This window comes from Salvelinus namaycush, chromosome 8 (assembly GCF_016432855.1).
Source record: "Salvelinus namaycush isolate Seneca chromosome 8, SaNama_1.0, whole genome shotgun sequence".
Classification (NCBI taxonomy): Eukaryota; Metazoa; Chordata; class Actinopteri; order Salmoniformes; family Salmonidae; genus Salvelinus; species Salvelinus namaycush.
In genome coordinates, this window is record NC_052314.1 from 20,296,431 (window position 1) to 20,584,788 (window position 288,358).

At 42.2% G+C, this 288,358-nt stretch overlaps 1 protein-coding gene across 1 annotated transcript; it reads left to right on the forward strand.

Annotated features, from left to right (window-relative positions):
* The first annotated feature begins 49,596 nt into the window (after positions 1 to 49,596).
* LOC120052503 (ephrin type-B receptor 1-like) lies at positions 49,597 to 170,269 on the forward strand. The gene is made up of 16 exons (XM_038999451.1): positions 49,597 to 49,662; positions 71,441 to 72,125; positions 94,843 to 94,998; positions 106,239 to 106,574; positions 116,732 to 116,856; positions 124,020 to 124,182; positions 126,446 to 126,554; positions 127,342 to 127,394; positions 136,472 to 136,486; positions 150,282 to 150,401; positions 151,417 to 151,664; positions 153,365 to 153,580; positions 160,369 to 160,518; positions 167,826 to 168,019; positions 168,209 to 168,364; positions 169,836 to 170,269. Exons 1-16 carry the CDS (start codon positions 49,606 to 49,608, stop codon positions 169,942 to 169,944), a joined length of 2,892 nt encoding a protein of 963 aa, XP_038855379.1. The 5' UTR covers positions 49,597 to 49,605; the 3' UTR covers positions 169,945 to 170,269.
* The last annotated feature ends 118,089 nt before the right edge of the window (positions 170,270 to 288,358 follow it).

The following is a 288,358-nucleotide window of genomic DNA, read 5'->3' on the forward strand; positions in this document are numbered from 1 at the left end:
TGTGTGTGTCTGCTCTTTTTCATGCTCATCTGCCACCTTTCCATGCACATCTGTAAGGATATACTTTACCTAAACCCCATCTTCACTTGAGCCCACATCCACATACAACATGTAGGTTGGCTTGAATTAGTGCATAGTGTCTCAGGTATACATGTAAACTGAACTGCAACGTGGAACACGTGTCAGTGCAGTGGTGCTGGCCTGTTTTTTGTTATCCAACGTCATCAGATGACTTATTTTTTCAATAGGTGCTCTACATTTCACAGTATGTTCTTTTTGAGTTGGTCCATGAACTCCAAAAGGGTCAACAAATATTTACTTTCACAGGACAATGTCCTCCACAGACTTGCTGTTCAAATACACAACCAGTGTAATTTAGTTTCATCATTATATTACGGATGCTGAGATGAGAGTGAAATCACCAGAAAGTAGGTGATATAGAGAGTAATAGTAAGATAGTTACTGAAAGAGAATAATGCTGCTCAGAAGCATCACTTCTTGCCTCCCATCTTCAGCAACCATAGACAACCTGTTCTCAGTTGCCAGGGCAGGCAGCTTGGTTCCTGATATCTCTCTGGATGACACACTGCAAAGCTTCCTATCCCTGGACTCAAGTGCTGCTCTCGAACAACATTATGCAGACATTCAGCAACACTTGTCTGCTGAACAACTCACTGTTTTCAACCAGGACCTGACGTCTTTATTGGGGGGGAGCACAAATGTGGCCTTGGGGGGTGTGGGTGTTGTGGCACTAGCCCTGTCTCTACTCTTTGATGTCTTAGCCCACAAGACAAAAAGGCATGGGGACAGCAAGAATGCTATGGACCCTACCAAAATGATCTATGGAATCAGCAATTCCTCAAGAATTGGGTCCCTCATCAGTGAATACCTGAAGCTGGTCCCTGAGATAGCAAATGACATGAACAAGATGGCGGAGGTGACAGAGCTCTATGACCAGTACCTGAAGTATGAGATGATTGACCATTTTGAGAGGATGACGAACAAGAGACGCATGGGGTCAGTGGCCATGAAACAGTGGCTGTGTGGGGCATCTTTCCACCTGCACATGAGGATCCATGAGATCCGCTTGGGCTCCGTTCCACGAGGCTCAGCAGAAGCACTGCGTCTCTCCTACAAGACTGCGTTCACAAGCCTGGTCAAGCTCTATACAGCCCACCTACGCAAAAATATCCAGGAGATACCACCAGAGCCAGGAACCAACAGCATGCCAGGGCTCCTGGTCGTTGAGCCCCACAAGAACGTCACACACAGAGTTCATCACAGTCCCTGTGAGTCCAAGGTTATTGGAGATGCTCTGCTGACCCGGATCATTGCTGCTCAGGAGATTGAAGAGAGCAAAGACTTCTTTCTGCAGTCTGAACATGACTTTTATAAACTGATCAACCAACGGGAAGGTTTTGAATTGCAGAAAAGTAATTCATAGTCAAAAAGAATAGTCACTCATGACTGTAATTAAGGTGATTTAATGTTAGCTGCAATCTGGAAAGTAATGGAATAAAAGTTCATTTAAAGGGTGTAGTGGTAGTATCAAAGGTAGCGGTGAATTTTATATTTTGGGATGGCTAGATAAAGAATGCATTGTGTAACCAGACGCTGAGTCTGTGTCAGCATAAATGTATGTACTGTTTGTGTCTGCACTGAAGTCAGCATCAGTCAATGACCTGATTTTTCATTGGCTGAAAGATTTGCCGACATCTAATAACCCTAGATTCCGCTGTTTGGTTATTAGATGTTTGTCCTAGCCGGGACAATGTCCTTCAGACTCTGAGCCCATCATGTGTTTAAATAAACAGGTAGTATTTGACAGAGTCTTAGGAAAGAGGAGCGTGTGAGACAGACAGCACAGCCCAAACATGGGTAACAAAGCATGCAGTCCATCTTCAGAAACTATAAACTGTCTGTTTGAGGTAGCTAGCCATGCAGGCATCGTTCCTGACATCTCCCTGGACAGAACCCTCACCAACTTCCTATCCCGCAACTCCACTGCTGCTCTGGAACATCAATATGCAGCCATCCAGCAGAACATGTCGGCTGAGCAACTAACAGCCTTTAACCAGGATCTGACGTCTGCATTTGGAGGGAGCACCAAGGTGAGCCTGGGAGGTCTGGGTATTGTGGCGCTGGCGCTGTCACTGCTCTTTGAGGTCTTGACTCACCAGATCCATGAGCAAAGGTCATACATGGACCCCATAAGGAGGATCTTTGGAGCGGATTACTCTTCAGAAATCGGCCCTATTGTCAGTGAGTACATAAAGCAAGTTCCTGGTATAGCCAATAATGAGACGAGGATGGCAGAGCTCCTCAAACATTATGACCAGAAGCTTAAACAGGAACTGGATAACTTATATTCAAAGTTGGTCATAGAGAGTAGCATGAGCTCCGCTGGCGTGAAACAGTGGCTGAACGGGGCAGTGTTCCACATGCACATGCGGATCCATAGGTTCCGTCTAACTGCCTTATCAGAAAGCCCTGTAGATGTGCTGAGCCGGTACTATCAACCCAGTATCCCTGGCTTGATAAAGACTTATACAGAGTTCCTACAGAGAAATATTCAGGAGACCCCCTCGTTGACAAAATCCAACGGCATGTCTGGGCTCCTGGTCATTGAACCCTACAGGAACGTCACACACAGAGTTCAACACAGGCCCTGTGAATCCAAGGTCATTGAAGACTTTCTGCTGGCCCGGATCATTGCTGCTCAGGACATTGAGCAGAGTAAATACTTCTTTCTGCGTACTGAAAGTGACTTTGATGATCTGATCAAGCAACGGGGAGATTTTGAGCTGAAGAAATGAATGAATAAAATCATATTTATCTGCATAATGCACAGTGGTAGAAATAATGATTTTTACTCTTATAGTTGGCTTATTACCTGTAATTAATGTCTACTCATGTTACAAACACAAAATATATTTGATTACCACATAATAAAGTAACAAAAATTGAGATAAACCAGCATTCATAATGTTCTGTAGTGTGGGACTTCGGCACACATACACCCCCCCCTGGGTCAAAAGGTCTCTTATTATAACTGCTGCACCGGGCAACAACAAGACTAGCAGATACACTGAGTTTCTCACTGAGTCAATGCGTGTAGTGTACTATGTCCTTTTTAATTTAATTTTTATTTAACCTTTATTGAACTAGGCAAGTCAGTTAAGAACAAATTCTTATTTTACCGTGACGGCCTACCCCGGCCAAACCCTCCCCTAACCCGGACGACGCTGGGCCAATTGTACGCCGCCCTATGTGCGCCATACAGTGGGTTCCTATTTACAGGGAGTCCTGTGTAAAAAGGGGATGTTGTGTGAGGAGATTGTGGTGATTGGATGTTGGAGGGTTCTGAAGAGGAAGGGTATTAGGAGAGGACCTCTGACAGGTTCATTGATAGTGTTGTAGACTTGTATAACTGTGGTATAGTATTAATGCACTGACCAATCTCATGCATCTGTTTCATACATGGCTTCTGTTCCTGTTCCTTCTGTACCACTGGTTAGCTACCTTGAGCTGATAGCTATATCAATTGTGTGTGTGTGTGTGTGTGTGTGTGTGTGTGTGTGTGTGTGTGTGTGTGTGTGTGTGTGTGTGTGTGTGTGTGTGTGTGTGTGTGTGTGTGTGTGTGTGTGTGTGTGTGTGTGTGTGTGTGTGCGTGCGCAGGGTTGCGGTACGTGCATGTGCGTGTGTCTGTGTAGGGGGTGCATCACTGTGTGTTTATGTGCAGCTGTGTGTAGGATTGGGCGCAGAAATGTTTTTCAACACTATCTGGTTGCTGCTATCTAAAGGTCAACCAGCTCCACAGAGTCGGCACAGGGCTGTAATTGAAAGTAGAGCAGGTGAGCGGAGCTGCTGTATTGATAAGAGGGCATCAGGCTCCGTCAGCAGGCCCTGTGCACGTCAGTGTCCCTGGGAGGAGGTGCTGGGAGTATGCCATTTGTTGGAGCAGGCCCCTCGTAATGGGGAGGCAGGGCGTAGGGGAGGAGGCAGGGAGGGGAGTCAGGCTGGGGGTGGAAATAGGCATGGGGGTGGGTTGGTGTGGGCAGCCAGCAAATATATAAATATATGTGTAATAGCCGCAGATCTGCCAATTAAGGGAGATGTAATGGGAGCATGTGTGAGGTGTGCTAATGAAGACAAGTGGGTGAACTAATGTAACAGCACACACTAAACGTGTGTGTGTGTGTGTGTGTGTGTGTGTGTGTGTGTGTGTGTGTGTGTGTGTGTGTGTGTGTGTGTGTGTGTGTGTGTGTGTGTGTGTGTGTGTGTGTGTGTGTGTGTGTGTTTGTGTGTGTGTGTGTGTGTGTGTGTGTGTGTGTGGATGGGAGTGGGGGAGAGTTTTGTTACCTTGTGCCTGTAGAACAGCTCTTCAGTGCCACACAGTGGCGTGTGAGGGGGCAGAGCACAGTGGCGTGTGAGGGGGAAGATCACAGCAGGGTATGAGAGGGCAGAGCACAGCAGGGTGTGAGAGGGAAGAGCACAGTGGAGTGTGAGGGGGCAGAGCACAGCGGGGTGTGAGGGGGCAGAGCACAGCGGGGTGTGAGGGGTTAAAGCACAGCGGGGTGTGAGGGGGCAGAGCACAGCGGGGTGTGAGGGGTTAAAGCACAGCGGGGTGTGAGGGGGCAGAGCACAGTGGAGTGTGAGGGGGCAGAGCACAGCAGGGTGTGAGGGGGCAGAGCACAGCGGGGTGTGAGGGGTTAAAGCACAGCGGGGTGTGAGGGGGCAGAGCACAGCGGGGTGTGAGGGGTTAAAGCACAGCGGGGTGTGAGGGGGCAGAGCACAGCGGGGTGTGAGGGGGCAGAGCGAGGTGTGAGGGGTTAAAGCACAGCGGGGTGTGAGGGGTTAAAGCACAGCGGGTGTGAGGGGGCAGAGCACAGCAGGGTGTGAGAGGGCAGAGCACAGTGGAGTGTGAGGGGGCAGAGCACAGTGGGGTGTGAGGGGGAAGAGCACAGCGGGGTGTGAGGGGTTAAAGCACAGCGGGGTGTGAGGGGGAAGAGCACAGCGGGGTGTGAGGGGTTAAAGCACAGCGGGGTGTGAGGGGGCAGAGAACAGCAGGGTGTGAGGGGGCAGAGCGAGGTGTGAGGGGGAAGAACACAGTGGGGTGTGAGGGGGCAGAGAACAGCGGGGTGTGAGAGGGCAGAGCACAGTGGAGTGTGAGGGGGAAGAGCACAGCGGGGTGTGAGGGATTAGAGCACAGCGGGGTGTGAGGGGGCAGAGAACAGCGGGTGTGAGGGGGCAGAGCACAGCGGGGTGTGAGAGGGCAGAGCACAGTGGAGTGTGAGGGGGCAGAGCACAGCAGGGTGTGAGAGGGCAGAGCACAGTGGAGTGTGAGGGGGAAGAGCACAGCGGGGTGTGAGGGATTAGAGCACAGCGGGGTGTGAGGGGGCAGAGCACAGCGGGGTGTGAGGGGTTAAAGCACAGCGGGGTGTGAGGGGGCAGAGCACAGCGGGGTGTGAGGGGGCAGAGCGAGGTGTGAGGGGTTAAAGCACAGCGGGGTGTGAGGGGTTAAAGCACAGCGGGTGTGAGGGGGCAGAGCACAGCAGGGTGTGAGAGGGCAGAGCACAGTGGAGTGTGAGGGGGCAGAGCACAGTGGGGTGTGAGGGGGAAGAGCACAGCGGGGTGTGAGGGGTTAAAGCACAGCGGGGTGTGAGGGGGCAGAGAACAGCAGGGTGTGAGGGGGCAGAGCGAGGTGTGAGGGGGAAGAACACAGTGGGGTGTGAGGGGGCAGAGAACAGCGGGGTGTGAGAGGGAAGAGCACAGTGGAGTGTGAGGGGGAAGAGCACAGCGGGTGTGAGGGATTAGAGCACAGCGGAGTGTGAGGGGGCAGAGCACAGCAGGGTGTGAGAGGGCAGAGCACAGTGGAGTGTGAGGGGGAAGAGCACAGCGGGGTGTGAGGGATTAGAGCACAGCGGGGTGTGAGGGGGCAGAGAACAGCGGGTGTGAGGGGGCAGAGCACAGCAGGGTATGAGAGGGCAGAGCACAGTGGGTGTGAGGGGTTAGAACACAGTGGGGTGTGAGGGGGAAGAGCACTGGCTGTTGGCACACCCTGCCTACATTATTGTGTGGTCTGTCTGTCTGCCTGGGCTGCTGAGTCACAGGCTCTTGCCTTCTCCACCCTCATTTAGGCAGACAGTAATATTAGTGTATCATTAGTGAGGTCAGCAAGTAATTGTATATTCCATGCAATGCGCAAAATTATTTAACATATAACATGGGAAATATATGTATACATATTACATTAAATGCAACACTCTATGCATTTAGACACTATTTATTCTTATTACTCAAATTAATATTACAACATGAAATGTTCTAAATTTTTCTAAATACTTATCATATTAATTCAATTTGATTCTAGAAAATAGCAGGAAGTACATTGAAGTGGCACACAATTAATATTCATGCTGGCAACCCATTATCAAGGTGTTTGTATAGGGAAAGGGAAAGGTATAGAGGACATCAGTGGTAGAAAATGATGATTTATACTCTTATAGTTGGCTTATGGCCTGTAATTATGGAATACTCATGTTACAAACACAAATGATAATAATTTAATTACCAAGAAGAAAGTAACAAACATTCAAACTAACCAGCATTCTCAATGTTCTGTAGTGTGTGAGTTATGCACATGCACACACACGCACGCACGCACGCACGCACGCAGACACACACACACACACACACACACACACACACACACACACACACACACACACACACACACACACACACACACACACACACACACACACACACACACACACACACACACACACACACACACAAACATTATTCTCTTCCTCAGGTGAAGAAGGCTAAACGTGATTGATTGGCTGGCGAAGTGGTCTTTCCCCTGTGATCCAACCGCAGGGTCATAAGATCTCATATTATAACTACTGCACTACTACACACATAAATCCAAACCATTTCATAGGCTAACAGTTTTCGCTTCAATGCACCCGTTCAAAATTCATATGCAGAGCCATGATGACACAGTAATGGACACAGTTGTTGGAAAATACTCTTAAATCCGCCATAGTCTCTTGCAGAACATAAACCATTCATAAATCTATGAGCCTACTTAATCAACGAGTTGGTCTATCGTAAAGGAAGGCAGATATGCATTGATTCAGTCGCTGTCCTGCATGTGATGGGTTTTATTCTCATCAAATAGAGATATTACAGGTGACAATTCAGTATATCACGATGGGCTATGGAAATAACTCTCATGACTATGCATAGCCATAAAACATCATGGACTGCTTAGATTTATGGAATAGGATGAGAAATAAAGGGTAAATGCAATCACATTATCTACATAGACCATTTATCACTGACATTAATCTGATTAAAAACAGCTAGCAGGTGAAACTGTGCATGCAGTACTTTCTCTGGACCACTAGTCGTTGCTCTTTCCCTGCAGTATGAGCGCAAGGTAACACAGGGGGCTTTTCAGTAGTTTGAAAATGTTAGTAGGACTCTGAGCGGGTCCTCTGCTGGGATTGGTTTGAGATCCACTATCTTCTTTCCGTGATTGGCCAAGAGGTGTTCAAGGGGTGTGAGAAGTGGTGTGGAGGGGAGGGGGCCCAAGGTCTTTCTCGCATCCGGCTTCACCTATTCCCTTCGTGCCACAAGCCTCCAAGTATTAGGTTTTCATACACTGCGTACAGTACGGTTTGAAATGTGACTCAAAATAAGCACTGGTGGAATACTATTCTGTGGCAGCTGAAGGACTTGTGTTTACACCTTTTTGAAAGGGAGAGGAAAGGCAGACCACCTTTGCCATGCCAGTGGATTTGTTTGCGATTTTATGCGTGATTGCTACGGTTTACGCAGTGGAAGGTAAATTATAGGAGTTTCTCTTTTTTAGTTATGATATTGTATTGCTATGTGTGAGCGCGTTGGAACGCAATGTGTTACATAAACATGGTTATTGTAAGCACGTGGATGTATTCTTTTCTAAAGGTATGGAAAGCTATTAGGATCTTAGATGGGATAACTTTGGAGCTGGTTCCGTGGCGCCTCTGATGGATGCAGGGCAGGCAGAGGTACCCAGGTTCGAGGGTGGGTTTTTCCTACCACTAACACCAGACGATGGTGGACTTTCACTTTTGGGTCACACATTCCCTTCAATCATACCTTCAATCATTAGACTACAAGAGGAACATTGAATCCATTTATTATTGATATATATATAGTATGTATCATCTTTTCTTTATAGGCTTCAATTGGTTAATTGTGTTCAATTAATGACCAATCATTAAATGCCGCGGGGCAATTAAATGTTAATGCAACTATCTGTAGGCCTAGTACACCAATTATTTACACCAATATGATTTGATATGACATTACCTCCCCGAAATATAGGCTAGTGGAGATGAGGAACGCGTGCTACAGCCAGTCCCCGGCACCCTGGTGAAGGATATGCAGTCAGTCAGTGCGCCATGGAATATTTCATTCGGGTCATGTTTTAGATAAGTGACAGGCATTGTACCTATAATGATTTATTTATTTGACTATATCCCCCTAAACCTCCATAAATGATGACTTCACTGAATCCCATTTTGATGTGGAGCTGTGCCTGTCAAGAAGTTAGCGAATGCTATCTGTTCGACACACTGTATTATGAGATACGTTTTCTTCAGATTTGCGGGGTTTGTTCCTCTCATGTTAACGATTATGATTGTCTGGTTTTCAAAAAAATAAAAAACTTTAATGTGGATTTTGTCTATATGGATGTTTTTGAGTAGGCTACTCTGGAAGAATCCACAGGTCGGGCTGGTCTCACCAGGTTTATTGATATACCTAGACGCTCTCAGTGAAGCATCATCAGCTATGGATCTGGTAAATAGCATAGCAAACGCCAACCTGGACCCAGGGGTAAACATAACATAGTAAACTAAATATGGCACACTCCAATTAGTACAATATTTTATTTTTCAGTATAGTATGGATGTCCATCATCCTTTTTTTTAATGTGTTACGAATTACAATTCTTATGATATGTTGCTAATTGCAATTTGAACAATATGTTACGAATTGCAATTTGTACAATATGTTCAGAATTTCATAAATGTATATGTTCGGAATTCCAATTTGTTGGGGCTAATGTTAGCTAGGTGGCTAAGCTAGGAGGCTAATGTTAGCTAGGTTAGGGCAGGGGTGGGCAATTCCAGTCCTCAAGGGCCTGATTGGTGTCACAGTTTTGCCCCAGCCCCAGCTAACATACCTAACTCCAATAATCACCTAATCATGATATTCAGTTTAGAATGCAATTTGATAAAATCAGATGTGTTTGCTAGGGATGGAGTTCCCTGGCCTAGGGATTAGGTTAAAGGGTTAAGGTTAGGGTTAGGGGAAGGGTTAGCTAACATGCTAAGTAGTTTCAAAGTAGCTACAAAGTAGTAAGAAGTTGCGAAGTGGCTAATGAGCTAATATGGTAAAGTTGTCTGTGATGAGATTCAAACACATTCGCGTTGTACGCTTACTCATCCACGCGTTATGCGCCTTGACCAACTCAGTGGCCTTATGTTTAGAGTGTCCACCCTGAGATTGGAAGGTTGGGAGTTCAATCCCTGGCTGAATTGCACCAAAGTCTGTAAAAATTGGACCCATTGCGTCTCAGCTTGGCACTCCGCATTAATGAGTTTGATTGGTGGTAAGGCCCTACGATAGACTGGCGTCCTGTTCAGGAGGGTGTATTTGTATATTAAGCTGCCTCACGCTACAGAAACAGGATATAGGATCCTGCTCCTAAGAGCCGTTCTGGCTCGTGCAAGGCTACTTACTTACTTACATCCACCCAAACCAACCACCCTACTTTTGTTTTTGCCTTAAGTAACCTTCTGTCTTTATGTAACCATACCAAATGCAACGTATCATACTAGAATGATTTGACCAAGATTACACTTACTATGTTACGCCTAGACTATGAGACCAGGCTGCCAACATGCATCAGTGGTGACGTCAATGGTGGTGACCAATGACTGTCCATTGGGAACAAATCGAATGCCCTTGTCTCGGGTTTTTTAAGGTTTCTTATAGATCAATGCACTGATATACACCATGGTTAGAAAAAACCCTGTATCAAATATTTAATCTTTGATTTGATACAATATTTCACAGCAGGTTTTTGGAAAGGCTAAACGAGTGACCTACCTAACCTGTACTCAGTATGTGGACTAGGGTTGACTGGTCATATAGTGAGGCCCCTTACCATTTGCCTGGCTATGACAATAACCTGACTAATCCTTGGGCCGGACCCAATAGAGGACTGCTTAGTTCACCTATTAGTGGCCAGGCCCCATGAATGAGTTGGCCAATGTTTAGGCAGTCATTGTCATTAAATATCCACAGCTTGCTTTGACAATCTATCCATAAACAATGCCTATCAGTGAATCAGTGAATTGCCCTGGCTTTGTCAATGAGCTGGCCCAAGCTTTATTTGGCCTTGTCAAGGATTGGGTATGGTGTGGCCAATCAGGCCAGTCCTTCAGTAGGACTTCCTCTAACCGATCCTCTGTGTCCTAATTAAAACTGGTGCCTGTTGCAGGCAAATTGCTGCCTAATGAACTGGTTGATTAAGTAATTAAACAAGCCTCTGTTTATGGGAAACAACTTTATAGTGATGATTGGTCCAGAGCATAACTCTCACAACCTTACAACAGTTACGGTCTCACAGGCAGCCGGTGTGGTGCTCTCTGCTTCGTTTCATTCTCTCCCTACCATACCATTGGATCTTCAATTCTCTTCTCCCTCTCTTCGTCTGTCCTTTTATTCTCCACAGTTAATTGTGTGAATATTTCAACATGTCTTCTGAATTCAGATGACACCAAAAACCCAAACAATCAAGTGCTCTGATCTAATCCGCAGTGTGTTTTAATGAGTCTTTTCCTTGTCGTCTTTCTTCATTCCTCTTTTCATCTTTTGCTCTCCTCATCCTCCCTCCTTTTCCCTTTCACTGTATCTGCATATTTCTCTCACTAACTGTCCGTTTGTATTCTATTCATTTCCCTCTTTTCTCTCATGTTCCCGCTATCACCCTGTGTTTTAATGAGCTTGCATGTAAGACATTAATTATTACCTAGCCTTCAATAAATTGACAATATCCCCTAGCTTGTTAATGCTGCCTCTACTTAAAACCATAACTCCCAGGCCTAGCCTTATCTTGACTCCCTCTGAAAAACTCTAACCCTGGCCCCAAGCCTGTTGGAAAAGGGACAGAGAGGAGAGAATGAAACAGGGAGAGAGGTGGTGAGTTAGTGAGGGATGTGGATTGTGTAAGTTACTGAGTGAGTGTCATTGGCTGTGGTGGCGGTGCTGGGGTGGCATTGGGGGCCCCTCCCTTCCTCCCTGACACAGGCTAATGAGAGAGGCCCCTGATCCTGGTTGGCTTTGGAAAGGGGGGCTTAGCATACGGGTACAGGGGCCTTATGTCCGTACAAAGAATCATTGTTATGTCTGCATGGACCTGCTCCAGGGCCTGTTTCCCCTGTTTCCCCTGTTTCCCCTCTCTCTCTCTCTCTCTCTCTCTCTCCCTCTCCCTCTCCCTCTCCCTCTCCCTCTCCCTCTCCCTCTCTCTCTCCCTCTCTCTCTCTCTCTCTCTCTCTCTCTCTCTCTCTCTCTCTCTCTCTCTCTCTCTCTCTCTCTCTCTCTCTCTGTGTGTCATTCATTCATCCATTCTCCTGGTAATTAAAGTCTTCAGCAGCAGCAGCTCCTGGTGAAGGCGAACAGAGCTCCCTGTGTGCCTCACAGCCCCCCGGCTAAAAGACTAATTGGTTTTTGTTTTGATATTGTGTTTGAAGTTTGAATGTCTGTGATTATGGACTTTGCTTTGTGTTTTTTAAACATTCTATTATTACATTGAATAGTAGTCAATATACATGTTTACAAAGGGACAACAGAGGAGAGGGTTAGACCAAAGGAGGAGGGAATTAGGTAGGTAGGGTAGGTAAGAGTTGTAGGGCTTAAGTCTCCCTCTCGGTCTCTCTCTCTCTCTTTTTCCTTTGCCTTTATAATTGTGGACCAGGCAGGCCTAAATACGTTGGTGTTTCACGCCATCCTATTTCTGTCCTTTCCCTTTAGGCACCCTTCAAGACAAGGGTGCCTCATCTCTAATGTCATGCTAGTCCTGGTCCACAAAGGTCATACGTCAAATGAAGGATTGCTCAGTGAATGTCCATATGACTGCAAGAGCCATAAAACTCAGAAAACAAATGCTAGAAACTATGATTCACCCAGAGCACATTATACAGCAGAATTTTATTAGCTGCTTTTCAGGAATGCTCAGGCACTGTTCTGTTCTTATATTCTATCTATGGTATCTCTGTTGAGCATGCCCTTTTCATAGAAATGAGAGCAAAACAAGGGACAGCAGATTTGCGGTAGAAACAGAGGGAGGAACAGTTTTGAACGAGGGAAAAAAGTGTGTAGGAATGTGGAAGGTGATAGAGTGAGGAAGTTGTTAATGACCTTGCCCCCCTCCTCCCCCTCTCCTCTCTTAGTCTCTGCAGTTGACGCTGACGTAAACTGAAAAAAAGCATTTTCAGGTAATTAGGTATTGATTTTTAAGAAGCAGGAGTACTGAAAAAAGAACGCAACAGCCCTCTTCTTCTCTGCCCTCCTTTCCTCTTCGATACTGGAGTGAGCAGCAGAGTTAGACTGGCTGTCAATCTTGGCTGCAGGGCCAGCCTAGTGGGAAGAGAAAGGGTTCAGCAACTAGTGATGCAAAGTCTGGTTTAGACCAAGCACCCCCACCCCCAAACATCTTCCCGTGGCTATGTATGGAATCACTCAATATTATTTTTTTTTTAAAGTGTTCCCATCTGGGTGAGAGTCTATCCAGTTGCTAGTGCAGTGGAGGGCCAATCTGTACTTCTGTCTTTCCTATTTCCATTCAGATGTCTAGTAATGTAGATGAACAGGAATTAAATGATGTGTCATTGCTGTTTTAGTGGACAATGCTGATCATGTGATTTTCAGCCTTCTTGTCTTGTAAGGATAGAGACGGACTCCCTGTGGGTGTGAACATGGACTCACTTTGCCACCCAGTTCATTCCCTCATGATTCACAGCCTCGTTATTTTAAGATGTGCATCAAAGTTGCAGCCCTTATTTCCTTTTTAAACCCAGGAAACAATGGCATAAAGCTGTTACGTACCTCGTGAATCTTCCTGAGTGGCCATTGTAGATCCCTATTAGAGCCTTAAATGCTTTGTTTTGGGTTTATGACCTCAGGAGTGTACTTATTTTGACTTCAGAGAGAGTGAGAGATAGAGGGAGAAGAAGGAGAGAGAGAAATTATAGCTGTCATAATTCTGGCACTATTGTTGATGTCTCTTATTAGTCTGTGTATGGAACAACACAGGAGAAGAAAGACATCTGAACATTACAAATTTGAATTAACAGCCCAATCTTTGATGTATTTCTTATCCTATTGCAAATCCACAGGGCAATAGGGTGATTTGACTGTTTTGGGCACTTGGTGATCAATAAGCTACAGGGGAGATATTGGGGTGCCAATTACCTTGTTGTTAGGGTTGATTTAACAACATCAGGATAAAATGTAATTCCCTCAAGGATAGATATCACATCCACGTTTAAAATGGATTGACAGATGTGCCCTTTTTACCCTTTTAATTTTTTTATTTCACCTTTATTTAACCAGCTAGGCCAGTTGAGAACAAGTTCTCATTTACAACTGCGACCTGGCCAAGATAAAGCAAAGCAGTGCGACAAAAACAACACAGAGTTACACATTAACAAACGTACAGTCAATAACACAATAGAAAAATCTATGTACAGTGTGTGCAAATGTAGAAGAGTAGGGAGGTAGGCAATAAATAGGCCATAGAGGCTAAATAATTACAATATAGCATTAACACTGGAGTGATAGATGTGCAGATGATGATGTGCAAGTAGAGATACTGGGGTGCAAAAGACCAAGAGGATAAATAACAATATGGGGATGAGGTAGTTGGGTGTGCTATTTACAGATTGGCTGTGTACAGGTACAGTGATCGGTAAGGTGCTCTGACAGCTGATGCTTAAAGTTAGAGAGGGAGATATAAGACTCCAGCTTCAGTGATTTTTGTAATTTGTTCCAGTCATTGGCAGCAGAGAACTGGAAGGAAAGGCGGCCAAAGGAAGTGTTGGACTTTGGGGATGACCAGTGAAAAATACTTGCTGGAGCGTGTGGTACGGGTGGGTGTTGCTATGGTGACCAGTGAGCTGAGATAAGGCAGGGCTTTACCTAGCAAAGACTTATAGATGACCTGGAGCCAGTGGGTTTGGCGACGAATATGTAGTGAGGGCCAGCCAACGAGAGCATACAGGTCGCAGTGGTGGATAGTATATGGGGTAGAAATCGGTTGAAGAGCATGTATTTAGTTTTACTAGAATTTAAAAGCAGTTGGATGCCATGGAAGGAGTGTTGTATTTCAGTGAAACTCGTTTGGAGATTTATTAACACAGTGTCCAAAGAAGGGCCAGATGTATACAAAATGGTGTCGTCTGCGTAGAGGTGGATCAGAGAATCACCAGCAGCAAGAGCGACATAATTGATATATACAGAGAAAAGAGTCGGCCCGAGAATTGAACCCTGTGGCAACCCCATAGAGACTGCCAGAGGTCCGGACAACAGGCCCTACGATTTGACACACTGAACTCTATCTGAGAAGTACTTAGTGAACTAGGCGAGGCAGTCATTTGAGAAACCAAGGCTGTTGAGTCTGCCGATAAGAATGCAGTGATTGACAGAGTCGAAAGCCTTGGCTGGGTCGATGAAGAGGGCTGCACAGTACTATCTTTTATCGATGGCGGTTATGCTATCGTTTAGGATCTTGAGTGTGGCTGAGGTGCACCCATGTCCAGCTCGGAAACCAGATTGCATAGTGGAGAAGGTACGGTGGTATCGAAGATTTTAGAAAGGCTGGGCAGGATATAGGTCTATAACAGTTTGGGTCTAGAGTGTCTCCCCCTCTCTTTGGGGATCTCAGATGATACGAAAGAGAGGTTGAACAGGCTAGTAATAGAGTTGCAACAATTTTGGCTGATCATTTTAGAGAGGGCCCATATTGTCTAGCCCAGCTGATTTGTAGGGGTCCAGATTTTGCAGCTCTTTCAGAACATCAGCTGTCTGGATTTGGGTGAAGAAGCAGGGAAGGGGGGGGGGGGGGGGGGGGGGTAGCATTCCTAACTGCCTGAGTATATTGGGTCCTGACTTCCCTGAAAAGTTGCATATCGCGGGGGCTATTGCAGAATGCCACAGGATGTTTTTGTGCTGGTCAAGGGCAGTCAAGTCTGGGGTGAACCAAGGGCTATCTACTGATGGGATGAGGTCAATATCCTTCCAGGATACCCGGGCCAGGTCGATTAGAAAGGCCTGCTCGCTGAAGTGTTTTAGGGAGCGTTTGACAGTGATGAGGGGTGGTCGTTTGACCGCAGACCCATTACGCATGCAGGCAATGAGGCAGTGATTGCTGAGATCCTGGTTGAAGACAGCAGAGGTGTATTTAGAGGGCAAGTTGGTCAGGATGATATCTATGAGGGTGCCCATGGTTACGGATTTAGGGTTGTACCTGGTAGGTTCCTTGATAATTTGTGTGAGATTGAGGGTATCTAGTTTAGATTGTAGGACGGCCGGGGTGTTAAGCATGTCCCAGTTTAGGTCACCTAACAGTACGAACTCTGAAGATAGATGGGGGGCAATCAATTCACATATGGTGTCCAGGGCACAACTGGGGGCTGAAGGGGGTCTGTAACAAGCGGCAACGGTGAGAGACTTGTTTCTGGAAAGGTGGATTTTTAAAAGTAGAAGTTCGAATTGTTTGGGCACAGACCTGGATAGTATGACAGAACTCTGCAGACTATCTCTGTAGTAGATTGCAACTCCACCCCTTTTGGCAGTTCTATCTTGTCGGAAAATGTTATAGTTAGGGATGGAAATTTCAGAATTTTTGGTGGCATTCCTAAGCCAGGATTCAGACATGGCTAGGACATCAGGGTTGGCGGAGTGTGCTAAAGCAGTGAATAAAACAAACTTAGGGAGGAGGCTTCTAATGTTAACATGCATGAAACCAAGGCTTTTATGGGTAAAGAAGTCAACAAATGAGAGCTCCTGGGGAATAGGAGTGGTGCCTGGGGCTGCAGGGCCTGGGTTAGCTTCTACATCATCAGAGTAGGAGTAGGATAAGGGTACGGCTAAAGGCTATAAGAACTGGTCGTCTAGTGTCGTTCGGAACAGAGAGTGAAAAGAGCAGATTTCTGGGCGCGGAAGAATAGATTCAAGGCATAATGTACAGAAAAGAGTATGGTACGATGTGAGTACAGTGGAACAGTAAACCTAGGTATTGAGTGACGATGAGAGAGGTTTTGTCTCTAGAGGCACCAGTTAAGCCAGGTGAGATCACCGCATGTATGGGGGGTGGAACAAAAGGGCATATTTTTGACAGGGCTAGGGGCTCTACAGTGAAATAAGACAATCACTAACCAAAACAGCAATAAACAAGGCATATTGACATTAGGTAGAGGCATGTGTAGCCGAGTGATCATAGGGTCCAGAGAGTTGCAATAGATGAGTCAGGGAGCCAATTCAGTAGTCGCTACTACGCTAGGCTAGCTGTAGACACGGCGATTCAGACAGCTAGCGGGCCGGGGCTAGCAGATGGGCCTCCGGTGACGTAGCTAGTTACCTGGCTAGCTTCTGATGGAGGTTCCGGTTCTAAAGTATAAAGATAGCAGATCCGAACCACATTGGGTGAGGCGGGTTGCAGGAGAGTACATTCAGTCTGTAGATGGAAAGTGAGATTCAAATATATATATACAAAATATATACGAAGAAAACAATAAATACACGGGACAGGACGGGACAAGACAAAAAAAACACGTCCGACTGCTGCGCCATCTTGGATCCCTGCCTCTCAACATGCAACATCACTCATGTTTAATACATGTTCGTTATAGTCCTATCATTCCTCATTTAACTGACAGCGGACCTCACCAAGGGCACTGCTTCCTGCTTATAATTATGTGTGACATTAGTTCTTATTCATGAGGAGAGGTCATCACTCATTTACTCTATCACTTCAACATCCACTGCATGATGTGGTTGAAAAACATGGTTAGAAGAATTGAGCTGTCTTGATTTCACACCTAGGGCTGTGACGGTCATGGCATTTTGGATGACGGTTATTTGTTAGTCAAATGACCACGGTCACCATAATATCGTTGAAATAGCAACAACAACAAAAAATCGGTATACAATTAATGTGCACATTTTCTCCTCTCCTCCGCTCCTAACTGTCACAGATTGTGTCCTGTTTTGGTAGGCCATTCAGTAGGTGCATGTACAGTATTTCATGATACTGGAACAAGGAGCAACAAAGTTTCATCACGTTGTTAAAGTCCATGTTACCACAGAAACGGACTCAACCACATGTCAGCTGCAGCCATCTTCAGTCAGCTGTTTGTTCCACAACACAAAATTCGAATACTGGCTAGTTTTGCCTCCTCTCGTCTCTCCTTATATCGTCTGTTAGATGTGAATCAGTCTTACTTTTACTTGACTGCTTTTGGGTAAAGTTTGCCGACTCATAAAAAACGTTTCAAAAAAACTGTTATGACTTGTATTTTATTTTCATGATGGTCTTCATCCCTATTGGTCGGTTACGCGATTATACAATTACCGTGCCAGCACAATATCACACCCAAGAGCACACAACACCAGTTAGTGTGTGGAGTTATAGACTGAAGCCTACTTTCTTTCTCTGACTTATTTTTGTCAGTGTACACCTTGCTGCAGTTGACTGCAATACAAAAACAAAGACCATCCAGAAGATGAAGTCCCTTTGCTGATGTTTTTCTGCACCGAGAAATAGAAAACACCGGTAGAGACAAAAGCGATCTGAAGAGCTGAACCACCCAACCTCCCTCTGCAATTTGCATAGCGAACATGATTTGATGGCTTTGATTTCAAAATAGATGATTGCGTTTGAAGAACAAAAGGCAAATGGGCATTTTAAAGAAAGGGTTCTTTGTTTCTAGCATGAAGCAACTTCAGTACTCTTTTTCTTTTTGGTCTTTTAATATACTTATTAATGTGCTGGGTAAGCAGTGCTAGCCAACTGTCACCAGCATGCTACACAGAAAGCATGATGTGTGCTCCTTTAGAAATGTTTAAACGTGGCATTTATGACAGAATACTAATGCATTACATTTTATGGAAAAGTTAATTTACGCTTCATTTCACACCGTATTTTGAAACATAATAGCTCTCCCACAGAGTCAGGGACAAAGACAAACGTTGATTTTTATGAATGTCAAATGCACCACCAGAACTCAACGGCCTTTTCACAAGCACTGTGTGAGTTGGTTGAGAAAATGGGCCTCAGATTTGCCCATGTACTTTGAGGTTTCTATAAGGTCTGGGCCCTCTCCCTTGCAGCAGGGAGGGACATCACTCCTCCTAGGTTCCTGCCTCATCTGTTCCTTGTCCACTGACACAGGAGCATTAGCTGACATAATGGGGAATTATTATTGGAAGAGCAGATACACTATTTAAGGGCAGGCAGTGTACCAGCCACCTAAGGAGTCTCTCTCTGGGCATATGGCTCCATAAGCAGACATGATGGATGTTTCAGGAGGATTATCCCACCAGGGAAGATAGATAGTGAAAGGCAACTAAAGAGAGAGGGAGGACTGTGAAAAGCGTGAAAGCATGGAAAATGACATACTCAAGAGTGTACACCCATCTGAGGTAATGGAGGTTTTTAGAATAGCAAAGTTGCACTGGCTGTGAGTGTGTGTGTCAGAAAGTGTTGGCTGATCCAATTAATGATAATGACCTTTCCATATCTGTTTATGCAGGGGCATGACAGTATGATGGATGGATGGATAGATGGATGAATTAATACAAATGAGTGCTAAAATCACTTCCTCCTTAAGGACAAAAATAAAGCCTTCTTTAGCCCACCAATCTGACATGTCATACATTCTTAGAAATAAGGATTCCAAAATGGTTCCTTGGCTGTCCCCATAGGATAGCTCTTTTTGGTTCCAGGTAGAACCCTTTTTGGTTCCAGGTAGAACCATTTTGGCTTCCTTGTAGAACCCAATGTGGGAAGGGTTCTACATGGAACCCAAAATGGTTCCTCTTGGAAGCAAAAGGGTTCAACCTGAAACCAAAAATGGTTCTCATATGGGGACAGACAAAGTGTGTCATATGACCATGTGATTTTAGTCACTGCTAGAGGTGGTTGAGCAGTTGGACCACAGTCTGGAACTATGTTTATGTGTGGTAGTGGTGGTGAATGTTACAGTGCTTAGACTGTACAATCATACTTAAAGGGGATCAGTCACTTTTAAGTGGGATATGATATGGACTGGACATGTGTTTTTGAAGTTAAGCATATGGTCCTGACAGGTAGATTTATTGATATGGACGGGAACACATTGTTCAGGAGAGTAGCCTAAGCCTACCGGTAATTGAAACCATGTGTAGCCCTACTCTCTGTAACCCAGCATTAACAACCATACAGCTACCCTAATCCAACCCAGGGCTATAAAGTTACAGGAACACTACTAACACCAACTCTGGTGAATAACCTTTCTTAGAACGCAGGCGGAGGAAAGTCAAGTAAAAGAGAACAGGAAGGAAAGAGAGGTTGATTAAAATAGAATGAGGTGCTAAGAGGGTGCAGTCATTCTTTTTTTGCAACACCTGTCTCTGTGGCAAGAATTGGTATTTGCATATTTTAGTTATGGCTATTACATTGCTCATTAGCTGTGTTGGATTTGTTGCTTATTCTGACGTGCAGCCACTTTTCAGCCCCCAGGTTTGTTATCTTGCTTATTATCAAATTTTCCACAGTGCGTCCATGGATATGGACGAGGGTGAAAAGCATTGACTCTGGAACTTTACTTTCTTGTGAGGCTGTGATCAGGGATGACAATCATACATCATTCTCTCCTCTTCTTATACTCTGAGTCAGAGAGAGTGAGTTCTCTGTGACAGGACACATCACCTGACAACTGACGGACACAACTCCACCTGAGAAGCATTCACACTGAACCTTAGCCCAGGGGTAAGAGCCTCGTTAGCCCTGGGCTAAGGGAGATTTTAGCCCGGGGCTAAGCGAGTGTTCACACTTGCACATTCTAAAGTGGGCTAGCACCAACCTTATCCCAGGGCTAACTGGCCCTGCTTAAGAGTATGGTTATCACTGACTTTTCGAGGCTAGCCCCAGAAACATAGTGCCAAAATAGCCAGTGTGAAACGGAGTCAAGAACAACGCATCACATTTTCACTGTCCAATCACAAAGCTGCACTTTCACTTCATTTGCATTTGCTTGTGATGTGTCTTGGATGCATTCTGCACACTATATTATTAAGTACATTCATGCAATTTCATTCTCCCAACTGAGGACAAAAACTTGACAAAAAAACATTAGTTGCTATGGCTAACAAAAACAGTTGTCTTCTCACTTAGCTAGCCAACTGAAGCCACATCCTCTACAGCTGGAAGGGCAGCAAACACTGTTTTCATAGCTTTTCTATAGAAATTTATTTGGATATAGCTATCCATGATAATAATATTGTTGCATATTTTGCCTGGATCAGAAAAGTTGATGTCTTGTCCTTGCACAGCATTTGCTGTACAGGGCCGATATCGCATGTCAAAGTGAAACATTGTTTCCGAGGTTAGACAGGCAGACAGCAAAGTTTATACAAACCATCACTGTTGGAAATTAAATGCTAGGCTAGAAGCAGGAGGAAATAATGGGTTAATAAATGCCTTATTGCTTATAACATTGGTCACGTGGCAGAGATAGAATGTTGGTCACATGTGTGTTTGTCCATTAGCCCAGGGTTTTGAAATACAACTGTGAATCCTTAGCCCAGGTCTAAAGCTTTTCCCAGGGTCAACACGTGCTTGTGTAAACACAGAAGAAGCTAGCCCAGGTCTAAAGCTTTTCCCAGGGTCAACACGTGCTTGTGTAAACACAGAAGAAGCTAGCCCAGGTCTAAAGCTTTTCCCAGGGTCAACACGTGCTTGTGTAAACACAGAAGAAGCTAGCCCAGGTCTAAAGCTTTTCCCAGGGTCAACACGTGCTTGTGTAAACACAGAAGAAGCTAGCCCAGGACTAAAGCTTTTCCCAGGGTCAACACGTGCTTGTGTAAACACAGAAGAAGCTAGCCCAGGTCTAAAGCTTTTCCCAGGGTCAACACGTGCTTGTGTAAACACAGAAGAAGCTAGCCCAGGTCTAAAGCTTTTCCCAGGGTCAACACGTGCTTGTGTAAACACAGAAGAAGCTAGCCCAGGTCTAAAGCTTTTCCCAGGGTCAACACGTGCTTGTGTAAACACAGAAGAAGCTAGCTCAGGTCTAAAGCTTTTCCCAGGGTCAACACGTGCTTGTGTAAACACAGAAGAAGCTAGCCCAGGTCTAAAGCTTTTCCCAGGGTCAACACGTGCTTGTGTAAACACAGAAGAAGCTAGCCCAGGTCTAAAGCTTTTCCCAGGGTCAACACGTGCTTGTGTAAACACAGAAGAAGCTAGCCCAGGTCTAAAGCTTTTCCCAGGGTCAACACGTGCTTGTGTAAACACAGAAGAAGCTAGCCCAGGGCCAGTCTTAGCATGGAGCTAAGAACAATGCAGTGTGAACAGGCCTTTTTATGACCAACTTTTAGTTACAGTGGCTACGATATTAAATAGATCAGATTTTTGTACTCCAGTAAAAAGGAATAAGACACATTTGACCTCAAACCAGGACCAGGTTTCTTCTCCCCTACCAGGATGTGATTGACAGACGAATGTAACTGTCTTTAAAGTCTTTAACAAGCACGTAAAACCAATGGTGACTTTTTATAAAACCTTCTCCATGACTGCTGTTGAGCACATGTTTTGACTGTCTTCAACCTCATTGTCAAAAGTCTATTAATTCATCCTTCTTATCTCGTTTCACACGTTTTCAACATTTATTGAGTGATAAATAAAGAGTTTATTAAGAAAAACTAAAAAGTTATAAAAATATCCAGCATTATGTTGTAAACAACAAAGAAAGAAGCAAGAAATGAGCTGCCATAACTTTTACTAGAATAGCCTGTAGCAGAAGACGAGCAAAATAACTTGTAACAGACCCAATAACAGACCCAAAAATCTATCACATTTTTCTGCTGGCGGACCAGAGACGAGCAGTAGGACACTCAACACGGATTTCATCTCACCATAGCAACATCTCTTCAATCTTGTTAAAAAAACTATTAACCCCCCCCAAACACACACACACACTCACACTCAATGTGTTGGTTTGTGTATGAGATACTGTATAAATGTGTTTGCAGTTGCAATTGTGATTGCAGTTTGTTTGGGGTGTGTATGTAATCTGTTTGTGCTTTTTCTGTAGGGATGTATGTATCTGTAAATCTATGACTATGTTGTGGAGCTCAGTCAGTGACAGTGGCTCTGTTGTCTCTGGGAAGAGCTCATTCAGGTTTAAATCACTGGACAGGCACGTCTTTGGCACAATGCCCAACCTTTCTGATTTACACAGATGTGAGGGGATAGGCCCTACAATCAGAAAGCCATTCACAAAATCTATGGCAACAAGAGTCTTGCTTTCAGTCACCAGCGACAGACATTTTTACCCAGTGTCATTTTTTCCCCTAACTCAGACAGCACACACACACACACCGACACACACATACCGACACACACACACACACACACCTTCCCTTAGCCCACTGTCTGCCAAGAGGAAGATATTACAGCCAATAAAACATAGCTCCTTGGCCATGGTCCCAGCCTGCTGAACCACCAGCGTGGTCCTTCCCTTGCGGTCATAGAGCTCAATGGTGTCTGATAGCGGAGCGGCCTGAAGCTAAGAGGGGAGATGACTCCATTCAGCCCACTGCTAAGGGAGGCTGTGTTTATAAATCTACATATTCTACAAGTCTCAGGCCCAGTGGCTTCATGGAAGGACATGGACTGAATATTGCCATTTTCTTACTACTGTAGGCCTGCTATGTTCGCACAAAATGAGAGTTGCGTTGTGCCCTCACCTATGTGTTCTTCTCTGATAGTTTGAGCCTGCTCGCAGCTAATTACTCGTGGGTACATACACTACACAGTCATTTCCTTTTTCACTTCCTCTCATTTTTTATCTGTCTTTTATTTCAAATGTTCATTTCCAAGACACACACATACATACAAAAGGATTCTTTCCCCTTTTCACTGCACTCCCAGGACGATTACTTGAGATCAGGGCAATTACCTGGGAAAACGGAAAGCAATTTGCTTCGCTTGGCAAAAACTCATCACAGATTGCTTCTGTACCTGGTCCCCTTCGACATTCATTAAGATGCTGCTGAACTTTGGGGAGCCCTGGTAACTGAAAGCAATTCCAGCCATCTCAGCAAGCTGTTGAATGAAATGGAGGGCATGGTTTTTGGGAGAGGAGGGGAAAATGGACAGAGATGGATTTTTTTTTTAAAGCTATTAAAACAAGCTTGCTTTTAGCACTGGCCAATTGTGACTTTAAAACAAGACTCACAGCTGTAATCACTGCCAAATGTGATTCTAACATGTATTAACTCAGGGGGTTGAATACTTATCTAATCAAGATATTAGTGTTTCATTTTTCATATATATATATTGTTTTATTACAAATGTTAGAATTTTTCTTCCACTTTGACAGAGTATTTTGTGTAAATCTTTGGCCAAAAAACGACAATTAAATCCATTTGAATCCCACTTTGTAACACAACAAAATGTGGAAAAAGACAAGGGGTGTGAATACTTTCTGAAGGTACTGTAGCTTGTCCCCAAAAAGTGGTCTCTTGGCACAATTTACCCCGTGTATGGGGTACTTTGAGCCACGGGACAGGGTAAGTTAAGCCGCCTATACAGTACATTTCTGTACTTAATGAAATATTACTACTGCCTTTTTAAAACCATGTCTATCTTTATTTCCCAAACACAGTTCAATACAACCACAATCACGTTTGTCTTTTAATAACTTCAAGCATCTTTTAACACAGGCTTAACACCTAACAAACACTTTGTACTTTTTAAAACTCTTTTAACCTAGGCCAGGCCATGTTGTTACCTCATATCCCAGCGATGCCTTGCATTACACCTAGGAAGAAAACACTTCAATTTGCTTAACTTGCCATCTGCTCAACCATTGGCTCAACCATTGGCTCCACTTACCGCATGGAAAACTTTTTGACTATATTAGCCCACACAGCTACAAGGATGCACATTCATGCTAGGTTAAGTACAGTTGAAGTCGGAAGTTTACATACACTTAGGTTGGAGTCATTAAAACTTGTTTTTCAACCACTCCACAAATTTCTTGTTAACAAACTATAGTTTTGGCAAGTCGGTTAGGACATCTACTTTGTGCATGACACAAGTAATTTTTCCAATAATTGTTTACAGACAGATTATTTCACTTATAATTCACTGTATGACAATTCCAGTGGGTCAGAAGTTTACATAGTTGACTGTGCCTTTCAACAGCTTGGAAAATTCCAGAAAATGATGTCATGGCTTTAGAAGCTTCGGATAGGCGAATTGACATCATTTGAGTCAATTGAAGTTGTACCTGTGGATGTATTTCAAGGCCTACCTTCAAACTCAGTGCCTCTTTGGTTGACATCATGGGAAAATCAAAAGAAATCAGCCAAGACCTCAGAAAAAACATTGTAGACCTCCACAAGTCTGGTTCATCCTTGAGAGCAATTTCCAAACGCCTGAAGGTACCACGTTCATCTATACAACTAATTGTACACAAGTATAAACACCATGGGACCACGCAGCCGTCATACCGCTCAGGAAGGAGACGCGTTCTGTCTCCTAGAGATGAATGTACTTTGGTGCAAAAAGTGCAAATCAATCCCAGAACAACAGCAAAGGACCTTGAGAAGATACTAGAGGAAACAGGTACAAAAGTATCTATATCCACAGTAAAACGAGTCCTATATCAACATAACCTGAAAGATCGCTCAGCAAGGAAGAAGCCACTGCTCCAAAACCGCCATAAAAAAGCCAGACTACGGATTGCAACTGCACATGGGGACAAAGATCGTACTTTTTGGAGAAATGTCCTCTGGTCTGATGAAACAAAAATAGAACTGTTTGGCTGTAATGACCATCGTTATGTTTGGAGGAAAAAGGGGTATGCTTGCAAGTCGAAGAACTCCATCCCAACTGTGAAGCACGGGGATGGCAGCATCATGTTGTGGGGGTGCTATGCTGCAGGAGGGACTGGTGCACTTCACAAAATAGATGGCATCATGAGGATGGAAAATTCTGTGGATATATTGAAGCAACATCTCAAGACATCAGTCAGGAAGTTAAAGCTTGGTCGCAAATGGGTCTTCCAAATGGACAATGACCCCAAGCATACTTCCAAAGTTGTGGCAAAATGGCTTAAGGACAACAAAGTCAAGGTATTGGAGTGGCTTTCACAAAGCCCTGACCTCAATCCTATAGAACATTTGTGACAAAACTGAAAAAGCATGTGCGAGCAAGGAGGCCTACAAACCTGACTCAGCTACACCAGCTCGGTCAGGAGGAATGGGCCAAAATTCACCCAACTTATTGTGGGCTACACAAAACATTTGACCCAAGTTAAACAATTTAAAGGCAATGCTACCAAATACTATTTGAGTGTATGTAAACTTCTGACCCATTCTTTGGTTTAGATGCAATCATCATGAAATCTCAAATGAATTAATTGTTAAACTTAGTGAAAATCTGTTTTTTGAAACTTACTTACCATTTTTTCCCCATGTGGTTTCTTCCATCACAGACTCCATGAAATGGGGACCTCTTCCTAAATATTTGGTCAAATGATACATTTTGTGTATGGTTTCCTAGAAACAAGGGTCCTCAAATTGCCCCTTTGGCTCAATTTACCCCACCTTCCCCTACTATTGGACTACTGTGATATTAGTGTATCAGATGCTGCAGTGTGTTTTGTTGTGGAGGCCCTGAGCTGATGCTGCTGCCACAAGGACACTATGGCTGTGTCTACGTTGTTTGTGTCTCTGCTGATGAGGTTGTTGCTGCATTGCAATCCTCCTGCTCTAAGCTGGGGCCTAATCCTTAGGAGAGGGGAACTGTTCTGGCAGGAAGTCAAGTGTGGTCGTAGGAGCGAGCAGACACAGTCTCCTAAAATCTCGCTTGACTTGCTCGCCCTCAGAGGTAGGTGTCCTGCTTTTTTCCCCTTCTCTCCCCCGTTCAAACATGTTAGATTTCTGTTTCTAGCTGAAGTCCCCCTCCCGCCATCACACTACCCACGCCCTCAGTCTGCGGTTGAATGAGTACCGAAGAAAACAGGTGACGAGCTCAAAGTGACACTTTGTGTGGCACAAAGATAGTGTGCCCTTACCCAAACTCCAATTCCCAGTACAACAATCCAGACTGAGTCAGTTTGCACGATGCATCAGTTCCCCCATGTAGGCTATGTAAAAATATACAGGTTAAGACAACGTAGTAATTCCATGTAGAGTGTTAGAAAATAAACAAATTCATTGGACCAGCATATTTTATTTTATTTATTTTACCGTTATTTTACCAGGTAAGTTGACTGAGAACACGTTCTCATTTTCAGCAACGACCTGGGGAATAGTTACAGGGGAGAGGAGGGGGATGAATGAGCCAATTGTAAACTGGGGATTATTAGGTGACCATGATGGTTTGAGGGCCAGATTGGGAATTTAGCCAGGACACCGGGGTTAACACCCCTACTCTTACGATAAGTGCCATGGGATCTTTAATGACCTCAGCGAGTCAGGACACCCGTTTAACGTCCCATCCGAAAGACGGCACCCTACACAGGGCAGTGTCCCCAATCACTGCCCTGGGGCATTGGGATATTTTTTTTTAGACCAGAGGAAAGAGTGCCTCCTACTGGCCCTCCAACACCACTTCCAGCAGCATCTGGTCTCCCATCCAGGGACTGACCAGGACCCTGGATGGGAGACCAGAGTCTCCCATCCAGTTGCTCCCATCCACCCATCTAGTTGCTGATATTACAGGATTAGCATTAAAAATGTGACCAAATGTTGAGAAATCAAGTAAAGTGGCTGTAGATCATTTGAAAAATATTTTAATGAATGGAATGACAGTAAAACAGTTATGCTATGTGTTTGCTGAGTAGTTAGCTGAAATTCAAGACGATTGTGTTTATTTTGAACTTTCTGTACTGCTAACATTCATTTCCAGTCAATTTCGCTCGCTATCAACGGCGCTGGTCCAATGACTTTGCTTTTTTCTGAATGGAAATATTACATTGTCCTAACCTTTGTTATCTTCAACCTAGCATGTAAGCATGAATATGATGAGATTAATCCAGAATAATTATAGGCAAATTTGATGGCCTCCCTCTTGACAAAAGATATATATTTTTGAAGTTTTAGAGTTAATTTCATGCAATTATACAAATTTTACCATGGGGTGTAGAGAAAATGTAGCAATATTATAACTGTTAGCTGTTATACTGCAAATTTCCTGCAACTCTACACATTTTGCCATAGGGTGGAGAGAAATGTTTGCAATTGTTAATATGATATCTGAGTGAGACTGACTAATAAAATCAATGGGGGCCCCCCAGACGGTAATTCAACCAGTTTAGATAGCTGTCCGCTAAACTACTATAACTTAGCAATCACATTTTTTTTTGTGCTATAGGCTAATTGACTGACTATCAGTGACTGAAATAACAAGAGAAAAACTGCTGATGCACAACCAAATTTCGAAATTGCACCTTGTGTGTTCTACTATTCTACCCCGCAACAGTAAGTTGAGACCCAGTTTCCCATCCCTGATCCAGAGGATGGACCAAGAAAGCAGAAAACGTTAAACGGCAATTCATTCGAGCGTCATCTGTACCATTCAGGGAGAATATGGCTTTGTACGAATGAACCTCTTCTCAAATGACATAGCGTGTATGTTTGCCAGGATATGAAACAACATTATAAGAATACCATGTATTCATTATTCATTAAACCTAGTAGAGCAAATGAATGTATCCTGCGGAACAATGAGAAAATGTATGCATTATCAGAAAGGCAGAAAAGACATGAATGAAATCACCCTATTTTAGATTTGCTGCACAAAGCACTAAATTGTGCATTTTACTGATGTGGCATGATCATCTTTGGAGTACCTGGCTGGCATTATATTTGCAGCCAGGTCACCAGTGATACAAGTCAGTATTCGACGTCCATCCATGTCTGAGGACGTCGGGAGATGACGTGGAAACGGACCGTTAGGGGCACCACTAGGTGCTGATTTAGATATACAGTGCATTCGGAAAGTGTTCAGACCCCTTGACTTTTTCCACAGCCTTATTCTAAAATGGATCTACACACAATACCCCATAATGACAAAGAAATACCTTTTTTACATAAGTATTCAGACCCTTTGCTATGAGACTCGAAATTGAGCTCAAGTTAAACAGTTGACAGTGCATGTCAGAGCCAAAACCAATCCATGAGGTTGAAGGATTTGTCTGTAGAGCTCTGAGACAGGATTGTGTCGAAGTACAGATCTAGATAAGGGTACCAAAATAAGTGTGGAACCACCAAGAACCCGATGATCACTCTGGCAGAGCTCCAGCACTCCACCAATCAGGCCTTTATGGTAGAGTGGCCAGATGGATGCCACTCTTCAGTAAAAAGGCACATGACAGAGTCCACCTAAAGGACTCTCCGACCATAAAATACTGTAAGATTCTCGGACCTCCCGGGTGGCGCAGCGGTCTAAGGCACTGCATCGCAGTGCTAGAGGCGTTACTCCAGACCCGAGTCCCATAGGACGGTGCACAATTGGCCCAGCGTTTTCCAGGTAAGGGAAGGGTTTGGCTGCATGTTTCCCAGCCGAAACTGTTCAGAACAGTTTGCATATATTATGGCAACATTTTGTGACGTTTTTGTTCCTTTTGGACTTCGGCAATTTTTTTTTCTTCGCCTGTTGGGCACACAACATTTCTTGAGGCAAGCCGAAGTTGGAAGCTGAAATCTACGCCCCATCGTTGGCAATTGGTTAACAGTTGGGATACTTCAATGAAGTGCCTGTTGTTATTCAACGAGAGACAATTCATCCTCATACACATTGTTTCACTGCACCAAACACCATAGTAAGATGCAAAATTGCACAAAGACGTCACAATTAATGATTTCTTGAGTTATCTTAGATCCAGCCTAGTCCGGGCTCAGTCTTCAGTAAGCAGTGGAAGAGCTCTCTCATAAACCACTGACCTGCACATAAACAGCTGGGCCAACACCCATGGACCGTTCCCCCTGCAGTCCTGGACTCTCCCAACAAATCCTTGTGGGAGTGCGTCACTGACCTATAATCCAGTTCTATTAGTCTTCTCTTCCTGTTTGTTATATGTTTTTGTCTGTTTGGGCTGTGGCAATAACGGTGTGAATTGTATCCCTGTTTCTTACTGGTCAGTTCCGTTCTCTAATCGGAACGCCGGGACAGTTGGACCCACAGTGCTTTCGGGAAAGTATTCAGACCCCTTTTTTCCACATTTTGTTACATTACAGCCTTATTCTAAAATTGATTAAATAGTTACTTTCTCCACACAATAACCCATAATGCCAAAGCAAAATCAGGTTTATAGAAATTTTAGCAAATGTAAAAAAAAAAATGTTTTTTAAATATTACATTTACATAAGTATTCGAACCCTTTCCTCAGTACTTTGTTGAAGCACCTTTGTCAGCGATTACAGCCTCAAGTTTTCTTGGGTATGATGCTACATGCTTGGCATACCTGTATTTGGGGAGTTTCTCACATTCTTCTCTGCAGAACTTCTCAAGCTCTGTCAGGTTGGATGGGGAGTGTTGCTGCACAGCTTTTTTCAGGTCTCCAGAGACATTCGATCGGGTTCAAGTCCGGGCTCTGGCGTGGCCACTCAAGGACATTCAGAGACTTGTCCCGAAGCCACTTCTGTGTTGCCTTAGCTGTGTGCTTACGGTCATTGTCCTGTTGGAAGGTGAACCTTCGCCCCAGTCTGAGGTCCTGAGCGCTCTGGAGCAGGTTTTCATCAAGGATCTCTCTGTACTTTGCTCCTTTCATCTTTCCCTCAATCCTGACTAGTTTCCCATTTCTCTGCCACTGAAAACATCCCACAGCATGATAGTGCCACCACCATGTGTCACCGTAGGGATGGTGCCAGGTTTCCTCCAGACGTGACGCTTGGCATTCAGGCCAAAGAGTTCAACTTGGTTTCATCAGAACAGAGATTCTGTTTTTTGTTTTTTTTGTATTTTACCCCTTTTTCTCCCCAATTTCGATCTTGTCTCATCGCTGAAACTCCCCAACAGGGGGAGAGAGAGGGAAAGGTGGAGTCATGCGTGCTCCGAAACATGACCCATCTAACCGCGCTCCTTAACACCCGCCAGCTTAACATGGAAGCCAGCTGCACCAATATTGCAGGAACCTGGCCCGCCACAAGGAGTCGCTAGAGCGTGATGAGCCACGTGAAGCCCCCCCCCCCCAAAACCTTACCCTTACCCGGACAACGCTGGGCCAATTGTGCGCCGTTCTATGGGACTCGGGTCTGGAGTAACACCTCTAGCACTGCGATGGCTTTCTACAGTGTTATTGCACCATTCACACTGAAGGGAAGTCAAGTGATGTAGGGGAGAGCAGGGTACCAGGTTGTGAGAGTGGATTAGTACAGACTGAACAGGCCAGCAGCTGATGGCTAACACAGTCCGGTGAGACTTATCCCCAGCCCAGCCGCCGGCCATCTTTCAGCCACTTGATGGTGGTGGTTTTAAGAGGCCTGATGTTCTGAGGGGGAAGGTCACTCCTGGAATGTGTGAGAGTGGATCAGCTCAGTCAGAGCAGTTATCCAGAGCCTGTTTAAAGGCTCCAAAGCTTTAAGTCTATTGTCCCAACTTGCCAAATGAAGCTTAAGCGGTAATCGTCTCAGGGCTGTGGCCAGGGCCCTGGGTGAACCTGTATGTATGGGCCCTGTCGTCCAGAGGGGCCCAGCCCTGATAGGCCCCCCTAGAGGTGTTGAGAGAGGGAGGCTCCTGAGCTCCAAATGATCAGGGATTAGAGCACATAAACCTGTGTTTACCATGGCTCTCCCACAGCCTCTGGCCTGTTTGCCTTTCCCAGACAGCAGTGGAAAGGAGGCTGAGGGAGCAGAAGAAGAGAGATGGCGAGACAGACTGCTGAACTTCTGCTGAGTTTTGGATGTGATGATGGATAACACAAAGTTACATTAAAGAAGTACAGCTGACACACTCATATTCACCCAGATCAAGTTTCACAGTGTTCACACCAGCACAACCAGGCCTGTTATCAGGGGCAGCTGGAATGTTTTGGGCTATTTTAGGGTCACTGAAGTTCAAGCGATGCAAAAGCACGCTCACTACATGGCCTTAGACAGACAGATAGAACATGTATTATGTTTCAGCACTGTGTGTATGTGTGGGCACCCCATAGACGGTAATCTCCTCTTTCGTGTTGTGCTGAAATTTAGGGATTATGTTTTAAGGCGATTGCTCAAAAGACATTAATTGGGAACACGCAAAGGTGTGCACTAAATAATGATTCAATAGGATTTCAAAACCTTTTTGGCACCTAACCCAATAGACTTTGTTTAAGGAGAGACTAATTATTAAAATATTATTTACGCAACACGTTCTGAAAACACCTATTTTAGTGTAATTGTGTTTTTGTTTTTTTTAACTAGGCAAGTCAGTTAAGAACAAATTCTTATTTACAATGGTGGGCTAGTGGGTTAACTGCCTTGTTCAGGGTCAGAGCAACATATTTTTTACCTTGTCAGCTCAGGGATTCAATCTATCAACCTTTCAGTTACTGGCCTAACGCTCTAACCACTAGGCTACCTGCCACCACTGTGCAAATTATTTTTTGGCATGCTCTCTTTTAGGGCTCATTAGTAATACTAACCTCATTGTTGTTCCGATGGTTGAATTCAACCTTGGCTTTTACTTCCATTAAGTTATTTCACAGTATTTCTGTTCAGAGAGAAAGTGAGTGAGATATCTAAAGAAGGAGAGAGGGGGTAAGTCAAAAGAGAGAGAGAGTGAGGGATACTGATTGTCTGTGTGCTGTATCTTTCTGGGCCCGAGCCTTTCGTAGACCAGGAGAATGTATCACAGGCCAGGGGTTATATCACCACTTATCTCCAGCGCCCCAAACAACACTATCAGCAGTACTCTCATCCACCAAGACTCTCCCACTGACCATAGAGCTGTATGTCTGCCAACAATTTCAATTCCCATCTCTGTCATAAACACCATTTTCGCTTTTTCTCTCTTTGTTTCTTATTCCAACAACACTGAAATTATAGTTTTGGGGTTTGTCATATGCGGTATTTAAGTACTCTCTGCTTTCTGTGCATAAAGCCTATAGTGTTGTTTGATGCATTACTTCCATAGTAAGTTCTCCCTTACAGAGTTGCTTTTCATAATTGTTTTTGTGGAAATCTAGTAGGCCCACTTGCAGCCTAGGGTCTGTAAAACATAGTCCAGGAAGCAGAAAAGCGAAACACTTAACTTGACATACCTGCAAAATGACACCATAGCCGATAGCAATACACTGACAAACTACTGCATCTGCCAATGTGTAACCAGACTAATTAGCCATACAGGAGTTTCTGTGAGGAGTAGTGAAGTGTGTTTCATGGTCTGATGAGAGAAATAGGGGAATAGTGTACTGTGGGACTTAAAACCCTTCAATATTTATGTTTGCTGTGAGAAGTAGCTGTCCTCCAGGCACCTGAGCTGCATGTACAGTGAATGTTTAAAGGGCCAAAGATTGTTCAACTGTAGAATATATATATATATATACACACACACACACACACACACACACACACACACACACACACACACACACACACACACACACACACACACACACACACACACACACACACACACACACACACACACACACACGCACACACACACACACACACACACACACCTGTACAAAAGCAGGCATCAATTTGCTCAAATCGACTTCAACATACTCCACGTTTTCCTCCAGTGGCTTCAATTTCTTCAGGATACATTTCCACTGTATATAAAAATAATGCTTTTGCAAAGTCACATAGAACCTATCATAACCATACCGTACATAAGTGAAAAGAGAAAATACCAGAAAACAGTCTGAACCAAGCGTTCGGGGTCATGATAAGAGATCAGGAGAAGTAAGATCACACACCAGCCCCAGGTTCTTTACCCTGGCTTTGTTTTAGAATGCTTTTCCCTGTTCTTTTCCGCTCCACATCCCTGCATCTCCTGGCTTGGCCTGCTTCCAAAGTAAACAGTCCTAGTTCTGCTTTAAGCCAGTAAACTGATAAAATGCTATAAAACGCTAGTGTAGCGTTCAGATTTAGTGGGAATTTGAGAGAGAGAGCCAGAGAGAGCCAGAGAGAGTCAGTGAGAGCCAGAGAGAGTGAGAAAGAGAGAAGCAATTTCTTTTGGTTGGAATATTCACATTGTCTAAAGGTTAATGTGCCAATAACTCCTGGCTAATGCAGGTGATGTGTGTATGTTATGCCACTGACATTCAGGTGGGGAATTACAGCACCAGACTTAATTATACTCAGTAAAGGGCAGACAGAGGTGGTTAGTTAATCTGTAAAGTTTTTTCACTGGCTGTTAGATAATGTTGTTTTTGCTAAGGTCATGTTCGGTGGAGATAAACCATTGTTTTGGGAGAAGAATACCTGTGAGGATAAAAACCAACAAATAAACAAACAAGCATAGAATGGAATTTACAATCTGACCTAGTTAATCATGTTGGATGTTTCAGCTCATACCATCAGAATAACTACATGTGGAAGTATTACAACCTAATATCCAACTTAGCAGCTCATGTTTCCATGTCTTGTGCTCCCTCTCTTGTCCTTGATGAATCCTTTTTAATTTTTTTATTTAACCTTTATTTAACCAGCTAGGCCAGTTGAGAACAAGTTCTCATTTACAGCTGCGACCTGGCCAAGATAAAGCAAAGCAGTGCGACAAAATCAACACAGAGTTACACATAAACAAACGTACAGTCAATAACACAATAGAAAAGAAAACTAGACAAATCTATGTACAGTGTGTGTAAATGTAGAAGAGTCAGGAGGTAAGGCAATAAATAGGCCATAGAGGTGAAATAATTACAATTTGGCATTAATACTGGAGTGATATATGTGCAGATGATGTTCCTTCCTCAGAGAGCCGCAGGGCTACAGAAGGTTAAACTAGTCTGCTGCTCAGGACACAATAGGAATCAACCTGAGGGGAATATGAGTGTTAGGATGATCCTGAGTGCAGTTTGATGCTGCTGCATCATGACAGATAAATATATTTAAGCAATAAGGCCCAAGGTGGTGTGGTATATGGCCAATATAACATGGCCAGGGGCTGTTCTTAGTCACGATGCGAAGCGAAGTGCCTGGATACAGCCCTTAGCTGTGGTATATTGGCAATATACCACAAACCACAGTGGTGCCTTCTTGCTGTTACAAACTGGTTACCAACATAATTAGAATAGTAAACAAGTAATTTTGTGTCATACCCATGGTATATTGTCTGATATAGAACGGCTTTCAGCAAATCAGCATCCAGGAGCCAAACTACCCAGTTTATAAATAATAATAATAACCTTAGGCAAAGTCACAACACCGCAGTATACATTCTAACCACAACATGCATGTGCTAACCTGTTTGTTGTTGTGGCGTAAACATGCCATGATTGCCTGTGGTGCAGGTTTACCCCTCACTACTATGAGGGCAGAGAGAGGGTACCATGATATGTGTATTATCTGACTGTAGAGAGGAGAGTGTCTTGTGCGAAGTAGTCGTGTGAATGTATACTGTATGTCCGAATAGAGGATTAGAGGAGGTGGATGGAGGAAGTTTCTCCCCTGGTCTGAATCCCAATCTTTCTCTCCACTGTATCCAATTCTGTCAATCGTTCTCTCTCTCTCCTTCTTTTTCCTTACATACATTCTATGGACTCCCTCTTGTTGGCATGGAGTCATATCTCTTTATTCAGAGAATCAGAACATTTCCCCAATATATAAATTATCAATCATTGAGGAAATCGGCCCTAAAAATTATGACAATGCATAGGGTTAAGTTAAGGCGAAGAAGTCCATACATTGAAATCGTTATCAGGCCAAACGTTCCCTTAGCTTTTGTCACATGATTGTTGATTTTAAATTAACTGATAAAATTATCCCTATCATAAGGAATTACTGTCATTCTTAGTTGCGCCATCCCTTCAGGGGCTCCCGAGTGGCACAGCGGTCTAAGGCACTGCATCTCAGTGCTAGAGGCGTCACTACAGACACCCTGGTTTGAATCCAGGCTGTATCACAACCAGCCATGATTGGGAGTCCCATAGGGCGGCGCACAATTGGCCCAGCGTCGTCCGGGTTTGGCTGGTGTAGGCTGTCATTGTAAATAAGAATTTGTTCTTAACTGACTTGCCTAGTTAAATAAAGGTTTTAATAAAAAATTATAAAACAAAAAAATTCAGCAAAAGCAGAATTCCCTAGGATTTCATACAGTAGCACACTGTGGAAGTCCTGCTACAGTATATTTTGAGTCTTTGTACCTGCTCAAAGTGTTTGCCTTGAGAACCTTATAGTTAATGTGTTTACCCACAGCAAGTGTGCAAATCAGACTGAAATCTGTGATAGGCGTCACCAAGAAGAGGTACTGGGAGTCTGTTAACAAAAGAAAAACAGTGCTCTGTGGACTAAGGAGTGAAATAGAAATGGGAAACAATAAGAAAAGAACACTGAACTCCTCTGTGTTTTTCATCTCTACTGTAAATAGGCTGGCTGACTTTCATGTTACCTTCTATGGCAAAATAACAGTGATTTTCTGCTGTTATGTATCAGAGTTTCACCTGCATCTTGGTCCTCACAGGGTAGGCTACTGGCTTCACTTAGTGTACATACTGAGAAGGGGCTGATCCAAGCACTGAACACAACAGTTACCTGCTGGGTATCTTGACCACTTATTTTGCTGTGTATGTTATTGATAGTGGCTTATACATACTTTTGGGAGAGGCAGAACTATTACATCATAATACACCATGGCTGATTTACATCAACAGAGGGCCTATATTATAATACCACAAGTCCATGACCCTATTTAAGAGATATGACTAGTTAATAGGATGAGCGATTGACAGTAATAGTCTTCTCAAATCAAATTGTATTGGTCACATACACATATTTTGCAGATGTTATTGCGGGCGTAGCGAAGTGCTTGTTCCTAGCTCCAACAGTGCAGTAGTATCTAACAATTCAGAACAATACACACAAATCTAAAAGTAAAATAATGGAATTAAGAAATATATAAATATTAGGATGAGCAATTTTAGAATGGCTTTGACTAAAATACAGTAGAATAGAATACAGTATATACATATGAAATGAGTAAAGCAGTATGTAAACATTATTAAAGTGACTAGTTCCATTATTACAGTGACTAGTGTTCCATCATTACAGTGACTAGTGTTTCATTATTACAGTGACTAGTGTTCCATCATTACAGTGACTAGTGTTTCATTATTACAGTGACTAGTGTTTCATTATTACAGTGACTAGTGTTCCATTATTACAGTGACTAGTGTTCCATTATTACAGTGACTAGTGTTTCATTATTACAGTGACTAGTGTTCCATCATTACAGTGACTAGTGTTTCATTATTACAGTGACTAGTGTTTCATTATTACAGTGACTAGTGTTCCATCATTACAGTGACTAGTGTTTCATTATTACAGTGACTAGTGTTCCATTATTACAGTGACTAGTGTTCCATTATTACAGTGACTAGTGTTCCATTATTACAGTGACTAGTGTGCCATCATTACAGTGACTAGTGTTTCATTATTACAGTGACTAGTGTTCCATCATTACAGTGACTAGTGTTTCATTATTACAGTGACTTGTGTTCCATTATTAAAGTGGCCAGTGATTCCTTCTTAATATCCTTTTAGTAAATCCATTTAACCATGAGAGAATATCACAATACCTTTATCACAGCAGACTAAGGCTGCAGCTTGTGTTTTAAAGCCTTTCTCATTTTGGCAGTATAGCAACTTTAATTCAGCTTTGAATAGATGTTGTTTTATTGGTGTGTTATCAATGTGAAAAGACAGGGATATTTCCCAGTGAATTATAGCTCCGTGTGTGATGGTGTTGCGTGAAATGTCTGCTGGCAACCTATTACCTGAGATAAAAAGAGCGATTGGAGGCAGCTGTCAAGCTCAGAACTTGTTTACCTCAGTGGATGAAATGTGTCACTCACTCTGACTGACAGTTACATTTCCTGTGTAAACAATATGTGAGCATGAATGTGGCCCTTTGCACAAATATCACGATTCCCAGGTGTGATGTTTGTGTGATCTTGTGCTAGTGAACACACACACACACACGCAGGCACGCAGGCACGCAGGCACGCACGCACGCACGCACGCACGCACGCACGCACGCACGCACGCACGCACGCACGCACGCACGCACGCACGCACGCACGCACGCACACACACACACACACACACACACACACACACACCTATAATCCTGTCCAGTGGTCTGAACCCTGTCTCATCCTCTCTCTCAGTGTATATAGTAAACAGAGACAGCTCTTTATTGCTGAGTGTGTTTACTGTGGTTATTAAAGGTTGTCAGCAGCCAGGCTAGCAGCTTATAGAACAGTGTCTTGCCTTCTTCAGTTATGTCTCATCAGATTGATGGCTGGCTGGATAGGGGCCTGTGGGGATCGCATCTAAATCGAGAGAACTGAGAGAGAGAGAGAGAGAGAGAGAGAACTGGGGATCTCACATGCCTCTCTCTCAGGGTAAGAAGAGAGGATAGATTTTAGACTGGCCGAGGGAAAGAAAAGATCGAGAGGAGGAGTATTTTTTTGTTTTTGAGTGAGCGTAGGGGTGTATTGTCACAAAGGACTCATTCTTCCTGAGTGGACGTGAAGTGTTTACAGAGGTGGAAACATACCCTCACTGGGGAACCTCGGCAGCCAGCTGCTCTGAGTCAAGTTTGCCCTAGAGATACTGATAGAGACATACTGTAGCCCTGCTCAGAGCCAGAGGACCTTCAAGCTGCTCCACTAGGTGAGTTCAGGCCACCATTGGCCCTCAGTCATAGGGCACATTGACAGGCCCCTACCTCAGCTAACAGCTGCCCAGAGTCAGATTTCTGCCTGAGAGGAGAATCTCAGCACCCTAGCCTGTCTGTCTAGGAAGGCATGGCTATCCCAGTAGTGATAGACCTCTGATTCTTCAAGCAGCTGCTGTGAGTTAAGTTTACCTCTACCCATACAGTACGTCCTCCACATCCCTCTACCTCCATATTCCTTGAAACTCACTACTTCATCCCAGCCATGGTTTTCCTCAGCCCCTCCTTCTCACATATCACATGACTGTTGACCTTTTTACCTCCTCAGTCCAAATACCTATGATACCCACAGGCACATACCTGTCTCAGTCAGCCCATAGCAAGGGTAACCCATTTATTTTTTTTATTTTTTTTTACCTTTATTTAACTAGGCAAGTCAGTTATGAACAAATTCTTATTTTCAATGACAGCCTAGGAACAGTGGGTTAACTGCCAAGTTCAGGGTCTGATTTTTACCTTGTCAGCTCGGGCATTCGATCTTGCAACCTTTCAGCTACTAGTTCAACGCTCTAACCACTAGGCTACTTGCCACCCCACAAGGGTAACCCAACACGACAGGTAAGGTAAATGTGCCACACCCATAGGGTAACATTAGCCACCTGTCAGTTACATTACATGCACACATGTAACACATGCCACAAGCATACATACATTTATTTTCATGATACATGTATGCTTATAACAGATGTCAGAGTTCCAACACACTCACTGCTGAGTTTAGTCTTAAAGGAGATTGTACAAAAACTGTTTCTCTTAACCATGAGGGACATTTTCAACCTCTTGACCACTTTGCTTCAAATCCCCCCAAACACTCAACACTGCCATTTCACCTGGAGTGTCCGTGAGGTGTTTTCCATAAGTGAGCCAGCTTGCCCTTCTGCACTGCCACTCAAGTGGTCTTGGTGGCCCCTGGCCATATCGTATTTAAACTCCAGAGTCCAGACATTTTTACACAGGGCTAGCGCATGTCTGACAACCACTCTTGAAAAACACAGTTGTCACCAGCAGGCTGTTCGGGCGGTGACATTTGGTCAGCACTTCACTCCAGTAGCATTGGTAGCACGTAGCGCTGTCAACAGAGTGGAGGGAGCTCTGCTCAGTGCACTGGATAGGACAGAGAGACAATGTTGTTCAGTTGTGTCTACTCAATAGCCTGTCAACACTCTACTTCACTCCCAGTCAACACACACCGTATCAGAAATACTTACAAGGACTTGGAGAATGTGGTTTGTCAGCTGGAATGGTAATTGAATAGTCTGATAGGATTTATTTTCTGTCCTCCCAATTTGAGAGAACATGATTTAATATGTTGTCTTCTATCCTCCACTTTCCCCCTTCCCTCTAAGTAACTCTGTGAAGAATTCCTCACAGGAGCTTATTAAGAACTGTGCCTATGGCCAGATGTCATACAGCAGGCAGGCATACTGCATTGAATATATGTATCTTGTATATTCTCCCCTGGGGCTGTATGTTCTGTAGAGCTTCTGTTTCAGGTTACAACGCATCTATATATACTTCTCTCCGTGGTCCCTGTGTTGTATGTGCATAGCAGTATACCTCTGTCTCTCCCACTGTTCCTTACCTTTTAAGAGTACCTTTCAGACTCCTATTGTTCCGGTTCTTTAGGGCCATGTCGCAATGGGCCTCAGGAGTCAATTCTCCAGACATATCTGTCTGAGTATTGTTGTTTTCCGGAATAAATCATTCAAATAAGTATGAGTGTGTGTGTTTTTATATTTTGTCTGTTTAATGTGAGACGAGCTAGCCTGGTGCTCTGGGAGGCCGAGTGAGGATGTGATTGTCTCCTGCAGAAGGCCAGACATGTTGTTTATAATAAACTCCCTTGTTACAGAGAGAGGGATTGATTATGAAAGAGATGGTGTGAGAGAAAGGGTCTCATCCCCTCCACTCATACAGGGAAATCATTTGTGGCTGGTATTGACTCTAATTCCTGGCTAACAGCTTCAAGGTGGTCATGGCTAGATGGGATCCAGCATTTGTCAAATTAACGTCAGATTTGACTTTTCGTGGTAGGTTAGGAGAACTTACACAGCAGGTTAGGAGAATTAACATTGTCATGTTAGGATATTTAGGTTAAGGTCAGGAAAAGGGTTAGGGTTAGCTCAAATGCAAAGAACATCTACTTTAGGTTAATTTGACAAAAGCTGGATTCCTTCTAGCCCTTCTAGGTGTGTCAGCAAAGATGGATGCTTGCAATTAGCTTTAACCCCATTTCCGTGAGCTACTATCTGAAGCCAGGCTTTTTAAATTACGAGTCAGAGTTATATACCCAATGCACAGGGTAGGACATAAGTTATGATCCCTTCTGCTAATATTTGGTGGAAGTGTAAGGCATGAAAGGTTTTGGTCTCAATGGGGACCTTTGCTTTTTATCTCTCTCTCACCAGTAACATAGCATTACTTACTTCTGTTCAGAATGACTGTTCACCTGCTCTGTTGGCGCTTTTACCAGAGCTCTTCAGCCCTGCTCAGTGGATCAGCAGGTAATTGAGCTGTCATCTCCTCAAGTCAAATATGAGGCAGGCAGACGCCACAGGCAGACGCCACAGTCAGAGCATGTTTAAATATCGAGACTGAACTATAAATCTGGAGAACTGACTGCAATTACAATGGAATCTAGGGTGTCAAGTCCTGGTGAATTCAGAATGTAACTACCTGCGATTCTATTCTCGCCTGTTCCTGTGAGTCCTGTGAGATAATGACGTCTACACAGAGAAATGAGGGAGCCAGTAACAGGCCTGTAATGGAGTCCATAATGTGTTGCAACTAAGAGTTGTGTATGGATGCCAAGTCTCAGTAGGCTTTGTACTGGGTTATAGTGCAGTCTTCATCAAGCAGTAATAAGGTCGGTCTCTCCTCAGCTAATATACAGCATGTACTGAGGCACAGCTGTGTGCAAACTGCCACAGGAGCCATAGGATAGAGTCTGCTGCAATACTCAATTTACCCAATGATGAATATGTAATGGCATGGACAAAAATAGAAAGAGCTATAAATAGAATGTGCGATTCAATCATGAAAGCAGTTCAAAGGACTTCACCATAATTTGCGGTGAAATCATTGTAAAATGCACATATCTTGTGAATTCATAGGGATGGAGTCTACTGGAAGGTGCTTTGTCTCATGCGTTGGGCGGTCTGGTCTGTCTGTCGCCCATGTTCTCTCATGGCATGTCCATCCACGGCCTGCAACTCAATCAGAGCCCAGTCATTCCTCCAATCACTCTTTCAGCAGCAGGAGTTCTACTGATGACATCTATGCAGGGAGAGGTACTGAGTGGGTCACCCTCTCTACACTCAATCATCTTGGGCAAGCAATCATTCACTACAACAGGAGAGGCAAGATCTACACGAGATCCTCAGATCATTTTTCACTATTCTCTACACGGATGATTCAAGTTTTAGGGTCTTATGGAAACATAGTTTTACACTTGTATTGGAAGTGGTGCTAACCTTAGTCATCCTTCCTGATTCCTCTGGTGTTCTAAGTTGGTGTTTGTATTTGCAGATGTCTCTCTCTCTACTAATGGCCAAAGTAGTCCTGCTGACCTTTCCTGTTTCAGACAAACTACCGTAGAGAAAGGTAATTAATTAGTGCCTGGAGAGCAGAAATTAATTCCACTGCATCGCTCCCACATGGAGAACAGCAGCGCCTGGCACACGCCTGTGTGTGTGTGTGTGTGTGTGTGTGTGTGTGTGTGTGTGTGTGTATGTGTGTGTGTGTGTGTGTGTGTGTGTGTGTGTGTGTGTGTGTGTGTGTGTGTGTGTGTGTGTGTGTGTGTGTGTGTGTGTGTGTGTGTGTGTGTGTGTGTGTGTGTGTGTGTGTGAAGGACAGTTTTGTCAATAGTTTAAGGAGGGAAGTATATTTCCCAACTCTGATTCAAACAGCAATTGTTTTGATCTCTGTTTATCTCAGCAGGAAACTTGGATATACGGTGTGTACAGTATATGCCAAACATGTTATGCTGTAGTTTATTCAAAGCATGGTTTGTTTTTGACAGAGGAAAGAGAAAGCGACAGAGAGAGAAAGCTAATGTCCCATGAGAGGAGTTTGCCTCACACTGCCTCCTCCCTGAAATCTCTTCACTCTAAATACAACTGGAACAGTTCCAGTCTTATAAACGTGTCACCCACACTGAGTTGGAATGGGATGAGGAATATAATTCCCTAGGTACAGCCTCTTCTTTACAGGCAGAGTCTCCACCAGTGGGATTTGACTTCGAGTAACTAAATAAATGTTAGCGCACATTCTAGCAGGGTCAAGGGAGCGATGTCACCACTGACTGGATAATTGTTTAATTAGCTCAGTCAGACTTTCCACCATAACCCAATCTCCCCTGCCCAGTGCACTGCTACACAGTTAGGTATCTGTCCCTCCAACACAGCCACTAATGTGAGAGCTCCCTCAGTACTGGGCTCATATGTATTCTCCTTCAGTACTCAAAATGTGATTGGTATGAAGCCTCCAGCGTATGGCTGACAATGTAGCCACTTACTATGATAGACAATTACATTTCATTTATGTACTGCAGCACTATTTACAAAGTCATTTGTAAAGGAAGAATGTACAAACAGAGATAGAGGCTGATGTAAATGAGTGCATATGCCAGTATTGTGCAAATGCTCTGAAGCCAATGTCAGTTATGAGATATATTTGGTAGACATACCTAGATGATTGAAAAGAGAACATACAGAGTGTCAGTATTCAGTTATCAACCAATTCAAAACTAGGTCCTGTTTTTGGCCTCTAAAGTCGTTCAGATCTACAGCAACTGTGAATGTGTTACATCAGTGATACAGTTACAGTCATGTGTTTTGAGGCATTTAAACCATTGGTATCGATGGTATGGGAGGCTATAGTGACAGCTTTTGGGTGGGGTGAGACACTGAGTGTATTCTTTCACATTTGCCCTCCATCCATGATCAAGGCTTGTACCCCTCTGTGTTTGAATTGCACAAATCCATACTTTTGTTTGTTCCTACTGAGTGAAAAAGAAGGTTATGTTTGTTAGGGCACAGAGAGCGCTCTCGTCTACAGCTCTGCCCTGAATCCATGGGCAGTCGCCCAAAACAAATTTGATAAATCTATTGGGAAAATGTGCTTTCAGATATGTTGAACATAGTGTTGCACCTGTGATATGTTGTTAAGGCATATCTTTGAGCTGAGGTGAAGGAGATCAGAGGCTGCTGGGTAATTAGCAGAATAGTTTTACATTTTACATTAAAGTCATTTAGCAGAGTGACTAAAGAGTGACTTACAGCAGTGAGTGCATGCATTTTCCCGCACTGGTCCCCTGTGGGAATCCAACCCACCACCCTGGTTTTGCAAGCGCCATGCTCTACCAACTGAGCCACAAGTTCAAGGCCATACTTCATATTATGTTAGTTGTGTCCATACATACAGTATTACTTGAACCCTCAACATTTGTCCTCACTGTGTCATAGATAAGACCGGTTTATGTAAAGATTTGAACTGAGTGAGTGGTGACACTGGCCAACCATCGCTGAACAAAGAGTTATTGATATTGTACCCATATGAACCTCAGTGTTTCAGTGGGTCAGGATATTTAATCATGATCTCTGATTCCGCTGGCATGCACAGACTATTGACTAAATTATGCATTTGTACAGCAACATGCATTGATTGTCCATTCTATAAATACTTAGGCCAAACATAGAATGATCTCTGGCCTTCTTTGCCCTCTCTACTGCTGTCTCTCTTTTTCCTATTTCAACCTCCATGGTGGCTAAGATTGTGGTTACATTTCTATTGAGAGGCAATCATCTGGACCATTAGATCTCCCACAGTAGCTGGTCATTTTGGCCAACCATAACAAGTACAGTGTGTCATAGAAGGGTGTTTTGTCTGTGCAATATCTTTATCACACTTTCACCAAACCTGTGCACGTGTTGAACTTTTCCTGATAAGTGTCTTTACTTTGAACCTTCAGACTTTCAAAATGTTGATGGCACTCAAATCTGAGGCGACAAACATCGTAAAAACAGAGAATATCTAGGACAAAAAAAACTTCAGATTGTGTGTAAAAGAATGCTAGACAGTATCTATACCTGAATAGTTTTTTTTCACCCTGACAGGTATGTCTGAGGCGAATCACTGTGTGATCACCTTGTTGTGATGAGACGTGATGGTGCTTTCATGGTGTAACATGTCATCCAGAGAACCCTGGCTCTAGAAATAAGAAAGCCTACAAATAAATTGGGTCATGCTTGCCATTCTAAAAACAGATGCAGTTCAATAACACATTGTGGCATAGAATACTTTTCATGTGTAAAAATCATCTTGAGACTGGTTGTCCTGTTTTACAACTGATTTTGATAACAAATGCATCCGTACTCATTTTGTGATGTGGCATTGTGGAATTCATATGCAGTGCCTTGCAAAAGTATTCAGACCCCTTGGATTTCTTCACATTTTATTGTGTTACAAAGTGGGATTAAAATGGATTTAATTGTCATTTTTTAAATGGATTCAATTGTCGAAGTGGGATTTTTAAAATTTGTACCCAAGATAAATAAACAACTCATAAGAAGTATTCAGCCCCTTTGTTTAGGCAAGTCTGCATTCGTTCAAGAGTAAAATTAAGCTCAACAAATCACATAATAGGTTACATGGAGTCTGTGTGAAATAATATGGGTTGACATGATTTTTGAATGACTAACCCTTCCTCAGTCCCCCATACATACATCTGTCCCTTTCGAAAAGCTGCCCCTTAGTCAAGTATTGAATTTCAAGCACAGATTCAACAACAAAGATCAGGGAGCTTTTCGAAAGCTTCATAAAGAATGGCTGTGATTGGTAGATGGGTAACAATAACAAATCAGACATTGAATATTCCTTTAAGCATGGTCAAGTTTTTAAAAAATTTGTTTTATTTGACCTTTATTTAACTAGGCAAGTCAGTTAAGAACAAATTCTTATTTTCAATGACGGCCTAGGAACACTGGGTTAACTGCCTTGTTCAGGGGCAGAACGACAGATTTTTACCTTGTAAGTTAATAATTATGTTGTGGATTATGTATTAAACCACCCAGACAAATCAAAGATACAGTCGGCCTTCTGAAGTGAGCTGCAGGACAGGAATGATACTGCTCAGGGTTTAATGGCTGTGATGGGAGAAATCTCAGGATGGATCAACAACATTGTAGTCCTAAATGACCGAGTGAATAGAAGAATACAAATATAAAGAATACAAATATTCCAAAACATGCATCTTGTATGCAACAATGCACGAAAGTAATACTGAAACAAGCAAAACAGCAAATTAATACACTTTTTGGCCTAAATGCAAAGCCTTATGTTTGAGGGCAAATCCAACACAACACATCACCACTGGTGGTGGCTGCATCATGGTATAGGTATGCTTGACATTGGCAAATACTGGGGAGTTCTTCAGGATAAAAAGAAACGGAATGGAGCTAAGCACAAGCAAAATCCTAGAGGAAAAATGACTTCAGTCTTCTTTACACCAGAGACTGGGAGATTAATTCAAATTTGAGCAGGACAATAACCTACAGCACAAGGCCAAATCTACACTGGAGTTGCTTACCAAGTAGACAGTGAATATTCCTTTGTGGCCAAAATACAGTTTTGAGAAAAAATAGCTTGAAAATCTATGGCAAGACTTGAAAAGTGCTGTCTAGCCATGATCCCCAACATCTAGACAGAGTTTGAAGAATTTTGAAAAGAATAATGGGCAAATATTGCGCAATCTTCTAGACTTACCTAAGACTCACAGCTGTAATCGATGCCAAAGGTGTTTCTAACATGTATAGAATTGACTCAGGGAGCTGAATACTTATGTAACGAATGTATTTTAATAAATAAAATACAAATTCTTCTACTTTGTGACATTACGGAGTATTTTGTGTAGATTGTTGACAAGAAAATGACAATTAAATCAATTGTTTAATCCCACTTTGTAACACAACAAAATATGGAGAAATCGAAAGGGTCTGAATACTTTTGCAAGATACTGTAAATTGTATTGTGTTACTTGCTGGTTGTATAGAGATGTTTAAAGTATTGTTATCGAGTAGTAATACATTTTGTTGTTATATTGTTATGTGGTATTGCTGGCTCATGATTTGTCGTAATGTATCAGTGTAAGGTATTGGTGGCTGAATGCTGAATAAGTGTGCCATCATTGGAAAGTACAGCTGGCACACTGTGACAAATCGTGTGCTGGGAAATGGATTTACTTCAACACTGAACACAGATGTTAACGTGTTCTGGCTCATTGCGTTCTCGTTGTCCTACCTTGCCTAACTGCATAGAAGGGATAATGTGACTGTGGTGTGGCTTGTTCTGTGGGTCTCTGTAAAGGCAGGGTTGGCATGGTTCCTTTCGTGATAAAGCCCATAACACTCCACTGACCGATTAGGCGTACCACAGTTTCGCGGGGCCCTCACGCAAGGTCTGAGCAATTCAACACATTTTGGCATGGGGCAATGATCTTTTTTTTCTCTCAGTTTTTGCAGCTAATCTCATGCTATTCTGCACATTTTGCCATGAGGCTGAGAGAAAATGTTGCTATTTTAAAGCTAATTTCCTGTAATTCTACACATATTGCCATGAGCCAAAAAGAAAATGTTCAGTTTGAGAGAATTTTGCTTTTTTAAAGATACATTTTACAGATAATGTCCTGTAATTCTAAACATTTTTGCCATGGCTTATGACGTGTGCATATGTAATCTGGGGAAATGGTCTTGGAGTGTCTTGTCTACAACATCTATCCTGAATGTCAATCCAAAGTGCCTGTACTTCCATGCAGAAATCTGAGATTTCCTCTGATGATTTGCTAATTCTGAAGAAGCCCTAATAGGATTAATGTGAGGCTTTGAACTCAGTAAAAGTGAAAGGCCGGCAGGTACCCTGCGGCTGGCCCTGGACCTGCTCTCCTCTCCTCTGTTCTGCTCTCCTCTCCTCCACTGACTACAGAGAACATCCTGTTCATTGAGACTAGGATTTAAGGATAAGTATCTGTTCACAGAGATACATTTAAAAAAAGACAGGATGGCATGATACTACCCTGACCAGTTTGCTGATAAGTGGGAGTGCATCAGTGTGGAGCATTGGTAGGAAGCTGAGTTGGTGTGAGAGTGAGGGGTACTTTTCTGCATTTCGCATGGTGCAGTTGGTTGGCAGGTGATTGGACCAGACCCTCTCTCTGTAAAATGGCTGTTGTTGTCGACTGATGATTTGCCATGCTGCTTTCCACCCTCTGGCTTTATTGACTCCCAGAAAAATGGGGAAGGAGGAAGAGTGAAGAATGGAGAAAGATAGAGAGAGAAGAAAGGAGACAGACAGAGATTCAGACAGACCCACAGACCAGTTGATATATTGGGGCAATTTTCTTTTTTGAACAAAGGGATGTGACTCCATGCCAACAAGGAGAGAGAGAGAGAGATTTGATTCTTATTATTTTCATATTGTAAATATCCAAAGTAAGCTTTGGCAATTTGTACATTGTTACGTCATGCCAATAAAGCGAATTGAAAATTGAGAGAGAGAAAGAGAAAGAGAGAGAACAATTGTTGTGGTGAAACGGCACCAATAAACCAAAATGTGCTGTTTTTGTGAACCCTTGTGGTTCTGTAAGCAGTGTTAGTTGTTTTTCGTTCGAACCCCTCTAACTTTGAGCCAGGTGTGGCAGTTGGTGGCACCGGTGTTTGTGTACTTGCTGATGCATTATCACGGACGTGATCAATATTTCCCGGTACATCAATATGTAATGCACTCCTCCGCAGAAATCACCCACCAATAACCTATTGATCAGTCCCAGGCTGAATATACTTTTAGACTGTGTGAAAACAAACACAGAGGGGCAGGAAAACAACATGATGTATTTACCAAGGGCAACACTTTGAATGATGTCCACAGAGAATGGTTTGTTATATACTGTCCTGTATTTACTACACCTACACACTTATTCCAAACAAGTGTAAGAAAACGTTGGAGCTGTGAGCATATTTGATGTTCCTGAAAACAGTAGGTCATGCAATACTTTTGGTTTGGCAAGTAAATCCCTCTTTCCATGTCTCTTTTTATTTGTGGTTATATATCTCCCTCTTCCCCTTCAAGAATGTCATGGCCTCTTTTCAGAACCAGAGTCTATTACTGAAGAAGTGGAGAGTGGATGACGGATCACCACCTCAAGCTGAACCTCGGCAAGACGGAGCTGCTCTTCCTCCCGGGGAAGGACTGCCCGTTCCATGATCTCGCCATCACGGTTGACAACTCCATTGTGTCCTCCTCCCAGAGCGCTAAGAACCTTGGCGTGATCCTGGACAACACCCTGTCGTTCTCAACTAACATCAAGGCGGTGGCCCGTTCCTGTAGGTTTATGCTCTACAACATCCGCAGAGTACGACCCTGCCTCACACAGGAAGCGGCGCAGGTCCTAATCCAGGCACTTGTCATCTCCCGTCTGGATTACTGCAACTCGCTGTTGGCTGGGCTCCCTGCCTGTGCCATTAAACCCCTACAACTCATCCAGAACGCCGCAGCCCGTCTGGTGTTCAACCTTCCCAAGTTCTCTCACGTCACCCCGCTCCTCCGCTCTCTCCACTGGCTTCCAGTTGAAGCTCGCATCCGCTACAAGACCATGGTGCTTGCTTACGGAGCTGTGAGGGGAACGGCACCTCCGTACCTTCAGGCTCTGATCAGGCCCTACACCCAAACAAGGGCACTGCGTTCATCCACCTCTGGCCTGCTCGCCTCCCTACCTCTGAGGAAGTACAGTTCCCGCTCAGCCCAGTCAAAACTGTTCGCTGCTCTGGCACCCCAATGGTGGAACAAACTCCCTCACGACGCCAGGACAGCGGAGTCAATCACCACCTTCCGGAGACACCTGAAACCCCACCTCTTTAAGGAATACCTAGGATAGGATAAAGTAATCCTTCTAACCCCCCCCCCCTTAAAAGATTTAGATGCACTATTGTAAGTGGCTGTTCCACTGGATATCATAAGGTGAATGCACCAATTTGTAAGTCGCTCTGGATAAGAGCGTCTGCTAAATGACTTAAATGTAAATGTAAATAGCTCATACTGTGTCTCTCAGTCAGTTTGACAGTAGTGAAATGTAATGAAATGTGTAGAGTGGGCTGATCTGTCTGATTTTGTCTGGCCCATTGGTTAAAGGGCTGATACACTTCCAGTAATGAGATATTTAAGATCTAGCTCATATCAATGGTTTTCAATGGACTGATAAGAAACAATGGGCTTACACAAAAGTAATGGAATGAGGTGTTTTACTGTAACAGGTGTTTGCATTGGTAGTACTGTAGCAGAAATGTGTATTGAATCTCTCTCTCTCTCTCTCACACACAGAGACAGTGATGGACACGCGGACGGCCACAGCAGAGCTGGGTTGGATAGCGTATCCTGCCTCTGGGGTAAGAACACTCCACTTCATCTAGACCAGTGGTTCCCAAACTTTTTATAGTCCCGGGCCGTACCCCTTCAAACATTCAACCTCCAGCTGCGTACCCCCTCTAGCACCAGGGTCTAATCTTGTTTTTTTTTGCCATCATTGTAAGCCTGCCACACACACACAATACATTTATTAAACATAAGAATGAGTGTGAGTTTTTGTCACAACCTGGCTCGTGGGAAGTGACAAAAAGCTCTTATAGGACCAGGGCACAAATAATAGTACAATAATAATCAATCATTTTGCTCTTTATTTAGCCATCTTACATATCAAACCTTATTTGTTCATCAAAAATTGTGAATAACTCACCACAGGTTAATGAGAAGTGTATGCTTGAAAGGATGCACATAACTCTGCAATGTTGGGTTGTGTCATTTTAAATCATTTTCCACACACAGTCTGTGCCTGTATTTAGTTTTCATGCTAGTGAGGGCCGAGAATCCACTCTCACATAGGTACGTGGTTGCAAAGGGCATCAGTGTCTTAACAGCGCAATTTGCCAAGGCAAGAAACTCTGAGTGCAGTCCTATCCAGAAATCTGTCAGTGGCTTCTGATTAAATTACATTTTCACAGAACCGCTTGTTGCAATTTCGATGAGGCTCTCTTGTTCAGATATCGGTAAATGGACTGGAGGCAGGGCATGAAAGGGATAACGAATCCAGTTGTTTGTGTCATCCGTTTCGGGAAAGTACCTGCATAATTGTGCACCCAGCTCACTCAGGTGCTTCGCTATATCGCATTTGACATTGTCCGTAAGCTTGAGTTCCTTTGCACACAAAAATCATACAATAATGGAAAGATCTGTGTGTTGTCCTTGTTAATGCAGACATAAAAGAGCTCCAACTTAATCATAGCCTCAATTTTGTCCCGCACATTGAATATAGTTGCGGAGAGTCCCTGTAATCCTAGATTCAGATCATTCAGGCGAGAAAAAACATCACCCAGATAGGCCAGACATGTGAGAAACTCGTCATCATGCAAGCAGTCAGACAAGTGAAAATTATGGTCAGTAACGAAAACTTTAAGTTCGTCTCTCAATTCAAGAAAACGTGTCAATACTTTTCCCCTTGATAACCAGCACACTTCTTTCTGTATGTTGTAAAAGTGTTTCATGGTTGCTGCCCATATCATTGCATAATGCAGAAAATACACGAGAGTTCAGGGGCCTTGCTTTAATAAAGTTAATAATTTTAACTGTTGTGTCCAAAACGTCTTTCATGCTGTCAGGCATTCCCTTGGCAGCAAGAGCCTCTCGGTGGAGGCTGCAGTGTACCCAAGTGGCGTAGAAAGCAATTGCTTGCACGCGTGTTACCATTCCACTACTGTATGTCTCCCTGTCATGGCTTTTGTGCCATCAGGACAGATATCAACATATCCATCAGTACAGATACCAACATATCTTGATCGCCAAAGCCCATTTGATGTCATACCCAGTACTTAAAAAATATCCTCTCCTGTTGTCCTGGTTTCCAGTGGTTTGGATGTCTTCATTGACCCCCCATAAACGTAACGGACATATACCAGGAGCTGTGCCAGGCCCGCCATGTCTGTTGACTCATCCAGCTGTAACGTATTTAATTGACTGACTTGTATGCGAAGCAGTAATTGTTTCAAAACATCTCCTGCCATGTCACTGATGTGTCGTGAAACAGTGTTGTTTGATGAAGACATTTTCTGTATAGTTTCTTTGGCCTTTTCCCCCAGAATTGTCCCAGCCATATTGGCGGAAGCAGGAATATTTAAGTCCTACACAATAGTATGGGGCTTGCCTGTCCTAGCCACTCAGTAGCTCACCATATAAGACGCTTCTAGCCCCTTCTTATTAATGGTATCTGTTGCTTTTATACATGTCTTGCTACTCAAAAGTCATCTTTATTCACGCTCAGACTTATTTTTCAAATTGTCATGTTTCGTTTCTAAATGTCTGCGCAAGAGTGAAGGTTTCCCGCGATAGAGTAACGGTTAATGTGATTGGATGTTAATTATTTGACTAGGCTACCTGTATTTGACATTGTGTTATTTCGCTGAACACTAAATGGTTACATTTTATTTTTGGCAGTGAAACGAGGATACTCAGGCGAGAGAAAAAAACTCACCCAAATGTATAGCCTCGTTGGAAAATATAAATGTACTGTTTGAAAATTTGAAGAAAGAAAATGTAAAGAAAAAAAAATTGCCCGTACCCCCGACTGCCTTGCGCTTACCCCTGGGGGTACGCATACCCCAGTTTGGGAATATTTGCTCTACACTAGAGTTGCTTGTTATGTCACATAATTTTTTTTTAGGTGAACTATTAGAATTTTAGCACCATGAAATGCCGGAGCGATTTCTGCATCGTGCATCTGTAAGAAAGTGAAAACACTTCTGGGGGTTTCAGTGCTGTAACGGCGGCCTTCCCTCTCTTCACTAGAAGAGGGGGTGAAACAGGGATCGGACCAACACGCAGCGTAGCCAGTGCTCAACATGTTTAATTAACAAAACTACAGTGAACACTAAACAAATACAAAATAACAAAAGTGGCAAACCGATACAGACCTATCTGGTGCAGAATACAAACACAGAGACAGGAAACAACCACCCACAATCCCCAACACAAAACAAGCCACCTATATATGATTCTCAATCAGGGACAACGATTGACAGCTGTCTCTGATTGAGAACCATATTAGGCTGAACACAGAAACAGACGAACTAGACACACAACATAGAATTCCCACCCAGCTCACGTCCTGACCAACACTAAACAAGCAAAACACATAAGAACTCTGGTCAGGACGTTACAGTACCCCCCCCCCCCCCCCCCTGAGGTGCGGACTCCGAACGCACCCCTAAAACTCAAGGGGAGGGTCTGGGTGGGCATCTGTCCGCGTTGGCGGCTCCGGCGGTGGACGAGGACACCACTCCACCACTGTCTTTGTCCCCCTCCTTAGCGTCCTTTGAGTGGCGACCCTCGCCCACGACCTTGGCCTAAGAATCCTCCCCAAGGCCCCCACATGATTTAGGAGGTAGCTCAGGACAGAGAGGTAGCTCAGGACAGAGAGGTAGCTCAGGACAGAGGGGCAACTCCGGACAGAGAGGCAGCTCATGACTGTAGGGCAGCTCATGACTGTAGGGCAGCTCATGACTGTAGGGCAGCTCATGACTGGAAGGCAGCTCATGACTGGAAGGCAGCTCATGACTGGAAGGCAGCTCATGACTGGAAGGCAGCTCATGACTGTAGGGCAGCTCATGACTGTAGGGCAGCTCATGACTGTAGGGCAGCTCATGACTGTAGGGCAGCTCATGACTGGAAGGCAGCTCATGACTGGAAGGCAGCTCATGACTGGAAGGCAGCTCATGACTGGAAGGCAGCTCATGACTGGAGGGCAGCTCATGACTGGAGGGCAGCTCATGACTGTAGGGCAGCTCATGACTGTAGGGCAGCTCATGACTGGAAGGCAGCTTATGACTGGAGGGCGGCTCATGACTGGAGGGCGGCTCTGGCAGCTCCTGACTGGCTGGCGGCTCTGGCAGCTCCTGACTGGCTGGCGGCTCTGGCAGCTCCTGACTGGCTGGCGCCTCTGGCAGCTCCTGACTGGCTGGCGGCTCTGGCAGCTCCTGACTGGCTGGCGGCTCTGGCGGCTCCTGACTGGCTGGCGGCTCTGGCGGCTCCTGACTGGCTGGCGGCTCTGGCGGCTCCTGACTGACGGACGGCTCTAGCGGCTCCTGACTGGCGGACGGCTCTAATGACTCGGGACAGACGGGCGGCTCTGAAGGCTCGTGGCAGACGGATGGCTCAGATGGCGCTGGGCAGACGGATGGCTCAGATGGCGCTGGGCAGACGGATGGCTCAGATGGCGCTGGGCAGACGGATGGCTCAGATGGCGCTGGGCAGACGGATGGCTCAGATGGCGCTGGGCAGACGGATGGCTCAGATGGCGCTGGGCAGACGGATGGCTCAGATGGTGCTGGGCAGGCAGGCAGCTCAGACGGCGCTGGGCAGACGAGCAGTGCAGGCGGCGTTGGGCAGACGGCCGACTCTGACCTGCTGAGGCGCACAGTAGGCCTGGTGCGTGGTGCCGGAACTGGTGGTACCGGACTGGAGACACGCACCTCAAGGCTAGTGCGGGGAACAGGAACAGGGCACACTGGACTCTCGAGGCGCACTATAGGCCTGGTGCGTGGTACCGGAACTGGAGGTACCGGGCTGAGGGCACGCACCTCAGGGCGAGTGCGGGGAGAAGGAACAGTGCGTACAGGGCTCTGGAGACGCACAGGAGGCTTGGTGCGTGGTGCCGGAACTGGAGGTACTGGGCTGGAGACACGCACCATAGGGAGAGTGCGTGGAGGAGGAACAGGCCTCTGGAGACGCACTGGAAGCCTGGTGCGTGGTGTAGGCACTGGTGGTACTGGGCTGGGGCCACGCACCATAAGGCGAGTGCGGGGTGCTGGAACTGGAGGAAATGGGCTGGGGCGGGAAGGTGGCGCCGGATATACCGGACCGTGCAGGCGTACTGGCTCCCTTGAGCACCGAGCCTGCCCAACCTTACCTGGTTGAATGCTCCCCGAACCCGTCCAGTACGGGGAGGTGGAATAACCCGCACTGGGCTGTGTTGGCGAACCGGGGACACCATGCGTAAGGTTGGTGCCATGTACACCGGCCCGAGGAGACGTACTGGAGGCCGGATATGTAGAGCCGGCTTCATGGCACTTGGCTCAATGCTCAATCTAGCCCGGCCAGTGCGGGGAGGTGGAATAACCCGCACCGGGCTATGCACACGTACAGGAGACACCGTGCGCTCTTCCGCATAACACGGTGTCTGCCCGTACTCCCGCTCTCCACGGTAAGCATGGGAAGTGGGCGCAGGTCTCCTACCTGACTTCGCCACACTATCCTTTAGCCCCCCCCCCCCCAAGAAATTTTTGGGGTTTCTTCACGGGCTTCTTACCGCGTCGTCGTGCTAACCTCATTCGCCGGTATCCCTCTGCACATTGCTCCATCGAATCCCAGGCGGGCTCCGGCACTCTCCCTGGGTCAACCGACCACCTGTCTATTTCCTCCCAAGTGGTGTAACCCAGATCCGGCTCCTGCTGCCGAGCTAGCTCCTCGAAACGCCGCCTCTCTGCTTTTGCTGCCTCCAGCTCTGCTTTGGGGCGGTGATACTCCTCTGGCTCTGCCCAGGGTCCTTTTCCGTCCAGCTCGTCCTCCCATGTCCATTTCTCCTGGTCCCGCTGCTGCTGCTGCTGCCACTGCTGCCCGTTGCTACGCTGCTTGGTCCGAGATTGGTGGGTGGTTCTGTAACGGCGGCCTTCCCTCTCTTCACTAGAAGAGGGGGTGAAACAGGGATCGGACCAACACGCAGCGTAGCCAGTGCTCAACATGTTTAATTAACAAAACTACAGTGAACACTAAACAAATACAAAATAACAAAAGTGGCAAACCGATACAGACCTATCTGGTGCAGAATACAAACACAGAGACAGGAAACAACCACCCACAATCCCCAACACAAAACAAGCCACCTATATATGATTCTCAATCAGGGACAACGATTGACAGCTGTCTCTGATTGAGAACCATATTAGGCTGAACACAGAAACAGACGAACTAGACACACAACATAGAATTCCCACCCAGCTCACGTCCTGACCAACACTAAACAAGCAAAACACATAAGAACTCTGGTCAGGACGTTACAAGTGCATGTAAAAGGCAGCATCAAAACTCGAAAAACGGTTATCTCATACAATCCATGATTTAGAAATGCAAATGGTTTATAGCCTAAATATTGATTGATGATAAGGGTCTATGCAGAATATTTTCTGTAGATTTCTACCTTTTTTTCTACCTTTTTTTCAATACTTTATTTATACAGATTACAAACAGGAGAGGCAATAACTGGTACATTTCGTTTAAAATTTACCCACTCAACCACACAGCCACATTGTAAGAAATTATTCTGGGGTTAATTGAAATTGACAACAACAACAAAAAATAACCAACATATACTTTATAAAAATTAATGCAAGTCATGCAGAGCCCGTTGGCTAGCGGTAACTCACCCAGCTTAGACACCTCACCCCTCTCCCCACTGAAGACTGGGGTTAAATTCCTTGCTCCAACATTTTCATCTCTTTCTCCCACCTATCTGAATCTCTGTCATTTCAGAACTATCTCAATAAAGTGCCAAATACCCCAAAAGTATATTATATTATATTTGTTCATTTCATTTTAACAAAATAATATAAGAATAAATCCAACATAATATGTTGGTCAAAATGTAAGTGTCTTTCATAACCTTTCTGAACCACCCATCCTGGATCCGGGATAATTGTCATCAGCAACGCTGAATAGCATAGCGCCACAGTCAAATAATATAATAAATATTCATATTCATGAAATCACAAGTGCAATATTGCAAAACACAGCTTAGCCTTTTGTTAATCCACCTGTCATCTCAGATTTTGAAATTATGCTTTACAGCGAAAGCAATACAAGCGTTTGTGTAAGTTTATCGATCGCTCGACAAAACATTAAGTACACTTAGCATCAGGTAACTTGGTCACGAAAATCAGAAAAGCAATCAAATGAATCGTTTACCTTTGAAGATCTTCGGATGTTTTCACTCACGAGACTCCCAGTTAGACAACAAATGTTCCTTTTGTTCCATAAAGATATTTTTTATATCCAAATAGCTCTGTTCGTTTGGTGCATTATGCCCAGGAATCCACCGGAAAGAGCGGTCACGACAACGCAGACAAAAATTCCAAATTATATCCATAATGTCCACAGAAACATGTCAAACGTTTTTTATAATCAATCCTCAGGGTGTTTTTCAAGTATCTATTCGATAATATATCAACCGGGACTGTTGGTTTTTCACTAGGACCGGGAGTAACAATGGCTGCCTTTCTCTTTTGCGCACAACTCACTCTGAGAGCCCCCACCTATCCACTTACGCAATGTGGTCGTTCACGCTCATTTTTCAAAATAAAAGCCTGAAACTATGTCTAAAGGCTGTTGACACCTTAGGGAAGCCATAGAAAAAGGAATCTGGTTGATATCCCTTTAAATGGGTATTAGAACAGAGAGGTTTCAAAAACAGGGGCACTTCCTGATTGGATTTTCCTCAGGTTTTAGCCTGCAATATCAGTTCTGTTTAACTCATAGACAAAATTTTGACAGTTTTGGAAACTTTAGAGTGTTTTCTATCCTAATCTGACATTTATATGCATATTCTAGTTTCGGGGGCTGAGAAATAGGCAGTTTCAAATGGGTACGTTTTTTAGCCAAAAACGAAAATACTGCCCCCTATAATTTATGTCATAACCAACGAGAGAACATTTTGTGATTGAACTCATTGGAAGTCTGGTTTTTATCACCTTGCATTTCCTATCTTGCTAAGTGACTCTGTTTTTAGATGATTGTGGGTAATAATAGTTTTTTGACTTTATGATTCTGTCACATGTTGTATGCATGTTTGAAGAAAGAGAAGAATACTTCTATGTTAGTATTAAGCTTGTTGTGCCATGATGTGTAATTGACAGAGGTGGGACCAAGTCATTGTTTCACAAGTCACAAGTAAGTCTCAAGACTTAGCAGTCAAGTCCCAAGTCAAGACAGGCAAGTCCGAATTAAGACTCAAGTCAAGACCGTCAAGTATCAAGTCAAGTCTCAAGTCCTAAACTTTGAGTTTCGAGTCCTAAACAAGTCATAATGTGCTCTTCACCAAATGTAATACCATTTCATATTTTTAACAAGAGTAATAGTATATTACATTTACGCAAATCATGAATGCTTTTAAAAATATCTATATATTTATTACTTTCCAAATAAACGTTATATTTCCATGGAAATACATGGGTAGCCATAAGAAAGACACACCCCCCCAATAGTGATCGACTATCGAGGATCACTATGGGGCGCAATCGGGCGATGTAGGCTTGCACACAATTGCCCAATCTTAACACACACACACACATACTCTCTCTGTGTGGTTACAGTAGGCTAACGTATGTCAATGGTTTTAGGAACAGCAGTAACAACAGGCAGGATTTAGGATACCAACTGCCTAGCCAGTTGTAGCTCTATCTTGGATGCAATGATCACGTTCCCACACTGACTGACTGTGTGGAGGCTTATTGATTTAACGTTACGTTACCCTACATGATACACTAGTAAAGTAATAAAATATATAGCTGTTGGCTATATTAGCCACGACTTACCGTTCTTTATGCAGCTTCAAATGTCGAACAAAGTTGGAAATTGTTGAGCCTCCGTCTGTAATTTTCTTCCTGCATGTTTTGCAAGTTGCAATCCATTTTTTGTTGATACAGTGTCGTCTTTATATCCGAAAATAATAATTTTGGGTATCATCTTTCCAAGGGCTCCATCTGAATTCACCCGCCGACGTTCCTCTGCACTACCACGCACAACTGTTTCTCAGCTGGCACAATTTGATTGGCTGCTGTCCAATTCAAACTGTAATCAGTTAAATGAAGAGTTGATGCGCTGCACACTTTTTTAATAGCATCATTTTTAATATTTGGGCTTAGGGAGGGTATCAAGTCAGTTTGGGGAGGGTATCAAGTCAGTTTGGGGAGGGTATCAAGTCAGGTCGAGTCATAAGGCTCAAGTCCAAGTCACGAGTCATTGGTGTTAAAGTCAAAGTCGAGTTGCAAGTCATCATACTTGTGACTCGAGTCTGACTCAAGTCCAAGTTATGTGACTCGAGTCCACACCTCTGGTAATTGATAATGATAAACGGATATCAAAACCGTCAGGCAAATTGACATTCATTGAGGACAGCACCCATTCCCACATTTGTGATTGTCAATGGAAGAGGCAAGTGTAGAATCCTGAATTCTCGCAGCCAGGTAGTGCTGGTGGTTTCAACACTGCTTGACAATGCCTGCCAAAATGGTCAATTATCAAATTCAGAAAACAATGTTAAACATTAAGAAGTTAAGAAGAAACACTTCAGAAGAAGAGATCTAATTCTGTATTAGACAGGATTCAAAACATAATGGTGTTTAAAAGCTTTAGAGAGAGGAAACAACATCAAATGAGAAGGTATCTAATTCTGCTCTAAGCAGGGCTTGAATCACCTAAATAGTTTTTTCAATCTTTTCTGTTAGTGCTCCCAGTCACTGGCAAGGTGTTGCACAACACTTGATTAAGTGGTGTTACAACACACCATGTAATGTTTCAAAATATCTCAGGATTATGTGTTTCAATACTCCAGTAAAGTTACGTTTTCCTCTCTTTGAAGATGTTGGCAGCTCAGTTGCCACTAGTTTTGGGTTTCCAAAGCACTTCATTTTAACAGTGTATTGTTGATAATTCCACCCTGAAGGATGTAGTTACACACATTGGTTGTAATTTGATGCTTAGTCTAGGATATGTAATTCTTCAAATTTAAATTGTTACAAAAGCCACAAACAATCTCATTAAATCCCGGTTAACAATAAAACACTGTTAGGCCTAGTTTTCCTTGGTGAAGGAAAGTCACACTCAGTGACACTGAGTGCACAACGCCAGTGCAGAGCTCAGAGCTACCACATTGAAGATGCTATCGGAGGAGACGATGACCCACTAGCATTGGGGAGAGGAAATCAAGGTTGTTTTCCACTCATGGCCAACGTTGCCTGAAAGTACCTGTGCATCTGTACAACAACCACTCTGTCTGAATGTCTTTTCAGTACAGCAGGCAATATTGTCACTCAAATATTGTCACTCAACACTCACTAAGTCTTCTAAAACCAGAAAATGTGAATATGCTCGTTCTCCTTGCCAGAAACCTTTAGGTAGACCTAAGACATGCTAAAAAACAACTAGAACTTATTGTTCTTTATTGCAATTTATTATTTCATTTTAAATGAAGCCTATATTAAAATCCAGATGCATATTTGTCAAAAGACATATCCTATAGAATAGGCTAAAATATTTTCAAAGAAACTGGGCATAAGATGTTGATTTATCCGTAGTCAATGACGTTGGAGCACTGAAGAGGGGCTTTTGCTTTTGCTCTCCTAACAGGTGCTGCGGTGACTTGGTGTCCCCATGAGTGATTGCACCATAAGCCAATCACGCGCAACAAGAGAAGACCAAAGACACCTACGCTCTGTACTTTCCTCTGTCTGCCCCTCCACTACAGAAAGCACACAGCGAGGCTAAAACAGATGCATTTTGAAGCTACCTTACTCAACGAAAAATTTACCAAAACAATAATACAATGGGAAAGGGACCACGTATGCTTCATTAGATCAAGCAATTATTTTAATAAAATGATTTTTTTTGCTTACTGATATGATATATTGTTGTGACATGAAATAATAGAATTGCATGCACATCTCCTGGATATTGGTGTGGCTCTGTTTGTTTTCTATATTTCCTAACTCCTCATTCATACTGTAGGCGCTGGCTGGTAGCCTGGTTTAGAGTGTTCTGTGCCATGTTAAGTGGGGAGAGAGGATGTGCATCCGCTGTGTCTCATGCAATACCCCAAGGGTATACTTTAGTCTGAGCACACTTAGATTCCAATTTCAAGCTTGCCAAAAGATTAATTAAAACGCTTAGATCTCGCTCTGAACAATTAAGTTCTACTTATGTGCTACAATAAGTGAAAAATTAAACATCAGAATTGGTCAAATCCAGAGGAGGAAAAGAAATGCCAGAGGTCCTTATTTACATGATCAGTTGTGAGAGCATTAACGTGCCATTTTTTTACACTCAAGATTAGATTCTGTTGATTATATGTACATGTCATTAAGATTAATTAAAATTCACAAGACAGTGCCATATTCAGATTGACAGATTGACATTGATAGTGATTTAAATTGCATTTCCAAATGATAGTAAGTCTCATACTTGATCGATTCACACTTGATGATTATAGAAACTGAGTCCGTTTTTTTATATAGATAAAAAGTAATTTAAACCTATTTATTTTACAAAATGGAAAATGAATAATGTTCTGCAAAATTAGGCACATTTAGGCCCTTAGGGTTTGCTGTTTATGGGAATTTAATTAGTGAGATTAATTTAAATGAATATAGATTATATGCAGCAATATTCAAATCTATTTTACAGATGAATGATCAGCAGCAACAGGAAATGTGAAAATAGTTCATGACAATTTTTGTTGGAGTTGATACATTTTTCGTAAGGGAAAATCTAGTTTGAAATTTTAAATTTAAAAATACAAACTTCAGAAACATTTTAAACACCAAATACACTACAATTTTTTATTTCCTGCATTTTGTTGCAGAAGAGTTCTCCTGCAACAGGGTGATCAAATTGAGATCCTACATCTCTAATTGGGTGTGGTTTCAGACTGCCCCCTGTCAGCAAGTCATTTGGGCTCCCGAGTGGCACAGCAGTCTAAGGCACTGCATCTCAGTGCTAGAGGCCCTGGTTTGATCCCGGGCTGTATCACAACCGGGATTGGGAGTTCCATAGGGCGGTGCACAATTGGCCCAGCGTCGTCCGGGTTAGGGGAGGGGTAGGTCGTCATTGTAAATAAGAATTTGTTCTTAATTACTGACTTGCCTAGTTAAATAAAAAGTCAATAATATCTTTGACATTATGATGAAACAGTTTTTAAAAAATTGTCCCTCTCTCATTTTCATCAGGTACTCTGAGTAAAACCAGTGTTTTTTTTATAGTCTTCTACTCCTATGGACACTGAGTCCCTATAGACAACAGAGGGAGATGAGGAGATAGCAGGGGTTTTCAAAATTGTAGGTTATAAAGTGAAGAACAGTGAGGTTTCTTCCTTCAGATAAATTGAGTGTGTGGTGAAATACAGGCATGACCCGGAGCTAGATGCTCTGTTAGATTAAACGTTTAGTGGGTCAGAGAGAAACAATGAATTGAGAAGATTGAACTGGGCACTCGTGTGTTGGTGTGTACGGGATGTACAGAGATTTGGGTGAGTGTGGGAAAGAAGTGGGAACAGAGGAGACTGCCTGTGGAGCGCCTGTACCCCTCCATCATCCCTCCATCCTCTGATCCACAGGGAGAACTCGCTATGGAGTCAGAGTTTATCCCTCGCTCACATTCCCACCACACTCCTCTACACCTATCCTTCTTATAAAGTCTGCTCTTCTTCCTCCCCGAAAACATGCATGACATGGATGTGGATCATTACTTGTTTAACCAGGGGATGGTGTAATAGAATCTAAAGTTAGATTAGACTCTTGTATCTGTTCCTGATGCTACACAGACATTTATAGCCAGGTTCTAACTTCAGTCAAGAACCCACTGCAATTGTATCTAATATATTCTACCATTACATACAGTACATACTATAATTCATTCAGTGACCAGTTTATTAGGTACACCCATCTAGTACCAGGTCAGACACACATTTTCCTCCAGCACAGCCTGAATTCTTCGGGGCATGGAAACTTTGCTGAATTGGTATCAAGGGACCTAACATGTGCCAGAAAAACGTTCCCTACACCACCGCCACCAGCCTATACTGTTGACACCAGACAGAATGGGGCCATGGGCCCATGCTGCTTACGCCAAACAGGGATTTGTCGGACCAGGCAATATTTTTCCACTAAATTGCATGTTGGGGATCGCGTGCACACAGGAACCACTTCTTCTTGTTTTTAGCTGATAGGAGTGGAAGCTGGTGTGTTCGTTTGCTGCAGTAGCCTATTTGTGAGAAGGACTTACGAGTTGTGCGTTTTGAGATGGCGTTCTGCACACCACTGTTGTATTTGCCTGTTTGTAGCCCGCCTGCTAGGTTGCACTGCCATTCTCCTTCGACCTCTCATCAACAAGCTATTTTCGCCCACAGGACTGCCACTGACTGGATGTTTTTTGTTTGTCGCACCATTCTTGTAAACCCTAGACACTGTCAGGCATAAAAAGCCCAGTAAACCGACCGTTTCTGAGATCCTGGAACCGGTGCACCTGGCACCGACTGCTTAGGTCACTCGTTTTGCCCATTCTAACAGAATGCCTCGATGCCTGTCTGCCTGCTTTATATAGCAAGCCATGCCCACTTGACTCATAGTCTGTAGGAGCTAACCATTTTCTAATTGAAAACACTCCCACCAGAAATTACTGTTCTTTACACAGACACACACACAAAGAAACCGATGCATTTTTACACACACAAACACACAGGATGTATTTCAGATGTGTAAAGACCAGAGCATATTGAGCACTCTGTTATGACTAGTTGATTTTAAGTACTGATTTTCTGTTTTTGAGCCCACAATATAACTCTCTGCTATGATAAGCTACAGGCCTGTATGAGTAGGAACAAACTGTTCCAAAACCCTGCTGTGTTCAAATAGCTTTTTGGTGTTTCATCCATCTTTCCTTTTAAAGCAATCTTTCTTTTTATTCATGATGAAAGAGGAACATACTGTATTCTCACTGAAGGAGAGATTCATTTCCAGCTACAGTGCATTCGGAAAGTATTTAGACCCTTTGACTTTAAAAAAAACATTTTGTTACATTACAGCCTTATTCTAAAATGCATTAAATTGTTTTTTTGTGTTTATTTTAGCAAATGTATAAACACATGTAAAAATTACATATGTATTCACACCCTTTACTCAGTACTTTGTTGAAGCACCTTGGGCAGCGATTACAGCCTTTTAATCTTCCTGGGTATGACGCTACAAGCTTCACACACGTATTTGGGGAGTTTCTCACATTCTTCTCTGCAGATCCCCTCAAGCTCTGTCATGCTGGATGGGGAGCGTCGCTGCACAGCTTTTTTCAGGTCTCTCCAGAGATGTTTGATCGGGTTCAAGTCCGGGCTCTGGCCGGGCCACTCAAGGATATTCAGAGGCTTGTCCCGAAGCCACTCCTGCGTTGTCTTGGCTGTGTGCTTAGGGTCGTTGTCCTGTTGGAAGGTGAACCTTCACCCCAGTCTGAGATCCTGAGCACTCTGGAGCAGGTTTTCATCAAGGATCTCTCTGTACTTTGCTCTGTTCATCTTTCCCTCGAACCTGACTAGTCTCCCAGTCCCTGCCCGCTGAAAAACATCCCCTAAGGCATGATGCTGCCACCACCATGCTTCACCGTAGGGATGGTGCCAGGTTTCCTGCAGATGTGACACTTGGCATTCAGGCCAAAGAGTTCAATTTAGGTTTCATCAGACCAGAGAATCTTGTTTCTCATGGTGTGAGAGTCTTTAGGTGCCTTTTGGCAGACTCTGGGTGGGCTGTCATGTGCCTTTTAATGAGGTGTGGCTTCCATCTGGCAACTCAACCATAAAGGCCTGATTAGTGGAGTGCTGCAGAGATGGTTGTCCTTCTGGAAGGTTCTCCCATTTCCACAGAGGAACTCTGGAACCATCGGGTTCTTGGTCACCTCCCTGACCAAGGCCCTTCTCCCCCGATTTCTCAGTTTGTCCAGTCGGCCAGCTCTAGAAAGAGTCTTGGTGGTTCCAAACTTCTTCCGTTTAAGAGTGATGGAGCCCACTGTGTTCTTAGGGACCTTCAATGCTGTAGAAATGTTTTGGTACCCTTCCCTAGATTTTGGCCTTTTTTTTTTTAGCTCTACGGGCAATTCCTTCAACCTCATGGCTTGGTTTTTGCTCTGACATGCATTGTCAACTGTGGGACCTTAGATAGACAGGTGTGTGCCTTTCCAAATCATGTCCAATCAATTTAATTTACCACAGCTGGACTCCAATCAAGTTGTAGAAACATCTGAATGATGATCATTGGAAACAGGATGCACCTGAGCTCAATTTCAAGTCTCATAGCAAAGGGTCTGAATACTTATGTACATTTCTAAAAACCTGTTTTGGCTTTGTCATTATGGGATATTGTGTGTAGATTGCTGAGGAAAGTGTTTTATTTAATCCATTTTAGAATAAGGCTGTAACATAACAAAATGTGGAAAAAGTCAAGGGGTGTGAATACTTTTCGAATGCACTGTATGTCCACACTATCCAATCACACCCACCCCATCCCAGTATGTCTAAAGCAGCCATTCAAGATTCTAAGTTTCAAGTTTCAAAGTGTATTAGTCGTAGTTACGGGATATGCATGGTATACATGTTCTTACTTGTATGTTCCTTCTCGACAATGCAACAACAATAATAAATAATAAAATATAACAATACGACCATGAAGTAATAGAATAGAATAAACATTTTAGCATAAGTATAATACAGGAAGGCACAATTTATAGTCCAATATTTACATGTGTTTTGGGGAAGTAGGGGATGGGCGGCAATGTATAATAAGTCTGGTAGCAGCAGTTATGATGTGTGTGTATAGCACGAATGTGTGTGTGTGTGTGTGTGTGTGTGTGTGTGTGTGTGTGTGTGTGTGTGTGTGTGTGTGTGTGTGTGTGTGTGTGTGTGTGTGTGTGTGTGTGTGTGTGTGTGTGTGTGTGTGTGTGTGTGTGTGCGTCTGTGGTTATGTGGATGAATGAGAGTGTCTGGGCTAAGGTGTCAGAGCAGGTGGTCAGTCCAGTTCAAGTGTTCAGCAGTCTGATGTCTTGTGGAAATAAACTGTCTCTGAGTCTGTTGGTGTCAGACCTCATGCTAATATTTATATGTTTTTTGATTCCATTCTTTTACGTTTAGATTTGTGTGTATTGTTGTGTTTTGTTAGATACTACTGCACTGTTGGAGCTAGGAACACATGCATTAACGCCCGCAATAACATCTGCTAAATATGTGTTTGTGACCCCAAAAATGTGATTTGATTTGATACCGCCTGCCCGACGGTAAGGGAGAGACCAGCTCATGGCTGGGGTGTGTGGGGTCCTTAATGATGCTGCATACCTTCCTCAGGCACCGTTTTGAGTATTTAGTATGTCTTGGATGGGTGGGAGCACTCAAACCTTCCACCTCCTAAACCACGTTCTTCCTTCATAGACGACCCAGATCACAGTAATGAGGAGGAAGAGCACTCAAACAGACACCCCAGAGTTCACTAATTGAAACTAGTGGGCTCTCCTGCATATTCCCTCTATTGTTTCAGTCTATAAGAGACATCTAACTTTAATCAGCATCTGGCTGGGCTGGGGGGCATTGGGATGGGGAGCAGTGGAGCCTAGGATCTTTTCCCCCTGCTGTTTCATTTATACACACTCTGTTACCTCATTAGGGTTGATGCAGGTGAGTCTGTTGATTCAGACTGTGGTGCTGCCTGCCTGCCGCTGACGGTCCTCATTATCACGCCTCTCTTCTCTTCCCCTTCTCCTCCGCTCACAGTCACACAGACAGAGTAATCCTGAGAGATAGGTGGAGAACAGGAGAGAGGAGGTTAGAGAGGGAGGACACTTTTACTGGAACGAGGATGAACACAGTGGAAAATAGGAAAGACATGGTCCAGTCTGATCATCCATGTTCACTCACTATGAAAACACACAGCTTTTACAGTACCATACCATAGTACGGTATGCTGTATATGTATCATATATCACAGTGGTTCCCAACCCCGGTACTCAAGTACCCCCAACAGTACACATTTTTATTGTAGTCCTGGACAACACACCTGATTCAACTTGTCAACTAATCATCAGGCCCTCAATGAGTTGAGTCAGGAGTGTTTGTCATGGACGACAACAAAACTGTGTGTTGTTGGGGGTATAGCATTTGATGTAGTGGATGTTGTCCACTGTTTAAATTATTCACTCTCATATGCATTTACTCTCTAAATATACACATATGGATAGTACATCCAGCTCCAGAGGAGTGAGTGTGGCTCTCAGGTTTATTTGTAGAAGTGAATAAAGCAGCGGGACCAGAGAAGTGCATTACAACTGAGGTGCGGCAGGACGCCCCATTATTTCCATTATGGACCAGAACCAATGAGGTGCAGCTGAATACTCTGTTATTTTGACCTGGTGGGGCCGAGGCAATGAGGTGCCATGGGATGCTTTCTTCTTCTCTATCTATCTGAGAGGAGCACAGAGAGGAGAGGACACACACCGTACATAGAGAGTGAGACACTGCATCTGCTCCCAGGGCTGCTTTGTTCTCTCTCAGAAAGCCATCCATACATCCATCCAGCCACCCTCTCACTCTCTTTAGCTGCCTGCCTGCCAGGCTAAGAGGTGACAGGGAAACAGCTTCATTTAATCATCTCCACTGATTGTGTTTGCTGGGACACTCACGACAAGGACATGACAGGTTTTTATTAGAAGCCCAATTAACACTACCTCTGCTTTCTGTTTGGACTTTTGTTAAAGATTGAGCACCCGGCTTCCTAGTTATTAGGATCTGGAGCAGCAACAGTTGAGACAGAATCAGTAGCCTAGACAGTAATCTAGATCAGGTGCAAAATAGGTGATTTTTTTTTTTACAGTGCAGGTGATGGAGAAGACTGGATCCAGAGATGTAGCCTATTTATCAAATATAAAAATAAAAAATATGAAAAATAGTGGTTGATGAAAAACATAAACGTTTTGCCACTAGTAATATTATCTCAACTCGAGGACAAAATGCAAAAGTGCTTCAAACACAGGACAAAACACCCATAAACTCACGCCTAGACAATCATATCTCTGATTGAGGAGAACAGTCATGCCCTAACCTGGCATAATCCATTCACACCTTTAAACAGGGAAATTCTTAATGAACATTGATGTTACACTTCAAAGGCAATACTAGCCTATAGCATGATTCACACCATAATGGCATTATTTTACCTGTTAATGAAAACAAAGACTTAATTAACATAAACATTAGTGTTTACAACAAACAATTAAATTACCTCTTAACCTGGATAAACCAAAAACGAAAGGCCCGTAAACTGTGGTTAAAAGTCGTGCTTGACCAGCGCACACTCACCAAGGACCAATTCTTGGCGTTACAAAACTAAGAAATACTAACGCTTAACATTTAGTTTGTTCTTTTAGCTACATATTATAATACAACATGTTTGATGGGACTAGCGATTGCATAGTTATAGGTTAGCAGCAAGAATTATCAACAATGTTTGTAGCAAACACTTCTGTTTCTGTGGGGAGAAATTGTGGGAAATAAATGGCCAGCGTCACTTGACAATAGCTCACAGGCAAATCGTCACAGCTTCATTTAGGTGCAAATGTATTAAAACATGTGTTTACCTAGTGCAAATGTGTTTAGATTAATTTTGTAGGTCTACACTTGTAGATTGGTGAAAATCCACTTAGAATTAGTGAAGGATATATTTTACCATAATATGTCTTCAATCTGACAACATTATCATCTGAATGCTATAGGCCCATAAGTGTATCTAATGGGTCTAACCAAGGTAGCAAGCCTTACATCACCACTCGGAATACTATAAGCAGGGTAGGGAAGTACCGCTGTATGAAATTGATTACAAAAAAACTCTAATCCGTTACATTACCAGCAAAAATATTTTAATCAGATTACAGATACTTTTGAAAAACTAGATGATTAATTCCAGGATTACTTTTGTTTTCTCAATGACATTCAAATCAGCATTGAAAAAAGGGACAAATGTACACTACTGGTCAAAAGTTTTAGAACACCTACTCATTCAAGGTTTTCTTTATTTTTACTATTTTCAATATTGTAGAATAATAGTGAAGACCTCAAAACTATGAAATAACACATATGGAATCATGCAGTAACCAAATAAGTGTTAAACAAATCAAAATATATTTGATATTTGATATTCTTCAAATAGCCACCCTTTGCCTTGATGACAGCTTTGCTGACTCTTGTCAGTCTCTCAACCAGCTGAATGAGGTAGTCACCTGGAATGCATTTCAATTAACAGATGTGCCTTCTAAAAAGTGAATTTGTGGAATTTCTTTCCTTCTTAATGCGTTTGAGCCAATCAGTTGTGTTATGATAAGGTAGTGGGGGTATATAGAAGATAGCCCTAATTGGTAAAACACCAAGTCCATATTATGGCAAGAACAGCTCAAATAAGCAAAGAGAAACGGCCGTCCATCATTACTTTGAGACATGAAGGTCAGTCAATACGGAACATTTCAAAAACGTTGAAAGTTTCTTCAAGTGCAGTCGCAAAAACCATCAAGCGCTATAATGAAACTAGCTCTCATGAGGACCGCCACAGGAATGGAAGACCCAGAGCTACCTCTGCTGCAGAGGATAAGTTCATTGGAGTTACCAGCCTCAGAAATTGCAGCCCAAATAAATGCTTCACAGAGTTCAAGACACAGACACCTCTCAACATCAACTGTTCAAAGGTGACTGTATGAATCAGTCCTTCATGGTCGAATTGCTGCAAAGAAACCACTACTAAAGGACACCAATAATAAGAAGAGACTTGCTTGGGCCAAGAAACACGAGCAATGGACATTAGACCGGTGGAAATTTGTCCTTTTGGTCTGGAGTCTAAATAGGAGACTTTTGGTTCATACCGACATGTCGTTGTGAGACGCGGTGTGGGTGAATGGATGATCTCTGCATGTGTATTTTTCACCGTAAAGCATGGAGGAGGAGGTGTTATGGTGTGGGGGTGCTTTGCTGGTGACACTGTCCGTGATGTATTTAGAATTCTAGGCACACTTAACTAGCATGGCTACCACAGCAATCTGCAGCGATACGCCATCCCATCTGTTTTGGGCTTAGTGGGACTATCATTTGTTTTTCAACAGGACAATGTCCCAACACACCTCCAGGCTGTGTAAGGGCTATTTTACCAAGAAGGAGAATGATGGAGTGATGCATCAGATGACTTGCCCTCCACAATCACCCGACCTCAACCAAATTGAGATGTTTTAGGATGAGTCGGACTGCAGAGTGAAGGAAAAGCAGCCAAAAAGTGCTCAGCATATGTGGGAACTGCTTCAAGATTGTTGGAAAAGCATTCCAGTTGAAGCTGGTTGAGAGAATGCCAAGAGTGTGCATAGCTGTCATCAAAGCAAAGGGTGGATATTTTAAGGGTGGATATTTATAAATTATATTTGGATTTGTTTTAGACTTTTTTGGTTACTACATGTTTCCATATGTGTTATTTCATAGTTTTGATGTCTTCACTATTATTCTACGATGTAGAAAATAGTAAAAAAATAAAGAAAAACCCTTGAATGAGTAGTGTACATTTTTTTCTGCCAGAGCGAGTCTGACCACCAGTCAGAGATGACTATGATGACACACCAAATGCTTTTGATGGATTGCGGGAAAAGAGCAGGAATTGATCCCAACAGTGGAGGTGTTATAATACCCAATCGTTTTTCCACCATTCATTTTTCCCATAGGGTATTTTAGAAACACTTTGGCAGTTTTAAAGCAAATTTTCTTGCAATTCTGTATGTTTTGCTATGTCTAATGTGTACTCATGATATTTGAGTGACTAAAGAAGTACAATAATATCTATGAGCCTAAAAAACGGAATTGAAAAAAACATTAGCTGACACGGGTTAGTTGATCTGGACATTTATGACAAGTCTATAAATAGCTATCTAAGCTATTCAATGACTGACATGACAAGAGGAACTGATGATGCACTACCCAATTTCGAAATTGCACCTTGTGCATTCCACTATTACAATGTTCAAGAGTACAGTAAGTCCCTTTTTTTGGATTCTTAAGGCAGCCATCATGTTTGCTTGGTTAGGGAACAGTGGATGCATGGCACAGCAAATTATGTTGTGTAAAATAGGTCATCTTTGGATAGTGCGGACATGGATGGTCTCCTTAGCTTGGCTCTGGCTGCACTGAGCACCCCTCCTCCATCTCTCTCTCTGTGGCTGGTACCTGGCTGTATTAATGTCTGCTTGGTGTTGAAAGGGACAAGTCGCTCTAATTCTGATGAATGGTCAGCCCAACGAAGAGGCGCAAAGCGAAGGAGAGGCGCTGAGAAAAAATAGAAGGTTTAACTTGTGTCAGGGCTCTCTGTAAACTCATTAATCATCTCAGCTTTCTGTGATCTGCTCCTCCTGGCCACTATTTCAACAGCGTCTCCCACAATGCACCGCTCCAGTTCTCCCCAGTAGCCACAACTCACCACGTTACCTCTCGTTTCACACAACCCTTATGCATCACACATCCACACACCGTCATATCCATCTCTCCTCCCTGAAGAAGGCCTGGTTTGTTGGAGAATACAAGAACTCCCAGGGGGTTGGTGTGTAGTGTACTCTCCACTAGTGTTTCTGTATCCATGCCTTCCTTAATCTGCCAGACTATGGGCTGCTGTGGCCTTCGAGTGGGCCATCCCTTGGTCCAAGGAAATAAGGAGCTCATCATGTGGAGAAGTGGGCGTTTCAACATTATTAGGACCATTAGTAGATCATCATATTGCACATATACACAACACACACAACACACCCACATACACAATGCACACACACACATTTATGTAATGATTATGAAGGATTTACCAGTGGTGTTAATGCACAGTAGAAGTGCTCCTGGTCCGTCACAGAACTGGTAATGTGTGAATGAATTAATGTGTGAATTAATGGTGTAGGGAAAGCATTGGCTGTGCTTAAGTCTTATCAGTGCTTTATGGCCGGCTCACAGCCTCCTAATGTGTGTGTGTACTGCTTTAATGCTGACTCCATTAACTAGGCAGCTCATTCTGAGGCTATGGGCCATCCTTTCGCTCAGGCTCTAATTCAATACCATGTATAATCCAACGTCTGTAATGCACCAAATGTCCTAATGTGGTGAGGCCTTGCTCAGTCCTACCTGCCCAAGATTGATTTTAGTTGGACCACTTGTCTGTGGTTACCTGGCTGTGCCTGAGTGGATTGTGTTGATTGATTGAAGCCTTACTCTAACTTGTCTCTGTGTTTGTTGTGTGTGTGTGTGTGTGTGTGTGTGTGTGTTCTCCACAGTGGGAGGAGGTGAGTGGTTACGATGAGAACCTCAACACCATCAGGACCTACCAGGTGTGTAATGTGTTCGAGCCCAGCCAGAACAACTGGCTCCTTACCACCTTCATCGACAGACGAGGGGCTCAGCGTGTCTATGTGGAGATGCGTTTCACCGTACGTGACTGCAGCTCCATCCCCAGTGTCCCCGGCTCCTGTAAGGAGACCTTCAACCTCTACTACTACGAGACGGACTCGGTCATCGCCACCACCAAGGGAACCGCCTTCTGGATGGAAGCCCCTTACCTGAAGGTGGACACCATTGCGGCTGACGAGAGCTTCTCCCAGGTGGACTTCGGTGGACGATTGATGAAGGTCAACACGGAGGTGCGGAGCTTCGGCCCGCTGTCTCATAATGGTTTCTACCTGGCCTTCCAGGACTACGGGGCCTGCATGTCTCTGCTGTCCGTACGTGTCTTCCATAAGAAGTGCCCCAGCGTGGTGCAGAACTTTGCCAACTTCCCCGAGACCATGACGGGTGCCGAGAGCACCTCCTTGGTCATTGCCAGAGGCACGTGCATCGCTAACTCAGAGGAGGTGGATTTTCCCATCAAGCTGTACTGCAACGGAGATGGGGAGTGGATGGTTCCCATCGGGAGCTGCACCTGCAAGGCTGGCTTTGAGCCAGACAACGGCAACGTCTGTAGAGGTGAGTTCAGTTCTCCTCACTTACAATAACCCCTATCACACTGGCGCTTTGTCTTACTGTGTCATACTGTTCTACTGAACATTTGAAGGCATTGTCTCACTGCGGAAACAGTGGTGAGGATAAATGAAGTAAGGGCAGACACTGGAACAGACATTTTGTTTCGTCTGGCAATAAGTACTGTCAGGGGATAGCTACTGTATGTGGGCGGCTAGCCAATCACAACTGTACCTAGGGATGACTGATTAAACCAGCAGCAGGCATTATATTTGAAAAGTTCATAATTGTAATAATTTTTTCCCATCAAGGGACAGAAAAGGTTGTTTTGTCTATTGCCAGTCAGAAGCACAGAGGGAGCCAGAAGCTGATTGTACTTTATTTTGAAAATTCTGGTTTTAAATTGTGGTTATTCTATAAAGAGTAATTTAATTATCATTATCATGCTAATAAAGTTATTCAAAGTTATTACGTTTTTCCATAAACTGTGTTCAGACCGATTTAGCTGTTTGGATTTTCCACTCTGCAGTATCTACAGTGAACTACCTGCATGGAATGTTTTCCTCCCACAACACTATGTTCACAAATTACCATGTTTATCTTCTTCGTGTCATAGAAGGAGGACCTCTGTGTTCCATTCTTGGCATTACTTCATTCAGGAAAATGCACACACACACACACACACACACACACACACACACACACACACACACACACACACACACACACACACACACACACACACACACACACACACACACACACACACACACACACACACACACACTTTTAGACTCCCATATCTTCTCTCACTGATTGCTAGTCTGCCTGTGTGGAGACCAGATAAGATCGATCTGCAGCTATATGGGCTGATCAATAATATAGATATTAAACCCATCCACCTAATATGGAGTCTGTTTCTCAGATGACCTAGTGGAGTCCTTGGCTGGGGAGTGGTTGACTTCATTTGGCCTCTGAGGTGACCATTTAGATCAGTTAAATAGTGGATCTGATTTCTGTACTGACGGTCACATAAGGTATGTGTCATCCAATAGTGATTAAATGTTTTATCATGGAAATTAAAGTGTCACTATGTCTATATGAGAGTAAAGGATATGATTTATATCTGCAGTAGATCATAGCCACTCTAATGTTGGAATAAGCTTGCCAGAACATGTGTATAATTTGTGAGTAAAATGTTGTAAAGGTGTTTATTTGGGTTAGTGTGACATGGTGCTGGCGTAAAAGCGAGACTTGGCCTGGCTCTGCTCTGCAGTGTATTATTAGCAGCCTTCTTCCTTTATGTCTGTGTGATGGGTTCTGAGCATCCTTCTTTCAGTCTATCTGCTCATATGCTCAGTCATGCATCAAACCTTAGCATTATCTATCTCCATGAAGTATGTCTCTGATGTTTAGTTGTTTGTCAGAAAGTTGAGACATTTCTAATGGTAAATGGGTAAGAAAAAAAGCAGATATTGAATATCCCTTTGAGCATGGTGAAGTTATTATTTACAATTCGGATGGTGTATACCAGAAAATACACCCAGTCTCTACAAAGATACAGGCATCCTTCCTAACTCAGTTGCTGGAGAGTAAGTAAACTGCTCAGGGATTTCACCATGAGGCCAATGGTGACTTTAAAACAGTTACATAGTTTAATGGTTGTGATAGGAGAAATCTGAGGATGGATCAACAACATTGTAGTTACTCCACAATACTAACCTAAATGATAGAGTGAAAAGAAGAAAGCCTGTACAGATTTTTTTTTTAAAGTACATTTTTGCCCTGAATACAAAGTGTTATGTTAGGGGCAAATCCAAACAACACATTACTGAATACCACTCTCCATATTTTGAAGCATAGTGGTGGTTGCATCATGTTATGGGTATGCTTTTAATCATTAAGAACTGAAGAGTTTTTCAGGATAAAAAATAAACGGAATGGAGCTAAGCACAGGTAAAATTCTAGAGGAAAACCTGGTTCAGTCTGCTTTCCATCAGACAAGGCCAAATCTACACTGGTGTTACTTACCAAGAAGACAGTAAAGGTTCCTGAGTGGCCAAATTACAGTTGTGACTTAAATCTAGTTGAAAATATATGCCAAAATAAAATGGTTGTCTAGCAATGATCAACAAAAAATTTGACAGAGCTTGAAGAATTTTGAAAAGTATAATTGGCAAATGTTGCACAATCCAGGTGTGGAAAGCTCTTAGAGACTTACAGTACCCAGATAGACTCACAACTGTAATCAATGCCAAAGCTGCTTCAGTATTGACTGTATTTCATTTTCAAAACATTTGCAAACATTTCTAAAAACATGTTTCACTTTGTCATTATGCAGTATTGTGTGTAGATGTGTGAGAAAAAAATGAATTTATTACATTTTAAATTCAGGCTGTAACACAACAAAATTTGGAATAAGTCAAAGGGTGGAATTCTTTCTTAAGACACTGTATACTCAAATGCAAGTGCTTTGAGGCATAAACGTGAATGAAAAATCTACAATCCCTTTTTATCTTTATTTAACTACGGAAGTCAGTTAAGAACAAATTCTTATTTACAATGACGGCCTAGCGTGGCTAACGATGCTGGACCAATTGTGCACCACCCTATGGGACTCCCAATCACGGCTGGTTGTGATAGAGCCTGGAATTGAACCAGGGTCTGCAGTGATGCCTCTTGCACTGATATGCAGTGCCTTAGACCCCTGCCCCACTCAGGAGCCCATCTTAAAGGACTATGAGTAGTCCAACACATTGGAAAAGCCTTGGAGTGCCTGATGAATGTTTCATTTATCATTAGAAAAAGCCTTGTGAAACCAGCCCCAGAAGTGTTAGTAAAGATGTGATGGTAGGTCAACACTGTGTGGCTGACCTGAGGAGATTAGAGCTGCTGAGGAGATGTGGTGTGGTGAAGTCCGGCTGACCGTCTAGGTCTCCAACTGCTCTCCATACAAGATCTAACCCAAAATCCCCCCACCACAACCTTAGGGCTTCCCAGCCAACCTAAAGCTAGACACTGGTCTGTTCCAAGCTTGTCCCCTCCATCGAATGTGTAGGGACAACTGTCGGCTTACGGTTGAAACCCCACATCATACTGTAAAAAGAAACCACCACCTGTCACAAGTAACCACATCTGCCAATCAGCGCTCAGCAGCATTATTAATCATGGAAATTAGCTCAGCTTTTCAAAAGGCTATTGCCCTCTGCCTCAGCAAGTCACGGTATAATCTATTTTGTCTTATTCTATCTCCTCCCACGCCCTTTCCCCTATTTATTTGATTATTTTCCTACAATGTCTGTTTGCTCCATTTTCTCTCGGTATCGAATCATTTATTTCCATTGAGTCTCTGATTCCATTTTGTTGTCTCACACTTTTGCATCTCCCTCCTCCCCTCTTTATCTGTGCAGATTGGGGGAGGGGGAATTATTTTAAGTGATCTTATTACTTGGCCAGGTATGTTCAAACCAGATTACTTCATTTACAAGCTTAAATACACCTCATATCTATTTAAAGCACATGATTAGAGAGAGAGAAAGAGGGGGAGAGCAAGGAAAGAGGAAGAGGAGGATAAAGTAAAGGGGTAAAGGCCACCGTGGTTGGGCTGACTGAATATATTATACAGGAGAGACCATGGGCGATACCTTAGGCTCTAAATGTGGTGACTTATATTCTGTGCAGTTCCTTTGTTCAATGACAGCAGAGACTTTGTCTCACAGGGGCACTATAAAGTATAGATTCTGCAGAGGACAAATTCTAAATGAATCAGTCAGGCTACACATTGATGGGTGATTCTTTGCGGTGCAAGTGTTCTTAAATTGTGTCGCTGGGTCTACACAGTGGCTGGTGACATTAGCAGAAACTATTGTAAAGTTGAATTATACGTTTGCCAAGTAACCTAGTGTTCCTCATCCTGTGTGACTGTTTGCATCATTCACTAGATAGGTAGGGAACTCCTTGTCCCACTACTGTGCATTATTCCAATGACCAGATCCCCTGATGTCTGACTCATTCCAAAACCCCTCTCTTTAGCCATCCCAGAATGCACCTCTCCCTTGAACCAGAGGCACCATACTGCTCTGCATATAGATATGCAGGGACAGAATGAAGAGAAGCACCTGCTCTCTATGGCTTCCAGACGCATTGACATTAATATTTCAAATATTCAAATAACTTTATTCAACATGCAGTAGGCTGCAGCAGAGGACAGTAGATTCACTGCCCTCCTGATTGACTGCTTATCCTCGGGTGTTAAGTGCAGACTGACTCATCAGGGGGTTGTTATTTATGGATGGTGCCTGATGATCAGCTGGCAAGGCTGGCAGAGGTGAATGAATTGGTACCCCTGTCTGCTGTGGAGGGGACAGGAGAGGGGACACAGAGAGGGGGCACAGAGAGGGGGCACAGAGAGGGGGCACAGCCGCTCAAGGGGCTGAGGGCGGTTTCTCACTGTAACAGGCAGAGAGATATTCTTCATTTGGCATTCTGCAGCAACCTCCTCAGAGCCGAATAGAATTCAGAATTGGATAGAGCCACTCAATATTCCTCTCACTCATTCATACTTTATAGAGGGGGAATCTGTAGGCATAGATAGCCCCACCGAGGGGGATAGATAGGCTGGGAGGTCTGGTGGAGAGGTCAAACAGGGATGAGAGAGAGTGAGCAAGTTATAGTTTAAGGGAGGTAAAACATGCACATTTGTTTCTGTTTGCATGTGATAAAGAGGGACTTGGTTTGTCTGTGTTTCTTACATACAGATTGTGTCTGTGTGACTTGGCACATAACATCCCTCTCACTGAGACAGAAAAACTATTGATCAGTTGCTGCCCATGCTTTGCTTTCAGGACCCCCTGGTGAGGCTGCCCGCAAACATTGCCTGCTTGAAAAAAAATACTGTTTAAACAAACAAGTGCTCCAATGTTTCAGCTCAGAGAGATGCCTGGGGAGTGAGGGAATGAGAGAAACAAAGGGGAAGAGAGGGTCGGGTGGGTGCTTAAAAAAAGTTTGAAAAAAGAACAAGAGAGCGATCGCCCAAAAGCCAAACATGTTGTTTTGTTGCACCATTTGTCAGGGGTGACACAAGATGGTTTCTAATCTAACTGTGAGCTCCAGCAAATCTGGCGAACAGCGGGGCTACTACAGAGAGAAATCAGAGCCTGGCCCTGGGAGACATGGATCTGATACGTGTGAAGTTCCCAGCAGCTCAGCTTCACAGACCCTGGCAGCCTCTGTTCTGTTCTGTGGATGTCCTTCTCAGTGTCATTCTGTGGCCTTGGGTGTCTGCTCCATAGAGAGCATGGCCCTGACTTTAAAACCGCCGCTCTCTGCTCTTCTATTGTAATGGACATATCTCTCGCTCTCTCGCTCTCTCTCAATTCAATTCAGTAGACTTTATTGACATGGCAGGTTAAATTACTTACATTGTCAAAGTATACATATAACAAAAAATGGTGGGACCAACAGCAATCATAATAGTAGTAGTGGAAATGTGATTACCATAACAGCAATATTAATGAGAATAATAATACATTAAAGCAATGGTAGTTGACCAATCTCAACCTGACTGAGAAGCCACATAACATGGTATGAAAGCCCCAAAAATTAAAATTTAAAATATTATTGACATTACATTGCACTTTTCACTGGCTGTCCCTCAGGTGGTGGCAGGAGGACACATATTTGGCTTTGCACATTTTGGCTTTTCACCCAATAAATATTTGATTATTTATTCTACAAATTCTTTGTATTGAATGATCATTTTGGTAAAGAAAGATTCTCTTAGGTCTGAGTATTTGTCACAGTGTAATAGGAAATGCAGCTCTATCTCTACCTCACCCTTCGAGCAGAGTGAGTACAGCCTGTCCTCTCTGGGCAGCCAGGTTTGCCTGTGACGACCAGTCTCTACAGCCAGACTGTGCTCACCGAGTCTTCACCGAGTCATCCCTAAAAACCCTTCTGGAAACTATCAATGAGTTTTCACAGAGCCTGTCTGTCCTACAGGGCCGAACCTTCGCTCAGAGCTCACAACCTGTCCCAAGTCCTTCCTCTCCATCCCGGGAGCCGTTTGTTCCTACTCCAGAGCACTACGATGGTAACCTCGGAGCTTGCAGAGCTTTTCTAGTAAAATGTTCACTAGTATTTGAGCAACAGCCCAGCTCTTATGCTAGTGAACGAGCCAAGATTTAGTTTTTGATTGGTTGCCTCTGTGGTGCAGTGCTTTCCTGGGCCACTACTGTGTGGGAGTGACAGTCACCCATTTGCTTCTCCTATAGCATATTCAAAGAGGAGATGAGGAAGGTCTTCGACCACCCGGGCTGCGGGTGGTCTGTCCCTCCATCAAGGCTCCCAGAGTGTTGCTGAAATGGAATGTGAGTTCCGCACCCTCGCCGCAGAGAGCGGTTGGAATGAGGAGGCTCTTCAAGGAGCATTCTGGAACTCACTCACTGAGACCCTCAAGGATGAGTTGGTGTCCAGGGAGGAGCCTGATGATCTTGATGAACTCATTTCTCTCACTATCCGCATTGACAACCGTCTCCGGGAGCGTCGGAGGGAGAGGGTAGGTAGGGTTGCAAGTTCCTTAACATCTGCTTCGGTGCATCCCTACCCCAGGCATGTTCTAAGCCTGAACCCATGCAGCTCGGCCGGACCCATCTATCTCCAGAGGAGAGGCAGCGGCGTATCGATACTAGGAGCTGTCTATACTGTGGCCAGGTTGGCCACCTGGTCTCCACTTGTTCCCTGCGTCCAGTAAGAGGATGCTCGGCCTTTATGGGGAAAATACTGTTGAGTCAAATCGCCGGCCCATCTTCCCCCAGACCCCTGTTTGAGGCCAACCTTGTGTGGGAGAGCCAGGCTTTTCCTCTATCTGCTCTTATAGATTCAGGTGCCGATGAGAGCTTTCTGGATCGAGGTGTTGTTAACCAGTTGGGCCTCGACACTGTGGTTGCACAGACTTTACTCTACAACGGGGAGCCAGGTTTTACTGTGTCTATCCTTCTCAATGGCAAGGCTGTACTCACTGAGCCTGCACTTTGTCAAGGTTTTTCTAAGGTTTTGATCAGCAACCATGGTCAAATAGTTTGCCATGGTGTACTGTCAATTTAGGGCCAGATAGCACTGCATTTAACTTTTTGCATTTAGTTTCCCAATAGGTAATGTAGATTTGTTTTGACTGTGTTGTAATTTGGTATATTCTGATTGATTGGATGTTCTGGTCATGAGGCTTCAGTGTGTTAGTAGAACAGCCCCAGGACCAGCTGGATGAGGGGACTCTTTTCTTTGCTCAGCTCTTGGCATTGCAGGGTTTGTTAATGATAATTCACTCACTCACTCACTCACTCACTCACTCACTCACTCACTCACTCACTCACTCACTCACTCACTCACTCACTCACTCACTCACTCACTCACTCACTCACTCACTCACTCACTCACTCACTCTAAATTGTGAATGTGCAGGCTAAATGTGGGATTGGAAAAAGTCAAACGACAAGGAAGGGTAATTGAAATTAGATCTGGAAGGCCTCCAGACAAAACAGAGGTTGGATATTTAAATTAGATGACAAGGTCAAGGTCATGTATTCTATCTGCCAGCTCATAGACTGCTATTTCACCATGGCAACCACCTTGCTCTCTGTCCCCTCCACCCTCCATCTCCTTCATCTCTCTGTCTCGCTCGCTCTTTGTTTCTCTCTGCCTTCAGCCACTGTTCTTCTGTCCAACTGTCAAGGACTCCTCTTCAAACCCCTCTTGTCACTGTATGTTTGCATGTACGCATGTCTGTGTCTGTCTGTGCAAAGCACATGTGGCCATTCAGTGTGCCGTGTGTGTGTGTGTGTGTGTGTCTGGGACTCTGAGCTGCTATATGACTGAGAGACCGAGCTAGACAGAGACAGGTAGGGGCTGTAGCATGGTGATGATGTGGAGCTCCGTCTTTCAGGGGCCGGCTCTGGTGGGCCGTAGCCCTCGAGTCGGAGAAGGCGCCCAGTCTGGGATGAGTGGCTCAACGAGTCCCTCCGCTGGGCCAAGAAGAGGTGGATGAATGCACGGTGTCTCTCTGGGCCATCCAACTTGGAGTTTTTCCACTCCACCTCCCAGGCAAGATGGAGGACTCCAGGCATCACACTACTTTCCCCGCCCACCTGCCCGTCAGGGGCCGAGCACAGATTGTTTCACTCGTCATGCTGGGTGCAGATTGGGTTTTCATAGCTTTTCATTGACTATACAATGCAGAAACTCTAAAATGGCAACTTTACCTTGCTTAGTGGTAAGTTTGGATGTGTGGCAAAGTTGGTATCCATTCATTGCACCTGATGGGTTTAATTTAGCATTAGCATCATTGAATCCTATGTGAACCCATCTGTTTTATGAATCTGTAATTTACCATCCTGTCATTAGCACAGAGGAAATGAATACAATTAGAAAAGATGTCCCACATCCGTGCATTTATTTTGATGTGTAATGAATATTTTCTGAAAGGTAAGGATGTGAATGGGGAGTACTATCCACAGGCGTGATGAAACACTGATAATGATGATCCACACTGGGCTCATGTTGAATAATTGACGTTGTGTGCGACACCCAGCTGAGCATGCAGTTGCGTGTAGTGTAGTTGGGTAGTGGCTAGTGTGTAGTGGAATGCAATGGGCACGTATGTCTCGGAGAACGCTAGCGGGTGCTAATATCCACAGGGAATGTTTTGCAAGTGCGGGCTATGTTGTTAGTTTGTGATTAATTTGCAGCCCCTGGGCACCCCTGCTGTGGACCTCAACAAGACTGGGGCCCTCCTGGGGTTTATGGATAGAGAGACAGTCCATTAACGATTCCTCCCTCCCTAACTTGAACATATAATTAGCCAGTGAGCAGCAACAACAGAGTGGAGAAGGTTTTTTGGGGGAGTGTTGTCTCTACAAAACGCATGTGCATATGTTGTCTGTAACCATTGAGTCATAGCCTTGCACAGGAATTATGCATGGTCCAGCTGTAGTGTTAAATGGAGCACTGCGATGTATAGCCTCTAAAAGTTTGTCAGGCCTCCCTGGGCTGATAGTGCAGTTATATTCACTTCTTTAAATTCACAAAAAGATTAAATTGTAATTTGTCATTAGGTCAACTAGCTAGCTACATTTCATTTACATGTGTGTTTTTTTTTTTAGACATTTAATTGAAAAATCAAGTGTTATCTGCTACTGATTTTCATTTGACTTTTCATTATGGGACAGACATTTGCTTGTCTGCTCACTTGTTTGTTGTGTAATCAATGGCTGCATTTTTTTGACAAATTAGGTACCATCTGGCCTCATCAGAAGGGAAATATATTTGGCACCACCTATATTTGGATTAAGTGATGCCACACACATTCACGCAAGCAAGTTCACACTCACACTCAAACTCATTCTCTCTCTCTCTCTCTCTCTCTCTCTCTCTCTCTCTCTCTCTCTCTCTCTCTCTCTCTCTCTCTCTCTCTCTCTCTCTCTCTCTCTCTCTCTCTCTCTCTCTCTTTCTCTCTCATTAGGCCTCAGTAACTGCTATGACAGAGAGCTCCCTATATAGACTGTAATAGTAGTGACATGGTGGACCTCATCTCAGGATCCAGGCGGCTGTGTGTGACCCTGTGCCCCCCTCGTTTGGGCTGTGTCTATTCCTCTGATGAGCAGCTCTCTGCAGGGTGCAGAGGGGAAGAGAGAGTCCTGAACTCCTGATCCCCACCATCTGCTGAGCTAATGGAGGCCAGCCACCCATCCCTTCATCTCTATTAATTTCCCTGCCTTCTCTCTTTCACCACCCCTCTATCCACTGGTGGCTCATAGGTCAGGTCAGGTGGCAGTGACATGCCACTCTAATCCTGCTCACTCATCTGCTCTGGCCTGAGCCCTGATCAAAGCCAGTGCCAGGCGCCAATGTCATTTCATTGGACACACTATGCAGAGAGACCACCCTCAAATAGGAGTGTGTCTGTGTGTGTGCGTGTGCATGTGTGTGTGTGTGTGTGTGTGTGTGTGTGTGTGTGTGTGTGTGTGTGTGTGTGTGTGTGTGTGTGTGTGTGTGTGTGTGTGTGTGTGTGTGTGTGTGTGTGTGTGTGTGTGTGTGGTACAGTGGAAGGTTCCAGGCTGTGTGACCTTGGGGACAGTGCCCACGCCATGTGGAGAAAAAACATAAATCTTCAATCCAGATCTACTATGATACTGTCACTTGAGCATTTCAGGCAGGCATTAAAGGAATGCATAACACAGCATGGCCCCGGATGACAATGATAATGACTACGCTGGCAGTAATGGTAATTATTCATTGAAATTTAAGTTATTTATCTATATCAGCTTTGGAACTCTGTCTCATGGCGCTATCTCCCTGGTATCTCACTATCTTGTGGGGTGTCTCAGTCAGAGAGAAACAGAGTCACAGTGCTATTGCGTAGCTCAGCGTTGCTGAGGATTGAGAGCTCCATGGCTGAGTCTGGATGAGGTTGCCCTGCCCTCTGAATGATAATGTGTTTCTGGTAGCAGGCTCATCTGTTTGGGCTATGCTGTGTGCTGTTGGCATGCCACCCCCCAATCCCACAATCCCCCTGTCTCCCAAAGCTTTGATCGCTAGCTAGGCTGGAGACATCGGGCCCTGCCAGCTTTCCTCTGTACCAAACAAATCCCCAAAGTTTAGGGCTGGCACTGCGTCCCGCCCTCCAGATTTCACAGGCGATGCCGTATGTTGCTGGACACCACTATTGTTCAATACGGAGACCATGGACATGCCAGGAGAGCACCGGCTGCGGTGTAACCATGGTGAATGGGCTTTTGTAAAAGAGATCTGCTCTCCAAGAACATAGGCCCATACACAGTTTTACAATGCTTTTATAGTTGGAGGGAGATGTGGATGGGGTATACAGTGGGTATAATACACTACATGACCAGAAGTATGTGGACACCTGTTCGTCGAAAATCTAATTCCAAAATCATGGGCATTAATGTGGAGTTGGTCATCCCCTTGCTGCTATAACAGCCTCCACTCTTCTGGGAAGGTTTTCCACAAGATGTTGGAGCATTGTTGCGGGGACTTGCTTCCATTCAGCCACAAGAGCATTAGTGAGGTCAGGCACTGATGTCATGCGATTAGACCTGGCTCGCAGTCGGCATTCTAATTCATCCCAAAGGTGTTCAATGGGGTTGAGGTCAGGGCTCTGTGCAGGCCAGTCAAGTTCTTCCACACCGATCTGGACAAACCATTTCTGTATGGACCTCACTTTGTGCACAGGGGCATTGTCATGTTGAAATAGAAAATATCCTTTCTCAAACTGTTGCCACAAAGTTGGAACCACAGAATTGTCTAGAATGTCATTGCATGCTGTAGCTTTAAGATTTCCCTTCACTGGAACTATGGAGCCTGAACCATGAAACACAGCCCCAGACCATTATTCCTCCTCCACCAAACTTTACAGTTGGCACTATGCATTGGGGCAGGTAGTGTTCTCTTGGCATCCGCCAAACCCAGATTAGTTTGTCTGACTGTCAGATGGTGAAGCATGATTCATCACTCCAGTCCAATGGCGGCAAACTTTACACCACTCCAGCCGACACTTGGCATTGCGCATGGTGATCTTAGGCTTGTGTGTGGCTGCTCGGTCACGGAACCCCATTTCATGAAGCTCCCGACGAACATTTCTTGTGCTGACGTTGCTTCCAGTGTCTGTTTGGAACTCGGTAGTGAGTATTGCAACCGAGGACAGACGATTTTTACATGCTACGTGCTTCAGCACTCGGCGGTCCTGTTCTGTGAGCTTGTGTGGCCTACCACTTCACGGCTGAGCCGTTGTTACTCCTAGACGTGTCCACTTCACAATAACATGTGAAGTTAAATAAAGGTTAAAAAAATAAAAGTTGAAAGTTGAAAGTCACTGAGCTCTTCAGTAAGGCCATTCTACTGCCATGTTTGTCGGTGGAGATCGCATGGCTGTGTTCTCGATTGTATACACTTGTAAGCAACGGGTGTGGCTGAAATAGCCGAATCCACTCATTTGAATGGGGGTCCTCATACTTTTGTATAAATAGTGTAACTAAAGGAATAATATGAGATGCTATCAGAGCTCTTTTGCTCCTGGACTGCATCTCTCAATTTAGTCAGAGTGTTTCATCTCCTGCTGCAGTGCCCTCTGCTCTGTCATCTCCGAATGAGAGGCTGATGGGAGTCGTCGGTCTCCAGATAAGAGGTCAGATAAACAGCAGACTTATGACCACTGGTATCATATCTACTAAGACACTGGAGAAAAGCCATGACTGAGACAGATAGGACAGGGAGATGGAAGACCATGCAGACATGAATTTGAGAGACAGACTGAATGAAAAATGTTTGTGTGTGTCTGTGTATGTTTATGTTGGTGTGTGTGTGTCGGCATGTGTGAGTTAGCTGCAGTTAGGGGAAATGTGTGGTGATCCATCAGTGCCAGGCGGGGCTCTCAGCAGGGCTCTCAGCAGGGCTCTCAGCAGGGCTCAGCAGGGCTCTCAGCAGGGCTCTCAGCAGGGCTCTCAGCAGGGCTCTCAGCAGGGCTCTCAGCAGGGCTCAGCAGGGCTCTCAGCAGGGCTCAGCAGGGCTCTCAGCAGGGCTCTCAGCAGGGCTCTCAGCAGGGCTCTCAGCAGGGCTCTCAGCAGGGCTCTGAGGAGACACACACTAACATCCTGTGACCGTGAGGATCCTGTTTTGGAGCCCACGCTGCTTTAACTGCAGGTCAACACAGCAAATCAGCCGGCCCGTCAAGTGGGGTCATGACCCTGGTCTGCCCCAGCTCCCAGACTGAGGTACTCTGGTGTCTAAGTAGAGGAACAACCTCTTTCGGGGTCACAGGGTGACTACTGCCCTTCCTATAAACCATGCATCCTGTTTATACTGCTACTGGCTAGTAACCCATTCCCTGTCACTCACTGAGACTAATTAATAGTCAGTTTGATTCTTTCTGATATAAATATTGCTCTTTTGGGTACTTTTGGATTTCTTATAAATGCCCATTTTGGTTACTGTGAGTACAAGTTATCCATGCACCCTGCAAACCTGTTGCTCTGCTCTGATGCAGTAAACAATCTACATATAACCTGTCACATAATTGTTTTATATTTAACTAGGCAAGTCAGTTAAGAACAAATTCTTATTTACAATGACGGCCTACCCCAGCCAAACCTTCCCCTAACCCTGATGACGCTGGGCCAATAATGCCCTATGAGACTCCAGATCACAGCCGGTTGTGATACAGCCCGGGATCGAACCATGAAGTGGTTCACTTAAGTGTACTTATTTGGTAACCCATGTAGATTCAAGCTTCATAAAAGTTCTATCAAATTCAGAAATGTATGATGCTGTTTGATACATGGGTCATGTGTGATCTCACTGATTTATGGTCAGCTCTGGGTTTCCATATGTCTGGACTCTCAGGTCTACAGGCTGATCTCAGGCCTGTGGATTTACAGCTCTCACCTGATAGACCAGATCTGTATGCCCCATTCATTTTAATCCAATATGTTTGCTGTCATTCCTCCCCCCGTCTCCCCAGGCTGAGACTCTCTCTCTCTCTCTCTCTCTCTCTCTCTCTCTCTCTCTCTCGCTCTCTCTCTCTCTCTCTGTCTCTCTCTCTTCGTCTGTCTGTCTGTCTCTGTCTCTTCCTCTCTCTGTCTCTTCCTATCTCTATGTCTCTCTGTCTCTTCCTCTCTCTCTCTCTGTCTCTTCCTCTCTCTCTCTCGCTCTGTCTCTTCATCTCTCTCTCTCTCTCTCTCCCTCTTCGTCTCTTCCCCTCTCTCTGTCTCTTCCCCTTTCTCTGTCTCTCTCTTCCTCGCTTTCTCTCTCTTCCTCTCTCTCTCTCTCTCTGTCTCTTCCTCCCTCTCTCTGTCCCTCTCTCTGTCCCTCCCTCCCTCTCTGTCTCTGTCTCTTTCACTTTCTCGCTCTCCCCCCCTCTCTCTCCTCTCTCTTCCCATGTTTAGCCATGGGCTTTGGTTAGTTTTAGCCTCGTCTAGAAGGGTTCTATATTATATTGTGAGTAATGATGTCCCTCTCAACCCTTGATACAGGAATGGCATGCATACTGTAGATGACGAGTGTTGATGCCCATGCAGTCTCTGGAGTGAGGTATGTGGAGAGGGATGACCTCTGGTTCCTCACTGATCCAGGATTCTCTTCCCTGCCTGGCACAAGCTGCAGGTGGATTGGACCCACCCTGAAGGAAATGATATGCAGACAGGAAAATATTAGCTTAGGCTCAATCATGTTTCTGTGCTGGCACATCTGCAAATGTTTTGCTGTAAGGTTTACACTCTAACCTTTCTTTGGCTGACTGGATTGTGGGCTGTGCTTTTGTCCCTGGCTGAGCACATTTACAGTGGTTTGCAAAATGTGTTCTTGGCAGACAGGAGACAATGGGAATGAAAATGTCAAACAAGAATCCCATTTACTAGGGTCAGACTTGAGCAGAAAATACATATGCAGAGTGCATGAATGTGAATGTGCATATGCATTACGTATGTGTGTGTTTGTCTGTCTTGAGAGAAAGAAAGAGATTTCAAATGTTCACAGTATTTAAGGCCAGCGCCACCGCTTCACATAAAAACCCACCCCACACCATGGCTCTGTCGAGGGTAGGGATGAATCTCTTCCTCTCTCTCCTCTCTTCTCCGTTTGCCTCTCTCTCTCTTTCTCCTCTCTCATCCCTCCATCAACTCTCCCTTCATCTCTAATCCCTGGCTAACAGATCCCAGAACAAAGAGTGACCCTGAGCTTCTGTTGAGTTCTGCCTTCGCCCGAGGAGAGCAAAGAGACACCCTGTGGGCCTGTTCTCTCTTTAACAGACAGCAGAGAGAAAACAATATGACTGTATACCTATCACTTTATTCCCTCACTCTGTTTATGAAGTCTTTGGACACCAATACTTCTAACTTTGGTGGAATGGATGATAGTTATTAAGACAAGATGGTAGAATATAGCTGTCAGGCTGAACCCCCATACCATGGACCATGTGTAGCTTAGACCCTGTATCCCTGTCTGTGTCCCACGGTGGCAGGGCGTGCTCTGTCAGCTGATATCCTCTCATTGTTGCTCCTCACCGTCCCACTGGTCCCATCTCTGTTCTCTCACTCTACAGCTGTTGTTCTGTCTGGAGGCCTTTTGATCTGTATGTCTGTCAGCACTGTGTCCGGGTACTGACCCCTCTACCCGGAGTCCAGCGCGTCATCAGCTCCTCACTCTGCCAATGGGCTGGTTAACAACTGATCAATGATCTCGCAAAGTGCTATGTTTGCTTGATCATGTTGTCAAGCAGCTGTGTTGTCATAACTCTCGCATCACTGAAATTATGCTGCTTTGCCCCCTACCCTGATTTCCCACTTAAAAAGCAGTCATTTTTATATTTTCATTATGGTTCTAGATGTACTTGACCCTCTGAAAAAGGAATGTGCTATAACATGTACTGTATGTCAGAATGGTGTGTTATTGGACCAGTGCAGATCCAAATGTTGTGTTCCAGACCCTGCACATCAGTGCAATAGTGATGATATGAAGAAAACTTTTGTGGCAACTACCGGACATATGGACTCTGGGTTGTATCTCTTTTAAGTGACTGCCCTGGCCGAGTTTAACTACATATATCAAAGTATAGGCCTGAGTCCTTTGCTGCAAGACAATACGGCGTCTCTGTGGGTCCACAGCTTTATTTTCAGTCTTCACTGTTTCTGTGACAAACGGCCCTTTTCATCATAATGCTATAAGATTCTAAAGTAATGCTCTTTATGACAGCTATGCTGTATATGCTTGTTTTATATGCTTATAGAAGTGTATAGCTTCCAGGAACGGATTAGCCATTGAAAAATAAGACTGAAAGAGAAGAAAGGAAAATAACATGTTGTCATTATGTTGTTTTAAAAGTATGCTGCTTATTTATCCCTTCTTTCTGGCCCCACTCTTACCATACCAACCCTTTCTACTTCTCTATCTACCATACCACCCCGTGCTACTTATCGCTATCTACCATACCACCTTGTGCTACTTATCGCTATCTACCACACCACCCCGTGCTACTTATCGTTATCTACCATACCACCCCGTGCTACTTATCGCTATCTACCATACCACCCTGTGCTACTTATCGCTATCTACCATACCACCCTGTTCTACTTATCGCTATCTACCATACCACCCTGTTCTACTTATCGCTATCTACCATACCACCCTGTGCTACTTATCGCTATCTACCATACCACCCTGTGCTACTTATCGCTATCTACCATACCACCCTGTGCTACTTATCGCTATCTACCATACCACCCTGTGCTACTTATCGCTATCTACCACACCACCCTGTGCTACTTAGCGCTATCTACCACACCACCCTGTGCTACTTAGCGCTATCTACCATACCAACCCTTTCTACTTATCGCTATCTACCATACCACCCATGCTACTTAGCTCTATTTACCATACCACCCCGTGCTACTTAGCACTATTTACCATACCAACATTGCTACTTATCGCTATCTACCATACCACCTCTGCTACTTAGCGCTATTTACCATACCACCCCGTGCTACTTAGCTGTATTTACCATACCACCCCGTGCTACTTAGCACTATTTACCATACCACCCCGTGCTACTTAGCGCTATTTACCATACCACCACTGCTACTTAGTGTTATTTACCATACCACCTCTGCTACTTAGCGCTATTTACCATACCACCTCTGCTACTTAGCGCTATTTACCATACCACCTCTGCTGTCACAGGCCTGCAGGCTCTGTGTGACTGGCAGGGAAGGACAGGACTCAGCAGGGTTTTGACAAACACTTCTAGCTAGAGAGAGTGAAAAGAGCAGCGCATCTGAGCTCAGGCCTCTGAGCAGGACTTTGCATCAGAGGTGTGTTGCTCCAACTCCAAACATTTTTTCCAGTTGTAACTATTTCAAAAGAATGAAATATATGTGTAAAATGGACGTACTGTATTTGAAAACAAAGCTCATCCACACAATGTAAACTGCCAAGGTGAAATGCAGGTAATCTACTAGGCTGCCTTTTTGTGTGTTTAAAGACCAGCATAGAGGACATTTTCCCTCCACTTCCCTATGCCTGCCTTGCCTGAGCGCAGCCGGATCGAGTACTCATCCGAGAGAGAAAAAATAGGAATTCAATTTTGTGCTCTTATCAGTTCCAAGAGTAGTCTGGGTTTTAATTTGGAGGTTGAAATGACTTGAGAAGGTGGAAGGAAGCAGCTGTACAGTGAACAAGGAGACGTGGGCAATCAGGCTATCACACAGATCTAAGGCCGCCTGCCTGGGAAAATAATTTCCAAGAACTGGATAGGCCACCTGATCTGGCTTCCCAAACTCCTTAATAAGAAAATCAATGCAATGCGATGCTTCCAACCCTATAATTACATTAGCCCATTTCTGTGTTCACTGGGAAGGATGTTTGAGAGCCTGTGCTGAGGTAATGGCTTGTAGAGAAAATGATCGTTAAAACATTTGGCTTAGTAAGAGAGCTAGTGTTTTCTGTTTCTTAATTGCTGTAGCAGTACATACTGTAAGATATGCTTAGGTAAGTTTGATAGATTCTCTCTTGGGATCTACTTTTCCTTATACTGGATCCTGGCTCTTATTTCTGTCATACTACATGTCACATGCCTGTTTTTTTTAAACAACGGTTTTCTGGAGTGGATAAGATATTGAAGCATGAATTAATGTCCCATGAGTTCTCTCACTTACTGCAACTTAGCAAAAAAAAATCTGTCTTTAGTCTTATCTGCTGAGAGTGGGAGAAAGGCAATTTAGTGGAGGATAGACTGTGGAGTCATGGTGCAATGCCACTTACTGCAGAGGGATTATGGAAATGTGAATTGCGTTCAGGCAACTGATTTCAGAGCGACAGCTCCACGCTGGGACCATTCCTTAGTCATGAGATAATAAGTTAACTTCTACACGCAGCAGAATACTTAAACAAGTGATGATTTAATGCCACCATAATGCACCACTTCATATAACTGTAGCACAGGAGGTATTACTGCCTCTGTGTATCAACTGTAGTTTGGAATCCCTTTCTTCTGCCTTCAATTCTTCTTTGAACAAATTCAGCTGTAGCCATTCTTCTCTTGTCGGGTTGTGCGATCCGTTTAAATGTTGCATGGAGGGTGCCCAGAATCAGATCAAGAACATGAAGAAAATCTGTTCGGTTGGAGCCTCGGAGCAGGCTGGTATCGAGTCAAGCTTGCCTAGATGAGGGACAAATACAAATCCACTTATTTAGCTTGACACATTCACATGCCAATTCACACTTGGAAAGGCAGATGAGCAGTTAGCATTCTCTGTAATGGCTGTTTATGTTGTCCTGGCGTGGTGTGATTATGCAATCTTGCCACCATAGCGGGGATTCTTCAAGCAGCTTAATATGAACAAACAAGCTCATTATTTTTATATATAATAATATACAGTTGAAGTCGGAAGTTTACATACACCTTAGCCAAATACATTTAAACTCAGTTTTTCACAATTCCTGACATTTAATACTAGTAAAAATTCCCTGTCTTAGGTCAGTTAGGATCACCACTTTATTTTAAGAATGTGAAATGTCAGAATAATGGTGGAGAGAATTATTTATTTCAGATTTTATTTCTTTCATCACATTCCCAGTGGGTCAGAAGTTTACATACGCTCAATTATTATTTGGTAGCATTGCCTTCAAATTGTTTAACTTGGGTTTAACGTTTGGGTAGCCTTCCGCAAGCTTCCCACAATTAGTTGGGTGAATTTTGGCCCATTCCTCCTGACAGAGCTGGTGTAACTGAGTCAGGTTTGTAGGCCTCCTTGCTCGCACATGCTTTTTCAGTTCTGCACACACATTTTCTATAGGATTGAGGTCAGGGCTTTGTGATGGCAACTCCAATTCCTTGACTTTGTTGTCCTTAATCCATTTTGCCACAACTTTGGAAGTATGCTTGGGGTCATTGTCCATTTGGAAGACCCATTTGCGACCAAGCTTTAACTTCCTGACTGATGTCTTGAGATGTTGCTTCAATATATCCACATCATTTTCCATCCTCATGATGCCATCTATTTTGTGAAGTGCACCAGTCCCTCCTGCAGCATAGCACCCCCACAACATGATGCTGCCGCCATTCACGGTTGGGATGGTGTTCTTCGGCTTGCACGCCTCCCCCTTTTTCCTTCAAACATAACGATGGTCCGTTCTATTTTTGTTTCATCAGACCAGAGGACATTTCTCCATAAAGTAAGATCTTTGTCTCCATGTGCAGTTGCAAACCGTAGTCTGGCTTTTTTATGGCAGTTTTGGAGCAGTGTCTTCTTCCTTGCTGAGCGGCCTTTCAGGTTATGTCGATATAGGACTCGTTTTACTGTGGATATAGATACTTTAGTACCTGTTTTCTCCAGCATCTTCACAAGGTCCTTTGCTGTTGTTCTGGGATTGATTTGCACTTTTTGCACCAAAGTACGTTCATCTCTAGGAGACAGAACGCATCTCCTTCCTGAGCGGTATGCCGGCTGCGTGGTCACATGGTGTTTGTACTTGCGTACTATTGTTTGACAGATGAACGTGGTACCTTCAGGCGTTTATAAATTGCACCCAAGGATGAACCAGACTTGTGGAGGTCTACAATTTTTTTTTCTGAGGTCTTGGCTAATTTCTTTTGATTTTCCTATGATGTCAAGCAAAGAGGCACCGAGTTTGAAGGTAGGCCTTGATATTTATCCACAGGTACGCCTCCAATTGACTCAAATTATGTAAATTAGCCTATCAGAAGCTTCTAAAGCCATGACATCCTTTTCTGGAATTTTCCAAGCTGTTTAAAGGCACAGTCAACTTAGTGTATGTAAACTTCTGACCCACTGGAATTGTGATACAGTGAATTATAAGTGAAATAATCTGTCTGTAAACAATTGTTGGAAAAATTAGTTGTGTCATGCACAAAGTAGATGTCCTAACCGACTTGCCAAAACTATAGTTTGTTTACAAGAAATTTGTGGAGTGGTTGAAAAACAAGTTTTAATGACTCCAACCTAAGTGTATTTAAACTTCCCACTTCAACTGTATATACCATTGAGCAGATGCTTTGATCCAAAGCGTCTTACAGTCATGCGTGCATACATTTGACATATTCTATTGTTTTTTAAACATTTTAATTTCACCTTTATTTAACCAGGTAGCCCAGCTGGGAACAAGTTCTCATTTACAACTGTGACCTGGCCAAGATAAAGCCAAGCAGTGTGACAAAAACAACAACACAGAGTTACACATAAACAAACGTACAGTCAATAACACAATAGAAAAGTCTATATACAGTGTGTGTATATGTAGTAGGATTAGGGAGGTAAGGCAATAAATAGGCCATAGTGGCGAAATATTTACAATTTAGATGTGCAGATGATGATGTGCAAGTAGAGATACTGGGGTGCAAAAGAGCAAAAATAAATAACAATATGGGTCTGAGGTAGTTGGGTGTGCTATTTACAGATGGGCTGTGTACAGGTACAGTGATCGGTAAGCTGCTCTGAAAGGTGATGCATAAAGTTAGTAAGAGATATAAGTCTCCAGTTTCAGTGATTTTTGCAATTCGTTCCAGTCATTGGCAGCAGAGAATTGTTAGGAAAGGCAGCCAAATGAGAATTTGGCTTTGAGGATGACCAGTGAAATTTACCTGCTGGAGCGCGTGCTACGGGTGGGTGCTGCTATGCTGACCAGTGAGCTGAGATAAGGCGGGGCTTTACCTAGCATAGATTTATAGATGACCTGGAGCCAGTGGGTTTGGCGACGAATATGAAGCGAAGGCCAGCCAACGAGATCATACAGGTCACAGTGGTGGGTAGTATATGTGGCTTTGGTGACAAAACGGATGGCACTGTGATAGACTGCATCCAATTTGCTGAGTAGAGTGTTGGAGGCTATTTTGTAAATTACATCGCCGAAGTCATGGATCGGTAGGATAGTCCGTTTCACGAGGGTATGTTTATCAGCATGAGTGAAGGAGGCTTTGTTGTGAAATAGGAAGCCGATTCTAGATTTAATTTTGGATTGGAGCTGCTTAATGTGAGTCTGGAAGGAGAGTTTACAGTCTAACCAGACACCTAGATATTTGTAGTTGTCCACATATTCTAAGTCAGAACCGTCCAGAGAAGTGATGCTAGTCGGGCTTGCAGGTGCGGGCAGCGATCGGTTGAAGAGCATGCATTTAGTTTTACTAGCATTTAAGAGCAGTTGGAGGCCACGGAAGGAGTGTTGTATGGCATTGAAGCTCGTCTGGAGGTTTGTTAACACAGTGTCCAAAGAAGGGCCAGAAGTATACAGAATGGTGTCGCCTGCGTAGAGGTGGATCAGAGAGTCACCAGAGAAAAGAGTCGGCCCGAGAATTGAACCCTGTGGCACCCCCATAGAGACTGCCGGAGGTCCGGACAACAGGCCCTCCGATTTGACACACTGAGCTCTATCTGAGAAGTAGTTGGTGAACCAGGCGAGGCAGTCATTTGAGAAACCAAGGCTGTTGAGTCTGCCGACAAGAATGCGGTGATTGACAGAGTCGAAAGCTTTGGCCAGGTCAATAAAGACGGCTGCACAGTACTGTCTTTTATCAATGGCGGTTATGATATCGTGTAGTACCTTGAGCGTGGCTGAGGTGCACCCATGACCAGCTCTGAAACCAGATTGCATAACGGAGAAGGTACGGTGGGTTTTGAAATGGTCAGTGATCTGTTTGTTAACTTGGCTTTCAAAGACTTTAGAAAGGCAGGGCAGGATAGATATAGGTCTGTAACAGTTTGGGTTTAGAGTGTCTCCCCCTTTGAAGAGGGGGATGACCGCGGCAGCTTTCCAATTTTTTGGGATCTCCGACGATACGAAAGAGAGGTTGAACAGGCTAATAATAGGGGTTGCAACAATTGTGGCGGATAATTTTAAAAAGAGGGTCCAGATTGTCTAGCCCAGCTGATTTGTAGGGGTGCAGATTTTCAGCTCTTTCAGAACATTTGGGTGAAGGAGAAGCGGGGGGGCTTGGGAAAGTTTCTGCGGGGGGTGCAGAGCTCTTGGCCGGGGTATGGGTAGCCAGGTGGAAAGCATGGCCAGCCGTAGAAAAATGCTTATTGAAATTCTCGATTATCGTAGATTTATCGGTGGTGACAGTTTTTCCTAGCCTCAGTACCGTGGGCAGCTGGGAGGAGGTGCTCTTATTCTCCATGGACTTTACAGTGTCCCAAAACTGTTTTGAATTTGTGCTACAGGATGCAAGTTTCTGTTTGGTCCTGGGATAGAACTGGTGGACACCATGTTGCAAAAACCATGCTCTACCAACTGAGCTACAGAGGACAACTGTGTTTTGCTGTAATTCCGGAACCTATTACACGCCATGTTATTGCCACATACTCAGACTGAAATTAATCTGTTGTTCTTTTTGGCGTTATGTTTTGACAGCAGAAGAGGTACGGTACTAAGGCATAGAGAGATATAGTGAGAGAGGTTGAATGGTGAGTGGGTGGTTGATGATAATGAGGCAACTTAAATTCTCTTAGTCAACCCGTTAAGTAACCTCTTAGTCAACCCGTTACGTGATTTCCAGGCTTTTGCGCAGGAGGAAATGTCTGGTTTGCGAGACTCACCCATGGGTGGAGTAATGGTAGTCTACATGTGCGCCCTGGATACAGTACACTGGGGATGTTGATGAAGAGTCTAAATACTCTGTTCTCTCTGTCTTTTCTTTCTGTCCTCCCTGCAGCGTGTCCCCAGGGGACGTTCAAGTCCACCCAGGGGCCAGGGCTGTGTCTGCAGTGCCCCCCCAACAGCCGCTCCACTGTGGAGGCTGCCACTATCTGCGGCTGCCGTAACGGATACTATAGAGGAGACATGGACCTGCCCGAGGCCTCCTGCACCAGTAAGTCTCACACTCCGACTAATCAATGGGAAAATACATTTGAAGTTCATTTTCATTTGGAAAGGGCGTGCTCAATATCAACTGTTCTACATGTGCTGCTTATTCGGCACTTCCCATGCTTGACTGCAACAGTGTGAGTATAGAACCTGAGGGATGTGTGAATGGCCACCCCCTCCTCTACCAGCTTCATTTTGAATACTCACTCTTTAACACAAGGTCCAGTCAATGAAGGAGAAAGCACTCTGGTCTAAACAACTGCCCGACCGAAAAACTTTATGATTCCATCGATGGATGAGCAGCTGTTCTAGGTCTCTCTCCATCTACCCCATTGCCCCAGATCATATCAATGTAGGTTGATACATGAATACCATTTAACTGCTGTCCCTGAGGTTGAGCCAGCCACTCCAACCACTGCCCTAAAACTCCCTGATTCAGTTCCCTTCAAACCCACAGGGACAGAGAAAGTGGGGCACTGCGCTATGTAGGTGACCTGGATAGACAAGCACTAGGGGAAAATAAGACACGGTCACCCCATTCATAAATAGTTGAATATGAAACTCATTTGTGAATGAAAGGTTGTTGGGTCAGAAAACACAGTCTATTGAACCATTGTTGTTCTATCCAGACCCCTTAGACGTGCTATTATAACTCTTCTATTTCATTGCCTCCAAACCATGCAAATGGTGCTTCTCAGAGGGACACTTTGGAGACACTTTGGATCTGCAAAACCCAGGGCTAGAGCATTAACCTTTTACTGCAGTGGGATAAATCAGGGTCACACAGAGTGTCTCTTTGTAGTTTTAAACAAATCTACTTTGAAACAAAAGTATATACCTCCCACATATGGTTATGGGCTTAAAGTAAAACACCTGTACCATGTCAGATATAGAGTTGAAATGTATTCAATCTTGAGTTTGCATTCCAATATTACACTTTATATACTTCACAGAAGACTGAAATATACAGTGCATTCAGAAAGTATTCAGACCCCTTCCCCTTTTCCACATTTTGTTACGTTACAGCCTCATAAAAAAATGTATTAAATCTTTTTTTTCCTCATCAATCTACAAACAATACCCCATAATGACAAAGCGGAAACTGGTTTTTGGAAAAAGAATTGCAAATGTATACAAAATAAAAAACAGAAATACCTTATAAGTATTCAGACCATTTGCTATTAGGTTCGAAATTGAGCTCAGGTGCATCCTGGTTCCATTGATCATCCTTGAGATTTGATTGGAGTCCACCTGTAGTATATTCAACTGATTGGTCATGATTTGGAAAGGCACACACCTGTCTATATAAGGTTCCACAGTTGATAGTGTATGTCAGAGCAAAAACCAAGCCATGAGATTGAAGGAATTGTCCGTAGAGCTCCGAGACAGGATTGTGTCGAGGCACAGATCTGGGGAAGGGTACCAAAATATTTCTGCAGCATTCAAGGTCCCCAAGAACAGAGTGGCCTCCATCATTCTTAAATGGAAGAAGTTTGGAACTACCAAGACTCTTCCTAGAGCTGGCCGCCCGGCCAAGCTGAGCAATTATGGGAGAAGGGTCTTGGTCAGGGAAGTGACCAAGAACCCCATGGTCACTCTGACAGAGCTCCAGAGTTCCTCTGTGGAGATGGGAGAACCTTCCAGAAGGACAACCATCTCTGCAGCACTCCACTAATCAGGCCTTTATGGTAGAATGTCCAGACGGAAGCCACTCCTCAGTAAAAGCCACATGACAGCCTGCTTTGAGTTTGCCAAAAGGCACCTAAAGAACTCTCAGACCATGAGAAACAAGATTCTCTGGTCTGATGAAACCAAGATAGAACTCTGGTCTGAATGCCATTCTTCATGTCTGGAGGAAACCTGACACCATCCCTACGGTGAAGCAGGGTGGTGGCAGCATCATGCTGTGAGGATGTTTTTGAGCAGCAGGGACTGGGAGACTAGTCAGGTTCGAGGGAAAGATGAACGGAGCAAAGTACAGAGATCCTTGATGAAAACCTGCTCCAAAGCGCTCACGATCTCAGACTGGGGTGAAGGATCACCTTCCAACAGGACAACGACCCTAAGCACACAGCCAAGACAATGCAGGAGTGGCATCGGGACAAGTCTCTGAATGTCTTTGTGTGAACGAGCCAGAGCCCGGACTTGAACCCGATTGAACATCTCTGCAGAGACCTGAAAATAGCTGTGTAGCAATGCTCCCCATCCCACCTGACATAGCTTGAGAGGATCTGCAGAGAAGAATGGGAGAAACTCCCCAAATACACACACACACTTGTAGCACACAAGATTGTAGCGTCATACCCAATAAGACTTGAAGTTCAGCAAAGTACTGAGTAAAAGGTCTGAATTCTTATGTAAAGGTGATATTTCAGTTTTTATTTTTAATACATTTGCAAACATTTCTATATATTTTTTGCTTTGTCATTATGGGGTGTTGTGTGTAGATTGATAAGGGGGGGGACTATTTAATCAATTTTAGAATTAGGCTGTAACGTAACAAAATGTGGAAAACGCGTTCTGAATACTTTCCAAATGCACTGTAACATAAACGTTTGACATAGAACAACTGGATTTTCTGTGTTTTTTAAATTTGTATAATGTTTATTAATTATGGAATTATGAAAAATATGAATAACATTTCACCAATGAGTCCACTAGAGTGTGGGGTGCTTGTCTTTTCTCTCTCTGGCCTCTTATCCCTGATGGTGGTGAGGCGCTGGTGAGGGGCTTTTCTCACTCCGTTCATGTGACTTTGCTGTGACTAAGAGATGAAGCCTGGACTCCTGCTGGGCCTGGACCGTCAGTGCTGTTCCAATCCTGGGGCCCCACTATAGAACACTGCAGAAGAGCTTCAGAAAGGCCTTTATCCCTTCTCTCTCCTCTTTCTCCATTCCAGCTCCACTTTCTGTTTTAATGTGATTAGCAGGATGAAGGTACTCTCTCGGGTTCTAGAGTTGGGTCTTAGAAGCATCTATAGGTCCGCTGGGCGTGTGTGTGTTTGTGTGTGTGTGTGTGTGTGTGTGTGTGTGTGTGTGTGTGTGTGTGTGTGTGTGTGTGTGTGTGTGTGTGTGTGTGTGTGTGTGTGTGTGTGTGAGAGAGTGAGAGAGAGAGAGAGAGAGAGAAATGGTAAATGACTGTTTGTAATGGTTCTTTCTTTCACAACAATTACCCTCTGACACACATGCTCACCTCCACCACCTATCAATGCTCACACTCTTATCCCTCTCTCTCTCTAGTTCAATTCAAATGTCTTTATTGGCATGGGAAAATATGATTACATTGTCAAAGCATGTGAAATAGATAATAAACAAAAGTGAAATAAACAATAACAAAATGAACAGTAAACATTATACTCACAAAAGTTCCAAAGGAACAGAGACATTTCAAACTATCACATTTCAAGGTAAGACCCAGATGCAGACAACATCAAATTAACAACAGTTTATTAATCCAACAGGGGCAGTAAAAGACAGGTCAAGGGCAGGCAGTGGTCAATAATACAGATAGGTGTGGCAAAGGTGCAGAATGACAGGCAGGCAGGCTCAGGGTCAGGGCAGGCAGAAAAGGTCAAAACCGGGAAAACTACAAAACAGGAACAATCGAGAGACAGGAACAGAGGGAAAAACACTGGTAGGCTTGACGAAACAAAACGAATTGGCAACAGACAAACAGAGAACACAGGTATAAATTCACAGGGGATAATGGGGAAGAAGGTCAACACCTGGAGGGGGTGGTGACGATCACAAAGACAGGTGAAACAGATCAGGGTGTGACAGAAATGTCATTTTATGGCTACATACAGTGTTGTAACGATGTGCAAATAGTTAAAGTACAAAAGCGAAAATAAATAAACATAAATATGGTTGTATTTATAATTATGTTTGTTCTTCACTGGTTGCCCTTTTCTTGAGGCAACAGGTCACAAATCTTGCTGATCTAATGGCATACTCTGGGATTTAACCTAATATATATGGGACTTTATAAAATGTATCAACATTTTATTTTCAAATTCTTTGTGGGTCTGTGTTATCTGAGGGAAATATGTGTATACATTTGGTAGGATGTTAAGAAGTACAGCTCAGTTTCTATCTCATTTTGTGGTCTGTGTGCACATAGCCTGTCTTTTCTTGAGAGCCAGGTCTGCCTTCGGCAACCTTTCTCAATAGCAAGGCTATGCTCACTGAGTCTATACATAGTCAATGATTTCCTTAATTTTGGGTCATTCATAGTGGTCAGGTATTCTGCCACTGTGTATTCTCTGTTTAGTCTTTCTCTCTCTCTCTCTCTCTCGCTCTCTCTCTTGTCATCCCTGACACTCTCTCTCTCGTTTTCCATGACACTCTCTCTCCCTCTCTCTCGCTTTCTCTAGTCCTCCCTGACGCATACTCTCTCATCCTCCTTGACGCATACTCTCTCTTGTTTGTCCTCTCTGACACTCTCTTTCCCTGTCTCCCCCCCCTCTCTCTGTCTCTCTCTTTCTCTCCCCCCTGTCTCTCTGAAATCAATTCAAATTGGCATTGGAAACATGTTTACATTGTCAAAGCAAGTGTAATAGACAATAAACAAGGGAAATGAGCAATCAGAAATTTACAGTAAATATTACTCTTTTTTTTATAATATAGAAATGTCAAATGTTATTATTGGCAATGTACAGTGTTGTAACACTCTCTCTCTCTCTCACTCTCTCTCTTGTTCTTCCTGACACAGTCTATCTCTCCTATAATGTGTCTCTCAGTGTTTCCCTCTAATCCGCTAGCTGTTAACTCCAGTGAGACAGTACTGAGACAGTGCGGAGGAGGCTGAAAGGCATGTGGGTGTAGTTGAAAAGAGCTCCTGACTATAGGGCCTTTACTCTTAGACAGGCTTTGTTCCACCACAGCCGTCACTGGGGACCCTGTGCTGTGACCATTACCAAGTCATCAACCATCCAGACTCACACAAAAGGTCTTCTTCTCAATTTTATGGAAAGAGAGAACACTAAAAAAGGAAAGAAGTGAGAGAGAGAGGAACGATCCTAATATCAGACACAGGAGGCTGCTGAGGGGAAGACGGCTCATAATAATGTCTTGAACGGCGTGAATGGAATGGCATCAAACACATGGAAACCATGTGTTTGATGTAGTGTATTTGATACCATTCCACCTATTCCACTCCAGCCATTACCACGAATCCGTACTCCCCAATTAAGGTGCCACCAACCTCCTGTGATATCAGAGTAAATGAGATCCTCCTCTTACTTTCCTATAGTGTCTGTAAAGTTTTTCCCTACCATTTCATAAACATTTTGTCAATGTGATTTGAATTTTTGGGTGTTTTTTTTTAGTATTATTCAGAAACCAACCTTCCCCTTTTCATCTACTCCCACTCACCACTTTGACTATTAAAAGTGTTCAGAGACAGCAGCTGCATGGCATATGATTACACTAGTGAAGAGTGCAGATATGATGCTGAAGCTTTAATCAATGTAATGAATGCATGGTTTCTGACTGTAGAGTGTGGCTGGCCACCCGTGTCCTTATCCTCTTACTGTTTATGTCAATCAGGATGTATCAGCTTAAATAATTATTCCCCCCACTGATGTCGAGTGCTAATTGAGGACAGTGTGAGTTCGCTTGAAAACGCTGCACAGTTGTGGAAGGCAGATCTCTGAGGAAACAGTGTGGAGCAGAGCTAACCTGAAGCCAGCCTCGTAGCGGGTGTACATCTAAGCATCCTTGTTCAGTTTGCATGTTATTGACTCACATATTTATTCTACTTACTATTCACCAAATTAGCTTAGAGATGAAGGTGGATTTCAGAAACACAAATAAACACACCCACCACATGCAAGCAGTACGCACTTACACACACACACGTTAGTAGTATAAACACGTATACTTTCTCTCTCTATTGGTTTCCCCTGCTCACGGACTGTGCAGTAGAGCAGCTGTTAGGCTGTGTGTAGAATCAGTGTGAGCGAGGCAAGGCAAGGTGTGTGTAAAGTGGGCTGGTGTTCTGCTGCTCCCTCTGTCAGATTAGAAGGCTGATGGGTTGACACTCTCCCCACACTGTCAGCAGGAGAGCAACGCTACGCTATAACCATGGAGCTGCACTGGTGAGCCTTCATGCTCCTTCAAAGACCTATCACTCACTACTACACCTCTTAAACATCAGGTCCCCATCCATACCCCCCTATTGGAACTTCCTGTACCTCCCCTGTACACCCCCCTGGAAGCCCTCATCCGGCCCCATCCTGGGCCTCGCTATACTGCTGGAGAGGAGAACATTGATGTTTAATTATTCTAATTAAAGCGGCACCCCTACGGCAAGCCAGCAGTGTTGCACAGTGTGTGGACTTGACACAACATTGACGGTAATTACCTGGAGTCAGATAGAGAGACAATAGCTATTACTCCATCAGGGAAAGGAGTGATGAGACCATTCTACACTCACATAGCTCCGCCTCACGCAAAGAGGCAAGCATCTTAATGTCTGCAGCTGTAAGATTAATTCCCCAGTCTGTGTGGTCATTTGTGGTCACACATGCACGCACGCACGGAGGGCAGGGCAGCAGGTAGCCTATCAGTTAGAGTGTTGCTAGTTTGAATCCCTGAGCTACCAATGTGAAAAATCTGCCAATGTGCCCTTGAGCAAGGCACTTAACCCTAGTTGCTCCAGGGTCGCTGTTAATAATGGCTGACCGTGACCCCAATCTCCAAGGCTGTCTCAGGGGGATCTGGGTTATGCAAAAACACATATGTGTATGATGCACACTTGTACATGTGTGAAATAGGACAAATGTAAGCACCGACCAAATTTTAATTTATATTATTACAATATGCACATGTAAAAACATGGGCCTGGTCATCTCTTGCCCACTCACTCAGTCTCATGAAATATGCAGGTAGCGTAGAGACTCAGTTACCCTCTTCCCTTTGCTTTCACACTCAGACATAGACAGCTACAAAAGGTCATGAAAACATACAAATAAAGTGTTGCTCCAGACAGATTGAAACTAAAACGGCCTCTCATGGGTTTTCCTCGAAAGGTAAGGTTGAATGTTAAAGCAGCCTTGGCATCTTTAGAGCAGACAGTTTCAGACTGCTGTGCCCCCTTGGGTTTTGATATACAGTAGCACATGGCAGAAGCACTGAGGACTGGAGAGTCTAGATTGACATTCAAAAAGCAATTTGTCTCTGAGACATACCCATTAAAACCCTACTTCCCCTGTTCTTTATTAGGACATCAGGTCACAGAATCCTGTTTAAATCCAGGCCCACTGGGCAAAAACTAGTGGAATCAATGTTGTTTCCATGTCATTTCAACCAAAACATGTAATTTAATCAACGTGGAAAACTGATTGGATTTGCAAAGAGTCATCAACGTTAGGGAATTTTGTGTTTTTTTCCATGTTGAATTCAAGTTAGTTGATCATTCAAACAAATGTAAATCAAAACTAGACTTGAACTGACGTCTGTGCCCAGTGGGGGGGGGGGGGGGGGGGGGGGGCAACAGTAATGGTGAACTACCAGACTTACTAGCTAGATACATTGTTGCTGTACTATAATATAATGTATTAAAATGTCCCGGTGGAAGATAACTTTTCCTTGAGTCATATCATGGCCTTTTCTAAACACCAAAGGGCAAAGGGTTTTGTCATGGGCCTCTCCACAGGGCATCTGGAATGCCTGATAATACAGATCAGTAGAGTCCGGCCTGTTATTTCCCTAGCCCCTCTGGGCGCATTCCGGAATGGCATCAGCGGAAAAGAATGAGAGAAAAAGGACCGCCAGAATGGCATCAGCGGAAAAGAATGAGAGAAAAAGGACCGCCAGAATGGCATCAGCGGAAAAGAATGAGAGAAAAAGGACCGCCAGAATGGCATCAGCGGAAAAGAATGAGAGAAAAAGGACCACCAGAATGGCATCAGCGGAAAAGAATGAGAGAAAAAGGACCGCCAGAATGGCATCAGCGGAAAAGAATGAGAGAAAAAGGACCGCCAGAATGGCATCAGCGGAAAAGAATGAGAGAAAAAGGACCGCCAGAATCGCATCAGCGGAAAAGAATGAGAGAAAAAGGACCGCCAGAATTGCATCAGCGGGAAAGAATGAGAGAAACGACCGGTCCGGTCAAGGAAGAAGTGTTCCTGGATGTGGATGTGAGGCCTAGCTGTGTAAACAGAGGTGTGATTGTTAGCGTGTGGAGTCGCGTGCCGACAGACTTCCAGACGATGTCTTGGTGTGCTGTGGGTTTAGCCTTTGGCTCTTGGTCTTGCTGGGGTGATGGGTGATGGTTATGTGATGGGCCTCTCTAGTTACTGCAGAGTAGTTTGGACAGTCAATACGCAAGATTCCTTTTTTGTAGTTGTTATTTTGCTCACAGAAATGAATACAACCTTCAAAGAGTTTTGGGCTTTTGATGAATCTGTGGCGGCTTCTTGTATGTACTTAATTATTCTGTTTCTCCATATGTGAACTGTTATTGTAACTCACAGTTGATGAGAAAAAAGTCCATTCTACACTTAAATTGCATATTTGCTACAGATTGTTGGCTAACCCTGTAACTCTCACTCTGAGGTCTCCTGGTAGGGTTGTACAGAAGGCTGGTGATCCATCAAAGGCTAGTCAATGGCAAAACGATTACCCCCCTGTCGTGTCCCTGAGGGCAGGGGCACGAGGCGCAGTATCAATTACCCTCAAGTTAATTAGCATAGATCTACAGACCAGTCTGAGGGTCTTGGTGTCGATAACTCAGCTTGGTGCAGCCCTGTGCCACTGAGCCAAATCAACCTTGACTCCTATAGCTGATGGGACAGTGGGGGAGAGAACAGTAACTAACGCTGTAGACAAATTAGATTCCCTCGCAAATTAAAGCAGGGAGGTGCTAGTGGCGATAATGTGGCCTGTAAATTAGACATTAAGTAGTGATCAGATCAACCTTCTCAACCCCTCCGTGTTTTATTTTTGCAGAGCTGAGAAACACATCACAGACATCGCAACAGGATCTATTAAAACTAAGACAGGCTTTTCACTGAACGGACCAGTGACCCTGTGTTATGTGAAGTGTGAACCGAGTCTTTCAATAAATCCCAACTAAAAGAGTCTCTAATTGGCCACACATGGCAATCAACACCTACTTACAGCCATATCAAGATACATTTAGAAAGTACACAATTACATATATTAACAAACAGTAAGCAAGACAGATGTATTCCCTATACAGTTCACTGGCTGGTCTACTATAGAGCTGCTGTATAGAGCAAAGCCACTCTTCTCCACAGCACCTGACCATTACTGTTGTAATCCACAGACTCAGACTGCTGGCTCTGCTTCACATAGAGAAACAGAGAATGTGAGGAGGTGGATCAGGAGAGAGAAATATAAAAGAGGGGAATATTGACCAATTCCCATATATTCAGATCACAGCCGTGACTTACGGAGATGAAAGGGAGAAGACAGAAAAAGTGAATCAGAGAGACAGAAAACCCAGGCTGCTAAGGCGTGGTCAGACCGCTGTGTGTACATCGGCAACCGCTATCAGAAAGGCATATGTTAAATTGGTCAGCCAATACAATGATCTGTCAGTTCCTCTTGATTCACTGGTCAAATAGAAATTGGAGTCCCACAGTGATGGTTGGGCTTCGTGAAATTGTAAACACACACATACAGTAACAACCGACTATTGTGAATGCAATCTTGAAGTTTTGAGAAGCCTTCAGTGCAGCCACCATAGGGAAATATGTCCACAAAAATATGATTGGACAAGATAATGTTGTGTGATGATAATAGCTTTAGTCTCAAGCACAGAGATGGAAACAGTGCACAACAAAACCCAACGTCCCTGGCAGGGATCACAGAGCCAGCCAGTTCAAATGAAAGGGAAACATGAGAAATGTAGTGAAAACTGTTTCAGTGTTCCAGTATGAGTGAATGTTGGTGACAGGGATGAGGTTGTGTAGGAAGGTTGGCTAGGAGGGGGTGATTGAGTGGTGTAATTTCAGCTCCCATGCTGCGCTTTGTCATGTTAATGGTATTGTAACACTGTTGCAACACATCAACATCAATAACATATGGGGCTAAATGGCAGCTGAATACCCCATGAAGTCTAATAACCAGTGGGGGATCATTTCTGCGAAACGCATAGCAGTTACATACAGTACCAGTCAAAAGTTTGGACACACCTACTCATTCCAGGGCTTTTCTTTATTTTTACTATTTTCTACATTGTAGAATAATAGTGAAGACATCAAAACTATGAAATAACACATGGAATCATGTAGCAACCAAAAAGTGTTAAACAAATCAAAATATATGTTATATTTGAGATTCTTCAAAGTAGCCACCCTTTGCCTTCATGACATCTTTGCACAATCTTGGCATTCTCTCAACCAGATTCATGAGGTAGTCACCTGGAATGCATTTCAATTAAAAGGTGTGCCTTGTTAAATGTTAATTTGTGGAATTTCTTTCTTTCTTAATGCGTTTGAGCCAATCAGTTGTGTTGTGACAAGGTAGGGGTGGTATACAGAAGATAGCTCCCAAATAAATGCTTCAAGAGTTCAAGTAACAGACACATCTCAACATCAACTGTTCAGAGGAGACTGTGTGAATCAGGCCTTCATGGTCGAATTACTGCAAAGAAACTACTACTAAAAGACACCAATAAGAAAAAGAGACTTGCTTGGGCCAAGAAACACAGGCAATGGACATTAGACCGGTGGAAATAGTCCACATTTGAGATTTTTGGTTCCAACCGCCGTGTCTTTGTGAGACTGAGTAGGTGAATGGATGATATCAGCACGTGTGGTTCCCACCATGAAGCATGGAGGAGGAGGTGTGATGGTGTGGGGGTGCTTTGCTGGTGACACTGTCTGTAATTTATTTAGAATTCAAGGCACACTTAACCAGCATGGCTACCACAGCATTCTGCAGCGATACACCATCCCATCTGGTTTGTGCTTAGTGCGACTAATATTTGTTTTTCAACAGGATTACATTACAGACGACTGGTAAAACAGAAGGAGTTAAATTACTCGTGTGTGCATATTTTTTGACTGAAATGGTGACATCAGTGCTATATATTTACATCTGAGTTAGTATTATTTGTTGATCACTATGGTGGATCCTAATATCTCTTTCATATCAGAGTGCAGTGTTTTTTTGCCGTGCCATATTAAAGTAATAGCCAGTTGCTGAAACAGACACCATACTACATACTGTACAGTATATTCATGTCTGCACTGCATTCCCTCTTCCTATCCAGGTGTCCCCTCTGGTCCCAGAAACGTCATCTCCATCGTCAACGAGACCTCGGTGATCCTGGAGTGGCATCCTCCAAGGGAGACTGGCGCCCGTGATGATGTCACCTACAACATCGTGTGCAGGAAGTGCCGTGCAGACCGGCCATCGTGCTCCCATTGTGATGACAACGTGGAGTATGTACCCAGGCAGCAGGGTTTGACCGAGACCAGGGTGTTCATCAGTAACCTGTGGGCCCACACCCCCTACACCTTCGAGATACACGCTTTCAATGGAGTCACCAACAAGAGTCCCTACCCTGCTCAGCACGTGTCCATCAACATCACCACTAACCAGGCTGGTCAGTGGCATTGTACAGCACCATGCGTTGTGTCTCACACCATGTGTTCATATACAGCCTCCACTGGCAACCATTATAAAGCTTTGTTCTGGGAATCAATTCTTCAAGGCTTACATTATATTAATCTTCTAAATGATTAATGGTATCACACAACAACACATGAGTACTTCTGGCATTTCTTGTTTTTTAAGCTGGAGACATTCTTGAACCAAAGACAAACTTTTGATCTTTTGTCAAGACTGTTTTGGATTATTCATTACGTTTTTTAAATATTCAAATGTCACAAATCGGTTTATTCGTTGTATGTCTTTCACAACATAGACAACATTCATTATTTATGCTATTGAAACATCATATGGACTTAGTAATTTAAATGTGAGGTAAATAGTATCTGGCTCTGTCAAGCTTGTCGGTTGGTGTACTAAAGTGTAATAAATGAAGGAGACATTGTTTCATTGAGAAGCCATTCTAATAATCAGTGCTCCTGTCACACGCTATACCCCATGGGTAATGCCAGGGCAGCCAATGGCCCACTTCGTCCAGACATAGGAATCGTTGTTAGGAAGACTTGAGAAGGATTCCAATTATGACTCTCTGCCTCGTTCCACTGTGAATGTTCCCGGAGGTACATCAAGATTGTCTTGCACTGCTATATTCCTTTCACTTCAATGGGATCAAGGTTTGATTTATTTTTTACATTTTATTGAACCTTTATTTAACCAAGGTTACTGAGCTCAGTGAGCTAACATCGTGTTCAGTCGCATTCAGTTAGAATCATGTTGAACCAAACAACAGAGAGCATAGAGAAGACCTGTAGTCTGTCATTATACAATGGAACATATACATACAGTACACTCCCTTATTTTAACGCAGGGGTTCTCAACTACTATTCAAAAAGGTTCAGTCACTTAAATTTCCTAGGTGGCAAACGTCCGGATGGATATGGTCCTTTATCGGCATAGTAACAAACCCCCACCTCGCAACCCATGTGTCCCCAAACTGTTCATACTGTTCATACCCCTCTTTTTGGCAGAGAGAAACTGTTGCCATTTTAAACCTAATTCCTACAATTCTACACATTCTACCATGGCTTATGGTTGTTCATATGATACCTGAGTGACTCAACAAAATCAATGGGGGCCCCCTGTGGGTCGAGGCCCATGGGCATGTAATCTGGCCATGATAACTACAAGATTTAGATAGCTGGTTAGCCTAATTTACCTACGTAGCTAACATGGCTACTACTGTAGTTCATCAACTAGACATTTCAGACTGGTTATAAATAGCTCTCTAAGGTCTGTCAGTGAATGACATAACAAGAGGAAAACTGCCCATGAATTACTCAACAGCAGTAAGTAGAAAGCCCGACTGATTTCACAAAACATTATTTTAAATGTTTTATTTATTTGGGGTCGGATCCTGTGGTCCGTATTGACCCCGTGCTGGGTCTGGATCCGTCGGGATCTGTGGTCTGCCAGTTGAGCATGGCTGTTTTAACACATATTTTCCATACCTATAGTAATCTTCTGAGATTCCCCACTGCAAGTGAGTCATAGCTCCAAAACAAGTAATTCACTTAGAAATGTCCTTGTTTTTGAAAGAAAAGCACATTTGTTGTCGATTAAAATAACATAAAATTGATCAGAAATAGAGTGTTAATGGTGTACATGACTGATATTTAATGGAATATGTACATAGTCGTACAGAGGGCAATTATCAGAATTTGTTCTTAACTGACTTGCCTAGTTAAATAAAGGTTAAATAAAAAAATTAAAAATAAAGAATCAGCAACCATCACTCCTGTGTTCCAATGGCAAGTTGTGTTAGCTAATCCAAGTTTATCATTTTAAAAGGCTAATTGATCATTAGAAAACCCTTTTGCAATTATGTTAGCACAGCTGAAAATTGTTGTGTTAATTAAAGAAGCAATAAAACTGTCCTTCTTTAGACTAGTTGAGTATCTGGAGCATCAGCATTTGTAGGATCAATTACAGGCTCAAAATGGCCAGAAACAAAGAACTTTCTTCTGAAACTCATCAGTCTTTTCTTGTTCTGAGGAATGAAGGCTATTCCATGTGAGAAATTGCCAAGAAACTGAAGATCTCGTACAACGCTGTGTACTACTCCCTTCACAGAACATCGCAAACTGGCTTTAACGGAATAGAAAGAGGAGTGGGAGACCCCGGTGCACAACTGAGCAAGAGGACAAGTACATTTGAGTGTCTAGTTTGAGAAACAGACAAGTCCTCAACTGGCAGCATCATTAAATAGTACCAACAAAACACCAGTCTCAAACTCAACAGTGAAGAGGCGACTCCAGGATGCTGGCCTTCTAGGCAGAGTTCCTCTGTCCAGTGTCTGTGTTCTTTTGCCCATCTTAATCTTTTATTTTTATTGGCCAGTCTGAGATATGGCTTTTTCTTTGCCTAGAAGGTCAGCATCCCGGAGTCACCTCTTCACTGTTGACTTTGAGACTGCTGTATTTCGGGTCCTATTGAATTGCAAAAGGATTTTCTAATGATCAATTAGCCTTTTAAAATGATAGACTTGGATTAGCTAACACAACGTGCTATTGGAACCCAGAAGTGATGGTTGATGATAATGGGCCTCTGTACGCCTATGTAGATATTCAATAAAAAATCTGCCATTTCCAGCTACAATAGTGATTTACAACATTAACAAGGTCTACACTGTATTTCTGATCAGTTTGTTGTTATTTTAATGGACAAAAAATGTGCTTTTCTTTCAAAAACAAGGACATTTCTAAGTGACCCCAAACTTTTGAACGGTAGTGTACATGGAATATGTTGGTACCTACAATAACACTACTAGAGCCTAGCCAAACATGTCATGTATCAATGGTGGAATGTGTAAGAGGTATGTTAGCGGTGTAGCTACATCTGCTGGAACAGTGCCTTGACTAGGAGTTTAGAAATGTATCCTTACTGGCTTTTACATATATAGTAGATTAAATATAGTTAGCTAGGACAGGTTTTGAAATATAACCTGGACTCAGGGGTAGATGACGTTTAACACAGTAAAAGGAAATCTGGGACACTCAAATGTTACGAATTACAATTCGTATGATATGTTACGAGTTACAATTTGTATGTTATGTTACGAATTGCAATTCGTACAATATGTTATGAATTTGCAATAGATATGATATATTACACATTTCAATTTCTTGGGGCTAATGTTAGCTAGGTGGCTGACGTTAGGCTAAGGGTTAAGTTTACGGGTTAAGGTTAGGGTTAGGGGAAAGGTTAGCTTACATGCTAAGTAGTTACAAAATATCTTAAAAGTAGTAAGTAGTTGCTAATTAGCTAAAATGCTAATTGTAATGAGATTCAAACACGCAACTTTTGGGTTGCTAGACGTTCGCGTTATACACCCACACATCCACACTGACCAACCTCCTTTCTTTTTTGCCTTAAGTAATCATCTGTTTTATGTAAATATACCAAACATAATATATCATACTCAGTTAAATAGATTTACTATGTTACGTCTAGTCTATGAGACCAGGCTGTGAAATGATGAGATTGAGAACATTGGCTTGTAGAAACAGGACTCAAGCAGAAATGAGAACGTAAATGACCTTTATTACCTAGTAGAGCTAATAGTCCCCATCATCTTGCTTGACAGGGTAATTGCTTGACTTGACAGCTGGATATAGATAAAGAAAGAAAGAAATAGATACACCAAATAGCCAATGCCAATGTCTTTTGTAAAAACGGCTGCAGTAGTAATGAGTAGGTAAGAAAAATGGTCTGTGACATTGTATTATTGTCAGGTAATTGTGCCATTTCAGCTGTCTCTGAGAAGCCTTTTATGTCATGGCTGTGTAAGGAATTATCTGTCATGTTGGGAATAGAAGGAGGAGTTGAGAAGCAGTAGAGTTGATGGATGTTGAACTAGAGTTACCTTAAACTGTGAATGAGTTGGTTCTATTGAAATGGTCCGTTTGGAGGAGACTGGTTGGAATAGTGTCACTTTCTGAGGTTCAGAGTAAAGGAATTCTCTGTTGAGGAGAGAATTAGTTGTGGTTCAGTAAGGGACCATTAGACCTTATTCAGGCTGGAGTGACAGAGCTGACAGGAACTCTGATAGATGCTCTTCTCCTATCCTCTCTCCTCTCCTCTTGAACACATTGTGGTTTGTTTTATCATGCATACCTGATTTACCACCAACCGAAGACCAGCTTACATCTTGGAACTTGAATGTAAAATGTAATAGTACACATGCTTTTACCGTTGCCTTTTACAGTTTCTACATTCTCTAATGTAGGGAGTAATGTCTGCGAAAGTCTGCAAGAGAGTGTCATTCCATAAATTCAAACAGAGGTGCAGATTGAATGGCATGAAATTAATCTTGTAACATGGGCAATGTTTTAACATTTACAATCCGAGGCCCCACTTACTCTTCCAGAACTGTTTCAGGCAGTTCAAACAGAGTAACTGACAGTAGCAGGCCTGGATGATAGAAGCTCACAGAGAACTGTGCCAAACCCGCTACTCTGGCACGACTTTGGGACCCCAAACTCTTCCTATACTGGCATAGAGTTAATGTGGCGGGTGCTGGTGCTCATTGGAGGCTTCTCTCCAGCCCAGCAAAATGTGTGCTCAGGGGAACACTTCTTACAGTACACACACTCCTCTCAGGGAAATGTAAAACGTGTCTACTGTTCCATGGGTAGGAGATGTCTGGTCAAAAGTTGCATTAGTCTACATAAAGGGATCCATGTTAACTTAAGCCTCTCATAAAGACCACTAAACCGTGTGTCAATTTGAAGAGAGAGATTTTTTTTCTTTGTTCCATCAGTGGGATCTTAGAGTATTTGAATTCATCAGACAGACTCTTGAATTCCCAAGCTGAAAATCTGTCATACTGCTCTCATAAACTGTACTAATCATTGAACAGCTTCAGACGGTTACTCATAGACGCTCTGCTTCCTACAGTAGTAAGACTGCATTTCAATTTCTCATGGAATATATATTTCCTGGCATTTTGAATCTACGAGGATTCAAGAATCACTGCATCAGCTAATCCCATCCTCCATGTCACCAGGATTCTGCAGTCAGAGGTCTGTCCTTCCTTACCGAAGCTCATTCACCCATGACACCATTAGATGAGACAGGAAAGGCTTGCAATGACTGTATTATTTGGCACCATATACACATAAGTAAACACCTCAGAAAAATACAGAATAAAATCAAGGTATAAGAGTAGCTACAGTAGCCACTGGCAGTTAGCTATATGTAATATCTTATCACAGAAAGCCATGCTCTTGTGTTCTGGTCCGTTTGTCTCCTGTGTCCTATCGGGACATTTGGAAATTGCATCTGAACCAACATCTTGTAAATAAGAAAAAAAGAAACAGATGGAAATATTCCCCTAGGCAGTAGACGTTCGGACGAATAACTCTGTGAGATAACAGGCTATGTCTGGCTATCAGGAGGACTGTCTGTCTCTGTGTGAGGGATCCCTGATGCTCAACACTTCCTGCGCCTGAGTAGAGGCATTATCTAGAGCTATAAAACATTCACAGAGACCGGGAGAAAGAGAGTGAGAGAGAGTGAAAAAAGAGAAACAACAATGTGTACAGAAAGAAAAGACAGATAAATGAAACAAATTGTAGTAAGACCGAAAACAAATTATGTACACTTAACAAATAAAATTACACAACAGGCAACAATTTTAAAGATTTTCTGTGTTACAGTTCAAATCAGTCAATTGAAACACATTCATTATGCCCTAATCTATGGATTTCACATGACTGTGTATTGAGATATGCATCTGTTGGTCACACAGTAGATACCTTCACACAGTTGCCTCATGCAGCACAACACATCTCCTTCGCATAGAGTTGACCAGGCTGTATATTGTGGCCTGTATAATGTTGTCCCGGGAATATTGGCGGGAACTGGAACAAGCTGTCGTACAATCCAGAGCATCCCAAACATGCTCAGTGGGTGACATGTCTGGTGAGTATGCCGGCCATTTTCATCTTCCAGGAATTGGGTACATATCATCGATTTTCCCACTGAAGATGGTTACGACACCGAACTGCAGTCAGGTCAAGACCCCGGTGAGGATGACGAGCACACAGATGAGCTTCCCTGAGACGGTTTCTGACAGTTTGTGCAGAAATTCTTCAGTTGTGCAATCCCACAGTTTCATCAGCAGCCGGGTGGCTGGTCTCAGACTATCCCGCAGGTGAAGAAGCCAGATGTGGAGGTCCTGGGCTGGCGTGGTTACACTTGGTGTGTGGTTGTGAGGCTAGTTGAACGTATTGCCAAATTATCGAAAATAACGTTGGAGGCAGTTTATGGTAGAGAAATTAACATTAAATTATCGGGCAACAGATCTGGTTGGCATTCCTGCAGTCAGCATGCCAGTTGCACACTCCCTCCAAACTTAAGACATCTGTGCCATTATGTTGTGTGACAAAACGGCATATTTTTGTGGCCTTTTATTGTCCCCAGCATAAGGTGCACTTGTGTAATGATCATGCTGTTTAATCAGCTTCTTGATATGCCACACCTGTCAGGTGGATGGATTATCTTGGCAAAGGAGAAATGATCACTAACAGGGATGTAAACAAATGTGTGCACAACATTTGAGAGAAATAAGCTTTTTGTGCATATGGGCAATTTCTGTAATCTTTTATTTCAGCTCATGAAACTTGGGACCAACACTTTACATGTTGCGTTTATATTTTTGTTCATTGTAATTTTGATCCAAATTGGTAAAGGAAGCCAGCGACATGTTGTCCCACTCCGTAATGAGACTTTCCTATTGATGTAGATTACCTGATAAAAAGGTAACATAGTTTTGTCTGATATACAGTATGTGATGAACTATCTTTGTACCTTTCCTCCAACAAGCTCTGCCTTATTATTTTGGGAAGCAGTCTTGGGATATGGGGAAGTAGGATTCCCCTGGTAATGCCTGGGGACTGCTGCTTCGTCCTTTAGGTCTCCAGTGGGATATTCTTACCTTGTGAGAATTGAGGGTTCTCAGAGGATTGGAACTCTTGACAGTTTTACCGCCCTTATCTTGCTTGTTCAAATTCTCCTCTACACATTTTCCTCCTTGTAAATCCACACACATCTTGGAGACATAAAAAGAGCAACACGCTGAGGCAGGCCTTTGAGAGCACTGCTGGTTTACCTTGGCCAATAAAAATGGATTGGCTACATGAAGCCCAATAATTCAAAAAATGATTATGAAGACATCAATGTCTCTCTAGTAACTTGTCATTATACAAATTATATCCTGATATTCAGGGGGAGGGGGGGGGTCTCTATTTTTTTCACTCCACCACAACAGAAAATCCCCTCAAAATATTCCCTCTCCCGTCGCACCGGGCGAATCAAGCTCATCTACACTTTTGCATGGCTCATGGAGATGCAGAAACAAGAGACCACATAGATGTAGTTCTTTTAATACAAATCTGGGAATATTTGGCTAAGCAAACATTCAGGAGAATGTAAGCAGTTACAAAGGAAGCTTTCAAAACTGGAGTGAAGAAGCAGTAAATACTGTATGTTGAATGAGTATGAGCTGTCATCCGTGAGCAATTAGGGTACTTCGGCTGTCCCCATTGCAGAAGCCTTTTTGGACCCAGTTAGAACCCATTTTGGTTCCAGGTAGAACCCTTTTGGGTTCCATGTAGAACACTCTGTGCAAAGGGTTCTACATGGGACCCAAAAGAGTTCTACCTGGAACAAAAGGGTTATACCTAGAACCAAAAAGGGTTCTTCAAAGGGTTCTCCTATGGGGACAGCTGAAGAACTCTTTTTGGTTCTAGATAGCACCTTTTTTTCTTAGTGTAGGTCTATAACATGAGCATGGAGAGCTACAGTACACAAGTTTGCCAAAATAGTTTATTTATTTCAGTCTAAAAGTTACTCTCTTTACTTACTTTTGTAGCTCTCCATCAGAAACTCACTTTTTGTGAACAATTGACTTCCTCTCTCGGCCCAAGTTTAGCTGGAACTGAGCCCGACAGAATTTTACCAAATGTGATTTGTTGAAGATATGACACATTGGCCGCAAAAATATCAGATGTCACAACGATTGTTTAACATCCCGAGATCACATCAATATGACATAAATCTTATCATAAGTCCAACGTGACTGCAAAAGGTTGGGTTGAAATGCAATCTATAGCAATTCTGATCAGATTAATGGGAAGGCTACGTGGCCAATGGGCTTTTTTTTGTAAATAAGTCGGCATACCTGAAAATGTTCTGAAATACGGGACTGTTCCGGGAAAAAAACACAATGTTCATCATAATGAACTTCGAATACCGTAACCCCGTCAGCCGAGACAATTTTATACACATGAACACACACACACACACACACACACACACACACACACACACACACACACACACACACACACACACACACACACACACACACACACACACACACACACACACACACACACAGGCATCAGATGAGCACATCAACTTCAATAGAGTAAAATGACAATGCATCAACAATACTCACATTTTCCTTATTTAGAGTGCCCCCCCCAACGTGACTTTTGTTGTCTTTAAGGGAGCTTATGTCTCATTCGGGGGAGCTGAGCTCCCTCTGGATCCCCCATAGTTCGCACCCTGCCTTATTCAGTGTAATTGTTTATAGAGATTATGGAATCTCTTTTTTGACAGGGGCAACATGTTATCGACAGTTTCAGCATGAGAATCACACAAAAAAACATGCATTGTAATTAATAGCAGCAAACGATTAATTTTCACGGCTTGCCAGGGGAGATCAAGGCAGTTAAACAGCAGTTGAGAGAGCAACAACCCAGATGCATGTGGAAGAAATGTCAGATGGCTTCTTTGAGTTTTTATGGCTATTACTCAGACAGCCATTATTCAGACCTGAGCATGAAGTCTAGTCTAGCGTACCAGATTTATTTTCTTGGAGAACTGAGTGTTTTTTCTCCCTCCTCTCTGATTTGGCTCCTAATTCACTCAGCCTAGTGCCAGCTGAAGTCTGTGACAACAGACAAGAGAGACGAGGGAAGAGACACACACACATATACAGTATATATAGAATTACTTGTCAAATATAGTTTGGCCTGTTTCGTTCACCGCTCAACATAAATCCTATGACTTTGGCCTGTGTGCTCGCTTTATTACACAACTTGTCCAAAAATATTAAACATTTGTGTTGAGGATATTCCAATCCATTTAGCTAGACTTTCACTCCCTAAAATCTAGCCAATTTCATATCTCATAGTCCAAAAATGAAATCTTCTAATTAAAGGAAGTAAAAAATGAATTGAATGAAATAGGCTGCTTGAATTGAATTGGCTGCTGCCTCACCCCTAGCCAACCTCGGCGTAATTCATAATGCGGCGCAAAGCTGGAGCAGCAGTGCATGAAAGAGAGAGCCAGAGAGCATCCTCTCGCTGACTGACGACTATCCCCACGCTTCTATCAGCCAGAGAAGCAGTGTACAGACAGCCGCCTAACAATACTAACATTCCTCCTGCTGCTGCTGCAGTAAGGTGGCTCAGTCACATTGAACTGCTGGGCAGTAAGACAAACATATACAAACAGATACACCATTAAGTAATAATGTGTCTGTGATATTGGCTCTGAGGATAATGTCCAACACTCCTCCTCTCTCCATCCCTGGTGCAGGGCTTGCTGATGTGCCCTTCATCCCTCCCCTGGGTTAAGATGATGGGTTGGTGGAGATGGTGGCCTGGGGCATTGGAGTGGTAGCAGAGAGCAACTTTATTGCTCTCTGAAAGGGGCAAATAAGACTGAAAATCAAATGTGTTATAAAGTGAGCTCAGTTCAATGCCATATCATTTTTGTAATATAAATACTATGACCAAGGATACCTCAGTCCTGCTCAAAGGAATGGTATGAAGACATCATACATCTGTAGTGTTTCGTAAGAGATTTGAAAGCCATTCAATGAAATGTGACTCTTCAGTCAAGCATATGTTTTCTTCCTATCAAGGAAAACACAATTCAAAGCTTCATACAGTTTCAGCACAGAATACCTTTATTTCACAACATTGATGAAACATGTACAGTGGGACTGTTCCTATACTAAAGAGTGCTAAGGACGTATCCAGACAGTTAACCTTACCTCATGTTTGTCTGTTCCCTCAGCTCCCTCCATGGTTCCCATCATGCACCAGGTTAGCTCCACCATGAAGAGCTTCACGTTGTCATGGCCACAGCCGGAGCAGCCCAATGGAATCATCCTGGACTATGAACTGAGGTACTACGAGAAGGTAAGACAGTATTTTCAAGTTCAATGTTTGTAATAAGAACTAGATTACACGAGCAGATCATGATTGTCTACCAGGGGCATCTCCCTTACTTTCAATGGAAAGACACCCAGAATGTTGTCTCTGATGGGTGAATATTCTGGGCTGGTATTGGTCTACCAAGCTTGTTGGGAATATTAGCCTTTATTCCTTTATTTATCCTTTTCCCCATCAGACTCAATATTCATGTACCATTATACTTGACACGTTTGGTGTAATTTGATTCTACCCTCTGATGTTTGAGTCATTCCCCCGGTTGCCTTGGAAAGCGTGTGCCTGAGATTGCCTTAGCAACCTTGATAATTGTCCATTAATTGCGTTTAACTGGCGTCTGCTTTAGATGAGCACAGAGCACTGGGTTGCTAGGATACTGCAGTTCTTGGACCTAATTTGTGTGAAAGGTGTTCTCTTAGGCTGGATCCTTCCGCAAGCCCTGTCTAACCCGTGGCTCCTCCACACAGCCTTTTCTCCCCTGAGTAGAGGCAGCACACACGGCCTCTCAGCTCTATATCATTAGGTAGTAAACATGCAGCTTCCCCTATGCTTAGAGAGGGCTGCCCTGTATTCTCTCTCTGGTCTTATATCAACTCCATCGCCCTAGTCTCGCTCTGGCTCTCTCCGCTTCCTCTATAGCTCCCTACTCCCTCTTGGTCTTTCTCTCACTCTGTTTCTCCATTGTTGTGTCCATTCCCTTTTCATTTTCCCTCTGTACCTGCTGCAGCTCTACAGTCTTCTGTCAGTATCCTTCTCTGGCTCTCTTATTTTCCTCTCTGATATAGTATGGTCATACCTATGGAGTTCATGGATAGGGTGTTTTTTATTGAAAAGGCTGTGTTTACAGTCCTGTCCACCCATAAAGCCTGAAGTTACTGTAATATTGTCTATCATCCAGCATAACACTGTTAAATGTGCTCTTTCAGAGAGTTTGGTCAAAACCCTCTATGTCCTCTGACTACTTCGTTGTTGTCTTGGCATTCTGTGAAAGGCTGTTATTAATAAGCACTTTATGTGTCCAGTTCTGAGAGCACGAGAAGAGGGAGGCTAGCAAAACTCTAGCTGGCCTATTTAAACCGGCTAAGTTGCGTCAAAGACAACTTGTAATTTTAGCATTTTTACTTTTAATGGACAGGACCACAATTGTTTTCATCTGTCTGCCTTTGTCTGTGGGGCGGTAGGTAGTCTAGTGGTTAGAATGTTGGATTAGTAACTGAAAGGTTGCAAGATCGAATCCCTGAGCTGACAAGGTAAAAATCTGTTGTTCTGCCCCTGAACAGGGCACTTAACCCACTGTTCCTAGGCTGTCATTGAAAATAAGAATTTGTTCTTAACTGACTTGCCTAGTTGAAAAAATAAAAATACATTTGTGTGTCTCTCCCCATCCGCTAAGCTATCTAGAGCTTTGGCAGTTTCTGTATTTCTCTTCTGTCCTGAGACAGTAGTAATATTTCAGTATAGAGACACACCTTTTTAATCATAGCAGAAGTCTGAGTGAAAATCACAGGTTTAGGATGAGGTGGTTTCATTTCAAGACTCCCACAATGTTTCCAAAGACACAACATAGTGCTGAACACAATAATTTCCTCAGGGATAAAATAGTAATATCGTCAAGATATGGATAGGGATATTTGCCTGGACCGCAGTCATATTGCAAAGTAGAGTTGAAGAGAAAACCTGAAACTTCTGCTGGTTTCATTGAAACTCTCAGAAAGATGGCTCCACACACGTAACACTGGGATTCAGGTGCTCCTGGCTTGGAAGGAGAATAATGAATTCTGCTATTACCCCAGGACCAGGTTAGACTCCCCCACAGAGAAGAATGGAGAGAAATCTGGATCAAATTGCATGGATACTGGTCTGAAAGCTTTGTTGTACTTCCATTCTCTTTTATCTACCCGCCTAATATGATAGCTTTATCACCTCTGTCTGGGCAAAAGGAAAATGGGTCACAACTAAAAGTGAAGCCTTTTAAGTTTTGATCCCATGAAGTCATTGAAGATGCCCACTCTAGCTCGCATGATGCTGTGTGGAGTATTAGACATCTTTGATCTTCACTAAAAAACAACAGCCCTGGAATAGGGATCATACCTGGTGAAATAGATAATTGTGTATGGAGGGCCAGCGTAACATGCTGAGTCCTGTCCTGCCATTCCCTTCCTAATTTCACCACCCCCCGTCCAGTGTTTCTGTGTTTTAAATGCCAGTCGCACAGCTGCACTCGCCAGAGAATGTCTGGAGCCTTGGGGGTGGTTTAGATTGGGGATCGGGCCTGGATTGCAACGATTGACCAGTGAAAGCAGAGATAAGGTCATCTCTTTTCTACCAACGGTTTTTCTCTCTCTTCTCTTCCTCTTATTCTTTTTCTTGCTCTTTTTAGACTGTACAGACAATGAAGAAGCGGTTGGTTTCCCGATGGGACAGCACACTGATAATGTCAGCACTCCCTGTCACAATATCCCATTATGTAGGAGAAGAGTCCTACCCCAAGTAATGCTCCAGTACAAACTCCATTCTCTGCCTGTGGCATTCTCTGCCTGTTTGAGGAGAATTTCCTTTCCTAGCCTGTGCTGAGGTAGTGGACGCCATCTTGGCCTTCTTGCTGAGCATCAAAGCTGTTGTGATGATAAGCGGTGAGAATATTGACGGGAAGGCAAGGTGCATTCTGCTATTGAAAGTGAAATGGCAAGGCAACAAGGCATATTCATCCGTCGGCTTTGACTGAAGTGCCACAGAACACCGCAGGGCTGAACACTGCAAGGCTGAACACTGCAAGGCTGTTGAGAGTTCAGTTCACAGTCCACCTCCGCAGCTCTGGGAGTCTCTCCACCCCTCCCAAATCTTTAAAGAGGCCAGTCCAGGCGAGGATAAGGCCACGGATAGGGTGGGTTGGAGCTTCAGAGGGATGGGATTGGGATGGTGGTGCAATCAGGCATTTCTGGGGAAGAGAGATAAGTGGCCTTAGGCATTTAAGGAAAGCCAGGCATTATTCAAAGTCCCCCCTATCTAATTCTGCGCTGGACCTTGTCAGTTAGGCAGTGCATTGCTATATTCTTAGAAAAAAGGGTTCCAAAAGAGTTATTCGGCTGTCCGCATAGGATAACCTTTTGGTTTCAGGTAGAACCTTTTTGGGTTCAAAACCAAAAGGATTCTACCTGGAACCAAATATGGTTCTTCAAAAGGTTCTCCTATGGGGACAGCCGAAGAACTCTTTTGGGTCTAGATAGCACCTTTTTTTCTAAGAGTGTACAGATGTAGGATCTTAATTTAAGCCAGTTTGCTACAGCAGGAAAATTATCCTGCAGCAACAGGGAATGTAAATTATTATGTGGATTATAATTAATGGATTTAAAAAAAAAACTTCTTCTTAATAGGGGGCGCTGTTTTCACTTTGGGAAAAAAATTGTGCCCAAATTAAACGGCCTCGTACTCTGTTCTAGATCATACAATATGCATATTATTATTACTATTGGATAGAAAACACTCTGAAGTTTCTAAAACTGTTTGAATTATATCTGTGAGTAAAACAGAACTCATTTGGCAGCAAACTTCCAAACAGGAAGTGAAAATTCTGAAAATGGGGCTCTGTGTCAGGGCCTGCCTATTCAACTGGCTTATATTTATGGATCTGTATGCACTTCATACGCCTTCCACTAGATGTCAACAGGCAGTAGAATGTTGAATGGGGTGTCTAGCTTGATCTGAGACCGAATGAGAGCTTTTGGAGTGACAGGTCCGCTCTTTTGTCAGTATTCAACTGCGCACCAGGGAACCTAACATTGTCTTCTGAAATGCGTTAAGTATACACGACGAAATGCTCCGGCTCTGATTTTATTGGATACATATGAGAAAAACATCCTAAAGTAGGATTTTCAACCGAGTTTGACCAGTTTATTCGACGTTTATTGGGAATTTTGGAATTTTTCGTTCAGTGCGCAAAGATTTCTTGGACATGTGCCCTCCACATGGCTAGCCAAAGTTGCTAATTCGACAGAAGAAATGGACATTCTAAAACAAAACAACGATTTATTCTGGAACTAGGACTCCTTGCACAACATTCTGATGGAAGATCATCAAAAGTAAGAGAATATTTATGATGTTATTTTGTATTTTTGTGGTTTGTGTTGGCTCCAACAAGGCGGAGAATATGTGAGCGCTGTCTCACAATATTGCATGCTGTATGTTGTACTAAAGTTATTTTTTTAAATCTAACACAGCGGTTGCATTAAGAACCAGTGTATCTTTCATTTGCTGTACAACATGTATTTTTTAGTAAAGTTTATGATGAGTTCTTCGGTTAGATTACGTGACTGTCCAAAATATCTCCGGACAATTTGGTGCATCATGGCTACATATTCACAATGTAAAACCAGGATTTGTACCTCTAAATATGCACATTTTCGAACAAAACATAAATATATTGTATAACATGATGTTATAAGACTGTCATCTGATGAAGTTGTTCAAGGTTAGTGATTAATTTTATTTCTATTTGTGGGTTTTGTGAAAGCTACCTTTGCGGTGAATAAATGGCGTTGTGTGTTTGGCTATTGTGGTGAGCTAATATAATTCTATATTGTGTTTTCGCTGTAAAACACTTAAAAAATCTGAAATATTGGCTGGATTCACAAGATGGTTATCTTTCATTTGCTGTACACCATGTATTTTTCATAAATGTTTTATGATGAGTATTTATGTATTTCACGTTGCTCTCTGTAATTATTCTGGCTGTTTTGGTGCTATTTGTGATGGTGGCTGGAATGTAAAACTACGATTTATACCTCAAATATGCACATTTTCGAAACAAAACATAAATGTATTGTATAACATGATGTTATAAGACTGTCATCTGATGAAGTTGTTCAAGGTTAGTGATTAATTTTATCTCTATTTGTGGGTTTTGTGAAAGCTACCTTTGAGGTGGAAACATGGTGAAAACATGGCGTTGTGTGTTTGGCTATTGTGGTGAGCTAATATAAATATATATTGTGTTTTTGCTGTAAAACATTTTAAAAATTGGAAATGATGGCTGGATTCACAAGATGTTTATCTTTCATTTGCTGTATTGGACTTGTGATTTCATGAAATTATATTATGATATCCCTGTCGCGTTAGGCTAGGCTATGCTAGTCAGCTTTTTTGATGAGGAGGATCCCGGATCCGGGAGGGTGACTCGTTATTAAGGAGTTGATAGATTTTCCGTTAGGGTAAATCAAGTCTGACATTTTAAAGTGGAAATGTCAAACTTTAAAAGCCTTTTAAAACTTTAAATACACTACAAGTTTGCACTTCCTGTTGTGCAGATAAATTCTCAGCAACAATAGAGTAATGAAATTATGATCCTACATCTGTAAGGAGCAGCTATATTTCAGGGTTTCAGTTGCATCTCATTTCGGCTCAGTGTTTTTCTTCTGAAAGAGAAAGGTCAGAGCCTCCATTAGCGGAGGAGAGCTCTCCCTTCCTGCCTGTGTCTCTGTGGGTCAGCTGTGTTTGTGTGTTTGCTGTGTATGCACACACTTTTCCTGTTATAAAGTACCACTATGGAATAGATACTGAAAGTAGCAGGCAAAATGTGTCAAGTTTTTATGTACACCAGCAGACCTAGCCTGAAATACAAATACCAAGTCACATTCTCACTAAACACTTACTAAACACATGCTAAACAATGAACATGTTTTTTTAATTAGCTGTTTTTTGATTTTGTTATACTCTTGTGAATTCTATGGTTTTTACTAGATTGCTTGTAGTTTTTCACGTTGTTTGTCTGTAATTGTGCAATGACTTGGTGCTGCCTATCTTGGCCAGGACGCTCTTGAAAAATAGATTTCAAATCTCAATGAGCCCTTCCCGGTTGAATAAAGGTTATAGAAGAGAAGAATGTACATACCACAGGAAGCTGCTGAGGGGAGGACAGCTCCTAGTGATGGCTGCAATGGAGTAAATGAAATGGTATTAACCACATGGAAAACGTGTGTTTGATACCATTCCATTTATTCCATTCCAGCCATTACTTTGAGCCCTTCCTCCCCAATTAAGGTGCCACCAGCCGCCGGTGGTATATACACTCAGGTGTACAGTACACAAAGAGATGTATGCTCTCCAAATCTCACACAAGCTATTTTTCCTATATCCCTTCATTCTGGTCGTAGGCTAACCTGGACACGTCTCAGCGTTTTTCCACCTCCTGCGCCTGTTTGCTCTCATCCCTCCACCGAGGGAAGAGTCTGTGGAGATAGACAGACAGAGAGAGATGAAAGCAAACAGAGAAAGAAAAAGCAAATGCCATGCGCTCTCTGAGCACACACAATGCCAGTAAAAGGTGGGCTGTGATGAGCCAGTGATCTGAAAGGAGATAAGTGTGTGTTAACTCCGGGTGATGATTGATGATGAATACCTCTATGCATGGATTCTAAATCCAGGATCAGTTACCAATATTCTGCAGCATGATAGAGGAAAAATCTAATGTGGGGATGTTGTGTGGAACTCTTTTTTTTCTCTCAACACCTCCCACGTATTGATCCTTGTCCCTATTTCTGGTTTTATGTGGCCCAATTAAAATATTTAACAAATGACATACTTTGTGCATGTGAAAAGCCTAATTCCCATTGGCCTAATCCAAGCCCCTCTATGGCTATATAAAGAGTGCAACAGTGGAGGCCGATGTGGAAATCCACCATCCATTATAATCTTATACACAAACCTAAAGAGGAAAAGGGACCAAGGAAATGTTGTTATCTAAGTCCACAGGTTATCATGTACTGTATGAAATGGAAATGTTGTTATCTAAGTCCACAGGTTATCATGTACTGTATGAAATGGAAATGTTGTTATCTAAGTCCACAGGTTATTATGTACTGGTTGAAATGGAAATGTTGTTATCTAAGTCCACAGGTTATTATGTACTGTATGAAATGGAAATGTTGTTATCTAAGTCCACAGGTTATCATGTACTGTATGAAATGGAAATGTTGTTATCTAAGTCCACAGGTTATCATGTACTGTATGAAATGGGATGATGGGTTGACTCGAGGTGTGTTACTCCACCGCCTGAAGGCTTCAGGACCTGTGTGATGAGCAAATGTAATATTATCTATCTCGTTCTCCTCTTTTCCATCTCTCCCTGTCTGTTACAGGACCACACTGAGTTGAATTCGACCATGGTGCGCAGCCAGACCAACACTGCCCGTGTGGAGGGCCTGAGGCCAGGCATCATGTACATGGTACAGGTCCGTGCCAGGACGGTGGCAGGCTTCGGTAAATACAGCAGCAAGCAGTTCTTCCAAACCCTGACAGATGGTAGGTTCTGTGTGTTTGTGTGTGTGTTTGTGTGTGTTTGTGTGTGTGTGTGTGTGTGTGTGTGTGTGTGTGTGTGTGTGTGTGTGTGTGTGTGTGTGTGTGTGTGTGTGTGTGTGTGTGTGTGTGTGTGTGTGTGTGTGTGTGTGAGTCCATGGGTGACACCATCATGCCATGTGGGTCTTTGTGTCTGTGGACTTGGTGTGGGAGGTTGAATATAGTATAGTAATAAATTCAAACATTTCCCAGCTAACTGGGTATTACTGCAATACAGATATGTCGACGCAGAGCAGATGGTGAATATATTTCCTGAAACACATATTCCCTTGATATTAGGATTTATTTGTAACATTCAGTACATATTCCAAAACTATCCTGCGTCCGGATTAAAGTGTTTCCTACTGAAAAAGAGCGCCACCTACTGGTGGTGGACTCCGATAAAGGTGCCGCTTTAGATATAGTTGCAACTGTCCGCCATCTTAGGTTGCATAACAATATAAAGAACAACAATGGCCGGCGGCCATCTTAAGGCCTATGGTTGGAATGGCTATCAGATAGTTGCATACAAGCTTACAGTACAACCAGACATAAAGTGCCCTATCCCAGTACAGTGCACGTACAGTACATAGGTCAGTGACGCACTAACACTAGCGTGTGTTGGGAGAGTCTAGCGCTGCAAGAGAATTGGTCCATGGTTTGTTGCCCAGGGCAGAGGTTTATGCTCCTCACTCTGCCAATGCTTGCTGAAGACTGAGACTTGTCCTGGTCCCACCTGCCTATTGGACAGACTTTTTATTTAACCTTTATTTAATTAGGCAAGTCAGTTTAAGAACAAATTCTTATTTACAATGATGGCCTAGGAACAGTGGGTGAACTTCCTTGTTCAGGGGCAGAAAGACAGATTTTTAACTTGTCAGCTCAGGGATTCGATCTATCAACCTTTCGGTTACTGGCACAACGCTCTAACCACTACCTACCTGCTGCCACAGATGACCTGAGGAGATGCAGGTGGGCAGGGTCAAAGGTCACTGGGTGTGGCATGTAACTGGAGAGCTCCAGTGGTGCAAACAGAGTAGCCCGTAAACGATGGGGACCAATCCCCTGCCTCTGCTCTCTGAGTTGAGAATAGGTAGGCTACTTGTTTCAAGAGATAGAGAAGGCTGTGAGTTACTGTTCAGGAGAGGAACTGTAAGGGTTTTCTACCCCTACCATCTGACTACTTCCATTTGTTTGAGGAAATGGCACACTTGAGGTGTTAGCCATAGTGAGTGGCACAGCTGCATAATGTAGTGTAGGAAAACAGCCAACAGAGAGCTCCTGCCTGCTCACAGTGTGGAGTAGCTTATTAACAGGGATCTTTAGCAGCAGTGCCTGCGGAAGACTTGGGGTTGCAGCAGCATCCGTTTCCCCCCAAATAGTTGAGTCATCAATCTTCGAAAAGTTTTCCGGTCATGGTCAGAGACAATAACCCAATAAAAAGTTAACAAAAATAACACTTTTATGCAAATTCTGCACCCACAAAATATTATACAACTATAACCCATATCAGGGTTCTCCCCAGGTTTTTTTAACAAGGTGGTACTGCTGAGTACGGCCATGGGAGAGATCCCGTCGCGGGGCGGTGCCCTTTTGAACTCAGAGGTTTTTGCGTTTTTTAACACATGTAATCCCCATTTCCTGCAATCTAGAGCATGAATGATAACAAATAAAGTTAAAACATGTTTTTATGATATATTATTTTTTACATAGTGGCACAGCCGTCCACAAGGTGACGCAGCACCACTCTTACATTCTTTGGGGAGAACCCTGCATATGATATCAGCAGAATATGAAAAGTGATGCTGTTCATTCAAAACACAATATGCATCGACATATGAATGAATATAGATCAATACTGGAGAATGTATGTTTCAGTTGGAATTGACAGAACAGCTACACATCCTTTTAAACCCGATCCATAGATATGAATGTTTCTGTTTACTTCTCAACTCTCCCTCTGACACGTAATACAACATTTGTGATGAGATTAGCAGGCGTTCTTCTGACTCCTATTGAGTGTGTTAGGGGATTAGCTGTGTCAGGAAGCAACGTGTCAACTCTGAGAAACTGTCTGCACAGATACTAACCCACACGTCCGTGTATTCCCCACAGTCACACAGAGCTAGTAAAGGCTTCTCTTCTTTCCTCTCTTCTCCTCTCCCTTATCTGTTATGTCACCCTCAACTTTCTCTCTCGCTTTCTCTGTCTGTCTGTGTGTGGTGTGCAGATGAGTATAAATCAGAGCTAAGGGAGCAGCTGCCTCTGATTGCAGGCTCAGCGGCTGCAGGAGTGGTCTTCCTGGTATCCTTGGTGGCCATCTCCATCGTCTGCAGCAGGTAACAAGCATTTACAGATGTAGGATCTTGATTTGACCAGTATTGTTGTAGCAAAATCATCCTGCAACAACAGGATTTGAATGTTTATATTAGTCCACAATGTTGCTTGATCGGTGGTTAGGCTATTAACTGTGCAAAAGTAGGCTACATGAAAAGTGCAACACTGTTAATATAACCATGTGTTAGTGCAGGTTTTCAGTGAAATCATGTAAATCAAAAAGCTGTTCTGCATTTCCTGCCACACAGGAAAATTCTCAGCAACAAAAGTGATCAAATGAAGATGCTACGACTATAGTCACTGTTCATACCTGGTGTTTACAAGGGATATGTTCAACCATTACTGTATGCATCTCAGGAATTAAATGTTTAAAGATATAATCCTTAGTTGATACATCCAATTTTGGATATATATTAATGATATTGACTCTTGAAGAACATAACCTATAAATACCTCATGGGCTTAATTTAACTGTCGTGTCCCGTCAGAACCCAAAATAGAAGCTTGTTTTACTCCAATCTTTGTAAACCATGTAAATGTAAACAAACACTGTATAGCCTCAAAACACGGTTAAAACTATCATTTTGATATCCGTCTTTGCATCCATAGGTCTGTGTATGAATATAAGAGTGGTTACAATTCTCCAGGCCCACCCATCAGCTTTTTACCACATCAGAGACGGGATGACAACTTTGTTGTTGTTTCAATTAAGGATTTTAGCTTTAATACAGTGCAGTTATATTGTCAAATATAGTTACATGACTGTCTTTTGCTGATTCTTTGCTGCAGGAAGAGAGCGTACATGAAGGAAACTATATACAGCGACAAACTTCAGCACTGCAGTACAGGCAGAGGTGAGCATACAGCTCTCATTCCATCCGTACCACACACACACAACACTCACCCCACTGAACCTCTCCCTCCCACCACACACTCTCCTACTAGTGACTCCACCAGACCAACTGGGCACAGACGTCAGTTCAACATGTATTTTTTATTTACATTTGGTTAGTGTGATTTCTTCTACATACAGTGGGTTCTGAACCAGACCAGTAGTCAGGGAATAGGGGTTAAAGCATGCACATGTTTCAGCGTTTTACAGCTGAAATGATCGATATTGGATAACACTCTGCCAATCAGTGCCTACACCGCCCTGACCTTTCACAGATCAGTCTGTTGCCATGTATTCTGAATCCGGACTAATTAAGGGTGAATTTCCCCAGAGTCTTATTGCCCTGTTCAACTACTCCTCTTCTCTCGCTCTCTCTGTTGGAGCAGTACGGTGTACATTGTCATCAAGAACATTGGATCCTGTGTAGCCAACAGCCCTGTGCTTACAGTCAAATGACAGGTTATAATTAAACCATCTATTTTATATCAGGACATCCTTTTTCCTAATCAGGTATTCCTGAATCACAAAATGATTGGTTTCATTCGGCTTCCTTGTTTGTCAAGGGAGCAAGAGTAAAAACAAGATGTCATGGCGATTTTGTCCTCCTTCTGACATCTCCTCTCCATCTCCTTCTTGCTCTGCTTGCTCTGTTTAACAGCATTAAACTGTCATTCTGTTTCCTAGACATTCTAAGCACTCAGATCAGATGTGGAGAGTGTTTAGAAATGCATCTATTATTTCTCTCCTCCATCCATAAAAAGATGGTGCCACAGAATAAAATAAAATATACAATAGTATGACCATCTGTAGAGCATCTACAGATACAAGACTATACAGATAAAGTGTGACCTATTTAACTGTTTGCTGTTTAAATAGATTCTGCACATGTGGCGGGAAAATATTTGGACCGTGTGCAGGTAGGGCTTCATATAATCAGGGGTGAAAGTAGATTTAATTTCTTACTAGCACAGGACACCCAAATGTGCGCACAAAAACATTTTATACTACAAAAATGACAGGGTAGCCCAAACCGGGGATATGGCCGATGTTCTCCGCTGGTGCCAATAAGATAGACTACTGTTCGCTCAATTAAGTTAAGAATTTTGATAACTAAAAGACAGATTGGAGTCTTTTCATTGTCATCTCTTTACAGCAATAGCCATTAGCTATCCAAACAGTTTTTCCCTGATTGTATTTTTAAATATAGTGATATATCTGGCTGTGTGTCTCTGCTTTTCATTGACGGTCACAACATATATTTGGTATTTGCAACTGGCACTGCCTAAATTGCGGGCCCTTCCGACTGTAGGCTATGCAATTTATAACAATACACAGCTTTTTTATATGAGGCTAATGATCATCTGTGACCAAATATCATGCTTTCTGGTGTAGTAGCCTATTTTAAATGATTTTATGTAGGCTATTTCTGTATAGACAGGAGTAAGCTAATTAAGCTATATAATTTGGCCATTTAATTAAATTTACTTTAGGGAAAGCTTAGCTTCCCATAGCCCCATGGACATGCCGGCTATGCATTTTAATGTGGCATAAACACAAACAGTCATGATATTTTTATCTGATTGTCAAACAATCATTTACCTGTGCACATTCGTCCACTAACAAATTAGTTTCAGCTTCCATACCCTAACAGTGCACTGTGCACCCGCAATTTGATGAATGGAGAAAGACATCTGCAACAAAACACCTACATGTATTGTAATGACATTCTGCGATTGTCTTTAGGCTTATACTTGTAGCCTGAATTGATGCATCCACTGTTGTCCACGTGCGCCTCGGTCTTGGCCACTCATCTCTGCCTTGTCCGAGAGCGTCTCACCCACTCATCTCCGCCTTCACAAAATGTAAGTGTTTTCCTCAAACCACAAAGCAATAGGACCGTATACCACCAGGTTTCCAGTGAATTTGCAAATTTTGCAGCATGAACTGACATGTTGTCCACAAATTCAAAGAATCAAAGAATGAATTTAGTACTGAAAGCATAAGTTACAGCTGGCTAGCACTGCAGTGCATAAAATGTAGTGAGTAGTTGACTCAAAGAGAGAGAAAGACAATAGTTGATCAGTTTTTAACAAATTAATTTCTTCAAAAATTAAGAAGAAGCAAGAGAGAGCGAGAGCTAGCTGTGTTTTGTATTTTCTTTTCACTTTCACTTACTTAGCTAGCAAATGCAGCAAGATAGATTAGCCTACCCAAACACCGGGCTCAAAGAGAGGAATGCTATGTTAGTTGGCTGGCTATGGCTATCCAACACGGGATCTCTTCCAAGTTAAGGTAAGCTTTTGATCTTATAAATGTATTGCCACCGGGCCCGCCGGTGTAATTGCTAAACTGTCTGCTGACTGTGCACTGTACTGTGTGATTGTAGCGGGTTTACTAACACTTTAGTTCTAGTAGCTATGTTGATTATGACGTTAGCTAATATGGTGAAAATTATGTAGGCTGTGTGTAGTGGTTATGACATGAAAGTCTGGCTTGGAAAGTTTTTTTCCCTGGTCACAGACCGCTGATGTGTTATACAAGAGTGTGCAAGGCGGTATTGAATGTGTCAATGTCTGTCACCTTGATTACTCAAATTTCTCTCGACCTGTGCACCTACATTGCAAACTTTCATTCATAGGCTAGGTTGTAGCAACCTCATGATGGGTATAGGGAACATTTTTGTATCATCTAGTAGCCTAAACTTATCAATGTTATATTGAGCTGGGTGAATGGAATATGAATGACGATCATCCAATATGCTGTAATAGAAATAAGGCCATGGTCATAAATAATCGTCCTTACTCGTCTTAAACGGCACCGACCACCACTGGTGAGCTGGTCCCCTTTTCCCCTTTTTCCCAGCGCCTGAGTAAATCCTCTAATTTGAGTGTGTGTGGATTCACTTAATTGTCTATTAAACCTGAGTCGCCTATTGGTTCAAAGCAATTTTGTCAGAATAAGCCCCGTTCAATTGAGAACCAAGCCCTTGATCTCTCACATACAGTAGGACACACAATAGATAGTTCCAAGTTAACTCTTCTGATTGTCCTTTACTTTGAAAAGTACCATTATTATTTTATTTTGTATTGTAGAATACATGTGGAAAGAGGCAGAAATCTGACAAATCTATAGTTAACCAAGTACCTTAATTGGAAAAATTCAGATAAAGCTAAAGTTTCCAGTTTAAGTTTACTTAGTTTTTGTTGTGAGGGTGAAATGTTGGCACAAATTAAACAAGTACGATCTTAATTTGATCACTCTTTTGTTGATGAGAATGTTCCTGAACAGCAGGAAATGCAAACTTGTAGTGTATTTAAGGTTTAAAAATACTTTTAAAGGTAGTAATTTACACCTAAACATTTTAGACATTTTATATTTGCCGAAAAGTAAAATGTATCAACCCCTACAACATTTTTCCGTTATTTATAATCCACATAATAATTCACATTTCCTGTTGCTGCAGGATTATTTTCCTGCTGTAGCAAATTAAGATCCTTCATCTGTATAATTCTGTATAGTTTTTCATCTGTTAATTGCATCTCCATTTCTTCACTGCACGGACCCTTTTACGCACAGGTGTTTCTGCACAGACCCTTTTAAGTGTAAACAAACAACACGCTCTGACAAGATAAAGCGTGCCTATCTGTATAATGAATATGAACTGAATAGGTTAAGATTAGGGCTGTGGCGGTCATGAAATGTTGTCAGCCGGTGATTGTCAAGCAAATAGCTGCCGTTCTCGCGGTAATTGACCGATAATTAACATAAACACATTTAGCATCTCCTGGCTTCCACTAATAGCCTACAAGTCACTGATGCAGACCTTTGGAACTACATTTTTAAAAGTATAATATATCCATGTAATATAGCCTACACCATCACAATAAATCCATTATTTATTTTAGACAGGTCTAAAGAAACATGATTTGAAGAAAATGTAGTCTATTTCAGAATAACAAAATAGCCTACTCTGAGTGGTCCTTATATTAGGCCCTGATCTGTCTATGCCATATGGCTGTGGGCTACACTAGCTCATTTAGCAGACAAGATTTACTCATCATTTTTTATACATTCTAAGGCTTCATGATGCGGCTCTAATGGTGATTTGAAAAAAGTTGCATGAAAGGCATGAGGTCTTTGTTTTTTGCGCAGGCTGTACACACTTCATCAGTCTCTCATTCACAATTTGACAAGCACTTGATAATGCCTCTAATTTCCCGGCTGCATCCCCTTTGTGTGGCCTTAATGCCCCCTAAAAAATGTTAAACCAAAATAATGTTTACAATACCATTGCTGAATTCCTCTTGATTCAACTAAACTTCCCACAATGACTTTAATCAGAACAGTATACTGAACTACTGTTGTAGTTCTCAGGTCAAAATATTTAAGCAAATTATCCCAATTCTAGTAGTAGCTGCTAGTGACTAGTTCATGTTATCGAACATGGATAAGTAGCCTAGGCTAGATCTAATAACTGTATTATATTTCACATTAATTCAGACCTTGCTGATCTGTTGTTATTGTCTTCTGTGGAATTCATAACATTGTTGGACAGGTTCAAAAACTCTTAGTTTTTTGTATGCATAGAGACAGTAGTTTCTTCCTATACAGTGCATTCGGAAGTGTTAAGACCCCTTGACATTTTTCCACATTTTGATGCGTGACAGTCTTATTCTAAAATGGATTAAATAGTATTTTCCCCCTCAACACAATACTCCATCATAACATAGCGAAAACAGGTTTTTAGCAAATTTATCAAATAAAAATAACAGAAATGCCTAATTTACACAAGTATTCAGACCCATTGCTATGAGACTTGAAATTGAGCTCAGGTGCATCCTGTTTCCATTTATCCTCCTGTGGTAAAATAAATTGATTGGACATGATTTGGAAAGGCACACACCTGTTAATTTAAGGTCCCACAGTTGACAGTGAAATTTAGAGCAAAAACCAAGCTATGAGGTTGAACGAATTGTTCGTAGATCTCCGAGACAGGATTGTGTCTAGGCACAGATCTGGGGAAGAGTACCAAAGCATTTCTGCAGCATTGAAGGCCCCCAAAAACAGTGGCCTCCATCATTCTTTAAAAAAATGTTTTAACTTCTCTGGGATAGTTGGGACGCTAGCGTCCCAACTGACAAGCACCCCCAACCCCCCCCTCACTGATTAGCATCGCGTCACAATTAAATAGTAGCATCTAAATATGTAAATATCATTAAATCACAAGTCCAAGACACCAAATGAAAGATACACATCTTGTGAATAAAGCCACCATTTCAGATTTTTAAAATGTTTTACAGGGAAGACAAAATATGTAAATCTATTAGCTAACCACGTTAGCAAAAGACACCATTTTTCTTTGTCCACCATTTTTTCTCTCCACCAGTAGCTATCACCAATTCGGCCAAATAAAGATATTGATAGCCACTAACCAAGAAAAAACCTCATCAGATGACAGTCTGATAACATATTTATTGTATAGGATAGGTTTTGTTAGAAAAATGTGCATATTTCAGGTAGAAATCATAGTTTACAATTGCACCCACCATCACAACTCGACTAGAATAAATACAGAGAGCAACGTGTATTACCTAATTACTAATCATAAAACATTTCTTAAAAATACACAGCTCACAGCAATGGAAAGACACAGATCTTGTGAATTCAGACAATATTTCAGATGTTCTAAGTGTTTTACAGCGAAAACACAATAAATCGTTATATTAGCATACCACATGTGCAAACGTTACCCGAGCATTGATTCAAGCCAAAGAGAGCGATAACGTAATCATCGCCAAAATATATTAATTTTTTCACTAACCTTCTCAGAATTCTTCCGATGACACTCCTGTAACATCATATTACAACATACATATAGAGTTTGTTCGAAAATGTGCATATTTAGCCACAAAAAAACGTGGTTATACAATGACAATACTAGCAAAACTAGCCTGAAAATGTCGGGCGCCATCTTTAACAGTGATCTTGTCTCATGAATAACTATTCATAAACTTGACTAAAAAAATATAAGTTGGACAGCTATCGAAAGACAAATTAGTTCTTAATGCAATCGCTGAATTACATTTCTAAAATTATCCTTACTGTGCAATACAGGGTTCGCCAAGCGAAGCTATACCAAAACAAATGGCGGAATATGCGTTTAAAATTTTTCGACAGAACAACGATTTATCATCTTAAATATTTCTTACTATGAGGTGATCTTCCATCAGAATCTTGGGCAATGTATCCTTTCTTGGGTCTAATCTTCTTTTGGTCGAAAGATGTCCTCTTGTCCGTCGAAATGCCCACTAACGTTCGACCGGGACCCCGAAACGTGCCCGGCTCTTCAAAGTACGTCACAAAGAAATGCCTCAAAATCGCACTAAACGGATATAAATTGCTATAAAACGGTTTAAATTAACTACCTTATGATGTCTTTAACACCTATAACGAATAAAAATATGACCGGCGATATATAAGTGGCTAAACCAAAGCTTGGAAGGAGGCCAGTCCGACGACCACTCTGCGTCGAGCGCACTGTTGAAAAGGACGTTCTTTCTGCTCCAGAGTCTATTTATAGAGCCCGGATTGCGCAATCCACTCCATTCAAAATCTCCCCGCTTACTGACATCTAGAGGAAGGCGTAGGCAGTGTTTGTAGCATCATAGCATTCACAGGGACTTATGAACTGACCTGGGAGCAGGGGCCAAGATTTCTGAAATCTCACTCCCTGGCAGGAAAAGTGCTGTAGAATGAGTTCTGTTTCACTCAGAGACATAATTCCAACGGTTATAGAAACTAGAGAGTGTTTTCTATCCAATAATAACAATAATATGCATATTGTACGAGCAAGAATTGAGTACTAGGCAGTTTAATTTGGAGACCAATTTTCCCTAAGTCGAAACAGCACCCCCTATATCCCAGAGAAGTTAACCCGTTTTCTCCCCAATTTCGTGGTATCCAATTGGTAGTTATAGTCTTGTCTCATTGCTGCAATTCCCGTACGGACTCGGGAGAGGCGAAGGTCGAGAGCCATGCGTCCTGCGAAACACAACCCAACCAAGCCGCACTGCTTCTTGACACAATGCCCACTTAACCCGGAAGCCAGCCGCACCAATGTGTCGGAGGAAACACTGTGCACCTGGCGACTGTGTCAGCATGCATTGTGCCCGGCCCGTCACAGGTGCGCGATGGGACAAGGACATCCCTGCCGGCCAAACCCTCCCCTAACCCAGACGACGCTGGGCCAATTGGGCGCCGCCCCACGGGTCTCCTTGGGGAGACCAGCTGCGACAGAGCCTGGACTCAAACCCAGAATCTCAAGTGGCACAGCTAGCACTGCGATGCAATGCCTTAGACCCCTGCGCCACCCCATCATTCTTAAATGGAAGAAGTTTGGAACCACCAAAACTCTTCCTAGAGCTGGCCGCCTGGCCAAACTGAGCAATCGGGGGGAAAATAGCATTAATCAGGGAGGTGACCAAGAACCCGATGGTCACTCTGACAGAGCTCCAGAGTTCCTCTGTGGAAATGGGAGAACCTTCCAGAAGGACAACCGTCTCTGCACCACTCAACCAATCAGGCTTTTATTGTAAAGTGGCCAGACGGAAGCCACTCCTCAGTAAAAGGCACATGACAGCTCGCTTGGAGTTTGCCAAAAGGCAGCTAAAGGACTCTCAGACCATGAAAAACAAGATTCTCTGGTCTGATGAATGCCAAGCGTCACATCTGAAGGAAACCTGGCACCATCCCTACGGTGGAGCATGGTGGTGGCAGCATCATGCTGTGGGAATGTTTTTCAGCGGCAGGGACTGGGAGACTAGTCAGGGTCAAGAGATAGATGAACAGAGCAAAGTACAGAGAGATCCTTGATGAAAACCTGCTCCAGGTTGCTCAGGACCTCAGACTAGGGTGAAGGTTCACCTTCCAACAGGACAACAACTCTAAGCACACAACCAAGACAATGCAGGAGTGGCTTTGGGACAAGTCTCTGAATGTCCTTGAGTGGCCCAGCCAGAGCCCAGATTTGAACCCGATCGAACATCTCTGGAGAGACCTGAAAATAGCTGTGCGCGACAGCCCCCATCCAACCTGACAGAGCTTGAGAGGATCTGCAGAGAAGATTAGGAGAAACTCCCCAAATATAATGTGCCACGCTTGTAGTGTCACACTCAAGAAGTCTCGAGGCTGTAATCGCTGCCAAAGGTGCTTCAACAAAGTACTGAGTAAAGGGTCTGAACACTTATGTAAATGTGATATTTCAGTTGTTGTTTTTTTATACATTTGCTAACATTTCTAAAACCTTTTTTTCACTTTGTCATTATGGGGTATTGTGTGTAGATTGATGATGGAAAATAACAATGTTTAACGCGTGCGCTGGAAATCGTGAAGCAAGTTCAGGGAGTGAGTACATTTAATAAAATAAACATAATACAAAACAAGAAACACGAACAACGCACTTACAAGAAACTGAAACAGAAACAATAACGCCTGGGGAAGGAACCAAAGGGAGTGACATATATAGGGAAGATAATCAGGGAGGTGATGGAGTCCAGGTGAGTCTGATGACTCGCAGGTGCGCGTAACGATGGTGAGAGGTATGCACCATAATGAGCAGCCTGGTGACCTAGAGGCTGGAGAGGGAGCACACGTGACACAATGTAATCCATTTTAGAATAAGGCTGTAACAAAATGTGGAAAAAGTCTAGGGGTCCGAATACTTTCAGAATGCACTGTAGTCAAACGTCCAATCAAAAAAATGGGCGAACACAAATGTACAATATCTGAAGCTTTAACAGTACTTGTGTGTGTGTGTGCACGAGTGCAAGTGTTCAACTTCAAGAACATTGATTAGAGGGAGTAGGCCTACTTAAACATAACATTGGGATCAATGTTTAGACAAAAAGATGGCACTGCAGTGGATAGCAGCCGTTTTATTCCTGATAAATTTAGCTTGAAAACAAATTTGAGATCAGAACTTTTTTTGTACATAATGTCTCCGGCATCATTTCCTATGACCAGAAACAGCTTCTGGACATCAGAACAGTGATCACTAAACTGGATTTGGATGAAAATGTCTACTTCAACGAGTCATTAGCTCTGAACGTTCTGCTTACTCTAGACCAGGCCCTAATTTGCGAGACTCAAAAGAGGAAGCAACGGCACAAGAGAGGCAAAAGAGCCGGCAACCTGATGAGGTTGGTGAGCAAATAAACCGCCTCTACCCTCCATTCTATTAGCGAACGAGAAAAAAAATGAACGAGCCCCGTTTGAGAGCATCCTATTAACGGTACCCGAAGAACTGTAATATTGTATGTTTCTCAGAGTTGTGGCTGAACAAGGACATATATATTATCCATCTTGCTGGCTTGCCCGTACATCGTCAAGACCGGTCGTCAGCCTCGGGGAAGACGAAGACGGGAGGGGTGTGTCTCTTTGTTAATAGCTGGTGAGCGATCTCTAATGTTAAGGAAGTCTAGAGTTTTTCCTCGCCTGAGTTAGAATACCTCATGACAAGCTGCAGACCATGCTATTTACCGTAAGAGTTTTCATCTATATTTGTCATCTACTAACAGCTATTCTAGTTATGGTTCATCCTATATCACTACTGCTGTACACATATTTTCTATTCATATACTCTCCATACTGTATTTACACACCATTATATGTATATTTCTATACATTATATGCATATTCTTTTTTTTATTCCAGTCTCTGACATTGCCGTTCTGATATTTATTTATTAAAAAAATATATACAGTTGAAGTCGGAAGTTTACATACAATTAGGTTGGAGTCATTAAAACTCGTTTTCAACCACTCCACAAATTTCTTGTTAACAAACTATAGTTTTGGCAAGTCGGTTGGGATGTCTACTTTGTGCATGACACAAGTCATTTTTCCAACAATTGTTTACAGACAGATTATTTCACTTTTATTTCACTGTATCACAATTCCAGTGGGTCAGAAGTTGACTGTGTCTTTAACTTCTTATGGCTGCAGCCCGACGTCGGTACACTTATGACAACAGCCAGCTCAAAGTGCAGGGCGCGAAATTCAAAATATATTTTTTTTTAATATTTAACTTTCACATATTAACAAGTCCAATACAGCATATGAAAGGTACACATCTTGTGAATCCAGCCAACATGTCCGATTTTTAAAATGTTTTACAGGGAAGACACAATATGTAAATCTATTAGCTAACCACGTTAGCAAAAGACACCACTTTTTTTTACTCCAACAGTTTTTTACTCCATCAGTAGCTATCACAAATTCGACCAAATAAAGATATAAATAGCCACTAACCAAGAAACAACTTCATCAGATGACAGTTTGATAACATATTTATTGTATAGCATATGTTTTGTTAGAAAAATGTGCATATTTCAGGTATAAATCATAGTTTACATTGCAGCTACAATCAGAAATTGCACCGAAAGCAGCCATAATATTTACAGACACCAACGTCAAATACCTAATTACTCATCATAAAACATTTCTGAAAAATACATAGTGTACAGCAATTGAAAGACAGGCATCTTGTGATTCCAGACAATATTTCCGATTTATCAAGTGTTTTACAGCGAAAACACAATAGAGCGTTATATTAGCGTACCACAATAGCCAAAAACACAAGCAATTTCCCATTAGCAAAAGTTAGCGATCGTAACAAACAAGCAAAAGATATATAATTTTTGACTAACCTTGATTTTCTTCATCAGATGACAGTCCTATAACATCAGGTTATACATACACTTATGTTTTGTTCGAAAATGTGCATATTTAGAGCTGAAATCAGTGGTTACACATTGTGCTAACGTAGCATCTTTTTCCCACAACGTCTAAACAGCAACGATATTTTTCTGACACGTTTTCTGACACACATATTCTGACCAAATAGCTATTCATAAACATAAGTAAAAAATACACGTTGTATAGGAAATGATAGATCCATTAGTTCTTAATGAAATCGCAGTGTTAGAATTCTAAAAAATAACTTAATTACGACATCCAGCTTCGGTATAGCTGAGTACCCCAAAGTTGGGCGCCCACGACTAATTCACATGCACGACAGATATATGAATTAGCATCATAAAATGTTTCTTACTTTTGGTGATCTTCCGTCAGAATGTTGGACAAGGTGTCCTTTGTCAAGAACAGTCGTTGTTTGGATTCAGAACGTTCATTTTCCCTCTCGATTTAGCACGCACACTTGCCAAGTGGCACAAAGCTCTCCAAGTCAACAAACGGAAGAGAACGGAACACGGCAAAACTCCCGAAAAATTTTCAATAATCTGATGAAACTATATTGAAAAAACATACTTTACGATGATATGGTCACATGTATCAAATAAAATCATAGCCGGAGATATTAGTCGTCCATAACGACAGCTAAACAGAAGGCCATGTCCCTTTCGCGCGCTCCAGAAAACAGAAAATGGACGGTCACGTCATACAAAGAGCTTTTATTCCACCTCAGACCAAGATAAACACGAAAGACATTCCACTTCCTGGTCAGGAAGTGTGCTGCAGAATGACTTCTGTTTCACTCAGAGAAATAATTCAAACGGTTTTAGAAACTAGAGAGTGTTTTCTATCCAATAGTAATAATAATATGCATATTGTACGAGCAAGAATTGAGTACGAGGCCGTTTGAAATGGGCACCTTTTATCTGGCTACTCAATACGCCCCCTGCAGCCCAAACAGGTTAAACAGCTTGGAAAATTCCAGAAAATTATGTTATGGCTTTAGAAGTTTCTGATAGGCTAATAGACATCGTTTGAATCAATTGGAGGTGTACCTGTGGATGTATTTCAAGGCCTACCTTCAAACTCAGTGCCTCTTTGCTTGACATCATGGGAAAATCAAAAGAAATCAGCCAAGACCTCAGAAAAAAAAGAATTCATCCGGTTCATCCTTGGGAGCAATTTCCAAACGCCTGAAGGTACCACGTTCATCTGTACAAACAATAGTACGCAAGTATAAACACCATGGGACGCAGCCATTATACCGCTCAGGAAGGAGACGCGTTCTGTCTCCTAGAGATGAATGTACTTTGGTGCGAAAAGTGCAAATCAATCCCAGAACAACAGCAAAGGACCTTGTGAAGATGCTGGAGGAAACAGGCACAAAAGTATCTATATCCACAGTTAAACGAGTCCTATATTGACATAACCTGAAAGGCCGCTCAGCAAGGAAGAAGCCACTGCTCCAAAACCGCCATAAAAAAGCCAGACTACGGTTTGCAACTGCACATGGGGACAAAGATCGTACTTTTTGGAGAAATGTCCTCTGGTCTGATGAAACAAAAATAGAACTGTTTGGCCATAATGACCATCGTCATGTTTGGAGGAAAAAGGGGGAGGCTTGCAAGCCGAAGAACACCATCCCAACCGTGAAGCACGGAGGTGCAGCATCATGTTGTGGGCGTGCTTTGCTGCAGGAGGGACTGGTGCCTTTCACAAAGTAGATGGCATCATGAAGGAGGAAAATTATGTGGATATATTGAAGCAACATCTCAAGACATCAGTCAGGAAGTTAAAGCTTGGTCAGAAATTGGTCTTCCAAATGGACAATGACCCCAAGCATACTTCCAAAGTTGTGGCAAAATGGCTTAAGGACAACAAAGTCTAGGTATTGGAGTGGCCATCACAAAGCCTTGACCTCAATCCTATAGAACATTTTGGGGCAGAACTGAAAAAGTGTGTGTGAGCAAGGAGGCCTACAAACCTGACTCAGTTACACCAGCTCTCATGTGGAATGGGCCAAAATTCACCCAGCTACTTATGGAAGGCTACCTGAAACGTTTGACCCAAGTTAAACAATTTATAGGCAATGCAACCAAATACTAATTGAGTGTATGTAAACGTGTAATAAATAAATAAAAGGTGAAATAAATCATTCTCTCTACTATTATTCTGACATTTCACATTCTTAAAATAAAGTGGTGATCCTAACTGACCTAAGACAGGGAATGTTTACTAAGATTAAATGTCAGGAATTGTGAAAAATTTAGTTTAAATGTATTTGGCTAAGGTGTATGTAAACTTCCGACTTCAACTGTATATCTAAATTATGTTAATTTTTTATTATTACCAGGTTTTATTGGACTGTTGGAGCTAGAAACAAAAGCATTTCGCTGCACCTGCAAATTTGCAAAGATCAGCAAATATGTGTACGCGACGAATAAAATGTGTTTTTGCTTTGATTTGATGTCTACAAGTAATTGTTACAGCATCAGGTAAATAGCTTTGAGAGCTTTGTCCAAATACTGGTGGACACAACTAACAAAATAATGGACAATCTAACCAGAGAAGTCCAAGAACTTAAGACCAGTTTACAATTTTCCCAGGGAGAGGTGGATGTTCTGAAAGAGACTTGCAGCAAGATGACAACAAACTGTAAGTCCACACAAGATGACATCAGCACTGTCTTTGAATCATTATCACAGATGACTGGAAAAACAGACTGTCTAGAGGGACAATCTAGGAGGAATAACATTGTTTTGGATGGGATATCAGAGTCTCCACATGAGACCTGGATGGAGTCTGAGGAGAAAGTGAGAAAGATTATCACTGAAAAGCTGCAGATGGATCATAGGAAGATTGAGGTGGAGCGCACCCACAGGTCTGGAAAACCTGTAACCAGCCCAAGTTACAGACTCAGGCTGATAGTGGTCAAGTTCCTAAGCTTCAAGGACAAGATGGCTGTTCTGGAGAGAGCCAAGAACTTGAGAGGAACCAACATCTTCCTCAATGAGGACTTCTCAGAACCTGTGCGTCAGAGGCGGAAATAATTGATCCCAGCTATGAAAGCTGCTAGAGAGCGTGGGGACATTGCTTACATCTGCTTTGACAAGCTCATTGTCCACCCTCCCTCACAAAGCCTGAGAAGAGTGAGCGAGCCAAGCTTCTGAGTCAGTAGCTTCAGCCCAACATCACACACATGCACACACAAGAAGTGACACTCACAAGTGCCTGATTGACTGACTATTAGATTGACTGACTACTGACTGACTTTTATTTTACTTATTTATTATTTCCACATTATGTCTATCTCCGATAAGCTACCCAGGGAAGGGATAAGAATAGCCCGTACTAAAGTATGTAGTATGTAGCCTTAGAAATAAGGCTCATGAATTCACTAACTTGCTAACATCGGATAACATTCATATACTGGCCATCTCTGAAACTCACTTAGATAATATAATGAGTAGCAATATAATGATATAACATCTCCAGAAAAGACAGGAATGCCTATGGGGGAGATGTTGCTGTACATTTTTTAGAGCCATATTCCTGTAAATCTTAGAGAGGATCTCATATCAAATGTTGTTGAAGTGTTGGGGTTGCAAGTTCACCTGCCTCATCTAACGCTTATTCTTTTGGTGTGCTGCTATAGGCCACCAAGTGCTAACAGTCAGTATTTGGATAATACTGTATGTGTGCAATGCTTGATAGTGTGTATGATGTTAACAGAGAGGTTTATTTTCTGGGTGACCTGAACATGGACTGTTTAGCAACTAGCTGTCCTCTCAAGAGGAAGCTTCTAACTGTGACTAAAATCCTGTGATATGACCCAGGTTATCACTCAACCAACAAGAGTGCATACCAATAGTGTTGGATCTGTGACATCCACTTTTGATCATTTCTCCAGTAATGCTTCAGAGCTTTGCTCCGAAAGCAATATCAGTTCCCATTGGCTGTAGTGACCATAACATTGTGGTAATTACAAGGAAGCCAAGGTGCCAAAGGTTGGGCCTAAAGTAATTTATAAGAGATCATACAAAATGTTTACTCAGGACTCTTTTGTTGAAGATGTAAAAAAGGTATGTTGGTCTGATGTGTATGAGGAAGTGAATCCAGATGCAGCACTGGAAGTATTAGTCAAAATATTCATGCCAATTGTTGACAAGTATGCACCTGTTAAAAGATGAACGGTGAGAACTGTTAGAGTCCCCTGGATTGATGATTAATTAAAAAATGTTATGGTTCAAAGAAATTATGCAAAAGAGGTGGCAAACAAACCAGGCTGCTCAGCTGATTGGTTGACATACATTTTGTGTGACTAAACTTAACAGAAATAAGAAGAAACTATATTGCCAAACCAACATTTATGACATCAAAAAGTGGAAAAAGACTTTGGAGTACCTTAAATGGGCAGAAAACCCAATTCATCTCCATCATTCATTGTTGTAGTTTATAACAAAGAGGGGCAGCTCCGAACTGAGGGGCAGCCCCGGACTGAAGGGCGGCTCAGGCGCCTGTGGACTGAAGGGCGGCTCAGGCGCCTCTGGACTGAAGGGCGGCTCAGGCGCCTCTGGACTGAAGGGCGGCTCAGGCGCCTCTGGACTGAAGGGCGGCTCAGGCGGCTCCTGACTGACGGGCGGCTCAGGCGGCTCCTGACTGACGGGCGGCTCAGGCGGCTCAGGACAGACGGGCAGCTCAGGCGGCTCAGGACAGACGGGCGGCTCAGGCGGCTCAGGACAGACGGGCGGCTCAGGCGGCTCAGGACAGACGGGCGGCTCAGGCGGCTCTGGACAGACGGGCGGCTCAGGCGGCTCAGGACAGACGGGCGGCTCAGGCGGCTCAGGACAGACGGGCGGCTCAGGCGGCTCAGGACAGACGGGCGGCTCAGGACAGACGGGAGACTCTGGCAGCGCTGGGCATGAGGAAGACTCTGGCAGCACTGAACAGGCGGGAGCACCTGTAGGGAGGAGACGGAGAGACAGCCTGGTGCGGGGGGCTGCCACCGGAGGGCTGGTGCGTGGAGGCGGCACCGGATAGACCGGACCGTGGAGGCGCACTGCAGGTCTCGAGCACCGAGCCTGCCCAACCCTACCTGGCTGAATGCTCCCCGTAGCCAGGCCAGTGCGGCGAGGTGGAATATCCCGCACTGGGCTGTGCTGGCGAACCGGGGACACCATGCGTAGGGCTGGTGCCATGTACCCCGGCCCGATGAGACGCACTGGAGACCAGATGCGCTGAGCCGGCTTCATGGCACCTGGCTCGATGCCCGCTCTAGCCCGGCCGATACGAGGCGCTGCTATGTACCGCACCGGGCTATGCCTGCGCACTGGGGACACCGTGCGCCTCACGGCATAACACGGTGCCTGCCCGGTCCCTCTCTCTCCACGGTAAGCACGGGGAGTTGGCTCAGGTCTCCTACCTGACTTAGCCACACTCACCGTGTGCCCCCCCCCAAGAAATTTTTGGGGCTGCCTCTCGGGCTTCCAACCGCGCTGCCGTGCTGCCTCCTCATACCACCGCCGCTCATCTTTCGCTGCCTCCAGCTCTGCTTTGGGGCGGCGATATTCTCCAGCCTGAGCCCAGGGTCCCTCTCCGTTCAAAATCTCCTCCCATGTCCAGGAGTCTTGAGATTTCGGCCGCTGCTGCTGCTGCTGCTGCTGCCCGTTACCATGCTGCTTGGTCCTTTGGTGGTGGGTGATTCTGTAACGTTCGTCGTTGGGAGAAAGAGAGGAGGACCAAGGTGCAGCGTGGTAAGTATTCATTATCTCTTTTAATGAAAACGAATACTCGAACAAAAACAACAAAACACGAGAACGAAACGAAACAGTCCTGAACGGTGAAAATACAAAACACAGAACAGAAAATAATCACCCACGAAACACAGGTGGAAAAAGGCTACCTAAGTATGATTCTCAATCAGAGACAACTAACGACACCTGCCTCTGATTGAGAACCATACCAGGCCAAACGCAAAACACAACATAGAAAAACGAACATAGACAACCCACCCAACTCACGCCCTGACCATACTAAAACAAAGACATAACAAAAGAACTAAGATCAGAACGTGACAAACATTGAACATTTAACCATTATATTTGTGACTGACAGCCTTGACTCAGAGCTACAAAATGACATATCATACACTGCTGTTGAGGAACAATGGGAAAGTATTTCTGCTGTGAAAGTTGATAAACTTTTAACCCAACTTTTGAGAAAATGGCCCTTGACTGTTTTTGTACACCTACTGGAGAGCTCTTCTTTGTCTACACCTATTCAGCATCGTTCGCACCCTCTTAAGACTTAGCCCCACCCATCTCTTTAAATAGCTATCCAATAGCTACTGTTTTTGTACACCTACTGGAGAGCTCTTCTTTGTCTACACCTATTCAGCATCGTTCGCACCCTCTTAAGACTTAGCCCCACCCATCTCTTTAAATAGCTATCCAATAGCTACCCGGACTATCTGCATTGACCCTTTTTGCAGAACTCTTTTGACTCATCATATACACTGCTGTTACTGTTTATTGTATATCTTGTTGAGCTTCAAGTTCCTCTGTGTCCACATCACTAAGGAATTAGTTGTGTTCCACACACACCAACACAGTCGTGAAGAGGGAATGACAATGCTTCTTCCCAGTCAGGAAGCTGAAAATACTCACTACCGACACCCTGGTTTGAATCCAGGCTGTATCACAACCGGCAGTGATTGGGAGTCCCATAGGGCGGTGCACAATTGGGCCTGTGTCGTCTGGGTTTGGCTGGTGTAGGCCGTCATTGTAAATAAGAATTTGTTCTTAAAAACTTCTTATGGCTGCAAGCCCGAGGTCGGTACACTTATGACAACATCCAGCTCAATTGCAGGGCGCGAAATTCAAAATCTATTTTTTTAAAATATTTAACTTTCACACATTAACAAGTCCAATACAGCATTTGAAAGATAAACATCTTGTGAAACCAGCCAACGTGTCCGATTTTTAAAATGTTTTACAGCAAAAACACCACGTATATTTATGTTAGTTCACCACCAAATACAAAAGAGGACAGACATGTTTCACAGCACAGGTAGCATGCACAAAGCCAACCTAACTAACCAAGATCCAACCAAACAAACCTAGAAACAACTTCCTCAGATGACAGTCCTATAACATGTTACACAATAAATCTATATTTTGTTCGAAAAATGTGCATATTTGAGCTATAAATCAGTTTTACATTGATGCTACCATCATAGCTACAGTCAGAAATAGCACGGGAGTAGCCAGAGTAAATACAGACACCAACGTCAACTACCTAATTACTCATCATAAAACATTTCAGAAAAATATATGGTGTATAGCAAAATGAAAGACAAAGATCTTGTGAATACAGACAATATTTCCGATTTTTTAAGTGTTTTACAGCGAAAACACAATATATCGTTATATTAGCTTACTGCAATGGCTAACACACAACAGCATTGATTCCAAGTAATCGGTAGCGATAGCACAGCTCGACAGATATATGAAATAGCATCCCAAATTGGGTCCTTATCTTTGTTGATCTTCCATCAGAATGTTGTAAAGGGGTCCATTGTCCAGAACCTTCTTTGTTTGGATCCAGAACGAACTATTTCCCTCTTGAATTAGCAAGCACACTGGCCGTGCGGCGCTAACCTCTCCTTCTTGAACAAATTCCTCCAACGCATCACGTCTAAAGTCCCGAATAAATTTCAATAATATAATTAAACTATATTGAAAAAACATACTTTAGGATGATATTGTGACATGTATCAAGTAAAATCGAAGCCGGAGATCATATTCACCTATAACGACGGTTTTCCAGGAGGCAATTCCAGGTCCAACTTCGCGCCTTCGAAACAAAGAATAATGGCCGACCTCTCACTCCAAGAGGCTGTATTCAATCCCTGAACGAGATATTCAAGTCATTTCTGCTCTCACTTCCGCATGACACCCAAGGGAAGGCGTATGACGTGTTTCTATGGTCCCAAGTGACATGCCCTTTTATAGACAAGCTCTTGAAAAAAGACCTCGCATTTGGAAATCTCACTTCCGGATAGGAAATGGGCTGCAGAAAGAGTTCTGGTTCACTTAGAGAAATAATTCAAACTGTTTAAGAAACTAGAGAGTGTTTTCTATCCAATAGTAATGATAATATGCATATTGTACGAGCAAGAATTGAGTAGGAGGCCGTTTGAAATGGGCACGATTTAACTGGCTACTCAATACTTTACCTTGCAGCCATAAGAGGTTTTAACTGACTTGCCTAGTTAAATAAAGGTAAAAATTTAAAAATTTAAATTGAGAGCACCAGGACCCTGAACAGCTTCTAACTCCAAGCCGTAAGATTGATAAATACACTGAACAAAAATGCAACATGCAATCATTTCAAAGATAAGAGTTGCAGTTCATATGTGACTCACCACCTGGATTTGGTCTTATGTAGCTACATTTGAAATTGTCTTTTTGATATTGGATAAAAGTAGAGATTTGAGGAACAATGGGAAAGTAATTCTGCTTTGAAAGTTGATCAACTTGTAAAGTCACTTTTGAGAAAATGACTTTTGACTGATTTGGTATCTAGTCAAGAGTTCTTCTTTGTCTACACCCATTCAGCATCGTTCACACCCTCTTAAGCTTTAGCCCCACCCATCTTGTTTCGCTCTCGGAGCGCACACTTGACACTCTGGCCGATGATTTGTTTGTTTACATGAAAACAGCCTAACCAGCTCTGCTGGCAACAATTTCATTATGCTTTTTTGCAGACACTTACTGACACCGGCCATATTCAACGGATGTTGTACACACATCACATAATGTTAGCTAATGAGCCAGCCAGCTAACGTTAGCTAGTTAAACAACAATGAACAGTGCCAACAAAGCCACAGTGCTGGGAGATAAACAGCCTGGTTCAATGTTAGCTAGCTAACATTAGGCTCTAACTAGAATAGCAAACGGCTCTGGGAAATGAATAATAACGTCAGCTAGGGAGCCAGCCAGCTAACGTTAGCTAGCAAGCTAACAGTGCACTTTAGCTTAAGACATATAGCTAACTTAATCATCCAGAAAGTGGAGAGCAACACTTATGCAGCTCCAATACACAATACATAAAAAGAAAAGCTGCGTTCGACAGGATTACCAACACAGACTAACGAGCTCAAATAGACAGAAGCCCTCTATATGGCAGAACAATTCGAATTCTTCTCTCGGCATGCCCAGCCCACTCATTATCTCAGCCAATCAAGGCTAGTGGGAAGGTTGCAGACTTTTTCTGTGGCTTAACCAACAAGGTTCATAATTTAACAAGTTTGTTATTAAGGCACATGAGAGTTCACATGTTCGGGAAGGCATTTTTGCCCCAATTTTTTTTTTGCGTTCAAACGGCTATCCTGTGAAGTTTTGACTTGTGACATACGCCTAGTTTCCTGAATCGGGTCACATATAAGGAAATCAGTCAATTTGAAATAAATAAATTAGGCCCCAATCTATGGATTTCACATGACTGGGAATACAGATATGAATCTGATGGTCAAAGATACCTTTAAAAAATGGTAGGGACGTGGATCAGAAAACCAGTCAGTATCTGGTGTGAACACCATATATTTTTTATTTTTTAAATTGTATTTCACCTTTATTTAACCAGGTAGGCCAGTTGAGAACAAGTTCTCATTTACAACTGCGACCTGGCCAAGATAAAGCAAAGCAGTGTGACACAAACAACAACACAGAGTTACACGTGGGATAAACAAAGGTACAGTCAATAACACAATGGAAAATCTATATACAGTGTGTGCAAATGGAGTAAGGAGGTAAGGCAATAAATAGGCCATAGTAGCGAAGTAATTACAATTTAGCAAATTAACACTGGAGTGATAGATGTGCAGATGATGATGTACAAGTAGAAATACTGGTGTGCAAAAGAGCAAAAAAGTAAATAAAAACAATACGGGGATGAGGTAGGTAGTTGGATGGGCTATTTACAGATGGGCTGTGTACAGCTGCAGCGATCGGTAAGCTGCTCAGATAGCTGATGCTTAAAGTTAGTGAGGGAGATATGTCTCCAACTTCAGCGATTTTTGCAATTCGTTCCAGTCATTGGCAGCAGAGAACTAGAAGGAAAGGCGGCCAAAGGAGGTGTTGGCTTTGGGAATGACCAGTGAGATATACCTGCTGGAGCGCGTGCTACGGGTGGGTGTTGTTATGGTGACCAGTGAGCTGAGATAAGGAGGAGCTTTACTGGTGAGACCTGGGACCTGGAACACACTGTCAATCAAGAGCATCCCAAACATGCTAAATGGGTGATGTCTGGTGAATATGCAGACATTAGAAGAACTGAGATATTTTCAACTTCCAGGAATTGTGTACAGATCCTTGTGACATGGGGCTATGCATTGTCATGCTAAAACAAGAAGGGATGGCGGCGGATGAATGGCACAACAATGGGCCTCAGGATCTCATCACGGTATCTCTGTGCATTCAAATTGCCATAGATAAAATGGAATTCTGTTCGTTGTCTGTAGCTTATGCCTGCCGATACCTTAACATCACTGCCACCATGGGGTGCACTCTTCACAACCTTGACATCAGCAAACTGCTCGCCCACATTACGCTGTCTGCCATCTGCCCGGTACAGTTGAAACCAGGATTCATCCATGAAGAGCACACTTCAGCATGTCAGTGGCCATTGAAGGTAAGCATTTGTCCACTGAAGTCGGTTACTACGCCGAACTGCAGTCAGGTCAAGACCCTGATGAGGATGACAAGCATGCAGATGAGCTTCCTTGAAACGGTTTCTGACAGTTTGTAGACAAATTCTCCGGTTGTGCAAACCCGTAGTTTCATCAGATGTCCGGGTGGCTGTTCTCAAATGATTGTGTGACAAACGTGTTGTGTGATAAAACTGCACATTTTAGAGTGATGATGGGTTATCTTGGCAAAGGAGAAATGCACATTAACAGGGATATTAACAAAACAGTGCACAAAACTTGACAGAAATACGTTTTTTGCGCATATGGAACATTTCTGGGATCTTTTATTTCAGCTCGTGAATAATGGGACCAAACTTTACATGTTGTGGTTATATTTTTGTTCAATATAGTTTTTCAAGTAGCTACCCAGACTATCTGCATTGACCCTTTTGCACTCTTTTGACTCATCACATACGCTGCTGCTACTGTTTATGATCTATCCTGTTGCCTAGTCACTTTACCCCTACCAATATGTACATATCTACCTCAATTACAGTACGTCATAGCCCTGCACATCGACTCAGTACTGGTACCCTGTGTATATAGGCAAGTTATTATTACTCATTGTGTATTTATTCCTCGTCTTATTATTTTTCTGTAATTATTATTTTTTTTCTCTCTGCATTGCTGGGAAGGGCCAGTAAGTAAACATTTCTCTGATAGTCTACACCTGTTGTTTAGGAAGCATGTGACAAATAGGATTTGATTTTGATGTGATTTAGCTTTATGTTACAGTGACTTTTGTGTTTATGGTGAAAATGCTGTTAAAAACATTCTGATACAGATTTTGTGTTTCTTTCCCTTAAAATCTTAACATAATAAACCCATAACTCTGTGCACTGCTTTTCTAATGGATTTTTTTTTCTATTTAGGTCCAAATTTGAGCAAAATCTAAAATTGCGATTAATCGAGATTAGCTAATGCCATTAACTAAATTAATTATTTTTAATCGTTTGACAGCCCTAATTTAGAATAAGGTTTAACAGCTTTGTCATTCAATTTTTTATTTAAAAATAATCTTATTTGATTATTTTATATATTTTACATGTGATAAGGTCACATAGAGGGCCAGAGATAATTACAGACACCTGTGATAATCTTAATTACCCAATAGGGCCATACAATCCTCTAAAGTGACCAACATTCTGGTAGTTTACTGGCAAACTTAGTCTCTAGTAATATACCCTCCCTTTGCAACACTACTGATGATACATTTGTTTGTTTCCCCGTGCTCATCCTAACCTCTACTCCTTCTCTGTCTCTGTTCCAGAACTCTCTCTGAGACCGGACATGTCCAGCTGTCCCTCCCCCATGGCATGCCCCACCCACTTCTCTGGCTCGCCAGCGATGAAGATCTACATCGATCCCTTCACCTACGAGGACCCCAACGAAGCCGTCCGAGAATTTGCCAAAGAGATAGACGTATCCTGTGTGAAGATTGAGGAGGTCATTGGTGCAGGTGAATGGGAAGAGAGGAAACCTAACATTCAGTAACATGGGGGAGAATCTCTCTGCCTCTGCTGCAGTGAAAGCTGTGAATCTATCATTCTCTTTTCCACTTCCCCTCTACCTGTATCTGGGTGTTGGATGAAGGAATTGTCTGAGACATTTGGTCTTACCTCAGATATTCTGTTTCTGAAAACCACTCTTTCCATCTGATTTGTTTTGCTTTTAGAGAGAAAGAACCATTTCCACTTAACAGACTTGCTCTCTTTACAGAGGGCAATGTTAGCCACTATCTCAGTGAAAACTGATAATATGTAACTAGACTCCTTTCCATTATTCTATATTTCATGCTGATTTTATCTGCCAGGATTTTTTTTTTTACTTGACTTGATATATTCATGCATTCAGCAAAAGAACGATCCTAGCACTGACTGGTGTCTGACATGTTGGAACTTGTCTTATGACCCTGAAACTGGGCTCTATGTTATTGGGTACCACAGGGAGCCAGAGTGTAACACTCTCTTCATCTCGGTGTTTGTCACATATACAGTGTTTATCTTTATGAGGACTTTTGATTGTACATGTGCTATATTTAAGCTATAAGGCCCAAGGGGGTGTGGTATATGGCCAATATTCCACTGCTACGGGTTGTTCCTTTATGCATGACACAACGCGGAGTGCCTGGACACAGCCCTTAGCCTTGGTATATCACAAACCCTGAGCTGTCTTATTGCTATTATAAACTGTTACCAATGTTAGAGCAGTAAAAATAACTGTTTTGTCATACCCGTGGTATAAGCACTGAATGCTGATTGGCTGACAGCCATGGTATATGCCATCAGTACGACAAAACAAAACACTCCGCGTTGCGTCGTACATAAGAACAGCCCTTAGCCGTGGTATATTGGGCATATACCACATCTCCTCTGGCCTTATTGCTTAAGAATAAGATGTGAAATACATGATATCAGCTTGCATACTAATAGTTTGCTTTGTAATAATGTAATTTATCATGTCTTTTCCTCCAGGCGAGTTTGGAGAGGTGTATAAGGGTCGCCTGAAGCCGTCTGGGAAGAGGGAGCTGTACGTGGCCATTAAGACCCTGAAGGCGGGCTACGTGGAGAAGCAGAGAAGAGACTTCTTGTCTGAGGCCAGCATCATGGGCCAGTTTGACCACCCCAACATCATCAGACTGGAGGGCGTGGTCACCAAGAGTCGGCCAGTCATGATTATCACAGAGTTTATGGAGAATGGGGCCCTGGACTCCTTCCTGAGGGTGAGCGCTGCTTTGTTATTCTGGTTGTGTCCTAAATGTCACCCTATTCCCTTTATAGTGCACTACTATTGGGCATGGTCAAAAGCATATAGTGCACTTTATAGGGAATAGGGGCCCATTTGGAACGCATCCTCCTTTTTTACCTCCTCTGGTCAGCACACCAGCCCCGGCTACAGCTTTCAGCTCTGTTGCATCGGACTATACACTGGGTTGAGCTATAGGGCCACTGTTTGGTTTCATATATCAATCATATTGATTAATCAGCTAAAGCTTTTATTGGTAATTTGACAGTTTCTCACTAACAGTGAAGTATGATTATTGAGATGAATTATTAAAAGGATTATGAAAATTGAGATTTAAAACTCCCTGGAGGATAAATGTATAGCAGGGAATTGAGATCTGATAAACAACCTTGGCATGAATGAGCAAAAATGTATTATATTTATCAATAACCTTCAATATTTCGTAATATAATTCATGAGATTAGCATAAATTAAATTGTTCCACCCAGAGTCCTTTGATGCAGCATAGCTAACACAGTGCCCTGATTCAAAGTGCCAGCCTGGCACAGTTTACTGTTTCTTCTTCCTCCTTGGAAACAGAAAACATGGAACACAATCAATATGTGGCCCAGTTTTCTAATTCCTCCAACCTGCTTCCTCCTCCCTTTGATCCTGGACTCATTTGAAACGGGGCTTTGAACACCCCTTTGATGTCCTCTCCCTCACCAGGCCCTCTTCCGAGCCACCGCACTTAACTCCCGTGGACATCGATTTCTGGGTTGTTTTTCCACTGGCATGCCCCTGTTGCTGGCGCAGGAAGACAACAGTTGAATGAGTGCCCTGCTTGGCGTGTTGGAGGTGCCCACTGAAGCCACAGCGTAGGGTCAGACCTGCCGTGCCTCACGGGAGGGGGTTATCCACCTTGGTGGGGGCAACTAATAAACAGCCACGCTGAGGATAAGGAGCAGAGACAGAGAGTGATCAAAGACATGGATCCAATGTGGGGCTTAACAGACACACACACACTCCTTACATGGGCCCCAAGTCAAGTGGAACACTTATTACATCAATGAATTACAATTTGGTAACATTTGTTAAAGGGCATATATGGTGCTCTTCCTCAATACTCAATAACTCTAAATATTTGCACAAACTGCCCCACCAATAATTTTTTCCAGAAACAAATGTGCGAGGATTATTTTAACCTAAAATGTGTACCTTTGCATTTCCAATACAATGAGGACATTTTGGAGAGATAATGGGAGTATCTGTAACGGCTGTTGCTGGAAGAAGGTGAGGACCAAAGCGCAGCGTGGTACGTGTTCATGTTTGTTTATTGACACTGAACACTAAATACAAAAATAACAAAGGGAATAACCGAAACAGTCCTGAAAGGTGAAAAACACAAAACAGAAAACAACTACCCACAAACACAGGTGGGAACAGGTTACCTAAGTATGGTTCTCAATCAGAGACAACGATTGACAGCTGCCTCTGATTGGGAACCATACCAGGCCAAACACATAGAACAAAACATAGAATGCCCACCCCAACTCATGCCCTGACCAAACCAAAATAGAGACATAAACAAGGAACTAAGGTCAGGGCGTGACAGTATCATTATCCCAAGTATCTGGCACTTTATTATGTCATTAACTCCAATGTGACATAACATCCTCTTTAACCCCTGCCCTGCAGCAAAATGACGGGCAGTTCACGGTGATCCAGCTGGTGGGGATGATGCGTGGCATCGGGGCGGGCATGAAGTACCTGGCAGAGATGAACTACGTCCACAGAGACCTGGCCGCCCGCAACATCCTGGTCAACAGCAACCTGGTGTGTAAGGTGTCTGACTTTGGCCTGTCCCGTTACCTACAGGACGACACGTCAGACCCCATCTATACCAGCTCCCTGGTGAGTACCCTCTCTGGCTGGCCTTTCTCCTCCCCGTTTGTTTGCAAAACATTTTTTTTTTCTTATGGTCCAGTACAAAGTGAGACATCTCTTTGTCAAGAGAGAGTTGGGTGATTCAATAGTTGACATGGCCATGGTTATGTCTTTGTGTCTGTGGTGATCATACTGCCAACTGTAAAGTTCGGTGGTGGAGGAATAATAGTCTGGAGCTGTTTTTCATGGTTCGGGCTAGGCCCCTTAGATCCAGTGAAGGGAAATCTTAACGCTGTAGCATACAATGACATTCTAGACAATCCTGTGCTTCCAACTTTGTGGTAACAGTTTGGGGAAGGCCCTTTCCTGTTTCAGCATGACAATTCCCCCATGCACAAAGCGAGGTCCATACAGTAATGGATTGTCGAGATCAGTTTGGAAGAACTTGATTTGCCTGCACAGAGCCCTGACCTCAACCCCATCGAACAACTTTGAAGTTAATTGGAACTCCAACTGCGAGCCAAGCCTAATAGCCCAACCTCACTAATGCTCTTGTGGCTGAATGGAAGCAAGTCCCCACAGCAATGTTCCAACATCTAGTGGAAAGCCTTCCCAGAAGTGTGGAGGTTGTTATAGCAGCAAAGGGGGGGACCAACTCCATATTAATGCTCATGGTTTTGGAATGAGATGTTCAATGAGGAGGTGTCCACATACTTTGTCATGTAGTGTATCAAAATATATACAGTGCATCTATGATTATTCAGCAAAATGTACTTTGATGAATTGTGATGATTTTTCGCACAATATTTAGAACTTAAAGACATGCTCTGGAACTTTTGCAACTTCTAAGTATTTTTTAAACCTCCAGCTTTGGGCTGGATGTGTCAGTGTAGTTCACACATTAATAATATATGAGCAGAATTCACCTCAATTAGCCACTAAATCCCTAGTTTGAAAGCAACGTTTTTTCTGGAAGTTGTGCTATGCCATTTTCCCCCACTAGGGCCAGGCCCCTAGCAATTTGAGTTCTAACCAATGAGCTTCAGCACATTGCCATTTGAGTGACAGCTTGCAAGATGCACACACGGCAGAGCAATGATGTGGTGCATATATCTGCATATACAGTATGTGATGTAGTACACCATTTCCGGTGTCCACTTTTGGCTCGTGAGCGCTACTTTCAGAACTACTGGCTAAAAAGTATACAAAAAGTACCGGAGAATCTCTTTAAATTCAAGAGAGAGAAACATAGTCCTATTTATTTGTATCTGTCTGTCTGTGTGCAGAGGCAGAACTTTATAATGAAATTCTCCCTGCCTCCACAACAGCTCTAATCAGAACACCTCAACCTTCTGAAAGCACACAGTACATTTTTCTCTTTCCCTTTAACAAAGTTGATAGAATTATCTCACAATGTAGAACTCCGACACTGGCATTATGAATGAAATAACAACCCATGCCTGCCGATGCAAAGACACCCTCTCTCACACATTTATAGATGATAGCAAATTATTGATTGCTGCTTGCAGGAGCGTTGTGATAGACAACCCTGCTAGTGTCATCTAAGATCTCTGCTAGGCTACACTGTCTTGCCTATAAATATGTATTGTAGATCTAATCAGAGAGTAGTTGAATTTAATTTATGTTTCATGAGACACTATTGAGTTGTACTCTATATTATAGATTCCCTGTTTTGAATTTCCTCGCCTAGAAAATGTTAGTGTCTGTCGGTGTGTGTATAGTTAATGGGTATGGGACTGTGTGGGTGATTATGGCAGAGAGGGAGTGTGTGTTGATCCTGTCATGGTTGGCCCAGAGGGCTGACCCTGTGGTTCTGGGTGGATGACTGAGGGAGGCTGAGGGGAGGCTGGAGGGTGATGTCTGTGCTCTGTTTGCCGCCTGCTAATTAAAACTCTCTCAGTCACTCCTGGTCTTCCCCATCCCCTGCTCCACTGTCTCTGCTCAACTCTATTTGTTGCAGGCTGACTTGCGTGAGATGAGGGCCACTCCACATTAAGATGCTGATGACATGGTTGTCTGATTGACCCATACACCATAGAATCTCCATCATCTGTCTAATGCTTTCCCAATGACAAGAAATGGAGGGAGATAGTGAGATGAAGTACAACCATCCCTGTCCAGTTGAATCTGCTTTCTCTCCTATGAGCTCTGTTTCGTTTGGAAAACTGTACCTAACTGTACCTAACATAATTCGTTACTGTCAAATTTGAAAAAAATATAACAAATGTAAAGCTAAAGGAATATGAAGGAAGAAAATGAGCTAGGTTTGAAGTTACTGTCTTGGAGTGAATGAAAACGGGGGAAAGTCTTATTTATATTATGTAATTAACCATGGGTATTGATACTCAATTATTGATACAAAATCGAAATACCAATGAATAATACTGTATGTCTTTTTATACAAATTGTGTACATGAGAAATTGCTGCCAATTTATTCATGACTCCACCTTTACCATTTCATAATATTAATTACCTGTTTATTTATTGTTCTTCAAATTTCGTTGCAGCCCTCCCATGTACAGTATGCAACATTTGTATTTTGATTATTTGTTAGGATGAAATTGTCATATGTAAAGGAAGGAAAGTAAAGGAAGGAAAGTAAAGGAAGGAAAGTAAAGGAAGGAAAGTAAAGGAAGGAAAGTAAAGGAAGGAAAGTAAGGGAAGGAAAGTAAAGGAAGGAAAGTAAAGGAAGGAAAGTAAAGGAAGGAAAGTCTAGAAATGAATAAAAAATAACTTAAACATAATAATTAATAACCTTTAGACGTACGAGTTACCATACCCAATCTCAGGGATGGACTCCGGTCCAACAGCACACATTTATGTTGTAGCCCAGACAAAAACACCTGATTCAACTCACTGAGGGCTTGATGATTAGTTGGCAAGTTTAATCAGGTGTGCTTGTCAAAGGCTACAATAAAAATGTGTGCTGATGGAGGGACTGGATGACTTGAGTTGGGAAACAATGCACTACATCTGAATGTATTGGTGCCTCTCAGGCCGTTCAAAATGTTGATTAAGGACCTCTTTGCTGAGGAATGTGATTGTTTTTCTTGGTGTGTTTGTAATTTTGTATATTTGCATTCTATTGTATTATGTAACTTGTGTGCAGGGCTCCCTTGTGAAAGAGCCCTTGATCACATTGATCTCAATGGGACTCCCTGTTAAAATAACATAAATGTCAGCGGGAGCTCCAGTGCTTCAGTATCTCATCATATCCCAGCTCAGCATGAGAAATGCACATGGCCAACAGGCGAGCTGTTTCCATTACAAGAGCTGAGCTGCTCCGCTGCTGTTTGAAATGGGAAACAGGGCTCTCTGGGCTGGGGTTGCCCTTTTCACCTAACGAGCTCTGCCCTGTGCACCTCAGACTGCCCTGTGCACCTCAGACTGCCCTGTGCACCTCAGACTGCCCTGTGCACCTCAGACTGCCCTGTGCACCTCAGACTGCCCTGTATTGAGATGCAGCTTAAACTGACGGATATTGATGGGGATTTTATTATTATTTTCTGCCCAGTTTTGATCTTGTCTCATCACTGCAACTCCCCAACGCACTAGTGAGGTGAAGGTCGAGTCATGCGTCCTCTGAAACATGACCCGCCAAACCACGCTTCTTAACACCCGCCTGCTTAACCCGAAGCCAGCCGCATGAATGTGTCGGAGGAAACACCGTTCAACTGACAACAGGGTCAGTCTGCAGGTGCCTGGCCTGCCACAAGGTGTCGCTAGAGTGCGATGAGCCAAGTAAAGCCCCCCCCCCGGCCAAAGCCTCCCCTAACCCGCACGACGCTGGGCCAATTATGCTCTGCTCTATGGGATTCCAGATCACAGCCGGTTTTGATACAGCCTGGGATCGAACCCAGGTCTGTGGTGACGCCTCTAGCACTGCGATGCAGTACCTTAGATCGCTGCGCCACTCGGTAGGCCCGGGAATTTTTTTATTATGTTACTTAGATTGACGCACGGGTGTGTCAATAAACTCTTAAAGATTTCTTAACCTGTTTTAAAAAACAGCCATTGCAGAGGCAAACAATTTATTCCAACCACAGTCTTTTAATTTCTGACTGCAAGCCTTTGGGAGTAAGGTTACTCAATGAAAAGTATGTTTGATTTTGCTGATGAATCTCACTACAGATACAATCTAATTGATTAATGGTTGTATCGCATATCATACACATATTATAACAAACCTAATATGATGGCTGGCTTTGGGAAGATTCACTCTTGAAGGGCAGTTTTGGAGTGTGAGTATCTTCATTGACTTTTAGGCCTTCGTAAATGTCACACTCATCATGGGGAGCGAGAAAGTTGAGACAGAAGAATGTAGAGGCACAAAGCTGTTCATAACAAGCTATCAAGGAGATATCTATTAGTTTATGTTCAGCCCATTCAGGAGTCCAAAGATGATAAGTTAAATTAACTCTATCAAAGCTAAGCTCCTTGTTCCTGGTACAGTATCTGACTTCGACGTCTGACATGAGACGGCAGGTAGCCTAGTGGTTGGCCAGTAACCAAAAGATTACTGGTTTGAATCCCTGAGCCGACTAAGTGAAAACTCTGTCGTTGTGCCCTTGAGCAAGGCACTTAACCCTAAATAAGTCATAGAGCATGAGTTAAGCAGGAAGCATGGGAGTACTTTATGTTAGGGAGGTACACGTAATGTTTGTACTATAGCTACTCGTATCTCTCCACAAACTATTCTTCCAGAGAATATCAATATCATTTGTACTGTTCTCTAAATGCCCATTGATACTGTATTTCTTCCTGCCATATAGATAAATGTACTCATGGTTTGGACAGTGTGAAACCACTAAGCTTTAAAATGGGATGAAAGTCACTGGAGACAGAGGGGAAACGCCTGCTTTGCAGAAATGGCCCAATGATAAGGCCATATTGATTTGGGTTTAACTGTGCTATAAAACAAGAACGTGTGATGGGAAATGCGATACCCCTAGATTTTTTTTTACAGAATAAGTGCCATTCTCTTCACCCAATGGGATCATAAACCAAATTGCCGGCTGGCATGAAATGCATTTTTCATCACACCTCTGCCATATTAATAGTCTAATTTATCCTTGAAGATTGGAAAAACTAAGTCATTTGGTTAGGCTTCACATTACTATTTTATGATTTTCTGTGGCAGATATATGAGCTTATGTTATATGTGTGTAAATGGGGGGGGTGGGGGGGAGACAGAGGAGAGGTAGAGAGGTTTGCCTGTTTTTGGGCTAAAGATACAGAGATACAGGATAGGTTGTTTCTGTATTGTTGTATGTAGGTAGCATACCCATCAAAAAGAAGACTCAAATACATCATCAATAATTATTGTCATTCATTTAAATACTGTCACCCACTTTTAAGTTTTCATAGTTTCATTGTTTCTCTGAGGGAATTCTCTTCTCATAGTTTTTATTGAGAGAGAGAATGTCGACTATTCGTTATGTACATACAGTGTGCGCCAAGCCTTTTGTTTGCCTCTGCATTTGAACAATTCGCTTTATTCCAAACCTCCCACATAGTTAATTATTGGGGATCTGCAATGCAGCCTCAATCTAGCCAACCATTACAAATTCAGCAGGAAATGCTGGGATTTGTAGTATTTTTTTATGCTGTAGCATTCCTTTCTTCTGTTGTGGAAGAGACATCTGAGCTCGCCTCCGGGGGGCCAAAGAACATGCATTGGAAAGTGGCTCAAAGCTGCTGTAAATGAAATGAACAAGAACTAAGAACTGAGAGTCTGATTCAAGGCATGCTTCTGAACAATGATTACTCTCATGTTGGCTGTTGCCACATTGAATACATTCCACATCAAAAATCTTCCTTGTAAAATGGATCCTGAGTATTCTGTTATTCTTGAGTCAACAACTGACTTGTTAGCATCAGATCCACTTAGCTGTTGTTGGCATGTGAATATTACTTATGGAGGTTTCCCTGCTCATCACTCAGTGGGGATTTTCTCTCAGTCCTGCATTCACATCACAGGCTTTTCAACCCAAGACACTCTGCCCAGAACAATTAGAACAGACCTTGTGCTTCATGATTTTCTGGCCAGAACTCCAGACAGAGTTTACAGAGGTCTTTAATCCAACCAGTTCCAGATGTCTCCAATAGCTGGGATCCAGCACTTCACTGACAGCGCACACTCATCAAAAGTATCCCCGTAGATCATGTAGCTAGATCGGGAGGGCTGTGTAAGCCCTCAGTTCCTTTGAAATCAGGCTTATCCAAAAGTGTACACATTCAGTCCAATTGGTGCTGTACACTCCTCCAGGAATTGTATAGAGAAATCCCTCCAGGGTGTGCTGTATGCATGATGGGGTTTATGAAGTGAACATCGTTCATCAATGTTTATCAAAATAACTGCATGGTAAGCCAGTGTTGTTGGTACACTCAGTCATTACAGATGTACCACTCATCTTTATTTCTAAATACATCAACATATCCCTGCAGTCAGCATGTAATTTTAAACATATGTTTTCCAATAGAATATTTAAAATGATATATAAAGGGTTTTGTTTTAAGTCAGCTGCATATGTTTTTAATATGGAAATTGTAGGTTTTGCTTAAATACTCTGTGATTGGTGGGGTGATTTCAGCAAAGCTCTGTTCTTGATCATGAAGTGTATTTGCAAGAGGAAGCTCACAGATATGAATCTAATTTGTCTTTGGCTATGACAACTTGGCCTTGGCTTTAAAAAGCAGCAAGCTGTCAAATATCATGTCAAACCAGCCAGTGTAAAGAGACACAAAATGTAAATCTAAAACAATCTCTCACTTCTCTTCTCTTCTCTCTCAGGGAGGGAAGATCCCGGTGAGGTGGACAGCCCCTGAGGCTATTGCCTACAGGAAGTTCACCTCAGCCAGTGATGTGTGGAGCTACGGTATCGTCATGTGGGAGGTGATGTCATTTGGCGAGCGGCCGTACTGGGACATGAGCAACCAGGACGTGAGTATTATACAACTTCCTGTCCTTTCAGTAACAACAGATATGTGACCCTATTAAAAATGGAGAATACTATGATCAGAGATGGGCAGTATTTCTGTGTATTTGGAATATGTATTTTAATTACCTCTGAGTACTTTGTCATTTGTATGACACTGGGCTGAATAAAACTCCAATGTATTTTGTAACAAGATACTTTTCAAAATACAAAATACTTTTCTATACCATTTTTTATAGTGGTTCACCATTTTGTGACCCCCTTTCTCCCTGCATTGTTATCAGAAGTGTTATGGCACTATGGTGTGATAAGAGCGTCTGCTTAATGAACTAAATATACATGTACAGTGCATTCGCAAAGTATTCAGACCCCTTCCCCTTTTCCAAATGTTTTTACCTTACAGCCTTTTTCTAAAATGGATTTAAAAAAAATAATCCTCATCAATCTACACATAATACCCCATAGACATTTTTGCATAAGTATTCAGACCCTTTGCTATGAGACTTGAAATTGAGCTCAGGTGCACCTTGTTTCCATTGATCATCCTTGAGATGTTTCTACAACTTCAATCGATTGGACATGATTTGGAAAGACACACACCTGTCTATATAAGGTCCCACAGTTGACAGTCCATGTCAGAGCAAAAACCAAGCCATGAGGTCGAAGGAATTGTCCGTAGAGCTCTTAGATAGGATTGTGTCTAGGCACAGATTTGGGGAAGAGTACCAAAAAATCTCTGCAGCATCCCAAAGAACACAGTGGCCTCCATCGTTCTTAAATGGAAGAAGTTTGGAATCACCAAGACTCTTCCTAGAGCTGGCCACCTGGCCAAACGGAGCAATCGAGGGAGAAGGACCTTGGTCATGGAGGTGACCAAGAACCCAACGGTCACTCTGACAGAGCTCCAGAGCTCTTTGTGGAGATGGGAGAACCTTCCAGAAGGACATCCATCTCTGCAGCACTCCACCAATCAGGCTTTTATGGTAGAGTGGCCAGATGGACGCCACTCCTCAGTAAAAGGCACATGACAGCCCGCTTGGAGTTTGCCAAAAGGCACTTAAAGGACTCTCAGACCATGAGAAACAAGATTCTCTGGTCTGATGAAACCAAGATTGAACTCTGGTCTGAATTCCAAGTGTCATGTCTGGAGGAAACCTGGCACCATCCCTAGGGTGAAGCATGGTGGTGGCAGCATCATGCTGTGGGGATGTTTTTCAGGGACTGGGAGACTAGTCAGGATCAAGGGAAAGATGATTGGAGCAGAGAGTACAGAGAGTTCCTTGATGAAAATCTGCTCCAGAGTTCTCAGGACTTCAGACTGGAGCAAAGGTTCACCTTCCAACAGGACAACGACCCTAAGTACACAGCCAAGACAACACAGGAGTGGTTTCGGGACAAGTCTCTGAGTGGCCCAGCCAGAGCCCGAACTTGAACCCAATCTAAAATCTCCGGAGAGACCTGAAAATAGCTGTGGAGCTACATTCCCCATCCAACCTGACAGAGCTTCAGAAGATTTGAAGAGAAGAATGGGAGATACTTCCCAAATACATGTGTGCCAAGCTTGTAGCGTCCTGCCCAAGAAGACTTGAGACTGTAATCACTGCCAAAGTACTGAGTAAAGGGTCTGAATACTTATGTATATGTAATATTTCAGTTTTTTCTATTTTATAAATTTGCAAACATTTCCAGAAACCTGTTTTATCATTATGGGGTGTTGCGTGTAGATTGATGAGGGAAAAAATGATTTAATCCATTTTAGATTAAGGCTGTAATGTAACAAAATGTGGAATGCACATGTAAATGTAAAAATGGACTATTATTCTAATGAACTCCTCACCAACACTAGGTTTTGTCTAGAAGGGATACAGCTTTTCTCAAAATGTCCTTTTTGTAGCAGGATTAGGACAATTTAAACAGCAGGTTAGGAGAATTAACATAGCAGGTTAGGAGAATTAGGTTGGATATACTGCCAAATTCTCTAGAACAATGTTGGAGGCAGGTTATGGTAGAGAAATGAACATCAAATTCTCTGGCAACTGCTCTGGTGGACATTCCTGCAGCATGCCATTTGCCCATTCCCTCAAAACTTGATACATTTGTGGCATTGTGTGAAAAAACTGCACATTTTAAAGTGGCCTTTTATTGTCCCCAGCACAAGGTGCACCTGTTTAATGATCATCCTGTTTAATCAACTTCTTGATATTCCACACCTGATTATCTTGGCAAATGAGAAATGCTCACTAAGAGTGATATATAGAAAAATTGTGCTCAATATTTGAGAGAAATGCGTTTTTTGTGCGTATGGAACATTTCTGGGATTTTTTATTTCAGCTCATGTAACACAGGACCAACACTTTACATGTTGTGTTTATATTTTTGTCCAGTAAATGTATTTCCTTAGGCATTAATCATGCAAACACATTTATTTTTTATTGTAACATGGCATCAGTGAGACTCGAACATTTAATATTTTATTCTACAGTGGTTGCTCCACCAAAAGTTTTGCGATTATGTTGCGGGATTTACTTAACAAACCAGTTATACAGCGCCTGAGTGGCGCAACAGTCTTAGACACTGCATAGCAGTGCAAGCTGTGTTGCTACAGATTCAATACCTGTGCTGCCCTCAACTGGGAGACCCATGAGGTCATTGTAGGTTTTTGGTTTCTCTCCCTCTAAAAACAAAAAATAATTAATTCTAAATAACAAGCTGGTTTATTTACAAATTAGTAACAATGTCTCACCTCACGTTCAAGAATGGTCTTTTTCTCGTTCATTTTACATTATTTGAAAACAAAATCATCTCCAAAATATATATATTTTTTAAACAAAGCGATTATTATTATTATTAATTTAGAATTATATAAAAGCCAGTTGGATATTCTCACATATTTATTATTAACACTGTTATTAGCAGGACAATATATATTGGTCATATTGTTCATGGCTCCCGAGTGGCGCACAATGGGATTGCCTTGCAGTTCTCCAGCTGTATCCACTGAAAGCGTGCGAGGTTCAGGGCACGAGGGCAGGGGGCACGGGATGGGCTGTAGAGCCGCGCATAGAAGACCAACCTAGTCCATTGGTAAGGGAGGAGGGGGAAGGCAACACTTTAAGGGGCATCACCCTAATAATGGCACTGACTAGGGAAACGTTTCCGCTGTTCTGTTCTTAGTGCCAGTCTGCACGTTCAAACTAAAACAATGTAACTAATAATGGCATCTTCGTGCTTTCGTTAATAACATAATGATAAAATACTCTTTCAAAATGCCGATGTTTGTTTATTTATGGATTCATAACGATTTACGATGGGAATAAATATCACTGAATTACAGAAATATGCTCCAATCCTCTATATGTAATTATTAACATTGTTGAATATTATATACTGTAGATCTCCTGTAGGCGACATGAGTCTCACTAGTGTTGAGTAATGTGCTGTTAAAAGTGGGGTAGGTCTTATTTATTTAAAGAGCATATTGAAGTTAGAAGCAATAGGATTTGAGGCAATAGGCTACAACTATTTTCGCACCGTTTCGCGCTGCTCTTGTAACGGTCTTCGGATGAAGAACAGGAATCGGACCAAAGCGCAGCGTGGTAAGTGTTCATGCTTTTTATTGAAACTGAATACTAAGAACAAAATAACAAAGCGAATAACCGAAACAGTCCTGTCAGGTGCAAAATACTAAACAGAAAATAACTACCCACAAAAACCATGTGGGAAAAAGCTACCTAAGTATGGTTCTCAATCAGAGACAACGATAGACAGCTGCCTCTGATTGAGAACCACACCCGGCCAAACACAAAGAAATACAAAATATAGAAAATGAACATAGAATGCCCAACCAAATCACACCCTGACCAAACCAAAATAGAGACATAAAAAGCTCCCTACGGTCAGGGCGTGACAGCTCTGGGGACTGGTCTTGATAAATCAATGAGATTTTTATTTTCACTGAATCTCCGTTTGTATATCCATGGAATAAATTCAATACGCCACCAGGATGGACCTACCATGCTATGTTTTTTTACGCATACGAAGCTGTTTATTTAGTCTAGTTAACCAGACCCCATTTCAAAGGAAACAAGCACTCATTAAGAACACACTTAACAAGATATAGGATTAAGAGATTTTTGTTGATGCTGAGAACCGAATTAACATTATTAGGACATTCTCTGAACGTTACTGAAGTTTTTTTGTGGTTTTTATTGAAAGTTTTATTAACGTTCTTGAAACAATTTGAGAACATGTCTTTAAATTGAACCATGAGGAAACCTGTAGGAAACGTTATGCTGAAGTATTGACATTTCCACAGAAGAACATGTTTCTTAATGTTCTCTGAACTATTTGAGAACATTCCCATCTCAAACCAGTTGGAGAACATTCCTAGTACATTACCAAAATGCAAATGAAATGTAACTATGTTTGAACTTTTAGGAAGCATTCTATTAACCTTTCTAGCGCAGGCGTGCCGCTAGCGGAACCCCTCGACAACATTCCGCTGAAAAGGCAGCGCGGGAAATTCAAAAATATTTTTTGGAAATATGTAACTTTCACACATTAACAAGTCCAATACAGCAAATGAAAGATAATCATCTTGTTAATCTACCCATCGTCAAAAACCACACAGCCATTCCAGCCAAAGATAGGAGTCACAAAAAGCAGAAATATAGATAAAATGAATCACTAATCTTTGATGATCTTCATCAGATGACACTCATAGGACATCATGTTACACAATACATGTATGTTTTGTTCGATAATGTGCATATTTATATAAAAAAATCTCAGTTTACATTGGCGCGTTACGTGCAGTAATGTTTTGATTCCAAAACATCCGGTGATCTTGCAGATAGCCACAGAAATCCCAGAAATACTCATAATAAACATCGATAAAAGATACAAGTGTTATTCACAGAATTAAAGATAGACTTCTCCTTAATGCAACCGCTGTCAGATTTCAAAAAAACTTTACGGAAAAAGCATAATCTGAGTACGGCGCTCAGAGCCCAATCCAGCCAAAGAAATTTCCGCCATGTTGGAGTCAACAGAAGTTATAAATAACATGATAAATATTCACTTACCTTTGATGATCTTCATCAGAATGCACTCCCAGGAATCCCAGTTCGACAATAAATGACTGATTTGTTCCATAAAGTTCCATAAAGTCCATCATTTATGTCCAAATAGCCACTAGTTGTTAGCGTGTTCAGCCCAGTAATCCATCTTCGTGAGCACTAGGTCCAGACAAAAACTCGAAAAGTTCCGTTACAGGTCGTAGAAACATATCAAACGATGTATGGAATCAATCTTTAGGATGTTTTTAACATAAATCATCAATAATGTTCCAACTTGAAAATTCCATTGTCTTTAGAAAAGCACTGGAACGAGAGGTAACTCTGTCGGGAGCGCGCGTCACGAGCCTGAGACACTCTGCCAGACCACTGACTCAAACAGGTCTCATGAGCCCCTCCTTTATAGCAGAAGCCTGAAACAAGTTTCTAAAGACGGTTGACATCTAGTGGAAGCCTTAGGAAGTGCAACTTAACCCCATAGACACTGTATTCGGTAGGCCAAGCTTTGAAAAACTACAAACCTCAGATTTCCCACTTCCTGGTTGGATTTTTCTCAGGTTTTTGCCTGCCATATGAGTTCTGTTATACTCACAGACATCATTCAAACAGTTTTAGAAACTCCAGAGTGTTTTTTATCCAATATTACTAATAATATGCATATATTAGCATCTGGGACAGAGTAGCAGGCAGTTTACTCTGGGAACGCATTTCATGCAAAAGTGAAAATGTAATGAATGAAATACCAAGAAAGTAATGTTTTTTTGTCAAGTTTGTTAGTGTGCTGAGAATGTTCCAAAGCCAAGCAACTATCCTGTACCATTCTCAACAAGTTGTGGGAAGGTTGTATGCAAAATAACCATAGGATAACCACGCTCTCACCAATTTCTAAGAAACATATGGTTCTCAGAACATTATGTGCTAGCTGGGACTGGTCTCCTCAAATCTCCATAGCAAATATTACACTGCAGAATTGTTGTGGATCTGCCTGTCTGCCAAGCTCTCTAGTTCTGTGCAGTTGTCATTCAGACCCTGTGTAGCGGCACTGCTGTGTCCATCAGCACAGCGCTCTGTAAGTTCTTGAAGTTACCCACCTAGAGATACTGGACAATTGTAGGTAAAGAAGATTATTGTTGACAGCACGGCTCCCGGTTTACAATAGTCCTGCCCCAGCCACTAACGAGATCTCCTATAGTGAATCCCTAGACAGTAACTCTCTTGCCTGCCACTCTCCTGCAATCAAGGTTGAATAGTCAGGGGGCGGGGGAAGATTTCTTAACAAAGACCCAGCTCTGGGTATATAGCTGCAGTTCATTAAATTCTCACTCTCTCCTTTTTTTTCTTTTTTACAAGCAATCAGACCCCAGCCCCTGCAAGGAAGCTGGCTGCTGCCGGTCGCTATGGCAAAGCTTTCTGTTCTTTTATGGTGTGGTGATTGACGGCTGTCTGTAGAGACCACCCTCTCTCTGATAAAAGGGGAATCAGGGAATGGGCATATATCAAAATCCCTTCAGACATCCCGTTTTTTAAAACAATTATCAACTGCGGTTTCCATTGTTCTGCCTAAAGTTCAGCTGCTACACAGAGACCAGGGAAAATCTGCTGAGGATCGTATTGATAGAGAAAATAGATTAATCAAATGCGATGTTACTGTAACGTTTGATTGACAGATTTGGAGGTAGAGTGAAAATCCCAGGGTTACTAAGAGTGCACATTTCTGTGTAGTTATGCAAAGCTTTACACATTGTTTTTGGTGTATTTTTCCTCTCTATGTAGCCAGTGTTTACACAACCACAAAGCTTGGTCTTATACAGGGCCAAGCAGTGACAAGCTGGTGAGAAGCTTAAGTTGGATATGATGGTATCATTGGAACTGTGCCAATGAAATCCTATTAAAGTTGGATTCCACTGCTCTGTTCCGGTGTTCTGAAACCTCCAATCTGGAAGCAGTTCAGTTGCAGGTGTCTGGAAACATACAGCGCATCAAAAACCTTTGTCAATTGGTTATGAACTCTTCCATGATCCATGGAACGAAAACCAAGCTTTTCAAAACCAATATGACCATTTTCCATGCTGGATTCGTTTTTCTTATTTCATGTTTTGCTGCCAAACCAACACCTTTGTCCATCCATTTAGTCTATGCTGTTAGTGTGATCCTCAGTCTCCCAGTGGGGTCTACTATGTCCCTCTCTGTTTTCTTCCTGTAATGTGCTATCTCTTTCTCCTCTCCTCCTCATGCAGGTGATCAATGCCATAGAGCAAGACTACCGTCTGCCCCCTCCCATGGACTGCCCCACAGCACTACACCAGCTGATGCTGGACTGCTGGCAGAAAGACAGAAACGCCCGGCCCAAATTCACTGACATCGTCAACACACTGGACAAGATGATCCGCAACCCTATCAGCCTCAAAGCTGTGGCCACCATCACTGCAGTGTACGTCTGCAAGAACTGCCTTGACTCGTAACAGTACTCATAGTGCACATTCCGAGCACATAGACTACTGTATATTACTGATCAACTTTTGCAAGGTTTCTCCTTTTTATGTACCCTGTCTCCTTTTCACCCCTCTTTCACATCACTTCACTGTTTCATCCCTCTCTTCTCTCCTCTTTTTCTCAACAGGCCTTCTCAGCCCCTGCTAGACCGCTCCATTCCAGACTTCACCACCTTCACCTCTGTGGAGGACTGGCTAGGTGCCATCAAGATGGGGCAGTACAGAGACACTTTCCTGGGCTCTGGCTTCACCTCCCTACCCCTGGTGGCTCAGATCAGCTCAGAGTAAGTTCTGAGGCCCAACGTCATCATATCTCACCCACCTAATTTTCCATCTTATCAGGAGTCTCAGGAGATACAGCTCAGAATGCCTGGTGGATTTGAAGTATGACAGGCCTGATCTCCTATGGACGTTTACTGAGGGAGAACAGTACCAAACAGCAAACAGTACCAAACAGCAAAACCCTTCTATCACTATTCACTGTAGCAATACAACATTTGGTCAGCCCTTGAATAGGCAGATGGTTCCCAAAATTACTCTGGAAGAATGTTACACTAGCAGTTGTGGAACACACACACACACACACACACACACACACACACACACACACACACACACACACACACACACACACACACACACACACACACACACACACACACACACACACACACACACACACACACACACATTTGTCACAGATTACAGAAGGTCTCAGAAGTATTATCCCCCTATAATTAGAGTTGCACTCTTGTAGATGTAGCGTAATGGGGCAGGCTGGAATACATTTTCAATCAGGTTCACTGAGACAGCCAACCAGCAAGGCAGGCCATTGCAGTCACACATCCACCTTCAAAAAGTTGTCTCAGATGTCAGAATAATGGGAATCATGCTTCTGGCTCAGACAGGAATAATCCCTCAGTAAACGTCCATAGGAGATCAGGCCTGTCATACTTCAAATCCACCAGGCATTCTGAGCTGTGGACCGATCTACATCGGCAAGGTCTCTCCGCCTTACTAATCACTTTGATTTGATAGAGTGGCACAACTAAAAAGGTTTTTTAGAAGGACAAAGGATCGCCTTTCCTTTGGTTGTTCAGATTGATCAAATAGATGTTCCTTTGACGGCTACTGTACAAGTCAGCAACAATCCCCAGCAGCTCTCAACTAATTATGTCCATTCTGCGCTTACCATTGTAAATAGAAAACTATATTACCATATGAATGGGAACAGTGAGCAGATCTTGTGCTTATCTCTAGCAGGGAGTATATCTGGCACATTGTATACTGCGCTGGAAACAGGCTCTATATGTTTCTCTCTGCTCTGCCTCAAGCAGAAATGATTATACTATTGTCTTTGTGCATGGTGTGGTAATGTTTGTGCATGTATTTGTACATCCACAATATCCATAGCCCAATAATTCCATCCAAGAGCAAACTCACAGACATGAGGTGCTGTACTGTGAACACCTCCATCCCTCAGCCTTGTTGTTGACACTGTTCTCGACGAACCTATACCCCCGTACATTGACTCGGTACCGGTACCCACCGTATATAGCATCATTATTGTTATTTTATTGTGTTACTTGTTTTACTTTAGTTTATTTAGTAAATATTTTCTTAACTATATTTCCTTAAAACTGCATTGTTGGTTAAGGGCTTGTAAGTAAGCATTTCACGGTAAGGTCAACACCTGTTGTATTCGCCGCATGTGACAAATAACATTTTATTTGATTTGTTCCTCTTGTTTGTCAGAGACCTGTTGAGGATAGGAGTGACCCTGGCCGGCCATCAGAAGAAGATCCTGAGCAGTGTCCAGTCTATGAGGGACCAGATGGCCCAGTCCCCCAGCTCCATGGCCTGACCACAGGGTGCGCCACCACCACCCAGAGACAACCCACCAGGGAGCCCATAGGAAAGCTCCTGATGACCCTAAAGAATACACCAGGGTGGAGACACTAACCTGATTTAAAGAACGACCATGTGGCACATACATAACAGCATGCACGCTCCCAACACACACTCTCAACACCTAGGTAAAGAGAGTTTACTGAAGATACAAAGGGGTAGAAGATAAAATTCTGCCTCAGGACAACTTCAATGGTTCAGTTAAGGTAGTCTATAAAGTTGTCTTCTTTTTTGCTGAAGAAGAGAGCAAGCAGAAGAGCAAGGGTGTCTGTTTGCTTGCTGTGACAGATGGTCATAAAATGCTAAAATAAAATATATTTAAAAAAAACGGTGCTAATTTATGAGGATCAATGGGTTGACTTGGCCAAAGGACAACATCAAACAGTGTCACCCAGATTGGAAAAACAAACAAAAGGGTACAGAACCAGTCAAAGGTTTGGACACACCTACTCATTCAAGGGTTTTTCTTTATTTTTACTATTGTCTACATTGTTGAATAATAGTGAAGACATCAAAACTATAAAATAACACATATGGAATCATGTAGTAACCAAAAAAGTGTTAAACAAATCAAAATATATTTTTGGTTTTAGACTCTTCAAAGTAGACACCCTTTGCCTTGATGACAGCTTTGCAAACGATTGGCATTCTTTCAACCAGCTTCATGAGGTAGTCACCTGGAATGCATTTCAATTAACAGGTGTGCCTTGTTAAAAGTTCATTTGTGGAATTTCTTTCCTTCTTAATGCGTCTAACCCAATCAGTTGTGTTGTGACAAGGTATACAGAAGATAGCCCTATTTGGTAAAAGATCAAGTACATATTATGGCAAGAACAGCTCAAATAAGCAAAGAGAAACAACAGTCCATCATTACTTTAAGACATGAAGGTCAGTCAATCCGGAAAATGTCAAGAATTTTGAATGTTTCTTCAAGTGCTGTCTCAACAACCATCAAGTGCTATGATGAAACTGGCTCTCATGAGGACCGCCACAGGAAAGGAAGACCCAGAGTTACCTCTGCTGCAGAGGATAAGTTAACTAGAGTTAACTGCACGTCAGATTGTAGCCCAAATAAATGCTTAACTGAGTTCAAGTAACAGACACATCTTAACATCAACTGTTCAGAGAAGACTGCGTGAATCAGGCCTTCATTGTCAAATTGCTGCAAAGAAACCACTACTAAAGGACACCAATAATAAGAAGAGGCTTGCTTGCGTCAAGTAACACGAGCAATGGACATTAGACCGGTGAAAATCTGTCCTTTGGTCTGATGAGTCCCATTTTGAGATTTTTGGTTCCAACCACCATGTCTTTGTGAGATGCAGAGTAGGTGAACAGATTATCTCCGCATGTGTGGTTCCAACTGTGAAACATGGAGGAGGAGGTGTGATGGTGTGGGGGTGCTTTTCTGCTGACACTGTCAGTGATTTATTTAGAATTCAAGGCACACTTAACCAACATGGCTACCACAGCATTCCGCAGCGATACGCCATCCCATCTGGTTTGTGCTTAGTGGGACTATCGTTTGTTTTTCAACAGGACAATGACCCAACACACCTGTAAGGGCAATTTGACCAAGAAGGTCAGTGATGTATTGCTGCATCAGATGACCTGGCCTCCACAATCACCTGACCTCAACCCAATTGAGACATTTTGGAATGAGTTGGACCGCAGAGTGAAGGAAAAGCAGCCAACAAGTGTTCAGCATATGTGGGAACTCCTTCAAGACTGTTGGAAAAGCATACCAGGTGAAACTGGTTGAGAGAATGCCAAGAGTGTGCAAAGCTGTCATCAAGGCAAATGGTAGCTACTTTGAATAATTTCAAATATAAAATATAATTTGATTTGTTTAAAAAAAAAATGGTTACTACATGATTCCATATGTGTTAATTCATAGTTTTGATGACTTCACTGTTATTCTACAATGTAGAAAATATATATTTTTAAATAATTATTGAATGAGTAGGTGTGTCCAAACTTTTGACTGGTACTGTATATATTAAAATAAAATAGATGAATGACTTATTTAAATGAATCTTCATATTGAAGATGATTTGTAAATACTATATGGATATTATTTTTCTGCTTGCATTTTTGGCAACATCACAACTAGTGTAGTTTCACCTGAATAGTTTAGGATTCTTATAGTCATTTTCTATGAAGGCACTTGAAAGTTCTTCTCAATAGGAGGCAGATCACTGGGGTAAAGACTGGCGTGACTGATTCTGTATAAAGGATACACTGTTTAAATATACATACAAGATATCTCTTTGTAATGTTTTAGACTTTCAGAGACCACATTGACATTGAACCCATACACCTGCAAGAGTCAGAAAGCATCTAGTGTTGTGCATCGAAGACCAAGGGTAAATAAATAACTGTTACAGGTGCAGTGAAGGTTATATGACATTTTAAAATTGTATTGACTGTCTCAAGTGCTTTGTGTTTCCACCACCCTAGAACTTTATTTACCATTTTCGGCAGCTTTTCAAACCTGACAACAGAACAGCTTTCCCAGCTTGAGGTTCTGTGTTGACCATGCTGTGTTGATTCTGGGCCACTTGAGGCAAGATAATCTTAAACATTAAGTCCCTTATTTAGGGGACTTTGAGCGGTTCTGGACTGGTTCCGACTGACATTTTTGTGTACAGAGTACTCTGTGAACAGAGCAACATCAATTGCTGTGCACTCCGTGAGCGCTCGGCTTGTCCTGCTTCACATGCAGCTCTCTGCTCTCATCTGAGATGTGAAATCTGACACCTCATTTGCATAGGGAGCGGCACCTAATATTTTCTGGCCTATCCAGACAAAGGATTGATTTCTTCTGTCTGTGAATCTCGCAACTCTAACAATACAGCATATGAAACGGGAGACCCATCTCTCTGTGATGTTCTCAGATGGATTTAGAGCTTTCAACATGACAAAATACACAACTTTTTTGTAGAATTCAAACAAGAACACTTTTTCTTGGTCACAAAGGGACGAAATCACTTTGTGCTTTTAGAGGCTATCTACAGTTACTACATCCATTTTTGGACTTATAAATTAATTATATATACCCATTGACTGTTGAAGAATATAAATTCTGAATGCCTCATGAGCTTAGTTCAACTGCCGTACCCCATCAAAACACAAAATATAAGCTTGTTTAACTCCATTGTTTGCAACAACAAAAAAAGTAAATGCACACAAACACGATAGTCAAAAAACATAGTTAAAACTATAATTTTGATATCATGGATGGTCAGTACTTGCATCCATAGCTCTGTCTAATATGAATTTAAGAGTGGTTGCATTTCTCCAGCCCCAACCCTAAGGTTTTTACCGAAACAGGGGCAGGGAGTAAACTTTGTTATTGTTTCAACTGCTGATTGCCGCTTTATATTTTAAGTTGTAATGGGTAAGCAGGCATTTGAATGGCGTATGTCCGTCGCTCAGAGCATGCTGGGCAGAAAAAGACGTGTTGTCAGTTATATGAAATGGTGCCAATTTTATTTGACAGTTATAAGAAAGGTGAAATATTATAGTAAGTCATTTATAATTTGATTGTTACTATTTTTTTAAATATAATTTCAAGCCCTATTCCCCCACCTTTGTTGAATATGAAAAACAATAATATCTGATTTGTCACATTTTTATATTTGTATCATGTTTGTACTGTGTACCTGAGCTTGTGTCCTCAAAAGTGACTACATCTCAGCAATTTATAACAATTTTATCAGCAAGGTGAAATGTTAATAATTCTGGCAGTATAAGCATTACTAGGTATTGTTTATGGCCCTCTCATGATAAATAGTTACTTTTGGATATGTCTATTTAGGCGGAAATGTACATTTTGACATTACATTTAACAGGTTTTAAAGAATGTATAAAAAGCATGTTGTAAGTCAATGATCTGTTTGCGATCAGCTCATAATGGTGTGTGGTCATGACGGGGGGTGGCTTTTGAAACAGTGCAGGTTAATAGCTTGAAGTGGGTGGCTGTGTTCTCACGGGGACCCAGAAGCTTTAACTGAAGCATCAAATGAATTACCCAGCTCAAATATGACGGATTACAGGGTAACAAGTTTGAGCCTTCTAACACAATACCATTTAAAATGTATCTACTGTTCATGTGTGTGCATATTTGCTCAGCAGGTCTTAGACAGCATGTGAAGCTATGCACAGAGTAAGTGCCATCTCCATTACAAATCATTGTCTCTCTCATTACTATGACAGTAGGAGCCGTCTTCAGCAGTGTCATGGTAACCCCTCACGGTTACAGTTATTGGTGGCAACAGAAAGTTATTATTGACCAGAGCAGACTGTGTTGTATGTCAGGGCCCATCAGGTTATTAAGTGTTACAAAAACACTATCACAGAATACAGAGAGTACTGTATCACTCGCAGTCAAACAGAGAACTATCAGACTTTGTTTGAAGAAAAGTGTCATTATGGATTTTTAAGTCTTTCTAAATTAGACTGTTCATTATGTGAGGACACATAACATGTTGCTGGCCCTATTAAAGTTTTCCTTTTTATAATATAAATGTGTTAGCTGTTGGAGATGCGTGTTCAGCTTCACTCCACTGACTCGGGTAATAGACTGGTAGAATTGGAAAAAGTGTTATTTTGCTCTCTTACCAAGTGAAGTTGAAAGCCGGGAGAAGTTGGACAACTCGCACACCATGTGAAAACATTGTGAGGTCTCTAATCTGTGTTCTGCATTCAAAGTGCCTTTCTGTAATTCAGTCTCGTTAAAAATCAAGGTCCAACAGCAAATGCAGACACTCCCAGACTCATTGAGGCAAACTTGGAGATTCTTATAAGTGGACTCATTCCTTATTTAACTGGACGTACACTTTATGATGATAGAGCTGAAGTTCTAGACTGTTTAGATCACATTGACTTCACCTCCCCTTGTTATTGTGCCACTTTGTGATCCACCAGCAGATACGAAACTTGCCAGCCCAAACCCTAACTCTGGCTTTCACTCCCTTGCTGTCCTATACTGCTACCCCTTAAACTAACAAGTCTCCCAGGATATTGCAGTCTTTGACGCTTTGTACGGTCTTGTGAGAACGTTTTTCTCAGATTTTTTTTTCTGTTTTCAAAATTGCATGTAGTGTGTATCTACATTTTGAGGAATGTTGGATTTCCAGCGTGCCAAAGAAAGTAGATAGCTTGGATCAATATCAGCTTTCCTCTAAATGTTCATAGTGCACCATGGTGAAACGTCCCCTTTTCACTTTCAAGGAAATCTCGCCAATGGCTGTTTTCACCAGCCATGTCTCTGGACTGAGACTGGACAGCGACAGCATCGTAGCATGACAACAGACACACGTATTCATCCCACTGTAAATAAGATTTGACACAACCAGGAAGGATCTTTTTCATTTGTGTATGTGTCATTGTACAGTTACAAATGTGTTTATTGTGATGAGTATGTCAGAGTTTGTAGTTGTAACTTTCTGAGAATAAATATTGTATTAAAATGCACTCAATAAAGACATCAATCAAACTGGTCCATGGATTATTTAAAAGATTGTCTACAGTCTGCTTGAGATAATACATTGTGGAGAACAAATAAACAGAGGGAATGCAGTTGAAAATTCAAGCCTGTGTAACATGCACTTACAAAACATTAAGTTCAGAAGTTAGAATACAACTTCTGCCTTTTATGTTTCAATAAACCCCTCAGTGAAGTATAGCTGATGCTGACACCCTCAGCATAAAGTGTGTGGGAGAGATAGAGGTCCTGAAATGACTTTACACTTCAATATCCAACATATGGTAATAAACAATGGCCAAGTGCAATAAGAAAATCACATTATTTGAAGTTTCATATCACACATTTGTGGAATGAGGGGGATGGAATGAGAGTGCAAGGACCCACAGAGGTAATCTTGTATAATATAATGTTGCCTGATTTACTGTTTAACAAACAGAGGCAGGATTTCAAGTTTGGAATATTCTCTGTCTCATATGGGACTGAATGTTTCTGTGTCTTCAACAACAGCACAAAGACACAGGATGCAAACAACATTTTACCAACTGTCAAAGCTTATCCATTGTTCCAATAATATATAATTATATATAATATATAATTCTGAACTAAAACCTTTTGGAACATACTAAACCAAATACATCAGGCTGGCATGATCTCACCTCAGTGCACCCACTCCAATTAACATTTTACTGCAGTGGGCTAAATCAGGGTCACACAGAGTGATTCTTGGTAGTCTTAAACGAATGTACTTTGAAAAAATGTATACAGCTCACGCACATGGTTATGGGCTTAAAAAAAAAAAAAGAAGATGTAAGATATAGAGTTTAAATGTATTCAATTTTGAGTTTGCATCATAATATTACACTTTACACATCACAGAAGACTGAAATATAACAAAACAAATTACTAAGCCATATGGAATTGTTTGAAGAAGGTCATACCAAGGATTTTTTATCAAATAAATATTTAATGAAAAATAATTTTTGGCCCATACAAACACATTGAATAACAGATTCAGTACATGGAACAACAGATAGTCAAAAGGACGTTTGTTTTGAAGTGTCTGTCCTATATCTGAGCCATATAAGAAAGACCAGGAAACATACAGTACCAGTCAAAAGTTTGTACACACCTACTCAATCAATTTTTCAAAGCTGTCATCAAGGCAAAGGGTGTCTACTTTGAAGAGTCTAAAATCTCAAATATATTTTGAATTGTTTTTTAGTTACTACATGATTCCATATGTGTTATTTTATAGTTTTGATGTCTTCACTATTATTCTACAATGTAGAAAATAGTAAAAATAAAGAAAAACCCTTGAATGAGTAGGTGTGTCCAAACTTTTGACTGGTACTGTATATATTTGTGTAGCCCCTTTTTTGCCACTAAACAGTCTTAACCCTGTCTACGCCAGGGGAGGCAGGTTCTACTAAGCTATAGAGTTTTTTTATTTTTTTTTTTATTTTTTTTTAAATTTTATCCCATTTTCTCCCCAATTTTCGTGGTATCCAATCGCTAGTAATTACTATCTTGTCTCATCGCTACAACTCCCGTACGGGCTCGGGAGAGACGAAGGTCGAAAGCCATGCGTCCTCCGAAGCACAACCCAACCAAGCCGCACTGCTTCTTAACACAGCGCGCCTCCAACCCGGAAGCCAGCCGCACCAATGTGTCGGAGGAAACACCGTGTACCTGGCCCCTTTGGTTAGCGCGCACTGCGCCCGGCCCGCCACAGGAGTCGCTGGAGCGCGATGAGACAAGGATATCCCTACCGGCCAAACCCTCCCTAACCCGGACGACGCTATGCCAATTGTGCGTCGCCCCACGGACCTCCCGGTCGCGGCCGGCTGCGACAGAGCCTGGGCGCGAACCCAGAGACTCTGGTGGCGCAGTTAGCACTGCGATGCAGTGCCCTAGACCACTGCGCCACCCGGGAGGCCCAGCTATAGAGTTGTTTTAAGAATATCATGCCAAAGATCATTTTGCTATTTTATTTGGAATTTTAAGACCCCTTGAAGTAACAAAAAAACATATATACAAATATTATTTGATGAAAAAATGTATTTGGCCTTACTGCTATTACCTTCAGACAAACCTTGTGAGGCCTGTGGGCGTCCTAGAGCAAAACAACCGACATGCACATGTCCGTGGGAGTCTCATCTTTCCATAGAGGGGTCACAGTTTGTAGGCCAATCCGTTCAGACGCTACTGACAATTTTGTGGGGATGTCTCATGGTCTGACAAACACCGCTCTAGCTCTGTCACCTTTCACCCTAGATGCGGAAGTGTTACATAGGCAGATGCGGTTGATTTTGATGCAAAAAAATGTATATCTCTAGCTTAAACTGATGCGTTTTTATGGGAATTTTTGTAATATGTTAATTCGAATTCCACAGGGGAGCGGACATAGACCGTAGGGGTTTTAATGATAGTCCATGTAATCATTTCAAATTTCCTGTTGCTGCGGGATTATTTTCCTGCCGTAGCAAACTGGCTCAAATTAAGATCCTACACCTCTAATCCCATTAAAATATCAACTTGATCTCCTGTATTTCTAGTGACTCGCCTGTATAAAGGACAGCGTGCTGGGATATCTGCCCTACTCACCAACATTAACATGCCACCCTGCATCCCACTGCTGGCTTGTCTCTGAAGCTAACCAGGGTTGTTCATGGTAAGTCCCTGGATGGGAGACCAGATGCTGCTGGAAGCAGTGTTGGAGGGCAATTTGGGGACATTCTTCCCTCCGGTCTTAAGATCAATTGCCCAGGGCAGTGATGGAGACATCACCCTGTGTAGGCTGCCGTCTTTTGGGTGGGATGTTAAACAGGTGTCCTGACTCAATGTGGTCATTAAATATACTGGCAAAATTCCCAACCTGGCGTATGTCACTCATCATCTCTCCGTCTGGTGCAAATTGGTTGCTGTGCATCACCTAAGTGGGTGGGTGCTACATATTGGTGGTGAATGATGTGAGCTTTCCACTTACTATGAAAAATGCTATATAAGTCCAATCAATTATTATTATTAATCAACATGGTTATATTTCACATGGAATCTCCAGCGTCAGGACCACCGAGAGAGGTTACACTTCACCGTAATTGCATTTCTGCAACTACGCCCATTGTCAATTAGTTTCTGTGGAGCAAATCAATTTAATTTGAATTGATATGCAAACTTTAATAACCTCAGATGAAAATGCAGGCTTATTATTTTCCGGTGAAGGAGCCATTATACATGAACTACGTCACCACTTGTAAAACAACATTCAAGGTGTCAAATGGTTGTTTCTTTAACCTGTCCTTAGAACCCCCAGGAGGAATTCTAGTAGTACACACGGTTTATTAACAAATCCATCACTATGACTTTTTAATTGCAACTGTTTATTACTGTCTTTTAATTTTACAATCAATACTTGTAAAGTAATTACCAATAACAGGAACCAGAGAGTGAGTTCAAGTAATGAGGGAGATGGACTGATGGACACATCCTTGAGAATTATTTTCATCCAAAAGGACTTTTCAGTTGTCCATTACCTAACTATTTACTCAACAAGCTTGTTCAAATTCAGCTCACTTAGAGCAGAGTTTGTTGAGTAAACAAACTTTTACACATTAGCTCAAATTATTGTCCTTTTTTAAGTTCACTCAACTCACAGAATAACGTTGTGGTGTGGAGAGACAGAGAGGCAGAATCAAGACATATTTTGGCACAGTGGGTGAGTCTACGTTAATGCTCCATTAGCTTCTGTTTACCCATGAAGTGTCCATCTGACACATTGCGTTTGAATTACCCATCCATTAAATGTACTTATTCTGGGCGTTGTTTACTTTTTTTACACTCGAGCTCACTTGGATCCGGAGCAGAAACATGAACAAATTATATAAATGAAGCAGCAGAACCGTGGAACATGAAATCTAGTAGACGCAACCCTGAGTCTTCCTATGTGCTGTCATTCCTAGAATGTGAACTAATAAGATCTCCCTGGAAAGAGGAGTAGTAGAAGAAAGTCATGTCTGCAGCTAGAATGAATCAATCAGCTTTATCTCTGAGGACCCCTGAAACTGAATCAAAGTAAATATGAAATGTTCTTCGATATATACAAAATATTCCAACATGCAATTAGAAATCTCCATGCATTTCACATTGGGTCCGACAACTGCAGCACAGTAATTCATGTTTCAGTGGTGCTCTGGAATTGAGGGTGACAGAGGGTGTCCAGGTGTGTGGAGTAACTGAGAGTTTCCACTGGGCACACTGCATCATATCAATGTGGATAATTGGGTAATATTTGGTCGAGACAATCAATGAGATGATTAAAACCTATATTCACCCATTCACAGACAGCCCAAAGTTAGTTGAATTCCCAATGTGTTATTACTATGCTTTTGACCCTCTACAGTAAAAGCACAACCAAATTCTAATGGAAAAATTATGTCTGACTTTGGTTTAGTTTTCACCCAAATGTCTATCAATGCACTTTCAACCATTTAACCTGTTTGGGGTGCAGCCCGACGTCGGTACACTTATGACAACAGCCAGCTCAAAGTGCAGGGCGCGAAATTCAAAAGATATTTTTTTTAAATATTTAACTTTCACACATTAACAAGTCCAATACAGCATATGAAAGGTACACATCTTGTGAATCAAGCCAACATGTCCGATTTTTAAAATGTTTTACAGGGAAGACACAATATGTAAATCTATTAGCTAACCACGTTAGCAAAAGACACCACTTTTCTTACTCCATCAGTTTTTTACTCCATCAGTAGCTATCACAAATTCGACCAAATAAAGATATAAATAGCCACTAACCAAGAAACAACTTCATCAGATGACAGTCTGATAACATATTTATTGTATAGCATATGTTTTGTTAGAAAAATGTGCATATTTCAGGTATAAATCATAGTTTACATTGCAGCTACAGTCAGAAATTGCACCGAAAGCAGACAGAAAAATTACAGACACCAACGCCAAATAACTAAATACTCATCATAAAACATTTCTGAAAAATACATAGTGTACAGCAATTGAAAGACAGGCATCTTGTGATTCCAGACAATATTTCCGATTTATCAAGTGTTTTACAGCGAAAACACAATATAGCGTTATATTAGCGTAGCCACAATAGCCAGAAACACTTGGGCGCCGACGACCAGTTCACATGCACGACAGATATTAGAAATAGCATCATAAAATGTTTCTTACATTTGGTGATCTTCCGTCAGAATGTTGGACAAGGTGTCCTTTGTCCAGAACAGTCGTTGTTTGGATCTGGAACGGCAAATTTCCCTCTTGATTTAGCATGGGCACTTGCCAAGTGGCACGGATCTCTCCAACGTCAACAAAGTCAGAGAACGGAACACGGCAAAACTCCCGAAAAAATTTCAATAATCTGATTAAACTATATTGAAAAAACATACTTTACGATGATATGGTCACATGCATCAAATAAAATCTAAACCGGAGATGTTAGTCGTCCATAACGACAGCTAAACAGAAGGCAAATCCATGTCCCCTTTCGCGCGTTCCAGAAACAGGAAATGGACGGTCACGTCATACAAAGAGCTTTAATTCCACCTCAGACCAAGATAAACACGAAATTTCTTCTCTCACCGCCTCTTGACAACCAGGGGAAGGTGTATGAAGTGTACGTAGACTCTTACGTATCATGCCCATGTATAGGCAGGAAGTTGAACAGAGCATCGATTTCTGACATTCCACTTCCTGGTCAGGAAATGTGCTGCAGAATGAGTTCTGTTTCACTCAGAGAAATAATTCAAACGGTTTTAGAAACTAGAGAGTGTTTTCTATCCAATAGTAATAATAATATGCATATTGTACGAGCAAGAATTGAGTACGAGGCCGTTTGAAATGGGCACGATTTAACTGGCTACTCAATACTGCCCCTTGCAGCCATAAGAAGTTAAAGGCACAGAAAAGTTAAAATGGTAATGCAATGTCAGATATTATTTATGCAACATTGTCACGTTCGTCGTATAGAGGAGACCAAGGCGCAGCGTGATTTGAATACATCTTCCTTTTAATAAAGAAAGAACACGAAGAACACTAAACAAACTAACAAAATGAACGTGAAGCTAATAATAACGAGTGCAGACATGCAACATCACATAGACAATAACCCACAAAACCAAAATGGAAATGGCAACCTAAATAGGATCCCCAATCAGAGACAACGATAAACAGCTGTCTCTGATTGGGAACCAATTCAGGCCACCATAGACCTACATTTACCTAGACAATACCAAAACCCCATAGATATCCAAAAAACCCTAGACAAGACAAAAACACACATACCACCCTCGTCACACCCTGACCTAACCACAATAATAAAGAAAACAAAGATAACTAAGGTCAGGGCGTGACAAACATGTTAGTGTGTTATCACTGTGCTTATTAATATAGCAATTGTGAAGATCTCCACAGACCTGCGACGGCCTATGCATGCATGCTATCTTGAACATGCACGTTTTGTATGATTACATAAGAAGAAATGTATAGTTACAGTAAACTCAATGTGGCCATGGATGTGATACTCATTTTTTAAAAGTATTTATTTTATTTATTTCACCTTTATTTAATGTTAATCTTGAATGCTACAGTAGTTTGTAAGATAGTCTTAACTTTAGGCTATTTACTGTATTACAAAAGTCATATTGAATTGTGTTTGGTTGATAATGCATGCAAATATCAACATTTAAAGGAGATGTATCTACTGCTTGTATATTTCCATCTGAGCCACTGGCTTAATCCCATTCGTTAACTTTTATTTTTGGTTGAGTTGGAGACTTGAATCCAACATATCATTTTTTATCTTCTCAACAAGTTAATAGGCTATTTATTGTATTTCAAAGTTATATTGAATTTTGTTTGGTTGTCAACGCAACCAAATATGAACATTTGTAAGAGATGTATCTTCTGCTTGATAGTTCCATGTGACACCGACTCTGGAATTTTTTTTTTTTTTTAATTTAACCTTTAATTAACTAGGCAAGTCAGTTATGAACAAATTCTTACTTACAATGACAGCATACCTGGAGACAGTGGGTTAACTGCCTTGTTCAGGGGCAGAACGACAGATTTTTACCTTGTCAGCTCGATCCAGCAACCTTTCCGTTACTGGCCCAATGCTCTAACCACTAGGCTACAGTACCTGCCACCCCTTCCTAATTCCAGTTGGTCTACAAATGAATAGTTAATCATTTATGTGTTTGATTCACTTCTCCATCTCAACCAAAAATGTAAGTTTATTTAGAACAGGACTAAATCAAATCAAACCTTAAATGCATAAAGTTTCATTTGATTTAATGAAATTCTTTAACTTTGATTTTTGGTTGAGATGGAGACGTGAATCCAACACATCTATTATTTTGTAGACAAACTACAGTACAATTAAAGCCAGACTAAGTCAGTGGCACAGATGGAACTATCCAAGCAGAAGATCTCCTTCAAATGTTGATATTTGGTTGCGTTGACAACCAAACAGAATTCAATGTCACTAAATATCATGACATTTGAAATCAACCAGAGCTTGAAACCCTAGGCCTATTGTGTTGTCTATTTTTAGTTTGATTCTGGGTTGAATTGAAGCAAAAGCTGTTGACTTTGTAAATGCTATACAGGCCTAAATAGAGACATTGATTATGAGTATCACATTTCATTTGCTCTGTTAAACCTACCTTTCAGAATGGCTTCTATACAGCAACAGTGATTCTATTTCATGTTAAGTGGAGATCTCTCAACAATCATTCTCATGATTGCACATTGGTAATAGCTAAGCAGGGCTGTCTAAATCCCTGGATGGGAGACCAAAGGGTAGCTGTAGATACATCCACTCCCCATTAGGATCTAGTGGATATAAAGTTGAGATCTGATGTTGTTTTAATGGTACAAATTCAACATATTTTATACAAGGTTTTTCGACGTTGAAATTTGGCTGCCATGATGACATAGTCCTGTGGTTGAAATTTGACCCTCAAAACAACACATTACGTTGGTCACTTTTTTCAAATCTGATGTATTTTCCATGTAGATTCCGAGTCACAATACGTTGTCAAATTAAGTTGAAACAACGTTGATTCAATCAGTTTCTGCCCTGTGGGTTGTTGTGAGCAGATGAGTACAGTGATCCCTCGCCACTTCGCGGTTCACTTATCGCGGATTCGCTATTTCGCGGATTTTCATAATGCATTTTTTTTTTTTTTTTGGTGCATTGTGCTCTGCATTCTGATTCGCTAAAAACTCACTCCCGCTTCTTGTATCAAAACATGCTACGAATTGTGCTATCATTTTGTCGATGCAGAGCTGGCAGAAATGACAAAGCCACAAAGCGACGATGAAAGAGAAGAGGACACGAGAGATGAGGAGGAAGGACTAACGCTTGGTCGCTTAGCAACCATGGTGCGAATGGCCACTGAACTTAAGCGAGTAGCTGAGGAATGGGACCCTTTGATGAGCCGTTCATTACAGTTCTCCAACGTAATCGATGGTGGCATGTCGGTGTACAAGGATCTTTTTGCAAAGAAGAAAAAAGAGCGACAACAGCTGCCTATCACTATGTTCTTCTCCCGAACAAACACACCTGCACCGCGGGCTTCAGAAGAAGAGAACACTGCAGAGCGCAGTCAGGATGCAGCGGCCCAGTCTGAAGAGCAGTGAAACGGCCTACACGTGAGTCACTGTATTTGTATACATGTAATAGTTGCTAATTGTAAAAAAAAAAAAAAGTTTTCTATTTCGCGGATTTCACTTATCGCGGGTCATTTTCGGAACGTAACCCCCGCGATAAACGAGGGATTACTGTATACTATAAAAACAACATGTAAAGCCCTTTCAGAATGGGCCAATAATATGAACACATGCTCCAATGGTCTTTATATGATATGTATGACATTGTGCCTGTTGCTGAAGTCTCCTGCTTAAAAGGGTTAATGGACTTCCTTAAAAATAATCATGATTTGTGAAGCATAATTATAGGTCACATACACAGCAGGAGTAGGTACCTTTAGAAAGGAGCTAAGAAAATAGATGAGTATATGTAGGAAAATCATTTTCCTAGACAAAAATACATAAAAAGACAAAAGGACCACTTTAATATGTCATAAAAGTAGGTGCAATGTCGTGCAGAGAGAGAGAGAGAGGAGGAGGAGAGGGGAAGATTATCCCCAGAGATGAAATCCCCAGAGAGGGAGTTGGGAATTCAGGAAACTGCGCCACATAGCTCCTCGATCCTTTCCAGTGATGCTTTGCATTATTCAGTAGCCGTGGCCCGACAGTGATTTAATAGTGCAATACGTTTTGCACTCCATACCGAAATTCCTGGAGATGGTAGAAACGCTCCTTCCCAGTGTTATAGAAGACTAAAAGCCCTGGAAGGAAGACCCAGTGGTGCAGATGTTGGACTTTTGTGGAGAAATTATCATGTATATTTTATCTCCTCTAGTCCACAGCTTTATGGAGGTAGGCTGTGGCCCCTTTTTACACAGAAATAGGCCTCCTGTGCATAGAAGACTGGGCTTAGAGGACATTGGTTTAACTCTGTGTTAAGAATTGCTCTTCACTACCATTACATATTTATTAACTTTAAGTAATATGTTTAATTAATTTCTCCCGATATGTTTTACTGTGGCTAATTGGTGCCTACAGCATTTGAGCAGAATACTCATTGAAGTAAGTCATTCTGGAGTTTCTAGTCAATCGTTTTAGAATGTTTTCTAAGTGGTTTATAAATTAAATTATCATTATCATTGCTATCATCATCATCATCATCATCAATGTTGACCATTCTTCCATACACCTCCCCAAGGCTACTTGTCAACCTTATAGTCAAATTTCACTTCACATTCCTCATGACACGTGGCACCGGACATTTGATATAGAGCTTTGAGTGCTCAAGCAGGCTCATTGCACAGTAAGTGTATGTATTCAGCTGTATTTCATACAAAAATGCCCCCCCCACTCAGATATTTCTCACTCACTAGTAATAAAAAATATATATATATAAATATATATATCCATTAGGTTTATATCATAATAACTGTAAGGTCAGTTAAATGTTTGTCTTATTGAAATATTATGACCGTTTTCATATGTTCATAATTTCTGAAATAGTTATGTTGAAATTGAGTTTGGGCTGAGAAATTATACAGTGTCTGTCAACCTCAAGAGAAACGATAGTAGAATGTGCTGTCATTGTATATCTGACTGGCGTTTAAAGCTCCTCTCTCCCATAGAATGCTACCATAATTGGCAACAATAACAATCTCCCACCTAGAGAATTGTTGAATATCAGGACAGAGAAGTACAGGGAAAGAGAGAGACATTTTAGAAGAGCTGCCATTGCCACTGTACCGTCATAACTCAGGGTCCTGCAGCAGACAGACAGACAGCCTGACTGAGCATTGAGCTGAACGACACAGTGAAGTCACTAGGGGCTGCGGGAAGCTAAGGGCTAGCTAGCCACTGTAATTGGCTTAGTGTGCCTCTGCTGCCCTTGGGTAAAATCCCCTCATTGGGAAATTGAACAGAAATGGAAATGGAAATATTCATTGGCTCATACAGTTGAATTGTATATGTAATCAATATTTTAGCATAAGTTCTGATTTTGCTTTATTGTTTAGTGTTTTGCTTTGTTTTGGTTTTCCTTATGTCACTTTTATATTGCATGTAGAAGATCTATGCTATTCTAGTGCAGTGTGCTATTGCTCAGAACATGAAGGGTGCATTATTTTTTGCTTTACTGTGTGAGTAAGTTCATTGTAAATCCACTGGATTGTGTCTCATGATATTGTGAAATATGGCTGGCTGGCTGTTAGTTGTCGCCAGACGCACTCAAGTGTGCTCCATAGCATCAAATTGCTTTGTTTATATGGCTGCTTGTTTTATTCTGTGTGATGTTCTCCTCCTGACATTGCTATGGGGCAAATGCAGTACCATGTACATACAGTATGTTGAGCTCAAGCAATATAGAAAACCCCCACACAACGAAACTAAAACATTTACCATTTCAACAGATTTTACATTGAACTAGAGTAAAAGATAAATTGAGAATTTTCACTGTCTCGTATGTTTGAGAATATAAACTGTGAGTGGAAACTATCCTCAACCCCCTCCCACCATGCCATTTTGTCCAGAGGATGAAGCATGCTGCTTCGTGTGTATCAGAGTCGAGGTCACATTGTGGGGGGTGAGGATATTCACAGGAAACAGCAGTATTCTCTTGGAGAAATAAGGAAATTCTTTTGACAACAGAAATAGAAAATAACACGTTATGACGTTCTTGCCCATCTTTTAGGAAAAATGGCATCGCCCAGACAAAGAGCTTTTACACATTTTGAGCTTAGCAAGGAACAAAGACTTTAACCATCACCCATTTGTCCTCCTATCTGACTTTAACAGTGGCTTGTCTCATCTCTCTTTCCTGAAAGCTATTGTTTATTTTCCCTCAAAGCCTCAGCGTCTATGTTTAGAGCATTGCTGTGTATAGAGACAGCAGACATTCAAGGAAGCTGTTGTCAGTCTTTCTTTGATAGTGTCCCCTCTCTCTGTGTGTGACATTGGAGGTGTACATACCTCAAATTCCTAATGATGTTGGTCATCTTTTTCATATTTCCTTTTTTGCTGTAGAAAAGTTGAGGATTTTGTTTTATTCGGCGCATGTGACAAATACAATTTGATTTGATTTGATATCAGGCCATGACTTCAGTCTACTTTCAAGTCAATCTCCATCATGTAGTTGAACAGACAGCAATAATACGGTAAAAAGCTGTTCTGGTGTTGAGAATTCTCTGCTATCCTTCACACAATGTCGGGCAACTTCCTTCAATTCCGCAACACAATTGAAATCTATTCACTACCTGTGTAATTTGATTCTTTAACATACTGTATTGTACCTCATGTATAATAAAAAATAAATAAATGTACCAGTGTATCTGAGTGGAAGTACAGTAACTCTCAGTATGCTATGCGTGAGTCACACTGTTTCTCCCTGGTCTCCTAAATGTTTTCATCTACACTGTGATGTGACAGACTCCAAGACAGTCGTTGTCTGACGCTCCCTTCCTCTAATATGCCTTTCTCAATTTGCTCCCTACTTTATCCACCTCCCTAGGAGTCCTCACGATCCTCCATTTACTGTAGCTGACTCCATCAGCCATAATGTCCATGTATCTCTATGGTCTATTTAGACATGAAATTGAATGTTTTCTGAAGCAAAACAAGGAGTGTGTCTGGCGTCACAAATGGTGCTAGTGCTATCACAGAGCACTTCCTCAAATGTACTGTAAATAATATTATGTGAAGTACAGGCACAGGTCTGAGCATAGCTCTAGTAGTCCTGTTTATCATTAGCTCCTACTAGGTAACTGAGTATGCTACTCCTAAATAAAATGAGTTGCTTGTGTCTGACGCTCTAAGCCTTTAAGCATGCCAAGGTAGCACCATGACTGCCTAAATGATTTAGAACTCTGTTGGAGCAGACTATATTGACACTTGACTTGAGAAAACCAGTCAAACTCACAGCAACCAATCAGATAGAATGTGAGTTCATTAACCTCCTGAGATCAGAAGTCATTTTGTGTGAAGACAGAGAGGTAACAACACAGGCTTTAATAGTTACATCAATACTAGATTAAGCAATCTGGCCAGAGGGATAAGTGAACTGAGCTCATTACCCATGCCTGTTAGTAGGGAGACAAGCAAAAGAGAAGGAAGGAGGCACAAATGGACTTCAACAGGCTCTCTGTATCTTTCCCTCTGCTCCTCTGATTGTCTTTAACTTTGCAGTGTTCGTGTCAGCATCTGTTTACCTATCCCTCCATTTTGAGCACTGCCAGCCATTAGGCGCACCTGCTCAGTATGCAAATTGCATTTTACCCTGGTGGCAAGGTGAGTTTTCAAGCCGGAATTCAAAGGCTCAGGTCTGCATGGAGAATAAATAAATAGCTGAGATTCTCATTTTCCTGCTCATCAAAAGGTTCATATACAGGACATTAGGCACCCACACTGTAACTTGGGGGGTAATTTGGGTAATACCCCAATTTTAAATTTCACATTTCAACATGCTTATTGGAATATTAAACCAAAAAAGAGAGGTGGTGGTAAAACAAAAATTGGTAAAACTAAATATGTTTTGTATTCGTATGTTTTATTATTGAATTTTAAAACATACAATCTACCTGCAGTGAAGCCGCTCAACACTTACATTACATTACAACAGATTTCAAATGTTTGATGTTTAGAATTCAAGAAACAGGTTCTAGCAATATGCACAAAGCAACTGGTGTTTTCATGTTCTTTTTGTTCACTTTTAGTTTTTTATTCCATTGCCTGTTTGCCTGAGCCAATGCCACAGATGTTAGAAGATTTTGTCAGGATATTATGTGTGTAGTAAATCTGAGTAGGTTGATGTGTGTGATTGGATGTGATTTAGTGAAAGTGTGTAGGATGTCTGAATAAGAGTAAGACTATAATGTGTGACGTCTAAATAGATAATAACCCAGACAATTTGCATGGTTGAGTGTGTGTAACATGAAGTCAGTGTAGCCTTAATATTCAAAATGATCATTGTAATCATATCAACATCATAGTTGCATTAAACGTATTCATAGAAAAACACATCCCAGCATTTCCCTAGTAATTGACGTTTCACATGATTATGAAAAAGACACTGCATTTCTATAGAGACGGCATCACTACAGTACAAATGTCTCCCGTACAATATGTTATTCCCCAACGTTCCTGTTCTGACATCTTCCCATTGCTTGTTGTAAACATAAATAGACAAGTAGACAAAGACATACAAAAGAGACAAACAAAATACATATTTAATTATAAAAAGTTATTGACAATAGAGAGCAAAATAGAGAGAAAGAGGAAAGCGATCAAGTGTGTGTGTGTGTGTGTGTGCGTCCGTGTGTATAATTGAGTGCGTGTGTGTGCATATCAACTTCATACTGTTCAGATATTTTACAGTCCCCGTTATTTTATTCCGTAACCTGGTGTGTAATAGTAGACTAGTTTATACACATCATGCTTGTTTATAATTGTACTCTATTTCCACTTCAAGTGAGACCTTGAAATGTAAAATCCATGTGAAATCGTGATTTTCTACATCTGAAATCATGTGTTTTGTCTGTAATGGATAACGAATAGAACCGCAATATGTGTTCAAACAAGACTTAAATGTACAGCACATGTTGATATTGCTCAGTACCAGAGACCAGACAGAGACTGGATTCCTGTCCATGTCACCATGGAAACCAGCCACTGAGAAGAAAATCTTTTATCTTCTTTATTATCTTTCAAGAGATATTATGGTTCAGGGCACTGGGCGATGAAGCTTGTTGAACTCTGACAAAATTAACCCCAAGAGGCAAAAACAAAACAAAAGGTTTCGTGATATGTTTTTTGTTACTCTACAGGGCTGAGGAGGAGTCTTTCATCAGACGCTGTGTGTTAATATTTGTACTAAAGGATGGTGTCGACCTTCGGCAGTTAACTGCAGTTTCAGTGATGGGTATTTCAGTAGAAATTCTCTCTCTTTCTCTCTCTCTCTCTCTCTCTGCCTCTCTCTCTCTGCCTCTCTCTCTGCCAATGTGAAAATCAAATTGTGCTGTCGCTCATTATTAACATCCTGAAACTGTTGGGAGCTCTGAGAGATGGTGCATGAGAGGGAGGAACTATACTGAGACAAAAGCTCTATGGGGAGATTTTTGGGGGGGATTTTCTTTTTCCTGTTTGAATCTATTTAATTACCCGACATGGGACTGCATTCTCGAGTATGCAGTTGGTTATTAAAGAGTGCGAAGGGCTGATGTAAATAAGAGGAACACTCCTCTTAAGTATGTGCTTTCCATGATCAGCCAACCCTTTCTTGTCTTCTACTGAGCTTCCTCACCCTTTACAGTTTATTTTGTTGTTGAGTTTTGTATGCTCCCTAGTAGACAGCTATGTGAGTCATTCCCATGATGCAGCAGAGCTCACTGTTTAGCAGAGCTCACTGCGAGCCATGAAAATGGAAAAATGACGTCATGTCAATCCCTGGAGTGAAGATACGAGTTTTTACCTTAACAAGCTAAGCGTGCTCCTGTCACAGGCTTACTTTAGTGTGTGGTTGCCTGAGGCTAAGGCCAGCTAAAAACCTGCTATCCTAGGACCACACACGGTCACAGACAGTGTTCATAGCATGATGATGCTGAACATCAAAGGAAGTGATTTAACTCTGTACATTTGGATGTTACATTTGGATGTTATGATATGGGTGCACTCAGGCAAAGAGGCCCTCATCACTCAAGCTGACTTGAGGAGCACAATTTAAATATTGGTTGTCACTGGCAACCGCAAACCTGCAGGGTTTATGCACTGATGAGTCTTTGGCTGAGTACCTAGAGTTGCCTAATGCAGACATGCCTTCTCAAGCAGTCAGTTACGCCATGCTGATGTTTGATGTTGGGGGATGATCAGTTGTCAGGTTGTCATTCTGTATCTTGCTCCCTCAGTTTTCTTCTCAGAACAAAACCTCATTATGAATGGCATACTGGTAATGTTTTGCCCCATGGTCCCAGGGCTTTTTAATATTTAACTGAGAGCATGTGTAGAGCTTTAAATTATTTTAAGGATGGCACTCACCACTATGTTTCCATTGACAATCACCATACTAACTGGGTTGGCTCTACTCACTCACACATTCCTCCTATGCTGGACCAGCCACTTCTGGAATTAAATCCCAATAAACTCAGGTATCTCCCTCTTACTTGAAGCTGACATTTATTCATTTGGAATAAAAATGAGGTGGGTCCAGGCTGGGGTGAGATATCTCTTCTTCTAATGAAGACCCAGGGGGCTACTGTCCCCCTACAAAGATCACCCTCCACAGATCATTATCTACATTTTCAAGATAATTATCTCTTACTTCCTTTGCAAGACAATATTAGTGGGTAAGTCTTTTGCTTCCAAAATATAATAGCCACATTCGCTGTTGTATTTCTTACCCATATTTATTGTAGAATGCTGCTTTGAGCATGCATAAGGTGAATAAATATACTTTTATTAAGGAATCCTACATGTCACATTTTTGGTGGGCCATCAAACTCTTCAATTTCAACTCTATTGTCATATTGAAACAGAGAAGAATGACTCATGACAGCAGCAAGACACTGTACATTGAATGCTTCACATGGTGGACAGAATGTGAGAGAAGATGAGAGAAATTGAAAAATACCCTTTCAGTATAATGGCCTAGACACAGCTATAGAGCAGACATGATAGAATAATTCCACATTCGACCATCAAAGAGCCAGAGGAATGCTGTGACCACTCTAGGAATGTAGAGCGCTTGGTCTTAGTTGGCTGTTGAAGTCACTGCTGTGAGATGTGGTGCTATTGAATACACACACAGATGTCCTGTGACCTCGAGGCATTTTTGGAGCATCCTTTTTAACTGCAGTATATAAAGTATCGCTCTAGAAGAATGTGTATGTGGTCAGGAAGGAGAGAGAGGTTGGTAATGATCATGATGGCAGGGATGAAGCAATTTTCATTTATTCCTTCTGTCTCTCCTTTTCTCTTCTCTCTGGCAAATTCCTGCTCCCTGTCACGTTCCTGACCTTATTTCCTTTATTTTGTCTTTGTTTAGTATGGTCAGGACGTGAGCTGGGTGGGCATTCTATGTTATGTGTTTCTATGTTGGGTTCTTTTCAATTAGCCTGATATGGTTCTCAATCAGGGGCAGGTGTTTTACGTTTCCTCTGATTGAGAACCATATTAAGGTAGGCTGTTCACACTGTTTGTTTGTGGGTGATTGTTCCTGTGTTAGTGTTTATGCCACACGGGACTGTTTCGTTTGTGAGTTTGTTCCTGTTCGTGCGTTCTTTGTTGTCTGTAAGTTCTCATGTTCAGGTCTGTTTACGTCGTTTATTGTTTTGTAGTTTGTTAAGAGTTTTTTCGTGTTCGTCTTTCTTTAAATAAATCATTATGTCTTCATACCTCGCTGCATATTGGTCCGATCCTTGCTCCTCCTCAGACGAGGAGGAGAACGAACGTTACACTCCCTCTCACATTTTCTCTACCTCTGCTCTCCCTAACACTATGCTTTGGGCCTTTTCATTCCTTTATTCATCTATTTCTCAAATCAACACTGTCCAATCATATAATAAGTTAAAATATAATTCACAGACAACAAAAATATTCTGGATAGGAATCTATGATAATATTGACATGGCATTCTTGTATTTCTTTCATTAGGATAGGTGAAATAGTCTAAAAGACAACATCACAACACTCAGATACATCCGCAACTCAATACAGTTAAACGTTTAGATGCCAAGGTTTGAGACTTACTTTGTGATAAAACGTGTTCTGTGAGCTGAGTTATCTGCAGTGCTGGCTGGTTCATTCAAAAAGTAGCAGCAGCACTTTGATGGATGACCAGTTTTAGTTTAATGAGCGGAAGGTTGAGGCTGCAACATGACTCACTTTATACTGCCAGAAAAGCAGCAGAAGAGGTGCAACTCAAAGATGTTGCTTTTGCCTAAAAAAGTGTTCACACCACTTTTGGTGACTTTCACTATAGGAGTACCTGATTAGTACAAACAATGAATAGACCATGAGTACTTTTTCTTTGCGGGCCATGCACAATTTTTTTTGCAGATGCAAGGATAAAAGAAAGAATTCAAATGCAATTGGAAGCTCTGTAAATCACTGGATGAACAACAGATACTTTGTCATGTTGTGTATGTGGACACCTGCTTGTTGAACATTTCACTCCAAAATCATGGGCATTAATATGGAATTTGCTGCTATAACAGCCTCCACTCTTCTGGGAAGGCTTTCCACTAGATGTTGGAAAATTGCTGTGGGTTCTTGCTTTTATTCAGCCACAAGAGCATTAGTGAGGTTGGGCACTGCTGTTGGGCAATTAGGCCTGGCTCGCAGTCGACATTCCAATTCATCCCAAAGGTGTTCGATGGGGTTGAGATCAGGGCTCTGTGCAGGCCAGTCAAGTTCTTCCACACCGATCTCGACAAACCATTTCTGTATGGACCTCGCTTTGTGCATGGGGGAATTGTCATGCTGAAACATGAAAAGGCCTTCCCCAAACTGTTGCCACAAAGTTGAAAGCACAGAATCGTCTAGAATGCCATTGTATGCTGTAGCATTAAGATTTCCCTTCACTGGAACTAAGGGGCCTAGCCCGAACCATGAAAAACAGCCCCAGACCATTTTTCCTCCATTATTCCTAGTTCTCACTATGCATTGGGGCAGGTAGAGATCTCTTGGCATCCGCCAAACCAAGATTCGTCCGTCGGACTACTACAGTCGTGGCCAAAAGTTTTGAGAATGAAACAAATATAAATTTTCACAAAGTCTGCTGCCTCAGTGTCTTTAGATATTTTTTGTGAGATGTTACTATGGAATGCTGAAGTATAATTACAAGCATTTCATAAGTGTCAAAAGCTTTTATTGACAATTACATGAAGTTGATGCAAAGAGTCAATATTTGCAGTGTTGACCCTTCTTTTTCAAGACCTCTGCAATCCGCCCTGGCATGCTATCAATTAACTTCTGGGCCACATCCTGACTGATGGCAGCCCATTCTTGCATAATCAATCCTTGGAGTTTGTCAGAATTTGTGGGTTTTTGTTTGTCCACCCGCCTCTTGAGGATTGACCACAAGTTCTCAATGGGATTAAGGTCTGGGGAGTTTCCTGGCCATGGACCCAAAATATCGATGTTTTGTTCCCCGAGCCACTTAGTTATCACTTTTGCCTTATGGCAAGGCGCTCCGTCATGCTAGAAAAGGCATTGTTCGTCACCAAACTGTTCCTGGATGGTTGGGAGAAGTTGCTCTCAGAGGGTGTGTTGGTAGCATTCTTTATTCATGGCTGTGTTCTTAGGCAAAATTGTGAGTGAGCCCACTCCCTTGGCTGAGAAGCAACCCCACACATGAATGGTCTCAGGATGCATTACTGTTGGCATGACACAGGACTGATGGTAGCGCTCACCTTGTCTTCTCCGGACAAGCTTTTTTCCAGATGCCCCAAACAATCGGAAAGTCGATTCATCAGAGAAAATGACTTTACCCCAGTCCTCAGCAGTCCAATCCCTGTACCTCTTATCAATCTCTCCCTGATGTTTTTCCTGGAGAGAAGTGACTTCTTTGCTGCCCTTCTTGACACCAGGCCATCCTCCAAAAGTCTCACTGTGCATGCAGATGCACTCACACCTGCCTGCTGCCATTCCTGAGCAAGCTCTGTACTGGTGGTGCCCCGATCCCGCAGCTGAATCAACTTTAGGAGACAGTCCTGGCACTTGCTGGACTTTCTTGGGCGCCCTGAAGCCTTCTTCACAACAATTGAACCGCTCTCCTTGAAGTTCTTGATGATCCGATAAATGGTTGATTTAGGTGCAATCTTACTGGCAGCAATATCCTTGCCTGTGAAGCCCTTTTTGTGCAAAGCAATGATGACAGCACGTGTTTCCTTGCAGGTAACCATGGTTGACAGAGGAAGAACAATGATTCCAAGCACCACCCTCCTTTTGAAGTTTCCAGTCTGTTATTCGAACTCAATCAGCATGACAGAGTGATCTCTAGCCTTGTCCTCATCAACACTCACACCTGTGTTAACGAGAGAATCACTGACATGATGTCAGCTGGTCCTTTTGTGGCAGGGCTGAAATGCAGTGGAAATGTTTTTGGGGGATTCAGTTCATTTGCATGGCAAAAAGGGACATTGCAATTATTGCAATTCATCTGATCACTCTTCATAACATTCTGGAGTATATGCAAATTGCCATCATACAAACTGAGGTAGCAGACTTTGTGAAAATTTATATTTGTGTCATTCTCAAAGCTTTTGGCCACGACTGTAGATGGTGAAGCGTGATTCATCACCCCAGAGAACGAGTTTACACTGTTCCAGAGTTGAATGGTGGCGAGCTTTACACCATTCCAGCCAACGCTTGGCATTGTGCATGGTGATCTTAGGCTTGTGTGCAGCTGCTCGGACATGGAAACCCATTTCATGAAACTCCCAATGAACAGTTATTGTGCTGACTTTTCTTCCAGAGGCAGTTTGGAACTCTGTAGTGTGTGATGCAACCGAGGACACATCCCGTTCTCGGCGGTGTCATTCTGTGAGTTTGTGTGGCCTACCACTTCACGGCTGAGCCGTTGTTGCTCCTAGATGTTTCCACTTCACGATAACAGCACTTACAGTTGCCCGGGTCAGTTCTAGCAGGGCAGAAATTTTACAAACTCACTTTTTGGAAAAGTGGCATCTCCATGGCTGTGTGCTCGAGTTTATACACCTGTCAGTAATGGGTGTGGGTGAAATATCCGAATCCACTAATTTGAAGGGGTGTCCACATACTTTTGTATATATAGTGTACATTGTATCTCTAAACTGTCAACATTAAAGCAAAATGTTTATCATTACCAAAGTGTGCATGCTTCAATGTATTTAGGAAACAACTATTTCAATTGGGATTTTGAGAAAACAATAAAAATGTAATACTGTCACTTACAGATGACCTGCATTAAACCATCTCATTTCTCTCTTGGACAATATGTACTCTGAGCTAATAACATTAGCCAAGTATTTGCATGAATTCATTTATCTTAAGCACATTTGAAAAGAGTGCTGGGGGGGTTATGTCAAGGGCTCATTTGAGGTTTCCAAAAGCTGTCATTCAAATGAGATATTCCCTCGTTTTTATGCCTTTGATGAATCGCTTGTTTATTTCCTCCCTGATTATAAGGTGCCTCTTAAGGTTCGGACCCTTTATTTCAATTTTCGCTTTAAATGACATACCCAAATCTAACTGCTTTTAGCACAGAACCTGAAGCAAGGATATGCATATTCTTAATACCATTTGAAAGGAAACACTTTGAAGTTTGTGGAAATGTGAAATTAATGTAGGAGAATATAACACATTAGACCTGGTAAAAGATTGTATGTTCCAATATGTTCCATCATCTTTGAAATGCAAGAGAGGTGTGGTCAAACTGTAGAACCCAGTTCCTACATCTGAACATAAAAATATATTTTTTTCAAACAAAACTACTGTACACTACATTTTATCTCTGGGACCCTCAGGATGACAAATCAGAGCAAGATTACTGAATGTAAGTACATTATTTACCTTCAGTGGTGAATGTATTAAACCAGTTGCCATGATAAAAGTGTTTTTTGTTGTTGTGACCTATCCTCAAACAATAGCGTGTTTTTTTTGTAATAGCTACTGTAATTTTGACACTGCAGTTAGATTAACAAGAATTTAAGCTTTCTGCCCATATAAGACATGTCTATGTCCCGGAATTGACTGTTGTTTACAAGGTCATCCTAGTCACATTATCGCATATTGAGAAACAACCGTCCCGGTTTACGGATACTGATCCCGCGGAGGTTTTTATTAACAAATCAGTAGTCATCATTGATCATCAAGTGCAGGCTCCGTCATGCAACCTTCATCAACAGAGATCCTTATTATGCATAGATACCCGCATGACTTTGTGTGACCTGCCTTGGTCGATGATGTTGCTTTTTTTTTATTGTTTTGTTGATTTCCTGGTATAGTGCTTCCATGAATTTCAAAAGGATTCATCATACCATTAGTTATCATTTCACGGTATACTTAATCATCATGAGGAATATGTCAGAGATATGCACATACTGTTACTGTGAACTGGTTCTTACTGTGTTAGCATCAAACAGACTAGGCCATAGATAGTCAGCCTTAATGAACTTTAGAAAATATATATGAGATGAGCACCATTGTTTCTTTAACAACATCTTCCCAGGCCTTTTTATTTGGTTACAAACTTTGTTGAGCCTCTTTGTGCACTCAAACCTGCACTGAATCAATAAAAAGCTTCAACTTGACATAACATTTGTAGAAAGTAGAGTGCTTTAGGCTGTTAATTCCATTCCAACTACGTTGTCCAAAATGTATTACCCACGACATTTACTCAGTCTGATATTCAAAAGTATTTATTTAACTAGGCAAGTCAGTTAAGAACAAATTCTTATTTACAATGATGGCCTACCCAGCCAAACCCTTATCTGGACGACGCTGGCCAATTGTGCGCCGCCCTATGGGACTCCCAATCACGGCCGGTTGTGATACAGCCTGGAATCGAACCAGGGTCTGTAGTGACACCTCTAGCAGTGAGATGCAGTGCCTTAGACTGCTGTGCCACTCGGGAGCCCAAATAAGTAGAGTGCTAACTAGAACAACAACAATATCAACAACAGAAAAGCACATGGTACCAAACTGTGATATGGCAGTTGGTTTTTATCTGTGGGATCATCGTACTGAACATCAGCAAATGATTACAGAAGGCGTTGTGTTGGGGTCATGTTTTGGAACTCGTTATGAGGGCTAATGTGACAATCTAATGTAGGCTACAGTGTGTGCTGTTTTCCATGACCGTGGAAGGGATCCATTGCTCTGAGATCACCATTACACTATCACCATTACGCATTACACTGTAACCGACACAGACTGCTATATTCCTGTCAATACTGTCAACTGGCTTTGTACTAAATAGGATATATTTGATCTCCTGTGAGAAAAAATCCAGTGCTTTTGAAATACTTTTACATTGTGTGATGATTCAAGACAATAGAAAAATATGTAGTAAAGCTTCAACAAGAGTAATTCCTTTGCAGGTTTTATACAAGCATTTCGCTACACTCGCAATAACATCTGCTAACCATGTATATGTGACCAATAACATTTTATTTGATTTATAGATGAAAAGGTTTCATTCATTAGTCAATCTCTCCAGAGCATAACATTCAAATGTGCTTTGTAATAGACTTGAGTGGGAAAAGTTTTCTCCACCCGTTTCCACTTTGGAGTCGTTCAGGACTAAAACTTGATCAGTAACTCTACACATTCAACACAGCTATCGCTTCATAGGATCTCTAAGCCTGAACACGATATCATTAGGAGGAATCATCGGAGCCAACTCTCATAAAACGTTAATTCCCAGCGTGTTCCTTAAATGAAAATGTTCTCATTGATCATTTAGAGGACACTAATGCCTTTTTGGCTCTTAGAGGATGGAAACCTGAATAATTTAATATTTCATTATTTTCTGTTCAAGTTATTGATGTGATTGGATTTTAATGATGATCCTCCTTTCTGCACACCTGTCAATATTTCCTGTGGAGCTTGTTTTACTTTGTGTGAAGTGAGTGAAGAGATCAAACTATCTCAACATCACCATTAAAGTGTACATGTTTCCGAATCCAAACAGAGATCATCTAATTCATGCTATGGTGTCACTGGGACATTTGCTCAGAAAGATTAGTTTCTGGCGTGTTCATGCTGTCGGAGTTATCGGAAGTTCGGAGTTCTGACTGGGAAGTTTCACTTGAAGTGAACAGTGGGGAAACGGATAAAATGTTGTTACAGAGTTGCCGACAAATCAGCTTTTAACAATGACACATTTTTCAAAGTGGATAATTTAGCTCTTCTGACCATATTGTCAATGTTAAGCAAGCTAGCTAACTTTATTACAACCAACTCTAGCTAGCTTCTTTAGCTAGCTAAAATCTTATTGGTATAAGAATTGTTCCGACTTCAAAAGCACTTGAACACAATCATGAAACAAACAGACAGTCATAATATCAGTCAAAAATATACGATTCCAGTTTACACTTCAAAACCACATTCATAAGAGGTTTTAAAATGAGGTTATATTTATTTATTTTTTACATTTTACCCCCTTTTCTCCCCAATGTTCGTGGTATCCAATCGCTAGTAATTACTATCTGTCTCATCGCTACAACTCCCGTACGGGCTCGGGAGAGACGAAGGTCGAAAGCCATGCGTCCTCCGAAGCACAACCCAACCAAGCCGCACTGCTTTTTAACACAGCGCGCCTCCAACCCGGAAGCCAGCTGCACCAATGTGTCGGAGGAAACACCATGCACCTGGCCCCCTCGGTTAGCGCGCACTGCGCCCGGCCCGCCACAGGAGTCGCTGGAGCGCGATGAGACAAGTATATCCCTACCAGCCAAACCCTCCCTAACCCGGACGACGCTAGGCCAATTGTGCGTCGCCCCACGGACCTCCCGGTCGCGGCCGGCTGCGACAGAGCCTGGGCGCGAACCCAGAGTCTCTGGTGGCGCAGCTAGCGCTGCGATGCAGTGCCCTAGACCACTGCGCCACCAGGGAGGCATGAGGTTCTATTTTACTCAAAATACCATGACGTACATTTTTGGTAGAATAGATGAATGCAGTTCAACGCATGATTCATATTATTCACCAATATATTTCTTGGTAGTCAAAAAAGATTGGTATCAGGTTGTAAATCACAGCTGGCCTGGTACATTGTTTGCTGCCTCCACCCATTTGAGGTGCAGTGTTTCAGTTTCATTGACTCAATATTTTGAACAAAAAACGAGTGACTGAAACTAAGGCTGGGAATGTCAATACAATAAAACTAGCAAGGGCAATGATCACAAGTCAGTCATAACGTGTCTAATAGGCTAGTGCACATGTTTCAAACACAAGGCCAGAGGGGCTGAATAGGAGACACAAGCCAGTATAAATGAGTCAACAGTTGAGCCATCTACTTTATGAAATTACAGCCTGATACGCTCGCATTGGTGAATTAAACTTCAATTGCACTGCTTTCGTGTGTCCCGTTTACAGCACGCAGCGGAGGGAAGGTGTGCATACACATGCCACAGTCCTAGCTAGACTACTAAAATGTTGCAGTCTGGCTTCAGTTTTTAAGCTTGACAATGAATAACCAAAAACAAAACCTGCCACAAAACACCATGCAAAGGAGAAACATGTAGGCCTATTACAGCGAAATTTGAGCAGTAGTCTCGGCTGGTTACTCAACTACAATACATTTTGAGTGCACCATACAGCAATGCTGCATTCAAAGAAATGAAAAACATGTTTTCAGTTTAAACTATAACTACGCTTTTTGATATTTGGAGTTATTAAATACTTTTTGATTAGGGGCGCAGCATATTACGCACATCTGCAAGCATAGCAGCAAAGGCTAGACAAATACTTTTTATCTTTTGTTATAATATGTTAAAATGCTATACACAGTATCCTATGTATATAAGTGGACATTCTAAAGAAAAATTATGTAAAATAAAACAATGGCCATTTTGGGGAGCAGTGGAATTTTTGGGGGGTAAAAACAAATACGCTATGTCTGGGCCGCAAATCTTTTGTTTTTTCAATATTGCCGTGATTGAGTACGACACCCCTGGGCTAGCGTATCTATTTATGTAGCATCTAAAAACCCAGAGCCTAACGTTAGCTAGCTAGCAAGCTGCTGGGAGGATGTCATCTAATTGGAGGAGTGACCGACTCCTCCTCCTCTTATCGTTTTCGGTAGCTACAGCTTGTCGTAGCTGAATCAAAATTAGTTAGGTAACATAGATAAATAAGATGTTTTATTTACATAATATGCTTATGTGAGATACTTGTCATTAGAAATGTCTCCTTTTGGACTATACTGTTGACAGTTGCACTTTTCCCTTCTCAGCTAGGGCTCAGTCACTTGCGGCCCAGAGAGGGGAGAGGTCAGGCTTGTCTTTTACATGTCTGGTAATATGCAGAATATCAGAAAGGAAGAGGTCAGAATGGAACATTGTCTTCATATGTGAACAGAATAGAACAATGTCTTCATATGTGAATGTATCTGTTAAACCATGTGAAGGGATGATTAAGGGGGAACCAATTATCTCTTGGCTCCACAATGTCTGTGCACAAGTCACTCCCCTCAGTGAGCTTGTCCAGGAGTGGGGAGAAGAGGGGGTGTATTTGAGATGGGAGTATCTAAAGTTGACAATTGATATATGCCATTGGATGAGGTAATGTTTTGGCACTATGAAGTACCAAGAACGAGATTAGAACCTCGTCTTAGAGACCAAACTGAACGATAATTTATAGCTAATAGTATCTGGCTATGGGATACTCCTCTCTTAAGTAAAAGGCCCTTTGTGAAGTTCCTGAGATCTGTGGTTCGTCATGTGAGTTGAGAGGGGTGTATCTTGGCTATAAAAGATACTAGAATTATTTTGTAAGCACTCTCAGAATTAATTTATAGACACTGAATTGATCTGAGAGTCAAAGGGCTATGGTGAAGCTCATATGAATTAAAGATGAAGTTTAAGTATAACTCTGACTTGTGTGTGGTTTATAACTCTCATCATTTAGTACTACAGGAAATTACCACGACAAGCTACTGTAGAGATGCAGGTGTCATTTGGTTAGTGAATCACTTTGCTAGCTAGCTAGCCATGCGGGATTTTAATGGCTGTTATTCACATCTATTAGTTGTCAATCAAATGTATTTGTTATCTATCAAATGGGTGGGCAGGCAAGTTCCAGTTGTCAAAACGTGGGTTGGGTCAAGCTTGAACTGGCAGGCAAGCTGCAGAAGGACGAGCAGGTTACTATTCCCCATCGTTTATCAGAGCAATTGTGACAGCCAACTAGCTAAAAAAAGTTTAAGAGGGTTTATCTAATGTTCCGTCGCTATATTTTAGTTCATCTCGTTCTGGCTAACATTAGTTGTTTAACTTTGTGTTATTGATGTGCATAGACAACCGAGGGAGAGATGGCATACATTTTCATGGTTGTTTGATCAATAGGACTGTGAAGTTCCCATTTGTAAGAGGACTTTATATATTTGCAGAAATCCATTCAAGTGTATTTTTGGGCGAATTCGTTCTAATGATCTAAAGTCACGCTGTTGCTACTGCCTGTAATCACAGTCCAGTTCAAAGTGTATGATGGCAGGCCTGTGTGGAGAATGGCTTATTTGCATATAGGTCTACTGTAGCTATGATTGGCTATGGTGCACCGGTCTGTGTGGACACGGTCCTGGACAAGACATCTAATTTCCCACTCTGTTGCTATAGAATTTTCACAAATGCATCCCTAAACATTCTATGAATTTATGAAACATGAAAACTACCATATCTAAGTGATTGCTTGTCAGAAAAAAAGGGGGTGTCATATTCTTCTTGGGGTGTATATGAACAGATTTGAATAAAATGTAATGTTGCTAAAACTGTCACACCCTGATCTGTTTCACCTGTCCTTGTGATTGTCTCCACCCCCTCCAGGTGTCGCTTATTATCCCTGGTGTATATATCCCTGTGTTTCCTGTCTCTCCGTGCCAGTTCGTCTTGTATGTTTTTCAAGTCAACCAGCAGTTTTCCTGTCCTCCTGCTTTTATTCTCTTTTGCTAGTCCTCCCGGTTTTTGACCCTTGCCTGTTTTCTGGACTCCGTACCCACCTGCCTGACCTTTCTGCCTGCCCTGACCTTGAGCCTGCCTGCCACTCTGTACCTCCTGGACTCTGAACTGGTTTTGACCTTTTGCCTGTCCATGACCATTCTCTTGCCTACCCCTTTTGGATTGTTTAATAAATATCAAGACTCAAACCACCTGGGTCTCGCCTTGTGGCCTTATATAAACGCTGTCAGTTCCAATTTAAGACTTCCTTATTAGGAAGTTTTCCACTTCCAATGGGTATTTGAATGCCCCATAAGTATTGGATTCAGCCTCTGTGTGGTGGAAAGCAGATTTATTAAAGTCAAGCCTTGGAGAATATCATCCAAGATGAATTACAATCTGTCAACTAATGAATCTGCAGAACCTTAAACTTCCCCCTGTAGTGAGTAATGAAATATACTGCATGAGATAAAATGCCAGTTTGATTCAGAATATGGTCCCAACATGAATCTAAGTCTCTATTGGATGCAGTACTAAATTATGAATACTGTGGACAGTGTTTTCAATGATTTGAAATGCTAACTAGTATGGGCCTAGGGGGCCAAAGTTACAGTATGAGAGAATTTGAATTGATAATATTCTGCAAATACTGTACTTTTAAGGAAGTACATGAAATGCTAGTACAGTTTACACACTATGCAGTAAAGGTCAGAGATCCATAACACTTTGATGATGTAACCGGCTAACTGTCAGAGTTTGTCTCTGTGGAATCTGTGTTGATTTATTGCGTTACAGCAGACGACACCTACTTTATCCCTGCTTTACAGATCTAAAGGCATAAGTTACTCATGTTTGTCTCCAGAAAATATAAACATTGACAGACAAAAAAGTCTCCCTGTAATGAATATGGATGTGTTTCATAAATGACTCGGGGAATCTTGCAAAACAGACTCATTAGCTCCCACAGAAGTTCATTTTTCTCCAGATGCAGTGGATCAGTGGCGAGCTCCATCATGTGTCCCTAGCCATTACTCTGGCATGTCTGCTGTGTTCTCCATGCCAACTAGGATATAGGAATCATAGCCTGACATTGTCTGTGTTTAGGCTCATCACTCACATGGCTTCAGTGGCCACTTTGACACGAATGAGCAGACATGAGCAGATGCCAACCAGAAAGGAGGTAAAAAGAGCTTGTGTGTGCGTGCGTGAGTCTGTGTGTGCGTGCATAGTGTGTTTCAGGTATCAAATAACTATTGTACATATTATAGCTATACCCCGTGCAGGTAGAACTGTGTAGTGGAAATGTTTGTGTCTTCTGTGTCTCCGCAAATGCGTGATTACATTTAGCGTGTTGATTCTTGTTATTGTGTTAGGATGTTCTGTGACTTTGCTCTCCTAGAAGAGACTGATAGAAGAAGAACAGAAAGAAAGGAACACATTGATACTTTTGTCCAACGCCTAGAAACTATGTGTGCAAGGTCATGATCAGCTTATTGCACCCTGAGAGCAGAGACGCCTAGTTTGTGCATGAGTATAAAGAGTGCTGAAGGGAGAGCATCCCTTCAGAGCTTCTGACAGACTTGTACTTTGAGTATTACGTTTCTTGTAACCTCTCTGGCCGTGATAATAAAGATACGTTAATTTAACTTTGACTTGGAGTCCTTAGTGGTAATTTCCACGACAACTGTTATAAATTAAACAAGGGTAAAGAGTTATCTGGTTTTAATTGTGTCATGCAAGGTGGTCTGAACCTGTGTTTTAGAGAGTCACACAGTGAGGATAGGCTCCACTCCAATGTTAGTGATGTGTCTCTGCTTCCTTGTAACATTACATGGTCCATGACATCTCCCTGCTGGGATGCGGAGGGGAATGGATTCCTAATGGCCATGATGATGATGAGGCAGAGCTCTCTGGGGTTAGCAACTGAAGCTGCTGTCAGAGAAACAGAAGAGAGAGAGGAAGTGATGACTTTGAAAAAGATAAAGAAAAGATGCACAGTGTGTTGGTATGATGGATCACACCTAGTGGCTCATGGAAGTAGACTTTTGTTACTATATATACATAAATGGCTTGTTATAGTCTGCCGATTTGGGCAAATGGATAGAGGCATACCCGTCCTAACTGGTCCCTCTTTAGATATAGAGCTTTCAAATCCAGCCCAAAATCAGTCACTCTCCATCTGATGAGCTATTCAGTCACACCCTACGGCCTAAGTGCATTGTACCACTGTGATAATGCTCATTTACTCCCCAGTTAGGCTGTTCATTAAGGTAGACCGCTAAACCAGGAGCCATTTTACTATATCTCTTACCAGACAGATAGTGTTGTTTTATTTTTTTATTACTGTGCAAGAAATTACTTTCATCCCGCCAACAAAACATGCAGTATGAAACGTTATTTCAATATTTTATTGCTCAAATGTCTTTGCCTAGTGGGTGGGTGGCAAGTATTGAATTGGTATGAAACAGTTTTCCAACTATTCAATCTTAATCACTTGAGTTTTCGATTAATCGTTCATAGAGTCCTGTTCTATACAAGTTCAGGGTTTATAATAAGTGGGGTTAGTACTTGAGTAGGATAGCTGAGTGACCTGTGCTACGTGCATCTTGTTGCTCATCGTCTGTCTGAGAGCTAGAGCTATTGATCCTGTCACCTCAACGTTCAATCACCTTACTGTGTCTTTCTGCTGAAGACCAAGGGGATACGTGAAGAAGGGTGAGGTACACAGACTGTGTTGTTGACAGCCAGTGAGTGTTGGGTTGTGTTCAGGGGAACTCTAGTGTGACAGCAGAAAACACCATCTGTCATAAAGAAGTGAGGAGGCACGTGATTAGGGGCTATGAACTCTCTTCTGTCTCCCCAGGTGTATTGAATTCTCATGTAGCTCAGTTGGTAGAGCATGGCGCTTGCAGTGCCAGGGTTGTGAGTTAGATTCCCATGGGGGACCAGTATGGAGAGAAAAGACGTATGAAAATGTACGCACTAACTACTTGGATAAGAGCGTCTGCTAAATGACTCAAATGAGAAACAGGAATTGGGATGTAATACGTTGTTGTTGTTTCTCACTTACCTGTATGTGACAATGGGGACAAGGTTACAACTACAAACTGACTTTCTCTAGGCTAGACTGGGGGGGGGGGGGGGGGGGGGGGGGGGGGGGGGGGGTATAGGCTAGGTTAATTATTTTATGTCATATGATGCATTTTGCATCACCATGATGATATGGCCAGTGACACCTTGCTTCTTGAAAGTCCAATATCTTGAAAACTTGACTGCTGACATGCAAACATTTTTGGGACTTTATCAACAGCGGACTAATGAAAAAAATACCAAAATATTGTTTTTGAGCAGAGTTTTACTTTAACGCTTGTTTCACTGCATAGCAGTTGTGTAACCTTTTTATTGTATCAGTTGACTTTGAAGGGCACTGTTGCCCACCCCCTTCCTTCCCGTACCTCATTGGATCATTAAACTTATTTCATGAGCTCTGAGATTTATTTGCACTCGTTCCTTTACGTAGTGGGTAAAGAGCTCTCCAGCTTTTTGGACGTGAAGGGCGGCCTATAAAAGCAGTCCATTATTGTTATTGTAACTGAGACGGGGCCGTGCCATCGGCTGCAAAGAGAAGACACAAGTCATTAAATCTAAATGAAGCAATATTTTCATTGAGCGCATGAAGAGCTCTCGCTGTGGTAGATGGATGTTCATGCTCTCTGTTGCCCTTTTCTGTCGAGGGTGAATAGAATCAACTTCATACTTAAGAGAAAAGGGCCAAGTAAATTAGTATTCCACTGAAGAAGGAAGATACAGTAGGAATGGGTAACCTTTACTATTGGCCCACAGCAGATGTTGTCTTTGGCCGTTATCTGGCTAATATCCACCGTTACACATCATCCCCTATTTCCTCTAGTCAAGTGTAAAACAATGAGGCCTTGTATTAGTCTTCTCAGAGAGAGAGAGAGAGAGATTGTTTATTTTAGATGGTCTGAGATGATCCCCTGTCCCATCCTTGTTTTAGACAGTCTAAAATCCCATGCTGTTGGGTCAGCATTGCTCTCAGCACAGTATCATCGAACCAACTATTGATTGGTGTGTTATTGATTGGAGGGAGGTGTTCAACCAGCTGCTTTGTTGTGTGTTTTGCTCTGATTTAAATTTCACTCCATCAATCGGGGTCACACAACACTGTGTTAACCTCATTAAACAGCTTCCTCATCATCAGTGTCACTGGATTCCAATAGACTGAAGAAAACTGGGATAACCCAGAGGCCAAAGCTGGTTGCAATGACATCATTACAAGCACAGACCTAGAATGAGTAGAACTGGCATCCCCATTTAAGTCAATAATGCCACGATGGGTGGTTACAACTCATTGTACTGGCTGGGTACTTTTGTTTTAGACTGGTTGAGTTGGTACTCCCTCTACACTTTGCAGAAGTGTGTGATTTGTGACAGATGTAGTAAACAGAACTGAGTAAGACCTCATAGTTGAATGGTGGTGCATGTCATGAAGCTAATGATTGTTCAGAAGCTGTCTTCATTTGTTGTGGTGCACAGAAATTGTGTCTTTTTTACATCTCTTTTCTTTCATGTGACATCATATATATATTTCATAGGATGGCACCGTGGCACGTTTGCCGTCATTTCCTGAAATATTAATTATCTATTTTTATGGCATGGCACGTCATTTAGTTTGGCAAAGTAAACTCTCAGATTTTAATGAGATTGATAATAATGCACAGGATATCATGTGGATCATGGGCAAAGACATCAATCACCAAACACTGCTTTGTTATTGGTGGATTAAGAATGCAAGTGCCATTACTGTTGTGAATCTAAACATCTTATAAATTTGACATAATCACCTTTAGTAAAAATGCATAAGTTTTCAAAAGTCCCCATCTCAGGCCATACATTTTAAATATATATATATATATATATATATATATATATATATATATAAAAAACGTGCCTTATTAGTAATGTCTGCGGTAAATGAGATCACATTGCTTTCCAAGGAGCACTTGCTGTATGTGCAAACAGTCCTCAGTCTGCTAATTCCTATTTGGTCAGATACAGTAAGTTACATAGTATCATATCTACCTCTCCACATCTTTAGGAAATGGAAATGTCATGCTGTATGGCTTTGAAACCTCAGGACTATAAACACATATACGTCATATCTTAACATGAATATTTCATTGATGAAAAAAAAGGTTGTCTGGAGGGAAAGTCACCTTTTTCAAAAGAAAACATTGCAGTCTTCTTAAAATATTGGCCCTACAAAGATGATGCTTTTTACTGAAACATGTATCAGGTACAGGCTTGACTTGCCTCAACTAAATAATTTTACTTCATGTAAGGACAGAGAATTTCCCCCAGACCAACCTTGACACTTCTGCGTACTGTATCTGAACTCATCGGTCTCTCTTCAAGGACAGGAGCACAGAGTAAAATCTGAGGCCAGTCCCAACAGATCTGAGGCCAGTCTTTATCAATATTCCCCGAGGGTGTTAATTTTGCCTTGAATAAAAGTTATTAAAATGTCGTTTATGGGCTATAACCATTGTAGGCCTTCACTTTTGATATTCACTCTTTTCCTCAGTATATAAAGCATGAGAACCACTTAAAACATAATTATGGAAAGGAGATGCTGCTTTTTGTTCTTATATGTGGCTTCAAATTAATATTCCATGTTAGTCTCTCTGTCACTGATTTGTCTGCCTTTGTGCTGGACATGTCATTATAGGTTTTATCATTGTAAATTATGAGCACAAAGCAACACTGTTGCTGTAATTCTTATCTACTGCGGGCTACTAGCAATGTCATCAGTTTTTGAGAGCTTGAGGCATTCCAAAGAGTGGATAGAGACTACTTACCGGGCATAAACGTTCGATCAAAATCCGATTTTGGTTGATATTTGATTTCGTTGTCAAGAAACATGAAAGCAAAGAGTTGGGCGCTGTCCAAGGTGCTGATTACTTAGGACTTATGGTGGTGCTGAATAGACAGCTACGCTCTCTGTATTGTAGGCCACACCTTTTCCCTTACCCAACAGTTAACAATAATTGTATTTTCATAAGCTAACTTTTAAAGTGTCTGAAAACTTCACCCTTAAAGAAACACAATACCATGGAACAGTGCCTGGAATGAGACAAATACCTGAAACCCTTCTCTGGCAGAGGTCTGACTTCACCCCACTCAGACAGACAGACAGTATTCTGGCTCCCATGTTCTGTTGACTCCTGGGGGCTGTGGAGGCTGTAGTAGCACAGTGATATGGGAGTCTTTATCTCTCTCTTCTGTCCTTCTCCTGTGGTCTCAGCAGGGCAATCCATCTACCTGGGCCTGTAGCTACCTATACATCTGTGTCACGGGGCTCAGGCTGCTGCTGGAGAGGAGCAACACAGAACAACCTGCACCAAAAGTCCAAGAAGTCAGAAAATATGGCAGAACAGAGAAACACTTCGTCAGACCACTAGTGCTGAGTGATTAGTGCTTTTTGAGGTCAGTTCGGTTTCAGTACGATTATTAAAAAATAATTATGGTTTTCAATTTCAGTTAGATTATTTCTTAAATGCATTAAGAAATAATGACATAAAATGTATTTTAGAGCTTTTTAATGGAAATTCCAGCCAAAAGTACGTTTTTGTGAGAATACCTATTTTCGGGATGCCTCCTGGTCTGACAAACAGCACCGTAGCTCTGACACTTTCTACCGTAGATGCAAAAGGCTGATATCTCTAGCTTAAACTGGCGGATTTTGATGGGGATTCGTGTATTATGTTAATTTGATTGACGCACAGATGTCAATAGACTCTTTTAAGTTAGCATTGAATCATACATTCTAATAGATTAAGACAGGCTGCTTTTCCACGTGATTCATTGAAATTACATTTGTTTACTGGTACTGTATCTTAGTCCATAGATGGTCCCCACCTTGGGGACTTGTTGTTGACCATGCAGAGTGGGGGTTCTTCAGGACATGTTGGTCTGGTATCCTACAGCAGCTCAATTTGTATTTGTTGCAAATAGAGCAGCTCAATCAATATCTGCTTTGAAGGAGTATTAACCTCTGATACCACTCTCTATTTCAAATAGTAATACTGTACATTCTCCTGTCCCATTTAACCATCCATCCGCAGACTGTTCCCAACCCGTACTGAACGATTCCGTCTTCATTTATCTCTTTGTCCCACTCTATGTTTTTCTCTTTATGTCTCAGCACACTTCCTCCTCCTGTTCTGTCCCAGCTTTCTATCTGATAAACCTAACCTTGACAAGTCTAAAGCGGTCACAGGTGGTTGGGGTTGTGGGATAGCTGAACGGTGATTCAGTATTCATTAGCGATATAAACCCAATAGGTGCATCTTCAACCAATCAGAACAAAATAAGCTGCCCACGAGAGGCTGGTATCTGAGCGTTCAAAGTTCCACCCCAAGGTCAATTTAACGTCTCCCAGCTCATATTCCCCGGTGCACTCTCTCTGCGCAGGTAGATATGAAAGTTTCAAGGCAGAGAACAGGAAGGGAAGAACTGTAACTCAAAGATAGCCTGGGGGCCCATCTATAGTTGCATCCAGTAGATTCATACTCCACAGAATCAGTCAGTCTACAGAACATAACTGCTAAATGTATATATTTTTTTCACTCGTTCTACCAATTCCATATTCCCCCACTCTTCCTCTGAATGATTTGCATTTTCTGCCTATCCTTTACTTTCCCCTGCGCTGTAGACTCCATGCACAGACAAGGAGCACAGAAAATGTTTAATAATGTCGCTCACCAATATCTCCCTTTTAATGTATTTTCTTTAAAAAGAGACACATGGGTGTTGTTTTTGTTCAAAGAAGTGATAGAGAGCTGGAATTTCCTAGGTAATGCCTTTGACTGATAGATCAGTGGGGTGAGCCCTTACAACAAAAAACATGTTACATTTGCAGTTTCACATGTGAAATAGCTGTTTTCACATGTTGAGCTTAAATTTCACACATGTATTGAATTTAGAATTCATATGTTAACTCCACATTTTCACATTTTCACATTTAAGAAAGCTCCACATGTGAAAATGTCACGTTCACATGTGGAATTGCATTTTCACATGTGAAAAACATAATATTAAAATCTAATTTGCAGTGTGAACGTGAAATTCCACATGTGAAAGTAAGCTTTTCACAGGTGAAAGTATTTCACATATGAAACTGCAAATGTGATTTCTACATGTGATTGTTTTTTACTTCCAATTCCAAAGTGAAAATGTGATTTGCAGTTTCACATGTAAGAACTCCATATTTACTCCAATGTCTGCAAACAAAATAAATGTAAACACTGCATTAACTAAAAACATGATTAAAACAATACTTTTATATTATGGATTGTAAAGTGTACACAGGGAGTCGGAAAGCAAGTACAGGGAGGGCAAATAGAATATACAGTTGAAGTCGGAAGTTTACATACACTAGGTTGGAGTCATTAAAACTAGTTTTTCAACCACGCCATACATTTCTTGTTAACAAACTATAGTTTTGGCAAGTCGGTTAGGACATCTACTTTGTGCATGACAAGTAATTCTTCTAACAATTGTTTTAACAGACAGATTATTTCACTTATAATTCACTGTATCACAATTCCAGTGGGTCAGAAGTTCACATAAACTAAGTTGACTGCCTTTAAACAGCTTGGAAAATTCCAGAAAATTAGAAGCTTCTGATAGGCTAATTGACATCATTTGAGTCAATTGGAGGTGTACCTGTGGATTTATTTCAAGGCCTACTTTCAAACTCAGTGCCTCTTTGCTTGACATCATGGGAAAATCTAAAGAAATTAGCCAAGACCTCAGAAAAATGTGTAGACCTCCACAAGTCTGGTTCATCATTGGGAGCAATTTCCAAATGTCTGAAGGTACCACGTTCATCTGTACAAACAATAGTTTGCAAGTATAAACACCATGGGACCACACAGCCGTCATACCGCTCAGGAAGGAGACGTGTTCTGTCTGCTAGAGATGAACGTACTTTGGTGTGAAAAGTCCAGATCAATCCCAGAACAGCAAAGGACCTTGTGAAGATGCTGGAGGAAACAGGTACAAAAGTGTCTATATCCACAGTAAAACGACTCCTATATCAACATAACCTGAGAGGCCGCTCAGCAAGGAAGAAGCCACTGCTCCAAAACCGCCATAGAAAAGCCAGACTACGGTTTGCAACTGCACATGGGGACAAAGATCGTACTTTTTAGAGAAATGTCCTCTGGTCTGATGAAACAAAAATAGAACTGTTTGGCCATAATGACCATCGTTATGTTTGGAGGAAAAAGGGGGATGCTTGCAGGCCGAAGAACACCATTCCAACCGTGAAGCATGGGGGCGGCAGCATCATGTTGTGGGGGTGCTTTGCTGCAGGAGGGACTGGTGCACTTCACAAAATAGATGGCTTCATGAGGAAGGAAAATTATGTGGATATATTGAAGCAACATCTCAAGACATCAATCAGGAAGTTAAAGCTTGGTCGCAAATGAGTCTTCCAAATGGACAATGACCCCAAGCATACTTCCAAAGTTGTGGCAAAATGGCAAAAGGACACGGGAACCTGTAGAGCCAGCTGAGGCACGGGAACCTGTAGAGCCAGCTGAGGCGCGGGAACCCGTAGAGCCAGCTGAGGCGCGGGAACCTGTAGAGCCAGCTGAGGCGCGGGAACCTGTAGAGCCAGCTGAGGCGCGGGAACCTGTAGAGCCAGCTGAGGCGCGGGAACCTGTAGAGCCAGCTGAGGTGTGGGAACCTGTAGAGCCAGCTGAGGCGCGGGAACCCTCTAGAGCCAGCTCAGGCATGGAAGCCTGACGAGCCAACCGAAGCTTGAGAACCTGTCATGCCAGCTGAGGCATCCCCGGTTGCTGAGGCATCCCCGGTTGCTTCGGCAGCCACCCTTGGACTCGACGTCACCAGTAAAAAATAAAAAATAAACAACAAAAAAATCCCTTGTCGTGGTTGGAAGAAGAGGAGGACCAATGCGCAGCGTGGTAAGTGTCCATATTGTTTTAATACAAAATAATGAACACTGAACAAAAACAATAAAACGACAAACGAACACTCCTGTACGGTGAAACAAAAACACAGAATAGAAAATAATCACCCACAGAACACAATGAAAAACAGGCTACCTAAATATGGCTCCCAATCAGAGACAACGACTGACACCTGCCTCTGATTGAGAACCATACTAGGCCCAACACATAGAAATCTACCAACAGAACAAAACATAGAAAAACAACATAGAATGCCCACCCCAACTCACGCCCTGACCAAACTAAAATAAAGACATAACAAAGGAACTAAGATCAGAACGTGACAGTACCCCCCCCCCCCCCCCCCCCCCCCAAAGGTTTACATTGTTAAAGTGGCTGGAGTTGAGTCAGTATGTTGGCAGCAGCTACTCAATGTTAGTGGTGGCTAACAGTCTGATGGCCTTGAGATAGAAGCTATTTTTCAGTCTCTCGGTCCCTGCTTTGATGCACCTGTACTGACCTCGCCTTCTGGATGATAGCGGGGTGAACAGGCAGTGGCTCGGATGGTTGTTGTCCTTGATGATCTTTATGGCCTTCCTGTGACATCGGGTGATGTAGGTGTCCTGGAGGGCAGGTAGTACTTAATACTTTATGAAGGCCCTGTAATTATGAACAGTGATGTTTTTTTATTTGCTTATGACATGCTAATTAGAAGCCAATCTGCACAATCAGTGAGGTTAGGGGTAATTGGTTCCTACTGTATTTACCGTACCACTCAAAGGTGTTAGTTGTGGAATCAACAAAACCTGCTTGAAATGACACCTTACCTTCCATCCAATTAGAAATTCAGAAACAATTTACCTTTGTCACTGATCCAACAACAAAATCACGTGCTGCACATACATTAAAGGAAACTAACTCTTTATGGAAGGTTTATGCTTTCTGAAAATGGCTTTAGTAGGTTACCCATGATCCATCACATTTTTTAAGAGACATTCTTAGAATACTGCAACATATATAAAAAACAATTCATCCTCGACAGTACTTTCTACAGAGCATGCTAGTATGGAATAGTGCCATATCAGCACAACCACCTCCTCCATAGCGCTCAATAATCCACTCAAAGGAAATCCTCTTTCATATAATGTACCATAAGTCATGTTTGATGATCCAAAGACATGCAATAATCTGTTGAAAACCTGTATTAGGTTTTTTAAGCATGGCAGGTCTATAAGAATGCAGTAGATTGATGGCCATGTGGTTGATGACATCTGATCTCCAATGTCTTATATTAAGACTGTTAAATCAGACATGAATATTCAGTGAGAGTTATAAATCAGAGCAGGACCATTATAGAGACTGTGAGTGGTTGTTTCTCAGAGTTCTTATACCACACTGCCATGTTTTAACAACCAAAGAGGATAAAACTGACTGACCTTGAACATTCACTCACTCACTCACTCACTCACTCACTCACTCACTCACTCACTCACTCACTCACTCACTCACTCACTCACTCACTCACTCACTCACTCACTCACTCACTCACTATTTGCTGTTACTACTACCACTCTGCAGATTGGTTATATTGTCATGAATCTTGCCCTGGAGGCATCTAGCGGAAATTGCTCAATTCTGCCTCCTGGGCAAGATTCATGACAATAAACATCAACCTGCAACTCTATTTAAAAAATAACAAAGTGGGCTCTCGTTTTTCTTTACCAAATTCTTATTCTCTGTAATCAAGTTATCAAATCAAAGCAAATAAAAAGACAACAGCACATTTCATTCCTTGAACATGTTTTTGCATTTCCTGCTCCGGGATCCTGCATTCTCAAGAGGCCTGTACAGAGCTGTGAGAGGAGAAAATGTAATCACTTTTACCTCCTTCACCATCCACCTCTTTGCCATTCAGTTGTCCATAGGGTTCATTAGTTGGTATTGTAACTTGTATCAAAGCCTCAGCACCCATGCACCTTGATGTGGGAAAACCTCAGCCTACTCCCAAAAATTGGGTAGTAGTAACAAACACTAAGGGTTTGCCCACAATCAACCGAGCCAAATATGAACAATTTTGAACCTTATTGCCCTTCCTTGATGCAGTGTAAATGCAGACATTTTCTGCTTACGTTTTGAAAGAGACGGAGGGACACAAATACAGTGTAGCAACTAGGATGGAAAGGCATGCCTTGACAGAAATATATGTCTATTCAGATGCCAGGGTTTTCACTTCCTGCCTCTGACATTGAGTGCTAATCCTGGTCACAGAGACTTCCATTGATTTGCTCATTGTCATTGTTCTACAGAGCTTTCCAGACCACTGAGAGAGATTAGCTTGTCCTGCTTGAGGCCTGGTATTTGTTTTACTAATTGATGTAGAAGAGGCCTAACAACAACAAAAAATCTCTCCTCAATGTTATGCTTTATATTTATTGAAATAAGCTGAGAAGATAGAGCAAGCACAATCAAGGGAAATTGTCATTGAAGTCTGGAGTTTGATTGGTTCATTCTGGAAATATTTGTTTTGACTTTGTTTAAACTAATTGAATAAAGAACAAAAGGTCATACTAATTCAACTCTTCCTCGTTAAGATTCCCTATAAGAGGTACAGTATGTACTTATTGTGCTAAAAATAAGTGAAAGTTGCAGAACAGAAATTACATATATGACATGATCCCTATTCTGTAATAATGTATTTCATTTGTTTATAAATAATGATTGACATAATCTATAGATAATTTGTAAATTGCCTTCATACAGTAGAGATTTGCTCATATATTTTGCCCTTTACCCGTCACTGTTGCATGATAACAGTATCTCCTATTTTCTAATTAGATACATTTATTTTCTAAGCTTCCGAGATTTATCATCGCTAAGGATATTTTAATTCAACTGAAATTGAATGTCTGTTCGAAATAAAGAAAATCATACTCCAAAACCAAAGGTATGATACCACCTCTGTAAAAGCAATTAATATATCTGCAGTTCCTTGTGGGAGATGGGTTAGCGAAAATAATAACATTTGATATGAGATGTGTCATTCTCTGCGCCAAATCAATTTAGACTACCTTACTGAATTAACCTCAAACATTAGCTACAATGAAACGTTCCGTCTGAATTCATACTTCCATGAGAGCAACCTTTCCATTACCCACAATCCATCTCTATAACCCACAATCCATCTCTATTTTGCTGCATGAACAGTGTTTGTCCTAGGAAGACAAATGTTGATGAGAAATTATAAGACATTTCCCATGAGGTAGGTCATGCATGCTCTGCCGTTCTCTAGTCTCTCCACAAAATAGCATGTCATTTTTCAACCTTTATGTCTAGGCCTACTTCTCTCTCCTTTCCTATCCTCCCTCCCTCAACCCTATTTACTCTGTCGTTCACCCCTTCCTCCTCTCCACACCACCACTCCGTCCTGACAAGGCACTAGCAGTGTCACTAAATAAAGGTTTTGAGATATATATTTATACATGTGAACAGTGTGTTAAAACCTTCCTTCCCTCCATGGGTATACATCATGTTGGAGTTAATGAATAAGGTTACAGGCATGTTTTTAATGGCACTGCTAGAGTTCCAGAGCCTCATGATGAATAGGGCTGATTCTGCACAGCTATAATTGCACCCACGTTACTGCACTCATAATAGATGTTTTATCTCCTTAAAGTGAGTACATGTTAGCACATGCTAACCCCATCAGCTGAGCACCCACAGATAACAGAGTAGGAGAGGAGAAGTAATATGACTTGTGAAAGTGGGTGTAAAAGTCAGAGAGGGAGAGGTGTGGACTGAGCTGTGTGATATAGTGTGCCACTCTCCACTTGTATGGACTCTACAATGAACCTCTTTACTGTACGATGAACTCCTTTACTGTACTACATACATTACCGCTAAGCCCCTAATGACTGTACGTAAACTCAGCAAAAAAAGAAACGTCCTCTCACTGTCAACTGCGTTTATTTTCAGCAAACTTAACACATGTAAATATTTGTATGAACATAACAAGATTCAACAACTGAGACATGAACTGAACAAGTTCCACAGACATGTGACTAACAGAAATGGAATCATGTGTCCCTGAACAAAGGTGGGGCGTCAAAATCAAAAGTAACAGTCAGTATCTGGTGTGGCCACCAGCTGCATTAAGTATTGCAGTGCATCTCCTCCTCATGGACTGCACCAGATTTGCCAGTTCTTGCTGTGAGATGTTACCCCACTCTTCCACCAAGGCACCTGCAAGTTCCCGGACATTTCTGGGGGGAATGGCCCTAGCCCTCACCCTCCGATCCAACAGGTCCCAGACGTGCTCAATGGGATCGACATCCGGGCTCTTCGTTGGCCATGGCAGAACACTGACATTCCTGTCTTGCAGGAAATCATGCACAGAACTAGTGGTATGGCTGGTGGCATTGTCATGCTGGAGGGTCATGTCAGGATGAGCCTGCAGGAAAGGTTCCACGTGAGGGAGGAGGATGTCTTCCCTGTAACGCACAGCATTGAGATTGCCTGCAATGACAACAAGCTCAGTCCGATGATGCTGTGACACACCGCCCCAGACCATGACGGACCCTCCACCTCCAAATCGATCCCACTCCAGAGTACAGGCCTCGGTGTAACGCTCATTCCTTTGACGATAAACGCGAATCCGACCATCACCCTGGTGAGACAAAACCGCGACTCATCAGTGAAGAGCACTTTTGCCAGTCCTGTCTGGTCCAGCAATGGTGGGTTTGTACCCACAGGTGACGTTGGTTGTTGCCGGTGATTTCTGGTGAGGACCTGCCTTACAACAGGCCTACAAGCCCTCAGTCCAGCCTCTCTCAGCCTGTTGCGGACAGTCTGAGAACTGATGGAGGGATTGTGCGTTCCTGGTGTAACTCGGGCAGTTGTTGTTGCCATCCTGTACCTGTCCCCAGGTGTGATGTTCGGATGTACCGATCCTGTGCAGGTGTTGTTACACGTGGTCTGCCACTGCAAGGACAATCAGCTGTCCGTCCTGTCTCCCTGTAGCGCTGTCTTAGGCATCTCACAGCTCGGACATTGCAATTTATTGCCCTTGCCACATCTGCAGTCCTCATGCCTCCTTGCAGCATGCCTAAGGCACGTTTACGTAGGTGAGCAGGGACCCTGGGCATCTTTCTTCTGGTGTTTTTCAGAGTCAGTAGAAAGGCCTCTTTAGCATCCTAAGTTTTCATAACTGTGACCTTAATTGCCTACCGTCTGTAAGCTGTTAGTGTCTTAATGACCGTTCCATAGGTGCATGTTCATTAATTGTTTATGGTTCATTGAACAAGCATGGGAAACAGTGTTTAAACCCTTTAAAATGAAGATCTGTGAAGTAATTTGGATTTTTACAAATTATCTTTGAAAGACAGGGTCCTGAAAAGGGGACGTCTCTTTTTTTGCTGAGTTTATATAGATTCAAAATGGTGCCGAAGGACATAGTCAGCGTCTCATGACATTCAGCCTGACTTTGTTATTTAGTGACTTTTTAGTGTTCATCTTAAAAAATGTCATACAGAAAGTTCATACTATTATCACCTATGACCGCCAAGCACTTTTGGAAATCAGATCGACAGTTACGTGCCTCGATTTCAACTTCGACTTATTTGTTCTGAACTCCTCGTTTACATCGGACCCTATTCCATTGTTCAGACTACCAAAGAAGTGTCACAAGCATGGATGCTGGAGAAGGGATGGCATCTTGGTTAGATTAAGATGCAGAGGAAATCATCCGTCACTCCTCTATTTTATTGGCAAATGTTCCGTCACTTGAGAATAAGATGGACGAGCTCCTTTCGAGAGTATATTATCAATGAGACTTGAAAATCTGTAATATTTTATGAGCTACAGAGACTTGGCTGACTAATGCTATGGATATACTGCTCGGCGAATTCTCCCTGCTTCATCCCGATCGGACAATGGACTCGGGAAAAACAAAAGTGGGAGGGGTGTGCCTTTTTCTAAGCAACAACTGGTTTCCAGGGTGAAGGAGGTCCCAAGCTTTTGCTCATCCGACATAGACAACCTCATGGTAAATTGCAGACCCTTTTATCTACCCAGAGAGTTTTCATCTTAAATTACACCGCTGTCTACATCCCACTACAAGCCAACACCATTTTGGCACTCAACGAACTGTACGGGCCGTAAACATACAAGAAACCGTGCACCCAGAGGCAGCGTTCCTTGAAGCTGGAGACTTTATTACGGGGAGACTCAAATCTATTTGACCCTATTTCTATTAACATGTCTCCTGCACCACAAGAGGTGCTAAAACCAGGACTCATCTGATGGCATTTTGGAGTTTAAAACATCAGTCATGGCTTCATCAATAAGTGCATTGAGGATGTCATCTCCACAGTGAGTGTACGTAGGTACCCAAACCAAAAGCCATGGATTACAGGCTGCATCTGCGATACTCGTCGGATGTGGCAGGGCTTGGAGACTATTACGGATTACAAAGGGAAACACAGCCGTGAGTTGCCCAGTGATGCAGCCCTCCCAGACTAACAAAATGCCTTCTACGCTTGCTTCGAGGTAAGCAATACTAAGCCATGCATGGGAGCCTCTGCTGTTCTGGATGACTGTGTGATCTCGCTCTCTGTGGCCAACGTGAGTAAGACTTTTAAACAAGTTAACACCTGAATACCAGGGCTCATTTTCAGAGCATGCGCAGACCAGCTAGCAAGTGTCTTCACTGACATTTTCAAACTTTCTTTGTCCCAGTCGGTAATCCCAACATGTTTCAAGCTGACCACCGTTGTTCCTGTTCCTAAGAACTATAACTTAGCCTAAATGACTATCATCCCGTAGCAATCACATCTGTAATCATAAAGTGCTTTGAAAGACAGGTCAGGGCACACATCAACACCATCTTCCCAGCCACACTGGACCCACTCCAATACGCATACCGCCCCAACAGATCCACAGATGACACAATCTCAATTGCACTTCACACTGCTCTCTCCCACCTGGACAAGAGGAATACCTAGGTGAGAATTATGTTCATTGACTACAGCTCAGCGTTCAACACCGCAGTATTATCCAAGCTCATCACCAAGCTTGGGATCCTGGGAATGAACACCTCTCTCTACAACTGGATCCTGGACATCCTGATGGTTTTCTCCCAGGTGTTGAGGTCAGACAACAACACCTCAGCCACACTGACCCTCAAGGGGCCCCTCAGGGGTGTGTGCTTAGTCCCCTCTTGTACTCCCTGTTCACCCACAACTGTGAGGCCATGCGCGACAGCGCCTTTTCTACCTTGACTGGCTGCATCAGCGCTTGGTATGGTAACTGCATCACCCTCGACCGCAAGGCACAACAGATGGTGGTGTGGACGGCCCAGTACATCACTGGACCATAACCGACTGCAGCTGCTCGATGTCTGGATTTGGCTGTACAAAGTGTATCAGGGGACAAGTCTCTTCTGAATGTAACTTTGATCTAGAGGGGGCGTTTCCCCCAGGGCTTCAGAGGCTGCGGTACAGCTCAGAGAATGTTTCTTTCGGGGCTCTGACACTACCTCCCTCTATCTACATAAGAATAAAGCATGGATAGAGTGTTCTTTCAGTGAACTGAATGTCTCATTATACACCTAACCACCACATCTCCCAGAACAAGTTTATTTTATGTGAATATTATTCCCATACGCGTAGAGGTTCACTCTTGGGGTAGAGGCAGCCTTTCCTGTGTGACTATGGTTACAGTGTCTATTTGTTGCTATCATGAATAATGTATTGTCCTCCCTCAAAGCATTTGAATATCACTATAGTCTGCTACAATCAAAGTAAGCCACCTGCAACACATGTCATACAGTAGTCCTGGTTTGAAGAATCAAATTTGGAGCAGCACTTTGAATAAAAATCCAACATTTGAATATTATAACATTTAAAAACCTTGGAGAACTAATGTCGCAGAACGGCAACATGAAAAAGCATGGTTTCACATTATCCTCAACATAAAGTCTTTGGAGCAAAAGCATAGGCTAATGCTATTGCTGTATTCCATTATGATTATTTTTATTTCAAAACTTTTGTTTTCAATTAGACTTTTTATGGTAAAATAAAAATCTGATACAAAATGTACAAAACACTTGAATACAACTGTACGGCATGTATCATATTGTCACGTTCCTGACCTGTTTTCTGTTAATTTTGTATGTGTTTAGTTGGTCAGGGCGTGAGTTGGGGTGGGCATTCTATGTTTTGTGTTTCTATGTTTAGGTTAGTGGTAATTTGCCTTATATGGTTCTCAATCAGGGACAGGTGTTTGACGTTTCCTCTGATTGAGAACCATATAAAAGGTAGGCTGTTCACACTGTTTGTTTGTGGGTGATTGTCTTCTGTGTCTGTGTATGTTGCACCACACGGGACTGTTTCGGTTTGTTCGTTCGTTTGTTGTAGTCTGTACCTGTTCGTGCGTTCTTCGTCATTTTGTAAGTTCTCATAGTTCAGGTCTGTCTACGTTCGTTTGTTATTTTGTAGTTTGTTTAAGTATTTTTGTGTTTTCGTCTTTACTTTAATAAACATCATTATGTCAAACTATCACGCTGCGCTTTGGTCCAATCCCTACTCCTCCTCTTCGTCTGAAGAGGAGGAGGACAGCCGTTACACATATATGAGGATGAACTATCTTTATAATATAAAGATAATATAATATATATTATAATGATCCCATAATAATACATCTCACACCTAATTCCATGTTGCACCACTGTATGATTAATGACATAATAAGCACACTATGCAGCCCCTGTTTCATTTAATATAAATGTCTATCTATCGGTCACACATCTCCAACATTATGTATGATGATATGCATGGCAGTGTATTGTACACCTGTTATTAATTAAAGGAGAAACTGTGATCTCAACACACAATAATTTATTATAGTGAGAGACATATTTGTAAGCATGATATCTAGTATGTCTTGCCATTACTCACTAAATTCAACCAACATCACGTAGGCTGCAATTCATGTAGACAAAATCACATATTGTCCCTACCCCTTTCTCTCTCTTTCTCTCCTCCTATCTGACTGTCTGAGAGTGAGTAATCCTGGGCTGCTCAGGAGAGCTCCTTATCAGTAATATGCCAGTTAAAGAGAGTGAGGAAGACGAATGAGTGTTCTTATAAGGAAAGAGAGAGAGAGCGAGCGAGCGAGAGACAGACAGAGAGAGAGAGAGATGGAGAAGGAGCAGAGGAGGAGGAGCTGGTAAAGAGAGCAGTGAGAGGAGATAAATAAAACACCTTGTGGGGTTGGCCGCCTTGTGGGGTTGGCCGCTGGTTGACTTGCAGACAGACAGGGCTTTGGGGGTTGGCTAATTGTCTCCAGAGAGGCAGGGAAGTAAAATGGATTTATTCTAATGAGATCCTTTGGAGTGTCTTCTTTTAAGAACGTTTCAGGACTTATCAGTTTGAGGTCCACTTGCTTGTCTGAATCCCTTCGAGGAAGCCCACTGGACACGTACACATCATTTCAACATGGATAATTGGGTAATATTTGGTTGAGATGTTTATCAATGAGATCACAACCTCCACTCAATAAGACAGACAAAAGCTAGTTGAATTTCCAATGTGTTATCACTCTGCTTTCAATCATTTAAAAGTACAGCCAAGTTCAAATGGGAATACAATGCCAGATATTGTGGATTTATAAAACAGATTGTGTTATCATTGTGCTTCATCTAATAGCAGAACCAAATGACCTGGATTACAGTTGAGATTACATTAAAAGTACATGGTGTAAGTGATGCCTTTCGAGATTCTGCACAGATTATTACAGCAATTGTGAAGATCTCCACAGACCTGTGACGACCTATTTATGCCTTGACTAGCCGGCTACCACCTGGTTACTCAACCCTGCACCTTAGAGGCTGCTGCCCTATATACATTGACATGGAATCACTGGCCACTTTAATAATGGAACACTAGTCACTTTAATAATGTTTACATACTGCTTTACTCATCTCATATGTACAGTGCCTTGCAAAAGTATTCATCCCCTTTGCGTTTTTCCTATTTTGTTGCATTACAACCTGTAATTTAAATAGATTTTTATTTGGATTTCATGTAATGGACATACACAAAATAACCCAAACTGGTAAAGTGAATTGAAAAAAAGAACTTCTTTCAAAAAATTTGAAGAAAACAAAAAAAACAGAAAAGTGGTTTGTGCATATGCATTCACCCCCTTTGCTTATGAAGCCCCTAAATAAGATCTGGTGCAACCAATTACCTTCAGAAGTCATATAATTAGTTAAATAAAGTCCACCTGTGTGCAATCTGTGCAATCTGTGTCCCCCTGTGTGCAAGTCTTACATGATCTGTCACATGATCTCAGTATATATACACCTGTCCTGAAAGGCCCCAGAGTCTGCAACACCACTAAGCAAGGGGCACCACCAAGCAAGCGGCACCATGAAGACCAAGGAGCTCTCCAAACAGGTCAGGGACAAAGTTGTGGAGAAGTATAAATCAGGGTTTGGGTTATAAAAAAAAAAAACTGAAACTTTGAACATCCCACGGAGCACCATTCAATCCATTATTAAAAAATGGAAAGAATATGGCACCACAACAAACCTGCCAAAAGAAGGCGCCCACCAAAACTCACGGACCAGGCATGGGCATTAATCAGAGAGGCAACAAAGAGACCAAAGATAACCCTGAGGAGCTGCAAAGCTCCACAGCGGAGATTGGAGTATCTGTCCATAGGACCACTTTAAGCCGAAACACTCCACAGAGCTGGCCTTTCCAGAAGAGTGGCCAGAAAAAAACATTGTTTAAAGAAAAAAATAAGCAAACACGTTTGGTGTTCGCCAAAAGGCATATGGGAGACTACCCAAACATATGGAAGAAGGTACTCTGGTCAGATGAGACTAAAATTGAGCTTTTTGACCATCAAGGAAAACGTTATGTCTGGCGCAACCCCAACACCTCTCATCACCCTGAGAACACCATCCCCACAGTGAAGCATGGTGGTGGCAGTATCATGCTGTGGGGATGTTTTTCCTCAGCAGGGACTTTGAAACTGGTCATAATTGAAGGAATGATGGATGGCGCTGAATACAGGGAAATTCTTGAGGGAAACCTGTTTCTGTCTTCCAGAGATTTGAGACTGGGACGGAGGTTCACCTTCCAGCAGGACAATGGCCCTAAGCATACTGCTAAAGCAACACTCAAGTGGTTTAAATGGAAACATTAAAATGTCTTGGAATGGCCTAGTCAAAGCCCAAACCTCAATCCAATTGAGAATCTGTGGTATGACTTAAAGATTGCTGTACACCAGCGGAACCGATCCAACTTGAAGGAGCTGGAGCAGTTTTGCCTTGAAGAATGGGCAAAAATCCCAGTGGAAAGCTTATAGAACCATATCCCAAGAGACTTGCAGCTGTAATTGCTGCAAAAGGTGGCTCTACAAAGTATAGACTTTGTGGCTGAATAGTTATGCATGCTCAACTTTTCAGTTTTTTAGTCTTATTTCTTGTTTGTTTCACAATAAAAAATATTTTGCATCTTCAAAGTGATAGGCATGTCGTGGAAATCAAATGTTACAAACTCCCCCAAAATCTATTTTAATTCCAGGTTGCAAGGCAACAAAATAGGAAAAATGCCAACGGTGTGAATACTTTCGCAAGCTACTGTATGTGCTGTATTTTATCATACTGTATTTTAGTCAAATCCACTCTGACATATATTTCTTAATTCCATTATTTTATTTTTTAGATTTGTGTATTGTTGTGAATTGTTAGATACTTCTGCACAAGCATTTCGCTACACCCTTAATAACATCTGCTAAATATGTGTATTTATTGATTGATTTGAACATGCTCTTTTTATATGATTACATAAGAATACATTTATAGTCACAGCAACCTCAAAATGTGGCCATGGATGTGTTACTAATTTTAAGGTTGAATTTTACATTAGTTTATAAAAAGCTTATATTAAATGAATTGTGTTTGGTTGACAACGCAACCAAATATCAACATTTAATGGATCTGTATTTACTGCTTGGATAGTTCCATCTGAGCCTCTAGCTTAATCCCGCTCTAACTGGTTGAGTTGGAGACGTGTATCCAACATATAATTTGTTATTGACAAGTTAATAGGATATTTATTGTATTTCAGAAGAGATATTGAATTGTGTTTGGTTGTTAAGATTTAATACCATCTGTGCCATTGACTTAGTCTGGCTTGAAGTCCAGGCACCACAGGCTGAAATTACATTTTTGCATCTACCTATCAATTTTGAGATTTGTTGTTACCTTGGTCCATTAATACTAATATTAGTATTTTCAAAAAGTGTAAAATGTAAAAAAAACTTTATGAAAATGTGTCTTTTGTTTTGATCACGCGGACTGGGAAATGTTCCAGGCAGCCTCAAAGAATAATATTGATTCATATGCTGATTCGGTGAGTGGGTTTATAAGGAACTGCACTGGAGATGTTGTACCCACAGTGACTATTAAAACCTACCCTAACCAGAAACTGTGGATAGATGGCGGCATTCGCGCAAAAGTGCGAACCACTGCATTTAACCATGGAAAGACGACTGGGAATATGGCCGAATACAAACAGTGTAGTTATTCCCTCCGCAAGGCAATCAAACAAGTGAAATGTCGGTATAGGGACAAAGTGGAGTCGCAATTCAACGGCTCAGACACAAGATGTGTGTGACAGGGTCCACAGGCAATCATGGACTACAAAAAGAAAACCAGCCAGGTCACGGACACCGACGTCTTGCTTCCAGACAAACTAAACACTTTCCGTGACCGACGTAAGACATTTAAACGTGTTAACCCTCGCAAGGATACCGGCCCAGACCGCATCCCTAGCCGCGTCCTCAGAGCATGCACAGACCAGCTGGCTGGTGTGTTTACAGACATATTCAATCTCTCCCAATCCCAATCTGCTGTCCCCACATGCTTCAAGATGGTCACTATTGTTCCTGTACCCAAGAAGGCAAAGATAACTGAACTAAATGACTATCACCCTGTAGCACTCACTTCTGTCATCATGAAGTGCTTTGAGAGACTAGTCAAGGATAATATCACCTCCACCATACCTTACACCCTAGACCCACTTCAATTTGCATATCGCTCCAATAAGTCCACAGATGATGCAATCACCATCACACTGCCCTATCCCATCTGGACAAGAGGAATACCTATGTAAGAATGCTGTTCATTGACTACAGCTCAGTATTCAACACCATAGTACCCTCCAAGCTCATCATTAAGCTTGAGGCCCTGGGTCTCAACCCTGCCCTGTGCAATTGGGTCCTGGACTTCCAGAGGGGCCGCCCCCAGTTGGTGAAGGTAGGAAACAACATCTCCACTTCGCTGATCCTCAACACTGGGACCCCACAAGGGTGCATGCTCAGCCCCCTCCTGTACTCCCTGTTCACCCATGACTGCGTGGCCATGCACGCCTCCAGCTCAATCATCAAGTTTGCGGACGACACAACAGTAGTGGGCTTGATTTCCAACAACGACTAGACAACATACATGGAGTAGGTGAGGGCACTCAGACTATGGTGTCAGGAAAACCACCTCTCACTCAATGTTAACAAAACAAAATAAATTATCGTGGACTTCAGGAAACAGCAGAGGGAGCACCCCCCCTTTCCACATCAACGGGACAGTAGTGAAGGTGGAAAGTTTTAATTTCCTCGCAATACACATCACGGACAAACTGATCCACCCACACAGACAGTGTTGTGAAGATGGTGAAACAGCGCCTCTTCAACCTCAAGAGGCTGAAGAAATGTCTTGTCACCTAAAACCCTCACCAACTTTTACAGATGCACAATCGAGAGCATCCTGTTGGGCTGTATCACCGCCTGGCACGGCAACTGCACGGCCCACAATCCGCAAGGTTCTCCAGGGGTGGTGCGGTCTGCACAACGCATCACCGGGGGCAAACTACCTGCCCTCCAGCACCCGATGTCACAGGAAGGCCAAAAAGATCATCAAGGACAACAACCACCCGAGCCACTGCCTGTTCACTCCGTTACAATCCAGAAGGCGAGGTGAGTACAGGTGCGTCAAAGCTGGGACAGAGAGACTGAAAAACAGCTTATATCTCAAGGCCATCAGACTGTTAAACCGCCATCACTAACACAGAGAGGCTGCTGCCTACATAGAGACTTGAAATCATTGGCCACTTTAATAAATGGATCACTAGACACTTTAATAATGCCACTTTAATAATGCTTACATATCTTGCATTACTCATCTCATATGTACAGTATATACTGTATTTTATATCTATTGCGTCTTGCCTATGCCGCTCATCCATATACTTAAATGTACATATTTTTATTCCATCCCTTTACTTAGATTTGTGTGTATTGGGTAGTTGTGGAATTGTTAGATTACTGTTAGATTTTACTCCACTGTCAGAACTAGAAGCACAAGCATTTTGCTACACTTGCAATAACATCTGCTAACCATGTGTATGTGACCAATAACATGTTATTTGATTTGATTTAAATACATTCTCCAGGCTTGTCCAAAGGAAATTGTTGATATGCTGTCAATTTCTTACTCTAGATAAAATTTTATTTAACATTGCTAAAATAAAAATCATATTTTTGGTATAACATTTTTTATTTTATTTAACCTTTATTTAACTAAGCAAGTAATTTAAGAATAAATTCTTATTTACAATGACGGGCTACATCGGCCAAACCCAGGCGACACTGGGCCAATTGTGTGCTGCCCTATGGGACTACCAATCATGGCCAGTTGTGATACAGCTTGGTTTCGAACCAGTGTCTTCCTGGTTAGGGTTTTGCCGTTGTGGGCCGTCATTGTAAATAACAATTTGTTCTTAAACTGACTTACCTAATTAAATAAAGGTTAAATAATTTTTTGGGGGTGAAAAAGTTAGACTAAAGGGTTAGGGTTAGCTAACCAATCACCATCCTTTTGTTTTTGCCTTAAGTAACCTTCTGTCTTATGTAACCAAACGTAACATATCATACTAATTTAAGTGTCCCAGATTTACGTTTACAATGGTACGTCTAGTCTACGACACCAGGCTGGTTGGACTTACCTCTCCATCTCAATCAAAAATCTTAAAGCATAGGACAGAATTAAATGAAATCCCACTTTAAATTTGTTTTGATTTAGTCCTATTCTTTAAATTCGATGTTTGTTTCAGACAAAGACAAATTTAACATATAAATTATTATTAATTTGTAAAAAAAAAAATGGAATTAAAGTCGCACTAAGTTTAATGGCACAGATGAAACTATCCAACTAGAAGATACATCTCCTTCAAATGTTGATATTTGGTTATGTTGACAATCAAACACAATTCAATAGTACTCAATTTGAAATCAACCATCTTGAAACCCTAGGCCTATACTGTATGTACTGTCTATTTTAGTTTAATCCTGGTTTTAATTGAAACAACAGTTTTTTTAGTTAAGTGGAGATCTCTCAACAATCATTCTGACGGTAAGTAGGGCTGGGCTTGGTTAAAACCCTGGATGGGAGACCAAAGGGTAGCTGTAGAAACAGTTGAAGTCGGAAGTTTACATACACTTAAGTTGGAGTCATTAATAAAACAAATTTTTCAACCACTCCACAAATTTCTTGTTAACAAACTATAGTTTTGGCAAGTCGGTTAGGACATCTATCTTGTGCATGACACAAGTAATTTTTCCAACAATTGTTTACAGACAGATTATTTCACTTACAATTCACTGTATCACAAATCCAGTTGGTCAGAAGTTTACATACTGTGCCTCTAAACAGTTTGGAAAATTCCAGAAAATTATGTCATGGCTTTAGAAGCTTCTAATAGGATAATTAACATAATTTGAGTCAATTGGAGGTGTACCTGTGGATGTATTTCAAGGCCTACCTTCAAACTCAGTGCCTCTTTGCTTGACATCATGGGAAAATCAAAATAAATCAGCCAAGACCCCAGAAAAAAATTGTAGACCTCCACAAGCCTGGTTCATCCTTGGGAGCAATTTTCAAACACCTGAAGGTACCACGTTCATCTGTACAAACAATAGTATGCAAGTATAAACACCATGGGACCACGCAGTCGTCATACTGCTCAGGAAGGAGACGCGTTCTGTCTCCTAGAGATGAACGTACTTTGGTGTGAAAAGTGCAAATCAATCCCAGAACAACAGCAAAGGACCTTGTGAAGATGCTGGAGGAAACAGGTACAAAAGTATCTATATCCACAATAAAACGAGTCCTATATTGACATAACCTGAAAGGCGGCTCAGCAAGGAAGAAGCCACTGCTCCAAATCCTCCGTAAAACAAGCCAGACTACGGTTTGCAACTGCACATGGGGACAAAGATCGTACTTTTTGGAGAAATGTCCTCCGGTCTGATGAAACAAAATAGAACTGTTTGGCCATAATGACCATCGTTATGTTTGGAGGAAAAAGGGGGAGGCTTGCAGCCGAAGAACACCATCCCAACCGTGAAGCACGGGGGTGGCAGCATCATGTTGTGGGGGTGCTTTGCTGCAGGAGGGACTGGTGCACTTCACAAAATAGGATGCATCATGAGGGAGGGAGGAAAATTATGTGGATATATTGAAGCAACATCTCAAGACATCTGTCAGGAAGTTAAAGCTTGGTCGCAAATGGGTCTTCCAAATGGACAATGACCCCAAGCATACTTTCAAAGTTGTGGCAAAATGGCTTAAGGACAACAAAGTCAAGGTGTTGGAGTGGCCATCACAAAGCCCTGACCTCAATCCTATAGAACATTTGTGGGCAGAACTGAAAAAGCGTGTGCGAGCAAGGAGGCCTACAAACCTGACTCTATTACACCAGCTCTATCAGGAGGAATGGGCCAAAATTCACCCAACTTATTGTGGGAAGTGTGGAAGGCTACCCGAAACGTTTGACCCAAGTTAAACAATTTAAAGGCAATGCTACCAAATACTAATTGAGTGTATGTAAACTTCTGACCCACTGGGAATGTGATGAAAGAAATAAAATCTGAAATAATGAATTCTCTGTGTTGATCCTAACTGACCTAAGACAGGGAATTTTTACTTGGATTAAATGTCAGAAATTGTGAAAAACTGAGTTTAAATGTATTTGGCTAAGGTGTAACTTCCGACTTCCAACTGTAGATCCATTTTCCAGTAGGAGGTTCTGCCAAGCGTATTGTTTTTTTTCCTCATTGTGGATATATAAAGTTTAATATATTTTGTTGTTTGTACAAATTCAACGCATTTTATACAAGGTTTGTTCTATGTTGAAATTTGGTTACCATGATGACGTAATCCTGTAGTTGAAATTTAACTCTCAAAACAACAGTTGATGACTTTCAAAATCGAATGTATTTTCCACCTAGATTCCTGGTCACAATATCTTGACAAATGATGCTGAAACAACGTTGATTCAAACAGTTTGTGCCCAGTGGGAGCCCTCTAAAATCCCCAAAACTCGCACAAACAAAAGTGTAAGTAAAAAGATGTAATCAGATACTTCTCAGGATTTGTTTTAAGGGCTTTTCAGCATCTGTGAGAATATCAGCAGGTGAATCATCAAACATCATGAATAAACAGCACTTGTATCACAAAGCCTTTTGTTTATGAACTAGATGATTTGAAAGTAGTAGTCTCAGAACCCATCATTCATCTGACAGATGTACAGCCCTCTTTGTGTCTATTGTAAGTCACCCCTTTTCATTTAACTCATTTAGATTGAATAGGGAATGGGAATAAAAAGGGACTCTGATTGATCGTTTTTGTAGGCTACAATACAGTTGATCTAATTGCTCTCCATAAATCTAATCCAGTGGTTCATTTAACATAGCAGTTCACTAATTCATTATTTCACAGTACATCAAAATGCTTTTGAGAGGCAAATTCTAAAGCAAAACTGAATTGAAAATAAGTTTGTATTCAAACATTCCCATTACATACAGTAATAACAGTATTTTTCCTTTGCTGATCTCAATGTCAAATATAAGGTTTGGAAATGTATTGCTTGTCTAAAAACCACTTCGCAAAAATAGGCAGACTTATTTTCACAGCCCAGTAATGGATTGAGAAATATATTGGATGCTTACATTATGTCTCCTGTCACTGTGGTATTGCACTGAGACTGTGTCCAATACACTACTTGATGTTTAATCAAATTATGCTTTAATTTGTCCTTGGCCAATCTACAAATTGATCCTCTGCCAACTGAAAATTAAGTTTTTCTTTGTTTGATTAAATATCAATCTGACTAAACAAATTATTTCAGGAGCCCGCCACAGTTCCTCTATGGCTTTCGAAAGCTTATTTCACATCGTGCCTCAGTTTTCCTTCCATTAATGAAATTTGCAGCTAGGGACCTATGTTAGATTGCGATATGTATATTGAGATTATATTCTTCAGATGAGTCTCTTTTTCTTATCGATCTGATATTGTTGACTACAAAGGGAAGCACAGGCGAGAGCTGCCCAGTGACACAAGCCTACCAGACGAGCTAAAATACTTATATTCAAAAACACTGAAACATGCATGAGAGCACCAGCTGTTCCGGACGACTGTATGATCACGATCTCTGCAGCCGATGTGAGTAAGACCTTTAAACAGGTCAACATTCACAAGGTCGCAGGGCCAGATGGATTACCAGAATGTGTACTGCGAGCAAGCGCTGACCAACTGGCAAGTGTATTCATTGACATTTTCAACCTATCCCTGTCCGAGTCTGTAATACCAACATGTTTTAAGCAGACCACCATAGTCCCTGTTCCCAAGAACATTAAGGTAACCTTAGGCAGGTTACCGTAATGTTCTTGGGAACAGGGACTATGGTGGTGAATGAATACCGACCCGTAGCACTCACATCTGTAGCCATGAAGTGCTTTGAAAGGCTGGTCATGGCTCACATCAACACCATTATCCCAGAAACCCTAGACCCACTCCAATTTGCATACCGCCCTAACAGATCCACAGATGATGCAATCTCTCCTGCACTCCACACTGCCCTTTCCCACCTGGACAAAAGGAACACCTATGTGAGAATGCTATTCATTGACTGCAGCTCAGTGTTCAACACCATAGTGCCCTCAAAGCTCATCACTAAGCTAAGGACCCTGGGACTAAACACCTCACTCTGCAACTGGATCCTGGACCTCCTGACGGGCCGCCCCCAGGTGGTAAGAGTAGGTAACAACACATCCGCCACGCTGATCCTCAACACAAGGGCCCCTCAGGGGTGTGTGCTCAGTTCCCTCCTGTAGTCCCTGTTCACTCATGACTGCACAGCCAGGCATGACTCCAACACCATCATTAAGTTTGCCGATGACACAACAGTGGTAGGCCTGATCACCAACAATAACGAGACAGCATGATACTAAAAAGGTTCTACAGCTGCACCATCGAGAGCACCCTGACTGGTTGCATCACTGTCTGGTATGGCAACTGCTCTGCCTCCGACTGCAAGGCACTACAGAGGGTAGTGCGTACGGCCCAGTACATCACTGGGGCCAAGGATCCTACCATCCAGGACCTCTATACCAGGCGGTGTCAGAGGAATGCCCTAAAAATTGTCAAAGAGTTCAGCCACCCTAGTCATAGACTGTTCTCTCTGCTACCGCACTGCAAGAAGTACCGGAGCGCCAAGTCTAGGTCCAAGAGGCTTCTAAACAGCTCTACCACCAAGCCATAAGACTCTTGAACATCTAATCAAATTGCTACCCAGACTATTTGCACTGCCCACCCCTCTCTTTTATGCCACTGCTACTCTCTGTTATTATCTGTGCATAGTCACTTTAATAACTCTACCACATGTACATATTACCTCAATTACCTTGACTAACCAGTACTGGTCTCGCTATTGTTATTTTACTGCTGCTCTTTAACTACTTGTTACTTTTATTTCTTATTCTTATTCATATTTTTTTAACTGCATTGTTGGTTAGGGGCTTGTAAGTAAGCATTTCACTGTAAGGTCTACTCATGTTGTATTCTGTGCATGTAACTAATAAAATTTGATTTAATTTCATGTCAGTGTGTTGAGTTGTTACCAAGCTCACTGTTTAAGGCTCCATGAATCAATAGTTACGGGGGGCACAGAAAAGCTCATTTGATTACATACCTACGTAGTGGAACTGATGGCTTTTAGTGCAGTATGAAATGGGTCACTCAGCAACATCATTAAGAATAAAGGGAGACATACAAAACTATTTGGGTGAGAACACAGACAGAGTGCAACGGTATACTAGAAGGAAAAGACAAGAAAAATATTTTAATTCAAAATGGATCTCCCTAAATGAAAATCACCTCATTAAATGCATTCTGAGGAAGACGTTGACTTATTACCTCCATACGCTCATTGTTCAATGGTATTTAGGGCTTGATTCAATCTGTATCGCTGAAGTTAAACGTTAGGGCGCGATTTAAATTGAAAGGTCATTTCAGATTGAACCGACGTATGCAGTGTTTACAGTGAACGCAATCTCCGCCAACGCAGGACCATTGCCTTTACATTTCTATTGCAGTGTAGTGAGCCCTTAATTTAGCCACATGTTCACATGCTAATTGGGATGTCAGCTAAAGATGCCTCCATTCCCAATTAGAACAGATCAAATGAGCAGAGCTCAGCATAATTTTGCATACCTTGGGGTTTGTGGGTAACAAATGTTTTTAAGGTACACAGAGCCCTCAGAAAGTACAGAGTTGTGGGAGACGTGTTGTGAATTTCAAGCATGGCTCACTCCCTTTCTTCTTAATTGGCATAGATGTGTCTTATTGCCAGGCACCTCTCCCTCTGCCAGTTCACCCTTCGCTCTGCTCTGCTCTGGGTGAGGCGTCCGCAGCACATTGCCTGTCTTGCTGCTGAGATATTCAGGCTGAAGCTGGAAGTCCCCAGGGTAACCACTGACAGCTGCCTGCTTCCAGCAGCCTACATCATCCCTCTGTTTTGCAGCAGAACTTCTGCTCTGAAAGTTTCCTCTCTCCCAAAATTGAACATCTGACAGATATTATGTCAGTAGTATGGATGATGAGATTCCTAATAATGATGATGGTGTGTGATAAGTATGAAATGAAGAGGTTAGCTAAGGTAATAAAATAGATCATTGTTGTCATAGGTATTGTTATTGTCATCGTCATCACCATCATCATCATTATCTTCCTTCAAATTCATAAAAGTGACTTCAACCTGTTAGTTGTTGTTCCAGCACTTCAGCTATTTTTGTAAATCTCCCAGTCCGAATCAGCTCGTGTTCATGCTTTATTAATCTCCGTCAGTAGGTAAGGGTTATTATCTCTCTCTACAGATACTTCCCACTGAACAAAACAGAGGCCTGTTTTATTTACTCCCATTCACGACACTCTTGCCTCACTTCTCAATTTAATCAAGGAATGCTGCTATCTAATTTACATTCTGCTCATGACCAAAAAAGATTCCCTTACACATTATGTTTAGGAATGCTTAGAGTTGTTTTGGTTGTTTGTGTTGTTTTGTGCACTGATGCAGGCTGTCTGTGTCTCCGCTGAGGCCCTCTGAGTTCTGCATTTTCCACATGGTTTGAGTGCGTCTCAGCCATGACTGTCTGCTACACACCTGAGTGCTAATTGAAATGAGGAGAGCGGCTCACTAATTGAACTGCTCTAGCGCTAATGCGATGACGAATAATCAGCACCTGCCGCAGCAAGTCTACTGTGCCAGATGTGGCTGCCAGCCGATGAGGGGGAGAGAGGGACAGACTACACACTTACATAGTGACACAATATAACAATCACAAAAACTCTGAACAAATGTGAAACATGGACAATACAAGGGCATAGAGGAAGGACAAGTGAACAGGGTACAAAGTGAATTTTCAGAAAACAACTGAATAGCATTGTCAATTTAATCAGTGTCTGCTGTATTAAATACTGTATGTGTAATGAATTGTCATTTGAAAAATAAAGTAGGCTATATTGTACAGAACAGAACGTATTCTAACAAAATGGGAGGGCTCTTTCTAACATTGCAAAATATTTAAATTCATATCAAATCTGAATACAAACAATTATTATACAGCTTTCAGCATAATGTTAATGAGGTATATAGATGAGTAATTACCAGTGAAGTGTTCTTAGTCTGTCTCCTGCAGCATCATGTGTGACCTTGTGTTAACCGGGGCCCCTGGCAGCCTTGTTTGCCTGTCAGGGTGAGAAACAGCAATCAGCACTCCCTGATTTAGCTAAATGTGATTTGAGTGGACCTGTAGCTACAGACTAATCAGGCCCACATGCTGTTTCCCATTAGACTGACTGTGAATGCGCTCTCTGACTGCCCAGGAAGAGCCCCCCTCTCCCACTCTACATAACTCTGTACTCGGTCAGTAGCTCATCTGGGATGAGAATTGGCAATGCCATATATAGTTTATTTTTCTAATGTAGTAGAAGATCAAGAATGAAATACATTTTAACATTGTTTATTTTATTCTTATTAAACACAATAATGGATGCTATTTGATGCTTGAGCCTATTATACAATTTTGTAAATGGCATATTCAGTCCCATTTGCTAGAAAAGTTGTACAATATATTCAAGAGAATAATGCATCTCTCTCTCTCGCTCTCTCTGAGGTACTGTATATTTGCAGCTGACTCCTAAAAGCCATTAGGATAGTTTAATGAGACACAGTACATAGAATGCTTTAGAAGCTGCAGATGAAATTGGATTTAAATGTCAACTTTGTAATGAGAAAATTGGTTGAAGTTATCCACAAGGCATTCAGCTTAAATAAGACATTATAGTTAAATTCTACAACCCGTTTGTGTCAGAATTGAGTTTCAACTCTTTGAAGAGTGAATGTAAAATAAGAAAGAAGTAACAAGGAGACAGGAGAAGAGGGGTAGTGGTTGTTGCTGAAAGATGTGTGGAATGCAAATGGTGTCAGGCAGGCAGTATTTTGAATACCAGTGGTGCATGCATGAATTCATCATCTCATTTCTGGTAAATATGTATTTTCTCCTCACTCACATGACAACCTGCTGTCATCTGAAGTCCTTCATCAACAAGTATCATACACATGGGAGGAGATGGACTAAGGAAGAGGGGTGATGGTAGCATTTGGAATGACCCCCACTGACTAGGAAGGACACACATGGGTGGGAGTAAGAGCGTAGAGAGAAGAGGAATTGGCGACTGGCTTCCACCGGTACTTGGACAGTAGCTTCATCAGGAAGTCCATCATGAGTCCCAACAGAAGTGTGCGTCCGAACTAACTACTCCATCCAGCATGGGCAAGGAATTAGACAAATGTTGTGACAGCTATCTGTTATCTCACAACAGCTGTTATCTCACAACTGACAGCATGCAGCGTGAGATAACAAAACAAAACCTTTCCAAGTAAGCTTCCAATATATAACTCCATAGGAACTATGAATGGGAGTTTTCATCCAATGATTTCTCAGTTAAAATATGTAAGGCCTTATATATCTACTTGATCGACACAGCAGAATAATCTCCTTAGGACAAGATATAGGTCAAAGGAGGATGTGCGATGTTTGTAGAGTGTCAGAGGTTTCAAATAGAAATGAATAGCTAAACTGCAGCAGCAGGGAAACCATTATTGTTCACCAATAACCTGTTATTTCAAGGAGGCATAAATAATGAATGTGTACAGTATGATAGCTAGATGTGATATTAAACCTTGGTCACATCATCTGAGAAGGAGATCTTAATATAGCCAGGGTTTAAAGGGGAACTGCACCTTCTGATTTGGCCTTGTTTCTTGGCTTGCTCCTCAAGAAAGTCTGGCAGCCAATAACAGAAGTCAAACGCACATTGGCTTTTGGGTGTGGTTTGATCTGTCAGAACCTTGCCCCCACTCAATCACAGCAAACACACATCCTGAAGGTTGAGTTAAATAACTATAGGCAGATGCCGGAAGAAGTTTTGAATAGGTCAGTAGCCTACAGAGTAATATGAGAAGAATGCAATTGCTGAATTGATGTACAGTGCATTCAGAAAGAATTCAGACCCCTTCCATTTTTTCCACAATTTGTTACATTACAGCCTTATTCTGAAATGGATGAAATAAAACATTTTCCACACAAATCTACGCACAATACTGCATAATAACAAAGCAAAAAATGGGTTTTAGAAATTGTAGCAAATGTATGAAAATAAAAATAGAAATACATTATTTACATGAGTATTCAGACTCTTCTCTATGAGACTCGAAATTGAGCTCAGGTGCATCCTGTTTCCATTGATCATCCTTGAGATGTTTCTACAACTTGATTGGAGTCCACTTGTGGTATTTTCAATTGATTGGACATGATTTGGAAAGGTACAAAACTGTCTATATAAGGTCCCACAGTTGAAAGCGCATATCAGAGCAAAAACCTAGCTATGAGGTCGAAGGAATTGTCCATATCTGGTGAAGCGTACCAAAACATTTCTGAAGCATTGAAGGTCCCCAAGAACACAGCGGCATCCATCATTCTTAAATGGAAGAAGTTTGGAACCACCAAGACTCTTCCTAGAGCTGAGCAATCGGGGGAAAAGGGCCTTGGTAAGGGAGGTGACCACCTAAAGACTCTCAGACCATGAGAAACAAGATTCTCTGGTCTGATGAAACCAAGATTGAACTCTTTGGTCTGAATGCCAAGCGTCACTTGACACGTGCCAAGCTTGTAGTGTCATACCCAACAAGACTCAAGGCTGTAATCTCTGCCAAAGTATTTCAACAAAGTACTGAGTAAAGGTCAGAGTACTTACAGTATGTAAATGTAATATTTCATTTTATTATTTGTATTTATTTATTTATTTTACTCTTTTTGCTTGGTCATTATGGGTTATTGTGTGTTAGAATAACGCTGTAATGTAACAAAATGTAGAAAAAGTCAAGGGGTCAATATTTTCCCAATGAACTGTTTACTGTACTTCCATAACTTTTTAAACTGGTACCAGGGAATCTTCAGATGAGTCTTGTAAGGCCTGTGGGCGTCCTAGAGCAAAACAACACATGCACATGTTCGTGAGAGTCTCATCTTTACACAGAGGGGTCATATTAGTATGTAGCCCAAATGGTTCGGACGCTACAGACAGAAGTTGGCATATAGGGTGTACCGACTTCAGATGAGTCCCAAGACGCTTGTGGGGGTCGTAGAGCAAAACACAGACCATCATGTTCGCGAGAGTCTCCTCTTTCCATAGAGGGGTTTGTAGGGCAAACCATTTGGATGCTACAGACGATTTTGTGAGAAGAACGATTTTTGGGATGTTTCATGGTCTGACAAACATCGCTCTAGCTCTGGATGCGGTGGATTGAAATGCATCCAATGCAGATATCTGTAGCTTAAATTTACTGATTTTTATGGGGATTTTTTTATTATGCTAATTCGATTTCCCCCGGGGGTGCCGACATCGACCTGTTAAAGGGCCAGATGCCCAATTAAAGGGGAATTATTCTCAGAAATCAAAATGTGTTGGTTTTCTTCCAGACCTAAAAAGTATTTGATTTAATCACTGACATGGACTCAGAACATCCAATTTCATTGTTTCTTTATGAACAATTGTAATTTTGAGTAAAAAAAGAAAGAAATCTAAAACTAGGAAAAATAAAACTGAGAAAACATAAAACAGAATTTTGCAAAAAAAATCACTGATTTTATAACCATTATCTTACCAGGTATATTGACAGAAAACATGGTGTACTACTTTCTCTTGTACACTAGGGACCGGGGAAGAGTTTCAGGGGAGAGGAGAAAAGAAGAATGTGCCTATTTGAAAGTTAGAAAATAATGAGTAGCTTGCGATATGTTAAAATGTTAGCTCTGATGCTACAAAAGGTTGGAGACCTTTGTTCTACAGAGAAGATCATCGGAAATCCCAGGACATATTGTCTCTAATACTGTAATAAGCTCACATATTTGCTGTCACAAACTCCACACAGTTGTCACTGACCAGTTGGATATTCATTTCCCACTGAGCAAACCATTTCTGTAATTACAGCATTCTTATAAATGCATTTTTATCAGGTTTTTGCTTGGCGGACCATATTTTCTTTATTGACATGAGTCAATAAAACTCATGTATGCAACTGTTTATGTAATATTTTGACGAATTAAGTTTTGGCCTGAAATCATTTCACATTAAAATCACTTTTGATGGCAAAATGTTTTAGGCAGTTCAGACAATTTATATTGATAGAATTGCTATTAACAATGAAAATGTGGCACACCGTCAAAAAAACATGGAAAGCATTCTTGAGCAGCTCCTACTCCGTTTAAGGGCTTTTTCATCAGTATTTAACAGCCATTGAAATCCATGTAATGACAACCTTTTTCTATGCTGTATGTATGGAACATTTATGGAGGACCAGAAACCCTGATGCAAAAACTTTTAGTCCATCACTGGTGTACTCCCTATCCTAAGGTAGTGTGGGTTTTTCTTTTAATTTGTTATTTTGTATGTTGTAAGAAAAATTCAGTGGGTGTCCATGGTGGGTGTCTTTTAAGACCTTACTCGAGTTGCTTGGCCCGCACCCAGTAGGCACAACGTAACAACATAACAAAATGTGGGCTCGTCCGGGATCCTATTTCCCATTAGTATGGTAGTCGCTCTAATCACCTACTCTGAAGCTATATCTGTCACTGACAACCAACATAAGGGTTTATAAGATTGGGTGAAATCAGTTTGGGAAAAAAATACTTTGATTGCAAGCATTTGGGGGAAAACCTACTTGGGAAATATTCGATGAATGGACAAAGGTGAATTTAATCATCATCATTACAAAGCATTATGATATCAGTATGACAGCTGCCCATCCAAAATCAGAAGTCAAAGAGCTGCTCGATGCTGCTTTGGTGGAGAAGAAAATTGTCCCGGAGAGAAAGACTGATGAAAAGGAAGTCCTCCCAGAGAGAGAGAGTTTGATGAAGAGGGTCCTACCGGTAGTAGGGTAAACCGCTATGATATGCAACTGTAGGAGTTAGAACAAAAGGCAAAATTGGAGCAACAGAAATTTGAGTTTCAGTACAGACTATAACAAGAAGAACATGCAGCCAAACACTAAGAACAAAAGCATTCCATGCCATTCAATTAAGAGGTGGGTCTGGTAGCATGCCAAAGAGATAGATCTGGAAGTACTCCAGATCCAGTCATGCAATCCTGCACCCTCAAAAGTGTTTGACATGTCCTTGTACTGTCTTTCAACAAAAGAAGAGCTGGACTTCTAGACCGCTGTGTCACTCGGGAATAAGGCACTGCATCTCAGTGCTAGAGGTGTCACTACAGACCCTGGTTTGATTCCAGGCTGTATCACAACCGGCCGTGAATGGGAGTCCCATAGGGCGACGCACAATTGGACCAGCGTCATCTGGATTAAGGTTTGGCCAGGGTAGGCCGTCATTGTAAATACGAATTTGTTCTAAACTGACTCGCCTAGTTAAATAAAGGTTCAAATAAAAAATAATCTGTTTGAGCGGATTGCCACGTCCCTAAAATGTTGACGCTAAATCTGGTCACTGCCCCTCAAGTGTTCTTGTGGGAAAAGCTCAGAATGTGTACGGCGCTTTATCTCTTGAACAGAGTTCAAATTATGACATTGTTGAAGCTGCTATTTTTCGGGTTTAGGAGTAGGTCCAGAGGCATACACACAAGGGAACAACCATGTCTTTTTGATTGGTGGTGTTCTTCGCAAGGACCTTGAGGGTTTAAAGACACTCATGCTACTCGAACAGTTCAAGAGTGGCCTTCATTAACAAGCACAAGGATCTCACTCCTGAGAAAGCTGCAGTCCTTGCAGATTAATTTGTGTTGACACATATAGTAAAACTACCTTCACAATCAAGGCCCCAAGTAGTTATCTCTACACAAAAAGCAATCCAGAGAAGACTACAAGATTTCAGTCTTTTTTCCACAGTGCCCAAAGAAAGGGGTGGGCTGATTCTTCGTATCTGCCAGTTTGTCATTACTGCTGTGAGAAAGGCCATATTGTCTGTCATAAATTGGAACAGAAATATTTTAGAAAAAGCTGGTTATTCTTGTGGGAGCACTAGAAGCACTAAGGCAGTCATTTTGACTGAATTTAAAATTGACTGAATTAAAAATGTTAATAAATCAGCCATGCCCTCTTCCGTCCTTAACTTTTCCTAAATAAGTGCATTTAACACACGTGTGTTGTTAGAATTTTGATATCACAAACAGAATGTGTGTTTTAAGCAGTTAAGAGGACATGTCATTTTCTTTCTCGAAGTGCCAGAAACAGACTTTTTCAAATCCTCCTACAGTCACATGCAGGTAAGACATTTCTATGTTTTATATAGTATCAGAAAGAGCAGATTCTGAGGTTTCCAAAACACTTACCTTTACCAAATAACTCTCAAAATTGAAGAGATGAACTCCATTTCAAAATATCTCTTTTTCCAAGAATAACCACTATTCCTTTGCACTCCACAGGTGAGCATGTGGCAGATGACCTACAGTAACAAACTAATGAAAATGCTATTGTGTTCTTTTAAATATTTTTTTCTCTCTTCCTATTCTGTTATCCAAGACCTTCATAAATGCAATCAAAGGATAATTGTTTTGGTAGCATATGAAATATACTTATTTGTCATCGGGTGTATACGAGGCAAAGTCAGGTGCAGGAGAGTAGCGTGATGTAAACAGGCACACTTTTATTTTAGTTCCAAAACGAGAGCACTACTTAAATCAAATGCGCTCAAAACACGGAACATAACAAAAGTAAAGTGCGTAATAAAACACCACAATAACATGAAACAATTACACACAAAACATGATGGGAAACAGAGGGTTAAATACAAGTAGATTGATAGGAGAAATGAAAACCAGGTGTGTATGGAAACAAAACAAGACAAATGGATATATGAAAAATGGAGCGGCGATGGCTAGAAAGCCGGTGACGTCGATCCCCGAACGCCGCCCGAACAAGGAGAGGGGTCGACTTCGGCGGAAGTCGTGACATCATTAGACAGTTAGAATGTTGCAGTCTAAATGGCTTCTCATTGGTGTAGTAAGGGGGGGTAGCGAGGCCCAGCAGTTTAAGTGTTAAATCTCTGTTTGGGACTGGTTTATCTTCTGAACAAGATTTTGGATAAGATTTGTATGAACCCCTTTGTTTCAGACGGGATTGTGTCTCTGCAGAGTGGTGATGCTGTTAAACAGCCTGTGAAGATACTGCGGACACTGGGGCAGCCCAGTCCCTCATTTTGGAAGGTGTTTTGCCAATGCCTGACACTTCAGCAGCTGGTTAGTGTTAGTTCAAGGCATAGAGATGGACTGCATTGAAGTTCCTTTGTATAATATGGAACTCAAGTCTTATCTTGTTTCTGGTCCCGTGGTCGTTGGAGTGAGGCCTAGCATACCTGTGAAGGGGGGTCTCATTCATTTGCAGGTTTGCATTTATTGTCATGAATCATGCCCTGGAGGCAGCGCTGCAGAGTGCACTATAAAAAAAATATTGTGTTAGTTGTACTTAAAATAGGCAATTATTTGCATCAGCTTTTGAGTATTCCAACATGATGTATTCTTATGTACAATACACTTAACTTTTGATGTTTCACAAACACTATAAGTCCTGCATCTAAAAAAAAATGGCTTGGATCCAACTTAATTTATCAATTCCAAAACTGTTATTCTTCGTTACATCTACTTCATATTTTTGATTACCTACTTTAAGTGATCATGTCTTATTGTTTAAGATTTTTGAATATTAGCTATTTTAACCCACTTTCACAGGCAATGTTGAGCACTATGCTCAATCCACTAGCAGTAGCCTAAGTGGAGAAAGGCAAATGCAGCATCATACAATGCTTGTAGCTCTCTGTTTCCCCCCACTCAATCACAACAAACATACTTCCTGCAGGTTGAGTTCAATAACTACAGGCAGATGTACGGTGAGATGCCGGAGGAAGCTTTAAATAGGTCAGTAGCCTACAGAGTAACATGAGAAGAATGTAATTGATGAATTTATGTAGATATTCTAAACTAAGTGTTTTGATAACTTTCAAATGTAGTAACAGGTCCATGATAGAATAAACAATCCTTTACATAATACCATAGAAGCAGTGTTCTGCTAATATAACAATGTGAACCTTTTATCTTTCATTGTCATTCCCAGCCGATACAGATACTGTGCCTAACGGCATGTTGTCTGGTGGTAATGGGGCTACCTTGGCAAACAAAGCAGTGGTCATACCTTCCTGTGAAGTGTCCTGGATACAATAGGAGTTCCCTGATCCTAGTGCAGAATACACAGGCTTCCTCCTTCCCCATCTTGACTGATAGCATTCAATTCAATAATAAAGACAATACAAGTAAAAGTTGTCCTGTAAAATGTTTATGTTGAGTGCCAGGCCTCTCTCCTGTCTGTCAGTCTGGACTTTATCACATCAACTTGCAAGTCTCCACGTGCTGGTTCGGAAAGTATTCAGACTTTTTGCATATTTTGTTACGTTACAGCCTTATTCTAAAATGGATGAAGTAGTTTCTCTCTCTCTCATCAACCTTTACACAATACCCCATAATGACAAAGCAAAAACAGGTTTTTAGAAATGTTTGCAAAAATGTGACTCACCACCTGGATTTGGTCTTATGTGGCAAAATGTGAAACTGTGTTTTTTACATTGGAAAAGTAGAGACTCATAACTACAAAATGGTATGTCATACACTGTATTTGAGTAACAATGGGAAAGTAATTCTGCTTTTAAAGTTGATCGACTTGTAAACTCACTTAGAAAAATGGCCTTTGAATGTTTTGGTATCTGGTGAAGACCTCTTCTTTGTCGACACCATTCAGCATCGTTCACACCCTCTTAAGCTTTAGCCCCACCCATCTTGTTTTGCTCTCGGAGTGCACACTTGACGCTCTGGCCGATGATTTGCTTACCTATGGATAACATGAAAACAGCCTAACCAGCTCTGCTGGCAATAATTTAATTCAATTTTTTGCAGACGTTTACTGACACCGACCATATTCAATGGGTGTTGTACACACATCACATAATGTTAGCTAACGAGCCAGCCAGCTAACGTTAGCTCGTTAAACAACAATGAACAGTGCCAACAATGCCACAGTGCTGGGAGATAAACAGCCAGGTTCAATGTTAGCTAGCTAACATTAGGCTCTAACAAGAAAAGCAAATGGCTCTGGGATACAAATAATATCAGCTAGGGAGCCAGCCAGCTAACGTTAGCTAGCTAACAGTACACTTTAGCTTGAAATGAAACCCCTGTCAAAATTAGAAACGTGTAATATCTGAAAATATAGCTAGCCAACGCTAGACTATCATGCATGATGGACGTGTCTCCCTATCAGGAATGCCATATGCCATGGTTGCCCTTAGTTTGAAGATGTAATCCGGAAACAGGTGTTTTCTCCATCTCTTTAGCTATCATATTCTAATTCCACTGATTTCAAAACTTGATCCTCCAGAAAGTGGAGAGCAACACTTATGCAGCTCCACTATGCAATATATATATATATTTTTTAAAGCCGCGTTCGACACGATTACCAACACAGACTGACGACCTCAAATAGACAGAAGCCTTCTATATGGCAGACCAATCCATTCTCATCTCTTGGTATGTCCACCCCACTCATTATCTCAGCCAATCATGGCTAGTGGGAAGGTTACTGACTTTTTCTGTGGCTTAACCAACAAGGCTAATAATTGAACAATTGTATTCGTATTTAGATGGCATACAAGTTTATTAAAGGCACCTGAAAGTTCACATGCTCGAGAAGGTATTTCTGCCCAAAAAAAAAAGTTAATTCTTTTTTTTTTTTTTTTTTTAAACGGCTCTCCTGTGAAGTTGTGACTTGCGACATACGCCTAGTTTCCTGAATCGGGTCACAAATATATATTAAAAAAAATGAAATTTATATAAGTATTCAGACCCTTTACTCAGTACACTAAAAATAAAAGGTAAAATCTTCAAATTTAAACTGTGGGGGAACCCCTAGAAGTTATTCGAAGAACCCTTTTTAATGGATCCTCTAAGAACCTTTTGGGGTACATTTTTTAGCTATCCCCCTATTATTATGATTAATACAAATAACAATAACACAATATCTTGGTTGTCAGTGTTTATTATGATTTTAGTGGCAAAGCAGAATAAACAAATCAAAATATGAGGTAAACTCCCAGCAGAGCCCCAAGTCCAATGGGTATATCCTTTGGCGTGTTGATGTTCTCCGTATCCATAGCCAGAATGATTTTGCAGTGCATGGTGATTGAACATGTTTCCTCTTATATTCAGAGGTGTAGGGAGGGTGAAGTCTGAATCCTAACAAAACATGCACACGACTGTATTCATACCTTTGTTTTTGTGGTAAATGTGAATGAAAAACACTGTTTTGATAATTGTTTTCATACACATACCTTGTCCATAATGTAGAGGCCTATGGGATTTTAATTGAAAAGGTAAGGGAGGGGCATTCCAAGTGGCGCAGTGGTTTAAGGCACTGCGTCGCTGTGCCGCTCCGTCACAGCCGGCCGCAACTGGGAGACCCATGACGCGGCACACAATTAGCCCAGCTTTGTCCGGGTTAGGGGAGGGTTTGGCCGGCAGGGATGTCCTTGTCCCATCGAGCACTAGTGACTCCTGTGGCAGGCTGGGCGCAGTGCACGCTGACACGGTCGCCAGGTGTACGGTGTTTCCTCCAATACATTGGTGTGGCTGGCTTCCGGGTTAAGTGGTCATTGTGTCAAGAAGCAGTGCGGCTTGGTTGGGTTATGTTTCGCCTCTCCCATGTCCATACGGGAATTGCAGCGATGAGACAAAACTAACTACCAATTGGATACAATGAAAAGGGGTAAAAACTATATTTTTTTAAATGGGAGGAGGATGGTACATGTGATCCGCATAACATTCCAATTGACATACCCTTGTATGTATCCTTGTCTGCATACCTGCAGACAGACACAAAATTGAGCAGTTCAGCCATCTGCACCCAATACAGCTAGCCTTCAACATATAGTACATATTCGTACCTCTTTGTTGATTGATTTCCATTGAATTATGTCCATTTTCTTTTTTAGAATGATTTGCAAAAATATGAAAAGCTAGATGGTATCATCACAAAATAATATCAATTTTGATCATAAGGGACAGACCTTACCTTAACTGAAAAATGTAAAGATCTCCTCAATTTATGTGCCTGCACCTGCTGTCCTTTCAAATTAAAATCCAAATGTTTCAGTTGGGCAGTTAGGTTCCTGCAAGAACCCCCACCAACTAAGGAGGTTCTTCGATGAACCCCACCTCCTATGGGGTTCCTGGAAGAACCTTTTGGGGAAGATTCTCAGTGCCAGGAACCCTAAGGTTCTTCGAAGAACTCTGAGGATCTCAGAAGAACCCTTGTTTGGCAGCGAATACAGCCACAAGTCTTCTTGGATATGACGCTACAAGCTTGGTACACTTGTATTTGGGGAGTTTCTCCCAATCTTCTCTGCAGATCCTCCCAGGCTCTGTCAGGCAAGATGGGAGCGCCGCTGCACAGCTATTTTCAGGTCTTTCCAAAGATGTTCGATTGGGTTCAAGTCCAGGCTCTGGCTGAACCACACATGGACAGACAGAGACTTGTCCCGAAGTCCCTCCTGTGTCGTTTTGGCTGTGTGCTTAGGGTCGTTGTCCTGTTGGAAGGTGACCCTTTGCCCTAGTCTGAGGTCCTGAGCAGGTTTTCGTCAAGGATCTCTGTACTTTGCACCGGTCATTTTTCCGTCGATCCTGACTAGTCTCCCAGTCCCTGCCGCTGAAAAACATCCCCACAGCATGATGCTGCCACCACCATGCTTCACGGTAAGGATGGTGCCAGGTTTCCTCCAGACGTGATGCTTGACATTCAGGCCAAAGAGTTCAATCTTGGTTTCATCAGACCAGAGAATCTTGTTTCTCATGGTCAGAGTCCTTTAGGTACCTTTTGGCAAACGCCAAGAGGGCTGTCATGTGCCTTTTACTGGGGAGTGGCTTACGTCTGACCACTCTACCATAAATGCCTTATTGGTGGAGTGCTGCAGAGCTGGTTGTCCTTCTGGAAGGTTCTCCCAACTCCACAGAGGAATGCTGGTGCTCAGTCAGAGTGACCATCTGGTTCTTGGTCACCTCCCTGACCAAGGCCCTTCTCCCCCGATTGTTCAGTTTGGCCGGGCAGCCAGCTCTAGGAAGAGTCTTGGTGGTTCCAAATTCTTCCATTTAAGAATGATGAATGCCACTGTTTTTGGGGACCTTCAAATCAATTTGTATTAGTCACATGACCCGAATACAACAGGTGAAGACCTTACAGTGAAATGCTTACTTACGAGCCCCTAACCAACAATGCAGTTAAAAAAAGTGGATCAGAATAAGAAATAAAAGTAACAAGTAAATAAAGAGCAGCAGTAAAATAACAATAGCGAGACTATATACAGGGGGGGGGGGGGGGGGGTACAGATAAAGAGTCAATGTGCGGGGGAACCGGTTAGTTGAGGTAATATGTACATGTGGGTAGAGTTATAAAAGTGACTGTGCATCGATGATAACAGAGAGTAGCAACGTTGTAAGGGGGGAGGTAATGCAAATAGTCTGGGTAGCCATTTGTTTAGGTTTTCAGGAGTCTTATGGCTTGGGGGTAGAAGCTGTTTAGAAGCCTCTTGGACCTAGACTTGGCGCCCCGGTACCGCTTGCCCTGCAGTAGCAGAAAGAACAGTCTATGACTAGGGTGGCTGGAGTCTTTGACAATTTTTAGGGCCTTCCTCTGACACTGCTTGGTATAGAGGTCCTGGATGGCAGGGAGCTTGGCCCCAGTGATGTACTGGGCTGTTTTCCTTTAGTCCACGATCAGCTCCTTTGTCTTGATCACATTGAGGGAGAGCACCATGAGCACTTTCAACTCAGGACATCATTCACAGGTACTGGCTTTGCCTCTAAGGCAACAAATGGAACTAATTAAAACTGCATAAAATAGGCCAAAGTTGGCAGATGGATGATTTGAAAAGAGGAACACCAACATTGATTTTCAAATCGTTGATGAAATCTGGTTGCTCAACCAAAGTCTTCATTCACCATACCCTGCTCAACACCAAAAATATGTATAATTACCCTCACATTTCTCAATAGTGTTGTACTCTCTGGGTGTATGCATAAGTGTGCATGCATCTTTTGAAACAGTAAGCCCCTCTTCTCTAAGAATTACCAATAAACCACTTAATGCACCCCTGGTGAGGTTGTTTTCATTAGCCCAAGATGCCAGCTTTACACATACCACCCTTTCTTGCATTTTGAGAAGATCATGGTTCACACGCAGTACACTATCAGACGACCTCTCAATCTCATCAGTATCAAACAATCTTTCAGTACGATCACTGGTTTTAACATGGGAGAAGGTGTACATCAAATTACTATCAACACTAGTTTCAGTAGAAATATCAGATGTTACATTATTTCTAGACTCTGCCTGAGCTAAAACATCTGCATGGAATTTACTCCACTGTTTATGATAAGCCATAGCTAAATTGCAGTAGTCCAAACAACCAAACCAAGTCCCATTTGCAATTATAGGTGACAAAATTATTGTGTCTTACATAGTCAGCGATTGTCTTCTTCTCCACACGGCTTAATTAGCTTGAAATTGGTTGTGTTCTGTGTTAATTATTATAGGCTACTCATACTAATAAGGCAATCAAGTCAATCGGGTGCAGCTGTCAGAAGACGTCATGAACACGTCGACAAGACACCTTTTTCACTAGTGGCAACACCTCATGCAATGGAAATCACAAAACATCATATTTACATGTGAATATTGTCTTATCCATATATATTATGAATAACATATTTATAAGAGACAATATCCAAAGGTAAACGTTTATTTATAGGATTAATGGTAACTACTTCTAAACTTCTGAAGATCAATCATGAATGAATGATAGTACACCTAGATACATGTTGAAATGATGGTGTCCTTTGGGAAAATCAGATGTCAATGTACTACATTGAATGTAGACCACAAAAACTCAACCTCACTTCAAATGTACTTTCACATATCTTGTGTTAAACAAGTTAGATGAGTTACTTTCAACTATTCAGTGTTAAGGTAGAGGAGCTACGCAAATGAGTATGGAAGCTGATCAGTATCCATACGTGTTGACGTAATAGCTCAGCAGAAATGAACACTGTTTGTTTCTGAAGCTAAATGGTGTGCTTAGAGATAAGCATCTGGATGGCAGGCTTGTCCTCACTGAAGTACATTGACTCTTACTGGTATATGAGGGGTACTGTTCAGACAAGTATGCATTTTTTTTAGGTTGATGGTGTGACTTTGTTTTAAACATACAATTTTACTATCAACATTGAAACAAGGTCAAATAAAATGTCTAAACAAATATGAAATTCAACATAATTTCAATCACCCAATATATTGAATATAGGATGAAAAACAGATTGATTTAACAGAGAGAATATGCAAAAATATCAACATCTAAAATATGCTGAAAATGTTACGTTTATCTGATGTTGCATGTTCAACATATTTACAACACAACATGAATTGTGTTGCATTTTCCATGTAGATTCTACGTGAGATTTTTAACCATTCTACATGGAATTTTCAAAGCAATTTTCACATATACATAGTGTTGATGATTATGTTGAAATTAGATTGATGTTAACCTGTTAGTCAGGTTAAGTAATATTATTTAAGTTTTACCCTAATTTTAATGTTTGCAACGCTGGTGGAATTATATGAAAACAGTAGTGGTTGAATACTTTTTCAAATACAAATGTGTTTCAAACATAGATTCAATGTCACATTATATTGAAATTACATTGAAACAACGTTGTTCCAACCAGTTTGTGCCAAGTGGGTTATGACTCAATCTCTAAAGGCTGGGGATTTCTTGACCTTTGTGGAAAACATGAATGCTCAACTGCTGTACTATAGGGGTGAATCTATGTGCCCTTTAAAGACTCCTATAATTTCCTCTGAGACCATCTCTGTATCTCTGAGTAACCTTGTCCTTGGCTCTCTAGCAAAGGTCATATAGATAGAACGGATGCAGAAAAACAGGATAAGAAATTGTGAGAAATTGATGTTTTTTTTCAATGATCCACTATCCTGAGCAACTGCTATTCCTTTCAGCTGCTTGTTTAGCAAGAGCAGGGTAATTATGGAGATGGTAAGCCTTCTAATTAATGTAAGCAGCTTTAGAATTCAAAGACCGTCATCAGAGCAGAGCATCAGTCTTATCAGTGATACAAACACATAAACATATGTACACACACACACAAACACACACATACACCTTTCTTTTTTGTATATATCTGCTCTAGTGTCTGTATTGCAGCATTTACAAAAGGGCTAACTTTTGATGATACAATTATAAAATAGTCATGAACCTGGAACATTATCTTATAGGTGTATCTCTGTGTGGTGAAAAATGAACAACGGGTGCTATGAAAAACACTCCAAAGCATTACTCTTTGAACAACCTCCACAAAGTCCCCTGAAACCCATTGAAGTACTTGCATACTGCCTATGCCAGAATAATGTACATTATGCCTCTGGGATGGCAGAGTAAGACGGGGAGAAAAGAAAGGTATGAGTCCTGGCGGATAGCCCGGCTGCATGAAAACCACATAGTAAATAATAATTTAAAAAAATACACAAACAAAATAAAAGTACTGATGTTGGAGGATCAAAGTAAAGCTAGAATGGAGAGAGAGCCAGAACAAGGGTGTTAAAATAGCGAGGAACGCACTTGTGTGTGTGAATTATCCATTGTGCAGTACAATAGGTGGAAAAGCTCTCTGTAATCTTCCCACATGCATCAGGAGTTAGAGTACAACGCAAGCTGAAAGTGGGGGACATGGAAGTAGAGCATGAACTAAGACACGATCAAAGGACAGTGCTCTGGAGTAATAAGAATATGATTTATACACAGAGTTAAAGTGGAACTGACAAAATTTTAGCAACATGAAATCTTATTAAAATCTGTTCATATACACCCCCAGAAAGAATATGGCATTTCAAAAAACTTTAGATCATTAGAATGCATTCGCCAAAAGCCACAAAATACACCTGAATGGATTTCTGCAAATATGTCAATACCACAGGAGTCCTCTTACATTTGGGAACTATTGATCAAACTATTGATCAAACAACCATGAAAAGGTAGGAAGGTAGGCTCTCTCTCCCTCAGTTATGCACATCGACAACAGCGAGATCAACAACTAATGCTAGCCAGAGCAGGATGAGCTAAAATCTAATGAAGGAACATTAGATAAACCTTCCCAAACTGTTTCTTAAACAATGGGGTATTGTAGCCTACTCGGCCTTCTGCAGCTTGCCTTCAACCAAGTACCCAAGCTAACTGGCAACATTTTTCTAGCTAGCTAGCTAGCTACTTCAAGACACAAATGAGAGAACACCTCACTCTGAGCATTTTACTCGCCCTAGCAGAGCTGGTTAGCTAGGCTGTTTACATGTTATCTAGAGCACTCGTGACTAGCTATTACTTTTTTTGCCTACTTTTACTGACACCGGTCATATTCAGCGGGTGTTGCGTTCATAAATGCATTAGTGATTCTGCGCTCTGGCACACTCAGACAAGAGTGCTTTGAAATCAGAGTAGATAGCCAGAGTGAATTTGCGAATGCAAGAGATATGCTAACTGGATAACAGTTGTTCAAGTTCTTGCTAGCTAATCAAATGACACCTGCATGTATAGCCACCGAAAACCAATATGAGGGGAAAAAGTCAGCCACTCCTCCAGTGACATGACATCCTCCTAGCAGCTAGCTAGCTAGCTAACATTAGGCTCTGTGTTTTTAGCTTGCTACATAAATAAATACACTAGTCTATTAGCCACATTATGACTGACTTGTGATCATTGCCCTTGGTAGTTTGATTGTATTGACATTCCCAGCCTCAGTTACAGTGCATTCGAAAAATAATCAGACCCCTTTACATTTTCCACATTTTGTTACGTTACGGCTTTATCTAAAATGGATTACATTTTTTTCTCATCAATCTACACACAATACCCCATAATGACATTCAGGCCAAAGAGTTCAATCTTGGTTTCATCAGACCAGAGAATCTTGTTTCTCATGGTCAGAGTCCTTTAGGTACCTTTTGGCAAACGCCAAGAGGGCTGTCATGTGCCTTTTACTGTGGAGTGGCTTACGTCTGACCACTCTACCATAAAGGCCTGATTGGTGGAGTGCTGCAGAGATGGTTGTCCTTCTGGAAGGTTCTCCCATCTCCACAGTGGAACTCTCTGGAGCTGTCAAAGTGACCAGCTGGTTCTTGGTCACCTCCCTGACCAAGGCTTTTATCCCCTGGTTGCTCAGTTTGGCCGGGCGGCAAGCTCTAGGAAGAGTCTTGGAGGTTCCAAACTTCTTCCATTTAAGAATGATAGACGCCACTGTTTTCTTGGGGACCTTCAGTGTTCTGGTACCATTCCTCAGATCTGTGCCTCGACACAATCCTGTCTCGGAGCTCTACAGACAATTCCTTCGACCTCATTGCTTGGTTTTTGCTATGACATGCACTGTCAACTGTTTGACCTTTATATAGATAGGTGTGTGCCTTTCTAAATCATGTCCAATCAATGGAATTTACCACAGGTGGACTCCAATCAAGTTGTAGAAATACCTCAAGGATGATCAATGGAAATAGGATGCACCTGAGCTCAATTTTAAGTCTCATAGCAAAGGGTTTTGAATACTTATGTAAATAAGGTATATATATATTTTTTTTTTATACATTCGCAAAAATGTCTAAAAACCTGTTTTTGCTTTGACATTATGGTGTATTGTGTGTAGATTGATGAGAAAAAAATATAATTTCATCCATTTTAGAATAAGGCTGTAATGTAACAAAATGTGGAAAAAGTGAAGGGGTCTGAATACTTTCCATTTTTGTCCAAAATACTGAAACTGAAACAATGCATCCTGAATGAAGGCAGCAAACAATGTACCAGGCTAGCTGTAATGTACAACCTGATAGAAATATTTTTGGGACTGCCAAGAAATGTATTTGGGAATTATATAAATCATGCATTGAACTGCATCCGTCTATTCTGCCAACAATGCTTTAGTTTACATCATGGAGTGTTGAGTCAAATATAATCTATTTTTAAAACCTCTTGTAAAGGTAGTTTTGTAGCATCAACTGGGAATTTGACATTTTTTACTGATATTATGATTGTCTGTTTGTTTCATTTCTGCAAAGTAGATACAATGCTGTCAGTTCCACTTTAAGTGCCTCCAAATTACAATTCTGTTCTTAGGTTACTTGGGCAAATATTGATCTGATCATGGTGATCGTCATTTTACTGTGTGGATTGTTATCTCGCTCTCTCTCTGCATATTTTCTTATATTTACAGTTATTTAAGACAGGACAAAGACGAATGTGTGGAGTTAAGAGGATAGATTCACAGAAACAGAAGAAATGGGTTCCCTTCTGATCCTGTATCCACTAATCCATTTGATTTTCATCACCCAGGCGAAGATTGTAGTATGGTGGGAGGGAGAGATTCAAGTCACACAGTGCCCTCTTGTGGTATCAGTACACAAAATATCCAGCGCCCAATCACTTGACCATGTAACTAACAACGTTATGTCCTACTAGCTTGTCCTTAATCTTTTGCCATTTTCTGTCACCAATCCAGTCATTTCACATCAACAAGGATGAGGAACATGATTTGAAGGGATGAAGCCACTTTGGGGACAAAGAAGTCAAGACATTCTACCTAAACTAAGATGGTGCTAGAGAATAAGGCAGACATTTTACATGCCCCCAGTCGATTGTGTTTTTTGTTCATTTATTTGTGTTGGTTGTAACTTATTTTTTAAAACTGATTTTGTTCATAATGTTGTCGCTACTGTCTCTTATGACCTTCTAAACATCAGGACTGCGATTACTCACCACGGATTAGCAGAATCCTTTTTTTCCTTTCACGACTCTGACGTGCCCAATGCGAAGGATACACTGCTTCCTCGGGAATAGGCCCCAATCCCTATGATCTGCGTGAAGAGGAGGCGGAGAAAGAGAAAGAGGGGCGAAGGTCTGGCTGCCTTCTGAGAATTCGTAGGCGATCGAATAAACCCCCACGTCCCTCCATTTTGCTAGCAAACATGCAATCCTTGGAGAATAAAATCGACAAGTTACGCGGAAGATTAAACTACCAACGGGATATTAAAAACTGTAACATCTTATGTTTCACGGGGTCGTGGCTGAGACGACAATATCAACATACAGCTGTCTGGTTAAACGATGTAACGGCAGGATAGAATAGCGGCGTCTGGTAAGACAAGGGGCGGCGGACTATATAATTCTGTAAATAACAGCTGGTGCACTATATCTAAGGAAGTCTTGAGTTATTGCTCGCCTGAGGTAGAGTATCTCATGATAAGCTGTAGACCACACTACCTACCGAGAGAGTTTTCATCTGTATTCTTCGTAGCTGTTTACATACCACCACAGTCAGAGGCTGGCACTAAGACAGCATTGAATGAGCTGTATTCCACCATAATCAAACAAGAAAATGTTCACCCAGAGGCAGCGCTCCTAGTTGCTGGGGACTTTAATGCAGGGAAACTTAAATCCATTTTACCAAATTTCTATCAGCATGTTAAATGTGCAACCAGAGGAAAAAGAACTCTGGGCCACCTATACTCCACACACAGAGATGCATACAAAGCTCTCCCTTGCCCTCCATTTGGCAAATCTGACCATAATTCTATCCTCTTGATCCCTGCTTACAAGCAAAAATTAAAGCAGGAAGCACCAGTGACTAGATCAATAAAAAAGTGGTCAGATGAAGCAGTTGCTAAGCTACAGGGCTGTTTTGCTAGCACAGACTGGAATATGTTCCGGGATTCCTCCGATGGCATTGAGGAGTACACCACATCAATCATTGGCTTCATCAATAAGTACATCGATGACGTCAGCCCCACAGTGACCGTACGTACATACCCCAACCAGAAGCCATGGATTACAGGCAGCATCTGCACTGAGCCAAAGGCTAGAGCTGCCGCTTCCAAGGAGTGGGACTCTAACCAGGAAGCTTACAAGAAATCCCACTCTGCCCTCTGACGAACCATCAAACTGGCAAAGCGTTAATACAGGACTAAGATCAAATCGTAATACACAGTCTGTGGCGCTCGTCGGATGTGGCAGGGCTTGCAAACCATTACAGACTACAAAGTGAAGCACAGCCGAGAGCTGCCCAGTGACATGAGCCTACCAGACGAGCTAAACTACTTCAATGTTTGCTTCGAGGCAAATAAGACTGAAACATAAATAAGAGCACCAGCTGTTCGGAAGTGTCACGCCCTGACCTTAGAAATCCTTTTTATGTCTCTATTTTGGTTTGGTCAGGGCGTGAGTTGGGGTGGGCATTCTATGTTTTGTGTTTCTATGATTTTCTATTGCTATGTTTTGGCCGGGTATGGTTCTCAATCAGGGACAGCTGTATATCGTTGTTTCTGATTGGGAACCATACTTAGGTAGCTTTTTCCCCCACCGTTCTTGGTGGGAAGTTGTCTTTGTTTGTTGGCACTATTGCCTTTAGCTTCACGGTTTGTTTTGTATGGTTTATTGTTTTTTGTCGGCGTCATTTTTAAATAAAGTAAAATGTACGCTCACAACGCTGCACCTTGGTCCTCATCCTTCAACAGCCGTGATAGGAAGACTGTGTGATCACGCTCTCCGCAGCCGATGTGAGTAAGACCTTTAAACAGGTCAACATTCACAAGGCCGGAGGGCCAGACGGATTACCAGGACGTGTACTGCGACCATGCGCTGATGTCTTCACTGACATTTCAACCTCTCCCTGTCCGAGTCTGTAATACCAACAGGTTTTAAGCAGACCATCATGGTGTCTCTGCCAAAGAACACTAAGGGAACCTGCCTAAATGACTACTGACCCGTAGTACTCACATCTGTAGCCATGAAATGCTTTGAAAGACTGGTCATAGCTCACATCAACACCATCATCCCAGAAACCATGGACCCACTCCAAATTTCATACCGGCCCAACAGAACCACAGATGATGCAATCTCTATTGCACTCCACACTGCCCTTTCCCAACTGGACAAAAGGAACCCCTATATGAGAATGCTATTCATTGACTGCAGCTCAGCATTCAACACCATAGTGCCCTCAAAGCTCATCAATAAGGTAAGGACCCTGGAACTGAACACCTCCCTCTGCAACTGGATCCTGGACCTCCTGACAGGCCACCCCAGGTGGTAAGGGTAGGTAACAACACATCCGCCATGCTGATCCTCAACACAGGGGCCCCTCAGGGGTGCGTGCTCAGTCCACTCCTGTACTCCCTGTTCACTCATGACTGCACGGCCAGGCACGACTCCAACACCTTCATTAAGTTTGCTGATGACACAACAGTGGTAGGCCTAATCACCGACAACGACGAGACAGCCTATAGGGAGGTGGTCAGAGACCTGACTGTGTGGTGCCAGGACAACAACCTCTCCCTCAACGTGATCAAGATAAAGGAGATGATCGTGGACTACAGGAAAAAGAGGAGCGAGCACACCCCCATTCTCATCGAAGGGGCTGCAGTGGAGCAGGTTGAGAGCTTCAAGTTCCTTGGTGTCCACATCACCAACAAACTATCATGGTCCAAGCACACTAAGACAGTCATGAAGAGGGCACGACAAAACCTATTCCCCCTCTGGAGACTGAAAAGATTTGGCATGGGTCCTCAGATCCTCAAAAGGTTCTACAGCTGCACCATCGAGAGCATCCTGACTGGTTACATCACTGCCGGGTATGGCAACTGCTCGGCCTCCGACCGCAAGGCACTACAGAGGGTAGTGCGTACGGCCCAATACATCACTGGGGCCAATCTTCCTGCCATCCAGGACCTCTATACCAGGCAGTGTCAGAGGAAGGCCCTAAAAATGTCAAAGACTCCAGCCACCCTAGTCATAGACTGTTCTCTCTGCTACTGCACGACAAGCGGTACCGGAGCGCCAAGTCTAGGTCCAAGTGGCTTCTAAACAGCTTCTACCCCCAAGCCATAAGACTCCTGAACATCTAGTCAAGTGGCTACCCAGACTATTTGCATTGCCCCCCCCCCCCCCCCCCCCCCCTTTACACCACTGTTACTCTCTGCTGTCGTCTATGCATAGTCACTTTAGTAACTCTACCCACATATACATACTACCTCAACTAACCGGTGCCCCCGCACATTGACTCTGTTTCAGTACCCCCCTATATATAGTCTCGCTATTGTTATTTTACTGCTGCTCTTTAATTACTTGTTACTTTTATCTCTTATTCTTATGCATATTTTTTTTAAACTGCATTGCTGGAAAGGGGCTCGTAAGTAAGCATTTCACTGTAAGGTCTACACCTGTTGTATTCGGCGCATGTGACTAATACAATTTGATTTGATTTGACCTAGAACACCAGGGAGCCAAAATACATTACCTGTATAATGTAGTGCTTACAGTCAGTCTCACTCCACACATTACAATATTTATCCTCAAAGTTCCCATTCCAAGTGTGAGAGTAGTAATAATAATTTGACTTTGCTACAGCGGATGGGTTTTTATATGCAGTAATATAACGCCACACTGGCAGAGGCATTTTGTCCTTGCCCTGTGGTAGGCCACCAGCTGTTTTGATCGGCTTAATAGACTCAGCTTTTCATTTAACACATCATGAACAGAACACCCCGCATAAACCTGTTTCTCCTTATTATCCTTTATCTCTTACTTCTCTTAATTTAAGTGTTTTTCATTGCCTGCTTTTTAGGTGAAAGAGGATGAAAAGACAAAACTGTTTTCTGACATCTTTTTCTTTTTCTCCATGTCTAACTATTGAAAATGGACTTGTGCTACATCAAAAAGTCACATGTTTAAGCAGTGATTTATAGCTTGTGAATACTGTATTGACATTGAAAGAGCTGCATATTCTTTCATGACTAAACCCTTCATTTATTCTTAAGGAGAACATTTACTCTCTAATCTCGGTCACAATATTCTATGTGGAGGTAACAGTGTCTTTCTTCTGAAAGCTTTTTCTCATAAATTGTTTATAAAATAAATGCTCCATGTATGATTGCGGTCATGGATATTTGGTCTCAGTCAAATAGCCTCTCTGCAGTAATGATCTCTGGTTTAGAGGACAATCACTTCTGACCGCCGCTCGAGGACTTCTTTCGTGTCAGTTACAGAGGGGAAATAAATGATTTTGTTGTGCTCAGATGTAGCCTGACCTTACCCTCAAACCAACAGCAATGCAATGTCCTTTGGTTGCAGATGTAAAAAAGGTGTTCAAATTATATGGTGTTCGTGGCCCAAGCTCCAATTGAGGTGCTACTCAACACAGAAAAAATGTATGCTAAATGTATGCAATTTCCCCTATAGCCAGAACTCAAATTGAATCTGAGAAACTATATTTGACTTGTCAACATGAATTATAGCCAAGATAAAATACTTCACCTCTTTCATTGATACAGTACCGGTCAAAAGTTAGGACACAACTACTCATTCAAGGGTTTTTCTTTATTTATACTATTTTCTACATTGTAGAACAATAGTAAAGACTTTAAAACTATAAAATAACACATATGGAATTATGTAGTAACCAAAAAAGTGTTTAAAAAAATCTAAATATATTTTAGATTCTTCAAAGTAGCCACCCTTTGCCTTGATGACAGCTTTGCACACTCTTGTCATTTACTCAACCAGATTCATGAGGAATGCTTTTCCAACAGTCTTGAAGAAGTTCCAACATATGCTGAGCACTTGTTGGCTGCTTTTCCTTCACTCTGCGGTCCAACTCATCCCAAACCATCTCAATTGGGTTGAGGATGGGTGATTGTGGAGGCCAGGTCATCTGATACAACACCATCACTCTCCTTCTCGGTCAAATAGCCCTTACACAGCCTGGAGGTGTGTTTTCGGTCATTGTCCTGTTGAAAAATAAATGATAGTCCCACTAAATGCAAACCAGATGGGATGGAATATCACTGCAGAATGCTGTGGTAGCCATGCTGTTTAAGTGTGCATTGAATTCTAAATAAATCACAGACAGTGTCACCAGCAAAGCAGCCCCACAACATCACACCTCCTCCTCCATGCTTCACTGTGGGAACCACACATGCGGAGATCATCCGTTCACCTAATCTGCATCTCACAAAGACACGGTGGTTGGAATCAAAAACCTCAAATTTGGACTCATCAGACCAAAGGACAGATTTCCACCAGTGTAACGTCCATTGCTCGTGTTTCTTGGCCCAAGCAAGTCTCTTCTTCTTATTGGTGTCCTTTAGTAGTGGTTTCTTTGCAGCAATTCGACCATGAAGGCCTGATTCACACAGTCTCCTCTGAACAGTTGATGTTGAGATGTGTCTGTTACTTGAACACTGTGAAGCATTTATTTGAGCTGCAATCTGAGGTGCAGTTAACTATAATTAACTTATCCTCTGCAGCAGAAGTAACTCTAGGTCTTCCTTTCTTGTGGCAGTGTAACGCTCGTCTTTCTCCTCATCTGAAGAGGAGCAAGGATCGGACCAATATGCAGCGTAGTTTAAAGACATAATTACGTTTATTTAAACGAAGACGAAAAACACTTGAACAAACTACAAAATAACAAACGACGTGAACAGACCTGAACTTGAGAACAAAACACATGAACGCACGAACAGGACGGAACACACGAACGAACGAACGAAACGAAACAGTCCCGTGTGGTACAAACACTGACACAGGAACAATCACCCACAAACAAACAGTGAGAACAGCCTACCTTAATATGGTTCTCAATCAGAGGAAACGTAAAACACCTGCCCCTAATTGAGAACCATATCAGGCTAATACATTGAACCCAACATAGAAACACATAACATAGAATGCCCACCCCAACTCACGCCCTGACCATACTAAACAAAGACAAAATAAAGGAAATAAGGTCAGGAACGTGACAGGCAGTCCTCATGAGAGACAGTTTCATCATACCTCTTGATGTTTTTTGCGACTGTACTTGAAGAAATGTTCAATGTTCTTGAAAAGACCAAATAGGGCTATCTTCTGTATACCACCCATACCTTGTCACAACACAACTGATTGGCTCCAACACCTTAAGAAGGAAAGAAATTCCACAAATTAACTTTTAACAAGGCACACATGTTAATTGAAATGCATTCCAGGTGACTACTCATGAAGCTGGTTGAGAGAATGCCAAGTGTGTGCAAAGCTGTCATCAAGGCAAAGGGTGGCTACTTTGAAGAATCTCAAATATAAAATACATTTTGATTTGTTTTAACACTTTTTAGTTACTACATGATTCCATATGTGTTATTTCATAGTTTTGATGTCTTCACTATTATTCTACAATGTAGAAAATAGTCAAAACTAAGGAAAAACCCTTGAATGAGTAGTTGTGTCCAACCTTTTGACTGGTACTGTATATCAAAACACAACTCTCTGCTGTAATGAAATTGATTATGACTATGCTAAGTTGTGAAAACCATGCCCTTGAAAACCAAATGTATTGTTGTGTTTTTTGTTCTAGCCCCACATACAAGCTTAGGTTTGTATGTGGGGACATCCGCCCATGGTGTAATGAATGACACACCTGCTACATCAAAGCTGCCAAACTGTGCATCCAGATGCTAATGCTGTTGATTAGTTATGCAGAAAACCCCCACAGGGATATAGAATGCCGTGCCATGTTGCAGGAAACATCAACATCATTTAAGGCAGATGTACATAAAATGAAGAAATGTTTCACTTGAAAGCGTACCTCTTCAATGCACTGAGCATGGTGAATAATTTCAACTGTTGAAGTTGAGTTTACCGGAACAAGTTCATCAGTAAAGGTTCATCATAATCCCAAAGTATCAGGGAGACAACAGCAGAATGGGCAACTGGTCAGTGATAAACAAATGTTATGCAAACAAATCAAGTAGAAGCTGCAATACTAAGACCGATGCTGCTTTTCTAGAACTTTATGCAACCTGGGACATTTACATAATTTAGCAGACACTGCTATCCCAAGTGACTTACAGTAGTGCGTGCATACATTTTCTCCATACTGGTCCCCCATGAGAATTACACCCACAACCTTGGCGTTGCAAGCACCATGCTCTACCAACTGAGCCAAACGGGACCATCTCTTGAATTAACGTCAGCTAAAACCATGCATTGCAATGTCTTCGCCTGGACACAGAGGTAACATGAAATACTTCTACAAGATGGAAAGACAGATCCTACAGGTGAAAGTGAAAATGGTAGTAAAGTCTATGTAGATGCAGTGCATGTGTGTGTGCGCGCATGTTTATGCCCATGTTAGTGAAGGAGCCTTTCTGCACTTATTTCAATAAGACAGGGTTCCAAATCTCCATATTTTATACAATGCAGGCAATTCATATAAGTGCTGTCAAGTCAATATTCCTTTTTTCATCTCAATTTCCCCATTTCATACTCACAGGTTCAAGTGGAAATGACAGTTGAAGAAAAGGAAGTCAGGGTATAATGGATTCTAACATCACTTTGAAGCCTGCCTTCATCATTAACTCCATGGTTCTCGATCACACATACCCATTTCAGGCTGACGGGAACCTCGCTCTTCATTCATTTATTCCTTACAACTCGGAAAGAGCTTTTGTTGCACTCGCTATCATGGCCTTTTGTGTGCACAGTCAAAACACTGACCTTATATGGGGCGGCAGGTAGCCTAGTGGTTAGAGAATTGGACTAGTAACCGTAAGGTTGCAAGATCGAATCCCCCGAGCTGACAAGGTAAAAATCTGTTGTTCTGCCCCTGAACAAGGCAGTTAACCCACTGTTCCTAGGCCATCATTGAAAATAAGAATTTGTTCTTAACTGACTTGCCTAGTTAACTTATGTGGGATGTTATCGTCCCACCTGGCCAAAAGCCAGTAAAAATGCAGAGCGCTAAATTCAAAATAATTACTATAAAAATCAAACTTTCATGGAATCACACATGAAAGACACCAAATTAAAGCTACACTTGTTGTGAATCCAGCCAACATGTCTGATTTCAAAAAGGATTTACGGCGAAAGCACACCAAACGATTATGTTAGGTCAGTACATAGCCACAGAAAAACACAGCCATTTCTCCAGCCAAAGAGAGGAGTAACAAAAAGCAGAAATAGAGATAAAATTAATCACTAACCTTTGATGATCTTCATCAGATGACACTCATAGGACTTCATGTTACACAATACATGTATGTTTTGTTCGGTAAAGTTCATATTTATATCCAAAAATCTGAGTTTAGGCGGGACGCTACTGTCTCACTCGGCCAAAAGCCAGAGAAAATGCAGAGCGCCATATTCAAATAAATTACTATAAAAATCAAACTTTCATTGAATCACACATGAAAGATGCCAAATTAAAGCTACACTGGTTGTGAATCCAGCCAACATGTCAGAATTCAAATAGGCTTTTCGGCGAAAGCAAACGATGCTATTATCTGAGTTAGCACCATAGTAACAAAGAGAGAGAAGCATATTTCAACCCTGCAGGCGCGACACAAAACACAGAAATAAAAATATAATTCATGCCTTACCTTTGAAAAGCTTCTGTTGTTGGCACTCCAATATGTCCCATAAACATCACAAATGGTCCTTTTGTTCGATTAATTCCGTCGATATATATCCAAAATGTCCATTTATTTGGCGCGTTTGATCCAGAAAAACACCGGTTCCAACTTGTGAAACTTGACTACAAAATATCTCAAAACTTACCTGTAAACTTTGCCAAAACATTTCAAACTACTTTTGTAATACAACTTTAGGTATTTTTTTACGTAAATAATCGATAAAATTGAAGACGGGATGATCTGTGTTCAATACAGGATAAAAAAAACTGTAGCTAGCCTTCTGGTCATGCGCCTCTAAAAACAGGACACAACAAGTGACCCTGATTCAAAATGGCCGTACTTCTTCATTACACAAAGGAAAAACCCTCAAACAATTTCTAAAGACTGTTGACATCCAGTGGAAGCGGATGTGGAAGCGGAACCAAGAAGGTCAATTAGAAATCTGTATTCCCAATGAAAATCCATTGAAAAGAGAGTAACCTCAACAACAACAAAAAATTCTGAATGGTTTGTCCTCTGGGTTTCGCCTGCTAAATAAGTTATGTTATACTCACAGACATGATTCAAACAGTTTTAGAAACTTCAGAGTGTTTTCTATCCAAATATACTAACAATATGCTTTTCATCCAAACGTGAAAATGCTAAATTTAAAAAGTTAAATTAAAGAAATGGGCCACCCTTTGAGATGATCAGAGGAGGAAAGGCAAGGTTATATTCCACTGATACAGCTCTGTGTGTATCTGGTAAGAGTGGCTAGGTCATCAGTTGCCAATGGATGATAGGCAGCAAGAATATCAGAGAAACATTATTTACAAGGTTAAAAAACTCACCTCAACTTCCAGATGTGGATGTGGTCTAAGGGGTAAGATGTAGGCTGTGGGACTGAAAAGGTTCTGAAGTCTCAAGTATGAAAGATTAGCCCTCGAGGTCCGTTGATCCTGTCAGGAGGAAGCCGAGGATCTCTTTGTTCTCTCTCCTCCAAACTGCCTATAGAAGGTGGAAAAACTGAAGGATGCTTTTGATCAGTGCTACAGTCAGGTACATCAATGCAGCAGTCAAAGGCTCTTCAACACTGTTTTTCCACCCACACATTTTACTCCTATGATACAATATCCTCTCTGAAGCTATAATTTTATTGGAATGATAGAAGAGGGAGGGTTCAGATTGGTTCATGGAGCAACACAGTAGAAGTCACAGTTTGGATGACGTAGAGATGGCCATCCCAAGTTGGAGGAAAGTATGTAGATATGTTGACTCACCACTTTGTGACATGTACTCCTTTTCTGAGTCTTCCATCTAATTAGATTTTTATATATTTTTTTAAATAACTTGTTGTAAAAATATGGATAAACCTTAGTGAAAAGAAAGCCCATTAATCACTAGGTCACATTATTTTTATTTTGTTGTTAACAGCATTTCAACATTTGTCACTTGTCACGACTTCCACCGAAGTCGGTTCCTCTCCTTGTTCGGGTGGCGTTCGGCGGTCACCGTACCCGGTCTTCTAGCCATCGTCGATCCACTTTTCATTTTCCATTTGTTTTGTCTTGTTTTCCTACACACCTGGTTTTGATTTCCCTCATTTATTGTTGTGTATTTAACCCTCTGTTCCCCCCATGTCTTTGTGTGGAATTGTTTGTTGTAAGTGCTTGTGCACATGTTCACTGGTGCACGTCGGGTTTTGTACCCATGTTAGTTATTTATTTATGCCGTTGGTTTTGCAATTAAACTGCTCCGGCTATTACCTAGTGCTGCTCTCCTGTGTCTGACTTCCCTGCCACCAGTTACGCACCCCTTACATCACTATCCCAGTGCGTGTGCCAGAGAAGCATTTTGTCCCATTATTTGCCTCAACGTTGCTAAGCTGTAGCTCAGGAAACATACCCCAAATGGACGTGTAAAAATACTTAAAATAGTATATGTGCCTTGCATTCCCTTTCATACTGTAATTGAACGTTATGGCAAAATGTAGATTTCTGCCTAAATAGATATACCTAAAAGTAATACTTTTTCTTGAGATGGCCATAAACAATAACTAGTAATGATGCATAGTTCTAGAAAGGTCTGGAACTCACTTTTCTGGTAAAGAAATAGTTAAAAATTGCTGAGGTGTACTCACTTTTGAGGACACAAGATCAAGTACATAGTACAAATATTATGAAAATATAAAAATGAATATATTCCTATTCAACAAAAGTGGGGGAATAGGGCTTGAAATGACTGAAATGCTTTCTAAATATAGTAACAATCAAATTAAAAACGACTTATCTAAGATTTTACCTTTCTTATAACTGTAAAATAAATATGATCATATTTAGTGACAGTACAAATTTGGCCATATTTCACATAACTGACGACAGAGCATCTTTTGCTAACCTTCCTCTCGAGCAGAGACACCATTCGAATGTCTGCAGGCTCATTACAATTTCAGCTTTACACACAAAGTGATGTCGTCTCTCTGTTACCAAGAGAAAGTGGTTGGATTAAATGTTTTTATTTATTTATTATATTTAACTAGGAAAATCAGTTAAAACCTCTTAAGGATCCGCCACTTTTTTTTCTTTTTTTTTCTCGCCTAAAATGATATACCCAAATCGAACTGCCTGTAGCTATGGACCTGAAGAAGGATATGCATATTGTTGATACCATTTGAAAGGAAACACTTTGAAGTTTGTTGAATTTTTTAAAGTAATATAGGAGAATGTAACACATTAGATCTGGTAAAAGACAATACAAAGAAAAAAACATGCGTTTTTTTGTATTTTTTTGTACCATCATCTTTGAAATGCAAGAGAAAGGCCATAATGTATTATGCCAGCCCAGGCGCAATTTCGATTTTGGCCACTAGATGGCAGCAGTGTACGTACAACGTTTTAGACTGATCCAATGAACCATTGCATTTTGGTTCCACATTCTGTATCAAGACTGCCCAAATGTGCCAAATTGGTTTATTAATACATTTTCAAGTTCATAACTGTGCACTCTCCTCAAACAATAGCATGTAATTATTTCACTGTAATAGCAACTGTAAATTGGACAGAGCAGTTAGATTAACAAGAATGTAAGCTTTTTGCCAATATCAAATATGTCTATTTCCTGGGAAATGTTCTTGTTACATACAACCTCATGCTAATCACATTAGCCTATGTTAGTGTAACGGATGTGAAATGGCTAGCTAGTTAGCGGGTACGCGCTAGTAGCGTTTCAATCAGTTACGTCACTTGCTCTGAAACCTAGATGTAGTGTTGCCCCTTGCTCTGCAAGGGCCGCGGCCTTTGTGGCGCGATGGGTAACGATGCTTCGTGGGCGACCGTTGTTGATGTGTGCAGAAGGTCCCTGGTTCGCGCCCGTGTCGGGGCGAGGGGACGGTTTAAAGTTATACTGTTACATTGATGCTGTTGACCCGGATCACTGGTTGCTGCGGAAAAGGAGGAGGTTGAAAGGGGGGTGAGTGTAACGGATGTGAAATGGCTAGCTAGTTAGCTAGTAGTGTTTCAATCAGTTACGTCACTTGCTCTGAAACCTAGATGTAGTGTTGCCCCTTGCTCTGCAAGGGCCGCGGCTTTTGTGGAGCGATGGGTAACGACGCTTCGTGGGTGTCAGTTGTTGATGTGTGCAGAGGGTCCCTGGTTCGCGCCCGTGTCGGGGCGAGGGGACGACGTAAAGTTATACTGTTACATTAGCTCAACCATCCCGCAAGGGACCCACCTATCCTGTAGAGGTTTTAAGAACAAATTCTTATTTACAATAACGGCCTACCCCGGACAACACTGGGCCAATTGTGTGCTGCCCTATGGGACTCCCAATCACGGCCGGATGTGTTTCAGCCTGGATTCGAACCAGTGACTGTAGTGACGTCTCTTGCACTAAGATGCAGTGCCTTAGACCGCTGTGCCACTCGGGAGCAATTCTACAAAATTATTTTGTATTTTTTTCATGCTGAGAGCTCTAAATCCAGCTATGAATATCACAGCGAGATGAGGCTGGGCTCCGTGGCTCCGAAGCAGAGGAAAACAAAAAAAAATCTGGATAGGCCAGAAAATGTGACACGTCACTCCCTATGTAAATGTACGGTGCGAGCTCTGCTGACAAAGTGGTAACGGAAAGCAGACAGACTATAATGCCGGGCATATACTACATGATTTTTCCATGAATTAGAACCGTTTTTGTCATCCCAGACAAAGTTTCGTGATCGGGGTGAAATCCTATGAACTTGGGCTAGGAGCAGTGCAATGGGACTCGCATAGTTTGAGCTGGGAAAGGACGAAACCGATGATGGCTGTTCTCTTCTCCAGACCCTTGTTGGTTGTCCCGATAATTTTCTGACATGTCAGAAGGGTTGGTCGTTCATCTTGTAGTATGAGCAGTGCTACGACGCAATTGGGCAAGGACTACTGCCAATAGCCAATGAGCATTCAGCTCATTGGGGGGAGTGTTGTCGTGTTGTCGTGTTGTCAGGGGGGGAGTGTTGTCGTGCCCACTTCACAACTGTCTTGGTGTGTTTGGATCATGATAGTTTGTTGGTGATGTGGACACCAAAGTACTCTCAACCTGCTCCACTGCAGACCTGTAAAAGTTAATTTTGAGCCTGTTCGGCCCTCATTTTCCTAGAATCCACTATCAGCTCCTTTGTCTTGCTCACATTGAGAGAGAGGTTGTTGTCCTGGCACCACACTGCCAGGTCTCTGACCTCCTCCCTATAGGCTGTCTCATCATTGTCTGTGATCAGGCCTACCACTGTTGTGTCAACCGCAAACTTAATGATGGTGTTGGAGTCGTGCTTGGCCACCCAGAACAGGGAGTACAGGAGGGGACTAATCACGCACCCCTGAGGGGCCTCCATGTTGAGGATCAGCGTGGCAGATGTGTTGTTGCCTACCCTTACCACCTGGGGTGGCGGCCCGTCAAGAAGTCCAGGATCCAGTTGCAGAGGGAGGTATTTCATCCCAGGGTCCTTAGCTTTTTGTGGGCACCATGGTTTTGAATGCTGAGCTGTAGTCAATGAACAGCATTCTCACATAGGTGTTCCTTTTGTCCAGGTGGGAAAGGGCAGTGTGGAGTGTGATTGAGATTGTGTCATCTGTGGATCTGTTGGAGCGGTATGCGAATTGGAGTGGGTCTAGGGTTTCTGGCATGATGGTGTTGATTTGAGCAATGACCAGCTTTTCAAAGAATTTCATAGCTACTGACACGAGTGCTACGGGGTGGAAATCATATAGGCAGGTTAACTTTGCTTTCTTGGGCACAGGGACTATGGTGGTCTGTTTGAAACGTGAAGGTATTACAGACTCGGCCAGGGAGAGGTTGAAAATGTCAGTGAAGACACATGCCAGTTGTTCCGTGCATGGTTTGAGAACACGTACTGTTAATCCGTCTGGCCTCGAGGCTTTGTGAATGTTGACCTGTTTAAAGGTCTTGCTCACATCGGCTACGGAGAGCGTGATCACACAGTCGCCCACTCCCTTGGCTGAGAAGCAACCCCACACATGAATGGTCTCAGGATGCTTTACTATTGGCATGACACAGGACTGATGGTAGCGCTCACCTTGTCTTCTCCGGACAAGCTTTTCTCAGGATGCCCCAAGCAATCGGAAAGGGGATTCATCAGAGAAAATGACTTTACCCCAGTCCTCAGCAGTCTAATCCCTGTACCTTTTGCAGAATATCAGTCTGTCCCTGATGTTTTTCCTGGAGAGAAGTGGCTTCTTTGCTGCTCTTCTTGACACCAGGCCATCCTCCAAAAGTCTTTGCCTCACTGTGCGTGCAGATGCACTGACACCTGCCTGCTGACATTCCTGAGCAAGCTCTGTACTGGTGGTGCCCCGATCCCGCAGCTGAATCAACTTTAGGAGACGGTCCTGGCGCTTGCTGGACTTTCTTGGGCGCCCTGAAGCCTTCTTCACAACAAATGAACCGCTCTCCTTGAAGTTCTTGATGATCCGATAAATGGTTGATTTAGGTGCAATCTTACTCGCAGCAATATCCTTGCCTGTGAAGCCCTTTTTGTGCAAAGCAATGATGACGGCACGTGTTTCCTTGCAGGTAACCATGGTTGACAGAGGAAGAACAATGATTCCTAGCACCAACCTCCTTTTGAAGCTTCCAGTCTGTTATTCGAACTCAATCAGCACGACAGAGTGATTTCCAGCCTTGTCCTCGTCAACACTCACACCTGTGTTAACGAGAGAATCACTGACATGATGTCAACTGGTACTTTTGTGGCAGGGCTGAAATGCAGTGGAAATGTTTTTGGGGGATTCAGTTAATTTGCATGGCAAAGAGGGATAATCATTATCATTGATTCATTAATTCAATTTGCTTTTGCAAATTCATTCATGTCGAACTTCCACATTACTGGTACAGTACTGATGGTTCGGTAACATCTATAAATAGATTAACTTCTAGCGACTCAGAAACCCGGATCCGGGAGCACCCCCCCCCCCCCCCCCCCCCCACTGATTAGCATCGCTAGCATAGCGTCACAATTAAATAGTAGCATCTAAATATCATTACATCACAAGTCCAAGACACCAAATGAAAGATACAGATCTTGTGAATAAAGCCACCATTTCAGATTTTTAAAATGTTTTACAGGGAAGACAAAATATGTAAATCTATTAGCTAACCACGTTAGCAAAAGACACCACTTTTCTAACTCCATCAGTTTCTTACTCCATCAGGTGCTATCACAAATTCGACCAAATAAAGATATAAATAGCCACTAACCAAGAAAAAACTTCATCAGATGCCAGTCTGATAACATATTTATTGTATAGCATAGGTTTTGTTAGAAAAATGTGCATATTTCAGGTATAAATCATAGTTTGCCATTGCAGCCACCATCACAAATCTCACCAAAGCGACTAGAATTACTACAGAGAGCAACGTGTATTACCAATTTACTCATCATAAAACATTTCTTAAAAATACACAGCGCATAGCAATGGAAAGACACAGATCTTGTGAATTCAGACAACATTTCAGATTTTCTAAGTGTTTTACAGCGAAAACACAATAAATCGTTATATTAGCATACCACATATGCAAACGTTACCCGAGCATTGATTCAAGCCAAAGAGAGCGATATCGTTATCATCGCCAAAATATATTAATTTTTTCACTAACCTTCTCAGAATTCTTCCGATGACACTCCTGTAACATCATATTACAACATACATATAGAGTTTGTTCGAAAATGTGCATATTTAGCCACAAAAAAACGTGGTTATACAATGAGAATAGTAGCCAACCTGGGCCGAAAACGTCGGCCGCCATCTTTGACAGTGATCTAGTGTAATGCATAACTAATCATAAACTTTACTAAAAAATATAGGGTGGACAGCAATCGAAAGACAAATTAGTTCTTAATGCAATCGCTGAATTACATTTCTAAAATTATCCTTACTGTGCAATACAGGGTTCGCCAAGCGAAGCTACACAAAAAAAAATGGCGATTTATGCGTTTAACATTTTTCAACAGAACAACGATTTATCATCATAAATAGTTCTTACTATGAGCTGATCTTTCATCAGAATCTTGGGCAATGTATCCTTTCTCGGGTCTAATCGTCTTTTGGTCGAAAGATGTCCTCTTGTCCCGTCGAAATGGCCACTAACGTTCGACCGGTACTGGAAACGTGCCCAGCGCTTCAAAGTGCACCACAAAGAAATGCCTCAAAATCGCACTAAACGGATATAAATTGCTATAAAACGGTTTAAATTAACTACCTTATGATGTTTTTAACACCTATAACGAGTAAAAACATGACCGGCGATATATAAGTGGCTAAACCAAAGCTTGGAAGGAGGCCAGTCCCGACGTCCATCGTGCGTCAGGCGCAGGAAGAAAAGAAAGCTACTTCCGCCTTGTGCTCTTTTATACAGGCCCTGATTGCGCAATCGACTCCATTCAAATTGTCACCTCTTACTGACATCTAGAGGAAGGCGTGGGCAGTGTTTGTATCCTCATAGCATTTACAGGGACATTAAAACTGACCTGGGACCAGAGGCCAAGATTTCTGAAATCTCACTCCCTGTCAGGGAAAGTGCTGTAGAATGAGTTCTGTTCCACTCAGAGACATAATTCAAACGGCTATAGAAACTAGAGAGTGTTTTCTATCCAATAATAACAATAATATGCATATTGTACGAGCAAGAATTGAGTACTAGGCAGTTTAATTTGGCAACGTCAAAAAAAAATAAATGCTAACAGCACCCCCTATTGACAAAAAGTTAAACTTGTCTTTGCAGCTTCCAACGAATTCCAAACCGAAAATTTGAAGAAAATAGGAAAACCTTTCCTCTAAATCTTTCTAATAATGTGCAAGCTATCAGAGGTGTTCACCACTCCTCCGCTAATTAGTGCATAAGATTCTGTATTTACGATAGCATAGCTTTTCCCTTTGTTACTCAGTCTTCCCGCTCTTTCATTCAAAACCCAACCCCCTTTCTTTGTGTAACCAGCCGTCATATCTGTTCTGTCCGCTAGGGACGTTTTCCTTTATGACATAATTTGTAATCAATGTATGATCCATTCTGTGTAGATGTAATTATGTGTGATTATTTAGGTATTTAGTAAATAAATAATTAAACCAAATTTTGTATTGCTGATTCAACTTGTTAGCCAGCGTTCGTGAAGAATTTACAACTTTCAGATGAGACTAAATAAGGTGACGATTAAATATTGACTGCTATTGAGGTAAAAGATTACCAGGTCTTTAAAAGTTTATTCGGAAGATAACAGCTCTCCTTTGTTTTGTTGACGTTGAGTGAGAGGTTGTTTTCCTGTTTTCCTGTTTTCCTACAGGGAGGAGGTGCCCTCACCTCCTCCCTGTCTCATTGTTGTTGGTGATCTAGCCCACTACTGTTGTGTCGCTGCAAACTATGATTGAGTTGGAGGCACGCATGGCCACGCAGTCGTGGGTGAACAGGGAGTACAGGAGAGGGCTGAGAACACACCATTGTGGGGCCCCAGTGTTGAGGGTCAGCGAAGTGGAGATGTTGTTTCCTACCTTCACCACCTGGGGGCGGCCTGTCAGAAAGTCCAGGACCCAGTTGCACAGGGAGGGGTTGAGACCCAGGGCCTCCAGCTTGATTATGAGCTTGGAGGGTACTATGGTGTTGAATGCTGAGCTGTAGTCAATGAACAGCATTTTTACATACAGCAGGTATTATTTTTGTCCAGGTGGGATAGGGCAGTGTGCAGTGTGATGGTGCGTCATCTGTGGAACTGTTGGGGTGGTATGCAAACTGAAGTGGGTCTAGGGTGGCCGGTAAGGTGGCGGTGATATGATCCTTGACTAGCCTCTCAAAGCACTTCATGATAACAGAAGTGAGTGCTACGGGCGGTAGTCATATAGTTCAGTTATCTTTGCCTTCTTGGGTACTGGAACAATGGTAGCCATCTTGAAGCATATGGGGACAACAGACTGGGATAGGGAGTGATTAAATATGTCCGTAAACACACCAGCCAGCTGGTCTGCGCATGCTCTGAGGACGCGGCGAGGGATGCTATCTGGGCCAGCAGCCTTGCGAGGGTTAACAAGTTTAAATGTTTTACTCACGTCAGCCACTGAGAAGGAGAGGGGGGGGACGCAGTCATTGTTAGCGAGCCGCGACGGTGGTACTGTATTATCCTCAAAGCGGGCAAAGAAGGTGTTTAGTTTGTCTGGAAGCGTGACGTCAGTATCCGTGACATGGCTGTTTTTGTTTTTGTAGTCCGTAATTTCCTGTGGACCCTGCCACATACGTCTCGTGTCTGAGCCGTTGAATTGCGACTCCACCTCGTCCCTGTACCAGCATTTTGCTTGTTTGATTGCCTTGCGGAGGGAATAACTACACTGTTTATATTCAGCAATATTCCCAGACCTCTTTCCATGGATAAATGCGGTGGATAGCACATTCAGTTTTGCGCAAATGCCGCCATCCATCCACGGTTTCTGGTTAGGGTAGGTTTTAATAGTCACAGTGGGTACGACATTTCCAATGCACTTATTTATAAACTCACTCACCGAGTCAGTGTATATGTCAATGTTGTTCTCTCAATGTCTACACTGTATTTCTGATCAATTTGATGTTATTTTAATGGACAAAAAAAAAAGTTTTTATTTCAAAAACAAGGACATTTCTAAGTGACCCCAAACTTTTGAACGGTAGTGTACACATGTTCATGAAATACAGTAGATGGCCGTAATCACCCCCAGACACACCTGGCTAACTTGATGGGTCATGCAATCATCTGGCAAAGTGGAGTCTTTTGTTTAGACATGTAGCTAGCTAGACAGCTAAACAATAAACCATAATCCCAACACATAGCTAAAGTACAGTACAAACGGAGTGTCATAGCTAGACACCATGCATGAAATGCTGTAGTTTGAATCTGCAGGTAGCTGAAGCTAACCAACTAGGTTCAATGTTAGCTAGCTAGCTAACATTAGGCTATAACTAGCAATGCAAATGGGCTTCTGAGATACAAATAATATTACTACACAGATCAGACACGTAACATTAGCTAGCGAGCCAGCAAACCAACGTTAGCTAGTGAGCCAGCAAACCAAAGTTCGCTAGTTAGCTAACAGTACACTTTAACTTGCAATGAAAATGACCAAATTAGAAACTTATAATATCTGAAAATGTAGCTAGACTCTTACCTGTAAACATGGATGAACACTTGTTTGGCTTGTTGTGTCATGTCACTCCTGTTCTCACTGACCCAGTGCAGAAAGTAGTCCATCACAACTTTTTCTCACTGATCTTTGTTGATAGTGCCTGCTAAATTCAGGGCAACAATTTTTTTGAGAGCAAATCAAATCAAACTTTATTTGTCACTTGCGCCGAATACAACAGGTATCTTACAGTGAAATGCTTACTTACAAGCCCTTAACCAACAATGCAGTTAAGAAAAATACCACAAAGAAAAGTAAGAAATAAAAGTAACAAGTAGCAACACTTTTGCAGTTCTCCATGGCTAACGTTATATCTTTTAAAAATCTGTGGTAGCAATGATTACCTACAGATACTGAGCAGCTCATGATATAGATCGAAGGCATTTCCAGCCCATGCATTATCTCAGCCAATCATGGCTACCATGAAGGTTATTGTCTTTTTCCGTGGCTAAACCAACCAGGCTCGTAATTTAACAATTTTATTTGTTTTTACAGATGGAATACACGTTTCTTATTAAGGCACATGAAAGTTCACATGTTACAGAAGGCATTTCTACCCCCCAAAAAAACATTTTGATTTAAACAATTATAAAAATACGTTCAAATGCCTCTCCTTTGTAGTGATGTGCGACACACAGCTAGCTTCCTGAAATGGGTCACATATGCTAAAATGTGCTAAAAATACTGTTTTTGGAAATGCTGGATTATCGCATATCTGGTTGCGAAATTTCCTTTCATGGGATACCTAGAGGTAGTTATTCATATCCGTCAGGTGATTGGTGTAGGCTTCTTAGGTACATGACGTCCCTCTGAGCCCTTACCAAAACACAAAACATGGCGGACAGTTTGTCTAGCCTTGGATCTGAAACCAGTAGTAAGCACCAACTTCAATGACAGTTAACATAAAACAATATATATAAATCTAACATTCCCACGCCCCAATAATATTGTCACAGAGGAGGGCTTGTTAGCTAGCTAGCTACAGTGTTTGAGTCATCTCAGCCATTTTCTTGTAAAACAGCTCAGCTAGCTATCAAAATACAAATTTGGTATACAAATACAAAATACAAAACACACTAACACATTAGCTAGACTGCTTCTAGACTTGAGCTCATAGGAGCTTTAGGAGATCAGATTATTCCACCATGGGCCAGTTTGCAATAGCAGGAAAAAAATTATCCTGCAGCATCAGAAAATGTTAATTATTATGTGGAATATAATTCATGGCCATTTTTGTAGGGATTGATACATTTTTCTTTAGAGCTAATCAAGTGGAAATGACAAACTTTAGAAAACTCAAATACACTACAAGTTTGCATTTCCTGCTTTGCAGGAAAGTACTCAGCAACAAAATAGTGATCAAATTAAGATCCTACATCTGTATGTATATGTCCTTAGAAGCTGTACGAATAAACTCAGCAAAAAAAGAAACGTCCCTTTTTCAGGAACCTGTCTTTCAAAGATAATTCATAAAAAGCCAAATAACTTCACAGATCTTCATTGTAAAGGGTTTAAACACTGTTTCCCATGCTTGTTCAATGAACCATAAACAATTAATGAATATGCACCTGTGGAACAGTCATTAAGACACGAACAGCTTACAGACAGTAGGCAATTAAGGTCACAGTTATGAAAACTTAGGACACTAAAGAGGCCTTTCTACTGACTCTGAAACCCCCCCCAAAAAAAGATGCCCAGGGTCCCTGCTCATCTGCGTAAACGTGCCTTAGACATGCTGCAAGGAGGCATGAGGACTGCAGATGTGGCCAGGGCAATAAATTGCAAGGTCTGTACAGTGAGACGCCTAAGACAGCACTACAGGGAGACAAGATGGACAGCTGATCGTCCTCGCAGTGGCAGACCACGTGTAACAACACCTGCTAAGGATCGGTACATCCAAACATCACACCTGCGGGACAGGATGGCGACATTTATTTAAAATGTCGCCAACAAAACAACAAACGAAAGAAACAACCGTGAAGCTTACAGGGCTATAGTGCCACAAACAAAGTTAACTACCCACAATGAAAGGAGGGAAGAAGGGCTACCTAAGTATGGTTCCCAATCAGAGACAACGATAGACAGCTGTCCCTGATTGAGAACCATACCCGGCCAAAACATAGAAACACAAAATCATAGAAAACAAAACATAGAATGCCCACCCCAAATCACACCCTGACCAAACCAAATAGAGACATAAAAAGTCTCTCTAAGGTCAGGGCGTGACAGTCATTGGCATCAGTGGAACCATAGGATACTCGAGAAATAACTATTGATCAAGTGGACTGAGTCTAATGCAAGTTAATGTTAGATTTAAATTATGAATATTTTATTGGTCAAATTAAACACTGGAAGTCCTGCCGCTTGCACAGTGAGCGTATTACAACTGTGAGAATGTATTGAAGTATTTTGGAACGCCAATGTGGAGTGAACCAACAGATTTAAATCAACATGGTGTTAGGTTCTAATTTTCAGAGTAAATAACTCAACGGACACACTAGAAAAGCTTAACCAAGTTTAATTCTTCCCAAAGGGTTGATACAGCTGTAATTCAGACTCAGACATGGCTTCCCCCGTGGTGGTATTCATACCCCACTTTGGGTGGAGTCTCCTCCTTATCGCTAAACATTGCATCATTCTTGCTAAGCAGGGAACTAAGTGATATGAGCCTTCAACGGTTTCTCCCCTTATCAGTACTGTCACATGCGATTGTGTTCCCTGTACTCAGCCCCTCCCAATCTGTATTATGGCACCCCTCATGTCTTTTCTGTAACTAATGTTCCTATACTTCTGAATAGAACAAAATTTAACCCCGAATGGTAATGCTTTCACTAATTGCACATAAATTAAGATTGTTTCTACATGATAGAGTGCTTGCTTTGTTATTGAATTGATCTCGTGTCCTTTCTTTCATCCTGTGAACCTCGTTCATTGCTGCTCACAGCTATAGTTGCCTTTGGGTCTCAGCAAACCTCCATGCCTCTGCCTTAATCTCATGGTAAAAAAAAAGTATATAATTGTTGTGAAGCCAAGAACTCTCTTAATTACATATAATTTTATGTTGGACCCTCTACTCATGTTTAATTCATAAACCACTGGGCTTGTTTTAGATATATAAAATGTCCAACCATACCGGTGCCCCCAACCCCCACCAGCTAAGCGAAGCAGTACAACTCCCCTGTTGGTGTCTCAGTAAATAGTATTCGTTTTGAAATTTCTCACAATGGAGGCTTATTTACAACAGGGAAACTAACATGATACAAGCCTACATTGTCCATAAAAATTCAACATGAAATAAAGGACAAAATAAAGATGGTGCTTTCCAATGAAAACATTTCCTTCACAATTGTTCATTCAACATGCTATGGTTAAAAAGTATCTTCAAACTTTACAGCGGCCCACTGAAGTGCACATACCCGTCCTCTAATCGGCCGCCACCATTCATGCATTTTTGGCATGGTAGATTTGTTCCATGGCAGGAAACCGATTCCATCGTATATGTCCATGAAGTAGTCAAATCTCCTTGAGAGATAGGCCTAAATTATTTATTTTGTAGTGCAAAATTAACCACTTTTCAAACATACATATTTGGGTCTTTTTGCTCATTTGTAAAGCAGCAAAGATAAAAACATAGCGAGAATGACATACATGTAGATGTACTTACCTTAGGTGCATATCATAGATAACAAGAACTGTATGGTCTCCATACCTGTGCATGTCTACTTCCTGGTCATCTGTGTGCCTATAGGCCAGTGGAGGCACAACATATGCCCTCAGGCTGGCTAATCTAGTGCACAAATTTAATGGAATATACAAAGACAGACAACAACAACCACATAAGTAGGTCAAAATTGCTTATACTGTACACACAGTATGGTTTTGATCATACTGACCCTGTATGAGTCCTCAATGCTTAGCGTGTCTGTACGTTTACTCAGACACCAGTTACAGAAATTAAATTATACATGTAAAGATGTCATTCATCATGCTATCAATTTACAGGGAGGAAAATGTCCAGGCGATGGATGACTCTCTCCCCACAGCAGTGTGTAGGACATGGTAGTGGACTGGAGCATCTTAAAGCCATGCAGGGTGATTACCATGTCATACCATGACAACTCCATTGTGTCCTCCTCCCAGAGCGCTAAGAACCTTGGCGTGATCCTGGACAACACCCTGTCGTTCTCAACTAACATCAAGGCGGTGGCCCGTTCCTGTAGGTTCATGCTCTACAACATTCGCAGAGTACGACCCTGCCTCACACAGGAAGCGGCGCAGGTCCTAATCCAGGCACTTGTCATCTCCCGTCTGGATTACTGCAACTCGCTGTTGGCTGGGCTCCCTGCCTGTGCCATTAAACCCCTACAACTCATCCAGAACGCCGCAGCCCGTCTGGTGTTCAACCTTCCCAAGTTCTCTCACGTCACCCCGCTCCTCCGCTCTCTCCACTGGCTTCCAGTTGAAGCTCGCATCCGCTACAAGACCATGGTGCTTGCCTACGGAGCTGTGAGGGGAACGGCACCTCCATACCTTCAGGCTCTGATCAGGCCCTACACCCAAACAAGGGCACTGCGTTCATCCACCTCTGGCCTGCTCGCCTCCCTACCTCTGAGGAAGTACAGTTCCCGCTCAGCCCAGTCAAAACTGTTCGCTGCTCTGGCACCCCAATGGTGGAACAAACTCCCTCACGACGCCAGGTCAGCGGAGTCAATCACCACCTTCCGGAGACACCTGAAACCCCACCTCTTTAAGGAATACTTAGGATAGGATAAAGTAATCCTTCTAACCCCCCCCCCCCCCCTTAAAAGATTTAGATGCACTATTGTAAAGTGGCTGTTCCACTGGATATCATAAGGTGAATGCACCAATTTGTAAGTCGCTCTGGATAAGAGTGTCTGCTAAATGACTTAAATGTAAATGTAAATGTAAATTTGCCCAGACACACTTGGTGTGAGAGTTTGTCTGCATTATGCATAAGCTGCTGCAGGGTCTGGCTGGCCTGTGGTTGTAGCACTGTGGTGTACAGTACACAGTACACACCACTAGGAGTGTGTTGTTCTAGGAGAGATTGATGATCTTTTCCCTGGCAAGTACTTTTATTTGAGTATTTGAATGGTTATTTGTAAAAACCAAATAGTCTACCAAGTTGTATTAGAGTAATTTAAAATACTATACCGAGCAAAAATATCAAAGCAACATGTAAAGTGTTGGTCCCATGTTTCATGAACTGAAATAAAAGATCACAGAAATGTTTCATACGCACAAAAAGCTTATTTCTCTCAAAAGTTGTGCACAAATGTGTTCATATCCCTGTTAGTGGGATATGAACGTGTGGCATACGTGTTTGCCAACGTGTGGCATATCAAGAAGCTGATTAAACAGAATGATTATTACAGGTGCACCTTGTGCTGGGGACAATAAAAGGCCACTCTATAATGTGCAGTTTTGTCACACAACACAATGCCACAGATGTCTCAAGTTGTGAGTGAGCGTGCAATTGGCATGCTGACTACAGGAATGTCCACCAGAGCTGTTGCCAGAAAATGTAACGTTCATTCCTCTACCATAAGCCGCCTCCAACATGGTTTTAGAGAATTTGACAGTACATCCAACCGGCCTCACAACCGCAGACCACGTGTAACCACGCCAGCCCAAGACCTCTACAACTGGCTTCTTTACCTGCGGAATCGTCTAAGACCAGCCACCTGAACAAATGTGGAAACAGGAGTATTTCTGTCTGTAATAAAGCCCTTTTGTGGAGAAAAACTCATTCTGATTGGCTGGGATGGCTCCCCAGTGGGTGGACCTTGCTCCCAAATGGGTGGGCTTTTTAGAAACCCAGCCTAAAACCCCAGGCCTACCCATGGCTGCGCCCCAGCCTAGTCATGTGAAATCCATAGATTAGGGACTAATTAATTCATCTCAAATCAAAATCAAATCAAATGTATTTATAAAACCCTTCTTACATCAGCTGATATCTCAAAGTGCTGTACAGAAACCCAGCCTAAAACCCCAAACAGCAAGCAATGCAGGTGTAGAATTGACTGATTTCCTTATGAACTGTAACTGTAAAATCGTTGAAATTGTTGCATATTGTGTTTATGTTTTTGTTCAGTATATTTTCAAATACCTGGATTAAATGCCTGGGATTGTGTTTGAGTCAGTGTATTTTAGTATTTTCAAATACTTTCCAAGTGTATTTCCAATACATTAAAATGTTAAACTACTTGTCTTTTCAAATGAAATATATTTGAATACTTACTTTGACTGTGTGAAAGTAATTGAGATATTTGAAATTGTACAGTATTTGAAGCCAGGTCTGGGAGAGACCTTTCCGTTGAGCCAGGAAAAGAGCAAGGTTTATCTCAGTTAGGAATTCACCAATTAAATGATACCCATGGTAGTTGCTGTGATTTTGATTCACACCTGCATTCAAACCGTCCAACACCCCTCATTACAAATTCTGTATGTGTCACGACTCCGACCGAGGCAGGCTCTCCTTCCCGTTCGTGTGGCGCTCGGCGGTCGTCGTCACCGGCCTATTAGCTGCCACTGATCCTTTTCTCCCCCTCCTTATGTGTTTATTGATTACACCTGTTTTCATTTGTTGGTAATTAGTTGGGCTTATCAGTCAGCCGGCCCGCCCGGTTCTTTGTGCGGGATTATTAGTTGTTAAGCGTGGTGTCTGTTTTGTACTACGTGGTTACTGGACTGCTTTCATTCCCCCCGTGTCTGGGGTAGTTTTTGTGAGCACCCAGTGTATTTAGAAGGGTGACTTTAGTTTCTCAGTGTTCATTAAAAGGGAACATTTGTTATTGCACCCTCTGCTTCCTGCGTTTGACTTCGCACTCCGACACCCAGTCCTTACAGTATGCAATATATGGGAAAGTAAATAGTGAGTATTAGACATGGGTTATTATTCCATGATAAGAGGAAACTACCCAAAGAAATGTTCAGTAAATTATGGTCAGTAACCCCCCACTGTAAATCTGAGTATAATATAAAGGGAAAATGTCTCAACATTAAAAACAGTAGCATTGTTACTCATCGCTTCATTGCCTGAATAATGCATGCATTTTGGGCAGTGGCATCTCAGCTTTCCTTGCATTGTAATGCTTGGATTGACCTCTCTCTTATACAATCAATCATGCCCGCCATGGGTGCCATTGTACCACTCCTGGGTAATAAATACTTATATGGCAGGTGAGAGGCTTGGAAGTGGGTGGAGGTCAAATCTTTAGCAGAATTATCATACCACTTTGTTATAATGTTAACTCTGTACATTATTGATTAGTGCCAACTGTGTTGAACAGGAAGCAAGAGGAGGCTTACACATTATTGCCTGTCAACGTCTTATACAGTATTTCTGCATTCAGGAAAGGTAAAGTGTCAATGACATTCAGATATTCAAAATGTATACGGGCACACACATAACCACAGTGATTCTCAACCACTGCATACCCACCTGTGCACGCACGCGCACACACGTACACACACACACACGCACACAGTTTTTAAGTCCCTTCCACACTAGACTCTTCCTTCAGGAGCTATATTAGAGCTTTTAAGTGCCAACTTCAAAGAGGCTTTTAAAAATAGCCTTTGGGGTAAAAAAGTTAAGTTGCTTTGAGGTTGTCTCTCTGGGCAAGGTCATGGAATGTCTGAGACTGTTGTCAACACTCTGCCACACTAGTACACCCCTTCCCCTCTGTCTTTCTGGGCTGGGCTATAACTCACTCATCCTATGCATTGGGGATCACACATTTTGTAGATGCTCTGGAGATGTGAGAGTTGGCTAATATCATAATATGTTACATTCAGTATGACCTATGCACCATTTTATCCCAAACAAAAATATTGGTCACAGAAGGCCATTTCTTTTTAAAACCTAAGGGGGTAGACTAATTAATCAAGTTGACCTGCTAAGTTACTCTAATTGACCACTGCTTAATTCATCAAGACCACTCAATATGGAGCTATCAGTATTCCTTTACTGACTGAAAACAAGATTTCAGCCACCCTACGGTTACTTGGAAAAGTATGTGGACACCTGCTCATTCCAAAATCATGGGAATTAATATGGAGTTGGTCCCCCTTTGCTGCTATAACAGCCTCCACTCTTCTGGGAAGGCTTTCCACTAGAACATTGCTGCAGGGACTTGCTTCCATTCAGCCACAAGAGCATTAGTGAGGTCGGCACTGATGTTGGGCAATTAGGCTTGGCTCGCAGTCGGCGTTCCAACTCATCTTAAAGGTGTTCAATGAGGTTGAGGTCAGGGCTCTGTGCAGACCAGTCAAGTTCTTCCACACCGAGCTCGACAAACCATTTCTGTATGGACCTCGCTTTGTGCACGCGGGAAATGTCATGCTAAAACAGGAATGAGCCTTCCCCAAACTGTTGGAAAATTCTGTAGCATTAAGATTCACCTTCACTGGAACTAAGGGGCCTAGCCCGAACCATGAAAAACAGACGCAGACCATTATTTCTCCTCCACCAAACTTTACAGTTTGCACCATGCATTGGGGCAGGTAGCTTTCTCCTGGCATCCGCCAAAGCCAGATTCGTCCATCGGACTGCCAGATGGTGAAGCGCTTCCACTGCTCCAAAGTCCAATGGCGGCGAGCTTTACACCACTCCAGCTGACGCTTGGCATTGCGCAAGGTGATCTTAGGCTTGTGTGTGGCTGCTCGTCCATAGAAACCCATTTCATGAAGCTCCCGACTAACAGTTATTGTGCTGACGTTGCTTCCAGAGACAGTTAGGAACTCGGTAGTGAGTGTTGGAACCGAGGACAGACAATTTTCACGCACTACATGCTTCAGTACTCGGCAGTCCCGTTCTGTGAGCTTGTGTGGCCTATAACTTCGCGGCTGAGCCGTTGTTGATCGGACAGCTCTAACAGGGCAAAAATTTGACGAACTGACTTGTTAAAAAGGTGTCATCCTATGACGGTGCCACGTTGAAAGTCACTGAGCTCTTCACTACGGGCCATTCTACTGCCAATGTTTGTCTATGGAGATCGCATGGCTGTGTGCTCGATGTTATACACCTGTCAGCAACGGGTGTGGCTGAAATAGCCAAATCCACTAATTTGAAGGGGTGTCCATATACCTTTGGCCATATAGTGTAAGACAAGAATAAGAATAGAATATTGATATGAACAACCGCTGTACGGTATTTTATAGTGTTGTACAGGAGACTCCTAATGGATTCAAAGATGGCATGTGCAATACTCCTATACTCCTGTGAACTGAGAGAAGAGAGAATAATAAGGGATGAGAGAGGAAAATAGAATAAAGTAAGAGAGTGTGGAGACAGATATTGGAAATGCCATTTCCTCCACTGTGCAAATCAAAGGGAATCCTCTATGACTCTTGGGAGCAGAGTCACCCGGGTAAAAACAGTTCCACTGTAAATGCAAATCTCTCTCCCCGTTATATCCCTCTCCTTCCCTCTTTCTTTATTTTTCTCCATCCCCTGTTCTCTGTTATGGTTGCAGCACACTGCACAATCAATATCAGCGGAGCTGTCCAGTGATGGGAGAAGGAATTAAATTGGATAACAATTAGCCCTGAACTAATTCCCAGGCTCCCTGTGAAGAGAAAGGAGGATATAGGATGAAGGGATGAGGAGGCGTTATATGAAGTTCTCAAGCTAACCCCTAGTTCTAGATGCAGCATTTAACAAGAAGCACTTTGTATTAAAAGGCGAGAGTAGTGACTCCAAAACTGTTTTTACTGTATCGTCAACATCACTAAAGAGCAATCTTTAGAGCAAAGCAGATTACTTTTAAATCACATCAAAGGAGGTCTTTAAACTTTTGTCTCTTCCTCTACTGAGCAAGCTTGCAGAGCATTCTGACATCCTTATCTCTCCCGACCAGACCCTGCTGCAAACACATCAATTGGCTGCTGCGACACACACCATAGTCAGTATTATCTTTTTTTATTTTTTTATCTTTTCTGATTTTATTTTTCTGCTGTCTGTTTATTACAGATGCAATGCATTTTGGCATAACCAGGTTGAGTTAATGGTTGCCAACTAACTGCAATCTCTCTTTTGACTTGGCAAGGAACAGACATACTAATTGTTTGCTAAACATGAGATAAGCAATACGGCTCTTTACCCGTAGAACTCTGCATCTGATCAGGATCCATAAAACGCTCCCACAGTCCTGTGTGTTTCAGATATCATATTTTATTAGGATCCCCAAGGCAGCGGCTACTCTTCATGGGGTACAAACAGGAAACAAAACACAAAAATAAAATACATCATATACTGTACATAACACTACGTAATACAATACAAAATATATTAAAATGTCTGTCTCTCTTCACAGCCCCCGTCGTGCCATAAGGTGTTCTTTTATCTGTTTTTTTTATCTGTTTTTATTGCTATCTTGAGTTACCTGGGGTGGTAGAGAGTTCCATGTAGTCATCATGGCTTTATTTAACACTGTGCATTTCCCAGCCTCTGTTCTGGACCTGGGGACTGTGAAGAGACCTCTGGCTGCATGTCTTGTGTGGTACCGATGAGTGTCCGAACTGTGTGCCAACTGCTTGAACAGACAGTTCAGTAGCTTTACCCATCAACGACTCGCACACAACTTTGAGAAGGGAGAGATTGATATGCACACCACTGACATTCGCCCTATGTGTACATCTAAGTGCAACACGTGCTGCTCTGTTCTGGACCAACTGCGATTTAGCTATGTCCTTCTTTGCCGCACATGACCACACAACTGGGCAGTAGTCCAGGTGCAACAAAACTAGGGCTTGTAGGACTTGTCTGGTTGATTTAGATGTCAAGAAAGCAACGCGTTATCATGAACAGACCTGTTCCCGTTTTAGCAACCATTGAATCTATATGTTTTGACCATGACAGATTGCTATCTAGGGTTACACCCAGGAGTTTAGTCTCCTCAACTTGCTCAATCGGTACATTATTCAGCAATAGATCTAGATGAGGTTTAGGGTTGAGTGAGTGCTTTTAGTATGATATTTAGCACCAGCCTATTGCTAGTTACCCATTCTAAAACGGACTAGTGCTCTATGTTAAGGGTGTCAGTTATTTATTTTACTGTCGTAGCTGATGTGTATATACATTTGAGTTGTCAGTGTACATTGAAACACAGGCTTTATTCAAGGTCAGTGGAAGGTCATTAGTAAAAACAGAAAACAATAACGCTGTAGCCAGCTACCCTGCGGTACACCACACTCCACAGAATTTGCATTAGAGAGGCTTCCATTTATTAGATAGTTAACTCAATCCATAACACCTATGTTTTTTCAGCAATAGGTTATTATCAATGATATCAAAAGCTGCACTGAAATCTAACAAAACAGCCCCCACAATCTTCTTATTATCAATTTTTTTCTGCCAATCATCAGTCATTTGTGTCAGTGCAGAGTATGTTGAGTGCCCTTTCCTATAAGCATGCTGAAAGTATTTTGTTAATTTGTTTTCTGTAAAATAACATTGTATTTGGCAAAACAACATTTTTTCCAAAAGTTTTTTAAGCACCGGTAACAGGCTGATTGGTCAGCTATTAAGGGGTGTTTTGATATTCTTGGGCAGCAGAATGACCATTGCCTCCCTCCAGGCCTGAGGGCACACACCATCTTCTAGGCTTAGATTGAAGATTTTTTTTTTTTTTATTATTTTTATTTCACCTTTATTTAACCAGGTAGACTAGTTGAGAACAAGTTCTCATTTACAACAGCGACCTGGCCAAGATAAAGCAAAGCAGTGCGACACAAACAACAACACAGAGTTACACATGGAATTAACAAACATACAGTCAATAATACAATAGAAAAAGTCTATATACAGTGTGTGCAAATGAGGTAGGATAAGGGAGGTAAGGCAATAAATAGGCCATAGTGGCAAAATAATTACAATATAGCAATTAAACACTGGAGTGATAAATGTGCAGAAGATGAATGTGCCAGTAGAGATACTGGGGTGCAAAGGAGCAAAATAAATAAATAAATACAGTATGGGGATGAGGTAGTTGGATGGGCTATTTACAGATAGGGAATTGGGGGAATTGGCTTTGGGGGTGACCAGTGAAATATATCTGCTGGAGCGCGTGCTACGGATGGGTGCTGCTATGGTGACCAGTGAGCTGAGATAAGGCGGGGCTTTACCGAGCAAAGATTTATAGATGACCTGGAGCCAGTGGGTTTGGCGATGAATATGAAGCAAGGGCCAGCCAACGAGAGCATACAGGTCGCAGTGGTGGTTAGTATATGGGGCTTTGGTGACAAAACGGATGGCACTGTGATATACAGCATCCAATTTGCTGAGTAGAGTGTTGGAGGCTATTTTGTAAATGACATCGCCGAAGTCAAGGATCGGTAGGATAGTCAGTTTTACAAGGGTATGTTTGGCAGCATGAGTGAAGGATGCTTTGTTGCAAAATAGGAGCCGATTCTAGATTTAATTTTGGATTGGAGATGCTTAATGTGAGTCTGAAAGGAGAGTTTACAGTCTAACCAGACACCTAGGTATTTGTAGTTGTCCACATATTCTAAGTCAGAACCGTCCAGAGTAGTGATGCTGGACGGGCGGGCAGGTGTGGGCAGCGATCGGTTGAAAAGCATGCATTTAGTTTTACTAGCATTTAAGAGCAGTTGGAGGCCACGGAAGGAGAGTTGTATGGCATTGAAGCTCGTCTGGAGGTTGGTTAACACAGTGTCCAAAAAAGGGCCAGAAGTATACAGAATGGTGTCGTCTGCGTAGAGGTGGATCAGAGAATCACCAGCAGCAAGAGTGACATCATTGATGTATACAGAGAAAAGAGTCGGCCCGAGGACTAAACCCTGTGGCACCCCCATAGAGACTGCCAGAGGTCCGGACAACAGGCCCTCCGATTTGACACACTGAACTCTGTCTGAGAAGTAGTTGGTGAACCAGGCGAGGCAGTCATTTGAGAAACCAAGGCTGTTGAGTCTGCCGATAAGAATGTGGTGATTGACAGAGTCAAAAGCCTTGGCCAGGTCGATGAATACAGCTGCACAGTATTGTCTCTTATTGATGGAGGTTATGATATCGTTTAAGACCTTGAGTGTGGCTGAGGTGCACCCATGGCCAGCTCAGAAACCAGATTGCATAGCGGAGAAGGTACGGTGGGAATCGAAATGGTCGGTGAGATGTGACAAACAGGAGTCGCAATGTATTCCGCTACCAACAGCAATTCACTTCTTCCTCAACAAGTTTGCGTAACTCAGAACTACAGTGCTTGTCTTTCATTACTTGGTCCATTGTGCATGAATATGAAGGCTCAGCATTTGGTGTTTGCATGTCATGCCTAAGTTTGTCAATCTTGTAAACAAAACAGTTATTAAAGTGGTTGGTAATATCAAAGGGTTTTGTTATGAGCAAGCCATCTGCCTCAATGAAGGATAGAGCCGAGTTTGCATTTTTAAATGATTTTATTTTGTTTGTTTTTACAATTTTTTTAATTTTTTAATTGAATATTTAAAACATACAATGTACTTGCAGTGAAGCCGCTCAACATCTACATCACATTAGTCATCTAACAGACTCCCTTCCAGAGCAAGCCACAGAAGCAACCAGGGTCAACGCCCTGCTCAAGGACACATCAACAGATCTCCCACAAAAACGGGGACCTGAACCAGAGACCCATCAGCCACCGGCCCAAGCTCCCAACCGCCAGGCCACCAGCCCTCCAAGATCCCCCCCATAGTTCCCCAAGAGCTGCCCCTCAAACATCCGAGACCCCCCCAAGAAATGTTTTATAATTCCATTTCCCCACCCCCAATGAACCAACAACCAACGAAATGAACAAAAGAGAAAAAAGACAAAGACAAAGGAAAACAGAAAACAACAATGCAAAAAATAAAAATAAATCGAGGACAACAAAAATCATAACAGCAAGGCCAAATAAATATGTTTGAGTGCATGTATGGCACTATTTACAGTGTGTGTGTGTGTGTGTGTGTGTGTGTGTGTGTCTGTGTGTGTGTGTGTGTGTGTGTGTGTGTGTGTGTGTGTGTGTGTGTGTGTGTGTGTGTGTGTGTGTGTGTGTGTGTGTGTGTGTGTGTGTGTGTGTGTGTGTGTGTGTGTGCAGTTGAAGTCGGAAGTTTACATACACCTTAGCCAAATACATTTAAACTCAGTTTTTCACAATTCCTGACATTTAATCCTAGTAAAAATTCCCTGTTTTATGTCAGTTAGGATCACCACTTTATTTTAAGAATGTGAAATGTCAGAATAATAGTAGAGAGAGATTTATTTCAGTTTTTATTTCTTTCATCACATTCCCAGTGGGTTAGAAGTTTACATACACTCAACTAGTATTTGGTAGCATTGCCTTTAAATTGTTTAACTTGGGTCAAACGTTTCGGGTAGCCTTCCACAAGCTTCCCACAATAAGTTGGGTGAATTTTTGCCCATTCCTCCTGACAGAGCTGGTGTAACTGAGTCAGGTTTGTAGGCCTCCTTGCTCGCACACACTTTTTCAGTTCTGCCCACACATGTTCTATGATATTGAGGTCAGGGCTTTGGGATGGCCACTCCAATACCTTGACTTTGTTGTCCTTAAGCCATTTTGCCACAACTTTGGAAGTATGCTTGAGGTCATTGTCCATTTGGAAGACCCATTTCCGACCAAGCTTTAACTTCCTGACTGATGTCTTGAGATGTTGCTTCAATATGTCCATATAATTTCCCCCTCATGATGCCATCTATTTTGTGAAGTGCACCAGTCCCTCCTGCAGCATAGCACCCCCACAACATGATGCTGCCAAACCCGTGCTTCACGGTTGGGATGGTGTTCTTCAGCTTGCAAGCGTTCCCCTTTTTCCTCCAAACATAACGATGGTTATTATGGACAAACAGTCCTATTTTTGTATCATCAGACCAGAGGACATTTCTCCAAAAAGTACGATCTTTGCCCCCATGTGCAGTTGCAAACCGTAGTCTGGCTTTTTTATGGCGGTTTTGTAGCAGTGGCTTCTTCCTTGCTGAGCGGCCTTTCAGGTTATGTTGATATAGGAGTCGTTTTACTGTGGATATAGAAACTTTTGTACGTGTTTCCTCCAGCATCTTCACATGGTCCTTTGCTGTTGTTCTGGGATTGATTTGCACTTGATTTGATTTGCACAGAATGTGTCTCCTTCCTGAGCGGTATGACGGCTGCATGATCCCATGGTGTTTATACTTGCGTACTATTGTTTGTACAGATTAACATGATTTCCCCATGATATCAAGCAAAGAGGCACTGAGTTTGAAGTTAGGCCTTGAAATACATCCACAGGTACACCTTCAATTGACTCAAATTATGTCAATTCGCCTATCAGAAGCTTCTAAAGCCATGACATCATTTTCTGGAATTTTCCAAGCTGTTTAAAGGCACAGCCAACTTAGTGTATGTAAACTTCTGACCCAC

Excerpts from the sequence above, each read along its gene's own strand:
- LOC120052503 (XM_038999451.1), top strand. The coding sequence starts at position 49,606 with ATGGACACGCGGACGGCCACAGCAGAGCTGGGTTGGATAGCGTATCCT. Across the intron at positions 49,663-71,440 it reads TAGCGTATCCTGCCTCTGGG|TGGGAGGAGGTGAGTGGTTA; the intron begins GTAAGAACACTC and ends TGTTCTCCACAG. Across the intron at positions 151,665-153,364 it reads CCCTGGACTCCTTCCTGAGG|CAAAATGACGGGCAGTTCAC; the intron begins GTGAGCGCTGCT and ends CCTGCCCTGCAG.